Source organism: Syngnathus leptorhynchus, chromosome 12, assembly GCF_054491065.1.
Source record: "Syngnathus leptorhynchus isolate UIUO chromosome 12, UIUO_Slep, whole genome shotgun sequence".
NCBI classification, from domain to species: domain Eukaryota; kingdom Metazoa; phylum Chordata; class Actinopteri; order Syngnathiformes; family Syngnathidae; genus Syngnathus; species Syngnathus leptorhynchus.
In genome coordinates, this window is record NC_141206.1 from 9406731 (window position 1) to 9650523 (window position 243793).

At 40.9% G+C, this 243793-nt stretch overlaps 6 protein-coding genes and 2 long non-coding RNA genes across 11 annotated transcripts in view; 4 read left to right on the forward strand and 4 right to left on the reverse strand.

Moving 5' to 3' along the window:
• LOC147048330 (leucine-rich repeat transmembrane neuronal protein 4) overlaps positions 1–10344 on the reverse strand; it is a 37412-nt gene extending 27068 nt beyond the window's left edge. Inside the window, exons 1-2 of the mRNA XM_085926967.1 lie at positions 10341–10344; positions 4014–5575 (exon numbers count right to left, since the gene is read on the reverse strand). Coding sequence (XP_085783093.1) covers positions 4014–5575; positions 10341–10344 — 1566 coding nt within the window. The remainder of the gene's footprint in view (positions 1–4013; positions 5576–10340) is intronic.
• A 4096-nt stretch (positions 10345–14440) lies between these two features.
• On the reverse strand, positions 14441–23055 carry LOC147048331 (uncharacterized). Its single transcript, XR_015067798.1, has 5 exons — positions 22664–23055; positions 16020–16137; positions 15733–15790; positions 15421–15515; positions 14441–14719 (listed from the first exon to the last, which is right to left on the reverse strand). It is a non-coding gene; the product is annotated as an uncharacterized LOC147048331 (long non-coding RNA).
• A 4141-nt stretch (positions 23056–27196) lies between these two features.
• LOC147048332 (uncharacterized) lies at positions 27197–69955 on the forward strand. Its single transcript, XR_015067792.1, has 4 exons — positions 27197–27285; positions 46484–46649; positions 52394–52454; positions 69743–69955. It is a non-coding gene; the product is annotated as an uncharacterized LOC147048332 (long non-coding RNA).
• A 28347-nt stretch (positions 69956–98302) lies between these two features.
• On the forward strand, positions 98303–149633 carry rxraa (retinoid X receptor, alpha a). Of its 3 annotated transcripts, none has more exons than XM_085925547.1 (11): positions 98303–98547; positions 109876–109989; positions 126261–126493; positions 134137–134287; positions 134422–134601; positions 136828–137012; positions 141071–141200; positions 142587–142719; positions 143466–143557; positions 144365–144470; positions 144575–149633. In XM_085925547.1, exons 1-11 carry the CDS (start codon positions 98520–98522, stop codon positions 144720–144722), a joined length of 1500 nt encoding a protein of 499 aa, XP_085781673.1. In that variant the 5' UTR covers positions 98303–98519; the 3' UTR covers positions 144723–149633. The 3 variants fall into 3 exon arrangements, with proteins under 3 accessions (XP_085781673.1, XP_085781674.1, XP_085781675.1); XM_085925548.1 differs by having other exon boundaries at positions 136843–137012; XM_085925549.1 differs by having other exon boundaries at positions 144365–144712.
• wdr5 (WD repeat domain 5) lies at positions 148410–151684 on the reverse strand. Its single transcript, XM_085925550.1, has 14 exons — positions 151471–151684; positions 150854–150951; positions 150664–150772; positions 150513–150586; positions 150343–150432; positions 150175–150264; positions 150001–150084; positions 149834–149889; positions 149724–149770; positions 149553–149628; positions 149433–149466; positions 149266–149340; positions 149101–149188; positions 148410–149013 (listed from the first exon to the last, which is right to left on the reverse strand). The coding sequence occupies exons 2-14, from the start codon at positions 150926–150928 to the stop codon at positions 148913–148915; spliced, it is 999 nt and encodes a 332-aa protein (XP_085781676.1). The 5' UTR covers positions 150929–150951; positions 151471–151684; the 3' UTR covers positions 148410–148912.
• Positions 151685–152122: 438 nt separating this feature from the next.
• On the reverse strand, positions 152123–155412 carry LOC147048335 (uncharacterized). Of its 2 annotated transcripts, XM_085927097.1 has the most exons (9): positions 155211–155411; positions 154082–154463; positions 153790–153851; positions 153648–153716; positions 153457–153525; positions 153122–153281; positions 152942–153049; positions 152824–152869; positions 152123–152748 (listed from the first exon to the last, which is right to left on the reverse strand). In XM_085927097.1, exons 2-9 carry the CDS (start codon positions 154385–154387, stop codon positions 152648–152650), a joined length of 921 nt encoding a protein of 306 aa, XP_085783223.1. In that variant the 5' UTR covers positions 154388–154463; positions 155211–155411; the 3' UTR covers positions 152123–152647. The 2 variants fall into 2 exon arrangements, with proteins under 2 accessions (XP_085783223.1, XP_085783222.1); XM_085927096.1 differs by having other exon boundaries at positions 154082–155412.
• A 382-nt stretch (positions 155413–155794) lies between these two features.
• On the forward strand, positions 155795–159511 carry LOC147048336 (bromodomain-containing protein 3-like). The gene is made up of 10 exons (XM_085927021.1): positions 155795–155953; positions 156274–156599; positions 156664–156801; positions 156874–157006; positions 157079–157131; positions 157215–157523; positions 157858–157986; positions 158075–158233; positions 158434–158692; positions 158783–159511. The coding sequence occupies exons 2-10, from the start codon at positions 156399–156401 to the stop codon at positions 158887–158889; spliced, it is 1488 nt and encodes a 495-aa protein (XP_085783147.1). The 5' UTR covers positions 155795–155953; positions 156274–156398; the 3' UTR covers positions 158890–159511.
• Positions 159512–162342: 2831 nt separating this feature from the next.
• On the forward strand, positions 162343–229903 carry vav2 (vav guanine nucleotide exchange factor 2). Its single transcript, XM_085925974.1, has 29 exons — positions 162343–163548; positions 182301–182417; positions 209411–209469; positions 213202–213270; positions 215437–215542; positions 216083–216181; positions 216867–216935; positions 217151–217251; positions 219762–219861; positions 220419–220514; positions 221645–221713; positions 221967–222053; positions 222574–222662; positions 222730–222862; positions 223135–223149; positions 223379–223488; positions 223568–223669; positions 224245–224333; positions 224412–224425; positions 224536–224554; positions 224701–224828; positions 225017–225088; positions 225162–225223; positions 225478–225594; positions 225721–225808; positions 225890–226013; positions 226472–226558; positions 226956–227110; positions 227968–229903. Exons 1-29 carry the CDS (start codon positions 163345–163347, stop codon positions 228013–228015), a joined length of 2628 nt encoding a protein of 875 aa, XP_085782100.1. The 5' UTR covers positions 162343–163344; the 3' UTR covers positions 228016–229903.
• Positions 229904–243793: the final 13890 nt, after the last annotated feature.

Below are 243793 nucleotides of genomic sequence, written 5' to 3' on the forward strand. Positions count from 1 at the left end.
TGGATTCTGGGATGTTTTCAAAGCATTGCTTTTAACGTATACTCTACAGTCATTTCACACCTGAGATTAAGAATTCAGACGGTGTTGAGGTACAGCAGTGTTGACTGCCTTAAATCTGAAAAAAAAAAAAAAGGTGGCCTGCCCAGGGCACCACAGTCTCCAAGCTGCCCAGCGATCACCTGCATTGTGAGACACGGCACGTACATCTCGACAGACGATACGGTTCAGGCAGTCTCTGTTCCCTGCAGCTGGACTTTTGTCTGGTTCTTTTCATGGCAACACGGGCAATGGTGAAGACAAGCTCAGCCGCAGCAGCTTGCGCTTTGCTTATCAGCTCGCAACATATTGTCAGCATTTGGTCGAATCCAAAAAAGATGGCAAAACGTACAGGGAAAGCTCGAAACGAGGAAAAAATGACAGGAGGGAGAATTTTTAAAAAAGTGTCATGGATGGAAGAGTAACTAATTAAGAAGAGTTGTTGTTAAATAAATTTGCCGTCTTTCTGTCTGTCATACTCCCACTGAGCTTCGTGCCAGATTTAAAGCAAAACCTACCCTCAACACTGTGCCCGTTTATTGTTCCACATATTTCATATTCATTCATTGGAATGTGTCTTTTACTATCACTCCAAGCCACCATGGGGCTGTACTGTAATTGCTCATTTCAAGCACAAACACATTGTGATGCTTGAGTGCAATTCACAGACACACATACCACAATTCTAAGTTGCATTGTGCGTTTACAAAGAAAAAAAATGTCCAAGCGGTCTACCTGCATTGCAGTTTCACTGCCGTGCATAAATCCCGATGTACTTGGCCTGTTGCATTCATCAGGTAATAATATAATGTTCATGTCAGCCACGGCCCCTCCCATCAAGAATAAATTTGCAACTTCCCTGTAAGTGTCCTTCACCCAAATCCTTGGCCCTGTCTGGGGGGAAACTGAAAAACGATGTGCTGAATATTTATTCTTAGTCTTGGCGTTGATGAAGTGAAATAGAAAGTTTGTCAGGTAGGAACGAAGCAAAATTGAAAAAGCTGATTCTACCAATTGTGGCCTGATGAACGACCCAGCCTGCAGCATGTCATCGATTCTGAGAGGGAAGCACGAGTATTCCCATCTTCTCTCTTGGTGCAACTTTATGATTATCCAAATAAATTATTATTTGCTCCAAAGACATTTAAAGATAGTCGATAAATCAGGTGGACGATGCCTCTCAGGTTAGCGAGAGGACTCTAAGAAGACGCTGACGGTCAAACTATCAATTCTTCTTCACCTTTAACTTGGACATCATTCTCGGTCCACTTACCCATTCCTTTTTTCTCATCCCTCCCTGCCTTATCTGATTCAATTTATAATATAATGCCCCTGAAGGTGAATTAATTCACAGTCGAAAAGACAACCAGATTAACAGCCACCAATTTAATAGCACTCAAGCATACATGTAGCAAGGAGATTATTCTGCCTTCATCAACCGTAATGGTCAGAAGTTCCAAACATCAATATGCTAACCCGAAGCGTGTTACGCTAATGTTGATTGATGCGTTATTTTCACGATAGAGGATGTTGGCTAAATTGACTTGATGGTCCATTTTACCATAATTGCCGCATTCTTACAAATGTGCCTCAACAGTCCAAAATGTTAAATCCTGCAAATGCTCTGTAGTTAATCCATTATTGCAAAATTAAGAGGGGGATGGAAATAGATTTTGGATTCATTCTCCATTCATAAGATTGTGTTTCCAGCTTTCATTTGGGAGAGTTAAATGCTACGCAGCGGAAAGATATGCTATCTACCGCATAACGTTTCAAAAAGCCTGAAGTGGCTCTTACTCTCCATTCCACGGGATGGTTTTCTATTACGTATTAAAAAATCATTTAATTTAAATAGATAGCAGTGTGTCTCACTCTTTAAAGAAAATAAAATGGAGCCTTAACTAATCACAGAATGGACAGCCGTCAATGGGCAATGGCCTGTGAACTGATGCCTGCCAGTCAGGCTGTCAAATCCGACTGGCTGCTTCATTTCTTGAGCCTTCTGTCTGGCCCTCTTGTCCGCCTGTCGACTGCTCCGTCCCACTGAAATGGCTTCTCACTCCCCCCATAGGCAGCAACCATGCCGATCCCGTACGCTTTAACCAGCCCGTATGTCAATTCCGCTTGTTAAAGTCGACGCTGACCTATTCGTGATTCAGTCCGAGGCAATAAAGTCTTCTTGATTAGTTTGTCTATTTTTAAACTGAGCTGAGTAATATTTACATTGCCGTGTACTGTATTGGGAATCTTGCTACATTAGAAAATGTGGGTTACTAATTTGGGTGTGATATCCTAAAATTTGGTTTTCTCCAAAGCCTAGCTGGGCAGTTATAAATATTTTGTTCGCTGTAAATTCAACTACGGCTTTCTTGAGCCAATCTGTCCAATGTCTCTTTCTAACAAGACTTGAGAAGCAGCAGCAGCAGCAGCAGCAAATGAAGCGATTTGCTGTATGTCAAACGGGCAAGAGACATATGTGAAACAAGCGAACGCAACTAGTAACATGCATTGGAGTGAATTAAATGCATTAGAGTTAAATCAAGAGTATTTAATAAATTAATTAAAAAGTAAAAAATCATTTTACATTGTGGAAGGGGGAAAAACAGCAATCTTTACCTCGTTTAATGGCAGTATTGGAGCGCTAACATCCTCATTAAGCTTGGATCAAAGTGTGAGGTGCAGAAAGCAGTGGCATGGAACCAGAGTGAAACTGATAGGATTAGTGCACGGGTGCGATGTTCTCCCAAGCAAAGAGCATGTTTGATGTCTCCCACATGGCTAATTGAAGACCAACGGATCCAACTTGAGGGAGTGCATCTCCAAGAAAATACAGACAGCTTCCTTGCCCTTACCTACCTTCCCATATATATAACATTATTATTTTGTTTTGATTGAGAGCCTGTATGAAAACTTCATTAAAGGAGCTGTGTATTAAATCCACAGGAGCTGAACATCTGGCAGAGGTACATAGTGATGGAATAATAGAACAGTCTTACAGTGAAAAGATACAAATGATGTCTTTTGTTAAACCCAAATTCATGCCAAGAGGGCTTGAAGTTGGACAAAAGATGTAAAGGTCAGGTGAGTCAGGCTCCAACTCAGAATGAAAGGTGAGATCAAAGACAACAGAATTTCAACTCAAAAGAGATGAACAGATTGAAACCCATCCAGCCACAAGGCCCATGAAGAGACATAAAGGCTGTGAGGTGGGCGAGCATGTGCCGCCGAATGATTTATGTCTGTAAAGGGGCGACTAAATGTAGAAACAAGATCAGAGCACATTTTAAAATGAACCGTGGACTTTGCGGACTACTGACTGATAGTTACTGTCTGCACTCCAAAATAGTAATAGATGAATCAGTGAGACAGACAAGGCTAGACATCCAAAAATAAAATCAAGTGGAACCTCATATTAATGCATTCAATCAGTTCCTGAGTTGGCTTAGGATAAAACAATGGACTATTCAGATGTAGCCTTGGATGAGCTCACCCTGAGACAAAGCCCGTAGCTGAAACAATTTTCAGATGGCTGGAGAGGTTCGCTCACATCAAAATGTGTGTACTTATTTGCAGTGCATTCAACGACATGCAAAAAAAAAAAAAAACTGCAGAAAAACAGCACACAGCACATGAAGAGGACATGAATAGGAAATCTACTAAATGTGTTTTTTTTTTTTTAAGTATTCTGTGTGGAACAGCTTGAGCACAACTTACATACGGTTTCACAATAAACTGTGTAAAACTATGGCAGGGGTGCCCAAGTCCAGTCCTCAAGACCCCCTTTTCAGCCTGTTTCATCTAAAATAGGAAACCTAAGGGCAATTGAGGACCGGACTCGTGCACCCCTGAACTACAGTAATCTTGTCTGTAGCTCAGTTTAGGAATTAAACACTCAATGTAGAGTAAATAATTACCTCTGGTGGTTTCCCTGTGGACAGAGTTTTGTTTAGGAGGAGCGGCGGTGGTGCGGGTCATACCTCACATTCTCGGGAGCCTGAGATGGTGTAAGTGCAGGTTCCGGTCCCATTGACAAGCACATCCATGGCTTCTGAATTGTTGGGTTTATAGTCCACATAGTACTCCTGCAGGGGAGAGCTCAAGGTGCGCTCGGTTTCCTTTGACTTCTTGCGCCGCTTACGGGCCGTCGATGAATTCTCCTGCAGTTGCTTGACGCTGCTGGGGTAGCGTTTCCACGACACGTAGATCACGAGTAGGATCATTGCAACGGAGAGAAAAAGGGCGACACTTCCTGCAACGATCTTATGAAAGGACACGGGCTCCAAATCTTGATCTGGAGGAACCGCCACTGACTGGGTCACCGCTGATGAAGTCGGACCCCTGATAGAGCCTTCAGCTCTCTTTCCAGAGCGAGTGGGTGAAGCCAGAATTGCCGGGTGATGTTCGGGCTGCCCGGAGACATTGGATGGAGTTGGCGGAATGCTCGCGGTGAGCATCGTAACTTGGTTCAATTGACACACCCCGAAAGCTTCAACGGCATCCATCACTTTCTCACCTTGGGCTTTCTTTGGAGAGGCGCATATCATAGTGGTTTCCTTTGCGCCCCTGAACTTTTGCAGCCAAGAAACCAAGGGACAAATGGCTGGACTACAGTCCCAAACATTTCCAGCCAAGCTAATTGTAGTGACAGAGACCCAGGCGTCGACCACCTCTTGGGACACATTGGTCAACTTGTTGGAGTCCAAATTGAGGGTTTGTAGGTTGGGTAAATACTGGTAAATAGCAGCATCTAATTCTGACAGATCATTCCCAGATAAATCAAGTTTTTGGACGGACGCCCAAATCCAGGTTAGGCCCTGGCTCATGGAGCGAATGCGATTCCATTGTAGGTAAAGCGATCGCAAATTGTAGAGACGGGGGAAATGTGAAAAATTGATCTTTGAGAATTGGTTATGTTCCAAGTGTAACTCGGTGAGCTTGACTAGGCCGGAGAGTGCATTCCGACTGATACTGCGCAAGCGGTTGTAACCCAGATCAATAAACTCAAGATTTCTACAGTCTTGGAAGAGACGCAGTGGAAGGATTTTTAGGGAATTAGAACGTACGTGAAGGCTGAGAAGCTTCCGTAGTCCTTGAAATTGACCTGGCTGCAACACTTCCAGTTTGTTGTACGACAGATCAAGGTTGCGCAAATTGGGTACGGGATGGAATGTGGTGTTGAGAAGGGAGGTGATCTTGTTGGAGCTCAAGATCAGTTCTTTTAGCCTGCGAACTCCCTGGAACGCCATCCCATCCACGGTTGTGATGTAATTGTGGTCTAAGTAAAGCCAGATGAGGTGGTTCAAGCCGACAAACTGGCCGGCTCGAAGGTTGACGAGGCTGTTGTACCTCAACGACAGGCCTTCGCAACCACCCGAGAGGTTCTTGGGGACGTCGCGAAATGCACTCGACTCACAGTACACAATTTTTCCATCGCAGCGGCAACTTTTTGGGCATGGACGCTCTGTTTGAGCCGGACTTGCTGCTAGCCACACCTGCATCAGCAGTTGGAGTATTATCCAACGACGTTGCAGAGCAGAGCCTGAAAGCCAGAAAAAAGAAAGTCAAGCAGATAAGCTACAGCACAGAAAATTAAAAACATATCAGCATCGCTGCTACCCTTCAAATGATTTGAAAGAATAAATCACTCTGCCTTGACCACTTTAGTCTGTGTCAGCTACCTGCAAATATATCTGTATGGCTGACATTCACTGCTTGTGAGAAATCCTTTCCTCACTTAATCCACTCAGTGATGATTACTTTATCACCTTTTCTGTGGTGCCACTCTCTCAAACCTAATCCCACAATTTCCTCTTCCCTCTAGACCCCGACGGGGCATCACAGGGTGCGACACTGTTTTTGTTTCTCATATATGGACAAATTGAAATGGTCACACCCCATTACCGTCATTGTGGTTTTGTTGCAAACTGAGAAAAATAAGTTTTGTTTGAATTCGTCTGTGAGAATAGCGTGCTAATGCACAACAATGAAGGAATCCAATTTACCGTACTTTTCTGACGACACTTTACATGCTTTAATTTTCTCAAAAATCTGCACCTTATAATAAGGTATATGGATTTCAAACTCAAATTGAATAAAGTTTGCTGTGCTGTTTCTTTCCAATAATGTGCAGTTATACACCTTATAACCTGATATGCCTTATAGACTGAAAAATACGGTAAATTAAAAAAAATGCTCGCAAAAACATGTTTGCACGTGTAGTGAGAGGCATTCGTTGGATCGAACGCTTGCTTTAAAATTAAGAAATAAAAATCCACCCGAGTGTTCAGCAGAATGGTGTCATACCACTTGACGTTCAAAGACGAGGCAGTCATTTACATTCAAAGTGTTCCTCTTTACAGAGTCGCTAATGATTTCTCATTAAAATATATTGATTTCCCCTTGAGAAGGTGGTGCGGGGTTACAGTGTGTGCTAGTATAGCCTTTCCTACCATTATCAAAGGGTGATATGAATGGTGCATACCATTTAATTGCTTTACAAAAGTTAATACGGGAGGTTGGCGGACACCGTGCCAGACATGATAACTCACTAAAAAAAACGGCTCCCGTTGCGGCCGACTTCACCTGAACTTGTATTCTTTACGGCTACATTGATACTTGTAGTTGACGTAGAGAGCGATCGTGGCTACGGCATAATCTCTTTCGGATTTGTCAGTGATAATTCTCGAAAATCGAATAGCCGAGGGGCATGATTGAACATATGCTTTCTAACATAGCCATTTAGTTTCTAGCCGAGCATCTGTGTATCCCATATGTGTATTGGATGTGTGTGTCTGAGTGCAACACAGAAATACACATTACTTTCACAAAAATCTTTCATCATCCCTCGCAGATGGAGCGAACGGTTGTATATACATCATCAACCCGTGATGCTTTTTAAAATACGACGGTATAATACGGAAATCCCATGTGTATTGTTGTAACGTTAATTGTAATACACGTTTGACTGAGTGCGTGGGTCGTTGAACTTTATTATTCCAACTTGGATTTAAATTCCACGAGTTAGCTTGTATTTCCCATGTGAATATCAGACCTGTTGTATTGGATGTGACTGCCTCCTTATTCATTCACCTCGCACCACTCTTACTGAAACCTTATGTGGTTAATGAGTGCTCTGTACGCTAATGCCTCCTCTAATGGCATTCACCAAGGTGCAAAAGTCACCCTTCCGAGGTGTCTCTATTACCCTTTTACCTAATGTGCTATTCTCCTCAAGCTTTGTTCTTCTCCTGTGCCTACAATACGCACCTTCGTTAGATCCAACTAACAATCATGCGACATGTCCTGAACCCGCTCTGGAAATTTTACCAAAGTGGTTGGTCATTTTAGAGTTTGCTCGGTTTCAAAAGACTGAGAGAACCTACCACGTATTACTCTCCAATTATCTTTGGGGTGATGCCAAGGCCTGCCAAGTTAGACCCATTTCACCTGCTGATATAAAACAATTGCCCGCCATGCCCTTGAATTGGTAACGCTTTACCGAGACAGGAAAAAGAACGAGGATATTTTTGGTGAACACACACACAAAGAAGGCGAGTGTGTTTTTGCTTTTCAATCTTGTCTGATTCCTGATTTCCCTTGATAGCAACAGCTCCATGCAGGTGAAGCGATAATAAGAGTGAGCATAACAAAAATAACCAGCCCACACGTTTCGCTCTCTGTCCCTGTCGAAACTCGCTTTTGACAAACAAACTTTAGGATTTGAATTACTGGAGCTATAACACACAACTGTGCCAATTCACAAAGTACCATTAGGCATGTTCCGTATCTGCAAACCTCCTAAGGTATGAAAACGTATGTGAATATAAGATCTTTATAATGGAGAAAATGTTTTACATGACCAATTATGGTATAAAATAGGAGTAAGCCAACATTCATTAGTAACACTGATGTGAGCTGAACGTGGGAGTCGTGCCAGTCAGTCAATTAGCTTTAGACTACCTCTGTGAAGCTAAGGGACATATACAGTGAAGGCTATGGAGGCCACATAAAGAGTGAAAATAAAAAATAAACGTATATTTTAGAATTCATATCAGGGTTGTGTTGGTCATTGAGAATTTCAGGAAGTTGTCTGGATTTCTTAAAATGTGGAATATAGCCACAGTCCTACCAAGACAATGGAGTCAATTACAAGTTGTCAGCAGCCTTTATCGAGCTCGATGTACAAGTCGAGAAAAAGAACGACAAAAGCTACAACTCCAAACAATGACCTGTATGACGGAGATTGTGTTTGACATTTATGTCAAAACAGCTGGTTTGTAAACAAATGTCATTGATGTTGGGAAGCTTGAAAGTTCAGGTCAGGTTTGAGGATTATAGAACGCTGCTTTTGATGTCAACTACGCGGGGAGTCGACCTGCTCTGTAAAGTGCTCAATCTTCACTGTCATGTTAAGCTGTCACGTTAGGGTATGTCATATCATGTTGAGTAGTTTCGTCGTAATGTAGCGTTCAGGGGAGCCGAAGAAATAAAAATCGTGTGTGTCACTGTAGTTTTTGTTTCATCTCACACAGAATCCACATTATAATGCACCATATTTAGTTTGATCATCATCAAGAACTTGTTACTTCAGATCTGAATTCAACAAGCAGGAAGTAGAAGAGATATGCACAGAAATCAAACTAAGTTTGTCTCCATGGGAACCTACATAATGTTCAGGTGAATGAGAGTATCCCGACATTTGTTTGCAGAGAGAAAACGTCAAACGGGCCAATTGCCGTGTGGGACCCAAACAAAACGACTTTAGTGATACCGTCGTTAAATTTAAGAAAATGTTGGGACTTGGAGCTGTTATTATCTGAAAGGCAAGTTATGGGCTTAGTGAGGCTGATGGAATCACTGGGCTTTAACAGCAGGCACAACCGGGTATCGTTGGAACGACATGCCATATTGTAACTCTCAGTGACATGCGATCGATTCCATTCTGAATTTGTGCATATTAAAAACATGATATTGCTCTCAAAGGCCCAAGTGACCCTTGCCCTTGCGGCTTCACGTGACATTTTGTGAATGCTGCCTTTTGGATGCAGACGAGCCGGCAGAAGGTCATCTGCTATCTACTGTTGAGCTAATTTGACCTTGCTTGCAAAAAAATGAAAATTATAAACCTACACTGGGATATTTGGTTTCTCTATTTTTTAATAAGCATGCTTTCATTCTGACATAATATTTAATGAACAAAAAGCCAGACAACCACCCTATAGGCTTACTTTCTTTGCACGTAAATTGCATTTGAGTCACACAGTGCAGTCTGGCGTGCATGCGGCTGTTGCTTATATTGATGCGGTGCAGAAACCCACCGTGGATCAATATATCACACTGACTCACAATTAATGGCATGGCAGTAGCAGTGAACTTGATCATCTGTACAGACTACTGGTTTCCAGTGGCTGGCGGGGAGATTAGACTACCACTGATAATACTACTGGGTAGGCAAATGATGGATTACAAGGACTAATTATACAGTGGAAAGTGTGTGTGTGCGCATGTGTGCAGAATATATTATCAAAACGAGAATCCGAGTGAGGGTGAGTGTGTGGTCATATGCGCACACGAGGAAACCAGGACAGCAATAACAAAGCAAAACTCTCAATTCCAATGTAGCTTACTTTATGTACAAATATTGTACTGATCATTTAGTGACTTTTTTTTTTTAAATCATGGCATTACCACTTGCAGACACTTGCATAGTCCGTGTATCAAATTTGTGCCAACAGATGTCAAAGTTTGGGATCATCAACAACTGGATAGTATAATTTTATTTCGACCAGATTAAGGACACTCGATAGGTTTAGCGAGAGCTACGCTTTTAGAACATTGACAGGCTTCCAACATTGATGTGATTAGCATTCCTGTGACTCCCTGAGCATGTCAGCGAGCCAGCCATTCAAATTGGTCAAGAGAAAATTAAAATAGAGAAGAAAAAAAACTCTAATTTGCAATGCACACCATTCAGGCTACCGTCATTGACTGCACAGGCTTGCAAATTACAAATGAAGTCCCTTTAGTCTGTAATAAACCTTACAGCCAAATGGGGGTGGAGGGGGCGAGGGAGGGAAGGAAGGGGGGGGAGGTGTGAGCACTGCAGCGCTGCCACTGAAAATTAATGCACAGGATTCAGCAGTGATTCCTGAAGCCTCTCAAATACGTTTTTGACAGTGTGTTCCGAAAAACCTTTTGGTGCGACTTAATTAGTTTCTCGGTACAATGCATTGGAATTGAGGAAGATATTGGCGTGCACCTTGCTAGAATATAAACAATGTTTATTATAAAAGGGAGCCACTTACCCATATCCGCGTTATCTGTCAAGTCCAGTTACTGGATTTGGATCCGCATGTCCACTAACAGGTAGCGTCCTAATTCACAAACCGGGTCTGAGCGCACCTGCTCCCCCGCTTCTCCTCAATGCGCAGTCCGGTTCAAATGAGCATTTAGACCGCGGCACAATTAGCTCCGCTCCGATAGATTTGGATACAATCCACAATCAAAATTCAACGTCCGTGCTTTTACTGCAAAAACAGCAGCCGTGTCTAAGTTGAAGCCAAAAAGAAATGCCCACTGCAGCAGGCGCAGTCCCATCCAAGTGGACCGTGGCGATCTCTTCACGCACCTGAAGATTCATCACGAACCCCCGTCGGAGAGCCTCCCAATTAACGTAATATTCTTCGATTTTCCACCCCAAAAAAAGACAACAACAACAAAAAAAGCAGCACTTCGATTCCGTGCAGGGCAAAATCTCGGTGTTGTCTGACCGGAGGGATGCTCAGTCTGGACCACCCATGGCGCACAGCGCAAAGTAACGCTGCTCTCCTCACAAGTCAATGCAAAAACTCACCAAATAATCCAATATCCAAATATCCACCTTATTTTTCCCATCCCCATCCACGTGCCTTCTTCACACAAGCAGTTCAATCGGCGTGACGCTGTTGTTAATGCGCGCGTCTGCACCCTCAAGCAACTTTAACCAGGCAGAATCCGAATGCCCTCTTCTGGCGACTCGGCAACCCACGCGCACGTCCGCTTAAAGTCCGACCGAATAAAGATTAGCACGATGAAAATCTACAAAAACGATTAGTCATTACCGTCAAAAAAATAGATAAACAGATGGGAATCACTTTTAATATTTTTCGGGAGGGTGGGGCTGGGGTATTCAAATATGATCCGGTTAATCAGATGCGTTATTCCCGTTTGGGTTTTGAACTGTTTTGCATCTATGACAAGAAAGCTCATCTCGCTTAACTCGTGGTTTGGAGGAATAAATATGATATTTTTTGTTTTCAGGTTGTCACGTGGTGTGCGTCTGCAGTACTCAAAGCAGAGAAAGAGCTCAGCACCACTTGCATAGAAGCTGCCAGAGTGACAGAGTGCAAAAAATATATATATATAAACAAGATCCATTTCAAATGACATCCCGTTAACATTTCCTCTGTGTTCTTCACTATTAAGGTCCTAACCTGAAGGTACCAGTTAGCAAACATTTGATTATTATTTATAAATTCTTATTATCTTGCCACCAGGGCCCTCATACTTATGGGCCAAAAAGTTAAAATATTAAAAATCTGCTTCCAAGTCAAGTTCATAGGGACGGAATCCAACAGGAGAATGTTCTCCTCTGTTGTCATGACGATATAAGTCTCTCTCCGTTTAAGAATCATTTATCTATCAAGAGAAGGTTTCCATTGGTAACGGAATTGCTGCAGTTTGGATAAGTTGTCAGAAACCTTGCGCAGATTCCAAATCATAGCTACAAAAATAATGAAACCTGATTACCTTCCTGCATACATCAATGCATGATAATTCTGCAGCTCGCGGGATATCGTCTGCAAAACATATGCATCTAATTACCTTTTGTTATAGCATTCATAAGCAGCCGTAATAGTCGACAAAGTCAATCACCGCTCCACCTTTGATAAGTCAATCACCTCTCTTGTCATCCTATTCGGATAAATAAACATTTTGTGGTTGGCTGTTTTCACGTCGCAGCCATTAATCACCGCCGCCTTGGGCGTATGTCGCTCGGAGTCGCCAATAAACCGCAGCCGGGATCCGCCGCATCTTCCCTCTTGTAAAAAAAAAAAAAAAAAAAACCTCAACGTCTTGCATTGTCCCTCAGCTTTAAATTCTCTTCATGCAATTTGGCTGATGACTGTACTTCTGGATGCGGTTCAACAAGCAGAGGCCAATCTGCTGACAGCGCTGAAACAATTAATATCCTGTGAAGTTATGGTGAGGCAGCCAGTGCCAGACCACAGGCAACAGCTTGCATTTTCTTTTGAAAAAAAAATAATAAAAGATAACTGTGTCTTTTACACTCATTTCCTCGCTCAACCAGTGAACAACCCTCTGGTCTCTTATGACTGTCATATGGTAACATGGAACATAATGCGAGTCTTGGCTAGTATGACACTTTTATTATCTGTTGGATCTCAACATGGGTTTATAGTCGCTATTTTTTAGTGTTGAAAAAAAAAAATCTCCATTTTCCAAGTTATTTTTCTTCATAATGGAATTGATCTCGGTTTTTTTTTTTATAGTCACAGCAGTTCTTTTGCAAAGCTGTTCCAGAGTGTCGTGTGCAATTTGTAGAGGTTACCAGTGTAAAAGCCAGATGAAAAACAGCATTAACAACATAAATATGGATGACATGCTTGTGGATGGCATTGTAACCCAAGACTCTGCACAGCCCCCCCTTACAGAAAAAAAAAGATGATATTCTCCAAAGACATTTTCAGACTCCTTAGCATGAGTGACAGCTCGGTGTTGTCCTTCCTGTGTTTACTTTACACTGGGGCTTGTCCAATATAGTGTTCTTTTCCTTTTTCATTTCTTCTCATCTTTAAGCCTGGCAGAATAATCTTAACCTGCCTTGAGGCTTTTCATTTTCAGGCAATTTCCTGACACCGAGTTTTTCGAGTGCACGTATGGATGTGAATTGTCAAAATAGACCGCTCGCTGCTTTTTTTTGTGTGTGTGTTCTGTAGAATACATATTTTTAAAAAGAATGCTGATATGCAAATAATACCTCACCCACATACAAAGTCTAAAATTGAATTCTTCCATTGTTTCCATTAACCTCTATCACAATCAAGCTAGCTGAGATGTTTAGACCGTGAAGGTTAACGGACCTTAGTTGCACACAAACAAACAAAGTGCGTTATACTATAAACTTTTTTTAAAAGGAACCGAAATCACCGGACACCGATTTAACGAGATTATATAAGCGCAAAACTCAAAATTAACTGACTCGAGTGTGATAGAAATAAAAGAGTGGCCTTATGTGACGGCAGCTGAGCACGACACATTAGACGGGATGATGTCTCATTACTGTAGCGAAGACCGATTTTCGGCTCGAGAAGTGCCAAACAGATGAACTGCCCCAGGATTAGTGCCTCTTAAGATCTCAGTTCTGTATGTTGTCCAACATTGGCAGGCAATGTTCCCTCATGCGATCATGACACTCGGTAGTCCAATTGCTGCGGGTGGGCTGTGTTACAGTCATTGTAGCTTTCATTAAGACAGTAATAGCTACAATTTGACAAGAAGAAAAAAAAAAAAAAAACCTGGGTAGGCCGTCAAAACAGCGGAATCAGAAATCAAGGCCCAAATGTGTTTGGACGGATGAGCAAGAAAAAAGTGGACAACTGTTAGTAGAGCAGTGCCAAAACATCTCGAGCTGCATGATGGTCCAAGTCGTGAAGATGTCTGGGTAAGTTTCATCTCATTACTTGATTGTCTATCAAAGCAAGAAGGAACTCCAATACGATTTCTTCAATGTCTGCTACATGCGTTTGGCTGAGAGAGATAAGAGGTAGGCATCTGTGTATGGCAGTGCCTTGCCATCTGCCAACTGCCCATGGGGTCTCAAGCGGACAGAAGCTCACATGGGGGATGCACGGAGTCCCCCAGTTCAGGTCAAAAATTGAACACAAATTATTGTTGTCTCAGGTCAGATATTTAACATATTTTACGGTTTGAATTTTTATTTTATAGAAATTATTTCTCTGTCAGCTAAAGCAAATTTCTAATGACAAGCCAATAGTAATAAAAATAATAAAAGGCACAAAGCCAATGCGAGGAAACAAGTAAAGGTTCCCGAGGATCTCGCCATTTAATAGAGATTTATATAATATGATATGATAAGGGTCCATAAAACAACAGATCAATGAGGTCAAATGACTGCACTTTCTTATCTGCTTCGCTTTTACCTTTTGTGCTGCCTACTCCCATTTTATTAAATCTAAAATGAGATTAGGCCAACTGATTGGTTGAAGATTATCATCAAATGCAATCACGCTTGTCAGCTCGCATTGTGCTCTGACAGAGCGGAAGCATCTTCAAGGACATTGCATATGGACCGTTTTGACGTATATAGCGCTGTTGTATTTTATATTTTATTTTATAATTTGATATCTGAAAAATGATATTGTTCTTAATTGTCCTCCAAAACGGTGAATTTAATGCCAAAGCTTTGTTCGACTTTTGGAGCTTCTAATCAAAGCAATTCCCTAATGTTACTTTTTTATTCACCGTTCTTTGTTTTTGTGACCTTTGTAAAATGTTCACAGTGAATATACAAGTACGTCTGTAGTTTCTCCCCATCGTCCATTTTCTAGGGGCCTTCGGGACTGGTAGCTTGAGGCTTGTAACTTTTTTAAAGAGCATTCACCTGTGAAAAAGTCAGAGGCATCCAAGGTTGGAGCCAGAAGGCATAAGGGTGGATCCAAACACACATGAACACATTTCTGCACGTACACGCATCACCATACACAGTTTATTGCATCATTCATATATTTGAAAGATTTATGAACATCCCCTACCTTTTGCGTATTATAAACACTTCATATTAGGGCTATCAAAAATTTTTTGATTGTTGTCAAGTCCTTGTATAAAGATGTAATTTTTTGGCATAATATATATATATATATATATATATATATATATATATATATATATATATATATATATATATATATATATATATATACATACACGGATATATATATATATATCAAGGCAGGCTCTGGAGAGAGTCTCTCATGTGACTCGGCATGTTTAGTCAACTACTCAACTTGTTACTTGCTCCGTCATGGCCGTTGCTGCCTCTTTTCACCAGTATTTGTTACTTATTGGACTATTTTCCTTCATCCTGCTCGATCTGGCTTTATCGTCCCCCTATTTTTGGCATCTCACATTCCAGGCACGTTGGTCTCAGCACAATGTAAATTATTCAGCCTGGCTTGCCAGGGGCTGGGAGCGAATCATAAATCGCAGATGGTCCCAGGCTATTTCATACGGGTGACCGTGGCTAAACAGCAATGCACAGAATCATTTGAAAGCCACACAAATATAGGATTTCATTACTCGTACCTTCGTCAGACGGCATTTCATTTCTGTTGTATTCAAATGTGCACTGCGGGCTTGCAGCTTGAGACAAATGCGATACCGCTGACATTTGGCCGTGCCTCGAAGAAAGAGAAAATTGAGTTCAATTAAGTTCTGCAAAAGGTGTATACATATATCAATATATATATATATATATATAAAATATAAAACGCTCGAAGGAAGCTAATCTGGTGTTTTGGTGTTTGGCACAGATGCCAGAGCAAGGAAGAGCTCAGTAGGACAGCGTTCACGTTTTGTGAGGCAGTTTGCTGTTTAATTACACACTGTGGGAGTCACCTTCTGAAGACCTCTAAGTCCACAAGCTTCAGACGAGGACACGAGGTTGAGCTTTCCGCTGTGCACAAAGAAGGTTTGGGAACACACGCAGATGTTGAGCCAAACAAATGCTCATTAGTATTTGAGTGATAGTTTGAATGGTAATTTTATTCAGGAATTAAAAACCAAAAACATATACCCAATGACAATTTGTTACAAAAATTAATCAATTTTTGTGTGCCAAGCAATAAGTAACAACATCAGTATTCCAGAGAAATACTTCGACATGTACAGTATGTTTTGCTGACCTGGATCTAGATGCATTTTCACCATGTAAACAACTTTCATTGGGGTGAAGAAAGTGCAGAATTCTCCCCTTGTCCCTCCATCCACCGATCAATATCCAATCATGCATCCAGAGTGTGGCTATACGACAAAAGAAAAAAAAAGGCTACAAAAATCCGTTGGAATTCAAACAGACTGAGTTATACTTATGCCCAAGCTGGAAAAAATAAATATTTCTCAATATTTTAAATGTTAAAATAATTAATAAAAATAATAAAATAATTTTAGAATGTAAATACATCTATTTGATATTTTTTAATATTTTAATATACTGGACTAATATGTCTTTACAAATATTTCATTAATACCGAGGTACGTCAAACAATTTGCATTTACTCAAAGTCACAGTTAGGGAGTTTCAACTTTCTGTGATTCAAAACGACCCAACACAAAAACAAAAACCAACGCAAAACAATTCCCAGTGTCATTTCCGTAATAATCCTGACCAACATGCAGTATGTAACATAACGCCTCCATTTACAACACGAATTCTTTTAACGTGGATGAGAGGTCTTGAACAACAGCTTTCCACATAAATCCCATCTTGATGGGTTTGCCTCTGTGAAAGTCGGGAGAAAAAAAAAAAAAAAAAGATAATCTCCGTGTCTCCGTGCCGCATGAAGTATGGAGGGATGGGGTGAGGAAAAAGGGGAGAATAAACATTGAAAATGAGAGTGTGAGAAGGAAATAGGCTGAGAGAGAGATTCAATTCTTGCCTTCCTCTCAGTGTCAGTGGGTTCTATATGCAATTGTGTGCCTCTTTCAAAGGCCATGCGGTGTTTGTGTGCGCATGCTGATGATTTTGACAGCCGAGCTGTATCAGCAGAAACAAGGCCGATAAATTACAATGCTTTAAGATGCCCGCTGCAAGTTTTGGCTGATAATATCTCGGCTGGGCTTCCATAAAAAAAAAAAAAAAAGCCATTTCACTTCAACATCCATCCATCTGATTATAAGGCGCTATGTTGATATTTTTCAAAAAGGATTTTAGTTCCAAAAATACGGTAACCTATATTATGCATGATGGTCATTAGCAAATTTCCTGAAATGTGCTTTACACAGAAAGCAAAACCTGGCCATCCAATAAAACCTAATCTCTGAGACTAAAAGTAGGGTTAAGAGCCCGCTGAGCCAATCCTTGTTGTGGCGATCACAACGTTGCAAGTCACCCAATAATACGCTTTAATGAGATTCGGACCAGCTTAAAGCTGAAGCGAAGCTCTTCCAGTTAGTGTTGCTTACTCTTTTCATCCAGCTGAGCTGACTAATGTGTTGATGAGGAAGCATGAATAGCACCGAGGCTTAATTTGGATTTAAATAGGTTTAAAAATGGACCCTCCCAAAGTTATTTTTGGATTGCATTGAGATCTATTGTGTGATACCATTTCCACCTGGCATCTTAAAGCAGGATAAATACACCTGCTGGCCTATTTCCATGGATGCTATCTTAACATTCATTTTCATTAAGTGCTGTCTGAAGCAGGCTGGAGAATAATCACCTCCCCTGAGTGGTGACCCGCTTATGGCACAGGTAAGGGTTAAAAGAAAACCTTAGATGTAGCAGCAGAACATGCACTTTAGAAAATGGATGGATGGAATCAAATCATTCAACCATCTCCTTTTTTATCAATTAATTAATTCATTATCATTAAAAGAGAAATTTACTGCAGTGTTCGGAACTATTTGTTTGGCCTTGAGTTCTACCTTCGACTGAGTGGGTATGTTGTTGTTTTTTTTGTTTTTTTTATGTAATTTTGTTTTAATTATTGAAAACTGTGACCCCATCAAGTTTCTTCATAATTGAATTTGAATATCTTCTGAAAGATTCAAAATGAAACCGCCGTGAAACAGTTATGCATGTTTATTTTCCAAAAGAAACTGCGGGACATTAAACCTGATAGAAAAGATAATCCACCGACTGAAAATGAAATACAGTCCGGATGTTTGCTTTACAGTTACACGTGATATTCCATTCAAACACGGACTGTTTCAAATCACGAAAATCCGACAGGCCCGAGACCAGAAGATTTATGGAGAGAGAACAGAGAGCCTTGTCTAGCGATAACGGAAGGTTCATATTTGAATGTGATGAATTTTAAACATGTCTAGCTCAATATTTTTCTGAACGATTAACATTTTAGGGACTTGAAAGTATCTTTGAAAGTGATGATCATGAATGCAAACAGGAACTTAATACATCGCATCTGCGTACTGAATGTTTTAGACGAGCAGCCCCCGTATTTCAGTGTAATAGGCTCTTTGTATTATTATTTTTTTTTAAACACACACAAAAAAAAAGCCAAAGAGCGAGAGAGAGCGCAAGAAATGCTCAAGAAGCCAGTGAGGGGCAAGCAAGCAGCAGCTGTTTCACACCCAAGAGGGTAAACAGCATTTGTAGGGCATGAAATTGATTCAAAGCTTTTTGATGGGGAAATAGAGGAAAAGGAAGAAGTAAGAAACACTTATCCAAAGCCACACCGGCTCAAAGTTCATTCCGAGCGACGGTAATTGAAACGCGGAGAAGCCTATAGAAGACATCTATGTCGCCTTCAAGACTGTTTAATGGAGAAATAAGGTGCTCCCAGCAGGCATCGCACATCTGACACCACGCCGGAGGCAAACTGCGTGTCAGAACAGATCAAATGAGAAATTTCCAGACTTATACCAAATTGGCACTCTGGAAAAAAAAAAAAAAGAAATCTAATCAGAGGAAAAGCATATCGCGCTCAAGCCCGACTTGGAATGTCCCAACATTTATGGAGGCCACCCTCTGTGCCAAAAGTAGTTTGAAAAATATGACTTTGCAATGTTCAACCAAGCAAGTCATCGAAATGTACGAGAAGTTCTTTTTGGCCTCTCACCTTGTGTGGCTCTTAAAAGAAATGCTGTGCAAAAGCAGTTTCCTTAAGTAAAAAAATGTCTCGGGCAGGAAAATTCGAAGCATGCCAAACATGCATTCACACACACACACACACTCATACACACACGCACGAGCGCAGATGGTTGCGTTGTAAATCACTGGCCTCTCTCTGGACTATTAAGATATGGAAAGCTCCACATGGGATTTATACAGTCAATCTATTTTACTGTTCTTTGGTCTCAGCGCTGCCATCAGGTTTGTTCTTTAAGTGCCTTATCTGTTAAATGCAGCTGCAATGGGCCATGTATTCAGTTTCTAATATGAATATGGCCATAGAATGACTATAAGTCAACATCGTATTTACCACATATGAATTGTAAGCTCACGCTTAATGGTGTCATTTATTTTCAATTAATACAGAACACTTGTAGTTGATAATAGAAGCATAGTAATCGTATTTATATTCAAAAATAAGAATTGGAAGTAAACAAAGGTTTTTGCTTTGCCAGTTTATTGTGCCGAGTCGTCACATTCTGACGTTCGACTAACTCCGAGGAAGCTTCAGCTCAGTGATAGCACTGATGAATTGTAAATTTTCTGATCCCACACTTTCTCAAATTAGCTGAATAAATAGAAGCGAGCGTTGCATGTCAATGAGTCGTCTAGACGCTGTAAAGATCGCTTTGAATGCGTCTTAATGTATTACTTTTTTTTTTGTACTTGCAATGGATAAACAATTTTGGATCTGTTAGTTGCAAAAACTAAAATGCATTTTGCAAATATTTCTGTTAAAAGCATGTTTTTCCATTTTAATGAGTATTGCTGCTTTTAGCCAATTCTAACTTTGGAAATAAAACTCTTTACAAATATTGGCGACAAATATGACAGTTCACAACTGTATCCCGGTGGTTTATGTGGTGGCTGGTGTCTCAGTGTGAGTGGAAAGAGGAATATCCATTCACCGCACCTCATGCCCCATGACTCAATGACGTCCAGTGTCAAGACGTTGCCTTCCGGGGCCGATGTCAACAGCAGATACGGGGGAATGGATGTGACACGCCAGCATCATACACCTCCTACTCCCAACATGCTTCTCTCTGCCATCGTATCTGTTCCTATGTATAATGCACACTCCTGGATGCCATGTTTCTATGCTGGCCGAGAAATTCATTTTTTTTCCATAAACAGTCTCGGTTATTTCTCCTTGCAATTTCAATCCCAGCTTCTCAAATGGATGTTTTATTGTGACGGAGCACAAAACAATATGTGCCAGCACTAAAGCCTGTCCTAGTTACATTTGCCAAAAAATGTAATCCCCCTTCCAATGCTGATGCATGCTAGTGGGTTTCCATTTCCAACTCCTAAGCCTGCTGATAGCATTTTCCTGTTTTAGTGTTGTAATGTAATATGACAACAATTATTGGTGTTGCCAACAATTGTCTGAAGACTAATACCGGCCCGTCTATTCAATAGTTGCAGCACACAGCAACTTGTTCTGTCAAATAAGGCCACTGTCGTTCTGAATATAAATGCAACCACCTACCAGTAGCAGATCTTGACAGACACTTCACAAGTACCAGATAACCTGATGTGAACTTTGAGCCAAGACTCCATATGTGAACCGTATATCCGCTCCACTACACTAATGATCTCTTCCGAACTACAGCATGGGTAGACGGTCAAGTCCAAATAGCTCGATAAAAAGTGTCGAAAGGCTTGACGTTAACGACGTCTGACAAAGAACATGCAGTCTTAGGTGGAATAGTTTTGCTCATCAATGTAGCCATGACGATGCATGTGATGTGCGTGGGTGGACTGTGTGTTAGCGGTGGCGATGCACACCTCATTAGTTTCTCAGAATCGCTTGGTGGTACTGCTCAGACATGCTGAGGCTACACAGATATGATTCGCTCTAAAATGATATCTTTCAGTCAAATAAATACATAAAATACATAATAATAAGAAAAAAAAAAAAAAAAAAAAATATATATATATATATATATATATATATATATATATATATATATATATATATATATATATATATATATATATATATATATATATATATATATAAAATACTCTTGGACAGTATTTCCACTCCGTATCTTTTTAGACTCACGAGTTTTCAGCTTTGTGAATTAAAGCCAGAATTGAGTGCAATAAAGTGAAATTTGACTAACAAATAAAGGCAATCGTTAGCTTCATTTTTAATTGCCTTTGCAGCCAAAGTGCTTCCGCCGCTGTTGTACTTAGACCAACCAAAGACATTAAAGTCCCTAAATGGAGAAGGATGGGAGAGTTGTTCATGTGTATTAAGTCTGCTTGGCTTGATTCGCAGAATTGTGCTCAGTAGCAGCCTGCAGGAATGGTGTGGCATGAAGCTGAGTCAATGTGAAATGTGGGCACAAGCTGTGGGCGAGATCCGCTTCCTCTTCCTCGATTGAGCTGACAGGCGGACGGGAAGGCCTCCACACGCCAGGCCGTCACTAACTCAAGATGGCAGCTACAGTCAGAAGAGCTGGCATCCAATGATAACGTGTCTGAGGAGGTCATTGCTGGTGACAAGAGAGCAAAACATCTGTTTGTAGGAGCTATGAGAATACCTTGTCGACTTTTCTGCATGACGGACCTTTGTCTGGTGACATCAGAATGTAACTTTATGACCTTCTTGCCTCGGGAACCGCATAGAAAAGATTGATGAGTTTCAACTTTTGACATCAGGTATGAAGCCAAAATTAACAACAAAGTCATTTTAAAGTAAGACAGGCTGCAGACCTGGCTCAGCCGTTACCCTTGTGCAGCACCAAGCTGTCTTTCGTATTACACCGGCGATCCCCCTCCTGTGCACTGCCAACTGTTCTACCCCGTTCTCAAAAGGTTACCATGTGATCCTTGTGATTACGTATTTCCAATTGGGATTAAAACCTGTTAGTTGTCATGCTGCCTTTCAGCAAATTAGAGAAAACCGACTGAATAAAATATTCAAAATAAATGAAAACAAATAAATATAAAAATATATAAAACAATAAAAATATGAATTAAAAATAACTAAATTTGAATTCCATTAAAGCAAAATGTGACTGAAATTAGCCATTCAAGAAAATTGAACGCAGGATTTAAAGTCAGAACATCCAATTTCCAGGAGTGCTCCATAGCGATGGAAAGCAACGGGAGGTCTGAGAAAGAAAAAAGCCGAGACACGGCGGATGTGCTCAGCGGGGCTAATCTTCCTCTTCTTTCCTCATTTTTGATTCCTGCTCGTTCTCTCAGTCAAATGCGTGCCCTCCACTTTGCTCTACAGACAATCATAAAAGGAGGAGGAGGCCAGACGGCAACAGTTTTATCAGTGTTGTGCTGACTTGACTGAACTCTCCCTCTGAGGCTGATGAGGAGGAATGGCCTAGCGTAGGACCTGAATGGGTGCATCCATAGCTGTCATCATCTGAATCCAGGACTGCTGAGTCAGCCTCTTTGGCCCCCCTACATGGATAGGAAATGACCTGTCTGCGCTTGTCTGACACCCTCTCAGTCTACAGCGGAACCACTCAGCCTCGCAAAAACAAAACCAAGCTCAAGACCTGTCAGCAAAGCTTGATTTATGCTCTTGAATATAATGTGGGCTATGAGTCTTGCTTTATACCGAGACACATTCATGTTTATGAAAGCGGCTTTAAGAGAATAACCTTTTTTTTTTCAAGCTGAAGAATATTGAAATATATGTAAAAATGCAATATGCTGACTTACCAAAGGGGCTATTTCAAGGCATAAAAGTGCTGCGGTCCAACTTCCAGGATTTTGAAAGCAGCCTTTAAAAGATCAATGTTGATATTGACAAAAGCTTTTGTTGGCCCTTTGCAATCGGACTACAAAATTGCTTCCAGTCTACACTAACAGGGCTCCATTGATCTTCAGATTTTGTCATGGCTTCCCTTCATTACATGCTTAATGTGCCTGAAGTTGTTCACTTTGACCAAAATGTAAATTTAAAAAAATGTAGTATATAGATGTTCCAAATAAATAATAAATAAATACAATAAAATAAATAAATATCATATAAAAAATATCAAATAAAATATAAAATATGGACATCTATATATATATATATATATTTGTAACCACTGCTCTTATACCAGCACTCCAACTTGCTTCCTGCCTGCTTTTGTTTTGACTTCTCTATAGCCAAACCTCTTAGCAGCTTAGAAGGTTTAGCATTTCACGTGGGTGTTATCCAAAGCTCCACCTACTTATCCGAATTACAGCCACACACCTGAAGTTTATCTCCAATAGAGCATGGCATACATAAATAGGAATGCTGCATTGAAAAATTGTGTGTGCCTTTTTTTTTGTTCAAGAAAAATCTTTTTAAATATTTACCATCATTCATATTAATATTACAAGTCACTACAGTTTTATGTTAGTTGAGTGGTGTTCTTTTCTCACAAAACAGAACTACTGAGGATTCTCAGAATATGGAATGGCTTTGTGAAAATGACAAGACTGTGATTTATTGTCTATTGCAGAGAAGAGAATACAGCACATGCTCAAAAAATGAAGAGCGTTTGAGAAGTGGCGAGGTCTGCAACAAAAGGTGGCGAACGACAAAATGTGGGTGGCAACATTTCAATGAAAGCAAAACCAAGCGCAAATCCTTTATCCCCACCCTCTCACTTTGAAAGAAAAACAAAATGAGAAGCTGTCAGGCAGTTTATTCAAAAATGCAGTAACTGCCTCAACTATCACCTAATGATCAAACAGAGTAGCGATGCCAAGATTCAGTCAAAACGAAACTCGGACTGAATGTTTTTGCATTTCTATGGAAATGTTGAAGTGCCAACTTGGAGTACAAGTATGTTTGATTCGTGAATACGTTCAAAAGTACATATTTTAAGGCTAATTGCTACGAGCATAGCACTTTTCCCTCTCATACCATATATTGAGTTATGTATTAAAAAATGTATAATTGTATTATGTCTGCAGTCTAGTTTTGAGCACATCAGGTTTTTGAGATTTTTGGGGGGTTTTAAGTCTGACCTAAACAAGCTGGAAAAAAAAAACACTTGTTACCAAACCTAACCCTTAATTCATAAATATTACAAAATATATTATTGCATATAATATACAATAATATATTAAATATATCATCAGTAAACATTATATAATTGTAAAGATGTGCCGTTATCTAGAGAAATCTTTGAATATTTGTTAAAAAAAACGGCCAATACTAACACTGCATGTAAATTGCTCTCCAGAGTCAACATTTTCTGTGCCAGATCATCTTGAATATTAAACCAGCAAAACAAAGTAGCTGTGAGCTTCTGATTCACAAGCTACTGCAGTGCAGCGATGAGTCACATCTGCTCCAACTGTCACCATCCCGCCAAGTCAGACTGCAACTGCAAACCGTTGATGCAGGACAAGAACAACACATCCCCATCACTCCATGTTGTGTTATTTTATAAACTTGAGTGTGCATATATTGAGAGGTAGAAAAACAAATAAAATCGTTCCCCTATTAGGCTTAAGATAAAAACCCTCCCCTGAATTCATATTAACAAGTACTCAGGCCCTTCAAGTGTCGCTAATGGTGCGAGATAAAAGTGACTCATGAAAACTTTGCATGCTCATACATCGATTCACGTCAACTTTTTGATCCATAGTGCCTTCATCTCATCAGTAGGGCTGCGCCTGTGGAAGCCTGCGCTTCCATCTGGTGTGGGCCTCCGAGCTGGCTGCTACCTTGGAGCCGTGGGGTAAAAGAAGACAGGTGGCAAGCTTATTCGCCTCTAACATCTTCTCTGTGTGTGTATATGTGTGTGTGTGTGTGTGTGTGTGTATACGAATCTTTGAATGTATATGGTGAGTCTGAGAAGTTCCCGTTTTCACAGAAGACATAAGAAGAAGACATTTTTTCTCCCCCTGAAGCATAATGCAGTTCCCAGCCTTGATGCACTCCTGGAAAGAATCCGTTGGGATTCTTTGTAGCTCCATCGTCATGGCTATCTTGATGTCATCTTAAAAAACGGGTCCCCTTGATGATGACTTTGAGGAAAGATGGGGGAAATGGAAAAAAAATCTAACTGAGCCAGTTTGGGTGAGTGGATAGGTTGATTCAGCGCAGCAGTTTTTGCTTGATATGGAGTTGTGAGTTGCACAGGACGTTGTGAGATGCTGGGTTGTAGCAATATGATGACCCGTCACAATTTTTGCCTCTTCTCATTCACTGAAGCAAAATTGATACAAAAGGTTTTTTTTTTGTAGGACGAAAGCAAACAAAAGTTCTTTGTAGCTTGGTTTTGATGATTTCAAACATTCATGGGTTTCTCTCAAGGTGTGCCTTTAATCATTTGCACCTTTGTGTATGAAAGTTTCATAACGTTTGACTCATTTTCTGTCCTGATTTGTTTTCCCTTTTGTAACCCTGGAAATTTCCAAAAAATAGATCCGTTCAGTGAGACTGCACCTTATAACTCGGAAAACACGGTACTGTATATCTTTTATAACAGGAGTCTTGAAACCTTCCAGACACACGTCATATTTCTTTCTTTGGCCGCAAAATGACGTGTTGAACTTCCCCCTAGACTCTTGGGAAGGTTAAACTAGTTCAAGCACCTCAGAAAGTACTCACAAGAAGCCTGTGTAGCCTTATTTGCCTGGCCTATTTGCTGTATATTGTTTGCACTTGCAAACAGACTGCATGATTAGGTGGGAGGGAAAAAAAAGATCTGATTAAAATGGCATAGTTCAGCCAGACTCTGTCTGGAAAATGTGCATCGTTGAAGTTTACATGAGAGTTGCAGCGAATATTCAGTGCACATACTGTATGAAGTGACAGCAGCAAAATTCAGGACTAAGATTTATGAATCATTTGATTGCCGTTTGAGTATGCTATCCATATTTATGGCCAGCTGACAGCGCTCCTTAACGTCTGTATATTCAGCACAAACGTAAATCAGATCCTGTCATGTTATTGAACATTGACGGTATGAAAAGCGAAAGGCGCAACCTCTTCCTGAACTGTGACTGCACAAAAAACGACAAATAGTCGGCATTGGGCCCTTTTGAAATTGTTATGTAATTTGAAAAAATTGTATTTTAACTGTATCGTTGAGTCTTCAAGTTAAACTGCCTCAAAATGAGTCAAACTATTCTCAACGTGACAGATGTTCTTATTCGTACGATTTCTTTCCTCTCGACATCTGGGAGGACGTTGGGCAAGGGTGGACAGAGTTGTGAAGGTCTGAAGTCACAGTGGAGGGGAAAGGAGCAGATGGTAAGAATTTACGGTTTATTTCGGGAGAGTTGCGTCTTTACGGCTCATATACTGACTTAATTATGATACAGCGGGGAGAGTGAACTCCTGCAAGAGGGATTTAAAGAGACAGGGAAATCTTCACAAAGGAGAAAACGACACCAAATGAGGGCCAAAAGGTATCGCCTTTGTCCAAGTAAAATCAACTCTTAGTGTGTTAGCCGTATTACGGCCATGTTGGACTTAAGTATGAAATAAAAAAAACCCAGAAGCACAAATCAGATCTAAATCTAAAATCTGCTTGACAACATTCCAACAAAATGTGTCTGGCTTGGTCCTCAATATAATGCAAATAAAAAGGTGTTATAGGATTTACCTCAAGGCTACACTAAAGCGGTCCTGTCTCTTGTATCTTTGTTTTGTTTTTACCAGACACTTGAGGCGGGAGGCAATAAATACAGCAATCTCGTTTTATCCGGGCAATGTATTATTGCTTTAAAGGGTAAGTACCTTGTACCATCAGTTCTCCAAGCTGCCCGACGGGGAAGCAAGAAGAAAAAGATGCTGTGAGGAAAAGGCCAGATGCTTGCAGCTGCCAAAACTTTGTACTCTCATGCACACACGCAAATGCAATTAGCACCTCAGATGGCCCATTTGATCATAACCTGGTCCCCTTGGTGTTTTCGTGATGGCGACTCATCTTTTATCCCTCCCTCCCCACACAGCTTTGCTCCACAGCCAGTCTGTGTTTTCATAGTGGAAATTTTCTTCACCGTGTAGTAAATTCAACCTAATATTGATTCTAAAAATATCTCTGAAACCCAAATATTAACTGCAAACATTTTCAACGATAAATATATTACAAATGACTCCAAGACCCTAGAAATAAATTGAGTTGGCAATTTACTAATCTGGCGCCATACTTCTTTTTCAGCTGCACCAAAATATCCAGTTAATTGTCATGAACAGGTGTGCTGCAAGAAGCTCCGCCCATCAATGATGGCCCAGGTCATTTCACAAACAAAAATGTCAGAGTAGATAGAGCAGCAATATGATACATTTGGAGTACGGGACTTTTCTTGGTTAAGACATCCGAAAGCCACTCCACTGCCTCAAGGTAAGTCTGTTCTTGACACTAGACCCCCCCGCCCTCCCCGCCCCATCTTCTTTTTTATCCTCCAGTCAGTGATTCATAGGAACATAAAAAATATGCTATTTGGTTTGCCAGTGGGCACAATCAGAGATGGTACACAGAGGATCCCTAAATTTCCCCCTCCTCAACACAAACTGGAGTGCACATAGTGTGGCCTCTGGTCTCTCTCGCCTCTCCAATTTAAGATGAGCTAAATCTGCTGAGCCAGTCTGCCCAAAACAATTACCAACAATAAAACAAAGTGGCTGCTCAAGGGGAAAAAAAATGGGAAAGTGAAAATAAAAGCTACCAAAGAACACTTGATTTTAAAAGATGAAATTCGATTGTTGGATAGATTAAAAGAAAAAGTTTGGTGAAGCTTCTAATATTTGCTTGCTATGAAAAGATTTAGAAAACACACAAAACAATTTTGAGTGATTAGTGATTGACTTGACATTCTGTAAACTGCCTATTTAAACCAACAGCGCCATCTACGGGAATACAAAAATACAGATGGTTCATCAAACACATTTGAAGCTTCAATAGGTACTGAAACAGTTTGACAAGTGCCTTTGAAAGTTTAGAGGTCAAATTTTGTTCACATGCAAAGGTTTTGGTCCATTTTCCGGTCATTGTAAAATCATTTTGCTGTCAAGACATTCTTGACAAATAATTGGTGTGGTTGCACTGAATAAAGCCGACTTCAGTTTTGAATGCAACACATAATGACGACTACATTAGCTGTGCACACAAAAGTCTCATCTAATGACTAGTCAAACAACGCAATTTGGTGTTTCATTAGATTAGGTCAAAATGAATCATTAGGCGCTGTAAATATCACCAAATAAAATGTGACAAAAGAATAACTCTCCCTTGAGACGAATATGCCACATAATGGTTTGATGATGTTTTGTGCAGCTCAAATCTCAGCTATTAGTTAACATGTATCCCAGTGCGCGGCACTTTGGTTCATTAAAATATGGTTTCAAAGCTAATGGGCAAGATTTTGCTGAGAAGGGGTGTGTAACAATCACCCACATTTGGCCAGCCTACTTGAAACAGGTAAAAGAAAATGAAAAAAATCACATAATTAGCCTAATTAGTGGTGCACAAATGTTGATTTTCATGATCATTAGAACTGATCGTGCTACCTTCATTCAAAACATCATTAACAGGGGACCACATGAATATATATGTGTATATATATATAAAATGTAATTTATTAGAAGGCTGTGTACCCGTGTTTTCCTTTTCATATCCGCACACTATATATAATTCGTGTCACATACTACAGGCAGTTGTCAGTGCACATTCATTTTTGTACCCCATCCCTCCTAACGCATCATTATTAAGCAGCGGGAGGAGGAGGACTAGTGTGAGAGTGACTCCATGCGGGCATCACTGCTTTATTCAGGTCATACCGTATTATGCACAAAGGATGACTTTTTTATCTGCAGTTACAGTTATCTACATTTTAACCTTGTCGGCGTTCTATGATGATGGATGAAAGAGAGAAGATGGTGGCAGCATATACTGACATTTTTTTTTTAGTTTGACAGAGCATTTACAAACTTATACAAAAGCAGTGCGTCACCGTCACAAAGTAAGACGGTTTCAATGAGGGGAAAATCGTATTTTTAAACTTTATGACGGGTCTTCAGCTGAGAAAAGCTAATATTTGCAGGGAAGCAACAAAAAAAAAAAAAAAACAACAGGACAATAATAAATTCAGTATTAATTATCAGCTAAACAAAAAGCACTTGTCACGAAACGATGACAAGGAAGAAAAACAAAAAAAACAAAAAACAATAAACACATGCTGAGAGTGACCCAGAAGAATTGGCGAGCAAGACTAGACAGAGCAGGTTTGTGTGAGCGTAGATGATGAAATACCAAATATTAATTTACATGCTAATACGGTTCATCAGTTATGAAATGAGTTTGGGGGTTTTGAGTGACATCGGTGTATTAGAAAGGACCCATAATATTCAACATTTTTTTTTTCTTTTTACTCATTTGGGATTAAGAGTTCTTATTTTTAATCATTGCAAGATAATTACTTTGATAAAAATATGCCTCGTAATCACCACTGCTGTGTTAGCTTTGAATTTCCGTAAAACACATTTTACGTGTTAATCTGATAATGTTGGGCCATGTATCTTGAAATTTTACAAAAAAAATGAGCAAAAACTAAATAAACTTTGTGGCTTGCTACTTGTCATGCGGCAGAGCTGCCCAGTAAATTAGGTTTTAAAATCATTTACCTCGACCATTAATCAGGGTCGTGAAACTAAAATTCAAAAATAACCATTCAAGTTAACGAATCATTTTGTTTGCTGTCATTGCAGAAAATTTTACTTGACAAAAATGTCCTTCTCGCAAATGTGCCCCTTTGAATTTTTGGTTGAATAAACATTCCAGCGAAGACATTCCGAGATATTATCGTGAGCTGAACTCCAGATAAATAAAGGGCAGGTGCTTGACATCACATCTTATCTTCGTAAACCTTCAACTTTTATACCGCCTCTTTTCCAGTGTATATTTTATTTTCCCACAATATCAACCGTACAAATAAACCCTATAAGGAATTACCAAACGTTATATTACACGTTGGGTTTTTGCAACGCTACGGAGGCTCTGCTGTGTGAACGTCACAGAGTACATCAATCTGCATCTGCAGTGACAGTGATTTCCCCTGACACTCCACAATACACTGCGGAAAGGAAAGCATTTGATTAGCAAAGTCTTGGCAGCTACATGCACTTGAATCTGATTCCAAAGAAAGAAAAAGAGGTAAGAGACGAGAAAATGAAAACTGGGCTTTCTTGTGTTTGCATGTGTGGAAATCCTTGTTCTCTAATCCCACTATAAACAGCAGCCGCTTATGTGCACGATCTGAAACATAGCATACATGTTGACATTGTCAAAGATAAATGTTTAAATGCGGGCTAGGGTGCTAAGTGTTGTTTAGAGAGAAATGTAATGTGCCATTCTATTCTTATTTGACACATAAAAATAAAGGTGAGAAATGTTTGTTTAGTTTGGCTCTCAAGACTCCCGCCGTACAATGTGAAGTGCAACGTTCTTTTAAACGACTGTGATAAAAAGTAATTATCCACATCGATGGCCAATTGAAGTGTCGGCCAGTGGTGCAGCTGTTCCACATGTAAAAGAAGAAGTCAAGCAACAAAGCGTTTGCCCGTACGCCGACGTTCGCTCATCCAAGTCTGGCTCGGTGACATCGGTTTAAGTGGGGCGCCGGTATTTTCCTTGTCTCAGGCGATTTCGTCTTGTCTCACCGGGGTCACGCTAAAGTGAGATTGCTATGAGACATAATCGCTCCAATGGTCTGGGTCAGAGGTCTCTAAACCCCAGACCTGGAGGATGGCTCCTTCACCCAACACACCTGAATGAAATGATCAGCTCATTTCAGATGACGGACATATTACCATTGTTGACGGGACCGTGCGGAATGAAAGAACCCATCTCGACTTCTACAATGGGACAGGTCAACCTCACAGTGAAGATTTATTTTGTGAGTCGAGAGGATACCCAGTGGAGCAGAGCTTTGCGAGAAGGCCCTTGGCAGATCCCCCCGAAGCTCCCGCATGCATGATATAAGGCCACGCTATCGCCATGACAACTGCTTATTAAAATCCACTGCATTGGTCCTTATTTTTCCTCCTCTCATTTCTGCGTCCCTCCTTGTATTTTCCTGTGCTACATTTCTCACACGCCTTAGCTGGAGAGAGGATACTTCGAGATGACACAAATTCACCAGACGCTCCAGGCAAGGTCTTTCATCAGTCGGCCAGTTCTCATCTTAGCTCAAGTCGAAAGTCTACTTGTGTAATTATTACAGTTTTAGAGAACATTTAGAGAATTTTTTCTCTGTAAGTCATCGGAAAATCTGCTTTGAACTAGTGATGAGAAAACAAAGCTTCAAATTTGTTTCATGAACCATTTTCTGGATTCCTTAGGTTGATGACGTCGCAGTGGTTAGAAATTATGTCTGCATTGAAATATTAATTTTGTGTTTTGAACTAGAACTCATTAAAGCCTTCAGCAGTAATGAAGGTCAAATCAATTGGACAAATACAAACTGACGAAAAGAGTGGTTGGTATAAAACACGTGTGTGATTTTGTGAGGAAAACCGAAAGAAGGGGGGTGGTGAGAGAGTGTGTGTATATGTGAGTGTCGAGTTGGGTGCGAAGTGACTTTGCAATGATTAATGTCCCGAGTCTCCACTCTGTGAGTGGGAGATAATACAGAAGGCTGTGGCCTTTGTGTTTCTCGCTTGTGTTAATACCTGCACCTATCAGGAGATTTTAATAGGCCTGGAATCACATTTGCTCGGCTCTGTTCGCCAAAAGACTATACTGAAAGTGTCTCACCAAATGGGACATTGAAGGAAGAACTCATGTAGTTGCTTTTAGGAAATATAAAATGCACATTGTAGTCATACGCTGGAATTGTTGCACTGGGTGAAAAATTGTAGCTGCAAGAAAAGGATTGGCTTCCAAATTTGGTGCCTCAGACATCATGACAAATGGATTGAAGGCCAGGGTGAGAAAAGGTGGGAGGGAGTGACAATGTCTTTCAAAATGTTCCTGGTAAAAAGACAGCAGCTGAGCTTTGTACAGAAACGGCAAGGTACAAATGTTCTCTTTTCGGAGTCGTGGATATTTAAACGACTGGTGATTTGCATAAACCGCCGCTAAGTGAGATCTAATAGTGTTGTTGTGTTGCTTACTGGATTAAAGCAATGCGGGACGGACCAAATTGTGTTCTGCTTTCTCGGAATGCTGATTAACGAAAAGAAACTTTGGAATGCTTCGTCTTCGGGCAGATATAACATTTAGTTTGACAAATGAAAAGAAATAAAAACACTTGACTGCACCCCTTTTGAGGTGATGCCTGACATGGACGGGATATTGATTGATTCTAGATTTGCTGCTTTTTATTTGAAGCCTCAATGGACTGATGAAATACATTGAATGGTATTAAAAAAATTGTGAGGTGGACCAATAGAGGCAGGCAATGATGTGGAAGGGGGAACCCAGAAAAAGTCTTGTTCAGACGATGCTAATAGAATCCCACATTGTGAATGATTAGATGAGACAGTAACCAAATGAGAATTCCACATTGATCGCGACACACAAAGGCCTTTCGGGACAAAAGACAGATGGAGGAATATAACTTGTAAGAAAAAAAGGGAGGGAATTTAAAAAGTCACTGGAAAGAAGCTTGTGAAAGGCAAGGCTTATAAGCCCTTGTCACGGACTCCCCGTAGACGTAACCTCATTTTCATATACGACTAATTTAATCAAGGTGACTTCTCCTTCATGGCTCTCTTAGGACAAGGCGGGAATTTGTCTTACGCCCACGAGCCAAGTCGAACTCAGACTGAGCAGATTGACGCCAATGTAAACTCTTTCCCGAGGATACCGACTTTCAATTTATTTATTAACGCCTGTGTTGGAAATCATAAGCGTGAATAGATTCAAACGCTTTCTCTGCCAATTGTCAATTTTTCGACGCTCTGATGGAGTCTCACCGCAAGGGACCCTATTAGCTGATGGGTCACTAAACATACTGGCCCTCCAACTGAAAATACTCCTGTACCCACGCCAGAACGTGTCTTGATTAATTAACGGCAGAAGCCAAGTCCGGCTGCCACGGGGTACGACGGGGACAATGAAAGAGATCATTAGCGCTCTGTCGACTGATGTTTCCTCTGATACCACATCAAAACTATTCCTCACACTGAGATTGTACCGGGCCCTCTGGACCGGCAAAGCTCTCGATGAATAATTACAGGTTAAAATGTGGCTATTCCGAATCAAACATATCTCGATACGTACCATCTGCTCGGCGTGCAATTTACGAGTGTTATAGTCTGAAAAATACGATGGGTGATGACAAGCTTTTGTGCGCATGATTTCTCCCCATGAACATTACAGGAGGAGCAACATGGAGAACATTTCCCGTTGTTGTTCTCATTACATCTCTGACGTCCAACTGGCGTTTGACGATTTGTTTCAATGACTCGTTCCCGCCCCATTTGATTTCCTCTGAGTGCTGTGCAGAGGGAAATCATACCTATTTTTTTTTTCTGATTATTTATATTATTATCTGAGATGACACTGGCAGTAAAAATTACAGTCCTTTGTAAAGGTAGCACACAAACAACTGAAGGTTCTGAAAAAGACAGAATGATCTGTCTCCATCTGTGAAATTTAGTTGTGTTCAAATTCTGGGAAGCATTCCTCCAAGCCTTTCATTAATGCCTCGGTTATATTGTGTGCCATTAAAACGTCGAAAACCAACAAGAGTCATTTATACTCTTGAGTTGTGTACTTACATCACAGTGCATTATCCAACCAAATTACTAAAAGCTTTTTTTTTTTCATTTTGGGAAGGTACCACTGCGTGTTTGTCATTTCTTTGTGTTCCGATAAGTTTGTCTAAATTTCTAACTGCAAACCAATCCGCCTCAGGAGTCGGAATAGTAAAAGAGAGCCTGCATGTATGTATGATCTACCTGCTGAGTAACCGGTGAAGCGGTAAAAACCTCCCGAGGTCAAAACTCGCGGAGAGGTGAGTCATTTGAGATTCAGAAACGTTAGCGTGCTGTTGAAAAGTTCACGCGCATCCTCGGTGTGTTCCCGAGGGGAAGAGGATGGAGGTCTTTAGGGGTAGTCTCCGTGCAATGCTTAGCTTCTCACATCCCAGCAGGTAGATGTTGTATAAACATGTGTTAGACCGCAGGGAAGCCAAAGAATGAAACGGGGAATAGAGCAGATGAAACCCCCTTCGTTATGTTAAGGGGCGGAGTTTGGAGATGAACGAATGACACAAGACACTAAACGATGCACTGCAATCCAACGATGTCAGCGACCACCCGGCTCGTCGTCTTTCCATGCGTGACTCCTCTGGGTGGTGATGGAGAACTGGGACAGTCTGCTAAAAGGCAACATAATCAATCAAAGCAGGCGGTCTGACATTCAACACAACACAGCATTTCTGGGGGGAAATCATTGTGGAAGGATTGTCCTTTCATTTTGCACTTCAAATACTCGTCAGTTACGTTCAATCTGTGCGTTTCATTTCCTCCAAATATATATGTGGGTCAGCAAATAGTCACGTATATTTATATTTATTCATATTTTTGTTGATATATATTTATATTTATTTTTACTTCTTTATTGCTGATGGGGAAACAAAGTTAAAACATGGGAAAACAGTTGGATGGACAGAGTTGTTGTCCCCCACATCTTGCCTTGCCTTGGTATATCATACTAGATCTTCTTTAGCCGCGGACTCGACTCACAGCTGTTAGGAGCAGCAGCAGGCCCCGGAGGCAGAACACGTGTTTCTATCTGATGTCGGTTTGTCTGGTGTCAGCGGGACCGGGCTTTGCTTTTCCCAACAGCACCCTCACCTCTAAGCTGGCAGCATCTTTGGAAGCGCAGGATTTTAACACATGAGAAAAACTATAATGCATAAGGTCTTTCTGTCCTAAAGCAATAGCTTATTATTCCTATAAAATATGAAATCAAACAAAACATGCATTTTAATTTCTTCTTCATCCATTTCTATCCATTATCTGTTGTTTGTCTTTGTATTGCTTTGTTCTCTTGGCCTGTCCTCTCTTAAACCTTGTTCTTTATGGCTGCGTTTCCAATAAGTATCCATCATGATACAAATAACCACAGAGGGACTATATCGAGCAACCCTGTTCCAGCATACAAAAAACATGGACGTATTTAAAATACAAAAGGTTTTTCCAAGTTTTTTTTTAATAATGAAGAATGAAAAACAAATCTGTTAGAAAATTAACAACATAATGAAAGATACAGAAAAAGGCTTATAAGGTTTCATCTTCTTTATATACGGTACCCTGGGTTGTTGGCAGTGAGTCACATCATCCTTTAAACACGATCTTCAGCAACAACAGAATGAAGGAACAAAGTGTCACGTACAGGCTTGAAAGAAGAGAAAAGCCCTTAATGGCTGCCATCCTTGTAGTGCACGCTCATCAGACTGGCTTTGGTGGTTCCCTTCGAGTAGCTTTATGGTTCAGAGATGTCATCAATTTCCGTCCGCCTCGTTTCTGCCCGGGTGCTTTGCGAAACCTCCTTTAGTCTGCCTGTAAACACCCTAACAAATATGGAATGATCGAATGGGGTTTATCGTTATGATCCCCCTGCAATGTCATGTCGAGGTGTGGTTTACACCGCAAGTCCATTAGCAGTAAATCAAAGCATACAAAATGTACGGAAATGTGGACACCGTTTAGACGGAATAGAAGCGACTTCCAAGATCAGTGCGGCTTGCCCCAATGAAGGTCACTATGGCGCCACCTACAGCTCAGCTAAGTGACTGAATCTGCCAAAGGTTTTATATATGGCATAGAGCAGGGGTGTCAAACTCCTCGTAATTATGATTTCCCTCATGGGGCCATTCCTGACTTATCATTCCTCATCTTATATTATCCCATATGCACAACAGAATCCAGTTCTCTCTCTCTCTCTCTCTCTCTCTCTCTCTCTCTCTCTCTCTCTCTCTCTCTCTCTCTCTCTCTCTCTCTCTCTCTCTCTCTCTCTCTATATATATATATATATATATATATATATATATATATATATATATATATATATATATGATTTGCCCTTGCCCTTAAAATGATATTGGTGGGCCAGATCTGGCCCTCGTGCCTTGGGTTTGACACTGGTGGCCCCAAATGCCAAAAGTGATGCACGCAGCCAGATAAATATATGTAATTAAAGCAAAATATTCAAAATGAAAATAAAGATGTCGATGCAGCAGCTTAAATAATACCCGCACAGAATAAGATGATGACCAGTACATAGAAGGAGAGCATTTGCTTTCCAAGTCAAGAATCAGCGTGTTCAATCAGAGTCTGAACTTTGAATTTCTTTGGTGTCCATGCGTGGCTGAACCTGAGGACTAATGATGAGACTTGAGGATTGGAAACTCCCACGGCTATCCGTGTCCCTTTTATTAAGATGCGGCCAGCAGAGAAATTCAGTTGGGTATGGAGCTGATGGGATAAGCATCTCTCCCTAGAGGAACTTTTATCTGTGGCTTAGAGCCACTGTGCACCACTAAATTTTAATTACCATGAGCACAAACGTACCACCATATAAAATTACACCTGTTTTCTAACAAGTAAGATACATCCAAGAAAATACTGACACGTTATATAGTTTCCGATTTTGTTTTTCCACCTCAAAGCTACCATATAATTGGGTCAGTGCTATAATCTCGGTCAATTCAGCTGCTCTCTAAACTTGAAGTATGACTCCCATTAGGCGCAGTTCTGCTCCCCGAGGCCACAGAGGACACAGGGAAAGTAATTACGAGACATAATGTTATTAATTACTCTGAGCGCTCATGCTTCTGTTGGCACTCGACTATTTGTGGATGAGCCTCTTAAAGGCAACGCCACAAAGACCAAGTAACCCACTCATCTATGTCATTGGATTGAAGGTAATCTTGTGCTGCAATTCGAGAAACGTCCGTTTTTTCCTTTGCGAGTACGGGAAGGGAAATATACCCGTACAAATTTCACCGAGTAAAAAAAAAAAAAAATAACATGAAGGGAGGAGTTGGTCGGACTGCACAGTGTGAATCAATTTGGGGAAGAAAAAAGGAAATTAGATTGAATGTAATTATTATTACAGCAATCATTACTCGTGCTGACGTGTAATGAGACCCTCGCGTGTCTGTGTTTTCTCATTACGGGGTGTGAAATCTCCCGCCTCCACATTGTTTTCCCCGGGATCTCCTCCTACTTGCAGTTTATAAATACCTCAAATAGGACACAAATAGCAGCATATAATCTCATTACGCTAGTGATAATGCCATAAGACGTATCTGTAATAATGCAGGGGTCAGAAACATGAAAGTTCATAAAAATGATGAAGCATTTTATGATTCACAGTGCAGGTGTCCAAACCCAACAAATAATTAGCATGTCTTGTTTGTCAGGATACGACAATATAAAATTCTTGTCTAGTATTTATTTTACGCTACGGGTGCCAAAAATCATATGTGGTTATAAGGTCAAAGAAAACAAAATCTATATTTGCTTATCTTTAGTGTAAATAGATTTAGCGACTCGGCAATACATTTTCCAATGAAAATATCTTCACGTTAATAATATACGGTGCAATAAAATAAAATGTTTAAGAATATCTAAGAGTCGAAATGTTTTTATTTATTTTGTATTTTCTGACATAATAAACAACAAGTCCAATGCTACAGTCGCATTTACAATAGAATGATTATGCTATAAAAATGACATTTATTATTGCTTTGGCTCTGTGTGAATGAGCCAAGTATAGGCTATTAAAATGCCACTGCAAGTTAAATTTGCACCACACTTTTTTCTTTTCATGCTCCACTGATACTATTTCAAAATAAATAATTTTGACTTACTACCAAATCTGAATCACTATTGTTGACGTCTGCTTGCAAGATGCTGAGCAATAACCGTACTGAATATTCTAGATTTATATATAAAAGTATGTTATAAAAGTATTTTGTTTAGTTTGGATTTTTTACTTGATAAACAAGATCTCTGGACGGTGACAAAAAAATACGAAAAAAAACAATTTCACTGTATGTGTAATAAAAAACGGGCAATACGTACTCTGTTCCGTGCAATTTATAATGTGTTCGCACTTTCTTGGCAGCTGCGGCAAATTTAATTAAAGCTAAAGGGGAAAGTCATTTTATGAAATGTTTGATGAATGATAAAGGGCGCTAAGTGTTTTGTGTTGGTTACGACACTGCGTTAACGATGCTCAAATGCGCTTCTGTAATATGAGGCGTGTAAATGGCTTCGCATTGTTAACGCTTGTATAAGTGGGAATTTGCTAAATCTAACCCTCATTGCAAGCCTGAATGCAGTTGAAGAATTCAGGTACTGCATGCCATCCTCTGTGGAACAATAATTGATAACGGGAACAATAAACGTGTCAGGTTGATCGGAGTGATCGGCAAAGACTACGACAAGCATTTCCAATAGACCGTATTTGAAGCTAAAAGAGAGAAAAAACAATAAACCAAAGCTTAAATGGCCTTCCGCTCGAGGAATTCTTGCCCTCAGCAGTTACGATGCATTCACTTACTTACCTGAACAGGAACATTTTCTTTCATCTCTGTTACAGGATATCAGTGAGACACATCTTGAGTCATTTGAAGTAGTGTTACCAGAGGGACACGCCGCTGGACCAGCACAGCCAGCTTATTTGATTTAGCGACATTTATGTCAGCTGTGACAATCCACTCTGTGCTTCATGTCTAGTTGCAAGTACAGGAACAGGGACAGGAAATAAGAACATCGTAGTCTGATCCCTTCCAGCTATGACTGGCCTGCTGCCTTTGCTGTGGTGATGACTGAGTTATTTTACGATATGACCAGTCGTCTGCAAAACGGAACACCCAGACGGACCACAAACTGGTCAGGCACAGGTACGAAGAACCTGAAAACTGCCCAAACTTATTTACTCATTTTTAATCATGTGAAAATACTCCGGAGCATAAAATCGAATCATTTCAGAGACTTTAGCCATTTTTTTTTTCCCCCTCCCCACAGCGTTTAGTTGTCTCCTGAAGAATTACAGCGTTGCAAATTCTAGTTTGATGAAATTGCAAGGCTATACGACTGCAAGGTCAGTTAGGCAATTAAAAGAAGCTGTTAGGGTGCTCCCTCTCATTTCCATTTGTTACATAACACGGCCCATTTCACAGCCATCATGAACCTCGGGTGTCAATACTGTCTGCATATTCATAAATAAAAGTCTGGCGCAGCATTTCTTGAGGCCATTTTCATTTTTGCTCTTAAAGGGGAGGGGTGATACACTTTGAGGTCAGACCTTCTCTCCAGCCTTGAGCCTCACTCCCTGACAGGTTTACTCAGACAAAGGGCCAAGGTGGGAGTGAAACGCTCTCCGTGCAAGCCAATTAGAGCTTGTTTATTTTTCTCAGCAGTCTAATAAATGTCACTTTCAAGTTTTAATGGCTCGGAAATAGAGCTTGATTAAAATGCAGCTCGGTGGTGCGACTGGATATCAAAACCAACCGCATCGTGTAGAATAGCAAAGCAATGTTACGGGAGGTTATCATAATAATAGGAACATTTATAACACCCCACTGACCTCAGTGTTCAACAGCCACCATGAGGCAGCGGAGAATACGGCACTTGAAGGAGCTCTCATCCTGAAATATTTAGTCAAAAGCAGTGAACATTTCAACAACCGGAACAGGGAATATTAAAGCCTGTTCACATCCCCGGGTGCTAAATAGAAGCACTTTCTCAAGGCACCCTTGGCACCTGATCCAAATAAAAGAGGCTCTATTTTTCAGGATGTGGAAGAACTCCCATACAGAAATAGCCTGCAAGAAGAAAAATACCTGTAATCATTACACAAACCCACTCTGGGTAAAAAAGATAAAAAAAATCGGTCATGGAATATTCATTGCCGACTATAAATATGTATGTTGTTGTCTTTGTATCAGTGACATTTGCAAATGTCAGTGTGAGAACGTAATTATTGAAATGATTGTTTAGTTTCTGGCAATGCCCCACGGTTCAAGTTAAAATTGGTTTTGCTCACCTAGCATAAAAAGAAGGCGAACTGGACTGCTGGTTGTAACACCCATGGTGAGAAGGGCCAATTACCAGTCTTGCCGCCTGAGCTCTGGGAAGACTAACAACCCATGTTCAAAGATCAGCAACAGAGATTTCACTGATAAAAGGACCCAAGCAGATTGAAAAGACTGATTTAAAGTTTAATCTTCAACTCTGCAGCTGTGGGCAAAAAAAAGAAAAAAAGGCTCAGCGTGGTCATTATATTGAGATAAAATCCTAGTCCAGGTAAATTGAGTAAAGAAAAAAGTGTCTATTACAATTAACTTCTGATGTGCTGCCTGCAAAATGAAACCATTTAATTGTACACTATACAGCAATGACCTTAAAGTCAGATTGAGGGCACGGCTGAATGCTTAATTAGGCAGTTAGTGTTGGCACGCTTAATAATAGAGATCGCAGGGGCAGACAATTTGCAGCGATTTCGGCAGCAAAGCTCACCGCCGCTGCCAAATGGCTTTCTGTCGTGAAGAATGGAACGACCGGCTGCAACACGAGGCCTGCCGCTGCACCGTCACTATGCTAACTGCTCTCCAGTTAGAATCGCCTATAGCTCAAGACATAGGAAAACGATTTCTTTTGGGCTATTGACATCATCCCCTTGTATTCAGTAAACGTTTGTTTGGTAGATTTTTTTTTCAGGATTCACACACAATTTCCAGAAACTGTCCTTGTCTATTTATTTTTTATTTCCTTTTAATTTTCATTATTATTATCATTATTATTATTATTATATATTTTTAATCTTATTTTTATATATTTATTTGATTTTATTTTCATTATCCTACTTTTACTCCTCAGGTCTGTCTTCACTTTGGCAATTTTTTTGTCAAAGTCTGCTGTCTGGAACATCGGTATAAGGGCTATTGTGTTGCATAGTTAGTGGTTAAGTATTGGTGTTCTCCACAGCCTGTGTCACTGTTATGTGAAGGGTCCCAGCGAGCCCCTCATGCTCAGCTCTCCAGGTCGCAGTAATGAGAGGGCATAATTACTGATCACACTTTGCAAATGGAACAGAAGGGGAATAGAGTTGTCGAATAAAGCCAATGTTCCTCCTACACACGTCTGCACGGCAACAAAGCCGCAGAGAGCGGATTTCCACATGGCAAAAAGTTTTGCTCCCGTGAGGCTCAATTCACGCGTAGCAATCACGAGGTGTGCATTTAATTTAATTTGTAATTTGTGGGTGGTTCAGTATTCCTCTTATTTTTTGCCAAGCCTTTTTATATTCAAGTAATCTTGGCGTCAACCTGAAATCATTCCTGATGTCTGCTTGATATAAATAGTATCTCCTCCGGGTTTTTATGTGCTTGTTGCACTCAAGTTGATAATTTACCGTTAAAGTAGTAAATGAGGTCAAATGCTAAATCAGGATTAAGATGTTCTACCTGCTTTGGAATTGAATTAGATTGGATTTTTAAGAATTATTATACGCATTATATCATCATGTGTGCTGTTGGAAATGTTCAAATTTCACTTTATTGGTTCAAAAATAATCATTTCAGATTTATCTATTTATTGTCTTTCTTTTGTGTACAAAATACAATAACATTGTCAATCTGTCACTTCTTTGAGTGTCCTGAGATTTTGTCCTAACGAGGGTTGTAATCACGCTATGCACCGAACCAGACGATTCAACTAACGAAGACGAACGTCTGATGACAAACCAAACAGAATTCTCATCGTCTCCTCTGAGGCTCCGGTTGCAGTCTTCATCACAGCGCTCTACCATGACACATCCCATGCTTGCCATTTCCGGGCTTTGAACTACAACATCTAACTTTGCATATCTGCTCTATTTTAGCCGGACCAATTATTTCACTGAGCTATTTCACAGCGGTTCAACCTCGAGGAATGAACGGTTTCTGAATCAAGCCCACGATGCAAAGATGGCAAAACATACTCGTTTTGTGTCTCATTATGACAAAAATCCACAAAACCTTGAGGCTGTTTGGTGATATAATTACTGAATGTTCTCTCCATGAAATAAGGAGGGAGGTGGTATGGATTAAATATCCTTTAAAAAAAAAAAAAAATACATAATCAAGCAAAATGTCTATCATAGTGTTTACAGTTTACAATACCAAAGTTGATGTTGAGAACGACGTTTCCAGTTTTGGAAAGTACAAAGTGTAGCTTCAAACAAATTTCCCTGCGTCTCCAAGTAAATGAGGCAATGGGGAAATGAAGCCTGCCAATAGCACTGCTGGAGTCGCAGCTGTTCAAAGTGAGAAGAGTGCAAAACAGTTTAGACGCTCAGGATGCCGGGATACTCACTCTGATTACACATTGGTGGCTTTGTAATTACCACTCTCAACAAAGATTAAGTAGTCGCCTACTGCACCGAACCTAATAAACGAGGTCAGATAGGACGCCGTGACTGCAATTAGTGGCCGTCTTGAAGACACCAAAGGTTACATCCGAGAGAGCGAGAGAGATTGGAGGGGAGGGGGGGGGATAGTCTGATATGCCCAAGGGCGGTTTGACCCTCAGTGCTTTTCTGATTGAGCGGGCAGCTCCAGTCGGAGAGTCCTGCCGTGGCCCTCGCAGGCATGCGAGCGTCTTCATCACTTCTCCGTGGGTCGGGTAGGGCATCGCTCTGCGGTGATGGATGAGATGGAGGTGGGGGGTAAACAGCAACAGGGGTGACAAAAGCATGTGTCCCATCAGCACACAGCTGGCCGGGGCGGAGGGATGAAAGAAAAGTAGGTGATGCCTCCACTAGGACCAGGACGGGGGCGTTTTATAAAGGTCTCCCGCTCTGGGCCAAATACTCAATTAGCCGATCGGACCGAGTGCTTCGTCTCAGTCTGTCTTCATTACGTCGGAGTACAGTGTTTGTCCTCAACACGCAAGTGCAGGTGTTGTCATCAAGGTTGAACGGCGGACATTGAAATTTGTGTTAGCACGAAGCATCTGTAATGTTGAAGGAAATGAAAGTTTCATGAGAGGAAATTTTTATGGTGATTTGTACTCAGTTTGCAATTTACTTGCCATTCCTTCAGGCAGGGAGACCAACATTTAAAAGCCTCACAGACTGAAATGAATTCATTCAGATTAAATAATTCCAGGTTTTCATTCCGAGGCTATTTCAGTCGTAGTTATGTTTATTAAATTTGCCCGCTCTACAATAAACCTTCCAGGTCAGAATGTGTGAATACAATTGTATGGCAAACTATGCTGTATCTCTCAATTTAAGCTCATACCTATTTTTCCACACAGTTTGCATTCATCTAAATGATCTATATTGCATTTCTCACCAATCACTTGAAATTTGTGCTATATCAGTTTATGGAGGGTATCGTTGAAACGGGTTATAAGGTGCATAAAGGGAAATACGAAGCTGCTAGAAAGAACATGCAGGAAAACAAAGAATAGGAGGTGTCATACCAAGTTAAGAGGAGATTTGTTCACGATGATGTTAATTTGAAACTATAATTTGTTTGTGATGATGCAAAACAAATCCCGGTTACTCAGATTCCAGCAAGCGCGACCACCACCTAGTTTCACCTTTTATTTTTGTACTGTTGTGAACCGGCAGTGGCAATAATTGGCACCGCCATATCTTCATCTTCAGAGAAGGAACAAAGAGCGAGAAAATCTGCATTGCTATAAAAACACATCTTGCCCTCATTTTGGGTTGAGGAAAATCATAGCGAAGGATTCTCGTTACGGCTCCTTTTTTTTTTTGGAAAGAACATTGCTCATCATCAAGAGTAACTCTTCATGCATAGATCACACAGTTAAACAAGAGCCGCATTTTATTGCTGGAGCATGTTCGGTTCATACTGGGGTGACAAACGTGATCTAGTATAAAACCAACAGTATAGTGTGACTCATATTACAATTTGACCAAGTGAGTTGCTTGTGCTCCTTGCGGCAACAATGTCCACTGAAAGGATAAAAAAAATGAGCAGAGTCTCACTTAAAATACAACGTATCGATTGGCCCGAAGGAAGGTTATTCCTTTATGTATTTGTCCAGACTCGACCTTGTGGCGTGAGTAAGCTTCTTGCCAAAAGTGGGCACACCACTCAGCTACTCTAGCTTCAATTCTACAGCACAGAGTCAGCAATTCATTTGACCTTTATCTATTGTAGATTTATTTATTTATTTATTTATTCTTCATTCACTCATTCACTCATTTATTTATTTATTACTATTATTATTATTATTATTTTGTTGTTGTTTTGTTTGAAAATTAAGGATTCAAGTAACCCAATCCTACAGTCACTGAAAACATGCCTGGACACTTTTCAAACCCATTAAAAAAAAAAAAATCTTATCTTGCAACGTAATCAGAACTGCCTTCAGATTTCAGACAACCCCGTTTTCAGGACATCACTCTTCTATCTTAAAAAAGACTTGAACCTGCGTGTGAAACATTGTCATTAATATAGATGTCATGTTAATCCGCCCGAGGGTACCAAAAGTGTTCGGCGGCGGCGGCGGAGATATATCACGATGACTGGTGCAGATCTGTCGGGAAGATTCCCTCATTATATATTGTGAGCCCGATGAACAGTTTAATTGCCGCATCCGGGGGAGCAGTAGCTAACTTCTGTCACAAAGTGTTCACCCACTTGTATTATATGTAACGGCTCGACCGTACCTGCTGCCATTCTCTCATTTATAATTCAGGGTATTAATATTGCTCCTGGCTAACTCTTGGGAGCCTGACAAGCAGTGTAATGGACTTCTCATTCAAAGTCTGCCACTGGAATATTAATAGGTAAATTCAAAGAGAACAGAATAACAATCAGAACATTTTGATTTTTTTTTTTCTGAAAATCCCTCAGCCCACATAATAGAAAATTATCATGTCTGGTATTCTAAAGTGGTGCATTTCCAAGACTTGTTTGGACTAAAAACTGAACTTTCGAAAACTTGCTTGGCTGTTGCAGATTTGCAGAATCTCAAGAAGGAGCGTGTTCTTCCCTTTTATTGAAAGGTTAATTACAATCAGCCAAGTGCTGTGTCGAGATTTATATAAACCTGAAATTTACCTTGTGACATACCCCAATTGGACAATCTATTCTTCTTCTTTAGGATATTTCATTAAAGGAGACACAATTGGTTACCTGAGCATCAGTCAGTTCTTTACTATAATGACACAATTTATGGAGCCGTCAGCTGGGTGGGTCCAAAAAAAAAAGCTTCCAGCACGATCATATATCATATCAAGCCCCAAAGCGTTGTCAAGTGGGCTCTCGGGAAGTTTGAAGATGATGCGGGGGGGGGGACTTTTTATATCTTTAAGATCCAGCCGCACCTTCTTCCCAGCAGTCATTACAGTGTCCTTCACTGCTATCGGGAGACCTGTTAAAACCACTCTGAGGTCGAGGTTGCTTTAAATCATACATGCGTGTTATTGACAGGCTTCGAAAAGTGATTTTCCTCATCCACGTAGAGCCCAATATAACTTTTTTCATTGGGGTATTTATAGACAGAAACTTGTAAAAAGTAAACAAAAACTGAAAACTACATAGGAATGCAAAAGCTTTGTATTTCTAACCATAATGAACTCACAGAGGAATAAAAACAAATTGGAGCAACCAAATGAAAGACCTTGACTTGCCTCTCAGAAGATAAAAAGAACACAAACACAATCTTTGTGAATCACATGGGCAAGTCAACCTGCCCCACTAAGAATGTACCAAACCATAACGTACAAGGACAGTATGAAACATTACGTTTTCACACCGTATCATCTATTTATCGTGTTCACGAGCTTTTTCCCGATCGTTTTGCGGTAGAAGGATAATGATGATATTGCACAGTGCGAGCTCCAGAGCCACAATAGCATATCCTTCCTGACAAAGAGCATCTGGCATGCCATCATCAGTCAATGTTCCAGTCCTTTTGGACCACAGACTCCCTCACGGGGTAACTGAGTCATGGACTGCCTGATGTCGAATCAATGCAACATATCAACCATGTGCAATATAAAGTATGATGATCCTAAATTAAGTGGCGAGTAAATCAGAGGGATATAATTGAATGGGACAAACTAATGCACAGAGAGACAAATTCAGAATGGGCAGCTATTGGATTTACAGCAACTAAAAATAAATATCTATTTGGGTTTGGGAACCTTTCACAATGTAAACAAGATGCTCATTTAGGAAGCAGAGCAAGGCCATCGGTTCAATTATCCCAGTGGCTAGACGGAAGATTGAAATAAGAGATTAGGTCGCAATCAATGGTCCCTCTTCCTGTGTCCTTTTATGCAGACATGTTAATGGTGTTTCGAGGGAGACTCGAGCATTAGTTACCTCGTTAAAGACTCGCCCGCTCTGATTTATTTGGAGTCAGACCAAGTTGCAGAAAAATAATAATAATTTCAGTCAGTTCACTTCTCACCACAAGTTTTAAATTACTAATGGTGGAATAACACAAGCATGGCAAAGGTTAATTTCAATTTTAATTTGTCTTCAATGGTTTCTTTGAAGTCATTCATGAAAGGAAATTAAAATAAAAATTCATTTTCTTTTCTACAGTGGATGAAGCCGCTTGGATGAAAACATGACAATGAACCCCTCCGCCCACTTGGGTTCAACAAAACCGTCCTCGACAGGGTGGACCAAATGATAGATGTGCTCGCAGAAAAGCCACCGTGTCAGCGCCGAAGCGGGTCACAGAGGAAGATCAAAGAACTTCATGTTGGTAAGTCAGGTTAGCTCGTCGTCATTTTCATGCCCTCTGCTCTTTCTGCAGGAACGGGGAAAAAAAGTGACTATTTCCCACCAAACATTTTTTCTATCCTTCTCACTGTCACTCTTTGGGTGACATGTTAGAGTCAAATTGAATTGATCAAGTAATTTGAACTTAAATGTCTTGAATACCTTTTTTATACATTATCTCATATTTGATCATTTATCATAAAATTACCAATTGTTGGGGGGGGATGATAATGTTCAGGTTCTATGACCAGATCTATTTTTGGAAATTTCTTCTATTGGATCTTTTTTTATAATCGGAAAACGACGCCTAACACATTGAAACATGGACATATAATGGCAATCCTGCTTAGCCCAGTGAGTCGGTGTTAATGAACAGCATAAAGCGGTAAGGCAGCACATATGTTCGGCCCAGCTGTAAAACATCGACGATCAATCGCTAGACAAGAGGATTTTAGTTTATCTTGTCATCAGCAGAGTAGATTCACTTCGAAAACCGTTGCTGTTCAAATTTTCGTCGGGTGCGAAAATAATACACGCTCTACGAGTCACAAAATCCCCGTAGCATGTTTGAATATACTTTATGCACAACATATATTTTGCACATCCGTCGGCCATGCTGTATGGCACTTCATTGACTCGAATTAGAAAAAAAAAGACTAATCGCTACTTTGATGAACAGAAGATTCATTGATGTATCAACAACTACTGACGGTACAATAATTAAGTACAAAACAAACAATAGGAAGAGAACAAACAAAGCATTTCCCGTCCTTACAAGCATGTACGTAATCTTCTACAATGTGCTTGAACATCTCTTTTCAATGTTGTAGCTCTTGTGGGAGTTCCACTCCCCGAGCCTCATCTTAATGAGAGCGCTAATCATCCAATGCAACGGGCCAGGGAGGGAGAGCGAACGCCTTATGTTTCCTCCAGCGGCTGGATGTGAAAATAATGATTCATTAGCTCAGGAGAAGAGAAGGCTCTGGAATTAAATCAATATTTTGGTTGGAGCACCTGCTCAAGAATCTACGAAACGCAAGGAGGTCATCTTTGGTTTGCCGTTGTGTTCTTTACTGATGACTACTTGTCGTAAGTTGAAAAGTTCTAGTTCAATCAAATGATCATTTATTATTATTATTATTATTATCAACCTCATCAATATCGTGCCTGTTCCAGATAGAACGGTAAGTACAGAGGAGATTGGATACTTTGCAGGCAAATACAATCTGCCGGAGGTATTACGAGAACAATAGATTCATTTTGGGCTTCAATTTACAAGAATAAATCCTTTACGCACTCGCGTTTTGACTCGGCTAACCTGCGGGTGAATCTTCCACTCATGTTTGTGACATTTTATTGCTTATTTCCGAGACAACCGAGAGCGACTGTTCTCAGGTCCCTCCTGCCATGTGCTTGTTGATTGATTCATAGCGCTGCTCTTGTTATTCCTGTCACCATGACGACCTGAATGGTTCCTTTCCAGGTAGCAATTGTGTTGCAGGTGCCTTTGGAATCAACATCAATTTGCAATCAACCATCTGCGAGTCATCTGACTTCATGTCGTCTGTAATTAAAATATTATCTGGGTGGGTGAATTAGTACAGCTGTTTCTGAAACAAAGTCTTGAAAGACAGTTTCATCTAAGTTTTTTTTTTGGCGGGGGGTAAAACGATTACATCGAAACACACCTTAAATGTAAGACTTGCTTGAGCTGTACTGAATCATTCGAATCAGTTCATTAAAAAGATTCCATGACCAGATTGTTGTTTTTTTCCAGATCCAACGTAAACGAATCTTGACGCTTTATTATATAGTCAATCATAACATTCAACTGCACCAAAAAAGGGGGCGGTCCCTACTGGAAATCCCATTTTAAGGGTGATTCTTGCATATTTCCAAACCATATGCAAAACATGAAATGCCCTCGAGGCGGCCGCCACACGGATGAGTGACAATTTTTTACGAGGGTGTACATGTGCGACTGCCGCCGCCTGTGGTGAAATAGCTTATTAACTGGCAGTGAAGCTGTCGGTGACTGACACAACATGGAGGACACGGGAGACACGCCATCCACTCAATCACACCTCGGAAAGGAAAATAATCCTGGCAGAAGCGTCTCATGGCTGCTTTAAAGGACTTTGAAGAATAATTGTCCTGGCAAAAAGGACACTCGAGAACAAAATCAACAAGTCGGATGGAAGGTGAAAGGAACAAGGGTTTGTTCAGACAAGCGCTCTTTGAAATGTAACATGAGTAACTACAGAGAAAGTCGCTTAATGCCATGTGACGGCTATCGAGACGCACTTCCTTTTTCATGCCTTAAGATCCTTGGGCTAAGGTATTAATCGGAGACGACATTGCCAATTCTTGATTCAAGGATTTTGTGTAGGTTGTGGTTGGACCTGTAGACCATATATGAAAGAGAAAGACATCAATGAAGGAAATTCGTTACTCCTCGCCCACGCCTCGTGGCCGTCATGTCTCAGGTAGATGGAAGTCATGCGGATACAAAAGTGCCAGATCTGTTATTAACTAGCTAAAAGCCTCTGGGAAAGCAAAAGTTGTTTTCAAGATCAAACTCAACAAGTTGCAGAGATGAACACCGCCATCTAAAAGAAAGAAGGGAATAAAAAGGCTTCATTTGTGTCATGTTCTTCATTTGGTTTTGACTTTGGTGTATTTTTTTGTTTCCCTTTTGTCATTGCTTTCCTTGTGTTCCTTTTTTTAATGCATGGCTCATGATTCATCATTGTTTCCACCAATTCTCATTAGCCCCGCCCCTTGCGTCTTCCAATCAGCTCCCTCGGCCAATTGTGTCTTGCCCAAGTGTTCCTCGTTACCTCTTCAGTTTGTCTATATATAGTTCCTGCTGCCTTTCTGTTGAGTCTTTAGCAGGTTGTTGAGCTGTGTCATGTTGTAACTGCAATTTAGTCAAGTTTCAAGCTCTCATTCGCAACTTTCCAATGAGAATTCAGATTTTCGATAAAATGAAACTTTCACATTTCAGGACCACATGCAGAGCCGTTGCATAGCTCAACAGATGCACTGATGCTTAGCTGTGGAAAGGGCAAACTTTAAGGATCACCAGATGCAACATTTGCCATCCACACTCGCTATGCATTACAATGCCAGGCATGGAAAGCAAATTGGGTTTATAATATTCTAAAGTAAGTCTAGTTGAACTATTTTGGCACTTTTTGAAATGGTACAAAATAATATCCAATGTTAAACAATCCATTTTGTGATGTTGACTTCCAAGTTGCTCTAATTTCAAGACATCCGAGACGCAATGTATCCAAGACACAATGTATCCAACCCACTGAAGAATGTTTATGCATAGAGATGGAGACAGAGTGATCATCTTGGTCTGTCAGATTCTCAAGTTGCAGTGGCTCAATGGAAGCTGCTGCTGCTGAATAAACGACACACGACAGCTTGCTTGGGGCTTGCCAAATGGAGCTTTAAGGACAAGAGCATGAGTAAAGGTTGGGAAATAAACCCCACACATGCCCGGAAATTATTTAATGAGGTGGAGATTTAAAAAGTCAAACCCAAGAGGCTGTTTTTTTTTTTTTTTCCTTCAAAAAATCAACAGTGCACCTAATAATCATATTTATAGTTGGACAATTCCAACTGTTTTTTTGTTGGCCAAATCTCTTAAAAAAACAAACAAAAAAAACCCCACCAGACTCTCAATGGAGTTGTCAGTTTAAAAAAGCAAGTTTTAGGGGACTTTGAGTGACAAGCTGTAAAAACGACTCCTGAATACTTGCTGAAGCAATTTTGCGCAATTTACTGCAAAGTACAACTATCGGGTGCATTTGCAGTCTTCATTCAAGTGTGTTTCTCTCACTGCAAAAAGCACCTCGACATTTACATCAGGAGTTTCAAGGAGATAAATAATGGGCTCGTTTATTTGTTTCACTTTTTAGAACGGCAGCAGGTCGTTTGCTTCTCGGTGCTGGACGGCTTCTCTGTTAATAGCCTGGAAATGGCTTCCAGAATGTCGTTGCGCGAGTGTGTGCGTGGAGTTCATTAAAATACAACGATAAGATCATCATAACTTACGTACTCAACAAGGTTTTTTTTTGTTTCCTCCAGGCTCGGTGCAGATGATGCCACTTTTGTTAAAAACAAAACATAACGGTGACGATAACAACACAAGGCCTTGGTAGACTTGACAATATGGCAGAAAAATATCTTGAACACAAAGCATGTAAACAAGAAAGTCTGCATTGTTAAAATTGAATCTCCAAAATCTATTAATGGGACGTAATGAGTTGTACAAATTTTTTTTCCGAGAGAGTTTTCGTGGCATCTCTGATGTCCAACTTGTGAAAATTGTGTTTAATTGGCTTTTTCTCCATCTTAAATGGGTTGTCCACTATACTTCATCTTTTTATATTTCAAGCTTCTTTTGACGCTATGAAAAACAACAAGCAGTTACGCATGGCAACATTTTGCCACTGTTTATTCACATTTCTGCTGTGTAAGCGATATTCTGTAATTAAACTTTTTAATGGCCAAATGTTTTTGCAGCACTTCAGAGTGAGCTGTTTATTTATAGCTGTGGAACTAATGATGCTAAATGAAATAGTTTTATAGACTCAAATACAATTACAGCCAATAACTACTTTCAGTATGTAAGGCACATGGTAGTTAGATGGATTTAATGGGCAATGATAAGTAAAAAAAAAAAAAAAAAAAAAAAAAAAAAAAAAGATGTTTTACCTGTGTGGGAGTGCAAAATTAATCCTTTTTTCCCACATTAAAAAAAAATATATATTGTCAGAGAGGGAAGCAAACACATTAATTTGACTTTGATTTGTGCTTGTGATTTGATTATTAGCATTTAACTGAGATTATGTCTGGCAGTTTTTGGAGTAAACAACTCTGCACCTTATGAAAAAAAAAAAGTAGTTTTATTGAACTGCTGTTTGTGGGTATTGTGGCTGAGACCCACACAGAAGAACTCTGGTTCCCTCCAGATAAATCTGACAGGTAAAGGGAAAGGACACCAAAAGAGGCCAGCGTGCTGCACATCTCCACGACAACTGGCGTCCTTATCAGCCCGTTCCAGCCCATCCATAAAGCTTGCACAACATTGCTCCAACTGAATTTGAACATATTAGAATAAAATTGAATACAAACTAAAAAGATTTTCTGTGGACATTTTTCAATTTGCATTTAAATGACTTTTTTCCATCTCCTTCAAAAGTTTATCTTTCGTCTAAACTGACTTAAAAAAAAAAAAAATACAACTGGTTCATGAAGCAAATTTGAAGCTTCGTTATGTCGTGAATAGAAGTTCAGAACAGAAACAATCTAACGAGTGGTTAGATAATGCTATATTTTTTATTATAAGTGTGTGGGGAAAATGTAAGCTATCTTTTTTATGATGCTATTAAATATGAAAGCTTCCACAAGATATGATTACTTTAAACTCTGTCTAAAGTATATTGAGTATGTCTATACTTTGAGCAAAGTTACTTGTCACAGCAGCTCATTTGTTAATTTTAGTGTTTCTCCATGAAAGGGAAAATTGAAAAGGTATGAGAAGGTTATTGCAGTCGTTTGCTTTTATACTGCCGTAATTTCATTTTGCATACATTTAATTGGCCGTTGAGTAGAACAATCAAAAAGAGATTTGCTTGAGTTGAAAAACTAACTAAATAAACATTGACATTCATTGACCTGTGCCTATTAACACTGTGTTTGGCTTTTCAGGGATGGCTAATCCAATTTGGGAAGCGGCGCAAAAAGAGAGAATGTCGTTAACATTGCACAGGTGAGCAGTTAAATGAGATTGGTCTCTTTTTTTTTTTTTAATGTCATTGAATAGCAGCACTGTTTTGGTGCTTTTTATTTTTTCATGTAAATTAAGTACGTATCTTTACGTCCTCGATGTAAATCGCTGTCATTTAAGGAACATAATATGTTCTTTTTTTGTCGACGAGTCATCGAGTCTCTAAGAAGCACGCGGTTTGTGGTGCATGAAGCCATGTCCGAAGATAAACAGAACGGTTCCGCGCGGTGACACCTGCGAGCCTGGATAATGCCAGAGCAGATTGGAATCTTTGACTCAAATCCCCGTCGGAAGCTACAGCGCCTCTCTGACTGTGCTTGAAATTTGTCCAAGTTGCAGGTGTCTGCTCATGATACTGCCATCAGAGGAAAGGGAACAAAGATAAAATTAACAATTCCCCACAGTTTGATTGACCCGTCAACTCCGGCATTGGCCGCCACTTTGACAAGCGCGATACAGTGTTGCGTTTCTTTCAAAAACGTTTTATGATCTCGCCGTAAATGCTTGCCGTCATAGCCCCGAGGGAAGGACGTCATAAAAAAGTTGTTTCCTGCGTCCTTCATTATCTCCCTATTATAAAAGACATCATTTTGAGCATTGCCGTTGATCTTTATTGACCTTGTCGTCAAGCCAAAATTCTTTATCGCATCGTTTCCATGTTTTATTTAGTAGCAGAAAAGAACATTACGCTGAGAAGGGATTGAAACTCCAGAAGATGAAGTCAGAATTTCTAATGTACAGTATCATTTTATGATACCACAACAAAATTTTGACATGGAAAAAAAAAAAAAAGCTTAGAGGTAGACTAGTGCTACATTGCCTTTTGTTTTCGCCACAAGACTTTAGCAAAGGGGATGGCAAAGTCAAAGGAGATTTATGAGCCAATGTTCAGCGCTCTTTAAGAGGATGCATACGGGAGTGTGCTTAATGATTTATTACCTCATGACATTGTGGAAATCAAAATGGATTTTAGAAACTGCTCAACTCTTAAATCCAGACCTGGAGGAATGTGATTTATGGAAGTGACACACTGTGCTCCTCCGTGGGTCTTTGCAAGCATGTGTGAAACTGCATTTTGGCCCCATTAAGCATACTCATGTTATGTACAGTTAGTGTCACGCCTTGTTGCCTATTTATTTTGCATGAATGTGCATTTATTCATTCTGTCAGTTTTGCCGACGCTGCATTATGTAAAACATAAGGCTGTCTATGTGACTGGAGTTGCAACATTTGTTGTTCTGACGGTTGATGCAGTCCATAGAAGTATTTTTTTCGTCAGACTTGGAAAAGGTCATAATGAAGATGTTAATTGCATGAATCAAAAAAAATCCCTGTGGCTGATTTCTCGCCAAAGTGAAATTTCCCTAAGACGCACGCTGAGCCTTACCGTCGGCATCACTGCACCTGCTGCTGTGATGAATATTGTTCTCGCAGGTCACTGACCTCACATAATCCTCCGAAACGGTCCGCACCTGAACCGAGCTTCAATCAGCCAAAATGAGCGCCGACACCTGTGAAGACGGCCAACCTGAGCACATTGTACTAAAATCACAAAAGTTGCTGTAGTCTGAGTCATATTCTTCCCGAGGGAAGAGAGCTAGGCGAAGCAATCGTGCATGAAAGCATTTTTTTTCTTACGTGGAAACAAAAATTCGAACTTTGCTCTTTTACTGGGGTGAAAGCGGGGCACAGTATAAACCCGGAAAGAACAAACCTCAAAGGCAAAACTGTAAATGTAAATTTAGGACGAATTGAGGAGTAAACTGTGTTCAAGGATAGATGAGTCATCGGCATTATCATTCTTGTTTATGTCAATAATTATAAATTCCATAGGCACCTTAGAAGATACACTGGCCTTGACTGCACCTCGTACTTAATTTGTAACACGCATCCATAATTGATATTTTCTCTCGCCGTCTCGTCTTGTAATGCCTCCAGCGCTTTTCCGCCATTCTCAGGTGATTTTTATGTATGCGCACTTACTCATAGTGCAAAGTATGACTATTTGTGCCACCTCTGTTTGCAATAGAGTTGAACTCGCCTGGAAAAGTGAAAGCACCCCCATGAATCATTGTTTCTGAATACGTGTTTCGTCTAAAAACGCCTCGCAGGAATTGACGTGTGTGTGCACTTTAGCTGGAAATTAACTAATGACTTTTTGTTAAATAGCCTCCAAATATCCCTGGTAAATTTATTAATGAAGTAATTAAACATAAGGCACGACTCAAATAAGATATTCTGTTTCCGTCTCTTGTTGTTCTCTTTGCGCCACTTCATATATTATTCAACAAAAAAAAGCTTTTTACCAGCTATATTCCCAGAAAACAGACTCTTGTTTTTGCTTTTCCAGGGTCAGTCCATTGGGAAGGGCATTGGCCCTACTACTCTATTTCAAAATAAACGACATTACGTGGCATTCCCAACAAGGGATGATTCAGTTCTGTTTAAAAATAGCAACCTTGAAAAACATTTACACGGTATAGGGCGGGTCGGTCACACTATTTTTGCAAAGTACGGAGGTAAATGCTCGCGTCAGCATGACATATTGTGTTTTTTCCTGCCTAATTGTACCAAACCAAAGTCATTAATTCATGTATAATTTTTTTTCACGGTTTTCTTCAGATACTGTGACTGCACAGAAAATGCTATTTCAAACAGGCAAGGTGCAAATTAAGCACACTGTGCTGTGACATACAGTTTGACGTCCATCCAATGTTCTATACATCTTTTACATTATATGTTCTTTTACTTTACTTGATGCATCTTTTTGAATGTTTTTTTTTAAATCCCTGTATAGTCAATTTGAGTCAGGGAAATGTCAAAGTGATTTATACATGTTTACTCTCCAATGCATCTTTCATCTGCCCACACATACTGACTCACTCTCATCCAGTCCCTCTTGGCAGAGCTCCGCCAGTTAACTGGGCTTGTAAATCATGTGTACAGATTCAATGGAGAAAAGCTTGTCACCGACGGCGCTTACCTGACTCAGCATCTTTATAACTGTCCTCCAGGCAGAAGGCACCACGGGAAACATGTTGAAAGGGTCAGGGAGTGAGTTTTAAAGAGGACGATCAGATAACTAATTGTAAATGAGTCATCATAGAACTTTCTTGAAACACTTTTCAAACAATTACACTGGCACTGGAAGGATTAGCCCAGGCCTCTCAGATGAGGCAATTATTTTCTACATTTGCTGCCATCCCCCATAGGGGATATCTTTGCCCCCCGCCCCCCCCAAAAAGAAAAAAAAAATCCTAGCGCCGCCTGTGATCTTAGTTGAGATACTTTCTTATTCCAAAAAAAAAAAAAATGACCTGCAATGGGAACATGTTTTTGGACCTCTGAGGTGTTTCAGGCATTTTTATCCAGTTGAATAATTTACGACCAGTGATTTGAAAGATGCATATTTTGACATACGTTTTGCTCACCCACACAGGAATTTCCTTAGCTACGCTTTTTCAGGGCATAGTTAGTTATATACTGCCTCATCTCATGCAAATGAGCTTTGCTGGTAGTATTGTGAGACAGAGTTGAGATGAGAGGGCATCGGGGAGGCTCGAGCCTGTTTCCCCTTTTTTTAAAAACCACAATGCCAGCTTCTTCTTTATTGTTACTAAATCTAAAAAAGTACTAGTTTCTGAATTGATTACAATTGGAGGTATCTTTCAGTGATTCATCATCATCACTCATAAAAATCAACGCCATCCCACGCTTGGTCAAGTCGCCTTTTGTATTATTCACTCGCGCCCACTTCATCTTATTGTGAACATAAGACTCAAGGTAGTTTCAAGATGAAATTTATAGCTTGTGATGCAAGCAAGAGGCCGTGGCTCTGCACTGGCCCTTCCCATTAATTTGCAGCCCTTTGGCTGATGGCCCTGCTGCATATTGTCACAATTCCAATACATTATTCACAAAAAAGCTTGCATATTAAGGACAGAGGACGCCGTTGTATTCCGTTGTATTAGTCGTACATCTTCCTTACTCTGGTCAACATTATAATTTTTATGAGATATATAATCAAAAAGAAAACTTCTTATTCATAAACACTGCAGATAAAAATGACTGAAAGATTAAATTGTTAATTGAGAGAAAAATATTACAATAATGATGGTAATCAAACAAGTATAGACAACTTAAAAGAAATTTAATGTTCCACAATAGGTTTGATGAATGCTGATGTTTTTTGTTTTTTGCCAGATCTGTACAGCGTGCCTCCTCGGTGGACATAATATCATAAATACATATTCAAAACGACCATGAAGCAATTCATAGCAACACCGCCGCACATGTCCACAGGCTACACTTGACATTACCATTGCGGCGTGCAATTATGTTAGAGAAATTGAATTTTCAGACAACGGACAAACTCAGCATTTGGTTTTAATGGCTTTTCTAAGGTGAATTTTAATTTGTTCATAAACATGTTGCATATTTTGTCAAATGATAGAGTTTTATGTTCTGATATTGTGTTCATTTGTTCTTTTCTAAACGGTGTCAGGTGGTACCGAGCTGCTTATTGTCGTTCCAAAATAAATGGTATCACAAAAGTTTAAGGCCCCTGAAAATGAAGAAAAAAAACTAAAATAATTTATTCATATTAATATAAATTATTACTAATCATAAAAAATAGTATTAATTATACAGAAAATAGATGGATGGATTATTTAAGTATGAATTATTATATTATATTAACTAAAATAATAATGAAAATATTTTAAAAATCATTAAGCAACTTGTACATTGTTTAAAGACAGCATAATAATGAGATAGGTCATAAAAAGTGTCAAGCCGGAGGTTGTACAGCTTCAGTTTTAGAAAACAAGCTTGTATGTGATGTTGCTCTCTGCAGCGCACTGCGCTGTTGCATAAATATGCAGAAAAGCTTTGTTTCAAAACTCTGGGGACCAGCATGTATTCATGTACAAAATGTACTCATCAATCTGCTGTTAAATACCCCATCCTTGGCTTTTTCTTTCTTGAAATTTCCCGAGCTCAGCGGTAAACAAAATTGCAAGGAAGCCAATGAGACACTTTCCAAAAAAGAACATATCAATCGTAATTGAAAGTAGGTGAGATCAAGCATGTGACAGCGATGGCTTGTCCAGGTTTTGGAAATTCCTCCGGGTACGCTAGCTGGTGATGTGCGGTGGCGGTGGAGGTGAATGTGGTCGGTGATCTGTGAAGTGTGACACACCTTTTTCCCTCTGAGGTGGTGGTGTCAGGACAGAGCGTCACCCTTGGGACTCTCACAAACAGCAGCATATTCATTTTTGGATAATTCATAGTTAATATTGTTTGGATATTCTGTGTTACCTCCCACGAGGACACATCCATACCTGAAAGCCACAGTTTCCTCCTGTAAGCCCGCAGCTAAGTATCATTTCCTGTCTTGACATGAAGATGCATGTTTGCACGACTCCGAAGGTGGCGAGACTGTCACTCATGCTAATGCCGGCAGACATTTGTGTGTGTGTGTCTCTTAGTCATTTCCTGTGTGCTGAAGCATTCAGACATCGGCAGCTGTCCACTCTACTTTCAGTCCCTGAAGATCCGAAAGGGCCTGACGTTGTACCACCCAAACACGGAAACCTTTTTTTTCCCTCCCTCACTTCTGAGCTTTTCTTTGACTCAAGCTAAGAGGGAATGAAAAAAAAAAGATTCCACCTGCAGAAGGTCATGGAGAATACCCCAGCCATCACTCAGATGTGATCTAATGTTCACCGTGGCATAACTGATGACTCATGTAATTGACATTGTATAACTAATCTTTCAGATCCCCTCGGTAGCTGATAGTTTCTCGGAGCTGAACCAAAGACCTTAGAAATTTGCAATATTAGAAGAGGTGACCTGCGGCTCATCTCTTTCAAAGAAGGGGAGTGACACTTAAAATTCATGGCGACTATCAGTGTCATCTTCTTCAGTTAAGGTTCTCTCTAATTTGCCAATGTGATAAGAGAAATTGAAAATGATTTCGGTGATTATTTTACCATCTGCAATGTTCAATAAAGAAAGGTCAAAGAACTCTTTTATATATATCAAAATGTAAAAAATAAATAAAAAAATTATATATAAAATTAATATATATATATATATATATATATATATATATATATATATATATATATATATATAATGCTATATAAAAAATGCTATTCCGGGCCATCTTTAGCACCGTGTTATAAATTCTTATGCAAGCTCCAGACGTAAACATTGAAGAAAAGGCAATTGTTTGCTATTCCAAAGATTGTGTTGGTTGTTTCTTACAAATAAGATGAAAATGCAGCAAATAGATTTTTTTTTTTAATATATATTCCATGGAATGAAAAATGCAACTCTCTGAGAAGCACTTACTATGTACAGAGCGAGGGTTTTCTCCACTATTATTATTCCGTGTGTATGGCAAGTACTTCAGACAGTGGTAAAGTGTAAAAGGCACTTTTCAGTGAAAGCTACTTTAATGAGTGAGCATGTGAGAACATTTATCACCATGCAATCTTCGATCGCTAACAGACCATTATGGTTGCTCTGGTAATTTTAGGGCTGGGTCCCATAGTGAACATTACTTTTTACTATCACACCATGAGACAAGTTTATACATTGTGAGGGGTTGAATCATAAATATCAGCTGGATATTTTTGGGATCAGGTGGAATTCTGCAACTGAGTCTAAACGTCGTATGGAAAAGCATTTCTTGTTTGAGAAAGATTTTTTTTGGCATGCAGTCAATTTTATCAGAGTGCTGGAAATTTTGTAGTCCTAATGAAGATATCCCAACCATTTCAAATGGTTCTTCCAAGGAGTTCAATCTTCCCCCTGTCTCATAATTAAGTCAGTATATGAGCCATAACGACTGAACTCTCCTGAAATAAAGCATTTTGAATTCCTCTACCATCTGTTCATTTGCTGCTCTGCTGCTGCCTCCTCGCATCGCAACTATCATATGGATTGTCCGTCTGGGCTATGGAATTTATAAGTAGCCGCTGAAAAAGATGTTTGACACATTTGGAATTTACTATAATTTGTGCTATATTATTTTATTATGACTACATTTTTGACAGAGAGAGCTGCTTTTATAAGGGTAAAGTCAATCTTATAATTTATCATGTCACATTTTTATTTTCAAATGAAAAGTTACTGTGATTAAATATCTGGCTGAATATGTTTTTTAATCAAACATCACAGAAAGAACTTTTACAAATAAATATTGTTTTACATAAATCGTGTGACATGCCTCAAGGTTCAATTTTAAGTCCTTTATTGTTCAGTTTATATAAGCTCCCAAACAAAGCTATTTATAACCATAAATTATAATATACTGATTTATGAAGAAATTCAGGTCACTCCAAGGGGTTCATTATTTTTTTTCAGCCATATATTGTACACTATTGTTGCCATTGGATTTTTATGTGTAGCTGTAAAAGTAATTTAGAAATGCGTACGTGTTTTCATACAACCATGTACACCACTGACTTTGGCTTTTCTTAACACCCTCGGGATCCAAACCAGCTTTTACCCAAAGGTCATGTCAAATAGCACGTTCTTGTAGAAACCTTACCTTACCCCATGAGAATTATTTTCTGGATGTTCAAAGTCAGGAAGTGCTGAGAAAGATTCAGTTTGCACTACCTCACTGAAGAAGTGACAGCAAAGATAAAAAAATAAAAAAAACATCAGCAACTTATGAAAAATCGTTTTTTAAACGAAGCATCTGAAGACTTAAATGCGCATATTAAAGCAAAGAGAGCAGGACAGTTTTTACAAGCCGTGATGTGCTACATAAACTCAATGTTTCATCATTTATTTAAAAAAAACACTCCAAAGAACTTCAAAGCTCTGAAACCTACCAATCTTGTTGTACATGTACAAGCCTGTTAAATGGTCTGGCAAGATTTTCTCCTTCAGTTGAATCAAATTAACTTTTAAACATCTGACATATATGTCCGGGGTACAAAGTGAATCAATGCAGTTTCTTCTCTTTTGTTTAAATAAATAAAAATAAGCAGATCCCGTGTGCTAACGGAGCAGGCGTTTGGATGCTTCTGCATTAAAACACGCCTCATAAAGTTCAAGGCCTCGGAGCGCAACAGAAATAGTTTCAAATTTACCACAGTCACAGGCAAGGTAGCTCATTTAGCCTCTCATCCCTTGGAGCCAGTTATGACTCAGGCACAGTGTAAACTGTAACCTCCCTCAATTTGCACAGATGCTTCTGGCTTATTGCTTCATTATATCCATCCCGCTTGTAAACCGCAGCAAACTAGAATTGTGCTTTTATTTTAACATACATTATCATCACTGACAGCGCGACCCGTTTATATAAATGTCTTCCTTTTTTTGTGTCACCGTAAAATCATTTTTCTGGACTTAATTCACTTCATTAGGCACACCTGCACAGTCACACGAGAGACAATAATGCTCGGGTTTGACCGACTTATTGTAAATAAATTCAAAATCTCAGTTATTTAATGCACATGACTCTAATTTTGGGAAAGATTTTAGCGAGAGTCATGATAGACATGATTTGCTTTCACCAGCCACGTAAAATGATGCGGTGGGCCAGATCTGGCCCCCGGGCCTTGAGTTTGACATCATGTGATCTAGCAGATATTAAAAAATATGTATATACAACCGAATCTATTATGAAATTATTATGATTAAATTCTATTATTAATAAAGAATCTAAACAGTCTTAAAATAGCTTCCCCGTGTCATTGGCGTTTGATGTCATGGCTTCACCTCTGACATTTTGTGACTCCATGTCTAGCTTTTGCAACATTCTGGTGTTTGCAAATGAGTGGAAATCATCAAAATATCCTCAAAAGGTGTTTCCAGCTAAGAGATCAAATGTTCTTATCATGTAATCATCTTGAAAAGGGGAACAGATATTCGTCACTGACGGTCCTTTTAGATGTACACGTCAGGGCCTGAGCTGCTCAAACCGCGGTTTGCTTCAGAACGATACATAGACAGCCCTCACAAATTCAAAACTTTATTTTCAGTAGATGATTCAGAGTTTTTTTTTTTTAGTTCGGCGCAAACAAATCAATGTGGAGTGTCGGTGGCACGGGTGACTTTTCTTTGGCTTCCGCTCAACCGTGGATGCTATTTTTGCCACTTGCACAAGAACTCGATGAAGCAATCCTACTGAAATATTTTTGGACTCAATATTCTATTTAATGTCTTGATCTACATAGCAAACAGGATATTTTATGCAAATACATGCCGACATTTGTTAGGTTTTAATATTCTAATTCACTTTTCTTCAGAACCAAATAGCATAAGGCTGATAATGGTCTACTGTGGTTGTTATTAATTATGCATAATATTCGACTTTGCAGTAGTATCAGAGTTTAATTTGGATTTTCTTAAAAAGAGAGAGAGCGAGACTGCCAACGGCACAAGAGAAAATAGGCCCGGAGGAGTAATTACCAGTCTCCTTGCCTGAAGAAAATTCAATCTGAGAGGTTTTGAGTGGATAATAAAATAGGTTGAGTTATAGTTTTAATATATAAATTCATCACGATATCCTTGATGATAAGAATTCCTCCACTCTGAATCTCCGCCGTCAACAACTCAAAACAGTTTGTCCGTTTTGAAATACCTGCCTTTGTTCCGTTGCACTGTCTGTCAAATACCACGAGAGTTCACCATCCGACATATTGTGTAGTTATTCTAATGTGTATGCGGGTCACCAGTCATGTATTTTTCTCCAAAGCACCAATCCGCTCACTTATTCAGCATTCTGTCAGAGAGCCGCACGGCAAAATTCAATTTACTGCTCTGCATAGCTGGCTAAGGGCAAAGAATGTCGCCTTGGCTGTTGCTTATAAATATGGATTTGGCAGACACTGACTCCTATCACAGGGTTTTTGGAAAGCTCTGACTTACGGTAAAAGCGATTGTCGCATGTTTAACCCAGATAGCGGTGGACAGAATATTTTATATATATATATATATATATATATATATATATATATATATATATATATATATATATATATATATATATATATATATATATATATATATATATATATATATATATTATTAAAAATGTATTTGGTTATATACCATATGGAAAATATAAGGCTATGCAGTTCACCGGGTGAAAATAAACACAAGGTGCATTTCCAGCCTCGGCTGTAAGCTTATCAGCATACATCGTTTCTCCGGCACTGGTATTTCTTTGAAATGTCGGCAAAAGTGCAGCGACTTCTATTTTGCTGCCTTCTGATTAATGATGTGCACAGAGATGCTTTGCTTGTAGAGGGACTTGTTTGTTCCGCATTGTTCGGCCGAGTGCTGAGAAAAAAATAATGCATTATCACCTGAATAACTTCCCCTCTTCCATTCTAAAATTTAGAGCATTCCAAATAAAACAGATCCAATATCTGCAGGTTGGATTATTCATTCCCTTTTTATTAAGGGGATCGGGGCTCATTTTCTGAACAACTGGGGATGATATGGCTCTGAAATGACGAGGGTTCACTTGTTTAAGACAAATCTGGCTATAAAACATTAATAAATGGATGAGGAGCCTAGATTTAGTGCTTTGATTTGACATTTAGTATGAATGAAAAGTTGATTAGCTTTTCGTCTATGAGGGCGCTGTGTCTCAGATTCCGGATATAACTAATGAGAACAAAATTAACCGTAGGAAGGTTTGCGACTTTTTATTTCTCTTGTCTTCTTTCACATTTTGAAAATTGTACTAGCATGACTTTACAAAGTTGCAGTGCATATTGTAACAGGAGGTTAAAAGCCTTGTTGACGATGGAGTCGCGGCATCGCTGGTAACACATATTACGAATAAATCTTAAAGTGCAATTGGGAGTCCATTTACACTCCAGTTTTACAATACGGCTCCAAATGACGCCATTTGAGCGTCTGAGGATTTGGGTTCATAATAAATGTGATTTGTTTTGCTTCTCTTCTATATCTACACTGCACTGCTTTAAGCAGGAGATGACCTCTCATAAAATCCTAATTAAGGTAATGTGCGAATGAGCGGCGGAGCCTTTGCATGCTGATGGTGATAAATGAGCGTCCCCTCCCAGAGACACCAAAGGTGAAAGTTGCCTTTGAGTTCAGGTGGCCCAGTGTGCCTTATTATCCCGCAGACAATGACGGCGGCGTCTGCGAAAAAGCAATAATGAGCTAGCAAACGCTTTGCTTTGTAGCCAAAACACAACAGCGGCTTTTTCATGTTCAGCTACACAGCGAGACATCGACTTAGCAAAAAAGCCATTTGGAAAATGTATCCCCGTCGAGCCGAAAGGGTAATTTTTTTCTCCATTTACGGGGAATAAGACAATCAAGTTTGGCATGTGAGCTGTAATTTACGTGGAACAGCTCGTCTGTTTATATCAAAGCCGTCGGATTTGAATGAATCTCGAATAGCCCGCCACTTTAATTTAACAATCCCAAATCAAAAGCAAGAAAATGTGAAGCTCGCCATCGCTGGCTTAGTGAGGACTGTCTAGATCATTGAAGTACCTTCAAAAGAAGTCCATCAACATTCAAATAAACACAGGACAGCGGATTTCAAAACATCTATCATGCACAATTTGACGCCGGATGGATTTGAGCTTGCCCTTTGCCTGATTGAATAGTCACCATGCTGAGCAGGCTAGATCAACTGCGTGTGCGATCAAAATGCTCGACAGTGGTTACGTCTTTTAATTTAGTCATTTTGCTTGGCTACATGTTTCATTTATACTTCCAGATATTGGTCTGTGAGACTTAATGTGGATCGTATCTATGTCTGCTTCCTATCCCTGACAGTGGAGTGAGATTTGTTACCATATAATCTATTTTTCTCGGGCAACAGATAAGATTATAATCTCGTTTGGATTTGAGCCCAATGTTTGAAATCAGTTCCTTTGGTGATCGGAACATAATATGTCAAGAGGACTGTTAGCCAGGCCACCATATGACATCATAGTCTCTGTTTTAAGAGTTGGATTGGAAATGCTTTAGATCCTCATCAATAAGACAACCAACACACATGGAAAAAAATGTCTGTCTTTGAAAGGCTACATACTTGAAATCAATATGAAATTATATTTTTCGGACTATAGTGTGCCTTTAAAGCATATGAAATGATGTTCAGTGGAAGTTCAATGTCTCATTTTCTGTCCTGCTTTCTTTTCCGTAACACATTCACTGCCAGCCCAGTTAAAATAAAACGTGGACGTCTTTATCCGTCAATGGTAGTGAACGGGTTCATGTGCAATAGTGCGCCTTATATATGGAAATTTCCCAAAACAGACCTGTTCATTGAGACTGAACCTTCTATCTCTTTGAATAATTCTCATTTGCAATGCCAAATGCATACTTTTCATTGATGGAACCGTGCAATAAAGTTTGTGTGAAATTCTTACTGACAAATGATCACATAGCGCTTTATATCACTCCCCATTCTATCACTTTGTGTCATCATGCCTTTCATCCCCTACACCAAAGAACCATCAGCCATGACAGATCATTGTTTCTTGGGAGGCAAGAAAACGTCTGTCAACCTCACTGTTCTTTCTCTTGCCCCTCATCTTTGTTCACTTATAATTAACTGAGCTTTTGCTTGGCTGGATTTCAAAAAGGCTATTGGAGCAAAACAGCCCCGGTTCGCTTTCAACTCAATCTTTCATCTGAATTGTAGGATTTTAACAGTCAATGCATAATCAAATTGCCAGACGCCAAGGATAAAATATAACAATGGATCAATTATAAGAACATTGAAAGTAATGTAATTTGAGCTCCAAACTGTAGGGCTAATTGATAAGTGTCTTGTGAAGCCTTAAAAATCCTTGAAAGGCATTGAAAACATGAATCTAAAATCATTTGCAATGAAGTTACTTAAGAAATAAACGTTGAGGTGAGCACATCTTCATTAACGTCATGAGACAAGGCATAATGCCAGATTGCATTTTATTACATATTTACTTCCTTTTTTTGTCAGCACTCGTTAAATAATCCGCCAGGGTAGCGATGAATAATTAATCGTGGTAGATCTCCCGTTTACCATAAATAAGCAAATACTAAGTAAGCTTCATTTCATGGGACTACCCGCATTAGTGTCGATGTTAATTGCGCAGACTGAACAGACATGATAAAATGGAATTTTAATAAAAAGATAGTTGCAATTGAAATTGAAGACTTTTGGGGATATGGTTTTTAGAATAATCAAAGTCGGCATCTCCCTCAAACCGCACACGGAAGGTCATTTGTCGTAAAAAGCCGCTCGCTCTGTGCCATTTATCTTCCGACTCAGCAGAAAACGCTTCTACTTCTTCTTGGAGTGACATTTGCATTTTCTAATGTTAACCTCAGAACTATTACAAGAGCTTCCATATGACAGACGCTTGAGGTTTGTCCTCCAAAAAAATGACACCGACTGTCAGTGATGGAATTGCATAGGTGATAATTGAAGTTCGTGTCATGTCGCCGGGGATTTTATGTCAAGATCGGTGCCCTGGCTTTTTTGCGTTAGGTCGCACAAAGTGGAAATGGGATGCCGCGAAAATCGAGATCACCCTGACTCAGCATTTTCATAATGTAGTCTCCACCCAAGCTACGAGACTAAATACGTTTGACCTTTGTCTGTCTCCTCCGTAAAGGTCACTTGTCAGCACTTTCCAGGTCAAGTTCACAATTTCCGAGATGGCTGTCCCATGTCTAAATAAGAACTCGATTCGTTTGGAATGATGTCATGCACAAAATGACCACAGTAGCTAAAGTCGAGATTCAACCAATCATCTTTCGTAGATTGAAATACTGTCTTTAATAGTTGTTTGCTGTTTATTTCTTCTCTTAAATTTGAAATCTGAGGGCTATACATGGACTCTGTTCCAGCCTCAGGTGGAGAGCTTTTATAGATCTTTGACTCTTCAAAAGGCGGCATCCTACAAAATGATGAGACGAGTCAGCCTTGATATATCAAAAAGCTGAGCAATGAAAGGCATCATACATATTTTATTTCTAACTCCAAAATTGCTCGTGGTCATCGATATGAGGTCTTCGGACTGTGTATTATTCAGTGTACGACAAATCATTTCAAACCACGATTGATCTCATTGAGTCTGTATGCCTTTCAGATTAGTCAGACTCACATCTGATGCTTCCGCTTGCATTTTTTTTTTTTCCCGACCTCCAGTCTCTTCAAATCTGGCTGCGAGTCATCATTTGAAATTTTCAAAGGTTCTGGACAAGAAACAAAAACAAGCTGGATTTTCAGGCTCCAATTACACATCTTGTCTTTGTAAGGCTTTCAGTTTTTTGCCAGACAAACTATATATAGTGCTTTCGTGTTGTACCTCTTTCAGTGTATTCTAAATGTGTGTGTTCTCCTTGCATGAAAATAAGAGGCCTAAAAACAGACATCTAACAATCCCAAAGGTGTCAAGTCCCATCTTCTTGTCCGCTCTGCTACGAGCAAGGCCCCCGCTATCATCGCATGGTCTATCTTTGGAGTTCACATAGCGGGCTAGCCTGGAGAAGGCCGATAAAGAAAAATGAGTTCAATTTCGTCCATCTGAGAAAGTGTGCTTGTTAGAGCGGAGAATCCATTCCCCTTTCTCCGGGACCTTTGATCTGGGATTACACAGGAAGCGCCACGATGAAGGCTCCACGTTTGGCCCGAGAGCGCTCATGGCCGAGCCGCCCGAGGTAGTCGTACGCTCTGATGTGAAGCTGAGGAGTAAGCGTACAGGCTCAAAAGTGGATTATTACAAGGCCGCCAATTTTTCAATCAGTCGAGTTGAAGCGAGAAGTGCCTCATCCAAACTTGCCTTGAAGCGCAAAGAATGAAGAAGCTCTCTTTTGAAACGTACCTATGAAGTCCATTGGGTGGTACATTTTATTTTAATTGCCTTTTTTTTTTTTTGCTTTGGCCGAGGCTGTTGTTGATATCTTGCAAGTTGTTTCAAACAAAAAATGCAGACCGTGTTTCCTTTAAGGAAATATCACGTTTTTGTGTATGATGAACAAATTCAGGTAGGCGACTAATGAGCGCCGCAAGACTATCGATGCGAATGGATGAGTTCAGAGGGGCAAGAAAAGTGATGACAAACGGTCCAAGACCGAAAGTGGCAACTTAGAAATACCCCAGTAATATTTTTTTTCAAGTAGCCCCAAATACATTGGAGGCGAGTTCCCAGTAGCTGGTGTCAGTTATCTTAGCAATTAGTATTACCAAGATTTAGAATTATTTTCGCTGTAAAAATTAAAAAGCCAGTTATTATTATTATTTTTTATATTGAAAAAGTTCCAACACTGAGAAGCCATTTCAAATGGCAAAGTTTGTCATATTTCAAAAAGCATATTGCTAGCAGTGACATCCACTAGCCAGAGACTGAGATGCTCTGCGTTCGGTTATAACGTACGTTTGCCTTACCATACAAATCTAATGTTGTTGTTTTTTCCATAGATATTTTCCATTGCTGTACTATTTTGCACAGTAATGGCCTAAAACCACCACGAATTTCAAATCTCCAATGAGAAAAGTAACTTTCATAACCCTTTTTTCTCATTGCTTAGCAACTGGATAGCAGACATAGGTCTAAAATCACTTCAAACTGTATACATCATTTATTTATCGGCTTCTCTCCGGCCCCTGTCTTGTTTCCTCTTTGCTTCCTCTCTTTGGATTAATGTTGTGATCTTAGCATTATAAATGGGCTTTCTGGCAGAGCTTGTATTAGATTTGTTTCGATGAGATTCATTCCAGCCCCTAACTCTGGTCCCTGCTTATGTGGCTTGTTTTCTTGATGAATGCACGCTGCCCTGTCAACAGCCATTTGCAAAACCTCTTCTCATAAATACATCTACAGATGAAGAGAAAAATCCTCCCGCATTGGATGGAACATGTGACCTTTTTGCAATGACACCAGCCACAAGTTTGATCAATTTAGACATGTTAGATTTCAACATAATTCAAACAATGTTGCGAGTTCATTTAAATTTGTGTGATTTAAAAAGCAAAGTAGACTTTTATTTGTTTATCTGAACCCAATCTTTGAGTCTAATTTTATTTTATTAGGCTAAGCGATATTATTAGCAACTACAGTGGTCACAGTATCAGTTGTCATTTTTAGAGGTGGGGTGTAATAAATACATGAAATAATTTTAATTTAATTTTGGATCAGGGCTTGAAAAGAAATCATTCTTTGTAGTCACAAAGCAAAACCGATTTTAAAAATAAAAATATTCCTATTGACGCTTCTTTCATGTTTGTGCTGTTCCGAAAGATAAAGAACAAAATAATTACCCACACGGCTTGACAGCTTGACAGCTTGAGCTGAATGGAACGCAACAATACTTAACATTACTTAACAAAATACGGGTACATCTACTGTACAAGACACAAGCAGCTGCATAATTGCTCCAGCGCCGATGTTGACAGGCTTCGTCAAGCTCTCGGCGCCGATGACAAGAAACGAGAAAATGAGGTTCAAAAACTCAACAAAGCACTTTCTTCCAGGATCTTGCTTCCTTTCAAATGCAAGCCACAATCTTGTTTTTTTTAACATCACCGAGCAAATAAGGTTGTCGGATGTCACCAAATGAACTGCTACTTGTAAATGTAAAAAAAAAAAAAAAAAAAAGTGTTTAATACAAACAAATTCCCAAATCAAAGAAAATGACTAGGAATCAAAATTGCATCCTGTTGTTTTCTTTTTTTTCCTTCCACCACTGAACCCAAGAGACAACGGCATTATCTTACTCAAACACAAAGCGATACAAGCAACAGAGCGGGCTTTCTATTCTATGGTCTGCCTCTTTTAATGTTGGCAGATAACCTTAAATTGGGAATTTATAGCTATGCAGAGACGCGGGGGGTAAAACAAGCATGCGGTGGTCATGGCGTTGTGATTCAATCAAACTCACACAGCGTTAAACATCTAAATGATGACAATGCATTTTAATTTAGAACCAAAAAAACCCCCGCTCTGTGTTTTGTAGCCTGAAGGGGCTTGAGCCGTGCAGCGAAAACATCAAAACAGTGAAATTGCCACGCAGAAAACAACTGAACAATTCTGGCCCCCGTACCCGATGTCAGTCAGTCAAGACCAAGCTGAGAACAAAAGTGCCCGAAAACCTTCTAACTGCGGACATGAAATGATGCGCTATAGTTCCATTTTCAAAATTAAATGTAGCAATTGCAGTTATCCCCAAAGACACGGTTGAATCCTTGACCCATTACCGGACAAAAAACCTCGGGACGGGATTACACTGCTGCCTCTGAGTGTATTTATGTGTTTTCCCAGTGTGGAGGACGGAGAAGGGGAGGTCAGTCATCAACGTATGAAAAGCTGGCCAAAGCCAGCCAGACAAGCGTGGTGAAAGCCTCAGAGAGTAAACGGAGTCAAGGTCTGTTATGGGTCTCGCCTCCCTTGGCCAAAGTCACGCGGCTGCCAGAGAGCGAGAGGTGTGCTAAGGCGATCTCTTTTTCACCGGTATCAAACCCAATTGGCTGGGCTTGGAGGGACAGCTGCTCCCTTGCAAAGTGCTTGACACATTGATGGATAATAATGACTGGATGTAACCGTTGGATGCTAATACCAACCAGAGAGCAAATATGGCGTGAATGACTCGATCCATCTCCCTTGAAAATCCCCCCAAGCGTGATGGTTATACCGTATATCGGGACATAATGACATATAAACCCAACGCCAACCTCAAAAGAGAATCAGAATGTATTTGGGATTTTATGAACTCACATCTGGTATGTTTAAATACAAAGTGTGTCTCACTTTGAGTGTGTGGTCTCTCTGGACCCTTTTTTTTTTTAACACAACAAAAAATGCAAAATTAAATCACTCTGGGGAATTGATAAATGATGCTCTCTTGATTTAATTTGTATGGTAAGCAAAAGCCTTCCCCAAACTAAAGTGTCATATCAATTATGTCCTAACATGCGGACACGGTGATAAATAACCATATCGGTTGGCCTTTCACTTGAGGGCTTTCGAGTTTGCCTTCGATGATGAAATATGAAAATGAGTGATTGCCCAATGCTAACAGGTATACGTGTGTGTGGTTGGGTGCGTGCGGACATGATGAGTGTTGTGTCACTAAGGTGGCCTGTTTCTATTAACCCTTACCTGTGCCACCAACTCTCTGGGGAGGTGATTATTCTCCAGCCTGGCTAATGGTCCTTAGTGACAGCACTTAATGAAAATTAATGGCCCGCTCAAAATACACTACGCACACAAATACAGAGACTTCTCCCTTCATCGATGCACATTATTGCTATTGCTAAAATAGCATCCGCTGCCGATAAAAAACATAATCTACCCAATGCTTGAATATGACATTTGGTTTGGTGAAGTCGAGCAGATTTGGTAAAGTCTGTGATGTAATGTATAAATGTATGACTATTTGTGTATGTATATATGTATGTATACTGTAATTTTCGGACTATAAGCCGCACTGGACTATAACCCGCACCAGCTAAAACTCGTGATTCCGGGTTCAAAATTTGCAAAAAAAGTCACAGCATATAGTCCGAAATTTAGGGTAAGTACATATACATATACTTTTACTTAGTTCAGTAGATTTGTATGTTTAATGTGAAGTATCATAAAATACCAACGTTCAATACACTTCATTATTCTCACCTCTTTTTTGTAGGTTCTTGCTGTGGGGGATTTGTCTAATATTAGTGATCAAATTAGCCCATTTGTGTCATGTTTCTCATCAGCAAAATGACATGATAAAGGGTTAATTAGGTTAATTGCAAAATGGTACACACATCCCATTCTTGGCGTAGGGGCAAAGGTGACGGGGGGAGGAGCAGTAGCTCACGTGAGGCACGTTAATAAAAGCAATGCGGTGGTCGTAATCGTTTTTAGATTCGGCTGTCGGTGCACTGTACAATTTGTCACGTGTGTGCATAAAAGGAAGCGTGTTGTAAAGTGAGTGTCAAAGTGTCAAGTGTTCAGCGAATAGGAACGTACACAAGATAGAATTCCATTCTTAGATTTTTACTATACAATCAAAAGAAGGGCGCAGAGGTTGTCCGATTATGATTGTGTGACATTCACAATGCAATCAAAGGACATTAATAATGCAGTTAAATTGGATTGCTGTGTATACCTGCTGCGCTAAAGCGGTCTAAGGCCGAGATAAGAGCAAATATGACTCCTTGTTGACTCTTGCAGTTTCGGCTGCTTGATAGTCGCCCTCCGCCGCTATCCGTGCCCCCCCGCCCGATGTGTTCCAACACTTTTAATCCGCCTCACACACTCTGCCCTTCTGTCTGACCTCCAACCCGCATCCCTCTTTCAGTCCCTCTGACACCCCAATTGGTTCCGTTCAATCAGATGGAGGCAACACGTGCAGCAAGAGTGCCATCTCGGGTTATGACGTGATTTTCTACTCGCCCATCATTTTCACCATTTGTCTGAAGATGGAGTTTGCAAGCCCCTGGAGAGTCTGCGGAAAAGAAATAATAATAATAAAGTTGTGGTATGAACCTACACTGCCACCTACTGTCCACTGGGATTTGATCATATTTCAGAAAAGACAGAACAACAGTGCCACCTGCAGTTAAAAAAAACATTTCATTATTACTTGTGTGTTTGTTTAGCCTCTGGTTGGTTTAAATTGATTACAAAATTCCAAGCTGGAGATAACATTTCAGATGTATTCATGGAGAGAACCAATGATTACTAAAAAAAAGTCTTAATTAGCAATCATCCTACATCTGACCTCACGGTCTTCTGTTCAGTATTTTTGTCTCCGTCAGACTGTTTTGATGTCGACATGCATTTGTGCCAGACAGAGGAGACGCCAATAATAATTGGATGGATAATGGACAGTATATTGGCATTCAACCACAAGGCAATTTTTTGACCTCCACTTGTTTATTACAGATAAATTAGGTTCTGGTTGAATAATCAATTAGCTTTGTTTTGTGTTATGAATTCACTCAGCGCGCATGCCAATCAATATTGCAGTAAATTCCTCCCGGTTGCTGTTATGAAATGTCAAAAATGCTCTTTGTCTTCTGAAATGTCAAGTGGATTTTTTGCTGGGAGTTTTTTTTTCATAGTGTCTATTAAAAAAAAACATATATATGTATATTTTTAATAAATGTTATACTCATATATTAAATAATAATGTTGGATAATTAAACAGAATTTTTGAAGATCAGAATTTTGCCACTAAATCCACAAGAGGTCACTAGTCTCTCATCAGTGAAGCTGAACTTAAGCAGCTCCAATGCAGACATTGCTAACAGTTTAGTGACGTCATTTATTTAATTTATAAGTGCCACTGGGGCCATATACATTGGACCCCATACTTCTGAACCAAAAGTACGACAAATTTTTATTACGGAAGAAGTATATATGCATACTATTTTCACAAAGCTGCCTCCATTTTGCTTTGTGTGTGTGTTCATGTGTGTTCCCAAAATTGTTGGCTTGGTTTTCTGTCTCCTGAATTAGTTCTGGCTTGATGATGGACTCTGTCTGCTTTTTTTTTTTTTTCCCGCACCAGATAACAAGAGGACGAGAGAAAGTTGCTATCAGAGTCAGAGACAGGCGAGAAAGAAAGGAGGAGTGATAAATAGGGGCCTCATTAATGTTTTATTTATTTATGTAAGAAGCAGAGGGGTAAGCTGATAGGCAGCGTCTGCTCGCTGAACAAAGAACAGACGGCTTTCAGAGAGACAAGCAACAGTTACATAAATTCCAGGGACACGTGAAAAGTGGTATTTGGAGCATGCTGTGAAAAAAAAAAATAGGATTGAATTGTTGTGGAGTAATTATTCATCTTTTTCATTTCCAACACGGCACAGTGAGATCTTACTTTGCTCCGCTCATTCTCACAGTCTCCATTTGGTTCCCCCCGTCCCAGTTTTTGGAGCCTGGCTGCTAGTCTGTGGCGCCACACTTACAAGTGACAGCTTAATACAGCTGCAAAAATTGCTGCTTCTGTGGACTGGGCAAAGTGGGGATGGAATTTTTAATGGCTCCCTCCTTTTTTAGGCCTTGGCTCTTCTGCATGCTGTCTTACTCGGAATCTGTCAGATTTGCTTCAGTTTTGAAGTTTGAAAGAAAAGTTGTTTGGGGACTCATCTTTTTGGCAAAAAGTTGAACATACTGTTGAACAAACAAACCATTCCTGTGAGTCCAACTTTTGAATTTTGAATTAAAAAAAATGAAGGTACTGTTTGTAGGGATGGGCAAATGAAGCTTCATTTTTTATTTATTTTTTACAGTGTACAGATGTTGCATATTTTTCTTTACATTTTATATTTGATATCAACTTTCCAAATGACGTGTGCATGCATGTGTTGTGTGAGATCTCTGAACAAGAGAAGCACATGTGAATTCATGCTCTTCAACACTCTCACACTTGGCTCTTTCATTGTGCGCCGCTTGCGTCATTGAGTTTTTACAAACCCTTCACTTTACTTTCCACATTAGAGCCGGCGGCCAGAGGCGAGCTACAGTGAAAGCCTTTTAATTAAGCCAAGTCACTGTGTGACATCCTGACTCATGGGTGCGTTCATTTCATTACTTCAAAAATGATTATAAACTACTCTTATCTTTTTAAGGGGTTTCTACAGATGAAGAAGTTCAACATTTCCATTTCCAGCCTCGATTTTCAGAGCTCTGTAACCACGGTAACTGTATGATGCTACCATGGTAGCAACGTGCATCATGTTAAAACCTGCAATATGTCAGCATTATCTTTCCTTTTGGCAATTATTAACTATCACTCCATATATTGTTTTGTTTGGAAGGGAGGGGGTAGAATTTCCAGCGAAATCATTAATTGTGTTTCACAAATGATGCATGCTAATAATATAAGGCTTCCAACATCACAGAAGGAAGCAGCACGTAGCAATCCGGGGGGGGGGGGGGGGGGGGTTGCCGTCTTATCTCAGCAGTCCATATCCGTCGAGTTGCGCTCGGGGAGAGCCTGCTCGTCTTGCAGCAGGCTGCAGGCTGTGGGGGTTGAACCTGAGGTGGCAGCTCGCCAGAAACTCCAGGTTCAAGTTTAGGCCCCGTGACCCGAAAATGATAAGGTGAGGAGGTTACGGAAGGGCCAGGAAGCCGTTGTTGTTATAAATTTCAATTATTTGGTTATTTAAGTCGAGTGGGGAGCCTCCCCTCTCTTTACTGCACTCGAGGGTCTGCACACCATCATCCCATTAAGCAAATGTGGAGCGAGCCAGACAACAGGCCAACACATGTGGTTCATGCGGAAGAGGGGGGGGCGGATGCGCGGAACGTTCCTCGGAATAATCACGGACTTTTTATAGACAACAGTTCACATTGTTGGCCAAATTAAGAGCCATGATCTTTATTGCAGGTTAAAAAGGACACAGTCCAGGTTCTCGGTGAAGCAACTTCCTGGAATCCATTATCAATCCAAATGAGCATTTAAAACGTAAATCCATTTGCTTATCGACGTAGACTCCGACTTTTTCCATTCGGTAATTGGCAGCAGCTCGGCGAAGTCGCATCGTTTCATGAGAACGCCGACATGAGAGCGTCGTATACCGTCAAAGGATTTTCAGTGACGCATTTGTTTTCCAGTGAGACGAGGGCTCATTAGCACCTAAAAGTGGAAACCTAAGAAGAAATACAAACTACTGTATTGTATATGTGAAGATGACTGTCATGTGCCTATACTGCACTGTACAACAAACACGTATTGATCTACAAACGTCAATTCCCAAGTGTTTAGATGTGAGGGAGCAACTTTTTGGCCTGACTTTTTGTCTCCCATCATATAAAACCTCACATTTCAACCACCGGCAAGCTTCTTTTGTAAACAGGAATCAACATGTGACAGACAGGCTGACAAAGCTCCCCAAGTGAGACCTCGTTCCAAAAGGGACATTTATTTTTAACACAGAATCCACTACGAGGTGATTGCGTATAATTAAAATGTCCTCATAGGTTGTTTTTTTTTCGACATATTCCCTCCCAAAAAAGCCTCAGCAAGTGTGAAACAAACACGAGAAGACAACAATTCCATTTATTTTCTTTTTAAAGGAATTAGAATTTGAGAAAAGAGCTTTATTTGTGAAAATTGCTCATTCAAAAAAAACAGCGAACGGGAAACGGTAATTTTCAAACATGAACAGTTCCAGGAATCAGTCCTGGTTTCAATCAATCCTCCAGACTTGATGTCCAATCCGAGCAGGGAATAAACACTATTATCAGCGTTTCCACTTTTCATTTTTATTTTAAAGTAAAAGGACAAATTATAACTTTAAGATTTTTTTTTTTTTGCCACATCAAGGTACTTATTTACATCCTGTAAATTGTGCTGCCTACTCTGGGAAGATTTATGATGGATGCTTTTTTACATCTGGAAAACACGTTTATCTGTGTGCTTTTCGAGCAGCCACAAACCAAGCTATTCTACTTTCAATGTAATTTCCAAGGCCGCATTATAAAATGGCTCTCTTGTTGGAAACACATGCATTTTTTTTTATGTACCACTGCTTTCTGGACACAATGTTCCTTTTTATACAATTTCCGTTAGCCTGCCAATACCTCAGAAACCAGCTTCTTTCATTTACATGCCTGAGGTCGATACTAACCGTAGCAAGCGAAGACATAGTCAAAACAGGAGTTTACAGAAAAGTAACATTTGACACAACGCAAAAAATGATTCAAGTGTTTGATTTGTGAGGCTCGAGAGCTACCGTAAGCCCGACACAATTTTGAATCCGACCACTTCCCATGATGGCGATTCTTTTTGGATCCCTAACCCTAACTCACATGCACTAAGGTGATAAATGAAAAATAATCACTTCACATCTACACATGATGTCTATTGCACATTGTTTATTTACTTTTAGATGATTTTTATTATTATGGTTTGTTTCATGTTGCACCGTCGGGTTGGTCCCATCAGCACAGTGTGGTGTTTCAAGACACACCTCCCCGTAGCAGACCCTCTCAGGATTTCTGGGAATGCTAATTACACGTGCCTCTACCCTAGCAACATAACGGGATGCCAGACCCCCCCTCCCCTTACTCATTTTAATATCTCAGCTATTTCATTCTCTAAAACAATAACAAATATTTACTATGGGGTTGCTTTGGGGTGTCGAGGGAGAGCCAACAGAGATGTATTGAAAAATCTAAAATTCATTTTGTTTCCACATGACAAATCACACTTCATATTAGTAGGTGCGCATGGCTATTAAAAATGATTTTTTTCTGTTGTGGAACTCTGTGAGAAATTTTAATAGCTATATTATGTTTTTCATTTACTGAATTTTTATCCATCTGTCCATTTTCTGTCTATTACAAATGTCCGTGACTCAAACTCGCACTTTTGACTGTATCAAAAATAATTATTAGCAGCGAAGTAAAAAGAAATTAAAAAATCATTTAATGAGCAATCTGATATAAGCGACAAAAAAGGATTCAACAAGACAAGAGTGAAATTCTCCTCCTCACTTGTCTGTTGGGCTATTTAGAAAACAGCTAACTGGTGATGGATTACGAGATTTCAGACGTGATTTCTAAAAGAGTAAGTGCCCCTAGTCATGGATATGCCGTCATCGCTTTTATTAATAGAGATCAGCAATTCATCGGCAGCAGTTTGCCTTTCACAAAGCCTTCATTTGTTCCAAGCATATCCGCCCAGCCGTAAAAAAAATCTCGCTCTTATTTTGGTTCTATAAGAGAATTAGAAAAATGCTAATCTCTTCACAGAGCTGAGTTTGCATGCACTGTAAAAACCGAGATGTGTTCATCATTTTGCCAAGTGAATAAGAATTCACCGAAATGTTACATTTTAATCAGAATCGTGTTGTCTTCTGGATTTTTGCATTGTTTTCTACCTGGACAAGCTGACAGTGAACAAAAATGGCAGAAGAGATTAACGATGGTATCTTTATAGCCTAATAATGATGATGTCATCACTCTGTCTAGAAACAGATTATTCCTTGAGCCTGTTGTTCACTCAGAAAGTGCTACAATTAGAGTGTATAAGGTCAAGGCCAACTAACGCAATGTTTGAATCGAAAAACACTCGCAGTTTTTTTATGCAGGAGAGAACGCCGATTATGCACTTTTGTGTTTCGGGCTCACCGGTCTATCTCTGTATTTCTGTTTCAGATTCATGTATGATTCCCAGCCACTGACGATCAACATACAGCACAGACTGAGTATTTGAGGTCCGGATGAGGGCCATTAGCCAGTTAGCCTTGGCTTGGCTACATCCATCTCCTGCAAGAGGCACGTCATGACCAAGTGAAGGTGATGATGTTATGAATGAAGCGGACCAGCGACACAAGGTAAAGGTGGCCACTCCGTCACTCAGGGCGAATGTTGACAGGGTCGATCTGCCGAGAAGGAGACGAGCCTTGGTGATCTGGGCGATGCCCTTGAGGATGCACACAAGGTTAGTCTGAATGATGAGTGACGCTTATGGAAAGATGTTAAGTAACCAATGAACAAGATGCCATTGTGAGACTGAAATGAACTGTCAAGTTCTTGCAAAGCATGAGTCAGTATTTCTTGACAGGTCCTCACTCGGGTAACATTTCACACGCTAACTATAAATGTGGGGAGGTAATTAGCATGTACGAGGAGACAACATGCAGCAAGAGAAAATCTTTTTGGAGTTTGATCTTGGTGACTGGAACGTTGGAGTGTATATTTATTTTATTGCTGCTGTAGCCACATGAGACTAGGATGAGTTAAATTTGTGATTTAACAGCAACAGGCCTGCTTAAAAAAAAAAAAAAAAAACGGCATGTCCTAAAGATAGACTCTCATCTGGACAAGATGGCAGGCAGTTTGAACTGAAAACTATATACTTAGGTCACGTGGCAGGGGAATATATATATATATATATATATATATATATATATATATATATATATATATATATATATATATATATATATATATATATATATAATTGTTTTTTGCTATTGCACAAGTGGGGACACAGCTGGGTAAAATGCAAAAGGAGACATTATTGGAAAACAGGTGGAGGGAAATGACATGGCAGACTGATCTATTCATTAGGTTGAAATGATCTGAAACAATACAAGGATTAATACACACACGTATTTTTTTTAATTTTATTTATACATATAAGATGAGTGACTCTGTTGCCTTTGTTCATCCCTTCTGGGTAAGGTGTCCCAGCAGAGGATGACTGATTGGAATTCCACGTCCATATACATCACATCCTTGTCCACTCAGCAACCAATGGATAAATCACTCCGTCTGGTTCGTCCCTCAGCAGGCCCCAGAAAGCCTTTAATAACAGGCCCAAGTTGCCTGCAGTGCCGGCCCTTGATTGTTTTGAGTGAAAACAGATGTGGCCGCTCACTTTGTACACTGATGGAGTTTGTGAAACACACCGCAGCCACAAGGCCCTGGCAGCCATGTTGTCTTCTCGTACAACATCCGGCATTGACGGGGAGGCCATATGCTCCCCATGCTCTCTTTTTTATATTCCACCACTTTCCAATTGGTGCATTGCAATTGGTGCAAAAAAAAAAAATTAAATATCAAACACGGTGGTAACAGGCTTCCTTCTCCAGCCTTGTAAAGTGTACTTGAGAGACCGGGTGAACACATTCATGCCCCGAGGCCCTTATGAAATAAAACACCATACCCTTGATGTTCGCCAACAACACCGGCCATGTTTATTACATCTGACCATCTGGGTCTCACGCGTGCATTTCTGCTGGATGCAGACGAGCAGCTTGTTAGCTTCACTTGGTTCTCAGACTAGTAAGAATGATATTTTATTACAATTGATTATAGAAGTGGACCAAGATTGTAGAGTTTTGATTCCGAGAACTATTCTTACCTCTATCCATTGGTTGCACATGTGCTGTGTGCTTTACAAGTGCCCCAAGCGGTAATGGGGCTCCCCTTTAGGCAGCTGAGCAGCTATCATTTCAAAAGTAGTAGAGGATTCAGGAGCAGGGAAACTTTCGCCAGTAAACGAGTAAATAATCCAACTTTCAAACTTTTGTTTTTAAACTCTGCTATGAATGAAACCTATCAATATAAGAATGGGGGTGGGAGACACCCCCCACCCACCCTCGCCTTAACGACGCCCCTGGCTCCAGGCCAAACGTTTTAATTAAACCAGGATGGACCCATTCGCCCAAGCCATTCTTTTTAACATGCTCAGCCTGCCAAACATGAAGCTTGTCTACCCACAACCGGCATTTCTTTTCATTCTATTCTTGCCTAATTTGTCTGTCCCGACATGTCTGTCCTTTTGATTTCCGCTGAAATCCATAAGCAGTCAGTCCCACCCAGCGAGAGCTTTCTGATGAGTCAGATAGGAAATACTGTATTTATTTGCCCTGTGTTTAACCTTTGGGTCTAACTGGAGGTGAGGATGTGCAGATGTAGGCGACATAGGTGTGGAAATATGAAGAGATGAGATAGCATGATGTAACCTCGTACACCGTGGAATGAAATGCTGAAGGGATTTCAAAAGTAAATGTACGTAACAAAGACTGCACACAACTCCGACCTTACTCGACTAACACGTGTGAGGCGTCCAGGTTGGTCCGCCAATTTTATGGACCACTTAAAATATGTCTGGAGTCGTGAACGCCGAGACAGATACATCAGTCACACTTTTAAACAGGACAAAATACGATCAAAATGATTCATTTCATCGCTTCGGATTGTTGCTTTAAACTCGCAATGTTTAGAAAAATTACACTTAATGAGAGTGTGGGCCGTATTATTAGCTAGCCACTAAGCCAAGGTTCAATTTGAGGATAGCGTGAATTTTGTGTGATTATGTCACCTTCATTAAATATAATTGGCGAGCACAAAATAATATAACCTTAGCTTTTGAGTGCCAAGGCTTTTTTTTTATTTGAACAAATAAATTGTAGTACATACCATCTCACTTGAATATAGAAAAAACCTGAAAATGAGCCGTGCGACAATGAACATGAGTGGCAAAAAGGCATTATGAACTCCCTGAATTGGCCCATTACAGTTCATGGTCTGAATGCTAGCCCTGAGATGTCCAAATATCAAATAGCTTCATAGAGATGCCCATGGCCTCATGTCAGTGAGGATGTGATGGAATGATGTTATGGATCTCTTCTCGCCACTGGATTTCGGTGACAAATGACGTGCCCATGAGACTTCACATGTCCCCCGGTGTGGTGTGGGTCATGATGTGGAAAGACTCTTAAAAAGAAATCTTTATATTCAGTAAGAGGAAAAAAAAATACAAATAAAAACTGTGTTTTGGTTACCTGCGTGTGAAGCCCTGATAATATTCATGTGAAATCCTGTTCTTGAATGATGCCCATCAAAACACAAATATGAAACAAAAGTAGTGTTGAAAATTGACATTGTGCTCGAGGCTAGCGCGAGCATGAGAATGTCCTGTTTCGTTGGACAATCTTTGGATTGACTGCAATCCAATGAAAGAAAGCCAGGATTTCCTACAGCCCAGAATGGAGACCTCTCAACAGATTGATCTGCAACAAGGGACTATCCATTCTTCATAAATGCACTGAGCAGAAAGTAAAGATTTTGGAGTCGGACAAAAATGTAGGGGAGACATTGTTTTGCTCTCGAGGGGCAGTTGCTATAGACAGATAAAACATAAATCGTCACCCCCCCCCCCCCCTCCCCCTTCTAGATGGCACTGTTGGGTATATTTACGACATAAAATAATGTTCTCTGACGAGGCAAAATCGTTTCTCCTTGAAAGGCAACTTGTAAAAGTGTTCATTGTAGGAATTCTAAAACTTCTTGGATGTCCTTACGATGTAACAAATTTTAACCGCCAAACTGGACGCTTTTGATAAATGAGTTGTCAACAACTGCGACACCAAGCACTCCACTTCCCCCTTGCTCACTCCTCAGTGGAGTTTACTGTTAACAGCAGTGTGCTGCACTAACACACTTTGTCAGGAGGCCGTGCGGTATTGATTTCAAGAGTGTGTGACAATAATGGGATTTGACAGCTCACCGTGTCGACCCGAGACTGGAGCCTGCTCCGACTTGGGTTTGCAAGGGTCCCGGGGTCACGTAGGCGAAGGCACGTGTACCCTTGGTGTGCATGAACGCTCTCAGATGGCAGCGATGTGGCTACAAACGGATGGAAGATCAATATGACCTCTGTCTTTAAATGTGAGATTGCGCAATCAACCTACCAGCAGGTGCCATGTTGTATCTGTTGTTGATTTTATATTTACTGTATCTTGAAGCATTTGAAACCATAAGAAAATAGTTTTTGTTGTCCCTCGTCGCAGCCCTGTACACATTTTCAGAGAACTGGTTCAAGTAGTCCACACAAACAAAAGTCAAAACATCGCCTCCTCGCTGATGGAACATTCGTTACTCTCAAAATAAACCTCGGTAAACATTTTTAATGGGAAATACAGTCAACGTTTGGATTACAGGGAATCATGACAAACACACAGCCGAGAAGTTAATTGCTTTTGACATGAGTAAATGCATTTGACTTCAGGCTTATTGTGGTCATTCCGATCCTGGAATATAAAAATGAGAAAATTTTCCGTCAGCATTTCGGGCGCCGTGGCACTACAAAGATTAGTAACAGTAGATCTCGCTAACCTTACCTAATAATTACGGCTTACGTGTCGTGCCAATGTTAGTAAACACACACCGTGACCTCAGATGATGTTTGAATCGTTATTTGTCCTACTATGGCATCATGGAATTAAAATTGTGGCTGATAAGGTGAAAGTTTAATTGCAGAGAGAGGATTTTTTTTTTTCTCAGAACAGTGAGTTGTTAGTTCTAATTTATGACGTGCTTTTATGGAGTAGTTGATGTCATATAAATAAATAAGGAACTGCTCCCGCCTCTCCCTCCCTCTTAATATTTTGACGTGTGCTATCCAAGGCTCCGGCTAATGAGCTGCACTGAATAAGAGCTTTCATCCAATCCACTTGAAACACACTGTATGTAGTGTTTTAGCCCGTTAAGACTCACACAGCATGACTGACTCCATAATGATCTCCAAATGTGTTTTGTGTGATTGCTGACCTGCAGACTCGACCCCCCCTCCCCCCCCACTTCCACCAATTCCAGCCTATAAAAAGTAATTTGACTTTTGCTGCTGTAACGAGCTCCTTTTTTTATTACAGCACTTTTATGTATTTTATAAAACAGAAAAATGTTTTGATCCCTTTAATATAACACGGAGTAAAACTTAAAGTCCAGCCACCACAAGTAAGGAAAATAGAAGCAATTGAATTAGTTGAATTTAAAAGTCATTACATTAAATAATATGCTCGGTTTCCCGACGCTGATATCGAAGGATTATTTTGCAAGGTTAAGCAAGCCGAAGAAGTTGAAAGGCTGTGCGTTATCAAGAAGAAGAAAAAAAAGACATTTATTCAGCTTTGTGGTGAGGTCTTTTGGGTAATCCACTGGTTCTTTCAGATGGTTTAGCATCAAAAGTACTGTAAGGGGATTTTCTCAGCCAAGAGAACACTTAATCCGAACATATCGAGAGCACCAAATTTGGAGATGGAGAATGGTCACTACGCACGGTGGATCCGCTGCAACAAGTTGTGAACATCATTCATTGAATTTGTCTATGCATGACATGTAGACTTCTCTTGGGTTGACCATCTGCAAAACGGGACACATGAGCAGTTCAACGCAGCTCGATCCGGCCCCGAGTGGTGCTCTCAGGTGATCTGCCTGAGCCGGATCTGTTTACAAGGCGAGCAGCTGCTGTGGAAGGTTTTGGCCTTGTTTCGAAAGTACAAGGCGGGTTACGGTTACAGACGTTGAGGCCGGAGTGAAGAGAAGGGGCAACTCGGAGGCCGGACGGCCATGTTGCACTCCTGCTGTGAGTTCACGTAGAGGTCCGCCGCAGCTGAGAGTCTCAAGGGAATATATCGGAGAAGAGAAGGTCTCGTGTCGATCGCAATCTGATCACAAAACCACAAATGGTGGCACAAAATTTTCCTTTTAATCCATGTTATCAGTATCTTGCATTGTATGCTTGAATTGTAAACCAAAAGATTCTATTTTTCTAGCAGGGGGAGAAAAAAAAAAGCTGTTTTAGTTTGAAGATAAATAAACTCGTTTAAAAGCTTTTGGATTAGCTGTGAATTCAAAGCATGACGCGTTGCCGCAGATTTGAAGAAAAAATTGCTACCTTTCGTCATCGTGGTATGTTTGTAATCCACTTGAAATATCAAGTTGCCGCAGTTCTACTTTCTTCTCCCTGAGACTTCGGCTCTTTGACTTCAGATTAAGTTAAGCACATCTAAATTCTACAAATCTTCACATACAGACACGGGACACTGTATTACAGCATTTCCATTTTATTTAATTGGATTTGCACCAGCCAAAGTCTGCAGTCTGCTTCTTTTCGCCTCGGCTGCCCGGAAAAATGCCAAGCAGATTTCTGTCGGAATTTTCCGTAATCTGTATTACGCTCAGTCGTGTGACAAAATGCAGTTTGAAATATAAACAAAATATACAATGCCCCAATGCAAACATCTCATAGCAGTCCAATCCATAGAATCTTATTCGGCTTCCAAAACGGTATTTCCTCAGCTTTGTTCAGCGTACGACCCAACGCGAGATCTTTCGATAAAGTCGAACATGTGTATCTAACTTTTCAACCACCCTGCCTATTCTTGTCTCCACCGGTTAGAATGTCCCGGTAACACGATCCTGTCTAAATATTTGTCCGACATAACTGCAGGCCCATTCAGCTGATCCTGCAGCTACAATGGCTCCTTATCCCGACCAAGTAACCCAACACTCCCCCCCCGGCCGAGTCATTATTGACGGCCGAGTAAGTGTTACTGTTAGGAACCAATTACTCTGCCATTAATGTTAGATGAGTTGGTGCAGCTTAATGCTTATCAACGTTGTTTCTGTTTGTTAGCTCTTCCTCTCACTGACCACCTTGTAAGATATTTAGTCTACGATGTGGATGAGGTGAGAATGACAGCTGGCAGGGAAAACGTCTTCTGTCAAAAGGTCAAGATAAGGTGACCGATGTGTGACATTGGGAAATCCGGTGAACCGGTAATCCTAACCCAGATCGTTGAAGAGAAGAAATTAAGAGCGGGAAATTACGTCGGAAAAGTGTGTTCGCAGGTCTAAAGAACTTGAAATTATTTCAACACTACACAATTTCAATTAATTCAGTGTCAACATGAACACTCGTCTATTTCCGACATGGAATAAACCTTAGGACCAAAGGTGCAAAGCGAAGGGCTCGGAGACGAGTTTGTGACGAGGCACAATGATATGTCATTATGATAAAATCCGGCATAGGACAAAGTAATGACTGAAATGAAAAAGCCGTGATTACATTTTCAACGTACTCATCAAGTGAATATAGAAACTGGAATGCAGCCAGAAAGCCTTTGTGATCTTTCTCATGCTGTAAACAAAATGTAAATATGGGAAAAATGTAAAGAGAGGAGGTCGATTGAGTTCAAAGATGAACAAAATGGTGGACAAGAATAAAACGAGCAGGGGATGGATGTTTTATAGACCGAGATGGGCAGCTTTGCGGGAAGGCGCATCCTTAAGAATATGATAAAAGGGAAGCAGGCCTTTTCCTCCTCAAGACAAATGTTTTCCGTGGCACATCCTGTCTGATTAGCGAGACGAGCGCCTCTTTCCCCTTACCGCAAAACAATCGCAAACACATTTAAAGGTTGAACAGCATGTTGTTAAAATGCTCTCCATTTCGCCAAAGTGGAAAGCACCTTGTATAATTTATAACGATCCGTTAGCACGCACTTCATCATGAAATTGTCATGAGTCGAGGCTTTGCCGTTTTGTATTGCCTGATCGTGGCTGATTTATCTCAATTTGTATTATAAGCCCTACCTGGTGAGTCAAAAATCAAACTTCAATTGGCCACACAGTGGAATGGTCCCAAAAGTGGTGTCACAATGAATTGTGGAAAAGCTGCTAAGCTGTCAAATCTTCTTTAAAATCTGTCTGTTGGCAGTTACGGAGGAGATGCATTATCTGAGTGTCCGGCGAAAGTGGGTTGGGGGTTTGTCGCTGGTTGAAGTTTATGGAGATTTATGGCTCCTTCCGTAGGTCCTTAATTGCCTCCTCCTCTGCGGGTAGTCCTGGGAGGCCCGCGGTGAGCCGTGACCAGCGCCGGGGCTCCTGCAGGTGGGCTCACCAAACTGCTGTTTATTCAGACTTGTTATGGAGACAAATGGACAACTGGACTTGCTGTGGAGTACCGCAAAACCGCAGGACATGAACAGAGCCGAGAGACATCTGGTCAACTGCGTGGGCCTAACACTTCAACTTGGCCTTCAGAGGGGTTGGAGGGGTTACTGATTTCAATAAAATATCATTGGCCTGAAATTCTTCGGACTTTAATAAACAGCAAATGCCGACTCATTCATTTAGACATTAGTGTCAGTCTCTAGTTTTTCCATCTAAGCTTATGCAACACGAGTTGAGTGGTCATTAGAAGATTAACTTCTGCTAGTATCGCACTGGAATCAGATCAGAATAGCACGTGATGAATACATGAAATAGTGATGTGAGCCATCTGGATCCTTTTTTTCAAAGGTGCCCTATTGCTGCTACTTGATTATTTTGTGCCTGTCATCAAATTAGGCCCATTTCTTGAGTGACTCTCCACTGATTGTGGAATTGAGTTTTGTATTGACATCATTAGATTTTGGAGTTGATTTGAAAAGTGATCTCAGGAACCGGCAATGCAAGTACGGCGCTTTCCGAGCTGTCTGGGGAAACCCCCCTGCCTTCCCCCCTGTTTCTCGGTTTAATGAAGACCAGAGGAGAGGATATCACCCTCTCAATCAGCCACTTCACATATGTTTTGACCAATCTTCACTCATGTGCTCAAGGCGGAGAGCTCAGGGGAGATTGCGCCGCTCAGCCTTATCGGAATTCCTCGGTCGGAGGTAGTCAACAAAAGCACATGGCCGATGGCTGACTAGTGACGCCTTTGACACACACCTCCCTATTTGACCATGGGGAAGCTGGATTGTTTACCAGATTATGATCTGCTGCTGTAATGCATCAGGAAGCCGATTTGCTGCCGAAGCGTGGCGACGGGCTTGATTGACACCTTTGTGATTTGCACGATTTTTTTCAATACTCAAGCCAAATTTGGGTTCCAGTAAGTCCCCACGAGACAATATTGCTTAATGAGTGTATTTGGTTCAGTATGTAATTCCTTAAAATACACATTTTCAGAGATCATGTGAGGACAACAGGACGCTCGCCAGCTAAGTCATATGTTGTTGTTTTTTGTGTCCCATTTACACTTAAACCCAGAAACTGAAAATGTGACCTCTAAAAATAGACATTTGGAAATCTGCAAACAAATCAAATGATCCTGACATTTTGTCTCATGCGACATTGAAGCACCACGGCAGGCTAATATCGCTTCCAACAAATCTAAAAGCACACGGACGACAATTTAGCACGTCGTGTGAAATTTCCAGGAGGAAAAATGAAGCGAAACCAATACCTCCTGCACTCTGCATGACTGCATGCCGTTGTGCAATAGACTTTTATACTTCTCTTGCCAACTTGTTACACACATCCTGAATACGGTACGCTGCGAGAGCTTAGCGGCTAAAGACTGAAAAAGAACAAAGAAAATACACAAGAGGGTTTTCAATATTATTGTATGAATAGCATTGTTTGATATCATTTCAACAACATTTACATTTTGGACAGGTATTCCCCGAACAGTGGGATGGTCAGGAAAGAGGTCAAACAGACCTGAGTCAACAAGTGCCTATTTAACCCAAAACAAATTCTCATAGCTCACAGTGACAATAGCCAATGAGTGATGTCACCTCAGGCGACAAAACACTTGAGCCTATTTGGGCTGTGATTACACTCCCTTAAACAAGCTAAGCGTCAGATCGTCTTATCAGTGGCTCAGTTTTCTCTGCTGCTATGTTTAATCAACAATTTATCCGCGTGGCTTTGTCTCATCTTTTTGTTTTTTTTATTCCCCCCACAGCAAGTCTTGTTGCTTTGCAAATTGTTTTTGCAACTTGACTTCAAAAGAAATATGACCGTCTTCAGGATTCAAGGTCTTTATGTTGTTTTATTAAATAAAGACAAAAAAATAAACAAATAAATAATTAAATACATTTTTAAGCAATCAAAGTCTTACCTTGAGAGACATCTTTAAAGAGTTCACGTGTAGTTTTAATTTTCTTTAAAAAAAAAAGAAAAAATAATTTCTTTAATCGTTAATTCAATTACCTTTTCTAGTTGGTTTACAGGACATAAATGCCGAACCTGGAATTCCAATAGAATAAATGATGCAGCCTTGAAAAATCATAGAAGAAGAACACGGTAGCTGTAGAAAATGAAAAAAATATTATCATTGCACATTTAACATTTCACTTTATTGTGTTTGAATAGCAAGCTTTTGTGTATAGTTTTTATGCAAGGCAACGTAAACACGACGGCTCCTCAGGAAACACAGCTGGGGTTTTTTCCGTACGACTGTTGTCGAGCCCACATGACCTTGACACACTTATTTTTTTGACCTTATGAAGAAAGAACACAGTGTGTCCGAGGAATAACTCAAGAACTTGACAGTGCAACGAGTGATGTCACCACAGTAAAGAACAACATTTTTACCATGAAAAAAAAAAAACTCTCCGTGTATATTTCTAATTCTCTTTGGACTTTTTGAAAGTAAACATCATCATGTCACCTACCCCAAGGAATCTCTTTCTTCTGTTTGCATTTGTTTTTTTTACGAGGACTTTCATGCCTCCAGCCCAATATCCCTCCTTCTTTCATTTTGGGTGATCATATAATATTTATATTCGATAAACAAAACAAAATAACAAAACAAATTCAAGTCTCCACCCCCGGGGGTGGAGAAAGGCACAGTATAAATGAAAATACAATTACCATGCTTCACACTTTGTTTCTGGCGCTTTGCTAAGCCTTGGTTGGCCCGTATCTCGCGTTCTGTCAAACGAAATGACACGAGTCCCCGTGTGACTGCACCGCAGGTCTTACAATCACCCAACATTGTAAATCAAGCTCAGGAACAGTGACGATTCTTGTCAGCAAATCCCACTCAGCTCTGGCGTGTGTCTATTATGTCTGAACTATGTCTCGCTTCAGAATTTAAATGATTTCATTCAGGGCAAACACTTTTTCCGTGCGTCCGGGAGGAGCTGTCGTGGCTTGTAAGAGTTTACGAGAGATATTGCGGACTGAATGCGAATGGTATCGAATTCACCGAGACTCCGGGGAAGGTTATAAAATAAGCATGGGGCTTTAAACTATCTTTAAAGCGTGTAAACAAGAAGGCGGGGGGGGGGGGGGGGGATCAAACATATCTATCTATTGACTGCGCATGGATTGCCCTGAATTTTTGCAGACGGTCAATGCATGGCCATGTTTATAAACTGCATTGCGCCCGTTTCACAACATTCATTAATTGCTCATATTTATTGGTCTACTTTTGGGAGAGAGGAAAAATAAATCAAAGATTTTCATTTTCCAAAGTATACCGTCCAAAATGTTACAGCGAATAGACATTTTTAAGCGTGCGGCAAAATATACCGTCAAATCGTTACATAACCTAAATACAGACTCCTAATCTGCACAAACAGAGCTTCAGACCAGTGACTGTTTTCATAGTAATAGTTTGAAATCTGGAGGGAGTAAGTTCCACACCATGCTAATAATTGGGTTTTCCTGTGTGGATGACAACTCCTGATAAGGTTAAAAAAGAAGCGTGGTCAATCCACTTGAAAATATTGTGCCGAATAATATACACAAAACATATTTATTGGTACATATCCCGTTTGAGCTGAGCCACGTGCTGCCATGTGTTTCTGCTTACTGTCTTTCTGTTATGCCACCGTCCATAAACGTGGTGCTGATAGCATCGCTGGGACTATAATTCAACTGTGCGGGTATCCACACAGAGATAAGACTTTAGGGATCAGTTGACGGTATTAGTCAATGTCGTCTTTACTATTGCGACATACCAAATGTTCAATTAATGTTCAGTCAAGGTACTGCGTACCATCACTAATCAAATCACTAAACACTAATCATCCAGTGGCGGAGCTAGGTTTTTGATTCTTTAGGGGGGGCCATGGGGTGATTATGGAGTCTGTGAAAGAAAATAAATTGTAAAATCAAAGAATTCTTCAGAAAACGCTGATTGTTACTCATCACGTTCTTTACGGGAAAAATGGCAGAATGCGGAAAACAATTCCCAGAAATAAACCCACAAGTCAATTAGCTGGCCTAGCACCATATTTCTAGGGAGACAGCAAGAACTGTTTTGTTGTTGAAAAGTCAATTTCGGACAGCAGAGCTAAACCGGCGCAGTCAGGTCCCACTTTCCTCGACAGCCCCTTTACCTCCTCGTCAACTGTTACATCTTGTTCCCATCAGCTTACGGTGCTCGTCGGAGTGAAAACGAGAGGGAGGAGGAGGGGAGCGTATGCAAAGGGGAGGATGGGCAGAGGAATCCTTTCTCAGCGCCTGGAGCTGTGACTGCAAGAGAAGAAACTGTTACGCTACCTTCACAGAACCCCCAAGACTGAGGAAGGCATTTTTTTTATCTCTTAGTCCTCTGGGACTTCAGAATGCAATACAAGCTTCTTTTTTTTTTTTTCAACTGAGAAATAAAGCAACAACATACGGGAAAAAAATGCGGGTGTGATAAAGAAAACAACCAGTTAGGTCTAGATGTGGAAAATGTATGTTTGTGCAATCCAGGATGGGAAATGAGCAGGAGACAAAACCACCAAAAAACAAAAACAAAGTGTCTTAGATGCTATCATATCCAGGTTATAAAAATATTTAAAAAAACACGTGGAATAAGTAAGATGGTATACCGCTTGCGTTCATCATGTCGTCATCCCAGATGGCGAATGTAAAACCATAGCGGCTGCGTGTTGGCCATTTGCTCAGCCATTTGCATCGCCATTATGCAACTGTACAGCCAACAACACACTCAACAGCTTCTGCTCCCTCACAACTCCACAACACAAAATCCAAATTTCAAAATAAATTTCCACTCAGAGGTGGCGTGATATTTACAGATGCCATTTTGAACTCGGATGATGACAGGGTGCCGTCTCTCTTCTCGTTTATCGGCAAGACAAATGGACAGCAGCCGTTGGGCGCGGACAGGACCAGGGCCATCCATCTTGGGCGTAATTATGCACAAAGTCCCCGATGTGTCATGTTGTTAGCACTTCCAACTGTGCGAGGCGTAGTAAAATGTCCACTCTTCTATTATGCTTACTTTTCCAAACCCAGCAGGAAGGTGATTTGTTTTTCTTAAGTCCGACAGGTGGGGGGGGATATATTACCTGAGCCGCGTTGATCTCGATATATATCAATATGCCTTTTATGATAGCGGACAAAAAACAACAACCCGACCGCTCATATTTGAGTTATGCACAAATATTAGCATGAATTTCCCGCTTGTCAAAACTTCCCAGTATGCAGCCTGCTACATTTTCTTTTCTCCATGCTTGAAAAATGATCTATTTTCGGGGAGGCCCCTTTGCATAGTGCAGCGTATGTGACATTAGGATTTTACTAGGCGCCTTGTCTGTGCTTTATTCACTGGCACCCGTTTTCATGGTCAATTTTATGTCTCCTGTCATACTTTTAAGGGATTTTCCATATGTTGGAAGTGTGATTTTGGGTGGCGTCACTTGGCGTGAAACTGGATGGAAAATATCACTCTACTACGTGGTGAATGAGCAGAGTGCATTAACATTCAAAGGCCCGAGTGGAAATGTTGCAAACTTTAAGTGTGTGTGTGGGGGGGGGGGGGTCCTATAGGGTCCATTTTCTTTTCGCCTCCATGTTGAGCCATATTTAGAAAAGATGCAGGGGGGGGCGGTTTGTGTTCAGTTGAGTTGTGTGCTCAATTCGAAGGTGGAAAACATGATTAGTTTTTCTCCAAGTCTTTATGCATACAATATTGTTCCTCTGTATTGCAGCTAAGCTTCTTTTCTCTTTCCCATCGAAAAACAAAGGCGGAGTGAATTATCACGGGGAGGAAAATAGGCAAGCTTGTCTTCCATTTACATTGAAACTGGAGGATTTAATGTCTTTTTTTTTTAATAATAGATGGATGAAATCGAAATTTATAGCGTTAAGTGGATCTATCTAGTTGAGAATCTTCCCAGGAATTTGCATTTGTTATGCACCAAAGAAATGAAGGGATAAATTATGCAGATGTTGGTGTAGCAAAAAAAAAAAAAAAACATTACTTTCAAGAAAATATTTTTGCATATTCCAATTTTATTATTTCTAAACAAAAGGTTGAAGAAAAAAAGAATAACAATTCTGTTTGTTTACACAGCAGGTAAGCACGAGAGTTTTAAACAAAAAAAGAATATTTTTTGGTCTCCCTGGATGCATCCTCAATTCAGGGTCTGAGATTTTTTTTTTTTTTTTCTGAATTAAATATTCTCTCTCATCCTTGGTGTTGAGCTATAAGCGCTTCAGGTTGGGTGGGGGAGGAATGAGAGAATGAGTGTGCTCATTTCCTTTGCCTCTCTAGGAAACTGGATATATTTAGAAATATGCACATTAAAGAACAAAACCCCCATCACTAAAGCCATGAAGAGATCAAATATATATATATATATATATATATATATATATATATATATATATATATATATATATATATATATATATATATATATATATATATATATATATAAATCATGTTATGGAGGGGAAAAAAAACAACTGGGGTAGTGGACTCGGGAACGATAAGCAGATGGAACTCTTCGTCCATAACTGTTGAAATATTTACGTCAACGTGTGCAGATGGTCCGATTGTAACTTGTTTTGTCATCTTACAGAATATTTCGGTCTGTGCTTTTTGTGGATGCCAAGGAAGGAATTAAGTCGGAAATAAATTTGCTGAGGCAGGAGTTGTTGAGTCAGAACCGCCGTTGGTGTCATTAGCAATGAGTGGGGCGACGCGACCCAAAGCAGCCTTGGGCCGCTCATCTGTACTTGTCACCCTCTCGCCGGATTCATTAGTCACTGTCCAGATGACGGGACCTCTTGTAAAGGATATCTCACCCCATGTGGAGAGCCAAGTGTCTTCGTAAATAGGCTGCTGACCTCCAGAGTGCCTCCGGTCTGGAGGGGGCAGGGTGCAGAGTGGACAGAGATGGGCAACGGAGGGGCATAGTCGGGCCTGTGTCTTGTCTTTCTTGGGAATCCTGGGAGGTGACCCGCCCCTGACCCCCTTCGTACAATGGAGTTAGCCGATGTATCGGTGACCCCGCGATGAAGTAGAACGGGATATCCAGGAGTGATGTACTGAGCTGGTTGGTTGTTGTTTTGGGGCAATGGAGTAGGTGGAATAAAATGAAGGGGGGGGGGGGGGGGTTCTTGACAGTGTTTTGATGCTATGTAAATGACAACAACGCTGTCAGAATGTAGCTAACTGTCCAACAAGCCTTCATGTGATGGCTGAATCCACTTTGATGTTGACGTTTTTTTTTTGCCTGGATCGTCACAGTTTGATGTTCATTTAATGCAACGCTGCAGAGTTGCATTCACTAACGTTGAATTAGATACACTTTGATGATTAGACGGAATCTGAAGCTTTGGACTAAAAAAAAAAAAAGGGATTTGAAATATTAACCTTGTTTTTATTGTATTAGAGTGTTTGGCATTGGAGATCTCCACCCACACGACTTTCAGGCAACTATGGCGTCTAATTAAAAAAGTGTCTCAAGGGTGCGGGGTTGGTTTTATTACAAAACAATAAATGGGGCTCCACCAGTAAAGCTGCACCGTGTAATCCAAGGTAGAAGTGGGCCAGCCCGGTAAGTCTCTGATTGTCTTGCACTTTAGCTGCAAATCGCTCTCTCTCGTTGGCGTGCCCTTTTGTACTCCTCGCAAACTGTGTTCAATCGCATTATTATTACAGAGAAAATCACTCATAATAAGCCTCTCGCACTGTCATTTGCATCGCAATTGGAGCTGTGGGCTGTCAAGCAAGCGTGGTAGGACATAAGATCCATGTGAAATGAGATTTGCATAAAGAGTGTTGCTCTTGTCATTTATTTATTTTCTTCCAAAACAGAAAAAAAAACATCAATAAAACAAGTCAAACGTCTGCTGACTCGGTCCCGGAGGCTACGTCAGACAGGTGTTGCTCAAGGAGTTCGTCGTTGATATTACTGTATTAATAATGACCTCGGCGAGTTTTCAGACACAAGTGTAGGAGGGAGGTGAGGGGGAGGGGAGATATTGCTGTCTTTCCAATGTTGTCAGAAGAGCCCACTGAGGAGCATGTTGTATATAATACCAAAAGATTTTTTTTTTTTTTTTGCTCATTCAATGCCCGCCTAGTCAAAATTGCTTTGACATCTATAACCGTCAATGGCAATGAACGATTTAGTAATGTTGGCCTGTTTTAGAATGATCAGTCACTGCGGTCGACTCAATGCCTCTGTGTTGAGCGAGAAACTGTTTCTACCCTGGAGCAGGTCTGTTAGGGTTAGGGTTAGTTGTAGGGTTAGGGTTAGGGTTAGGTAAGTGTTTATACCCTGGAGCAGGTCTGTTTTTGAAGGCAAAGGATAGTGGTAGAATGGTGTGTATACAGAGAGGAAGAGGGTTCATCACATTTGCAACAGGACAGGCTTCCCCCTTGAAGTAGGAGACAGTGGTAGGAAGCGTCCAGATTTATGACGCTTAGTAGTCAGCTATTGTATCCGCCTTCACCATGGCGGTTGACCAGCAGACAGACAGAGGGGGAGTGTGAGAAGGACCGTAAATTACATGGAGAGTGTGGCTCAGACACACACACAAACACATCCAGCCTTATGCTAGCAAGACATGTGAGAAGGAAGGGCGGGTTGGTGACTGGATAGAAAGTTTGGGATCGTTTGAAAAAGAAACGGCGTGACTGAGGGGAAAATGGCCATTGCTGTTATTCGAAAGACTTGCAGGAGACAAGTTTTTTGGAATCAATTATTTTTTACGAACCGTGGTTCCGACTGTCATTCCTCGTTCCAAAGTGAGAAAATCACAAGAGGTGTCATCTGACTCTTCTTCACTCTCATGTTCCTCCCCGTGAAATGACTCTCTCTGTCTCTTTCAAGCACCATTAAGTCCATTTCCCTCATAGGTAATCAGGGGATCGCTTAACGTGCAACCTTGCGCACGTTTTGCACCGGGCGGAATCATTTAAGCGCCGCATCCTCGCCTTCATTCATGTGTTTGCTGGAGGTTATCCCCCCCCCCCCCCCCTTGTCATACTCGGACGGTTGTGCCCGCTTGGACTCTGACCTGATTGAAGCACGCATCCTTGCCGTGACTATGAGAGCCCCTCTTGCTAAATATGTACAGTGTGTACACAAGGCCTCAGTGGGCAATGTTTACCCAGTGGTGCGCTCCCTCACTTATGTACTGTATGTGACAGGAAATCACATGTTCTGGAATCATGTATGATTATATTTCCTGTAGTGATTATTATTTGCTAGCCTGTTAAAATCGATCTTTGGCGTCTACAGGCGTCATTGGTAGTGAATGTCTTGTGGAATAACATTTAGTTTGCATTGTATTTCCTCATTTTGCTGCTTGAGTTTCGGGGAAGCTCTGGAAAAAAAAATATTGTTTTGCACGTTATCATACAATCCTGCTTATTCCTGGATGTAGCGTGCTGGACTTTGGGCGAGAGATGCGATAAACAAAAGACTGGACACCAGCCAATCACAGTTGAATAAACATACGCATGCACATTATATATTTTTTAAACTTTTTTATAACTTTTCAACCTTGGAGTTGGTCTGCTGTTCATGAGTTCAACATATTTCATCAGCAACCATAGCAAACAGAGTTGGAGAGTTATTCTAGCTTTATTTATGAGTAGAGGAGTCACAACACTACTGTACGTCAACATGAATTTGTTCAATAGTTTATTTTTTTTTTTTAAATATAAAGACAGGTTGTTTATGTTTTATATTTATCACCATTTACCACCAACCAAAATAAAAACACTTTCACCTCTTTCAACACAAATAATTCACCATCCCATCCTTGTCTGTTGGCATCAGCAATTCCATCATGATGCAATAATACCGGACTCACTTGTAAGTGAAAATATACTTTGCAAGGATGGCGATTCTCTCCTTGGCGATAAAAGCGCTGTCTTCCAAGTACTGATCAGATTTATTGTGCTGTCTCTTCAAATGTAGCCAATTTCACTTTAATACCATATTAAAGAATGATGCATGTCTTTGTCTCGCTCGTCCCCGTTCTGAAGCCAACATGCGCTCCTGATACCCGCTGATGTCATGTTCAAGTCGTGAAAATATTTGAAGGCTTTTTCCAGTTACGTTTTGGTTGAAACCGCCACATTTGTGCTTCTGTTTGGTCGCCTCTTCCTGCCTCTGTGTCCGTCTCCAGTGTCCAGTGTGTCTTCCGCAAGGGAAGTTGCCTCAGTGTTATCCTCAGACAAAAACCCTGACCCAGGGGTCAAGGAATGTGAACCCAGCGTTGTGACGATCAAGACTTTCCCTCGGGGCGGACATTGCTGAACACCTCAGCAAACAGCCGAATGATCTCACATGATGGTATGCTCCTCGGTTCTCATTTTTGACACGGAACACTTGACCTGCAATCTTAAATGATCTCCGTGTTTGCATGGTGATAAAGGCAGTCAGCTCATTCAGTCACAGTTCAGCAACCAATCCCTAATGAGCCAAAATTGTTTTTCTTACTTTTATGGAGCTGGAATAAAAAATATTGGGAACATTGTTTTAGTTTGGTGCAATTAATTATTCATTAAATATATGTAATTAGTTTATTGTGTGTGGGGGGGTTCTAATATTTGTTTTTTTGACTTCCAAAAGCCAAAACTTTAGAGTGATAATCAAGAGATTCGTTTCAGCCTTTAAAGTCCCTCATTTGTTTTGCTGTACATTCCTCCGGATGGGAAACCATTGTCATTGCCACCAAAACGCCCATAATCACTTTTACGGATGAGCTTGTCATGAATGCTCAAAGTACAAAGGAGACCAAAAGGCCCTTGTCTCATTTATCACCCACTTTAAGAGTAGGCAGAGAGAGGAGGAGGGGGGGGGGGAGTGCTGTCAAAGCAACCATAGCAGAGTTAACCGTAACAGTGGTGGTCTCTCGTCCCCCGAGGCTCAAGCCCAAGTGGAGGAATAAGACAAGAGAGGAAACGGCGTAAAAGATAAAATGCAATAAGAGTTAAACACAGACAGGAGACCTCGATTGTTGTGGAGCACCAAAACATCCCCTGGAGAATTTATGGATGGAGGTGAAAGGTCAGGGCGCTATTAATCATCTCGCACGATGAGGATGAAATAGCTCGGGCTAGCGGGTCGATGAGAGAACCCGGTTTGAAAAAAAAATGGTTGCGTCTGTCTTCTATTACAGAGTGGAGAGCCCCCGAGGCTACGCAGCGGAGAAATTTGGCCCCTCCCACCCGACTCTAATGAGCATTTGTGTCACTTGACATCACATTGCAAACATTGCGGCACCTTTAAAATTCTCAAGATGGATGAAGGGAAAGGCTTCCAAGAGTTTTACAAAATGACACTCACCTTGAATAAGGATTTAAAATATTTTTTGAAACAACCTTCTTTTGATCTTTGGAGTGCCGTGCGTGGCATTAATTATGTATCACGCCTCAGTACAAACTTAACAGCAGCATGCTCATCATAAGGAATGGTGGATGGCTGTAGGAGGCACGTGGACGCCCTACATTGCTTCTGCGTGCACAGCAGAGGCAGTTTTAGTCTTGGGGGGGTGCACAGTTTACAAATTGTAATCCTCGGATTCAATCCGAATAAAATAAGTGTTTTTATTGTCTGTGGGCAAACCGCCGCGTTAAAAGGACAGGAGATGCTGGGCGAGATGGACGGTGTTTAAATTAGGAAGAAAACTGTCGTGGTGGGAATGTATGGAGGGAGCAGAACAATGCGAGTTAAGTGGTGGAGAGTTGGCAGTGGTGTAATGCAGGAAGATTTATGCAAAGTCAACATGCTGCTGCTCGTTGAGGGTTCTGCCGAGGGGTGGGAGCGGGGGGGTTGTGTGCATCTGCCCAAACTTTTTTTTGGCATCCAGAATAAATTCATAGATATTTATGCCGTGTTAGCAGATTAGAAAATTAATGAAGTGAGACTGGATTTCCTCGAGGTAAAAAAATAGAACGATTCACCTCATTGAGTACAATCGGATCTGCAAATTTGGATGCCTCAAAATAGAAAATCGATTAAAACAAATCGTCACTTAGGTCGACCTGCCCGGATCCCGATCTTCCCGATGGCCACTACACTCCTGTCTTAATTGTAAATAAGAAAGTCTGAACAAAAGACAAATTCCATCATTACAAAAGTTCTCTATTGTATTAAAGTCTCCGAGAACCTCCAACAGGACTCCCTGAGGGACACCTTCTCCAAGTCCACAAAGACTATGCAGACTCTCCACACAAAGATTCAACATGCAGGAGGAACATCTCAATTTATATGTAGTGAGCCCACAACTTTAGTTCAACAGATGTGTGACCAGGTTAAAATAACAGCAGATAGGCAGTGGGAAGAAGAAATAGCTGTTGGAAGTCTCTGCGTTGTTAGGGGAAACTTAAACTGCGGTGGAATCTTTTTTTTTAATATCAACAGTAAAATGCATTTCCCTCCCCACCCTGAAAGAGTTTCGCTCTCTTTTTTACCCGATTTAAGGGTTCACGCAAAGGCTTCGCATGGCGTCGCTGCAGTGTGATGTTGGTCTGTAGGAGTACCCCCTGCGTGGGTCCCTTTGCAGTGCAGATCCAGTAGTTGGACTTGTGTCGAGAACACGCGAGGCAGAAGAGAAGGAGTACAGCGGCTGGGTGAGCAAGTCGAAGGTAGAAAGGCAAGATCGCATTTGACTTTTTGCAGCGATCAACTCGAACGGGACCACGGAGCGCAACAACAACAACAACACCTGGTGTGGTGTACTCGAGCCGCCGGTGAAAAAGTCCCGAACGACCGTCTGTCTCAGCTGGCATGAGCTAACCGAACCCCACCAGACAGAAATGGAAACCAAACCGTTCTTGTCATTGGGTGAGTTTGGAAATTGCAATGTTGATTCTGCAAATGCATGATGTTTTCTTTTTTATTTTATTTTTTTTAACCGGTGTGTTTGCTTGAAATGTTGCCCCCCCCCCTGTCGTCTGTTCGTTGCTCGCTGTTTTTTTTTTCCTCCTCGCTCGCTCTTTTTTTATGACAGCGAGTTGCCAAGCGCGTCCGCACGCCTTGAACTCGAGCATGACCGTTGTCTTTTTTTTTCTTTTGGAAAATGTGAAATGTGTATTTTGTGGGGCAAATAAAAAGAAAAAAGAAGAAAAGACACGTAGAGTCGCTCTCCAATGCTGATGACATTCCGCTTTGAGTGACAGAGTCGCTCGGGATAAAGTGTGCGCGCTTGTCGCGTGCGCTTCTGGGATTAAGTTTATTTATATCAAAAAGAAAACAATTGATATTCTCGCACTTTGATTTTTATGACAGAAATTAAGATTAAAGGCAAAACTTTGTGTTTTAGTCACTATGTAAACACCCAGGAGTTTTTAACTCAGTGGGCAGGGCGCGCTTTTAATTTTGGGTTCTGTGTTACGTAACACTACGCTTAGTTTGAAGCTGCGGCGCTTGCGTGTTTTCTAAAAAAAAATAAAAATAAAAATAAAAAATCCGATATTGTAGGGTATTTTTTTAAATATTTAAACATCACCCAGATTTTAACATTATTTGTATAAAAAAAAAATAAAACTGTTTCATGTAACTCAAAGTTAAATCTTAGGTCAGAGATTTTGTGTGGAAAGGGATATTGCATTATTCATTTTTTTTTAATTGTGTGGGACGCCCTTGACAGTTTATTATGCAGTGTTGTGGAAGAGCCCAACAGGGAACTGGAGTTGAGAATTACCTTTAAGCTCTACAAGTATCCAAGCTGTTTTGAATGCGTCGTCCTTGTATAAACAAAATCATACAACCATTCAAATATTCAAATAAATAAAGTACTGCATCAGTGTCTTCCAGACAAGTCCCTCATTCATGCATTGCATTGTAAATCATTAAAGCTGTATGCTACTGTACGCTTGTCAAAATGACCCTTGTCCCCTGCAGAGGTGATGCAGCAGAATGCTCGACTGTGTTATTTTGTCTGCTGCTCTTTCATGAGAGCATCGTGTTACAGCTCGACACGTATCATCAGTCGCCTGTACGCGTCACGGACATTCACGGGACTTGCGGGACTCGGGGCGGCCTTCTTCAGTTACGCTCTGATCCCCCCACCCCTTGCAGCCCCCCCCCCCCCCCTCCTTATTTAGCTTTATTGTAGGGACATTGTATCTAGTGTCCACACAGAATGGAAAAGGACTCAATTTATCAAAGTAGTCCATCTGTATGCCTGTCAGCATATCCAAGTAGAGTCTAAAAGCAAGCTGAGGTTGATGCCATTATTAACGTGATGGCGCTCATATTTTCCCTCAAGATACATCACATGCTGTATCAGCAGCTTTCCGGTGCTTATCCGCCTGTGCTAATGTCGCCCATTTCTATTTCAACTTGGTCCATCAAAGGTCCCACTTGGTGGGGTCTGATTTGTTAATTAGCGGCTATCTTCTAAGTCCTTGGGAGTATTGATTAGCCGCTCATTTGGTTATTATCTGTCACGCGGCAATAATGGATTCTGACGTTTTGAAATGGCAAGTTCACAAATATCAAGTCTGAGAGGTTTTTTTTTTCAAGGCTCTCCTGAAAGTTCCTTTAAAAATATTAATGGAAATGTGAATGGACAGGAAAAAAGAAAATGACATAGGTTTTCATTTGTGTACCAATGCACTCTGAGAATTTCTCCCGGATTCAAACGATTCGAAAATGCTCAAGGTCACCTCCACTGTCACATTACCTGATTCCATCAGCCTTGTCCTTCACCAGTGCCAAACAAAACACTTTCTTACCAAACGGCAGTCAATTGGTCGCTTTGTCCTGTCCCCGCTTCCCCATAAACTTCTTTTATCACCTGCTAATGAGGCCTTTAGTCTGTAATCAAATTCCCCTCGACAGTATTAGCTACTGTGTATGATGCTATTTTTTTTTTTTTTTTGGAAGGGGTGGGCTGAGGCATACAAACACTCAGACATGCACGAACCCCCCTCCCAAAACCAATGAAGTTCATAGTCTTTGATGGGAAAGTGAGATTTGTGTGTGTGTGTGTGTGTGTGTGTGTGTGTGTGTGTGTGTGTGTGTGTGTGTGTGTGTGTGTGACATTCCTTTTCTGGCTGTAACTCAGGAACAAAGGTAATAGTGGGAGAGGGTGTCCGTCTTCCGGGAGGGGTGTGTGACTGTGTGTTAGTGTGTGTGTGTGTGTGTGTGTGTGTGTGTGTGTTGCATGGAATTACAGCGCCCAAAGCATTTGGCCAAGTTTGTCTTTTATTGCCATCCAGTTTTGTGTTCCTGATGTGATGCCTTCGCCCCCCCCCCCCTCTCCTTTTGAGAGAACAGGGCTGCAGCTGTCATTTTTATTGGGGCGGGCGAGGGGGGGGGCGGTTTATAGCAAGACTTAATGGTTTAAAGTGACAGCTCTCTCCTGAAACCCCTCCGTCTGAATTTCACCCGTGAGGCCTTCGATTTAAATGAAAAATAAAAAAAAGGCTGTGCCCACTTCAATTACGTAGTCGTCACTTTGCTTAGCAGTCGAACGAGAGTCGGTGATGCGCAATCACTGATCGACTCAAAAGCTCGTTAATTATTTGTGCAAAAAAAAAAAAAAGTTGGCCTTCACAGGAGGTCTTTATTGATAATACTTGCGGTGAACTTTGCACCTCAAACTTTGACCTTTGCTCCCCATCTGTTCTATCATGTCGGGAATTTGCCTTTGGCGTCGTGCCTGTTGTTTAAGGCGCTTCGAGACTTTAAAAAGTTTAGCTTCATATTGTTTTGGACCTCAGATTTCCTTATTTAATTTTTATTTGTCACGGTTGTTGTGGAAATCAAGACGCAATCAATATTTTAAATCATTGATGATGTTGTTGCAACTATAATAACTTAATGAGTGAAACCATGCCGCTGTGTTTTGTTTTTTTTCTCACCCAAAAGCAAGTTTATTCACACGGTCAAAATTGTTGGTACCTTTCCGGTAAAGGGAAGAAAAAAAACACACAGTGGTCTCTGAGTCTGACAAGGCTGGAATTTCCCAAAATGTATGTACTGTATAGACAAGCCAGAGAGCTTCTGGGAGAATGTCCAGATGTGACAGAAGTTGATTTTTTCCTGTTAACTCAGTCAACAAATGAAGCATGCAAAGAGTCTGAATCTTAATGAATGGGAAAATGAAGCTTCAAATGTGCTTCATGAACCAGTTGTATTTCTTGGCTCCTCTAGAGGGCGCTCTCAGTTGTCAATGCTTTCTTTCACCAGTCATCCGAGGACGATGAGGTTTTTATTTCTCGCCTCCTCGAGAGTCTGCGTGCCTCGTCTTCGCACTGTCAGTATTCAGGGTGCGTCCGACCAATCTTTTGAAGTAGAAGCACAGTCTCTGTGGGAATTTGACCAGATCACACCCGTAATTCGCATTGAGAGGAAGGTCATCTCGCCCTGCTCTTGAGCCACTGCTCGCCTCTCTTACTGGAAGATGAGCCAAAGCGACAAGGGACACCAAGCACATACGTGAGAAAGAAGTGTAAAAAGCGACTGCACAATATGATATAGTTGTGTTGTGACATTCAAATGCTGCCAAGAAAGCATCAAATCAGTAGCTGTCAGAAGCCTCTCCTCTTTTCTACTCCTCCACATTCCTCATCTTGGCATATTTTAGATAATAAAAACAAGTGCCTAATCTCCCTCTTGGATTGCGTGGATGTGTGAAGACGACTTCTGTTTCTCGCCTTCCGGAATCACGTTTGAAGCCTTTGTTGGTCGAATGACTTCATATCAAGTGACATATAAATAATATAGCTTGCCAGATATATTGATGATTTGGATGTTCTGTATTTCGATCTAGTTTTAGAATATCGATTTTAACGCGAGGTTTGATGGTATGTTAACAGCTAGGCTAGTTTTTAAGCCAATGTCATTTTTTTTTTTTTATTTCAAACCTTGCTAACACCTGCTTTAAAAAAAATCTAACAGCTGAAAAGTATCACGTTGCATTTGGATGTTTTGAGTGTACAGTAAATCACGATAGTTCTCGTTTCTGGTGCGGAATTCACCGCCGCGTTCAGCAAAAATGTTTCAAACCATCTTTCGACACAGAGATCACGTTTCCACGTCAGTGCTCGCCTCGTTTGTTGTTCAGACCGCTGTGTATCTCATTTCAGCCTGATCTTTACTGGATGTACTTTATTCTCTTGCAAAATGTTCTTCAACTTCTCACAATGCCGCAGTGGGACAACGTAATTGCTGAAACAAAAAGGTATTTGTGTATTTCACAAATTGCCAAGCAAAAAAAATATGTGAGCTAACAAAGTTCCCTTATGTGGTCTGTTCCAACGCTTAGTCTAAAAACCTGATGAACTGTTTTTTTGACGCCTGCTGGTCTAACATGTTCATACATCCGCCCAGAGTGTGTGGCCCTACAGACTCAACACACACCTGTACATATGCACACACAAACATAGACACACAGTCTGAGCGGTGATCCAGAGTTTTTTTTTTTTTGGTCACCTAGGGTTAGACACCTTGCCAAGGACGCCTGATTTTAGGAATGTTCTCAAGCGCAGGAAGGTGCAAGGGTGCTAACGCTGCAAGGGGCGGGGCTAGAAAAACACTGGCTGCATTGCAACTTAGTTTTGAAAGATGAATAGATTACTAACCTCATTCATAATATATTTTCTTTTTTCTTTTCTTTTTCCCAATATACATGTGTATATTTGCAGGGGCGGTCTGGTCCCTATCCACCACAAGTAACGCTACTGTAGATGTATGTAGATGGCACCTGCATGATAAGTGCTGGAGCTTGCATGCATGTAGTGACGTTATGCTTGTATATGTGGAGCAGCTGAGAAGCAGAATGCGCTGTCTGGAAGAGGCAAGGTCGGGAGGTTGTGGCTGGGTCACGCTCTGTGGGAGCGCGGCAGCCTCTCCAGACATGACAGCAAAGAGGCCGAGGAGGAAAGCGGGACTGCGAACGGAAATCTGAAGCATGCTGTTTTTATTTAGCTTCTCTCCGTACTTAATTCATTGACTGGCCTCAGCCAATGTTACATGCGAGATAATTGTTCTAAAGAGTAATACGAGTCGCCTCATCAGCTGAGCGCACACGCGTATTATGTTGCCGCTGAGAGTGGCTCCTTAAAATAGGATCCATGCTAAGTTGCTCTGGGGGCTATTAAAGTCTTGACTTCAAATCAGAGAAATGAAGGAAGGAGGGGTTATTGTGTTGGTGAAAGGAAAGAGTGAAAGCAAAGGAAGGAATAAATGGGATGGACACATCTGGATTTCCTCAGCACAATATTTGTGCAGCATCTGGAACAATTCCCTGGAATTTTTAGGGTCCCCTCCTTTCAGTTATGTTTTTTCCTTTGCACCCCCCCCCCACCCCTCCAATCCGGTTTTCTTCAAAGTCTTGCACCTTGATCCCGCAAGCACGTAAATATTCTCGTTGAAATGCATGTTGGGCCAATGCAGACTTTATAGTGACTCAAATTGGACCCATGTGACCAACTCGGTCCAGGGCTCGGCTAATTAAGTGGCACTGGGCTGTGAATTTAGACCTTTTCCAGACATGGGGCCAAACACCAGCCCTCATAAAAAATGGAGGGGGGGGGAGACTTGAAGAATTCCCCACCTTCCACAGACAGTAAACTTGAAACCCTTGCATGAAAAACACTTTTGGTGCAGTTCTTCAAAATCAAATAACCTGTCAGATATTTATTTTTAAGACTAGTGTGAAATTATATGAACAGCTCATTTGACCAAGGCGAAAATGCCGAGGCACGGAAGAACCTCATCCGTGAGATCACAGGAGCACTTCTCTCTCCGCTCGCCTCCTGCTCATTAGCGATGAAGATTTCAACAAGCTCCTAGCACCTCCCGCCTTACCTGGGTGAAGCCCCTCAGGAGCTCCCTGGTGCTGCTGATGGGCAAGTAGCTTTGAGTGAAAGCCAAAGCGGGAGAGCATCGAGGTACATGCTAATGCGAGTGGTGAGATCAAAAGGAGATGTCTGATGGTCTCCCGCTGATCTGACGTTTACTGACGACGGGGCCCCTCAGGGAACCGACGTGCCCGCTGCTTGGGTAGAGGGCACTGATCAGACATGATGGAGGAGATAGAAATGCAGATTGGGTTTCAAACTGTTGTCTAAGTCCACAGATGCGGGCCCTGCACCAATGTGCAATATTTTCCTTGTGCCTTCAGTTTATTGTGTGCGTAAAGTGACCTCACTCTCCCTCATCCACTTGACCAGCTGTGTATCTCTCTGATCCAATTTAGCGTTGTTGTTTTGGACCATATATTTTGAGTGGCGCACCATTGTTGAGCTCTAAAGCGATCTGACAGTTTGTCTCGCTTGGTCAGTAATTGTTATTTGAGTTAAGAGATTTGAGCCCTCCAGGCAGCGTTTGTATTTTTGGATCTGCCCTATGCTACAATGGCTCAGTGCCTCTTGCAGCATTGGCAGGTAAATACGCAATGATGTCATCGGTGACATTTCGATGGAAGGAGTCTGCAAGATGTGACCTGAAAAATGGACTAACCTCTTGACTCGAAGTCCATCGCAGTGAAATGATTGCATTGAACTTGAATCAGATAAGAATTTTCGGAAAGCAAAAATTTGGCTACAATGCAGATGCCCATTGTGGCCAAAAATTGACCTTTTATGTAACTTTGCTTACGATCCTGGATGACTCTACTGTTATTTGGGTTAGCTAGGTAGCTAGCTAGCTGGCTTGCTAGCCAGCTCGCTTACTGTCTCGCAACCATTCACTCTCCTTCTGCACATTAAGCGAAACAAACCAGGAAACCAAATGTGTTACATTTTTCGGCATTTCGACATACATAAGACGCACCTGATTATAAGATGCATTGTTGAGTTTTGAGAAAATCAAAAGATTTTAAGTGTGCCTCATAGTTCGAAAAATACGTTATAAGCCTCCGAAAATCAAACATCCTCTTTCTTTAACATTTTACTCTCCTACGCCATCACGTAGGAAAATGGACAGAATATTTTCCGCTTGTTATAATCTTCTGTTTTGAGGCTGTCTCACACTCAATGTGTTCACTCCTGTTATGATCTTTTTCACGCTAAGGCTTTTGCTTTGTTTCTCGTCTCAGAGGCAATGGCTCATTCTAGTCTTTAATACTCCCGTTTTTTGTGCTCACTGAAAAGCCGTACATCCCACCAGAATACGGTAAAGCATCACACTAGTTATGTTGAGCCTCATCCCCCGCGGAAGAGAAATAATTTATAAATTGAAATCTACATTTGTTGTGTAAATGACCACATGCTGTAGGATATTTAATCCCGCCTGCAGTCGATCCCAGTCATGTGACTTGACCTAGTTTTGTTTGCCTCCCTCTGCCTGTCTCTCGTTTCGTTCTCTTCCTGGCCCTTTCACTTTTTTAAACTGATTTGTTTCTCCAAAAGCCGTCTCTTCGTTTTTCGGCACGTTCCGTATTTTTCGGACTATAATGCGACCAAAGTCCCAGAATAGACTTTGTTTTTTCAAGAAGTAGCACTGCTAAGTACTCCGCACGTCAGTTTTCTGCTGACTTTCATGTTTTCGGTGTCATGCCCTTCCCTTGACTTGCGGGTCAATCCATCATTCAACCGACCATAAAAACGTGTTGCTATAAAATATGTGCGACATTCCTTTGCCGGTCAGACATTTCAGATAGTACGATGAATTTTTCTGAATAACAAATCTAATATTGCTCTTTTTTTTTAATAATGCGCTGTACATTGACTTAGGATGCGTTCTTGGTTAGGTTATACTGCAAGAGAAGCTGTGAAAACTCGGTCGAGCAGGTTTCTTGGCAAAGTCTTTGGTTAGATGACGTGCTGACCCCTCGGAATGTGTGGTATGTGTTCATTCTTGACAAGCACTCATTTCTGGAGTCATACTGTAACCTACAGAAAACCTGAACTGTCTGTGAAAGTGAAAACAATAATGTAGCACATTTTATGATTATGGCTCTCCAGGCAATATATTTTGTTTTGATTTTTGTATTTGTTAACTATCGGCCATTTTTATTCTGGACTTTGAATATAAGCGAAGCAGCCAAGTTGGAGCCGAAATGCTGTGTATTTATTTTACCGTGACATTTAAATACCTTCTTTGAGTTTTAAGATTTGACGCCCTTGACAAGATGATTACAATATTTTTCTCTAATGGAACTTTACACGTTGGAACCCTCTTAGTCCCATTCGGAGTTAATGCATCCATATTAAAGGCAATTGTAGCCACAGAGCACATTCATATACTCTTTTTAATCCGGCTGGTGATTCGACTCTTACTCAATTTTTGCGTATTTGATTGTCTTTGCTTTCAGTGAACGTTGATGTAAAACAGGTGCAGCACCAGATGTTTGTGTTTCATGTTTTAAATTATGTACCGCTTCTATCACGCACGATTCTTACTGATGTGTGTGTCACCGTGTTTGACCATTATTTTTTTTCTTATAGTAGACAGTCTGGATTTTCTCATTTCTCAAAACATAAAACAAGTGAAATCTGAATTTATGATAGAAACTTGGACAAAGTAAGATTGGTTCTTTTAGAATATTAACAAAAACTGTCAGAATGGGTCAATGATATTGTACCGTTGGATTAGGCATGAATCAAGTTTGATGGGTGAATCTGGGTCAGATTTTTCGAACATATTCTACCAAGGCAAGATTGAAGAATGCGGGTGGCGGCGCAGGTTCTTCGCTGTTTTGTTCTTGGGTCTTTTGTAATTGTTTACATTTTCGACATGTTATTTTGAGATGTTCTGTGCTAAAGTAGCAGTGGGGGGGGGTTTAATGACTGGCAGAATATGTTCTCCTGTAGAGATGCTAACTTGGGCGTGCAGAGCCCATTTAGCGAGCGTGCTCCTGAACCATCTGGTGGGAATGAGGCAGATGAATCGAGCATAGGTCGCAAAAGCGAATCTACGCATTTTCGCCTCGAAGCATCTCGAAACCAATGTGTTGCATTTCACTCGCCATGCGAGTCGAGCTTTATTTTCAAACATGATTCGCTGGAGGTAATTCTCTTTGATCGCTTCATAACGTCCTCTATGATGAAGGAAAATGAAGGCCGAAACTAATTGCAATGCATATTTAAAAAGAAAATATGACTTTTGATGCTGGTTTGAATCACTTTGAATGCAAGATGATTATAAGAAAATGTTGGACAAATATCCAATGGCCATCCATTAGACGAGGACTTGACACGATATTTTCTCGGCAAGGAACCGCCCTTGATTTCAACATTCTCGTCTGTTCCCGAGTCAAAGCAGCTTCTTTGTGCCCGTGCGGCCTTTTCGGGAGTCCAATCACCCAAATTTGATTAGAGTCGTTTGCCTGAGCGCCGCCGGGCCCACCGAGTCGGCCCCTTGTTCGCTTATTTGCCCCCGAGAAAGGTTGTGATGTGCGGAAGCAGACTTTGAACTGACCCATTTTGTTTCTTCCCCTCTGACCTCGTTTGGCAGACTCTTTTAGTTTCTCTTCCTGCAACTTATGCCCTCATCTACCGCCGATGAAATTTTCTTAGTTATGAATGCGGAGGATAAATAATTTTGCCGTCTGCTTTGCGTGTATTGTATTTTTTAAGTTGCTCTGCTCAGTAATAACAGTCCTCAGGCTGCGGTCTCATGGGTGGTGTTCAGTTTTTAGCGGAAAGTTTGCCACCCCACAGCAACTGCCAATTCCGTTACTTTGTATCTTTGAATGACTCAAGGCCAACATTGTCGAGACGTTGGTGCAGATAGGTGATTGTGGTCGTTTCAAAAATGTCACACCTTAATTCTTGCAAGACCGTCCCAAAAATAGTAAGTCATTCAATGAATCTTTCTAGGTTTTAATTACCAGAGCAGATTTCAACAACAGGAACAAATCTGAAGAGAAACGCAATCTTGAAAGTGATTTGTTTTTGTCTGAAGATGACAATTGTGTCTTCAAACCAAGGTCTGCTTTTCTTTATTATGTCTCGTCTATATCTTTGACTTAAAGAGACCCTCAGGTTTCCCAATTCAACCACAGGAGAGTGCGATATGGCTTAAATTATTTATGACACAATTTTTTAGAAAATGACTGACTCTAAAAAAAAAACAGTGCGTCTTATAACCTGATGCACCTTATAGTCCGAAAAATACGGTCCTATAAAGAGTTTTGCTTGGCTGAAAACAGGACTTTTGTGTGTAGTCGCAAGCACAAAGTGAAATAAAAGACCATTGAAAATATTTTATTTCTATTTTCTTTCCCAACCTTGTCAGGGTTGCTCCCGAGTAAAATCTATTGGGCAAGTGTGGGCGAACTCTTGAGTCTCTTATACAGGACACACAAAAGGAAGGACAAACTTGTTTTTTTTCACTGGTTGTCTCGTCACAAAGAGGCTTTCTCGAGTTGAAATGTGTGGCAATTGATGGCTCTGCTGTCCTTCTGAGCCCGACCAGGATATTTTACCCGTGAGTCCGTATAGTGAAGTTTTTTTTTTTTTTTTTATTGCACTTCAGAGATACATTAAGGCCCCCGTGAACTTTGACCTTGGGCTTGATCCCCTAGGCAACACGGAAGAACAATTACTAAAAGAGCAAGGCTGCGATACCTTCGACTCTCATAAATGGCTCAGTGTACTGGATTTCATTGAAAAAATTTGGTGGAATCTTGTAAAATCTGAAACCAATTTCACTGATGTGTTCATGATAAATAAGTATTGATTGTTCACACAAATGATATGTATATTGATGTCAAATATGAGTATGCAGTTCCTCGAACTTATCCCTGGATGTTTCTGTTATGCGATTTTAAAGCTAACAGGATCTTCTTTGCTTGGAAATGAAATGCAAAAAAAAAAGATCAAGCATTTCTGTAATCACGGTCGTGCTGATGAAGATAAACATACCTTATAATGATCCCGTGCCATAGAGCGCTTTTAATGACTGGATGTGTAGCAACCATCCTGATCTTGACAGCTACGTGAACATTTTCTCACCTGTTGCGGCAATAGCGCTCTTGACAGAGCTGTGATTTAGATAAGATTTAATGCACGGGCGGTACTTTACCCGCTAAACCGATGATGACAGCCGGAGCTGAACCGGCACGTACATGTTGAAGACAGCACATCTCTTTTATCATTTAGCTCAAGGCTTGCAAAGTAACGCCCTGTACTTACTGTAATTTACGATACACATGTGGAATGCTTTTTGTGTGTGTGTTATAGTCGTAATAATCGTCCTTTTTGTTTTCCGCAGGGTTCCTGAAGCCCCAGTGCTCGTTAGCTCCTCCGATGCAGCGAGGCCGCTCGAACGAAGCGTGTTCTTGTTTCAGCGGTATGTGTTCCCTGCATCAGCGACGCCTGTCCTCAGGTAAAGTTGTCCATCCCCACCAACCTGTTCTACCTGTGTGCTGGTTAGAGCCGGGATAAAATAGAGGAAAATGCCTTCGGTGAATAAACAAATAAGGAATGACCTTGAAATGTGTTGATTGGGGATAAATTGGCCAGCAGAAAAGAAAAAATGATAACATGTATTTGTCAACATCATTTTTTTTTATTTGATGCATTTGTAAAGCATAATATAATTATGATTATGTTAATCTAATTAGAAATAGTTATAAAATAATTATAATAATAATGATTAGAAAATGATAATTATATAATTAATTATAAAATATGATATAAATATTTTTGAAATTAAAAATATTATATATATATATAAATAATATATAAATACTCAAGATACGATCTGCATTTGTCACTTTTTAAATCAGTTAAGATAATAAAATTGACTTTAAACTGGGTGTTATAGGCTGGAAGTGGAAAAGGGTTGCATGTTTCTCCTGCCCGAAAGGTTTACCTTGGGGCCGTTTTGGAGACAGCACGGTCCTTGCTTGACATGATTTATGGCGTGTTTACATGCGAAGGCCCTGTGATTGACGCGCTAACAGAGGTGCTCTGAAAATGGTCTCGTCCTGAATGCACTTCAGTCATCACGATCAGCGTGCTAGCTCTGACATCATGGCAAACACAAATGTCTGTTTTGCATCTAGTCATTGAGTTCGTTCCAGCTTTGAACATAGTTATTGCTGACACATTTATCACTCGTGAAGTCATGCAATGTCCTGTGACTCGCCGTGTCAATATCTTGCATCTCATGTAAGCGTTGTCATTTTTCCTATGTCATCGTTATCTCATCTGTTGAATTTCATTCAAGATGACAAGCCCAGTGGATGAAAAATGGGATAGCCAACATCCATAATATGTCGAATCTAATCCCTGAAGCATTTAGACATGTTTTCATTCTACAAGTGGCTAAGACCACTTGTAGAATATCGACTCAGGACATCTCCAATTCAATCCAGTAGACAGCATTTTTCATTTACCAAAATTGCTCTTTGACTCCATACAAAGCTTTTTCCTATTGCTAGAAATGCAAATGTGAACCCTGAGCGAACCAGAGCAAATGCGCACACTTTATATCTTTCTCACTTTGATCTGGACCAGGCTACTGAATTACAAATGCGAAGCCTAAAAAGTCAAGAGGATATTTTATTTCTCTTTTTCACGACAGCTGCTTGCTACTGGACAAGTTTGAGCATGATCAGTGAAGAGTTCACTTCCTAGCCCAAGCTTTGTCTTTGTTTTCTATTTCTACATTCTGAGCGATTGCTACATTTTTCACTCAGCAGTTGGCCTTGTTAAATATGTTTCGGGGTATTCTCATTGAGAAACCGCTTGTAAAGAAACTGGGGTGAACTGCAAAGTACAGCAACAACCCCTCCGTTGGCCAAACTTTATCGAGCCTGTAATAATCACGGGTCTAATTATGGAAAGTGTTTCTATAAATTTGAGTTTGAGTGATTGTGCTCCAATCTCAACATTTCAGTGGTCCCGTTTTAACCACAATGACAAGCTGCTGTGAGAGGCGTGTAGCGGTAAGCTAGCAGGAGGTTTCTGGGAAGGATCGCAAGCCTCGCTCTCTCCCCGGGAGAAGGATTCGGCGGCGATATGCTGAACTCCGGGCCGCACACTGATGTGGCTAAGCTCTGGTTTCAGAGGTTTGACATTATTTTGGCGCTTCAAAAACAAACTTACTGGAAAGGAACCGTGAGAAAAAAAAAAAAAGAAACCCGCGCGGGATTTTACGCTACACGGGATCGCCGGTTATCGAATGATCCTGCCAGAAAAATGAATCACTTTCTTTCTGGAGTTGTGTCGAATGAGGTGAGCGAGAGGGATGGCGTCAAAGAAAGGACAATAAAAACAGGGCTTCTTGAAAGCGCTCACAATGCGGGCCTTGTACTCCGATTGGGTCTGTCCTCATCGAGCTGAGTGGAGGAATGGAAAAGATTATCCGCAGGAATGTCTGGGGTGCCCTCAAACAGAGCGGGCCGCACGAGCGGCCAATAGGAAAGAGGCCCGCAGAGCGGCAGGCTAATTTTTTCCTGATGAACTCAGCCGCCTGCTTCACAATGCAGTCTGATTGCCAGGGCTGAATTCACATATGGTCCCTGTTTGGAGGGTCCGACTGACAGACTCAATTCTGCCTGGAGAGAAAAGGGGGTGGGACTTCTGTCGGGTGGACATGATTATTACCGGCTCCTCTTTTTTGCCTTCATTCACCTTGGATGTGGAGTGTTCGCTATTCGGCTTTCTTCTCGTTCCTCTTTGTTTGCGTTGAATAAGTAACAATTACGCAGCGCATTCATGTTTTACACCAGAACCGCTTTCTTTCAAATCTTCCCAATTATTTTGGATCTCACATTTATCTAGGACCAGACAAAAATGATTTTCAAGTGTCGTGTAAATAACCTCGCTACATTCGTGCTTGTTCACTGTTCAGCGTCGGCGCAATGGTAGCCTCCATTGTGGAGAGCCTCTCGAAGTAGGCAGCGTGTTTTTGTAGACCTTGTGGTCCACACAGCAGGGTTTGAGAGAGCGGAGCTTGGGGAAGGTGGGTGGCCGTCCAAGAGAGGCTTGCACGGGGGGGAAGGATTGCATGAAGTTAAAGCGGCCCCCATCTCCTCATATTTCCCATCGCGGGGTCCTCCGGAGGTGAGTGGGGTCACCGAGAGGGGCCTCGTTAGCCTCAACGTGCTCCGTGTGCTCTAATTGGCTAGCCTGAGTCAATGCTCCCTGGTTACTTCCTGTTAGGTCAGAAGCCAGAGGGGCCAGAGAGTGTTTGGCTACAGATTATGGGCCCAATCATCAGCATGGCAAAAACTGTTTTCATACAAAAGCCCCAACTATCATATCTCATTTTTTTTAATGAGCAGGAGCTGACTTGAGACCAAGGGACTGAGTGAGATTTGTCATCACTGGTACAACAGCTGCCAAAATGTACTGTTTTGATTAGCTGTGTATATATTATATTCATATTACTCAGCAGACATGGAGGAAAACTTTCCAGTTGCGCTCTTTGCTTTGTGCTATCCAACAGGGAGTGAAAAAAATCTCCATAATCTTTGTCCATCTCGTTTGATTCCCCCTTGTGTCTCGGGTCCCGGTGGCCACGGTTGACCCTGTGCTAACAGCTAGTGTACATCTGCAGAGGTGAAGGTCTCCCCGCTTGCACGGAGCGATGGCTATCGTCCACGGCGGGTCACTAGAAATCATAGCGACTAAGCCTTTGATAACTCCCTGAGCCTCTAATCCCCCTGCAGCAGCATCACAATGAAATGCTATCTCATTGTTGCAGCTCAAATCCAGAGCGGGGGCCGAGGGCAGTAGACAGCAACGGACAGACGGTGCATCGGTAATAGACAGATCTGCTTAATTTAGAGTATGTCATCATTTTAGTGTGTCTCTGAGTTGAACCTGACCCTTTTACAGAGTTTTACAGTGAAGCGCTTACATCTGGAGGGGGGGTTTGCTGCTGCATTTTTTATTCACATCAATTAAAAATGAATAAGTTCTTATTCTTAAAGCCCCACATTGGCTAACGCAGAACAATATGTTTCATCGCCGCAAAGTGGTTTATGCTCCTGAAATCTATGAGCTAATTAGGTGAAAATGTAGCAGACGTCTGGAGGATTTTACCTTCACTGACAGTTGATAGAACAATGACAGTTACACGCTGTGCTTCGAGACATGCTTTCAGGACCGCTTGAACGCAAGTGCCATGTTTATATATCGGTGAGGGCGACTAAGTGTTGAAGGGCAGGAGCCTCTTCTAACCACAGATAAACATTGGAGCATAAGCCCGTGACTGTTAGAAAAGAGCAGTTAGGTTAAGTCTGCACACCCCTGATCAAGCGAGGTTTCATCATTCGTATGCTAGGTAGCCAGCAGGTTTAGATCACCTGACCCTTTGCGTCACTCTCCGTCCCAGAGGACGAGAAGCCAGGGACGGTCAGAGTAAAGATGTCAGAGTGACAGAAGTGGGGAGGGGGTTACTCTTTGTGTATTTTGACACTAAAGTGATTTGACATACTTGGCATTATAGCTGGCTTGGCAGCAGAGCCAGGGTGATGAAGCGCAACAGAGTGCTTGATCAGAATGTCACAGAAAATGTTCTCAACCGGAAGTCAGAAAGTTAGCACCGACATCCAAAGGCTGCACCTCTGCTCCCACAGAAGGACAAACAAGGAATTTGGCCGCTCGAACGATGTGATATTTGAACGTGTGTGTGAGATATTGTTGGGTGACAGAGTACCGCGCTCAGACTGTCACATGTCCCTGCTGCACAGCAACAGGCCCACCCGAGTGTGTTAATGCAGGCTAGCACGCACCGTACAAATGAGCAAAGTGTTTGCATCCCCCACTTGGTTTCTCCACAGAGAGTTCCGAGCGGAGGTACACAGAGGAGTGGTGCTAACGTAGCGGCTAATGGAAATATCTTGTTGTAACTCTGTGGAGGAGATTCGGGCTGTGGTGGGAACTCAAATTAAAGGCCAAAACATGAGTGAGAATCCGTATGAATCGGTGAAGTCCTGCAACGAAATGAAACTAGGTCATAGTCATCGCAAGAATACCTGAGGGGTCGCTTTGGGAATTGTCGCAAAGAGTCGACCTTTTGAGTAAAAGTTAAGTCAATGGAAGTGCGGGATGGTGTAAAGACTGTGTTAAAAGCCGCGCAGGCGCCTCTGGGACATGGCGTCATAACTCCATGGCAGTCATTGACATTGAGCTAATTGACTCGTGTCGTCGTCGTACACCAACGGTGACATGACTTCCAAATGAGGTTAGGGAAAGGATGAGTGATGGAGAGAGGAGGGGCTGAGTACAATGAGGGATGACGGTGAAAAGGCAAAGAGCCAAATGTTAAAACTGATGCTTTGAATTTGATCTATCTATAATCTTTATCTTGCCAACGTCGGAGTAGTGTGCTGTTGTTGGTTTTTTTTTTCCCCGACGATTGATCAGTTATGACTTGTCCACCTTTGCCTTGAAACTCTTTCAGGGAGTGCTTAAAGATAAATTGGAGAGTGTTGCACAAAATATTATGAAACCATCCAGTATATGTGGGACAATAAGTTCCACTCAGGAGGTTCATTCCAGAAACAAAGAAAGTCATTTCCATCACATTTTTGCTGCAATTTAAAGTGTAAAAGTGGGTAATATGTCCTTCAAATAAAATATTCTTTTACCGCAAAATGGTTTCAAATTGTTTTCCTCCTTTGTTTATAGCAATTTTGAAACATTTTGCTCTAGCGTACATGTAGTCCAGGATTTGCTTTATTTCTAAGACCGAACACATAATTGCAAGGCTTAAACGCGATGGCAATGATTAATTTTATTCTACAGATAATGTGAAAATAATTACTTCATCTTAGAAAAAAAAAAATCCACATAACATTTGTCAATAATTCCAAATAAATTACCATTTGAAATGTTCAGTAATTAAAGAGGTCGCGAGGGGTTAGGCAGAGTTCATGCACCTCCACCATCATCTCTTTTCGTTACATTTTCAAGGCTTAAGATCGGTCCAAAATTCGTAAAGCTCACACGTTAGGTCAAACGTTTCCAACGCGTCGATACGGCCAGTTTAATATTCTCTTTGACTTTGGCAGTAACCGAAAGGGAGTATTGATTTGAGCAGGGATTGCCAATTAATTTTCCAAAGAGGCCATGCGAGAAACTGGAACAGTTGGCAGTCGTTGACGACATGCTAACCTCAATCGTGTCCCATATTAAGATAAAAAAAAAAATATTTCGAGCCTCGCCATGATTAGAATCCTCCTAACGACTTGTTTAGTTGTCTTTGCTTGGCATTTGTTTTCTTAGGTTCGAATTTCATCGGCCTGAAGGAAAAGAAAGTAAGCAGTAGCTGCTGCCTGTAACTTAAGTTTCTAACGAGCACGTATTTGTGATTATTTAACAACCCTCCCCGCCATCTGCTCCGTGTATTGGGATACACAAGCAGGGCACGTGTGTCTGAGCTTCATGATTACACAAGACACTGATGCGCCGCCAATTCCATTATTCAAACTTAGCTCGTTAGTTGAAAACAGGAACCAAAACAAGCAGACGGATATTCACATGTACGATATAAAAAGGAGGAAATCACAGACTCTTTGTGTGCAACTGCTGAGCTCGCATACGGCGTTAATAGAAAAACGTGTACAGATGTTTTTAACTCATTCACTACCATTGACGGCTATAGACGTCAAAGATCCGTTTTAACTTGGCCGGGGCGGAGTTAATAATGTGATTGCCTTGGTGTTCAACAACAACAAAAAAACATTAGCACACATTACAGTCTTTCCTTTTGCTCCCAGAACAAGGGCTTTAAAAGACTTTTGTTATCTGACTGCGTGTTATCACTTATATGGTTCACATTATCTGAGAAAGTTTGACTTTGTCCACTTTGAACGGATTGTAAAATGTCAGCTGAACTTATATTTATCTGTGTATTACCTCATGTGTTGGATCAGCAGAATTCAGGTCCAGATTACTTCATCGACAATGCGTACTGTGCACATTTTCCTTTTGTGTAATTCGATTTTCTGACTATAAGGCGCACTTAAAATCCTTAAGTGTGATGTTGTTTAATTGCACAAACGGGGTTTGTGTCCATTTGATGGACAGGAGGTATTTAGAGTGGGAGTGGGTAAGTGATGCGATTGTTAATCCGACCAACCGAAAGTTAATAGAAAAGTAAACAATAGGCTTAGGAACATTATCCCTTTGCAGGAGTTGCATCATTATTTGCCATGCTTACATTCTGCTGTGATGGAAGCTACGTATATGCTGCATCTTAAGGTTCAATTTGTCATACACTGACTTAATTAAAACTCAGTTAATTAGTATTCATTCAGTAAATAGGCCAGACTACACAATTGCCACGAAGATATAAAAGGCACTTGAGTGATACTCCAGTTATGACCCATCATTATTACACAAACGTATTAAAGGCAACTGAACAAATGTTGGAAAACAATTCCTTCCATGGTTGAGCACTAGAGATGGAGGGAGCACTCCTCTAATTGGAATATTTATAGAAAATATCCTTGAAAGAAGCACTAAATTTGGAGCTGTGGCTTCGGGCTGTGTGTAACATCGCTCTTGTTTTATCTTTAATAGGGGGCATGAGTTGACACTGATACGATTTAAATTCCCCCTCCATTCACTGCACATATCTTTGGAATGATGCAAAAAGTATGTCAAATATTTCTGACCAATCAGTCAATGTTCAGCTGCTTGAGAGTGTTTCATATTCTAAAACTCAACTTTTGAACATTCAAATGCTCCGAATTCAAATTTACTTTGAAATACAAGCTGCCGCTGATAAATGACAAGGAACCCTTTCACCGAGTGCTTTGACTCGGGACCCCGCCGTAATGTTTTCCCAGCTCCCAATGTCATTCCTGTGAGGGCTGCTTAATGTGACAGACTGTTTCCTTCCCTCGGTACACTTTGAATTGCAGGGCAATTTCTTAGTCAAACGCACGGGTTACTAATGATCTGTCAAAGCATCAACCATGTTCCACATCTGTGTCCATCTTTTGTCCTGCGCCATGTCCGTGTTACTTTTTAACGTTTCTCTCTATTAGTTTATTTATTTTATTTTACTTTATTTTTTATTTCATTTTATTTTTCATTTACTTTATTTTATTACACTGTGTTTTTTATTTTTTATTTATCAAAAGTTTATACGGTCACAATGATTGATCATTCAGCCTGTGTTGTTTACACAGTGTCCGCCTGTCATTGCCCAATGGAGACGTTGACCTTTCACACGCAGGGCAACTCACCCTTTTTACCTCACATTAGTGCCCGGCTGACGACTCAATTGGAGCCAATCACGCGGCAAATTTTGTTGACGGTAGCGGAAAAAAAATACTCATGTCGGTGTGAGTGGCAACGCCGAGAGAAAACGTGATGTTTTCCTCTGATGATTCCGTCCATATAGTTTCATCGCCCCTGGCCAAGGGCTTATTTATTGAGGGGTCCATGTGTGGAAGACAGAGACTTCCTTGTGCAGTCACCATCTCATGAATCAAGCGCTCTGGTGATCTTGTGACCTGCCGGTCCTTCTACTCTGTAGTGGAGTTCAAAGGTTGACCCTCGATCTTTTTCCAGTTATGCTGTTGAACCGCAAAGAGGATAGGTGGAAGATGGCCCTCCATGACTGGAATTCTGCTAGGCCATCAAATCAGTTTAATCGGAAGTACTACCGTTTACATAGTGTACTGTTATTTTTAAGTTTGTCTTTTCAACACATTGGTCGCATCTTAGCGAACAATCGTCACTGCCGTTAGCTTGGATTCTCCCTGACAGCGTACACGTAAATGAATAGATCCAAAGAAATCCAGCTATTTTATCGCAGCCCTAACTGCAAATATAATCCGAGATGTCGGAATTCTGCTTTCAGTCTTCAATTGGCCGTGATTCATTCCGTGATTGCTGTCAGGACTTTGCATTGTGTTATTGCGTAAGATCTCACGCCTGATTGATAACCCAAGTCGATGTCGCATTCGAAGCTCAGCCATCGGAAAGAGGTTAATCTTCCTCACCATGTGATTCCTCTTTTTCGATTATCTCCAATCACAGCAGATGACAACCGTTTGACCGGGTGACCCCCCCCCCTGCCAGCGAATGCTATTCACAAGTGGAATAAATTGTAGCCCTCTTTATACGCTTTTACGCTTGACTTTCAAAGACCATAACGATGACTTCGGATGTCAAGCGGCATGAACATTAAAAATAAAATGGAGCTGATCTTCCATCAGCGGGCTGTCCGTCAGGTTGTGTTCAAGTACTCCCCGTTCCCCTCTATTTTTCTCATAGCACTATCCCCGAGGTATACGTAGGAAAGGGAAGAAGGGAACGCACCAAAAAAGAAGAACTGAGATATTCCACAGGGGATTGTGGGAACCCGCTGATAAAGGCTTGCATCTTAATCCATCCTTAGGCCCGTCTTACTGTGTACGATGAGCTTTTTATGTGATCATTAACGGTGTGTGCGTTCACCACAGACACTTTAGTTATACGTTATATCTCTGTTCTTGGTTGGATTTTAGTACCTTGAATCTTCTATTCCAAGGCTCCTGGAGATCTTCAAATAACTCTATAAATAAGATAATAATAAATAAAAATATGACCGTATTTTGACGATTATAAGGCGTGGATAAAAGTCTTAGATTTTCTTCCGGCGTGCCCTATTATGCAGTACGGTATAATATAAATAAATAATGATAAATAGCAAAGAAATAACAGAACTCTTCACTCAACTAACAAGACACTTAACAATCAGCTCATTAGGACTTGTTTAATGGATCGTAAGTGTATTAAGAGCGCTAATTAATGCGAATCGGTTCTCCCTCTTAGGTTGAGCTCTCACTCCAGGCTTATGCGTTCAGCTCTTTCGCTCCTCCTCTGGCTTTAGTGGAATTTGGCTGATGCGCGCCGAGGGGGGAGGATCGGAGGGAGACTCTCATCTTGTTTCAGTGCTTTATGAGTCTGACGTGTATGTGGGTAATTGCGGTTATAGGTGATTAAACTCACCGTGCCCTTCAGGAAGCATCGGCAGCTATCAGTCAAGTCGAGGCGCAACAGCCTGCTTCATCTTGGTCGAACTCCTTGGCCATATTCCATCCATAGCGCTCAATATTTGATATTTATCCGTGAATTCTGTTCTGTTCTTAATTGTGTTTGTTATCCAAGTGGAAATATGTGTGGGTTGTGTGTGGGTGGATAAAGGTTGAGACTGAATTGTAGAATCATTTGATCATTCCATTTGGTATATGTTAATGCATTCATGCGTAATTTGTGCATACATTTGCAAGTTGTGTTTGCATGTATGCTTGCGTGCTATTTATACCACAAAGAAGGGAAGCCCGTGGGCCTGTTGCTTCCTGGTCTAATTGGCGTGTTAATCATGTTTTTTTGTGAGTGGGATATCAATGTGTGTTTGTAAAAGATCCGTGACTTATCTCCAGAGGCAATGTGTGACCGTGGGAGTCCAGTTCTGAACTGACACTCCCAGAGCGTAGCTGAGAAGACACAGACATGATTTTGAGCTCGAAAATATTTCTCCTTGTGTGGCATGGACGAACTTTATTTATATTTTTGCCCGTTGATCACAATGCCGGTTGAATGTGTATTATTTTGAAGTCTCTTTCATTTGGTTTTGCAATTAAAAAAAAAGACGGATTGTAGTGGAAAAATCCAAGTCTATGTTCCTTTTGAAAAGCTTGCTGGACGACGGCGTGTATTTGTTGGACGGCCGCCAGTGCAAATGAAACAGAAGGGAAGTCAGCAGACTGGCCGTCTTCTGTTGACTGCTGTTAAGATTGACCCTGTCAGGTCGGCTGTCGAGGTGGCATGTTACGCCCTCCCTTCTGTTTTTTTTTTTCAGTTGGAGCCAGCCAAGCGTCGGGCATCGTTAGCTTGCGATTCGTCCTAGCGAAACTAGCGCGAAGCGATGAACAACGCTTGTGTCTTTCCATGCCAGTCATAACACCTACTTTATTTGGTCGCTGTCGGATAGCCAATCCCAACACATAATTCACCGACATCCAACCCACGGGAGGCCAAGCTAAAATATATATATATGGATTTTATCGTTGATAAATAGACTTTCCCGAAAATGACTTTCCCAGCTCAACTGTCAAAGCAAAGTTGCATCATCGGAAAAATGTTCTTCACCCTTTGACAGCACCGAGGGATGTTTGTTCAACGTTCAAGAATGATTTCTGGTTTTGTTGCCTTTTACGGCTTTTTCTTATTTGGATTGCATCTGTGAGTTCTTTCGATATACTGGATAATTGCTGTCTGAACGTAAACAAGTTAGTCCCGTCCCCCCGCAGAACTGATTGTTCCGTAATAAAAAAGAATCGGAGGGGGGGGTGAACATAGGCCAGGTAGCTGATGCCAAGTTACCAGTATTCTCGCTCGAAACATGAAAGACTCATGCTTGGAACTGGGATTATTCCCATCTCTTGGGAGTTCCTCTGAGAATGCAACCGGAAGGATGTGGGAATAAATGGAGAGAGAGAAGTAGGAACAGATGAGAACGACAGAATGGGAAAATGAAATGTGGGAGAGATGAAAGAAGCGTGCGCTACGCCCCCCTCTCATCTTCACGGACTTCGCGGGGTCCACGCAGAGGTCTGCTCGTACTTACCATTCTTTTGTTGACCACCTTCATGGTTGACTCGTTCTTTTGTGCTATGTATTAATTTATTTTCAAAACATATCTCAAGCTCCCCTGAGGAACTGCTTAGCAATTCTATTGATGCGACAGAGACCCATGTCCATGTTTGATCTGGCACCTGACTCAAAATCAAATACTTTAAATGCAATGCCGGTCAGAGAAGTCATCGACTCGTTTCCCGCACTGGTTTTGGATACCGCACTTTATAAGACGGTTGAGCAGGTCAAGAAACTGTAACTTCAGAAACTTTCTGAGACTGGAGAGGATCTTGGCGGCGATGGGAACGATGTGTCTACGTGCTGCAGGAAGAGGACAGGGATACTCGAGTACACGCCTCGGTCAGGAAGTCGCACGTACAAATCGATGCGTGTGTGAGGGAGTACAGTATGTCGTGTGTGTTGAGTGTACTTTGGATCAGGTTATTGACCCACAGCAAGCAAACACATCTCCCTTGATTCCACTAAAGACACTCTGTCAATATAGGAGCCAATGGCCCATCGTAAACAAATACTATATATATATATATATATATATATATATATATATATATATATATATATATATATATATATATATATATATATATATATATATCTTGATATAGATGATATATATATATATATATATATATATAGTATTTGTTTACGATGGGCCATTGGGTATATATATATATATATATATCTTGATGAAGATGATAGATGATATATATATATATATATATATATATATATATATATATATATATATATATATATATATATATGTATCTTGATGAAGATGATAGATGATATATATATATATATATATATATATATATATATATATATATATATATATATATATATATATATATATATATATATATATATATATATATATATATATATGAACGTGAAGTTACAAAATATTTTATTTTATTTAATGCAGTAAAAGACGATTCCTGTATCTGATTCCTTTGGTTCTTGTACCCGAGTGTATTCTAGCCGCAACCTGATAATGTTTATCAGCCCACGTTTAATTTGATCAAATCAAGCTGTCAACTATCTGATAGCAAAGCTAGCAACAAAATGTCAGATCAGATTTTGCACAACTGCTGTTATGTTATCTCGCCGTGTTTAGGCTACTTATATTTTTGATCGAAAAACGTTGTGTTTTACCAGTGAGAGAGTCCGATAAGGGGCGTGGGTGGTAATTTTCGTCTTAAAGAGGAAGCTTGATGAATCATTGCTTCCTGACTGCCACTGTGATGTGGATTCGTTCAGATGTGCCACTCACGACGATATTTTATATAGAAATGGAATTCCACAAATAGATCATTTCTTCAATCATTGTTGACATGAAACAAGTCCTCAAAAAGAACAGAAGGGACATCTGTTGTAAATGTAATCCCCTGACGTCTGCTCCACAGGCCACAGAGAAAATTATTACTCTCCTGTCTTCTTGTTGATTAAAATACGATTGTCCATTTCATGTTCCCTTTATAAGCTGCTGACCGAAGGACTGCCGGTGTGGCTCGTTCTTTGATCTGGCTGTTTTTTATTTTTATATTGCATTTTTTTCTCAGTAGTGTTGCTGCTTCAAGTCGGATGAGGTATAATAGATGTACTAGTTCTTTTCAGTGACGCATATCTGGAGTACAAATTAGACACAGCGGGTGATCTGGTATAAACAAATTTACTGCTGTGAGGCCGTTTCGGGCTGATGGCTCGTGTCTTATTCTCCAAATCAATCTCACCTTCTGGTCTGAAAATCTTTCTTTAAATAGATTCAGAATCATGTTTCGTAAAAATGCATAGCCTCTTAAAATTCATTCTACCAACTTGGGTTTAAGGTCATTCAGTTTTAGACCATTCGTTTTCATAATATGACTTTTAAGGGTATTTACAGGCTGCTATTCTCTGCAGTATTTGTTCAAACTTGCCTTGCTATGAGTTCCCCGGCTAGAGACAGGTAAAACACTTCACGGCTGAAGAGAACAATTAGGCCATATCAGCAGACTGGAGTGTCGGCACTCGTCAAACTGTTTGCAATAGCGGCCAGAGTTGGCATCCAGCCACGGCCAACCTCCTCAGACGCTCAAAAGTCAACCAGGGCAAGAGCCTGTGCTTTTCAGCCATAATGTTTTTGGGCGATGGATGAGAATTAGGGGGGGGGAATAAAAGTCTACCGGGAGAGAGAAAACACTAATAAGGAGGGCAAGGGAAAGATTTAAGTCTTTAATGAGGGCCGACTGGGGTTATATCAACACAATGTGTATCTTATGATTACGGCCCACCTAGTGCAAAATTACGGGTGGCCTGTTTTCGGTTCTTTTCTGCCATTTTGTCGACAGTAAGACGTGTTTTTACGTTGGAGTCTGCAAGTTGGATCATGGATGTCAACAGATAGGGGCGTCAAAGGCAGCCGAAAAAGGGAGTGAATATTTTTGATTGGAGCTGTCAAGGCTCAGCTGAAGTTTTCGCCAGTCTGTGTGATTGCAACGTGTCTTGACAGGAACCAAACTTTGTGAATGTTGGAATGCGAGGAGCTTTTTTTTTTTTCCATCTACAAAACGCACTTAGTCATTCTTGGGTTACCATGCGTCATAAGGTGGGATGCCATGCGAAGAAAGCACCTGCCGCATATTTCCGACAAAATTCGACCCATATCAAGGTTTACTGAATTTCACTATAGAGGTCCAATCTTTTTATTTTGAGATAACGTAGCGTGACACTGACTGAACAGTGAACCACGGGGCTCCACGGAACACTGAATGAAATATCAGCTCTCTGTTGTCATGGTGATATAGATATCAGCATAAAGACTCCCCCAAAATGAAGTTGTTATAGCGACTCCCGTGTTATTTTGGGCTTCGGGTTTTACGCAACCGTCTGACTCGCTTGGGATTTTTGTTGGATTTCTCGCCGCTTTCCTTTTTACTGACTCTGAAGACTTGTGGGGAAATGCTAATGACGAGCGTCTTATCCTCACTCTGCTGTGGCGCTCTGTGTATTTCAAAACTGACTCACCTGCCTCTCCTAAAAGTCCTTGTGAAAAAAAAATGGGTACCTTGAATCAAGAGGAAAATAAAAACAACCAGTTTTTGACCAGGAGCCACAGCCATTAATGGTATTTTCCTCCCACCCAAAAATACGGTAACTTGTAAAAAAAGACGGGGAAAAGAAGATTCATCCTGTTTTTGAGAATTCTGTCAGTTGCATGGAATGAAACTTTTGCTTTAGTACGTATACGTATGAAGATAGAAATATTTCACCTGCACTAACGTTAGTCATCCACGCCAAAGTTTCTTCCAAAAGTTGGCAACTCAAAACTGCAAATGTTGAGCAAATGAGGAGATCTTTTTTTTTCTTCCTGCCCATTACCGGCTTTCAACTGTAAAAATCTCAACCATCAACAAAACACAACTGTGTTGCGAGTGTTTCATCATAATGGCACATGCCGTAATTTTGAAGGCGGCTTTTATCCCCTCGCAACAAGCCGTATCTCTCAATCATCCATTCATACAAAACATCCAAGACCGCAACAGCAGGACACAAATTGGCAAATTTCCTCTGCACATTCACGCCAAACAACAGAGGATAAGAACCATGAGACGAAGAAGTATTGTTTGGGAAGAGAAGAGACGATGGTATGGAGTACGGAGGCGGTAAACAGAAAAAAATCTTCTATTGGCTTCTGGAGAGACAGCGGACTAATTTGTTTATTTCTGTCAGTGGTGCATTTACATCAGTTGACAGGCTCGAACAACGTCCATGTGATATTGTCCCCTTTTAAATACATTTGTGTGCGTTGGCATCCACGCCAGCGTTCTCGTCTCAGATGCTCTAACAACTTTCAAAAACGTCATTTGAGGATACTTTCCTAGCCTTTTCTCTGACCTTCCATTCTCTAGTGTGAAAGCAGGAAATGAAGAGAACACTTTTCCCCCCCTCCTTCTCTAATCTCACTCTGGCAGGCGAGAATTAGCAAGCTAACACACACGCGCGCGTTTGTTTTTGACTGTCAGACATTTTCTTGCTAACATCATTTGATTCATGTGAATGTGGTAGATGGCCTATCAGAGGATGTTGTCATAATATTGTATAAATGTTCTACTTTCATCCAAGAGGGTTGGAGGGGATAGTCAGAAATGAATGGGACAGAACAAGATCTACCTTCCAATAGAAGTGGAAACTGGCTGGGAATCGGAGTTCCTCCCCAAAGCTTCCCTCGCACCCCCTGCTGAGACCGACAATGGCAGATTGGCAACTCTAATACCGCAGCTCTTTTTATCTGCTTGAATTAAAACCCCAATTGGAAAGGGCTTGTGGGAATTGCTGGCTCATGAAGAGCTCTTTTATTTATTTGTTTATTTTTGCGGGAATTATGTGTGTGGGCGCGTTTTAGGGGGAAAAAAATGTAATTGGAGGAAGAGAAGCCTGAGGGGTATCAGTCAAAGGATTATACACTGAACTAATACAGCCTGATGCAGAGCTGTTGTTTGGCCTTTATTAAGAAGGATGTGTGTTTGTTTTCAAAAGGATGAGGCCTGTGTGTGTATGTGCTGCTCACAGGAAGTGCTCAAGAGGCAAGCAGGATGTGCAGGAAAATGTTTGGCTGAGTTGAGTTGGCAGCGAGCGAGCTGCGCTGAGAAAGGCACAACGCAGTAACGCAAAGATTATTTTTTTTTTTTGCAAAATACCCTCGTAAAAAAAAAAAAAGTAGACATGTTCATGCAAGTTAGGAAAATTTTGGAATGAGACACATAACCACAGAGAATAACAACAGGCTAAATGTGTTTATACTGTAAAATTATACTGTTAACTGGAAAACTATCAGATTTGGCACTCTTGTTAATACGTTGATCGGAAAAAAGAATCACTCTCAGGGACAAATAAACACGTAAGTACGATTTTACATTTCGGAAATAGTCACACTGCAATGTCAAAGAACTATAAATACTCATAGACCCAATGTTGGTATTTTGGCAAATGAGGGCTGCGCCGCTGTGGGAGTGGTCACAACAACACACTCAAAATGTATGATTTCCTTCTGAACAGACTCATCGGGTCAGATGGGCTCCTCACCCCTGGGCTCGCCCACCTCCCATCGAGGGATGCACCATTCGTTGCTCAGTCCCACGAGCATGGGGCCGTCTCTCCACTCTCCCATCAGCACGTTGAGCTCGCCCATGAACGGCCTGACCTCGCCCTTCTCCGTCATCAGCTCGCCCATGGGCCCCCACTCCATGACCTCGCCCGGCATGGGTTACGGTCCCAGCGTCAGCCCCCAGGTGAGGCCAGTAACAGATTCCGAGCCAGGTTGACCAACGTATGTATTTTATTATTTGTCAGTGCCTTATTATTGAAATACTAGAATTTTTTTTTTCACGCTTGGAGAAAATTATGAAACCGCAGCTAGCCTCTTAATTTATCGCTACAAATTGCATTGACGCGTCTCAGAAGTGCAAATTGCCCATGCCGACTGTGACGCCCACATAATGCTCCTAAGTAGGCCCCATCGGGCTGAGGCTCTGCTTTGACCCCGTGACGCGGTTAATCGAGGCCCATTCAACTAGGATTCCGCCGTATTTTAGCTCTGTCACTCTTCCGCCGTATCCGAGGCGCATTTGCCGCTATCCCGCTGCACGCATTGCCTCTATCCTTTCAATCTTCTTCACTTCTCTCTGTGGTAGCTTTTTTTTTTCTCTCCATCTATTTTGCATCATCTTCCTCTTTCTGTCATTTTTGTTCATCACGAGTTTCTTTAGAATTAACACACACATACATACTCGCCTATACGACGAGGGCACACACACAGTCTCTCGCTCTCACACACATAATTAAGACATCAAAGTCTGCAGTGGCCCAATTTCCGCCTTGAGCCATATCTCAAATTGAAAGTTTCTTTTAAAATGCAGTTGCTGCTCTTTTTGTGGTCGCTAATAATTGTGTAACGTGAAACTATTTGGATGGACTGTATTCATGCCATTGTCGGGGCTTATCGCTGCCTTCTGAGCTAAAACTACGGTTACGGGCGAAAGGCGACCAATATTTTTAATTGCTCGAAAGGCGTACAGAGATTTTAAAATGCATTTTGATACTTTTGAACTCATTTTGTCGCTAACCATTCATGTAAGTTTAAAACACAGCATAGGTGTCAAAGTCAAAGCCCGGGGGCCAGATGTGGCCCGCCACATCATTTTAGGTGGCCCGCGAAGACAAATTGTGCATCGAATTCATATGTCAATTCCAAATTTTTCAAATAGTTTTCACTATTAAAAAATAGAGATATTGTTAGTCATTTTCATTCATCTTTCTAAATATTGTTTATTTTTAAATATTTGATTTAAATATTTTATTGTTATATATTTGAACAGTATTTATTTGTCTCTGTTTTGAAAACTAGTTATCAGTTTGTTGTGTAGCCTATACTATATATACAATATAAGACGTTCATACATTTATTTGGCTTGACAATTTTAATGGCCCTTCAAGGCAAACTATGATTACGATGCGGCCCGTGACAAAAATAAGTTTGACACCCCTGATATACAATATAAAGTACATTATTTGTATTCTGCCACACTTCATGGAAGTCTGTAATTAAAATTTCCAATGATGTTGTCGCACAAATACACACGCATTTATTAGCATGGAAATTCTGCAAAGTCCTCTCTCTAACTGACACAATGCATGATGTCTGATGTTTGATGAGTTGAGCCTTTAATCCGTGAATGTTTGCATAGTTCGACTACACTGTTGCATTTTGAGGGCGGGAAACGTCAACGCGGCTGTGAGAATGTCACTCGGAGGGTTGCGATGGCGTCACGCTGTCTCTGGTCACGCACTGCGACGCCGCATGAATTGCATCAGGCGATGGCTGCTATTTGATCAAAACACTCGCCTGACGACTCTTCGGTGAGTTAACTGAAAAGTCACAGATAAGGGTCTGTCGTTTTTCCATAAGCACCATAACCACACACCGCCGGTTCTCGTGAGAATTTTTGTAGGCTCGCTTGAGAAAACCAACACATCGTATTTGACAGAGAACAAAAGAACAATCGCAATGTTGTGTCAGGATCTCACATGATTGGTCACAAGATTCGATATTGATCAACGGATGTTATGAATATACGTCGTCTTTTGCTCGCAAATACAATACAATGCTCGCTTGTCCACCCGATGTGTAATTTAACGAGCTTTAAACAGCCTTTCTTGCAAAGATGAGCAGCAATGACAACATGATGAAAGCAAGGGGAAAGGATGACTAAACTCCCATTATGACTCGCTTTCTTGTGTTCTCTCAAAGCACAAACCACATGTTGAGAGAAAGACCGTCCTTCATCATCAGCCAGTTCTTACATCAATGCAAAGAAAATTGTACTCATTTTATCTTATGTACCCAATAGACAGACACACAGATGTACTTTGTTCGTTTCAGCTCGTTTTATTTTATTTTTTTTAGCCGGGGTGTTGTCGACCTGATCAGAAAAGACTGTATCAGCATTGTAGATGCACAATATCGCTGGATATCCTGTCGAAGGGGGAAACGCCAGAACACAGCCCATTAAGCAAGTGGTCAGGTTTTTATTGAGGGGGGGGCTTTCGCTCGCTGGCAGTACGCCCTGTCCCTTCATTAAAGACATTCGAACTGTCAAAGCATCTGGAAGACATTATTAAGCATGGAACGTAATGATAGTTAACTACACGTGTCAAGAAAAGGTGGACCTTTAAATCTTGACCAATTTCATAGTTTGCTCGACCGTATTTTTTCCACTATAAGGTGCACTTGGGATGGATGTCGAATTGAAGTTGAATCAAATTGTTCTTTTTTTTTCACTTACTGTGTACACCAGTAGGTCCCATATGTGCAAATTTCCCAAAATAGAAAAATAGCGCTGTATAATCCTGTGCACATTATAGTCAGAAAAATACAGGTATATGACTTAAATAATCATGTTTGTGAATAGTCTAACCAATAACAGGCCATGCCGTGACTTTAAAAAAAAAAAAAAAACATCCAAAAAGTGTTCCTGCAGTCAAACACAGAAAGGGCACTCATTTGCCGATGGTGTAAATGTTTTACAAGAAACGGCGCTTGCGCCAAATGAGTTATAAATGAGCAGCCACGGTGATGTCATGCAGCACTTTTTGAATATGTCATGTTGTCGCAAGGGTCGCTTGGCAACTGAAACACAACATGTCGGACAGAAAGCGTTAAGTGGCAGAGAGCGAGAGCGCGCTAAGAGACAGCAAATGACAGAGAGGTGGGGGGGGGGGGTGAGAGCTTCCTGTGTGGGAGTCATAAAGGTCCATTCCCTGTCTTTGATGGGCCTTGCTGCAGTCACTCTGCATGACATCATGGTTGCGAGGCTCTATTGGCTGCACAAAGGGGCTCTGTCTTGGCTCCCTGGAGAACAGTTAAGACTCTCTAATGTCAATCAAGACCCAAATGGATGAGGGCACAAGAGTTTTCACAGCCAAAGTTGTTTCCAGGTGGCAATTAAAAGCAGCTCGCATCGCATCATATCCCCAACCAAAGCTAGTTTAACAAAGTCCCACTAGTAGAAATGTACTCAAAAGTATTTTGAAGTTGTATTTAGAGCATACTTGCATATTTTATAGAATTGGAATGTTTTTTTTTTTTCTCTTGCTCTGCTCCCATTTTCTCGTGTTTACTGCATCTGTTTGCTGTTAAGGCAAACGCAATGCTTAAAACAAATCCAACTTGGAAGGCATCCATGGAGAAACTTTTGTAGGAGGTGTTGCTTTGATTAGTAGAAGCCAAATACATAAAAGACCTGAGAAGTAGATTTGGGGGATAAGAACGTATATTGAACTAAAAAAAACTCTGAGAGACATTTTTATTCATCATACCAATTTAGGAATGTCAATGACATCCACTTTCTTTCTGCTCTTGGAGCTTTTTTACTTTGTGTCTTTCTAACTTGTTTAGGAAATTGAACAAACTGCTATTAAAAAAAAATAGGTTTAAGTTTCAAAATTTCTAATGTGAAAAATAGAAAACACGGGGTAGTATATATTTATATTACCCTAATTTATACATATCTTGATTGACATTGATATAAAGACTTAGAATTCAAGATTTTAATCATCATCACTGTGGGCCTAAAACAGAACCGAGGGGAACTCCACATTTAATTTGCTGGTTTTTAGAGGAAAATGTATCCGTACTTACTGAGAAACATCTGTCTTTATGCCTCGGATTCAAACTGGGTATTTACTCGGATCTTATGTCAGTTTACAAGTTTAGGACGATGTTTTCACAGCCGGAAGATTAATCGTTCTTTGAAAAGATTTATTCCTTCATTATATCACTCATTCTGACAAAAACTTGTCAATGTCAGCTTTGTGTCAACTAGTTTGCCAAAAGCTGCAATTTACGATGCATATATGCCCTGGCATCACAAAAAGACTTGGTCCTCTCATTTTTATTTTTCACTTTTTCAAAACAGAATAGAGCGAAACGCTTATTTATTTATTCATATCTATATTTTTGCCAGCGGTGCTTGTGAGGAATCCAAGTTATCTGGCGTGGCCCAGCATGGGGTAAATTTGAGCAACCTCCGAGCTGTCTTGTCTGCTTCTCCTAAATATTATTCATGAGGAGTGTATAGACGGGAATATTTTATTGATATGACAGAAGTATTTGCAGACGTTCTCCACAGTCTGTCGAGTCCAGGAGCCGCTGAAAATACGCCGGCCATTCTTTCACTGGCGTGTCGCTTGATTTGTTCTTATTTGTGAAGCACGCATTGTTCAAACAGGTGTTTCTCAAACATATGAGAGTGTAATTGATCCCAAAGGTTGTCTTCTAGCGAACGGCTTACCCCGAAGGCCACAGAAGCGCGAGCCCATTAACACTCTCCTGTGTGAAACCCGAGCCTCCATTTCTGCTGATTCGTGTCCAGATTAGACTGAAAAGCACACACACTAATTAGGGAGAAGAAAGTTCTTAGTCAATCCAGCGGATATTTTGCTGGATATTTCAGGTAAGTTGTTTTTAGAAGGAAGTGGCCTCAGTGTGAAAGGTGACACAGGGTTATCACGAGGTTACGTCATGACCTCATCCCCGTCCTCACCTCTGTGAAGGCAGCTGTCAACAACAAATCCTGTCCACTTCCTCTTAACATTCTTTCACACATTGCGTAAAATTCCTTACTTTTTATAACGACGTTGTGGAAGTTTTCACAAATCCAAAGAGAAACTTTCCTTATTACTAGAACGTCGGCGATGGTTGCGGTACCCTAATAGCGTGGAGATAACTTTCCGCAAGTTTCAAAAAAAGGTGCCCTTGAACTGGAAAGCAAGTGGAGTTCCACAAGAGAGTTTACGTATTGAAGCGCGCTACGCCCGGATTTGATGTTTGCTTTTGAAGTGTCTTTCTGAGCAAAGTCTGTGCTCGGAATCAAACTAAGCCCCTCTTAAGCGGAGGCCTCAACTGTCTCCAGTCTTTTCCCTTTTCTCCTTTGCTCACTCCAGGGATGGATCTTTTCTTTTTTTTTTTTTTTTCAGCAACGTGTTTTCCGTCGCATACTAATTGTTTGTAGGACAGACTCAGCCCAAAGATTATTGCCCATTAGCGGAATTACCAAGGCGTTATTGTCAGTTTTCAGGACTCCATCTCACATTCCATCTTGGATGAATGATATTAACAATGCAGTATGTATCACAGATATTGCCGCATTCCGTAAATCTTCCATCAACAATTTTAGATAAACAGCCAATATACTGTAGTGGCTCTACCAACCAAATATTCTCCTCCCATTACGTAACACATGAAACTTATTCATCTGGGGTATTGCATCCACTCATGTTGTACTGCAGGGAGTCCTATGTCCTACATTTCCAGTCCTTGAGATTAAATGCCCCTAATTTGTTTATCTCGCTAAGTCTGTAAAAGTTTCAAAGTGAGCATTCCAACCCCCCCCTCCAACACAACTCCGCCCCTCCCCTCCCAGATGCATACAATATGGGATCGTCAAGGGATTTTCTAAAATGATAATAGTGTACACACAGCTGGCATACCTTTCTGTGTGGGGTCAAATGTATATGTTCAGAGAGCATGTCTTCTATTTCGGAGCTACTTTAATCCCCCCCAGATTTGACTCCATCACCGTGGAGAGAGAAAGTGGTCCTAGCCAGCCCGCCCCGAAGCACTGAGCAGCACTGTTGAGATTGAGTTGCAAGTTGACTGAAAATAGATTGTGAATGGAAGAGTCTTTTCTGTCAGGCGGCAGAGGGGTTTTGATAGAAACCATCCCAGCCGAGGAGACGGCTCTGTTAGTGCTTCGCTGCGGGGCAAAAGACTAGACACAAACGTTCAAGTGAGGTAAGACTAGTTTTCGTGAGCGGCCGACTGTCGGCGACGAGCGTTGCGCTACGGTGAATGACATCGCAAGGCCGCACATATTGTACCCCTGGTAGCCAATCATTATTTATTTATTTATTCATTCATTCATTTGTTCATTTATTTATTTGTATTTATTTTTTATTTATTTTTTATTTATTTTTGTATTTTATTTCCTTTTTTAATGTTTTTTAATTTATTTATTTGTTTATTTATTTTTATTTTTACTTATTTATTTCCACATCCAAAGAGACCAAAAGTTTCTCAGTTCTCTTTGGCTCACCACAAAATAGACATGAAGTAACTTGGACTCTTTGACATCAATGCGGTTGTGCCATTGAATTCAACATGCTTGATGCCTTGCAGCAATACAACAACAAAATTCTTACAATGACTTTGTTTTGTATGCAGAGGCAGCTCGTGTTGTCTCAGGGCAGCGATGCCACACATGACCAGATTTAAAATTGACACATTTTGAAATGATTAATGAAAGTGTTATATTTGGTGAGTCATCTCTTGCGTACGTGTATTTTTCAAGTGTGGTGGTGGTTAAACCTTTCAACCGTCTGAACCAGCCAAATATCGAAACCCACATGAGCTTTTAATTTTCTAGTCCAACTGGAGTTCCCGTGACACCACACATGTCATGCTGAATTCTGTAAAAATGAGTCTAAAATGTTGCAGAGGTCCTCTGGAATTTTCCATTTGATCCTGACGGTAAAGCATCTGGCTTGGAATATGTAAATGTACGACGACACGCTACATTATCGCTTCCAGCAAGAATGGCAGTGCTGCTTTTTTTTCTTTCTTTCTAACTCTGAAGTTGTCAAAGAAGAGTTAAGTGAAGAGCTGAAAAAATGTGAAATGTGATGCCAGGAGCGAGTCCTGTTTATGTCTAGACTTGTGCACCATTTTTGATGCCTTCTTCAGCTTTTACTGCTTTGGGTGTTGTATGTAGATTTTTTTTCATTCATAGAAATTGTGAAAAACATTTGACATTCTTTTAGAGCAAAGAATATATTTTGTACACCAAACATTTTATTTGTAGAGAAACTACAGCACAATACAAGTCCGCTCTATTTTTCTTCCCACATAAAATGGTTCTCTCTCTTGCTTTGCTGGACTTTCGTCAACGTATTGATGTTTTGTTTTTTTTCTCCTGCAGTGTTGCTAATAGTGGGCTGCAATAGCTTCTGTTCCGCTCAGAACATTTTGTGTTTTAGGATAATTTCGGTGCTCCCACTAAGATTTATCTTCCCCGAAACAGAGTGTAGCTAGTTAAAGTAATTAGCCTAGCTTACGTTACGCTTTTTGCAAAAGGCAAACTGGGGTCACCTTCACAAGAGAGAATGAAGTAGAATATAAACTCGCAGATTTACTGCTCCCTAAATTTGATTTTTTTTTCTGATCTACTGGTCCATTGTGTGCACGCGAAATATATATTTTTCCAATGTTATTGCGTTCAAACTGAAAGCTCCGTCATCTAATTACGCAAAAGCTCGTGTTGATATCAATTTTATGTTGACCTGTTCCTGTGTGTGTTTGTGTATGTTGATGTTCCAGTTGAACTCGCCGATGAACTCGGTTAGCAGCACGGAGGACATCAAGCCCCCGCTGGGCCTTAATGGCGTGATGAAAGTGCCCGCTCAGCCCTCTGGCACGGCGCTGTCGCTCACCAAACACATCTGTGCCATCTGCGGGGATCGTTCCTCAGGTAAGACGCTTGATGTGTATCATTATACACATTGAAAATTGCATGTTCGCCTACTCGAAAAGATTCCACCCGCAGTTGGCAACAGTGTCAGAAAAGTATCAGGACTGTTGATGAGCTGCTCCGTCGCTTCTCAGGTAAACACTACGGCGTGTACAGCTGTGAGGGCTGCAAAGGTTTCTTCAAAAGGACGGTGCGCAAGGACCTCACCTACACGTGTCGCGACAACAAGGACTGCGTCATTGACAAACGCCAGAGGAACCGTTGCCAATACTGCCGCTACCAAAAGTGTTTAGCCATGGGCATGAAGAGAGAAGGTAAAGCACATACCGTTGAGGATAGTCACTCTTACGTACTCTTATGAACTTATTTTAAACAATGTGCATGTTTTTTTAACTATAAGATGGACCAGATTGCAAGGTGCGGTCTCTATGAAAACCGGTTCATACACTAAGGCGCACCTGATTATAAGACGCCATGTTGATTTTTGAGAAAAAAAAAATATTGTACGGTAAACATACGGGAAAAAAAAAAATAATGATTGTCCTGGGAATTAATGCAAGATATCCTTTATAATAATTAAAATTATATTTCTAATTACTATTATAAAATGCTATTTTGATTTTTTCCAGAAACTTATAAAAGGCACTTTATGGTAATCAAATTTATCTCATTTGCCACAATCTGTTGAACATTATGGCTCGATTCTAAAATATCCTACTTCAAGCAATACTTGAGGGGAAAATAAGGATTTCTGCTTTTACAACCCAAAGAAGCTCATCCTTACTGAAAATGGAAACTCTGTACTGAGTTTATGAGAATCGACTGTCCTGAGGGAGAGATGTTATGTTGATTGGAGATATGGAAACAGAAAAGAAGGCGTGTGAACTTCTTGTATTACATCTTCTGACTGTTTGCAATTGCAGCCCTGCTGATTCTTAGAAGCTAGACAATTATTTGGAACGGCTAGCAGAACAGTGTGTACCAGCTTTCCATCAATACAACACCTATACTAATGCGTGCGTTTATTTCCGAAAATCGCCGAGATTGATTGTGTGACGCATTTGCGGCTAAGAATCTGTGCGTAATTCCTGCAAATGTTCCCGCAGTTCCTTCTTGTGTGTATTCGCAATTAAAATCATAGCTCACCTGTTATGAAAGAATCCAGTAAATATAAAACCATGGAGATTTTTTATTTATTTTTTGTGCTCACAGACACAAAGGTGTGAACTTTAACACTTCGCGAGAGTGTTAAAAGTATTAGCGCTATCGGCAGTTCTGCTGCTTCAACCTCGCAATTATGGCCACCGCTCTCCCCAAATACGAATATAGACCAAGTCAACCACACATATGGGCGAGAGGCGATGATGTCGAAGGGTGTTAACCGAGAGCATATGTTTGTATGTGTGTGTGTGTGTGTGTGTACCTGAAAGCGCCACTTCAACACCTTTTGAGTTTGTCTTGACCTTTACTTGGCCTCCTCTCCACCACCGAAGGACTCTCTCAAGGATATTATCGTTTAGTATCACTCGGGGTGCCGCCTAAGCCGCCCACTACACCCCGAGGGTAGTAGTTGCAGAACAAGGCGGTAGTAGCCCGAAAGGCTAAGCGAAGCCGCAGAAAGACGAACGGGATTATATAAATTTATACTCTTGCAGTCAGAGGAGAAAAAAGGGGGAGGGAGGGGGGGAGAGTAAAGTTAACATGATTTCAGCCCTCTTCACCCCTCTGTGACTTCAACACAAGTATTTTACCCTTGGGCTGACCTCCACCGCCAGACAGCAGATCTTCTAAAGTGGGGCCCCTTTCCTTCTTTTTCCTCCTCCACTGCTTCCCCCCCCCCCATCTTGCAGAAAATCATTCTGGAAACTCATCGTGTCACTTTTCCAGGTGTGAAAAACAGTGACGCAAAATAATTTTTGTCTCAAACCTAAATAGCCACTTTTTTTTTTTAACGTGGTATTTTGACTCAAGTTAATTATACTCTCCCCCCCGCTAAAAAAAAAAAATCGCACACACACTTATGCCTCTTTTCCTCTTCATTCAAGGGTGGAGTTGCGGTTTTTTTCTTGCCTTAGCCGCAGTGAGTCTCGGTGTCTGCTGAGCACACAAACCATTTCCTGTGTCTCCTCGCCAAGCCAATCAGATGACAGAACCACTACAGTTATGCACTCACAAAAAACAAAAAAACAAAAATGGTCCTCATTGATTTGTGTTATACTGAAACTGAGACTGCTTGGCGACCGCACGTCACTGACAGAACGTACATTGTTATTGTGTTTATAAATGATTTGGAGGAGAGCACGAAAAGGCTTTTGAGCATGTGTGCAAAATGTACATTTGAAGCGTTGGAGCAATTATTAATGCCTGACAATTTTCAAAGAATCAAAAAATAATAAGAAGAAAATAATAATAATAATATAATCAAATATATTTAAAAAGAATAATAATAAGACAGATATGTTCATGAGAATCAAACCATCAAGATATTTCTACTTTGATTTATGGATAACCTAATAAACGGCAGTAGTGACCGGAACCAGTGTTGTTACATGCAGCCGTTCAGGAGGAGCGCCAGCGAGCCAAGGAAAAGAATGAGAACGAGGTGGAGTCCACAAGCTGCGCCAACGAGGACATGCCCGTGGAGAAGATCCTGGAAGCCGAGCAGGCGGTGGAACCCAAAACCGAAACCTACATCGACACCAACCTCGGGGTTCCGTCCAACTCGGTGAGTTTTGAAACAAATCGTCACTATTCGTAAATTATCACCGTAACGATATTGACTTATTTATTATTATCTGGTGGACTCACATGGTGGTCTTGGCTTAAAAAAAAATCATTTCCAGATGATAGTATTGATCGTTTAGGAATGTTTTTGTTCAGTTTGAAAGAAAATTGGCTCCTATTTGGAGTTCCTTTGACAAGGACTGCTTGTGATCAGGAGCGTTCACCTTGTACGATCTTCGTTAGACTCGAATATTAGAACCCCCCCCCCCCCCCCGTATCTTCTCTGCAACAGCTGGCCACGTCTTTGACACAGCGGAGACGAAAAGTGATGAATAATGCAACAAGCAGACTGTTCTTGAAAGCATCCTCGCATAGTCTCGACTTTCTCAGGAATTCTGCTGGAGCATGAGAAACACGGGAGCTGAGAGTGAACGGAGGGAGGGAAGGTGAGGCTGAAGAAGCTGGGGCAAGAGTGCCGGAGCACAGGGGGGGGGGGGTTCTTGTGGGATTCGTCTGCTTCAGGGGAGGAGGGAAATGTCCTGTGAAGTGAAAGTGGAGGCTGTTATGTGAGTAAATGGAGCTATTTTAGGAGGCTAGATAGACGTGTAGGAGATGAGCGTTGACATTCGGGTGTCGGCGCGGACACTCTGACTCACTCGTTAGCTTAGTGTGGCCTTTTTTTTCGAGCGACATTGGAAGTTCCCTTGGCAGGTTGTTGTTTTGCTCTGTATTTGGAGGTTGCTTACTATTATTTATTATTGGTGGTAAATAAAATGAAGTAGTTCATAAAAAAACCACCAAATTGTCATGATTCTGTTTTGGTTGTTTAGATTATATTTGGTAGATTTTTTTTTTTCCACCTGATCGCACCTTGCCGGTGTTAACCAATCAGCTCCCTCGGCCACTCGTGTCTCGTCCAGGTGATCCTTATCTCGTCAGGTGACTTGTATTTAGCTCACTGCTTTTGTTCACTTCTGGTTTGGTCGTTGATTGTGTTGGTGTTTATGTCAGGTCCACTTTTTGGTTTTTGGACTCGTTTGTTTTGTATTTTTGAGAGCCCGTCCTCAAAAAAAACCTACTTAGACCTAAAACTAGTCGGTCTTTTCAAACTATAAAGAAAAATGACTTTTCACAGTGTTGGCGATTGAGCCTACACTGTATTTTATTGTAGCATGGCTAATTCATAAAAAAAAAAAAAAAAAAATGTACATTGCTTTCTGCATGACCTGACAGCAAACAAAAAAAAAAAAACTTTAAGGCTGTGCCGTACTTCCAATGTATCTCTCTGGGATGACAATTTTGGCCACTTAAATAAAAGTTGACCTGAGCTGTTAGCAAAATAACCTCGCAGGTTGTACTTCTCTTCTCTCTGCCTCTCGAACCTCCTCCCCCGCAAGGCCTCCATTGAGAAGCACTGCCCCGTGCTGTAATTAATCACAAGGCCCGAGACGTGAGTGCACAAGCATGAATGGACCACCAGCACCACCAGCGCCACCGTCTAATGGCCGCGGTCTGTCCAAACTGAATCGTGTGTTTATCTCATGCTGACCTAGAACACAAGTTAAACATGCGTTAGTAATGCGTGTCCAGTCAGATAAGGAGAAGCCTCTTCTTAAAATGGACGGGGAGGCTTTAGTCATCTAATCCTGCAGGTGTTTTGTTGTCGCTTATCCTTTGGAAAAAATAAATAAAATAAGCAAGCAGCGTTGTGTTTATTTCAATGATAATTAACCGATGATTCATTCCCCACGCCTGATGTACGACTTTCCAAAAAGTGGGACACTTGAGTAATTTATTTCCAAGCTGATGTATGAGCCTCCAATTTTCTCCCTCTTATCACGTTCTTGTTGGCTAGCAAAAGCTGAATCATGAAAAATTGAAAGGAAAATCTTTCTCCTCGAGCGATGATATTTTTATAAAAGAACGTGCACAGCCTGGCGTGCTAGTTATACATTTTTTTTCATTAATTAAAACGTAACATTGTTTGACACTTGCAATGGACGGATTGTGAAAATGAAGACTTCTCTGAGGTTTTTCTAAATGCCGCTTTGAGATTTGAACAGCGATGCCCGAGGATTGCCGCGGGAAAACCTCCGCTGTCATCTCTACAAACAGAGGCAAAGAAAGCGGGTCAGTGTAAACAAGATAGTCGTGCAACATTCATGAAGCTCGCCTCAACAACTATATCAAGTATCAAGACTCGTGACGGTCACCTTTTTTTTTTTATGAATACATATGAGAGCATGAACATCTCACGATATCCGTCATGCCCAACTACACCGACCGCATCTCCCAAGGAGATCCGACGCTGCAATATTCATGAGTCGTCTCTCCGCTTTGTGTCTGCTCGCTTATATATTTTTTTTCTCGCTTGTTTCCAATGTGCGATACGGAGCAGTCGGTGTGAGTTTCACACCGAAGGGAAAGAAAGGGAACACGGAGGACAGACGGAGATGTCTCTCTGGTCTGTGTGTTACAAAAAGGAGGACGTGAGCGGAGCGACGCTCGCTTTCTCCTTCATCCCGAACTAATCTCCTCTTGAGAGGTGCGGCTGATGGTTTGGATCCTCCGAGCTTTTTCAAATCGATCAACAGGCTTTGGAGGAAAGAAACCGGGCAGGCTCTGCCGATTATGTTGGAGTTCACACGGGGATACTTCCAACTTAAGCGTACTTACCTCATTGTTTTGTTTACAGAGGTTTGTCGTTTGAGGATGGAAGGAGATTACACATTAAAGATTGAGCAAAGGAGTTTGGGATTGTCTGGTGGATTTACATTTTAGTTAGCTGGCACGGGTTCCGTGTTGCGTTACAATCCCAGCACTGTATTATACGCTCACTGTGGAGCAAAGAACAAAGACGGTGTCAGTTTTGGAACTTCAGATGATTTCAGATAAGACGCACTTGTTGTTGAGTGAAAGTTCCAAACCGACACGAGATGTTTGACCTTTGTGTACTTCCAGTTGTTGAGTTGAAAAAATTCCAGTTGGTTTCAAAATTTCAGGTCATTGAACGCCAGCCAAGTATGAAGAGTATTATTGTTACTTTTATGCTTATGTCAGCATATTTAGAATATCCCGTAAATGGCGGGAGTATATAAAAGGAGCAAATTAACTGTGGAACACATTTACGTGTTCCACAGTTAATTTGGGTTCTTAAATCGAAGCCTCGTGTTTTAAATTTACTGTGTTCCGGAATAAAGGCAAAAATCATAAAAACGGTCATTATCCAATAAGTTCCGAACATAACTTTACTACCCGCATTTTTTCCCCCCTCGAATTTAACGAGTTCATGTCCCAGTTCAGAAACGAAAAACGTTTCCTCGCCACCATGTGAATCTCATCTCTGTTCGTTATTAAAAAAAAAAACATAATTAAGGTTTATTTTCATGTGACTTACCTTCTATGTCGAATTTAATTAAAAAATATGACCGCACATTTTTCATGAGTGGGACACTCAAAGTGAATTGAGGTAAAGTGAATTACATAATGTAGTTGGATAAATAATAGCCGGTGTTCATCTCCGTGTTCCTTTCTCCAAGTTTTTCTTCCCGCTCAACTCTGAGTGGCTCTAATGACGTAAAATCCATAGATGCGGGCAATTCATCTAAAAACTAGCCAGTGTTTGTAATTTATCGTCAAAATGCACGAGGTAGTGAGATTCCATAAAACGCCTGGTTTTATTTTCCGTCTCAATCCAATTTTCCACTACTCATATGTTGACATTATCAATATGTAAAGGATGAATAAAAAGAGAGGCGCCGTGACCAAACCAGCGATGAGGTCACATTAAAGCTGCTCAGTCCTCTTGTGAAATGTCACCTTGGAGCTCTTGAGCTCCATTCACCGTCCCAACAGCTGCACACCAAAAAGTCTGCAAAGTTTTTTTTTATTCTTTTTGCATGCAGTGTTGTTTGGGTTGTTTTATATATTTATTTTTTTGCTTGCAGTATTCCTATAGAAACCGTATTATCAAATTTATCAAACCTCCACCCAATGTCAGCTTTTTTTTATTTTTTTATTAAAGTTAACTTAGGTACTTTTGTCTTTCTTTCTTTGCAGCCTAATGACCCGGTGACAAATATCTGTCAGGCTGCAGACAAGCAGCTCTTTACGTTGGTCGAGTGGGCCAAGAGGATTCCTCACTTCTCAGAGCTGCCGCTCGACGACCAAGTCATCCTCCTAAGAGCAGGTCTGTTCAGAATCCACTCAAATTCCATAATTGACAATTGTTAGTATTCCATTTAGAAATAAAAACAGAATATATCATCTGTAGTTCATAGAGGCAAGTCTCGGGAGAGATTTTCTGTATCAATGAGAATCGAGGTTGAATCTTGAGCGTATGGTTTCGGTTTGACCACAGAAAGATTCCTCAGGAAGTCTCAAGAAGTCAACTAGATTCAAAAGAACAATGTGTGTTTTGATTACAGAAAAAAAAAAACAGTTTGAAGAGACTTGAGTTGTTCTTTTGATTTTATGAAACAGAAACTACCCAATGACAGCTTAGGAGCTCATTTATCACCAAAAAATATTTCTACCAGTCCAACAAAAACAATGAAAATTTGCTTTTGACGACAAAATAATAAATCATCAGTTAATTAATTTGACATTTGACAAACCTTACCAAACGTTCCTATACAATTTAGCAGTCGTAGCGTTTAATAACGTATGTGCATGTGTTGGCCATTTTTTAATTTCTTTTTATTTCACCACTAATGCCGTACAAAGATTTAATGAGCATGTGTCCCAATACTTTTGTCACTCATCATAGCCACGTGTTGCTCTCGCTGTCCCTGATATTTGCGACAATCATCCAAGGAGACCTTTTTTTTTTTTTTTTTTTAAACGGTGTGACTCGTCTGTCATGTCGTCCCCATTCAGCGACATCACACACGGGAGGGTCTTTCGGGGTCCCCCAACACATCGTCTGCCTGTCGCTCCAAATTACACCATTATATTCCTAATCCACCTTGAGGAAAAGAAATGCTATTACACACCCCGCCGAATCAAAACGCATCCTCTCATCGCTCTTTTTATGCCACACACACAGCCGAGTGATGGAAAGACTTCATTGGAGAAGAGCGAGCGAGACGTTATTCCGGCGAGCTCGTCTCCCCTCAGCTCTCGGGTTTTTTCTATAAATAACCGCTTTAGTTCTGCCGTATCGCTGATAAAAAGAAAAAACCCGGCTCCTCTCGTACCCGACTCAACTCCGGCGGGGAGAAGAGGCGAGTGTTGCCGGGCAGAAGTGTTAAAGGAGCCCCCGTCGCTCAACGATGGCCGTCCCGTGTGTGTGTGGAGCCCCCTGCTTTGGCGCGTCAAGCCAGTTGTCTTGATCGTGTTGGCAGCCGCGCTTCATCCCTTTTACACGCCTGTCTCCTCCCTAAAGTATGAATCCAATGTCTTGGTAATAACCCGATGGCGGCGCTTGAGAACCCCGAGCGCTTTCACCACGCCGCTTAATTGAATCATTGCGGTGCCCGCCCTTTGTTGTCACTTTGATTTAGCCTTCTAGCGCTGTGAACTTTTGTACCGGGATTTGCTTGTTTTCACACTTTTTTTTGTATCTGTGCCGCAGGTTGGAACGAACTGCTCATCGCCTCGTTTTCGCACCGTTCCATCGCCGTTAAAGACGGGATTCTGTTGGCCACCGGGCTGCACGTACATCGCAACAGCGCCCACAGCGCTGGAGTGGGAGCCATCTTTGACAGGTCGACTGAAGCGTATTTCACTTATCTGTTTGAGACGTGCGTCCCGATACGGAATTTTTTTTCAAAGCCTCAAAGTTGTCAAGCTGTATATTCCCAAGTAACATTTACTCAACTCAACTCTTCGACTACTCACATAAGGAGCAGCCGAGTCATGCCGGTATCTCGACAATGAGACCCGATACTAAAATATTCCAAGCAGATTATCGTTTATAAATATTGACCGCACCTCTTGTCATGGAATTCCATTGTGTGAGCGCATCTAATGAGGTAGCCCGTCGTGAGTGGCCGTGTTTTCATCCTGGCAGTCGGATTAATAACTATGTTGGAATCATCCGTCAATATCGTTGCCAGTCACCGCCTCGGGATGTATCGCATCCCTTGGAATGAGTGAGGCGTACTTAAAGATACACACAGCTGATAATGTTGATTTATCTAAAGCTCACTCTCTCGCTCTATCTCTCTCGTCCTCTTTTGAATGAGACAGATTATTATGAAGCATCTCGCTCTCGTAGCAAATTGAATGACAATGATCTCAGAGTCACAATCGACTCGTCAGAAAGGAGCGCCAGCGACTGAATGTCTAGTGATGTCACCCGCTAGCACACATAAACAGAAAGGGTGGTGGGGGGGAGTGCGGGGTTGCTGTGACAGACAATTAGCATGCATCCATGATTTTGAGAGTCATGATGGGGAATGAGAGACGCAAAGTCATTCCATGGCTTTGTTTGTTTTTATATGTTGTGCAGAGTACTCACGGAGCTGGTGTCGAAAATGCGGGATATGCAGATGGATAAGACAGAACTGGGGTGCCTTCGAGCTATCGTCCTTTTCAACCCAGGTAAACTATCCGTGAGCTTTTCAGTCATTTAATCCTTGCTTTGATGTCATTACACGACACACTTTATTCACTTTGGTTTTATTTGGCCTTTTTTTATTTTATTATTATTAATTTAAAATTATACTTAATTTTTGATTCATTTGGAGAATTTTATTTTCTAATCTAATTCCTTGTGTCATGAAATTATTATTTCTTTTTTTTAATTGTCACATCGCAATTCACTTCTCCCATTTGAACACGACATCTTTCCGACCCGGGTTCCGTGTTTTGTGCCTCGTCACAAACGAACGCCGCCGTCTTGCCAAAGCAAGGCATTAAAGCAAAGCGCCAACACGACCTAGTGTGGGATCCTCCATCCCTCCACACCAGACACACTGATCCTCTGTCTTCCACTTTTGTTTGCGACTCCGCCGAGCCCGCCGGCCCCGCTTCGCTCCTTTGCCCGAGTCCTTGTTAATTAGAGTTCACCGGATTGTTCTGACGGCGAAAAAAAAAAAAAAGGGAGCGTTTCATTCTCACTGTGTGTCATCTTGAGTTCAGCCATTAGTGGGTAAAACGTCTTTTTGTTCAGCTCGATTGTTCATCAACCATGTCATTAAAGAGGAGCGCTAATTGCACAGAAAGCAAACATATACGCGCCGGTCCGTAAAAGGCCGCGAGGTTAAAGCGCAACTTGTTGCCTCTCGTGAATTCCCACCCTGCATTTGTGCAAAGAGGTGAGAAATTGATTGCCATCGCAAATAATAAAGTTCATTTTTAGCATCATCTCTCACTTGCAGCTGTCATTTTTTTTTTTTTTTGCCCCAGACTCCAAAGGTCTGTCAAACCCAAGTGAGGTGGAAGCTCTCCGTGAAAAAGTCTACGCATCTTTAGAGGCCTACTGCAAACACAAGTACCCCGAGCAGCCCGGCAGGTATGACGACGATTTTCAAATGGTGGAGTTTCAATTGATCACTTCTTGCAGAAAAATAAAAAGCAATTACGGGTGTGTAACTTAACGGCTCGGCTGTGTGACAGATTCGCCAAGCTGCTGCTGAGGTTACCGGCGCTGCGCTCCATCGGCCTCAAGTGTCTGGAACACTTGTTCTTTTTCAAGCTCATAGGCGACACGCCCATCGACACTTTCCTCATGGAAATGCTGGAAGCGCCGCATCAAATGACATAATAGCGGAGAGGACGGCACTCGTCATCTGCCTCCTCTTTGTTTCCCAGCAGGGTCCCCCTTTTTTTTTTTTTAATGTCCCACCTTGACTAAGACACATCATGTGATGGTGAACATCTCCCCCGCCCCTCCTAACGGAAACAACAATTTCATTATGGGTGTGTTTTTATACCTTGTAAAGAATTTTCAATCAGAACTACATCTCAGAAGAGCACGCGGTGGAGAGAAGACAAAAGCAATGTACTGAGCCATTATTAGCATTTTCCCCATCATCTTGACGAGATGATTGAGCATCCTCACACATTAAAAAAAAAAAAAAAAACTTTCAGGGTGGGTGCACACAAAAACATGGTGTGGACGTCATGTTGAGACCCTCAGCCTGATGAGCAGGACAATCTTACAGACACTCGGAGCTTTTTGGAAAAAAAAAAAAAAAAAAACCTCCGCGACTGGACTCAACACGTCTTGCACTAGTTGTTTCAAGAAAAAAAAAAACAGGAGGTGGGGGTGGGGGGCGGGGTGTCAGCTTTCCGGGATGTGGAACTTAACAGGTGTGCTACAAAGACTGCAAGTGTTCACGAACCTCAGGTGTCCTGGCCCAGTTCCAAACCGATCCAACCATGTCTTACTGTATCAACAACACTGTGCAAAAACATCGGCCAGGGCAACGTTTACCAATCAGCCTAAGCAGGAACAATCTTTGGATCCATCTTGGGAGTGGGCGGGGGGAGTGGGAGGGGCTTATGTCATGTACGTACAATCTGCACGGTTGTTTGTGCACACAGGAAGAAGCCAAGGCATTCTGCCTTTTTTTTTTTTTTTTGTATGGCGTATGAACTTTGCAAGGTAGCAAGTGTCACCTTTGTTCATTTCACCAGCCCCCCCCCCCCTTCCTCCCCCCCATTGATGTGAATTCCGACCTCTCAACACTGCAGCTGTTAGCTTCTCAAGATCACCTCATCTCTTTCTACGCAGGAAGTTACAACCAGAAACAGTATTTACATGTTTTTTTTTTTTTCTGTTTTGTTTTTTTGGGGGTTCCATTTCAGAGCAGCACGATTACCTCAGTTTGTTGAGCCTCCTCATCCGGGCTCGCCCCGCTGACATCATCCATAGAAAGAGAAACGCTTGTCATTGGAGCCGAGCGCTCGCTTTCTCGCTTTGTTTGTTTGTTTATTTGTTTGTTACTTTGCACTTAACCTCATGACAGAGCCGATGTCAACACATTTGACCTCCGGGGTGGGAATCTGGCTCGTGGCCCAATCAGGACGGTCCCACTTATTTTCCCCTCTCTGTCTCGGCATCATTGGTCCATGATGAAATATGAAATGTTTTCCATATGTCCACTCATATTCTGCTGTTGCCGTAGCGTTTATTTTGCCCGCGCCGTTTGGCTTGATAGAAAGTTGACCATGCAAATATTTTGCTCTTCTCGCATCCCCACTCACTCATTTTTGGCTTTACTTTTTTTTTCTGTATATACAGTAGCTATAGATAATGGAGTCAAGGAAAGGTTGAATATGAGAGTTGAAAAAAAGAACACTAGAATATCATGATTTATTATTTTTTGATCTGCATGTTCTTTCTTTCATAAGCACTTTGAAGCAGTCAGGACCTGAGCACTGTGTTGCGTTAATACTTTGGAGATGTAACAGAGTCCGGGGCTGTGCCACTTGAATTATGATCTATTAACTTTTCAGATAGTTTTCTTTGATTATAAAAACTTCAATCCACATTGTGATCTTCAGGTTAATGAAGTTCAAGCTAATCGCATTTGCTCTAAAGAAAAAAAAAACATGGCAGGGAGAAAATCATCAAATCATAATTGTAGTTTTTTTCATTAAAAATTGAAATTAAACTTTTTAATTTTCTTTATTTTATAGTCAACATGGCCCAAATACTCCCAAGGGGGAAAAAAGCAATTAACAGTCCATAATGATTCTTGTGGCAACCTGACGACTCTGCTACTCTCTGACCAGGACAACAATGACGTCATGTTTGGTTAGGTTTCAGTCTATTTGTTTTGTTGTTGGTCCCGAAGGAAATTCTGGACACATGCGTATAAATCTCTTTTGATTAAGGTCCACTTTCACAGAAGGCCTTCAGCAGGGTAAAAAAAAAAATCGGGTCGGATTACAACCTTCTTAAAAAAAGAAAGCCTCTCAAAAAACCTGTTAAAGCGACAGGCGAGCTTTTGGCGTCCTCTAGCGGAAAATGTCTGCACTGCAACATTACGTTTTTTAATTCCTTTTTTTTTTTTATTATCCCCCCATCTTGTCAGAAGCGGCACTTTCTCACAGGGTTTATGTGGCACAGTTTGTGCTTGCTATTGCCAAAAAAGGGAGAGAGAGAGTAAGAGAAAAGAGCAATAACTATTCATGACTTATTGGCATGTCTCTGCAAGCAAGGTGGCCTGTATTATTATTAATATTAATACTAATAACTATCCAGGTGACAGTATTGACTGCCAGTGTGAGCTCAGTTTACAGAACAGTATTTATATAATAACTATATGCATACATGATAAGAATAGTTTGTATATTGAAAAAAAAAATACATTTTTAGGGAGGAGTGTTGCAGCTTTTGAGTCAGAATTTTTAGCCGCTAATTTCCCAGATATCATTTAGAATGGGAGGGGGGGGGGTGCTCTTTGATGACTGTGATGGTTAAGCCATAAAAAATGTGGATCGCCCCCAACAAGAAATCAAACATGACATCAAATAATAACCTTCATAGACACTTCATAATGTAAAAAAAACCTATATTTTGTTAATATGTATATGTGTATATATTTATAAATAAATATATCAGCAGATCTGTTCCTTGAGTATTTCCAGCAGCAAAAGTGAGAGAGGAGTCTTTCAGACCAAAATAATTCCACGAGTTTTCTGGTGTTTTTATGCGATTATCAGGAAGGGCAATTTTATGCATTGCTGCCTTTCTAAGAAAAAGAAAAAAAAAACACAGCAGAATCCCAGTAGCCCAAAATGTGTACGATTAAAAACGAAAACCAGCTTCTCAGATTAATGGGACCTCTAAACTGTACGGAAAAAAAGACGGTTAGGGTGTCAGGATGTGACCCTCCTCAAAATGTGCTTTGCTTGGCAATTGTATGTTCAAAAATGTGATCAGGAAAAAAAAAAAAAAAAAGATAAGCTGACCTTGTGACACAATCACTGCTTTGTTTGGTGCTGACGGTAAACAATTCAAGACAATGTAAAAGTTTAAAAAAAAACAAAAAAAAAACATGAGAAGATCTATTTTTGTAGAAAAGTACATTTTATCCCTTGCTTCTGTAATTGTTTTTGTCCCGTTCTTCTTGTGGGCTGATGTTTACGCAGACAATAATGTTGAGGAGCCGGCACCTTGCTAAGAAACTGTGGCTTTTATTTTGCTGTGTTCGACTTATCGCCGCCGAGTGGCAAACTGTCCCGTCATACTTTTTGTCTCGACTTTTAAGGAGATGACATTTTTGTCATCTGTTCTTTGTGTGTTGTCCAATGAAATTTCATGGACAGAGAAACAAACAAAATAAAAAATAAAAATAAAAAACATCAAAGTCATTATGGCTGCTGGATTTTTCTCTCCAACTTGGATAGCGCCCCTAGTGTTTGAATTGAGAAACTACACAATTTAATTAGCAGATGTTTTCAATGTCAGTAGTAACGGCAAAAAAAAAAACAAGGAATGTAATGCATTGGTAACTTGTTTATTAGAAAACCAAAGTCAAGGTTGACATCACTAGACAAGAACAATTACATAAAAGGCCAAAAATTCCAACCTTTTATTTTGTTTCACAGAACATAAATGATTTGTCGTGCGTGAACTGTGTTGATATCCAGGTTAAAAGTTCTGCCCAATTATTCTGAAACACTAGAAATGGTGAAATGAATTTGTTACACAAGTCATCTATTTTGCTTCACGACAAATTGTGTGTGTGGGCGGAGGGGGTGTCAGCACACAAAACCACGTGGAATGAAGAAATTACATGTCTCGCCCAACAAATTGCCAAACTGATTTTAGTTGTTGTTGTTTCACCAAGGGGATTTATTTGTCGCATCACTGTTAAAGTTCCTTTCCTGGAAGTTCTGCATCCAGCAGAAGCTCACTAGTGGGAAGAAAAAGTCCTTTTTCCATATATAAAAAAATAGAAAAAAAAAAGTGTTAAAAGGAGAAATATGAACAGTGGAGCTTTAACAATCACTTTTCCAAAGCTTGATGGTTTTGTCGTTTTCTAGTGCTGCTGATGCGATGATGTTCTCTGTCGGGTGGCAGCCGGTCGAAATGACCACGTCTGGAATTTTGGGGAAAAACAGGTCAAATTTTAGGAACTCGCATCTACAACAATGCATTTTGATATTCTCTAAAAGATTAACGATACCCGTGTGGCCTTGGAGTTTCTGCACGATCTCCTTCGTCTGCAGGTTCCAGATATACACCATGTTGTCCTCGGAGCCCGACACGATCCACTGTGAGAGAACGCGTTTTAGTCTTGGCCCAACGAGAACGAGAAAAAAAAAAAAAAAACTGTCCCGTTTCATTTTACCTTTCCACCTGTGACCGAGAAGTTGGCAAACACGCAGTACTTCTCGTTTTTATGGCCCGTGTACGTCTTCAAGCACTGCAGGAGTTGAAGCCAAGCAGACGCGAGTGACACAAAGTCAGACGACTGAATTTATTACAGGGAAGAAAAAAAAAATAAAAACCCCTCACCTTTCCTTTGCTGTAGTCCCACAGTTTCAGTGTGCTGAGGGCCAAAATACAAAAAAAAAAAAAAAAATGTTCAGCAATTCGGAAAAAAAAATTGAATAAGAGAATAGATTGGCTACTCACTTATCCAGCGTCGCCGCCAAGATATATTTCCCATTAGGGGAAAATTTGACAAAGGACACGGGAGGGTTGTCGTCATCTAAGATTAACAACACGAGTCAACGCTTGCAGCAATTGTGACATTTCACCAAAAACAATTGCCCCCCCCCCCCCCCCCCCCCCCCGGGTTTGTACCTATTAGTGTCTTTAAGCACTGCCCGGATGCTGTGTCCCAAATTCGGCTGGAGACAAAAGACAAAGTCATACGGTACGTAATTCAGAGTTCAAATGTTTTTCATTCTTACCAGAGTCCATCATAACTGCTGGACACAATCAGGGAGCCGTCTCTGTTGAAATGGACCTAAAACGAGAGATACAGACGATCCAGGTAGTCATTTTTTTTTTTCCTCTCTCCTTCTTGACTGAGCACAGAGGGGAGGGGTGAGCATTGACAACTTGTAGAGGTCCTTACAGCAGAGACGGGGTCCGAATGAGCGGGCAATGTTTTCAAACACTTGCCGGTCTTCACGTCCCATATTCGCACACTCTCGTCAAACTGGGAAAAAGGTTTAAAAAAAAATTACGCACTAATTCCTTTACTTCCTGATGTTTCATAGTCCTTAAAAAAAAAAAAGTGTGTACTCACTGATCCCGACACGATGAGATTGGACTGCGGGTTGAAATTACAGCAGAACACGTAGTTGCTGTGACCTTTCAGAGTCTTTAAGCATTTTCCCTGTGGACATAGAAAAGAATAATAATTACTGCCTCCACTCCAATCCAGAACACTGAGAATAGAAGCCTGAGAATTTACCGAGCTAACGTCCCATATCTTCAAGGTCTTATCATCGGACGCAGACACCAGGAGGTTCGAGTCGGATGACCAGGCCACGTCGGAGATGCCCTGTAGAGTCGCAGGTAAATTTGATCACATTAAGCGACTTTTGTATCAATCTGAGTTAAGTCACTGACCGACCGACTTACAAGTTTGTGTCCCGATATGGTTTTCTCAAATTTGCCATCGTAAGCTCCCCAGATTTTGATGAGTTTATCAGCGGCTGCAAAGAGAGAAAGAAAGAGGGTTGATTTAGGGAGAATGGGAATATAGGGGAGCTTGAAGATGGCGAGAACTTACAGGAGCTGGCCAGCCACTCTCCACTAGGACTAAACTTGACAGAGGAGACGGCTTTAGTGTGACCTGCGAGTGTGAACTTCAGTCCGTAATTGGGCTTGACGGGAGTGGACTGCAAAAGAATGCAAAATAGATCAACGCCAAATATAAAGACAATATTACAGTCAGGTTTTTTTTTTTTTATTTAGTCAACCTTATTCTGAGAAGATGTTGACGACCCCACAGGAGGTTTTGTGTCAGTCTCCGGCTTCTTGTCTTCTGTTGCCATGGCAATAGAGCATCAACTGTGCACTGTGGAGGAGCGGCATTTGTCATTACAGCATAAACAAGAGTGACTCACTCAAACATAATGTGGTGGAAAATGTCACAAAAAGTACAATTAGATCTGTTTTTCCAGTTCCCTGTTCAACAGCGCCACCTAGTGGAGTAAAAAAATGGAAGCTAATTTGCTTCATTTTACCATCATTAATTAAAACTGCTTCATTGCTACTGATGATCAAATTTCTCGTTCAAATTCTGGACGGAAATAGAAATCCCATCATAGAGCTGCAACCGTACCCTCATATGTAGCTCGTATAGTCAAGCTGACAGGCTATGCTAACGCAAGAGTCTTTCTACAATATTACTCGGCGTTTTGCACGTAAACAACAATGTTGCAACCTCGACGTTTTCTGAATTTATACTTAGATGCAAGAGGCGCAAACTGCAAGTGGTTATGTAGCCGACTGCTGCTGTTGACAAACTGAGTTAGCCAATATGGAGGGGCCCTCATTGCACACAATGAGGCGTCGTAAAAACATCAATACTCACCGGGATTTAACGGAGTTTGAGCGTCCGATTGCTGCTCTTCATAAAGCACCGCTCAGACTATGTGCATTTATTTTAGAGTTAGGACAATTGGGGAGAGCCGTATTGGTTCGCCGCTGGACGATTGCTAGCAAGGATCTGCGGGGGAAAGTGGGGAATGTGCTGCTGCAGCGTTGCCTACGGCGCATGCGCGAATACCTCATGAGATACGGATTGCCAGGAGGGACAGAAAGGTCCTGAACGGGTTCAAAGAGTTACAGAAATAATATAAGTATGTATTATGTGAATTGTTGTCTTGCTCTGAATTGGAGCTTTATGCAGTAACTAATATATATTTGTAAAATTGTTTACACAAAACTCTGTTGTATCACAAATATAGCATTTACTTTGAAATCAGCTTTCAATTGCTTTCAAAAAACTACTATCAATTATCTGATCAAAACATGACTTTTTGCACAATAAAGTGGCAGCAACATCTGTCTTCCAGCCTGTTGCATGTCATCACAAGTCTCCTCGTTAAAGTAAATGAGGGGAGTTGAGTGCTGGCCTTGTTGGAAATAAAATGCAAAATTCAGAGGCCAAGAAAGTCAAAAGCATTATTTAAAAAGTCTGATCCAAAACCCTAATAAAATATGAACAAGATCCATCCATCGTTTACAACGTTTTTATTCATTTTTTTGTTCATTGTGCCTTTATGTCATAATCATGACGTGTTACACAAACAGTGGCTCAGGTTAACAATTGACAAACATCCTATTTAGCTACTAATTACTGTTTTACATGAACATTGTAAAGATGCACATGTTGCTACTAAAACACCAAGACCCGCATTAGCGTGACGAGCTTGCTAATGTTAAGCCTGTTTTGAATCAATAGTTTCATTCACTTTGTGAATATCTGGCATCCCACGGGGATACATCTTGTTTTTGGGGCGTGTGCATAATATGACTAGCAGTTTTATTCGGAATGTCCTCACACACTTCCATCTTATGTTTCATTACTCTTGTTCTTGTTGTAACTGGTGTTCTAATCAAAAACAATACAATAAAATACTAAAACATATTTTTACACATCTAAATGTTTCTTAATGGAATTATTTACATCTTTTAAATAACAAATACTGATACAAAAGGGCTGCCTGCAGCACCAGCAACCATATTGATGAAGCATCAAAAGTCGACTAGGCACACCCCAGCATATGTAAGACTTTGTCTGCAATACGCATTTTTTCAGACTCGTCGCTGGTTTGAGGAGTTGGAGTTTCGCCTGGAGAATCTGGGTCTGGAACAAGGAAGAAGAAAAAAAACAAAGAATGAATTCCATTTTTACTTTGTGAGTAAATTGTGAATTTCATACCTGCAATACTGGTGGCTGTGACGCTGCGTCTCCTCCTCTTATTACCCTGGAGACAAATATTCATTTTGACTTTTTGTCTACGACTAGCGAATATTGAAAAGTTGGAGGTGGGGCTCACATAGTTGTCACTGCTGGACCACTCTGGATACATCTGGGAATGGAGTTTTTTCTCAGCATCAGCAATTTTATAATACTTAGCCTGTCCCTCGTCAGTCAGCAACTTCCACTGCGGACATAAAAAAATAATAATAATTATTATGCTCATAAATGTGTTTGGAAAGGTAGCAAGCAAGCTCACCATGTGGCCCAGGACAGTATTGACAGAAGCGCTGTCTTTTAAATTCATCTGCGCTTTTACATGTTGTCTCTGCTCCTTCAGGAAACACATGAAGGCGTTGGGTGGTTTCTTGACATATGGCTGGTCCGCATCCCGTACGCGCCGGCGCCTTCGTTTTCTTCTAATGTACAGAAGAAAAAAAAATGGCTTTGTTTCACATGAATGGGTGATTAGGCGCTAAGGTAACAACCAATCCCGGCTCAGGAAAACAAGTGATCTGTCATTGGTCGTTAAGCGACGGTGATGTCATTTTAAGTCGCCAAACAAAATGGCCGCATCGGGATGATGAGTCTTACTTTGTGCACGTTATTGGGGGTGCAGCAAAGACAGGAGGGCCAGCAATGTGATAGACCACCCCTCCATTCCTAAGGAGACAAAAACAATTGAACATGTGGGAGAGGGGGGGTGGGGGGGACACGTTTGGATTTGCTTTGATGACGTCTTGTTTGCTTGAAAATTCAACACGTATGAAAGAAAGGCTTCTTACTTTGAGCTGGAGCTCACTGGAGCAGCGTAGACCGAAGGGCCTGTCATCTGAAACATGTCTCCTCCATTTCTGTATGGATTTATGTGTTATGTTTAAAACAGGATTTGAATATATTTGAAGGATTTCAATGTGTGTTACTTACAGCATTCCGGGAGGACACCAGTTGGAGCTTTCCGGAAGCGACCGTCCGGGCACAGAGAGGTTCTGGTTGTTGCAAATACAGAAAAAGATTAGTCCATCACGTGCCTGCAGTGTGATAACATGCCCCCCCCGCCCCCCCTCCAGTTCAGGTAGGATACGCTTTTCCAGCGGAATTCCTACCAATTATTTCCCCTATCTGAAAACTATATAAAAGGTAAAAATTGCACGGATGCAAAACAAGCGTTTGCGTTCAGCCTCATGGGGGGGCTACTTACTATCTTGTCGGAACTCACCTGAGGGCCACCTGCCTGACTTTTGAGGTCAAACGCGTGCATGCCGTACGGGTTTGACTGCGGTCCTGCCATCATCTGACCTGGCTGCACAAAAGCTGAACTGGGCGGGACGCACCCACCGTAGCCTCTGCTGTGACCAGTGACTAACTGGCAATGTGTGTCAAACCTGAGCCAAGATGGTACAGGAGGTGGACAGCTTGCCGTGGTACACACCATGCCGCTGACCACCTCCAGGAGAGTCGAAACAACTTCCTCCCACTTGAGTTCTGATACAACTTTCTCAAATTCTGCCCTGAGCTGCTCCATACTGTCAGAACTAGATCCTTCTGACCCTACTCCTCGCTCTCCTGAAGAACGACAATGGCTGTAGACTATTGGACCCCTGCGACACACATTAACGGGAAGCTGCTTTTCAGACATTTGGAAGGGTTACATCATAGATCACAGATAATGGTGTGCTTGTGTTACTCAAAGACAATAATGATTATTAGGGCAGATAATGGCAGTTTAAATATCAGAAGAAATGGCAATGATGGAATAAAAATGGCAGGCTTGCCCTTCATAGAGCAAAGAACCACATGTGGTAACTTAAAAAAAAAGTTCAAAGACAAAATGGACACTATATGCCTCATCATAAAATGGTCGGGCCATGCCGGTCAAAAAGGTTATCAGATTATCATTATTATTAATAAATGTTTTTATAAAACATTTTTTATAAAGCTACGTTGTGTTCATTCTAGTCGAACGGAATATTAACGTGCCTTTGTGGCAGGTGGAGGTTCTGACGCACCTCGATTCAAACGCAACAAATGACAGGATTTGACTTTAATAATTTATCTAAAGCTTTATCTGACCCATATGAGTAAAAAAAAAAAATCCAGGTCCGATGGCCTGACGTGGGATCAAGGTTAAGTACAGTAAGAATTCTCCAGAAACTGCGTTGCTTGGATACAACGCTGATCTGTGTCTGTAGAAATTAAGAGGTGGGAAATTAAACGAAATTGTCAATAATTGTGAAATTTGCATTGTAAATTGTGAAAGTTTCAACGCTGACTTTTTTTTTTTTTTTTAACTTGGCCGTCAGCGATATGGCCACTTCAAAGACGTTAAAATCAGTTGCGCTACTTACAACTGCGATCAACGGCGCATCATTTTCTCCCAATTTCAAGGTGTCCCCAATATGTCTCAGCTTCTCTGCATGAGAGGATTTGTGGGATCTCGGCCCACAACCGACTTCTTGTGTACAATGCTCCTAAAATGAGACACCGGACAGAACCTAAACTCATATGAAAGCCCAACTAACGTATCATATAGAAATATGCGTTGCGGGGCAACCACACGACGGGGGTTTCCGCTTCCTGTTTTTTTTTTTACTTTTTATTTTATTTTATGATTATTATTATTTTTATTTTTTTTTACAATGAAACATACAATATATTTGTGTAGCACTTTCACATTTTCAATATTGCTCCATCTTGATTTCAACGTATTAATAGAGCGTATCAATCCTTTCTAAGATGCGTTTTGCGTGTTGGAGTCGCGTGATATGAGGTGATGACAAAATTGAGACGTTTTTAAAAAAAAAAAAATTGTGTATTGCACACTTTATGTGTGCTCTCAAATCGTCTGAGGTAAAATTGTATTCAAAGCTAAAGGGAAAAGGTGTGGGGGTGTATTTGAGCTTCCGAAACTAAAGAGGGCGCTATGATACTTTTAATGTTTAACTCCTGCAGCTATTTGTCGTTGTTTTGGGTTGAAACAAAACCATCCCTGTAGCAATGACCAAGTATATTCAGACATTAATAATTCTTTTAAACGATTATGCCCGTTGTTCCTGTAACGAACTAACTGCCCCGCCACCCCGCCTTCGAGGTAATGCTATCAAAAAAGGTTTCGTTTTACTTTGAAAGTGAAAGTGACTTTCCCAGTAAACGCGAGATATGCGTGTCGTGATGTAAAGGTATGCAGGTAGGCCCTTTAGCGGTGTTTACTACTGACGACATGCAATTCATTTTCAAATGACAAATCGAAGGGGTTTTAGACGTTGTGCACTGTAGCCAACCCGTGCTAACAATGCTATTAAAGTACATACATTTTTTTTTTTTTACATGAATTAGTAAATAATTGTGCAGATAGCTGTTGATTTTTATTCATCCGTCACATTGCCTTCAACTTTTTTTTCATTCCTCTAGGTTTTACTTTGTAAACAACAATGCAAGATATGGCTGCAGGTTTCTTTTTCCATACTAAAGACAGCACTTGTGCAATTCCCAGAGGATAATACAGACCAACACTGGCATTATCTGATCTTCCACTCATGATCATGGCATCGGACACGGAGCCACCCGCACCACAAGTGGAGAACCCCCCGCCGCCTGAGGTCACCAATGCCAATAAGTTAGGGCGAAGAACCAACCAGCTTCAGTTCTTGCGGAGTGTTGTGGTGAAGGCTGTGTGGAAGCACCATTTTGCTTGGCCATTTTACCATCCTGTCGATGCTGTGGCTCTGAAATTGCCAGTGAGTACTGCGCACAGATATTCTCCAATCATTTTTTTCCCCCTAACACTTCCTATAAATTTAGGATTATCATACCATAATAACCAACGCTATGGATTTGGGAACCATCAAACAAAGACTCGAGAACAACTACTATTGGAGTGCCACTGAATGTTTGCAGGACTTCAACACCATGTTTACCAACTGCTACGTTTATAATAAGGTGAGTCGAACACGCACAGAACATCGATGCCTTTGACTGCCTTCAGACGCGCCCATACTTTGCTCCATCTAGCCCACAGATGATATTGTGCTGATGGCTCTCAGCTTGGAAAAGATTTATCTGCAAAAGGTTGCCCATATGCCTCAGAAAGAAGTGGAGCTGGTGCCTCATCCAGCCAAAGGGAAAAGTAAAAAAAAAAGTTCAGGTAATGGAGGCCTCAGAGTAGTAGTATGGGAGATGATTTTACTTTACAAAAGTATTTGATGTATACGCACAGGTGGATTGGAGGCGACTGTGTCCCTGCAGACAAATCCGTCACAGGCCAACACCGTACGTCGTCTTGGTTCTACACCATACCATAATTTGTTTGCATCATGAGAACTTAACCGTATTGTTTAATTTAACCGATAAAGAAGAAAGGCTTGAAGATGCGGAGCGATTCGACCGAATTGAATGACTCACCAGAAAGCAAGAGAAGACGGCAAATCACCGAGCTCTCCAGCCTCTTCTTTGCCGGTGAAAAAGAGTTGACACTTCAAGACGGTGAGACGATCCAGCTGAGCAAACAACTGCGATGCTGCAAGGAAATTCTGAAGGAAATGCTCTCCAAGAAGCACGCAGCCTACGCTTGGCCTTTCTACAAGCCTGTGGATGTTGAAGCATTGCAGCTGCACGACTATCATGACATCATCAAGTGCCCGATGGATCTTAGTACTGTCAAGGTAATAAGTCACGTATTTACTTTTTACTTTCATCACACGGGGCTTTCGATTTGAGCAAAGGCTGTCTTGTCATCTCTCACATTTCACCACTCATTACTTCATTACATTAGCAATAGGGAAAATGAAGCTTCAAATGTGCTTCATGAAGCAGTTGTATTTTTTTTTTAGGCTTCTAGATGGCACTCTTGGTTTAAACAACGCAATTTAAGAAAAATGCAAGCCATCATGTGTTCAGCCCAATCTTGAACTGAGATTGCCATCTAGAGGAGAAAAAAAAATGCAACTGCTTCATGAAGCACATTTGAAGCGTCATTGTCCTATCACTAACCACTAGGCAAAACTGAACAGACGAGAATACCCAGATGCGCAAGGATTTGCTGCGGACATCAGGTTAATTTTCTTCAACTGTTACAAGTACAACCCCCCGTACCATGAAGTCGTCACCCTGGCCAAGAAGCTTCAGGTACTCTCAGGAAAATATCACACAGTACAACTCCACAACCTTCTCTGTACGTCAACCTCTTTGATTCCCTGCTTCCCCTTTGCTGAAGGGCGTGTTTGAGAGGAAATTTGCTGCTATTCTAGACAAGCCCATCAGGAGCACTTCGCAGGTGTCCTCCAGTCCTGTTCTGAGTGGGCTGACCACAGTCTCGTCCACTTTGGTTAAATCTGATGAACGAGGCTCACAAATTGTTCAGTTGCAACAACAGGTCGGTAAAGAGTGGTCTTTTTTTTTACTTCTCTTGATGAAAGTGCACTGACTAACAAACAGTGCCACCTAGAGGATTTTAGAAAATCGAACAACTGGTTCGTGAAGGAAATCTGAAGCTTCATCATGACTGCATGTTGTTGAGCATCTCGAATACGTGTCAAGCGTGCCCTGTTTGATCTAATCTGTTCGATGCAAAAGAACGGAGGTGGCGACTATGACGAAGAATCCGTGCAACTGACGTACCACGAGAAGCACCAACTGAGTCTGGACATAAACAGACTATCGGGCATGAAGCTGGGCCAGGTGGTGCGCATCATTCAGAAACGAGAGCCGTCTGTGTGCGACGCCAACCCCGAGGAGATCGAGATCGACTTTGAGATTCTGAAACCGTCAACTTTGCGCGCATTGCAGCAATACGTGCGTTGTTGTCTGTACAAGAAGTTCAAGAGATTCCAGAGTAAGTGAATTTTGATCGGTGCTCATGTCAAGATATTTTGGGGGGGGAAATGCAAATCAGTGACTGCTTGATTTTTATTTCCATTAACAGAGAAGAGGTGTCAAGTCGGGGCTTTTCCAATGGAAAGCAGCAGCAGCTCCTCAGATTCCGACGTCAACAGTTCTTTGGAATCCAGTTCTGAAAATACTGACGTGTGAAAGCGACCCCCCCCCCCTCATCCTTTGACGTCTCCAGATTACATATGGTACAATGCTAAGGACAAGTCCTTTCATTTTTTTTTTATATCGTGAATCTTTTTTTTTCTCAAATAGAGCTTGCATTTCCAAACACCCACACTTGTAATCTCCAAAAAGCTGACAAAGAAAACAACAGGCCACCTCAGCAAACCAAACTGCAAAAGTCACTCGCTGCTGTGAAATCTGATGATGACTTTGAATTCCTTCTTATTACGCTTGAATATTATCACATTTTGATGTTGCACTACATGCTTGATTTTTTTTTTTCTTCACCCTCAAGCCTTAAGATACTGACAGTATAAAATACTGGAACTGACTTGAATGTGACTTCCACTAGTCAATTATTCATTTAGCCATATGTGCTGTCCATAGCTGGCCCCTTCAGTTATCGACGTTAAGTAGAGTTGTTCAGCAATGCCACTCTACATGTTACTTTTCACTACTTGTATATAATTGCACCTGTCTTTGGTTACATGTGATCTTGTTTTCCCATGCACTAATGTTTATAGTTTTATTGGCATGACCTGCCTGCATTTGTTCTTATGTGCCTTCTTCAGAATACCACCAAAAATTAAAAGTGAAAGACAATACTTAAAAATGTTATTATTTATTAATAATATTATGATTGTTATTATTAAGACTGGCACTAGTTTATCTTGTTTGCTTTCTGAGCTAAACCGATGCGAGGAATAAGTGCTTGAACTGAGATGCAGTTCTGGAGTCAGCCACAACGTGGCAGTACAGCACCGGTTTTCGCAAGTACCCCCCTGACACTGTCAAAAGTTGCAGGGGGGTATATATTTTTTCAAAATTTTATTATTTACATATGACTATAGTGGCCAACCATGTTGGAATTTAAAAACATGTATTACCCTTTTAAATTTTAATGATGTATGTGATAACTGTGGAAAGTGTCAGGAAATATTTTTGAGTAACACAATTTTTCATCAGATATGGCTTTATTTTTGCCTTTGATTTAATTCAGTACCTTTAAAAAATGTCAAATAGGCCAAATTAGCCATTAAGTGTGTCAACTGTCACGAGTTCCAAGGCAAGAGCTTGGACTGCGTGCAGATGCATTCATCATTGACTCCTTTGCAGTCAGACTGTGGGCCACATTCCCTTCATGCATCAAGCACACAAACACAAACCTCCAGGGCATGATTGATCAGTGCCACAACTGCAATGACAAGTCGTCATTACGGGACCAGTGACCATCAGTCACAGACCATGAGGTTAATACTAAAAAGACCACACGCATGCAACTTCACACATTTGCTTTTCTACTGCCTCACGTTTAGGGGGAGGAGAAAGTATCAATTCACTTCATGTGGTTTGCCAATGTCAATTTTATTTCAAGACGTGTTAGGCGTGCTTGATGGCGCATTTGTTCAACAATTGATTTTCATTTCGCATACTTTTTTTGGAATACTTCATTATGCACATAATTTATGACGCATTTTATTCATCTACTGTTGAACCATTCGTCATCTATAGAAAATTGCTGAGCGTGAACTCTTGCAGCACAGAATCTCATTCATATACATTAACGTCAAAAGATTCAAATCAGCAACATTTGTTATGTTTGCATAAACAAAATCATGTTTTATTTTTTTCTAAATCACTCTACAAAGACTGATAATGGTGTTTATTATTATTTATTTATTTACTTATTTGATAACTGGGACCAGTGCTGATGACCCTCGGTAGGGTTGCTAAAATGATATTCCAAATTTCAGGCATATGCTACATCTTGAAAATATCTTGATTTATTTATGATTTTATAAAACCATAATTATGGATCAGGAGTATAAAATATACAGTATGGCTCACCTCAATGTTTAATAGAGGGCTACCTAGAGGAGAGGAAAAAAATAACAACTGGTTCATGAAACTTCATTTTGTTCATGATTCCAAGAAAAAGGAACACAAGTAAAAAAAAAAGTGTCCAGCACAACTGTAACTGCAACTTTCAAGGCCAGGAGGTCTCCATTTAGCTGTGACTTGCTAAATGGTCCGACATATTTCCCCATGCTTGCATTTGTATCATTTGCACTAACAGCTGCCCTCGAGTTGCTCCGGTAATAGGGCACCTTTAATTATGGCCTAAATATGACTCACAGTGAATGATGATGGAGAGAAAATGAGCCAACGCAAAGCAACACAGTCACTGACGACAGTAAAGAAAATTGCAGGAAAGCGACCTACCCTGTCCATTGACATTCCCCAAACATTGCTCATAAATTATTGCACGGGGTTTCTCGCTCACTGCCTCGTGCAACTTTCTATATCCTTCCATAATGCTTCAGCTATGTGGAAGACAATAATATGTTTGACCATGAATGAGGCACTGTCTATAAGACTCATGACCTGAAGGCCTGGCATAATAAATGCTCGAGGGCGCAACTAGCTTAAAGCTCGTCAAGAACAGAAAAAGGGAAGAAATATGCCGCTTTGAATATTTCATTTCCGCCTCATCATACATAACAGAGCGTTGGAGAATAACAATGCAAATAAATGTAGAATGGGGATTTTATTTTATGCCATTCCACAAATATGCAGAAGAAATGCAAAATAATGAGGACATTAGGATTTTTAAGAGGACCTTCAAGGGCTTCGAGTAAGGCAATAAAATTATAGCGCACAAGTCCCAAATGTAATGTTTTGGATAAGAGAAAGCTCTCACGTGACACATTTGCTGTCGGCCACAGCTTTTTTTTGGGAGAATATTTGCATAAAACGTCAAGGGATAGCGAATGAGTGCGTCCTTGGTTGGTTATTGAATTGTTCTTAACTTGACTGTTGGAGATGTCTTTGTTCATCCTGAAAGACTTTTTGCTGCCTCTTACCCCAAATCAGTGAGGGGAAAGCTCCAGTGCACACGTGACCAAGATGGATGGATTTGATAAAAAAAAAAAAAGGGAAAAAATGCAGCACCCATTGCATGCTGCCCTCGGACAAGTTGCAACCTGCTAGAATCGCCTGAATTTTTGTCAGCCAGACTCAAAGAAGTAAAAAGCATGCAGTCAAGTCTTCCTGTCAAAATAGGCAAGCGTTTTTATGCCGCAAGGAAATAAACTCATCCGATGCATTACGTCCCAGAGGAAATCTGCAGGTGGGAGGAAGCATAATGGCCTTTGAGTTGATAAATTAATGAGGCGTGACCAAAAAAGGCATGTGACGTGTTGATGTTCGTGGCAATCATGTTCTTAATTGACCGCATGACAGCTGCATTAACGAGAGCGAGCGGGAAAGATGAGAAATAATTTCCAAACAAAAAAAATGTTTAGAAAAAAAAGCGGATTACAAATATTTAGGGGTCTACGTAAATCATATTTGTAAGTCAACAATTTTACCCTGACTACATTTCAAATTATGAATGGAAAGAGCAAACCCTGCCCATGCAATGCTAAACTTCCACCACAAGGAGGCGTACCATGAAGCACCGCTTTAAAAAAAAAAAAAGGTGGGGGGGGAAAGAAAGAAAGAAAAACATGGGCAGATTCGAAGTGCATACATCCGTGCACGGCGTGTGTCGGTTCTCTAACAAACTGTCAACACCATACTGACGGGTGATCCGAAGTGAAGTGCCTGCGGCACGCACAAGCTCGTTAGACCTTCGGGTCAAGAGCGCACGCTTTGTCCTGGGCGTTTGTGTCGCTCTGCACGGGAGTTTGGGGAATTGAACATCTCCAATCGAGACACAGAAAAGGAGAACGGACTTGCAAGGAGGTTGCGATCACAGCAGAGCAGAGCAAAGGAAAGCGCTCCGATCGTTGTTTTTTTTCCCATGCAAACCGGATAAAGTCATTGTTTCAGTCCCGCTTGGATGTTTCCGCTGGAGCCGAGCATGATTTGGAGTGTGCTCCTCGAACAGGATGGTCCAAGTATTTCTCTTTTCTTAGCGTGATCCCCTCCTTACATGAACTGGTGGTCGGCTTGCTCGCTTTGACCCAGCAACTAAACAAGACGCGCACGCGTTTTTTTTTTTTTTTTGTCTTTCTCTACATGACAAATCAGCTGTTTTGTTTGGCAGCACGCTGACTTTTTTTTTTTTTTTTAATTATTATTAGTGAGGACGTTTTCATGCTTGTATTTGCCTGGAGAACTTTTTTAACGATGAAGAGGAGAAAAATCCCACGCTTGTTTTCGAGTGACATCGCCGCCGTGTAGTGAAGTGGACCCCACAAGGGTGGCGTTATTCCAATTTTTATTTCAGCGCTTTGCATCTCCACTGACTGGATCAAATGGCTGACCTGCGCCCACCACAACAAAAAAGTTATGAATTCGCCTGATGGTGAATGAGAAATAAGAAGCGGCTGTGTGCAATCGGCACAATTTGTGGACTCGTTTTGCATTCGTGACATTTTAAGCGTATTTGCAGTGGAGTAGGGGAGGAAAAGAAAAACTGAAGACATGGAGGAATGGAGGCAATGCGGACGATGGCTGATCGACTGCAAGGTTCTGCCCCAGAACCACCGGGTCGTGTGGCCCTCAGCTGCCGTGTTCGATCTAGCGCAAGCCTTGCGAGACGGGGTGCTCCTGTGCCAGATGTTGCACAATCTCTCCCCTGGATCCGTGGACCTGAAGGAGATCAATTTCAGACCTCAGATGTCACAGGTGAGTCTGTAAGCCCCCCCCCACCAGCAAGCACCTGGTGATGTCTCATGTTTATATTGTGCAATTCATACTCCTCCGATTCACGCAAAGCAAACTGATCGCCTTACTAGTCCACTTTGGACTTTTCAACGTCATAACACACCCACTTCTTTGGCCGCAGTCCAAATGACAGAGCTGCACACCTAATTGTGCAGGTCCGTGCTTAAAATACACGCAGGGTCATTCGAGTTATGCGTTGAAAAGAGAAAACGTCCCACCCTTGCACTCTTTTACTGTTTTGCGCTCATCTGCATGCATATTTTTGTTGTCATGTTTGCTGGAGATTTAATAATAAAAAAAAAAAAAAATGCTGTGTCGCTGTGTGTACGTGCAAGTAAATAGGAGCATCTTGAGATAGAAGATAGAAGTGTTTCCTTTTTAGATCTAGTTGGAGGAGCAGATGGGTGTGGCGTGTTTGAGTCAACTCGGGAAGATGCAGGAGAGCCAGCACTGTGTGGGTGTGATAACATGACAACAATTTTGGAATGTTGGGATTTGCACTTTGATACGAAATGATTCTTGCTGCTGTCATGTAAATACAGAAAGCCACTTGTTAATTTTTTTGTAAGAGAAAAAAAGATGGCTGAGTAGTGAAACTGGCCTGATTTTAAGGTATCGAGTGTTCATGGAAAGTGCCAATACCGGTCACCGATACTTGAAGCAAAAAAACAAAACAAACAAAAAATATATAAAATGTGAAATCCTCCTTCGCGCCATACATCATCCATTTTTTTATCTGCATCAGAAAGAAAGATTTTTTTGCTCACATTTTCAATTTCATTCTGGTATTGAAGATCCCTCTTAAAAATAATCTCACTTACTTTTAGGCAAAATGCAATCTTTAACTTGTATGTAAAAAAAGAGCTGCAGTCATTCTATCACATTCACAAAAATGACATAAAGCCAGTTTTATGATGATTTTTTTTCCTCCAGTGTTCCCTTTCTGCTTCATCTGAATTACGTTACCACAGCCGGCGTGAGGAAGTATTGACTGCCAAAGGAAGTTCATTTGACCACAGTGGTAGAAGGAGAATGGCAGCCATTCACCTCTTGTTCAAGTATCAAATAGTACTGAGCCAATTTGCACATTTCAAGTCCATTTCTGTTCCTTGAGCAGTTCTATCCCAAGCTCCTAATTATTGGACTTCCAGGTTGATAGCTTTGCCTGCTATCTTTCTCTTGCTAGCCACGATTAGCCTCAACTTATCTGATCCACAAAGCTTTGGACTGCTTTAATTACAAGGCGAGCGAGAGGTCGGGCTTGGCATACTTTGATCCTCCCACTAATCCCACGATGAGGAGATGCAACCACAGCAAGGGGGTAGGGGGGGGGGGGGGGGGCGTTGGTGACAAATTGGTTCAACAAAAATCTGGCGGCTCAACAGAAGCACATCGTGATTTATCGTAAAGGAAAAAGGTCAAAGCGTGAGATTTAACCCAGCTGAACCAAGAAGAGGTCAGGCGTAGCTTTGGCTTTATTTGTTCTCCTTGCAAACTTAAGTGCTACACTTGCATGGTAGATAAATACTTGCAATCGTGAATTCCAGGGACTGAAAAGAAAATTGTCCATTCATGCATCACTCAAAGTGAAGGACCATTGTGATATTCATGACGCTAATCGTGAGCAGTGAAGCCGCACATCAACGAAATCCAAAGCAACTTATGTCTCGAAATTTTAGTGTAATAATAGCCAGCAAATTCAATAACTTGTATATCCGAATGAATCTTCGTAACAAAAAGCTCACAGCCGAGACGGACTGATAAATCCCCCGATTGCGTTCTTCCAGACGGCATTAATCTTAGCCTCAAGGTTTTACGTGGATTCCTAATGAGCTCTGATGTTTTGGAGATGTATCAAAACTCCAAGTAGGTGTTCTCATTGTCTGAAAGCCGAAGCCCTCGGAGGCCTTCTTCATATTCCACTGGTTCTTTCTCATCCTTTTTTTTTCTTTCTCTCTGTTAGCTAGGTAGTCTCGAAACCCTTTGGGATGATCCTAGCTTTTGTTTCTGCTCCTGCACACTCGCTCGCGTGTCGTAAAAATGTTGTCACCGTGCCTGCCACAGGGTGCCGAGTTATACGCACGAATTGAGATTCTACCTCTCACCATATTTAAATTTCTCTTAAATATCACATTTGATTACCCGTCACACTTTGAAGGCCATGAAGCTCCACAAAAATAAAACAAAATAGACCATCCGGTCTTCTCTAAAATATCTATTAGGGAATGGGGAGGTCCATATTGTAACCCCCCCCCCTCCTCCCGGTGGGGTAATTTAATCTCCGCCTTTGGTGGACTGTTGACCACTTGACCCAAGCGCTCGCCGGAAGCAGGTAATACGGCTAATGGACCTTGTTAGGGACACTTCCTGGATGGAGCAGCTGGGACCGTGTCACCAGAGGCTAATGGGATTGACGGGAAGAGAACAAAACTAAGCTGGAGCTATCTAAACCTTTTATGTGAGGAAATTCACTTCCCCATGGCATCGGAATCTTTCAATTCTTCCATTGATATGTTGACCTTTCGTACCTGTCGTGTTTTTGTTCTTGAGGTGACAAAATGGATGTCCCGCTGTTGATTTCCACTTGACCCTGAAATAAAACTAAAGATGCTCTCGGAATCAAGCAAGTCGGGACAAACTCGGAAGTCAAGAGGGACTTGTGATATTTATATGGGTTTTTTTTCCGCAAAGTACAAGTGAAGCTCTACTGAAAAGTGGCAAAATCTTGACGAGTGTGCACTTGTGGACAAGTGCTTGCTTGCTTGATATGAATCAAGTTTTATCAGGTCTTTCAAAAAACATGATAAAAGCTGCTGTAATTGACACAAATAAAAATGCTGAGTTTGCACTATTCATTCCTCGTAGTTATCTTCAAGAGGTGCCAAAATTGATCAATTTAATCGAGAACTAATCGACGATCAAATTAATCACCTCACATTTGATTAACCGAGTAATCGTTTATAGACATTTTTAGAACTGAAGATTGTCTAAGTCCATGTGTGGAAAGCAATTGTTGCTGTCATGCTGAAGTTGCCAGTGGGCGGAGCTTAGACGTTTGGACACAAAATGTCTCGATTTAGTAAACTGAACAAATCCCAGATTTGCTGCTACATCTCTTTTCCGCCAATTTACAGAGAAGCTAGCACTGTTTTTGAACTTTTTAAGCTTCTCGATCGTGTTGGAGGCGTTTTGTGGCATACCTTCAATTCCACCCCTGCAAAGGAATTCCAATTGGAAGAATCTTCATCACTCGCTGGCCCTTTTTTTTTTTTTTTAATTACATGATCCGAAGGAGTCGTGGCGCCTTATGAGCGCCATCTGATTTTTGAAGAGGCTCCATCTGCATGGTGGTTGCTTAGGCTGATTAGCATGGGCACGGAGAGCTGGAGTGCCTCTGTCGTTGCGGAGCCAGCCACGCTCTGCTGGGCGCCATCACCAAATGAGAAAGAGGAAGTGGCGTCTCTGTTGTGACCAGCCAGATGGTGGAATAGCTCCCCTGCAGTTCCTCTTGTGCCAGACAACAGACGACTATTTTATTTCTTCTCTAGTCATTATTTTTGCTCTTAATTTATCATCAGTTTTTTGCAAGCAATGGAAGTGAAGACAATTTGAATTTCAGTAATGACACAAAATCGATGCAACATTTGTCTTCGCGGGCCACATAACATGATGTGGCGGGCCGTATCTGGCCCCCGGGCCTTAGGTTTGAAATCTATGAGCTAAACCAAAAGGAGGTGTTCCACGCAGTCGAGGAACAGATTAAGATCTGGACTTTACCTCCGAGGAACGGCGAAGCAGTTCCCATCCCCCTGTGGACACCTCCAACCTCAGTGCTACCAAGACACGCACAGACTCTAAAATGCACAACCTCTTCCGGGCAGGAAAGATAAGCAGCTTCATGTTTTCTCTTTTCCAAAGGAAACAGATAATATGCACTCCTATGACGCACGGGAGGAAACTTGGGAGTCTTGTTTGTGTGTTTGTTTGTTTGGAGCTGGAGCTTTTCGGGTCTTTGCCACGGAATGGAGAAGCACGGATATCTTTTTTTGCTGACGCGTATTGATCATATCACATAATTGGCTGTGGAAAAGGAAGGACACATGGGTTGGGTTGCACTGTTAGGCTCGCTCTAAAAAAAAAAAAAAAAAAAAAAAGACCACTTGGTTATTGATCGCTCAGTCTCTTGCTAATCAAACGTACAAAGTGGAACAGTGTAATGCGCGGATGCAGAGGGCGGGAGAGGTCATTTCCTGATGGCCCAGCTTTTTGCTCCCCCGCTAGCTCTGAGATGTTGTCTTGGTCAAATTCTTCACGGTTGGCTTCTTTCCCCCCTTCCTTATCGCGTTTGTTCTAGGGGTAAACAAAACCCGGTCGGATCTGTTTGGTCAAATTCTTGTCACAGGTTTTAAAGTTCTGCTTCATAGCTTTGATGTTATTTATTTATCTTGGAATATTTGAAAACGGTCGACGGCTGACGTTCCACACAGCAGGTACCGGGTTCACCTTGATTTTATAAACTCAAGGTTTCAATAATTACCGGCTGTTACCGGTAACACGGTCGTATTTGGAAGGAGAAAACAAGCCGAGTGGAAACAGAGCAGAGATGGAAAGAGTGCTGAGTGTGCGTTTTGTCGTAACCCCGAATTATATTTGTAGAGTTGTTTAGTCTGCTGCCGCGGCGCTGTGTGAGGGCCCGTCTTTCACGGCGTGGCTCGTTCCTGACGATTCTACCGTCTCGGTTTGTGTCGGGAAAACCTTTTATTGGATATTCGTTTTACTCAGCGTAGCTGTCAAAAACGCATTTGTGTCAGTAAGCTGCTCTTTAGGACCATGGTGTAGCTAGTAAAAAGAAAAAAACAAAACAGGGAAGTGGAGTGGGTTTTATTTTTACAATGCAACTGTTTATTTTCCACTCGCGCACAAGTTGTGGTTTTGATTGATGATCTTCCTGAAATGTGATTTCTTTTCGATGCCCGGCGAGAGTCATGCAAGGGCATTTCTCAGAAGGCAAAATTCCCATTAGGCTCGCCACTAGTTTTGTGTTCGTATTCTAAAAGTAACAGGGTGTAAAGACAATGTGGTTAAACTATTTAGATTTAATGGTCAAGGCTCCTGGGGAATTCTAAAGACGGAAAAAGGGGCTACTGAATCTGATTGCGACAAAGCTTTTAGCGGGTTTTACCGGTGAAATTGAGCATGTCTCACACTGTCTGGTTCTCCACAACTACTTAGCTCCATTAGCAAACAAATGTTTAACTACGCAACACCATGAGAACCAGAAGAATTGACTGACATTTACTAACCTGACACACACAAACCAGGCTAACCGCGCTGTTAGCCGCATTAGCTTGCCAGACCAAGTTGAGACAATTAATAGAGGCGCGGTGTCTATTAAAAACACATAAATTTGAGAATTGAGTCAATACACAGTAAATAAGTTTCAATTGTATTGTTATTTTGTGCTTTTAAAATTCTCAAAATCCTTTAACACAGTCTTTTATTCAACTACTAATGATTAGTCAGCAGATTAGCCGCACTCAGCCTGGTTGGATTTGGTCGTGTAATACTGAATTGCCCTGAATGTGATACGCGTGACCTTTTAGAAAAAACAAAAGAGTATAAAAAGTATAATCATAAGCGACTGATCAAGTCCCCCCAAATCTATATTTTTCTTTTCCGCGACTCAACCTAGTCTCCCACTTCTTGCCTCCAAAGAGTTTCATAATCTTCTCCTCAGTCGTTCGCCGCACTCGACCAGACAACAAGAAACATCTGGACGTAGAACAGAGAGTTCCAAACACACCCTTCCCCACCTTGAGCAAGTCCGACACTTTTTGGCCGGGACACCCCGCTGTTATTCTTGCAAACTAAGCACAAGTTTGACATTCTTCTCATGGCTTAGCTCATTTCGGAGAAATCTGTGTGCTGCTTTCTTTTCTTTGTGGTTTTGCTCTCACTGTGTTGTGCTAAGTGTTATTTTGTTTCTCCTGAGGGGGGGGCTCAACGTGAGCTTAACATGCCAGACGAGACACCTTCTCAAATGTTATTTCACTAATGTACACACTGACATTTTTTTTTTTGTCTGCTTACCTAAAACGTCCTTTTCTTTTTTTCTTCAAATATAACTCGACCTTGACGGAGGAGTGTAGGTGGACTGACATTTTCCCTGACTGCTCCCTCCAGAGTTGATGAACTGCTATTGTCACCGTCATTCATCTTTGCCACGTGCTCTCGATTTTTGCTTTACACTCGAAACCTGCTTTCAAGAAAAAGGTAGAAACTACAATGGTGAAACATTCATTTGGTATTCCGGTCACAATGCCGCGTTTGTTTTGTAGCTTTGCCCTCCCCTTTCTAATCAGACGCTTTGTATGGAATTAGGTGATATGGATGGTCGGTATCTCTACGACCAAACTCCGTACACAATGCCAAATTTTTAATTAGCCGGCAACATGCCTCGAGTTTCATTTTCTCTGTTTGCGTCCGGAGACATTTTGTTCTGTGACCACTGATAGCGCCACAAATTGAAAGTAAACCTTCCCTAATGTCTTGCAGTGCCCGGCCAATATTATGTGTTTAATTGGCAAAACTAATTCATATTTCTACGCCCCAGTGCATTTTAACATAACATCAATAACCGTCTTTTCATTTACATTTATAGATTTATAGCCCCCTCTCCACAAAACCTAATTTCCCTTTCAAAAACCAAATCATTCAGTCAATCGGCTTTAAGGAAAATAAAACAACAACGGGCGTTGTTTTCCTTGTTGCTCAAAAGGCGTGCACAAACACGAGAAACCGTGGTCATGTTATCCTCGCTCCTCAAGGAAGGCCGCTCCAAGGAGCGTGAGGAGGTGTCAACCCGCATCTGTGAGATCAGTCCGGAATCTGGAGGTGGGGCGTGAAGTGTTCCAAGGCGACGACAATGAGAGATCGCTCATGGAGGAACTCTATGAGAGCAGACAGCTGGACGTCACGGGCCTCGGGCCGCTTGTACTCCTGCTGACACCGCTGTCGCCTCTGTTTGCTCATCCATTAATTAGAGTCGACCCGCTTCCTTTTTGCTAGCTAGAAGTGCAAAGATTACTTAAATATATCACCTGCTGAGTACTCGCACATTAACGCAGGTAAATGACATCCGGGGAGAATTTGAATGCTTAATAATTTTTTTTTTTTTCGGATGATAAAGCACAATTAAAATTCTTTTTCATGCCCCCCCCCTTTTTTCTTTTTTAGATTTAAAATTTGAATCCCAGCCAGGTTCAACACACTTTCAAAACAAGCAACCTGTAATCCACTGCAGGAATAGAAAATGCAAATGTATGTTCCATCGGGCGGATTAAATGCAAAAAAAGTGTGTGGGAAGATGACGCATTTTAATGCCGCCGTAACCTTGAAGTGCTTCCTTCTAATTAAAACAATAAGACTTCGGAAACAGACATCATTGGCATAACTTCCTCGACAGCATCTTATAAAAAAAAAAAGAGAAAAGCAGAATAAAAGAGAACATTTCTATTTTCTCAGCCAATTAATGACATGTTCCCCTCTCGCCTCGGGACAAACGGGAGCACAATAATGAGGAAAACAATCCCACTAACAAAATGTGATGGGAATTCCTCACCATTTGTTTTATAACAACTTTAACAAGGCACCTGTTTAACTGGATTAAGTTTGCACGGCGCACAAACTTTCCCGCTGTAACCTACTTAAAACTTTTCGCTTGATTTTGTATCTAAAGTGGCGCGTTTTCAACAGCTGCTTCCCCAAAGAGAAAGTTGTCTCCTGAACAGCTTAAACCATCTCGACGGCATCTGTCTCTTGAATTATTCACATCTTTGAGATCATTGGCTCTGTACGATATGTCGACAGTAAAAAATACATTGTCTTCTTTGCAGTTTTATCTATAGCTCAACCATAATTGATTGATTTCTTCTTTCTCAGAAAGCCTTTGTGATAATTCCCCATAATACTAGATTCATAATAATAAAATGAAAATAAAAAGTAAAGTAGTTTTACATTATTATGTAAGTTTTGTCGCAAAATAAATTGATGTTTATAATAGAAAATTGGTTTTATTAAAAAAAAAAAAAAAGGTAATTTATTTAATTGGTTTGTCAGGCACTGAAAAAATAATGAGCGAGTTTTTCCGCTCCACGCTGCCTGGTTTGCATGTGGGTGAGGTGAACAGATAGTTTTGAACATAATTAATATTGATTGATAACTGTCTGGCACCCAATGATTGATGATCTGTAAAGTGCAGATTAATGTACATGTTCTCGTCGCGTGTCCCTTGAATCATTTAAGCGACTATTTGCTATGGAAATTTGATACTCTGTAGGACTGTGAACTATTTACACTCAATTCTCATTTATCAGTTGCAAATAAATAATGCAAAAGAAAATTGGTCAGTGGCGGCCTCATGGAGAGCATGGTGTGATAAATGTGGAGTGAATTACTCTGCTTGGGTTCAATGTGAAGATCAATGACGGGCTACTGACCAACTCGCGACTCGGCATCTTCAGCTCCAAGTCAATGGAGCTTAATCATGAACCGCAACACATTTACAGTTGCTCTTCATGAACTCCCATTTGTGTTTACATTCAGTCTGTGGTTAGCATGCGCACACATTAGCTAGCGTAAACCTTTATTTGTAGCGTATTTTAATATAGCACCCCCAAACATTTTCAAGATGTAATAATTGGTTAGCTGCTTTAAAAACCACACCTTGGACATTTTCTCTAGTAAATCATCGGAGTATTTCTCTTCAAACCATTGTCGCATTCTGATGGATGGTTTGTGGGACTCAAGCTAACAGTGTGATTGGTTAGCGCTGGTCGAAGGGATGCGAACAGGCGGATCACGGCATTATTACTGCACAGAAATTGATCAGAGGGCCCGAGCAGGAGGATCCAACTCTCAGTTTAATGAATAATTTAAATGTGAATGATGACTCAGCACTAGTACATGTTTACTCCGCTATAAATACACACGGTGAAAACCCCCCAACAATAATAACATGTTTTTGTTTAAGGTGTGATGCGTCAAAATAACAAATGTCTCTTGGATTTATGCTCCGTGTGCCCTTGTTTTTCTGCCGGACCGTCACACGCAAAATTTAAGGGCAACCGCAAAAAGTATTTTTATAGTTTGCCTCGATATTCTTCCACTTTACGTTTATGACCAACACGTTTCATCGTGTATCACTCTGATCTGCTGCATGACTGTTTTTCTTCCTGAGGAGTGTCCATGTGTTCTAACACAACCTAAACGACATAATGTGGAAATCATGATGGAGGCAGCTAAATTTTGGTCACCCTCCAACTATAACAGTTCACAGTCTTGTGTAAATACAAGATTTTGGAGAGTGTTTCTGGGGAATTTTTCCCTCCCTGTTCATTACCACGTCAGAAGTCAGTGATCTCGGAAGATTTGACTCAAAATTAAGTTTCGCTCTCTTCTCTTTCTTCAAACGGCTCTCTATGAACTCTAAATTATGAAACTTCCGCTGTCTGTGCGACAGAGTGGCTGTTTGAATTAATGCGAGGAAATTTCAGTCCCTCACTCCTGTCCCCTGCTGCCGCGTCTTAATGGACGTGCATATAAAAGACGCTGATGGTCTATACTGCTAATGTAATGCCTAAGTAGGAGGAAGACTATTGTTAAGCAAAAAGGGATCCATTCAAATATTTTATATGCAAGTGTGTAAATGTTCCGAATTTTGTAGGAGACGGATTCTTGGTCGTATATAAAGTATCGGAATATAAAGTCTTGAACCAAGAGGTGAGGTTATGTTTCATAGCAGTACAATACAATTGAACTCATTTGACCCAATTAAAATGAATCTTTGACGTCTATTTTTGTCAATGGCAGTGAAGGAGTTAATAGAAGCCAGATTGTAGCTATTGTTACGGAAGGCGTAAATAGCCGCTTTACGAAGTTGCTGACTGTTCCTGTAGTGCTGCGCGGACACAAAGGAAGTCTGGATAGAATGCTGTTTATTATAAGGGCAGGGAGGTCTTTTCCTCTTCAGTCAAAGAGCACAAGGAAATCCCATAAATGACTTCATGTCTTGGCCTCTGATGGTGAAATGCAGTGTGAACATTAAAGCATGGCTGTAAAAAAAAGCTTGCATTGGCTTATTCGCTCTGGGAAAGCCCCCATCTGCGGCTGAGGGCACTGGAAAAGTCTGATTCGGATTATTAACTTCAGGGATCAGCACACATGTGCAACACATATATATATATTTTATTTTTATTGATGTATTATTTTATTTTGGTTATTTTTATTTAATTGTTATTTTAAAAAAATTTTTTGGAGCATATTCCAACATATTTACATACAGCTTAGTTTGTAATAGAAAGATCTGGAATTACTGCCAGGCAAGTCGGTAGAACTCGCTCCGTATTTGTTCTGTGCACTGATGAGATCAGGGAGTTCATGCTGACAATTTTGCCTGTTTAAATTGAGGTTTCCATACAAGCAGTCACGCTCTGAGCAGACTACTCCAGCGACCGTCACCGTGGCGACGACACTCGTCGTGTTTACAATTAGCATTTGCTGCATCCGAGCGATCTGCAGCACAGTGTGTCGTGGACCACATTGACGCTTTGGAGTTGAAGAGCGATTTGAACACAAAGCCGAAGCCCTCTCTACATTTTACATTTGTTCTTCCAGGGTGTGGCCTCTCTATTATCACATCTCTCCAGTCCACCTCTGAGACTTGATCGTCACCATATCTCTTGCTTCACGTGGGCCTGAGCCAGTGTGGGGGGGTTTTGTGCCAGGTTCTTTGCATCATCAAAATCCTGCACGATTATCACGCCTCGCTTATCTGCTCGTTTGCATGGTCCGAGGACAGAGCCCGCTTTGTGCCGCATGGACCGGTTGCCGCTGGAGAGGCTTTTTGGTGCAGATGACAAGAGTAGGACAAATTATTTAAACGCCACAGGGGAGGAAGGAAAAACAGTTCTTTATCTGGAACTGGTTGATAATGTGGACTTTTGGGTTTGAGTCGGTTGCACATGCTGGTGATCCACCAACTTGTCAATATGTGCACTGATAACAGTGATTGCAGCCCTCGGGTTCGATCTATTGCTATTGATCGACCCGTTTGAATAGAGACACGGCAGCGAGCAAGTAAGGCACGTGTCGACGTCTTTGTTTAAACCAACTGAATCCTAAATATTTTTATTCTCTCAATTCAATGACCGAGCGGCTCGACACCGCCCCACCTAACCCTGACCGTGTCTAATCTTTGCCGATTGTCGCTTCTGACTGAAGCGGTCTACTCGAGAGACTCGAATTCCGCACAGAAAGAAGTCAAGTCACGGCAGTGCAGCCAGCAATTTAAATTTTAATTGGCTAGATTTATCTTCACCGTCCAGTGTGACAGGCTGATAAGTAGACTTGATAGCAAAGAGTCTGTTCTATAAAGCTCGGCAAAATCCAGATATCTGGGGAGCGGTCGCTTGAAAGAGTGGAATGGATTTATGGCAACATCGCACAAACATGCACAGTCAAGGCTTAAGTGCAGAGCTCGCTTTGAAAGTTTTACAAATCGATTCGACTTTCTGAGACGCTGTCATCAAGGAAGGCATTTTATAGTTCCGGGTCTGTTCAAAGCCTACGATGGCGTCGGTGATCGACTCCAAAGCTCGCCCACCACATATCTTATTTAATTTACATGGCCCTAAGTTCCATCTGTTAATGCCCTGTTCCTAACAGCCATCGAGATTCACTTTCAAGCAAAATTGCATCATCAAAATGCAATGAAAGTGTAATTGAATAATTATCTTATGGGACACAGCGGCTTAATGTGTAATTTCCCGCCGTAAATGCTGCGCCACCATGCTGTTTTGTAATATGCTTGTGCTGGATCGCCACGGTACCCAGGAGCCACTATTCAAAACGAATAAAACAACGTACCACCAAGAATATGAGCAATGCTGAAGCCAAGCTCTCAAATTGCGCAGCACTTTACATCAAAGAATCCCAAACATATGTCCAAAATATGAACTGGCAATGCTTATTTGCTGGAAGATAAAAGAAAAAAAGTTGGCAGACGCAAATCCTGTAACTTAAACTACAGCCACCCAAAGCGAATAGAGTCTCCTCTTGCTCTCCCTTAGCACTTCAGACATTCTATGTTAGTCTACTTTAGTATCTTCACCTAAGTGGACATTGCTTGGCCTTAATGTTTCACTCCCTGCCGCGTGATAGATGGACGGACAGTAGGATATGCCTAATAATCATTTGCCTCCTGTAGAGGAAAAGCCTTTGTAATAGCCAGGCCCTCTTATTACTAGCGCAACACCTTTATGAGCGAATAGAAAATCCCGCTGTTAAGCGGTGCCGACACCACTACTTGTTTTGCCAAAAGTCCCTGTAGTAGTTTTGCTCTTAATGTTCTTGTCGTTCTGTGCTTCACCAAAGAAAAAATGTAATTTTCAGTCTCATTTACCCGATCGGAAATAATAACTCACTCGCTGCCATTGCCGGCTATAGACGTCAAAGATTTATTTGAACTGGTGTAGGTTTTGGAGTTTTGGTGAGCCAGATCCTTAACCTGAATTGTTGATTTCTTTCTAATTATCTTTTGATTTAAATACCAGGCAGACACACTCAATCCAACTCATAGTAGATGTCAGGATTTAAAAACGGACATTTCCTTGCCTGAACTTGTACGTTTTGGCAAAGTTCCAACTTCCTTTGAGGAATTTGCACTCTCGTAGCACATTCTTTGTCAATAGCTATTTTGGTACGTTGCAGCGCACGCTTATTTTGTCAGCTACATATGGCCTGTGGCTGTCTTGCTTCATACCAAGCGACATCAGAGCCAAGCGAGACGGGACAAAACCTTTTTTGTGCAGCCTTTGCCTGCTACAACGAGACCATTATTCCGAAATAAAGCACCGATCTGGATTGCAGAATCCCTTTCAATTGTACGTCCATACAAAACTTCTCCACATTTACTCCGGACCTTTTTACGATGTAGTTTTTATGCCGACGCAAATGTCATGGACCTCTCCTTTGAACTGTAGAGGTGATCATTTGCCAGTATTCTACCTCAGGTTCTGCTCCATTAACTATCACACTGAGAGCTATAAAGCAAGCTTTGTGTTGGGCATGCCAGCTCAGCTCACCTGAGTATACGTTCGCCTGCTCTATCGACCATTCTATTGAGTCATTAAAGAATGCCGTTGCCTTCGGGGCTGCATGTTGCAGGAATTGTATCCAAGTCAAGTGTGTAGCTATCCAAAGATATTAGCTGGCTTTTATTTGCATTTTCTTCTAGTCAGCGTGTTAACTTTTTCTATAAGGTTTTTATTTTTGTTGGATTTGAATTCAAAAGGCGTTTGAGAAACGCCTCAAGGACGCCGATCATGACGGCTGATGTCATGATTAATGGTCGTCCTTGAGGATGCCTTGTTTGTGATATGATAGCGTGCATTATCTTAACCTGCGAGGCGCCGGCATGTTAATTAATTACCGTTTCCAGATGAGGAGATTGCTTCATCTCACATCTTATAGGCTTTATAGGCTAACGGCTTTATTAGCGCCACGTGGGGTTGTCAAATTTTTTTTTTTTATGGCACTGCTGTTTATTGCAACCTGTTTTTACAACATTGTAGTCCGGTCGGCCTTTTTTGTTTTGTTTCATGGTTTAATTCCGGACATGTCACCTCTAAATTCCCGTTGGAAAGGTTTAGTAGGGTACGATGACACATGATACATACCACGAGGAAAAATATGATAACCTCCAGTATTCATCAGCCAATGTCTGCTAGTTTATAACCTCCATTTGATGACTTTAGTGTCACGCTCACTCTTAGTAGCGATAAACTCCTCGGAAATATCACCTTCATAAAGACGATAATGTGCTTTCAAATAATGGCCAAGCCTTTTTTCATTGGTCACCAATCTCCACTTTGTTATTCAACAGTCGTGTAGAGTCCCCTGCCCCCCCCCCCCCCTCCACTCCATCTTTTTTTTTTTTTTTTGCCATCTGCTTTGAAATTAATGGCCACGTTGGAAAGTAGGCTAAATCCAGAGTGACAGCTTTTTTTCAGCCTCCTATTTTTAAAGAGGTGCTGCAGGCGGAGTCCAAGCGCGTGGGAGAAAGAAGGGGAGAGGAGAAAAGGTCTATCAAGCTGTTTTTGCCTCTTTGAGTCTCACCTCTGTCCTACGGGATGATCTGGCAATCATATCTCAGAGCTTCGCTTGGCTGCTGATGTCGGCGTTTTGGGATCTTCTGCTGGAGAGTGTATGAATTTATTTCAGATCATAGACACTGGCTTAAATGATGGAATTGTTTCAGCAAATAATTCCAGTTCAGAAATTTGGTCTCTGTAGTGTTACCCTGGTATCTACTATCTAAAAAAACAGACAAACATCTCTAAGCCAAATGAGTAGAAAAAAGGTAGGCTGATTTCCTACTGCAAAGGTCTTTTAGCTTGTCTAAGCAACAACCAGTCCACATTTTTCCTCTTTTCTTCTGGAATACTCCCCGCTGTTGCCATCTCCCACCTTCCCGCCCTCCCTCTCTAGGTGGATTACTGGCAGAAAGTGGACGTTTGATCCCGGCCTTCGCTCTATTGCATCTATATCCGCCTGACAAAGCTCTCAGTATCTCTTTCTTTTTTTCAGCCGCCTCTGCTCTACGCTTTTACTGTCTTTTAAAAAAGATAAGCTTTTGTACTGCTTGATGTCGAGGTCAAGCCGGGTTGAGCCCAGATCATAGTTTGTAAATATAGAAGGATGCGTGGACAGTATTTTAGGGGCCGTATAAAATGATATTGCGGACCGTATCCGGCCCACAGGCCTTATGTTTGACACCGATGCCACATAGCTTTCATGATGTATTATATACTGTAGCCAGAAAGTTTGAATGCCAGGTAGGTCTTGCTTCTAAAATGGCCTACAATGCCCCAAAGCCTCCAATCGTTATGAGCATGCCATAAAAATGCTCTCCCGACCGACTCCGAGAACCCAAGCCCTGTTTTAATCATGAGCGAGTGCATTTCTTCATAAAACCTTGAAATATATCAACACAGGATATAATACTGCTTCCTTAGGCGTGCTGTACAACTTGCTTCCATTTTTTTCTGTCTGACTTCATCTGCTACAGTTGTGTTGCGGTTTTAAGTTAATCATATTTGTCAAGGATGATGCTTGGATAAGTCTGGAGCTTCACTTGTACTAGTTAGAGTTTCCATTAATGCTGGAAAATGAAATTATTTATCTTGGGCAGGGTAATGTAATTAGATGTGTAGATTTTTTTTTTTTTGGAGGCGGTGGCTGTATATGTGATGATTGAATGTTCATCCGGGCTGCAGCAATGCTGATTAAAGTGGCCCCCAGTGCAACTTGGGTAATTAATCGTCTGCTCTCCGTGTTAATAGCATTAGTCACCTTGGAGATAATCACGGCCATCAAGAGCTCAGAGCTGTACATAATGGCTCCTTAAAACAAAGGTAAGGCAACCTGTGCTAATAATGTACTCATTGTCCCTCTTGGCATTTGAGCTTTGGATCAGAATTTTGCTTACATTAGCTAATGGGCCAAGTGGGAGTGTCATGATCCGTGTCTTTGCTTTCGGGTTCATGTTACTCGTCAACCCGTTCTACGGTGTCCAATCAGCCCCCTCGGCCATTTAGCACAGAGAAATATTTGTGTAGGGAAATCCCCAAGGGTTATCAGTCAAGGAGCTAACTCATGCTTGACTCATACGTGTGTCACCGCCACGCTGTGCCCAGTTGCGATCTTTGTCACCGTAATGTCTCGCGTGCATATTTGATCTTGAAGGATTTATGTAGAGAAAAGTGAGCAGTAACATTTCACATGAGAGGATTGCCAAGTTTAACCGGCGAGGGAAAGTCACTAGGGAAAAAGATGAATGTAGTCTTCGACTCTGTTGTCTGATGCCATAAATTACCTGGCCATTGATCCATGGCTGTCTCTGCGGACCTTCCTACATTCATCAAGCCTTCGGTGTTGGATGGACCCGAGTGAAAATTTCTCACTTTAGTCGTGGAAGCCTGTTGCTTGGATACACCGATTTGTATAAGCGTGGATGGTAGCTGGGGGTCAGGGTGGGGTGGGGGTTTATGTACACGCACAGCAGCTTTCATTGGAGCTGTTTTATGACCTTAAATCATTTGTAAAATGGTTTTGGATCACCTCCATGAATGTCAAACAAGTTATTGCCAAGAAGCAGATTCCCAGACCAAACAGTTCCAACCATATCCAGACACGCCTGGATTGAAATGTTCTGCTGTCGTTAATCGTATTGAATATTTCCTTTTTCACCTTTGTCATTAACTCCCTTTTTCTTTTTGTCCTTTGTTGCATTATTTAAAATCTAATTGCACAGCCAAAGTAAAGAGTCTTAATCTGGATGTGGTCGATTTTGGTGGGGTAATTAATTAGATCTAAATGTTCAGTCTCAACCCTTGGCTCAGCACTAATGGCGGCCATTTAAAGTCATCGTTCATACTGCAAATGCGGATCTACTCTGTCGGTGTTCTCAAACAAAAATTTAATTATCCGACCCGCAGTCGGGGATCTGTATCTTCGAGACATAAAGTTTCACAAAGCTTTTCTCTCCCAAGAAGTTTTGGTTTTCAGCCACAACCCAATATGCGTATCTGACTTTATTTTCTTCGAGTGACCCAAGAAAAGGTGAAAGTGGACCTAATTTAATAATGTCGTCATCACAGTGGTCAACACCTTTGGAGTTCATCCTCTCAGATGATTTATCTTCTTCTGTAACGGAGATTAACCCCACCACAAAAAAAAAAATGCAAGTGTCCTATTTAAAGGGCATATTTTAACACCTCGCTAATGAGCTGGTTGGGCTTTGTCTTCTGCTTGTTGTACAAGACTTAAAAGTGTGGTCGATCCTCGGCTGCTTACAGGCTTTTAGGGCTAATAGGTAAGATTAACACATTTGCATGCTTTGCCATGAATTATTCATGCATCGTCTCCTCCAATTTGCCGGAGCAGGGCCTTTTCTCTTGACGGACTTCGAGATCTGGCTGACCTGGAAGCAGGTTGGGCGGGATTTGATCATCTCAGTCAGTCATCTTAGTCCTCAAACAGACTTGTGGCACAATTTATCATACTTTTGGGAGTAGGTGTGCGTTTTTGTGTCAGTTTAAGGAAAAACAGATTTTTGTTGTTGTTGCAGTAGTCCCAGACTGCTTCTATTTTTTGACTTCTGCTGGAGCAGTCTCTGTTTTGTGATATCAATTGTTGTCGTGAAGGTGGCTGACAGGTGGGCGTCTCTGAAGACGTTTTTTTTTTTTCTTGTTGTTAGCAGTGTCATTTTTTTTAAAGCAGTCGTTTAAATGAAAAACTTCTCCTGCTTGATATCGGCTCCCATGGCAACATTCTACCATCTGTACTTATCTGTCTTTGTTTGGATTCACCATACAAACAGGTAAAAAAAAAAAAAAAGGCCACAAAATGAGTTAATAATCTAAAAACCCACAAAAAAAAAAAGAATAAAACACCTGCTCACTTTTCTAATTTGCAATTGAATTTTATTGTAACACGTAAAAAACCACGAATGGCTGTTTTACAATGTGGCTCCAAACCAAAAAGTGCTCGCTACTGGATTAATGGACTAAATTTAAATAGTATTGCAGCCGTGATCCAATCTGTAGTTTCCAAACCCAAAAAGTCTCCGCTGATTTTATAGTGTCTGGAGGCGCTTTCAACTTCTTTTACAATATAATGTACCTTCTCACTTGCCCGCAGTTTTTTTGACATTTTTTTTTTCCTTCCCGCCAGTCAGATCATAGCAATTCTCCCGGCTGCTTTTCTGCTCTTATCTCTAAACATGCATTAGAATGTCAGACACATTATTCTTCTCTTCAGCAAATGTTACCCTTTCATATACGTGTTGGAACAACCCCCCCACTGCAGGTGAGGATTCACAGACTCGATAACCTTTGCCACTGAACCGCAAATGTCAGTCCCACGGCCAACCAATCACGTTTGTTTTTAGCGGCGTAGGAGGCGGATCTCTCGTGGTGTCTTCATCCGTGACACTGGCACTGAGCAGACGTGCACACTTGAATGAGAATGAATCAGCGAGTCTCTCAGGTGTGGCCCGCTAAAATCCGGCAAAATCCGGGAATCCAGATCTGGTATCAGACGAAAGCCGCGCTTTAGCTTGACTTGAATATGTTTCTCGGTTCAAACTATGAAAACTAATTAGTTCAGCGAGCTGACACGTAAGATGTCTCACTTGGTCAATTGGAACAACAGGAAGCCTTGCATCTCATTAAGCTTGCCGGAAGGTTGAAATGAGAACATTGTGAATTTTTTTTTTTTCAACGCTTGATGCTCCGGAGCATACTTCACCTGGTGCAATGGTTGCTGTGTGAAAAGCATGCGGGCACTAAACCCAGCATGAGTCGTGATGACCAAAGCTGCTTGTAGCTTTACTCATTGAATCCAAGTGCAAAATTCAGGAAGGTGTTTTGATGAAACTTCTCGGCAGTCTAGGAGGAAGCATTTTGTTTTTTTCATTGGTCTGTTTGCTCTGAAGTTCATAACATATAACATAACATAACATAACATAACATAACATAACATAACATAACATAGCATAGCATAGCATAGCATAACATAACATAAAAAAATGAATGAATGACACAACAGCAAATCACACCAACCAATTAATCTGAATTGTCTGTCTTTTCTAGTTCCTTTGTCTGAAGAACATCCGGACATTCCTCAAGATCTGCCATGACAAATTTGGCCTGCGGAACAGTGAGCTGTTTGACCCTTTCGACCTCTTTGATGTCAGAGACTTTGGCAAGGTGAGTGCATTTTTTAACGTTTACGTATCCAGATGCTTGCGCAAGACAGGCCTAGGGCGCAATTTTCTTGTGGTTTGTAACATTCATTTAGGTTCTAGTTAAAGCAAAGATTGTGATGCTAAATTGATTTTGATGACTGATTATTATGTTTCTCGTGCGGTATGAAAGTTAATTCAATTCGTGTCAGACGAGGCTCTACAAATTTGGATTCCACTTCTCCAGAGGTGCCATCTCCATAAAGATTGCACCGTGATTAATTACAAGTATAAGCCTCTTATCTCCTCATTTCAGTGAGTTGTCTAATATCATAAAACATTTCCATCCTGGCGTGACGAAAAGCCTGATAAATAAACTGGAAGAGAAAGAAAAAGCAGACAAGGGGTCTTGGCAGTTTGTAGATAAACCACAAGACGACGCTTGGCAGTCAATGAGCTCACAGTGAATGGTATTAAAATCAAAGAGCAGTCAGAATCAATCACATCGGGCTTCCGTACGTCAATTTGGAAATTGCTTTTGTTTGGTCTCGCTGGTGGCGGGCTTGTCTCACCATTGATTTTTCATTAAAGCCAAACATCGCATTTTCATATATCGAACTGAGTCCATCCCAACTAATGTGACTTAAATTTAAATTGAGGAAATGACTCGGATAGCATGTTAAATGTTTGTCTTTCTTCTTTTGTTACCTTTTGTGGCAAGCAATGTGATGATAGCCATCTTTTTCAAACGCATCCTTGTTTTCCATATTCTGGATTTTACTGATCTGGAAGTAAGTTATGCGAGCAGGACTGTGAGGAGAAGACACAATGATGGCTTTATAGCACAATCATCTCCAAACAATAATCAGCTAGCTCCGGTTCCCCTTTTTAATACTTCAACAGTGGGCGTCAGAGTTCACGTCTCCTGGTCTCTGTTCACCATCTTTTACTCTAATGATGACTAGATTTGGGTCAACTTGCAAAAATTGCAATTGCCGCTTCCCGTGGGATCGAATCGGAGCCTTCCCGGACCCCTAACGAGCGAATATTGTCTGGTATCACCTTGCTACGTTTTCTCCATCCTAAGCCAGCCCCCATCATTACAAATTCATTATGACATCATTAAACCAATGAAATGCAGCGTATTACAGGAGACCCCAGAGAACATTTTTATTTAAACACCCCCCTTTCATCCAAACCCAGCCGCCTCGTTTCCCGTTCTCCCAACCTATTTTAATTAGCCACCGAAGGAACATTGCTGTCATTTAAATGAACACGGCAATCAGTTTATTTGGCTGTTGCCGTGATTAGCATAATTAGCCTTGCACCTGTTAGCCATCTATCAACAGTTTGGTAATTTTCTTCTGGAACCCGGAGAGGGAAGGTAACTTCCTGTCAGAGTTCCCCGGCTTAGTTAGAGAGTGCTATATTTGGAAATTTTCATTTTAAGACTTGGTTGTGAAGGTCCATTTAAGTGTACTTATTCAATGCGAAGCTCCAACAAAATAAAAATTAAATAAATCAAAATAAATAAAACTTAATAAATACAAATGGTCAGTTCCTTCCAAATCGGCACGAGGATGTAGGAAAATGTTGGAATTGATTATTGCCACCAAATTACTTCCCCCATTCATCTCTTCTTCATCATCACTTGATCTCCACTGCTCCTCACTCATTCATCTCACACCCACTCCGAGTCGGGCTAAGACAAAGCTAGAGGCAGGGAAAGCCACCACCATGCGAGGCTAGTGTGATTGGAAATGTTTGATTACTCCTTCTGCTTCTCCTAATCGTTTCCAAACAGAACCTCGCTCCTTTCATTTCCGTCCTGTTCTCTGTAACAAAAAAAAAAAAACCTAGTCACTCAGTATCCCTATCCAGCACGGCCAATATCTGGAACGTACCGCTCGCAGTACGACGGGAATCTCATCAGACCAACTAAATCTTCATTAGCTACTGGGTAGACATCCTTCTAGCGCCAGCAGACACTTTAGTGTCGGCTTACTCTGCCCTCTTACGTCCATCAGGACCCCCGACTGCAAGTTCTTCCTAGACATGATCAATAATTCATTCAAATGCCACAGTACTGATGATAATTCATTTGACATGAATTATAAATGGCGACTTCCTCTCCCTTCTGTGCTTATACTCCCCCCCCCCCTTCTATCTCTATCTCCCATGACCTCATTATCCCCACAGCTTGTTACGGCAATTCATGTAGACACAGGTGGTTGCTGAGCAATCCGTCGGATTTTCAGTTTTGGTTCAAAGCTGGTAGAGATATGATGCTAAGAGTCTCACAATTGTAGCAATGGAATTAAACAAAAGTCACAGTGTCAGATGCTTGTGACCAGAGAAGTGGAAATAACCACCGAAGTCAATCGGATCATTGAGCGCACCGTCAGGGCTGCCATTAAATGTGTTCATGGAGATGGGGCACATCTCAATGCTGGAGGGTGGCAGATGGACACACGTACACAACCCGGCACCTCTCGCTCTGAGCCACGGGCCATCAAGTCTCGGCTTGAGTCGATGAAAGGGCTATAAAATGGAAATTAAACTGAATGGATGACATGATATTCTCATTACTGCCGGAAAGCATCATAGAACGTTGCAGCAACGCTTTCAGAGAAGGATGACGGACGGAGTTTAGTTCGGATCCCCAAATGTTTTCGTCATTGATCATTTGAGATTGATTTTGATGTTCCACAATGCAATTAAGATTGCCCCTCCCCCTGTGGAGCGTTGCGCTTGACGTAATGTAATTCAATTATCAATAAAGGCTTGCAGTCAGGCTCCTTATTACGTTATTAACACCCCCCCTGCAGTGGACACATAATTGAGGTCCTCCTCCGTGCTCCTCGTCATTAATTTCCCCACGTGTCGGGCGGTAGAGCGGATTACCTAATGTGTGGCTAAAGTTCAAACTTTCCCCACTAGCATTTGTAAACATCACCTCAGAAAACTAATAAAGGATAAAGAGACATCGATTGTGACACTTGCGTGACTGACTGAGATATGACCTAATTATTTTGTAGCAGGTGCTCCACCACAACAATAGGGAGCGATTGAGGAGCCTTGGGCATTTTTTCTCTGATGCCTCCCTGGTGAGGTGCTGCGGCACCAACCACCAGCAAACAAGACGGAAACAATCAAGGACATATTGCATTTAGTGTTCTTATTTATTATATGTTAACTTCTGTATTTATCATTCATTACCAAAATATTATCAGAACATTCGGAATACAAAATTATATAATGAAAAAAATATGTTAAAGAAAGTTATATATTTATTATTTCTTACCTAAATATTATCAGACTGATCTGAATTTTTTAAAAGAGGGAAAAATAATACGTTAAAGAATAAAATAATGTGGATTAAGATAATCAAAGCACAATGGGTGGGAACATTTTGGGAGTTTGATGACTGACTCTCTCTGACAGTTTCCACAACCTCTGACTGTGTGCCTTACATGCTGCGCTGTCAGCCAAAATTGCCAGTCGAGGTTGGGCGAGTAGCCATACCTGCTCATCATCCCACTGCTCCAGCCTCGCCCTGGACAATGCATATCCAGCCCCTCCTGCCAGAAACGGCATTATGGAGATCAGGCTGAAAGATTGACACAGACGGATAGAGGAGGAGGGGAGGGGATGGACCAAGACAGGGAAGGGAAATTAGTTTCCCGCTGGATCCTCCCTCAAAGGAGCGAGATGTGAGGAGAAAAACCTGAAGAGGAGTCAAATAGAAACGACAAGCGGATCAAGTATGAAGATGTACACGAGTGTTCCTAATAATTGGGTGTGCCTTTTTCTCTGAACTATCTAAGAAAAGTGACAGAACCCTTAAAAGGACAGTCACATCTCCAGCAATGAAGAGGCTTTTAGCTTGGGCACACGCCAGTCGCCCTTTGTGATGAAAGAGCGTGGCCGGGAGGCTAGCTCGCTAAATGCCACGCACAGCACGCCTACGCTCACTCACTCACTCTTCCCATCAGAGGACTAGCTATACATCCACATTTGTGTGTCATGTATCATTTTGTAGTTTTGCAATCATACTGACCCTCTCAATACGTTCACAGCAAACTTGCAAGACTGAGGAACTTTAAAAAAAAAAAAAAAAAATCCCCAAAGTCTTTTTTTTTTTTTTTTTTAATCATTAGCCCAGAATACTTTGAGGTCAGACCATTACAGGACTTAAAATAACTCTGGTTGTGGTTGTGCTCCAGTTTCCTCTCCAAAAAGGAAACATTGTTAACTTGGGCCTTGCCCCGGCTCAGCAAAAGGCGGCAAGCTGTGAACAACATTACCGACCGAGTAAACCGTCCGCACCTGCAGAAATGCGGCAATACGGACAACCGAGGGTGTTTAACCGAGTGGTGCACACACACACACACACACACACACACACACACACACACACACACACACATACACACAGTGGGTACTTTGTTAGTCTGCTAGCACACTCGGGCTTTCCTGGTACAGCATGTTTCCACCCTGTCGAGAACAGTCCGGCGGTTGTGCGTGTGGTTTTTAAAACTGCCCAGACGTCCGCACACACGCACACACGCGCGGCCCACTCATCACACTGGATCGCTTTCATAACGGTGGAAGCGGCCATTCACAAGAGACAGCGATGGCCACAGACATTCGGCAGCAGTGCTTGTTTGCGGTCCTTTGGAAAATGTGGAGGAACGCTTGTAATGGACTGTAATTAGCGGGAAATTGATAAATTAGCAGCTGTGTTTGCTCTCTTTGGAAATGATAACGTGTCGCTTAGCATGTCACTCATGTTTTGGGGAATGTATATTTATTTCGCCGTTGTGTGGCGCAGTGTAGGTTACTGGGAAAACCTCAATATAGTTATTTTGAGGCCCGAATTTTCTTCTCCGAAATTCATCGCAGTGACCTTAGTGACGACAACAAAAGACAGCAGGTTCTAAATCTCAGCTTCTCTTCCTTTCTTCTACCCCGGGCTCCTGACCTCAAAAGCAACTTTTTGTATTACTGTGAGATATATAATCCAATAAGCATCGCACCCCGCGGCTGTGGCCGGGGCCATCGCACTCGGAAAGTTCCCAAAAGTCACACGAGTGTGTGCGATTGCTCGCCAAGCTGCCGTCTGAGGATCTTTTTTTTTTTTTTTTGTTTCCGTCATGTCATGTAAGAAGACCAAAGCTCTCTCGGGGAGAGGATGTTCTGTTGTGACTTATTTACAAATCCTATTATGATTGTTATTTTTTTGATGTTGTCACACGAGAGCTAAACAGGATGTTGCCCTTCCTGCAGGATGGGGACGGCCCGCTTGTTATTTATACTCCTGTCCTGTATTTGCCTCCTTTTGGGAAGGAACATTTTAATCCCGTTGGAGCCCTTTGCCATCCCTCCATTTTAAGGTCAAATGCTTTTGGCTTTTAGCATCGTCTGGGTTAGCAGAGACTCCCCCCCCCCCCCCCTCCGTTCCCGGCTGCAGTTGCATAATGAGTCACAAATCGTTGTCCATTTTATCCGAAGACTGTTTTTCTTCCCGTGCGCAAATCGTAGCGCATCATATCAGCTTCATCCTAACATTCCTGAAAGGTATCTTCAATCTCACTCAAAACTGAACCGTCGTGGCAGAGATTACAAATTGCCAATCCGCAGTTTAATTGTGTAGAAAACAAAAAATGGAGCTTCCTTCCTCTCAAATGCTGAGTCGTAATATTTGTGGCTGTTGTTTCATTTAAAATCATCTGACGCATCAAAAAAACAACACAAAAGAGAGTACATCATACCCAGAAGTGGATTTATGAAACAGCAGTAAGCGAAGCCATCCCAGTCCGATGCATTATTAATACCCGCCCTACCTAATTTCCACTAATCTGGTTTGAATTAGCCAGGTACACGAGGGGGTCGATTTTGTCGAGCTCGGGAGCTGTCTCATAAATTGCAATGCTAATGACGTGGCTGAAAAGGCTTTTTTTTTTTCTTCTTCTCCTGATAAAGGCAGATTTAATAGAGATATTTCAATGGGAATCATTTATCAGTCCATGACAGGCAGGCACCAATTCTTTCTTTTTTTTTTTTTTTTTTTTTTTTTTTACAGTCTCTCCGACATAAACTACACAGACACAAAGCGGCTCGATTGGCCCGGGCCACATCAGTGCTCGATCCACGGCGATACAACTTTATCTGCCGCAACACATTAGCACAACTCGGTTGCTGTGAATGGAGAGAGACAAAATTGGTGGGTAGAAAGGCAGCCCCCCATTTACATCAAGATGGATGCAAGCTAATTTTTGGCACTAGTGAGCCGTCTCTGTGGGCAGTCATGAGGAAAAAAAAATCATTGAATTTTTTTTATGATTACTCTGACAGATTACTGATAAGACCTGACAGCACAAATGATTTGACTGTAACAGAACGCATGGAGGGACTCAGGGGTCGCTTACGCAACAGCCCACTAATACTTGCTGGCTAAGAGTCCTTTCAAAATTATTTTTTATGTTATTGATGGAGTTATTTGCTAGATTGTTATTGTATACAAGCAGTACTATCATATTTATATATTAATTTTTTATAGTGTATTTATAATTTTTACATTTTATGATATATTTATTTTGTATTTATATTTTTTCATTTATTCTATATATATATATATATATATATATATATATAATATTTCCTAGGATGTAAATGTAACACAGTCTATAAATAAATATAACTATAAAATAAATATAAGGGTGAATTGGTGGATGAATTATTTTTTTGTTAATGTATTCAAATAGTTTGTCATAATAAAAAAATGACTAAATAATTACACCAGCAACCCATTTACGCGTCAATATTGTTTGGTGGTAGAATCAACTTTTAATAATTGAGTATACGTAATCTTTAGACACAATATTGTTCCAGACGATTTGTCATTTGCAACTGCTTATTTTGGTTTTGGTAATTGCCCTCATTATTATGGCGCTCAACAACAATTTCAGTCCTTATGTGTTTGTCCATCCATCCGTCCATTCATCTCTAAAACCACTTATCCCTTGAAAGGCCATGGAAGGGGGGGGGGGGGTCTGTCCCAGCTGACAGTGGGCAAAAAAAGGGGAACCTTGTAGGCAAATTGCCCGTCAAATGCAGAGGTAATAGAGGCAACCAAACAACACACACACCCTGACACACATGGACACACACATACATAAAACCTATCCCAGCTGGGACACTGGTCTGAAATAAATCAGCATCTTAAACATCAAGACAAAATTTTGAATCTGCCTCCAACGTGACACGGAATGATTCGAACGCTCAGTGATTCAGAGGGCAAAGATCGCATTAAAGTAATCTTTGGATGCCGACTTTGAAGCCAGCGTCTTCATCCTGCCTTGGGACGCCTTTGTTGTCTATGCCGTGACCTCATCTTACCAGAGCAGTCACATTATCCTTTGTTCGCCTCATCTGTCCGTCTAATAATACTGCTCCCAGGGGACATGGCTACCCGGTGTCGTTTTTTTTTTCTAATACACCTCCCCCACACCATCTCTTCCTGGAAGTCAGGATTTAATGAAGACTTTGGCTGCCATCATTGACCTCTCCTACTGCCAGAATCTGCTCTTTGTTACTTTGTTTATCCCCATCTTTGATTAAGCTAACTGCAGTTCTGAAATATAGTCTCAGGGAGTTCAATCCCAAACCACAGAAGGAACATCTGCCTTAAAAAAAAAAAAAACAAACACACAAAAGTTTTCATCCTTTCCATCTTTTTTTATGTCCAGCCACATTATTGGATACTCAGTAAAGCTTATTGGCTAACGAAAAACATCCAGTATCCGACTGTTTGTTTGTTTCTAGCTAGCTGGGTGGTGAGTTTTATGTGTAAGCTAATGGTGGCTATCCTGCTGTCAAGCTAATGCCCTGTAATTGGCCTTCTAATTCTGGAGGATAATGAGGCTGAGAACGGTGGCAAAGGCTATGCCGTTAAGACTCGCCTTTAGACTGTTAGCGCACATAGATGTAATCACAGGATGGCAGGTAGACCCCTTTTTAATGAGACTGAAAAAGGATTTGCTGTCACAAAGCCGTTACGGTGATAATTGTTCGTTAATTACCTGAACAGATTTCTCCTGGAAGGTTTTTGGATACTTGCTGCAGTCAGCAGTGGTCATAACGTGCGTTTTCTGATGCATTGCAGTGTCTCAGGGAATTCTTTTTTTGACCGAGGTGAAAACCCATTCTGCTTATGAAGTCTGTCATTTAAATATTGATTCGATTATACGCCTTGGGATCTTTGAGATGACAAATATAGGCCAGGTCTTTTCTCATCTGCGTGCGTGCCGATTTAGGATTGTGTGCGAGCCGATGTTTGTGTCCGCCGTCCTCCTCCCGGCAAAGATGAATAGAAATATCCTCCTGTGAAGTAATAACCTCGGGCTTAACCTCAGCACAGTGGCAGCATTTGTTTTTGTTTATTTTATATCTGTCCTCCAGAAAGGAATTCACCATCCGTGCTGGACTATAAAGTGTAAATCAATGACGGGCTTTAATTTGATGCCTCGAGAAAAGATGTGATCATTTCTGTTTCTTGCTATGAAAGCGGGCCATCTGGCTCCTTCCAGAAGATTCTGAATATAAGGTCGAGACATGAATGGATGAATGGGCGTTGCCGTTTGTCTCAAAATGGGTGTTTTGAGTTAGAAGTGAATCACGGTCAAGTGAAACTCTTATCTCAAGGTGTTTATATTTTGCATTTTAGGACCACAACGGCATTATATAGTTTTTCAACATAAAATGTACTGATGGAATAATTCTGCTTGCCCAGGGGCTTGTCCCGGCACGTCAAGAGATTTACTCCGAAATAATGCCGACATCACGATGTGCTCAAAAGTGTTATGATCATAAAATTCTAATTGCTGGAAGCGAAACTTCCTCACAGTGTCTGTAGAGAGAGAAATCCAAGCAGCTTTTATGGCTGCCGCTTCTTCCATCTTACCCGTCGCCATTCTGATTGGTTTCGACACTTCAATAGCCTTGTAAATAGACGATAAGAATGTGGCCAATTAGGCTAATACAGCCGTAAAACAAATATTGTACGGGGTTGTTCAACATGGGCTGGCGCACAAACAAATACAAACATGACCCGCTTAAAGTCTTTTGCGAGGCTTATTTGTATTTAATCAGAGAGACGATTTGTATGCGTGCGCCCGTGATAACAAATTGTGTCTTAGCGAATGTTGCGATAATTGCGTTAGTTTAGTAATTGGTAAATCTCGAGATTAAGATGCAAACCATTCAAATATCACATTGAGTCAGTCAGGTGTTTGAGGAGATTACGTAGTTTGAGCCTCCGACATATTCCGTCTTCTAATTAGTGCCAAGTTTTCAAACGAAAAGACGATTCAGGGTGATTTATCGATTTTGCGTCTTTCCGGTATCCGGAGGTAGACGTATTCAGATTTGGAGTTTAGAAGGGCAGAATTGACAAGTTCTAGTTTATTATGTGAAATATTCATAGCGGCTGGTTTATTTGATGCTAAAACTTTGAGACACAGACAGTAACAATTTAAAGGCCTGATTCCTCTTGTTATGCTGCTAGTTGTATTTTTTTTATGTTATTTTTACGACTTGCCTTTGCCATCTCATATCGGTGCAAATTTCTGAGATAATATCATGATTCATCAGTCGCGACTCAAATCCGAACCGCTAACAGTCTGCAGCTGATCAATCTCTTTAAGGCAGTCAAACGCCCCTTCAGGGCAGTTTCTCTACAAAGCTTCTCTGTCTTTATCTCATTCCCACCACAAATGAAGGCCATATTTTCAACCACTGGAAAATGTATTGGAGGGGAATTTTTTGTTGTTTTTGGTTTGAACTGTAATGAAAGCGGAGGTGGCGGGCTGGATGTTATCGCACGCTGTGAACAAAAGCGTTTGTGACTGCCGCAGTAAGGCCCGGTCATTAATGCAAGCTAATAAGAGAAGAGGACTCAACGTGACTGGAGAGAAATGAACCCGAGTCGTGTTTTGATGCACGCCTCATTATCTCCCCTGACGTTGTTCTAAATGGTGTCTATGTGGATCAGCGCTTCTGAGCCATCCTTTAATATCACTCAGGACAGGTTTTGTGCAAAGGTATTAAGAGATTAGCTTGATGGTGCAGATCCAGCCCACTTTGATTTATCCCTCACTTCTAATACTTTGATGAAAATAGGAAAATCCTTGTAATCTTGTCTGTGCACTTGTTTGATTTTTTTTTTTTTTTTTTAAACTTTAATCATAAGAGAAATAGGTGGGTAATAAAAAAAAATTTAAAAAAAATGAAATAGACATCATTTTGCTTTGTCTTGCCCATGGGGAAAAAAAGTGTTCATTTGGAATGTGTTGGAACAGCTGCTAATATTCAGATTTTTTTTAAAAATCAAATTACGCTTTGGATTTTTATCATTAAATTGCCCTTTTTTGAATTGAATTATATTTTGAAATAATAATGAAAGGGGGGAAAACAAAGCATAGTTTGATTAACATCCTGTAATTTCATCGTTATAATTTCTTTTTCTTCCCTACCCAGTTCAGATAAGAAGGACTTTTAAGCTTTTGGTGTACATCGAAGATAATTAAAAAAAACGTGAGTTGAGTTTTACTGGAGCGCTTTTGAGTCACTGACGTCAGCTGCGGCGAGGTTAATGCGGCATCGCGTCATCTCTTAGCAGACAAAACACATCAGGATGATTCATCAGACAGCTGGAGGTCAGCCAATGGATGGTGAGTCAAGAAAACAAAAACTCCCCAGATGCTAAACTTTTTTCATTTGATTTCAATGACGAATACAAATCTTCCTGTATCAATTTCCTTATTACCCCTTTAAATATTGCAAAACGTCAAACGGTTTACGTGCCATTGCTGTGGTCGCACATAAAAACCTAAAAATGTTGTAAATTGAGGAACATGCTCAATTTCCCGCATGAAATTCACGCGTGACTATAAATAGGAACTGGTTGTTCCTATTAAATGGACAGTGAATGTGTCAACTCTAGAATGCTTGCAAATTAGAAGAGCGCGCCAGTCAATGCAAATGGACGGAATTAAAGTCAGCCAAGCAAGATAGTTATGGTCTGTTAAGTTTCATGATTAATTTGATTGCTGTTTTGCCCCATCCCACTCTCGAGCCACCAAGACCTAAAAGTCAAGCTTTTATTTACAACCGTTAAATCCCATGAATGTTTTCTTTTTATATCATATTTAACTACAGATACCATCATGGTTGATTTCATGATGCACCAAATGAATCTGTATCGATTTGGGCTTTGTAATCAGTGGCGGAGCTAGGATTTGTCTCCCTTGGGGGGCCATGGGGTGACAAAGAATATCTCTTACCCCCCCCAAAAAAAGATGGCCCCTCCTTTTTTTTTTTAAAAGAAAAACAACAATTTTAAATCATTTTTTTTTTAAGTTTCTGTTATGTTTACAGACAATCTGCATTTGTATATTTCAAGAGGGGGCAGTGCCCTCGCGGCCCCTCCTCTAGCGCCGCCTCTGTATGTCATATTTCTTGACACAGTCTTTGTCTAGGATCTTAATAGATTATGCCAATGCACCAAATGATGTCATTGATGACTTCATATAGTAGTGCAGTACATTTGTTGACTCTACAAAACACATTTGTTGACTTCAACTTATGGTGTGATCGAATCACGCTGAAGCTTTCTTATTTGCGGTGTTAAATTGTGCTGCCAGTGAATGTGTGCTCATTTAAATCCTGTTCTCACTTCTCTCTCTCTCACACGCACACTCACCCATTTTCTCACCTGCCCTCCAATATCACACATCCTTCCTTCCGTACCGTAATGAGGAAGCTCATTATGGACAAACAAGCCCGTGCTCCTCAGAATAAGCAACAAGGGTGGCTCCATTGTTCGGCTAAGTGCGCAAACAGCGGCTGAATATTTTATTGATTCCACAAGTCTGTTGATCTCCCTCGTTTACTTGAGTCATTAATGTCGCGTGTGTGTTTAAACAAAGCTGGCTGTCCAATGAGTTCATCTTAAATATGGATATATTTTTTTTTTTGCTCCGTCCTCTCTAAGGCTCGTTTACTAATGAAGGTTGTATGTCTAATCTAATTAATTACAGCACTTATGTGATCAGACAAAATGCGGTTTGATGAATTACATTAGGTACATCATCTTGGCTCTGGATGGCGCCTGGGAAATGGATCAACATTATGTCACTGCGGAACGAAGCAGACACACACTGGCCCACCTCAACATTGGAACCTTTTTAAAGCTCAAAAACCGTAACGTGACATCTTTACGCCGCCGTATTGGGAATAGTAATACGGCATCATATGAGCTAGTCAACCAGCGCCTGAAAATGAAATAGCTTCCCTTTTCCCCTCCTCCTCCCTTCGGGAGAACAGACTCAGGCATCTTTATCTCACACTAAGCGACACCTTCCTTATTCCATCACTAAATTTCTCCCTCTCGGTATGGGAGGGAGAAGTCGAATGAAAATGATAAGGTATAAATATGAAATGTATGTCGGGTACTGTGTAGCTTCCTAAAGGGAGCTTCCGATACTGGAAAAAAAGGCTCTTTGGAGTCCAGTGAAAAGTGATAAGACGAAAGGATGTAACATCCATCACTCTGTTCTGCAGCCCACTTGTATGTCAGTGATTTATGCCGAGTAGGCGAAACAGTAGACGTAAACATTGCATCAATAAATAGAACCTTAGCTGTCTTCTTTTTTTTTTTTGTGAAATCAATTTTTGAATATAGATGAAATGAGATTGTTGTGTATTGTCGTTTGTCTCATGTCCGTTTAGAATGTTTGGGGAATTCACAGGTTCTGATGTCTTTAGGCTCTTGCAAGCTCATTCAGCTCAGTCAACCGTAGGCAAAACGACAAAGCTGTGTTGTCCCTCTGTGGATTTCTTGAGGCACGCCCGAAAGGCGCACGAGCGTGTGTTTGTGTGTGTGTGTGTGTGTGTGTGTGTGTGTGTGTGTGTGTGTGTGTGTGTGTGTGTGTGTGTGTGTGTGTGTGTGTGTGTGTGTGTGTGTGTGTGTGGTGTGTGTGGTGTGTGTGGTGTGTGTGGTGTGTGTGGTGTGTGTGGTGTGTGTGCGTGTAACTCAGTGGATCACGGTGCAATTCGTTTGCACACGAGGTCATTTACACTCTTTTAAGAGTGACTTGAGCTCATCGCGTTGACATCGTGGCAACACAAATATCGGGTAACTCCTGTGCGAAAACCCCTTCCGGACAAATGAGTCAAGTTTATATTTTGATTTTTTTGCTCATTAATAGACCTCCAGTTGTGTAAAATGAACTAGATCTACCCGAGGGCCTTAATGAAGTCTTATATAATACTAGAATTTGTCTAACTTATTTAGCTCAAAAGCATATTGGAGACAATTTTGTAATGCTAATGAATGAATGAATTAAGATTGCATGGTAAATATCTTGACTATAAATGGCTTATTTTTAGTTTGTAGTGTTTCTCTATGGCTTAGGTCTCCTCTTGTTGTTATGCCTCTGGACCCTCGTGATGTTTGTGAGATCAGATAAGACTCCAATCTCGCAGCCAAAGTGAGTGGCAGTGAAGAGAAAGCAGAAATCTCCGGGCTAGCCATTTCTCTTATCAAAATGAAGAAGTAGCCTCACAATAAATAAGATAGAGCCTCGCCCGCTATCAGCAAAGTCATCCGTAAGTTTTTTTCATGAAAAAGCTTGATGGTTTGATTGAACCTCGGTCAGTCGTGGCTTAATGTCTACATTGCAGACTTCTTGTGCATCCCAAATGGGATATTTGGTTGAATGCAGACTTCTTGTGCATCCCAAATGGGATATTAGGTTGAATTTGGTTAAAAGACATTGTTTGGCTAGTGTCTTCAGGGATTTGTCATGTCACGCCCCTCCCTGGTGAAAGAAGCCAGGATTCGCCAAGATAGACAGACAAGAGACAGAGATGGACATAGGCCAGACGAGCCTTTGGGGCAGTTTGGATCGCCACTCATGTGCTACCCACGCAGATGTCATGACCCGTACATAACATGGCTTGAAGGTTTCTGATTTGATTGTGTACACACTGTGTCAGTAGTTTTGGTAAATCCAGAACAATTGCAGACACCAGAGGCGTTGAATTGAAGTGGGTCCAAGTTAATGTCCAGGCAGATGGATTTACTTTTTTTGCAAATCAATTTAGCCCAAGCTTCAAATTGAAGATGGATGGAGTAATTTAAAGATCACCAAAGGGGCAGCTATGGACTTCATTTTCGGAAACTATGGATTCAATCGCAAGACTGACACTTTGGCTTTTTTTCTGACTGCCAGATCCAAATCCCAGACACTTTAAATCCATCCGTCTTGATTTAATGAAGTCTGATGTCATCTTTTTCAGTACCATGGACTGGATTTGGGTTTGTCCCAGGGCAATGAAGGCATTCACACTCACATTCTCCAGCCAATTTATAATTTCCAGTTCACATAGCATGTTATTAAAAAATCCAACACTTTTGTGATAAATCTGATGTCTTTCCTTTCTCTGGAATGGAATTGTTTCCGGAGTGATATATTTAGTTTGAAGCTCAGCTGCTTCAGAGCACGGCAGTTGTTTGAACGGATCTCGAGTTTATTACTTTTGCAATTGCTTCCTTTCCCAATAATGAAATCTTTTCCAACAGTGTAGATCTAGCAATTGATCGTTTTCTGATAGTCACTCTTTTGAATGTACAGCTCATGTTTGCTGTATTGCATTTTAGTCTCAAATCAATGAAGGGATTTCGTGGTGGGATGAAAATAATCCCCGGCCTTTTCATTTTTTGTCTGACAGGGACATTTACATTGTAATAATGGACTCGCCGTATTTCATGTAAGATGACAGATGATATAAAAGACGAGCAGCGATCCTGAAAATGTCCATCCTGAGATTTTTTTCGAGTCCGCAACACCATTCCCTCTTTAATTCTCTTCACCGCTACTCTGTTTGATCAATTTGATCTTTTCAAACAGAAATGCGGCTCATTGTTTTTTCTGGGCAAACGTTTCATTCCACAGGTGTCAAACCTTGTGTACTTTTGATTCATTTTTAATCTTTGTCAGGCATTACAACGTTGAGCCGTATTTTTGGTTTCACGTCGCGCTTCCCTTCGAGAAAAGGGCTCCCTCCCGTATGGCCTGAGGGTAAATGCTATGAAGTTGAGGTCGTCCTTTCATTAAGCACGCCTCTGCAACTGCTCAAGCTGCAGTCACTATTTGGAGGGCATGAGTCGAGAGGTTTCTGCAGCTGCGGGCTACAATAGACGTGGAATGTGCTCCACTGGAGCACACAATAAACCAAATGTTATTTAAAATCGTTTACATAATGAGGATATGTTCTGTTAAAAAAAATAAATAAATAAATAAATTCTGATATGGAGTTAATATGCTTGAACGGCTTGATTTGTACAAAAGGCGGATTAGACTTGATTTATTGTCGTTGCTCTCTTGATTAGCCGTGTTTGTAATGCCATTGTCTTCCTCACTGGCACAGATGTCTTTTTTTTTTTTTCACCCCAATTTGGCGCCTTAGCGGGAATGCCAATTGGTACAGCTGGCATCAGTCTCGTGACAGGATCCCAAGCCGCTGCCTTAGTCACATGCGAAGGGAAACGTTCCGATACAAATACACACCGTAGTGGAAGGAAGGGAGAATCTCGCCAGCTGTTAAAAAAAAAAAACCAACACGTTTGTCAGTGCTTACGTTTGCTGCCAAGCTTGCAGACGGTGGCGTACACTAATTCAAAGAATTTGCCTTATTGGGTTGGCCGTCGCGGGATGTCTCTTCAGGATGCGCCAGGGCTGCAGGCGTGTGCTGCCGAGTCTTCGGACATGCCAAATATGTCAAGCTCCTCCAAGGCTCCCCAGAACCGCAGTGCGCTTAAGAGTCACAACAAGCCCTTCTTGTATTGTCTGACTTGTGTGTGTGTTTGTTTTGGAAAAAGTGCATTTAGAAACAGCTGTCATTGTACAAACCTTTATTTGCTGTTGTGGATGCTCGTGTACAAAGCTTGTGGCAGAATGTCCTTTGAACATATAAGAAAAAAAACAACTTTTGGGCAAGTCAGATCAAGTTATGTACACAGATGCAAAAATGAACAGGGTCAGCTAAAAAGACCAATAATGACAAAGACCAAAATCGATTTTTGAAGTGGTCTTCTGTGATGTAAATTCTTTGGAACATCTGGCGAATGACCTGAAACAACCACGTTGGAGAAGGCACAGCTGTAACAGTTTGCTAATTAAAAGGAGCCCCGAAGACGTTCCGAGAGGTACACCAAGCTCTTTGAAAGTTAGATGACTCTTTAAGTGTGCAACAAAATATTGAATTAACGTCATACTTGTTATTTTAAAAGGGGCCCCGAAGACGTTCCGAGAGGCACACCAGGCTTTTTGAAAGTTAGATGACTCTTTAAGTGTGCAACAAAATATGGAATTAACGTCATCCTTGTTATTTTAATAATTGTCTTGGTCCACAAAAAAAAGTCCAAATGAAGTAACAGATCTTTTTTTTCTTTCTATTGGCATTTTGGTCCACATCATTATAAAGCCCCAGCAGTTCTCAACTGTCTTCCTATTAAAGCACAAACTTTCAATCCTGTGATGCCATCGCCCAGGGGAAGTTGGCTGTGCATTGTGGCTTTCTCAAAGGACCAGAAATGTCACGCAGCAAGACAAACAGCCGCTATTTCTCCCTTGACGATTTCACTGCAGATTCTCAGGAAGCTTTGTGGGGAGGGGGCCCCCCAAGTGCCCCAAAACCTTTTGTGTGCATCTAACGAGTCTCCTCATTTACCATAACCAATAACTTTCATGATCTAAACTTCTACAGGTTTACCTTAGCTATCAAGTGAGGAAATGACATGAGAGGTGATAGCAAAACCTCTTTGGTACATTCAAGGTTCCTCAAGCAAATCCCTCCGTCTTCCACTCCTTCTCAGGTGCATTTAAATTAATGTCCCGTTAAATGAAAAGTGAGACCAAAGATATGCATCGTCATCACGTCCTTGACCATGGCAGATCTGTGTGTCATTGAAACAACCTCATTATTCCCATCAGTAGTCAATGAAGGGAATTATGAACCAAGCAAAAAATGTCCCCAGTGGTGCCAATATGGCACCTTTGACTGAAAAACATTTTGATAACCCAATTTGGTCTTTTTTATGAGATATTATGATTTCCCATGGCTGTATGACAGCTTTTCTGAAGAAAGAAAAAAGGACAGAGTAAATCACATTATTGTAATCGTGCCTCCGGCTTTCCAGGCGTGTTCGATCCTTCAAAGTAAAACTGAACAAATTACCTTCGATCCCTTCGGAGGTGCCGCATGTGTTGCTCTTCCAGAATGCAAAATCAACTCTCATAAATGCGAAAGGTGTTCAACTATTAGGAAAAGACAAATGGTGGGGAAGGAACAAAAACTGCATCCAAAACATTTCATCAAAACTACCAGATACTGTAATTTACCTGATAGGCCATGAATGAGCAGTGGCTGGATTCTCTTTTGTTGTTGCTTTAGCTGACCGCTGCTCATTACTGGAAGTGCATTTACACCGAATGAGGGACGACTCCCCACCCACCCCCGAACCGTCTCTTGTCACGTATATCACAAAGACGCCTTCTTTTTTTTTTTTTTTTTTTTTCTTTTTTATGTCTCTTGCATTATTCATCGCTGAGTGAGTGGCTTCGTCACAATCTTGGCGACCTTGGTCCGCCACTCTGCCTGCTGGAAAAATAACAAATAAAAAGCGCAGTCCGGTTTTCTATTCTTGGATATGATGGACCACATTTTGCTTAAAAGGTGTTCCCTTCTTTTTTAAGGCTGTATATAGTGACAAGTACTAAGAGAAATTGTAACCTTTACATTTTCCCCTCCTTTGGCAAAACTATTCCTTAAAAAATATCCCCATTCCGACGACTTTCATTGTCTTTTGTTTACTGGGGCCTGATCTTCTTCTTAAATTCACGGTGGGTTTCATTATGCAGCGTCGCTATAATAAAACACTATTTATGTGCCGACAGATCTTTTGCTATCCGACGTAAACAGCAGAAACAACATGGCGCAGTTCCAAGTGACAATTTGATTTCATACTCGAGTTGTAATGCAGCAGATTCTGGAGCTATATGTCTAGCTTGTAGTGAGATGATATTTTTGTGAGTTCTTAAGGCTTATTTAATTGCAAGCACACAATTTGTAGCTATTTTTTTTTCATTGAGTTATTTTTTTTAAATCTTTTTATTATTTATTTTATGTTTTTTTATTCATTTCTTTACTTATTTATTCAGTTTCTTTATTTATTACTTTTCATTTTCATTTTTCACTATTTTATTTTTATTATTTATTTCTTGATTTATTTATTGTGTTTATTTATTGATCTCTACCTGTGTCCATGCACGCAATGTACAGCTGGTGCAAAAATCATGCATGCTTGGTTTGCTGTGAGGTATTTCTGTGGACATTGACTGAAAAGCCCGCTGATAGTCTTTGATTCAAGTAGCCGCCACTCCTTGGTAGACACCACCACTTGTCAGATTCTTCCACGTCTGGATTTAACGTTATTGGGAGTGTCATTGTCTCTTTGTTTGAGCTCAGGAGTGTGTGAAGAATTGTTGTTTCGCACACATGCGTTTTGCGTTTGTTGTTGATGTGCTCCATTTCAGACTGCCGCTTGATTTATTTTCTCATGACTTAGAGATTGCTGCAATATCAAGGCGCAGGTGTTCTCATTTGACGACATCAGATGAGAACACGACATTGTAGTGTTGTGTTGGTGGATGATGTTGCAAACCTCTTTATCGCCTTTAAAAAATCCCAGAAAATAGCCAAAAATAGCTATCAAGTCGGAATTGTGTTGCCGTGGCCTAGCAGAACCAACCGGAAAGGAAAAGAGCACGGTTTAGACATTAAACCCGAAAGGTGGCTCTCAGGCAACATAATGGATTTTGCTAGTATGAAGATCTAATCAAGCAATATTGTCGGACTTGTATTTGAAGAAGGCATAATGCATTTTTAAAGTGTTTTCCCCAAACGTTAGGTTCATTCGGAGGACAAGATAAAAAAAACGCGCTCACCTGAGATTCATCGTATTACCCCGGGGCGCCTTTGGAAGCGAGCTTCTGAATTTGAGGCAAAATGTACACATTGCAAACGGGATTTCCTTCTCAAAAGCTGAAATTAACAATATCATTCCACCTTGACTCTATCTTACCTCCATCTGTGGAACCGTCTTGAAGTATTGATGTGGAACCACTAAGGACCATCTTTTTTCTTTCCATTTTTTTTTTCTCGCTCTGTGCCAAAAAAAAAAATCCTTATTTGAGCTCTTTCGCACTCCTCTGCCAATCTCCCCCCATGCCGCTCCTCGGTGAGTTGCGGGGCTCCATAATGAGCCTCTGTCTGTTCAAGTTGACACAGAGAGCTGTTTGAGGCCGTGATGTGCCGCCGGTGAAGGGCTCGGCCCTCCCCACAGATATCTGGGTGAAGAATAGAGGCATTCCTCGCTCAAAATATAACCCACTGCTGTGGGGGATGGAAAAGGTTCTGACCTCCTTCAATGAAGTCCTGTTGCCTGGACATCACACGTGTGTGTGGGTTTTTTTTTTTTTTTTTTAGTTGAACCTCCAATAAAATGAAAATACCTGAGGATACATTCCAACTTGAGGTGAACTTAAAACTCAATTTGAATTATTTTATCATAACCTACTCCAACGTTCTGCTGAAACTAAATCAGGACAAATATGATGGGCTAACTGTTGGGAAATCTCGCTGATCTTTTGGCAAGTGTGCACGCATACGTCATAGAGCAGGGATTGAGTGCAAACACATGTAGAGAAGTGAAAGGAGCAAGATGAGCAAGACTCCGCTCACTTAATGTAAAATATGCTCGGGTGGAGTTTTTATTTTTTTACTTATGATGGAAACAAAACATTTCTTGTCACAGTTGAGTGTGATTTAAAAAAAAAATTAATTCTTTTAAAACATTTAAAATTGAAAATTTGTAATTTTTTAAATATTGTTTTAAATTAAAAAAAAAATTCTAATCATTTAAACGGAGCTCAAGAAATAACGCTACCGATTGTCAAAATGAGCTGATAGCAATTGGAGTACCGTACTTTTTGAACTATAAGGCGTACTTAAAATCATCCATCCATTTTTTTTGTACCACTTTTCCCCATGGGGTCATTTTCTCAAAAGATTACCAATTCACCTTATAATCAGGTGCATTAATATGCATGAATGTAAATGAATGAAGTTTGACTCATTCTGTGCCGTATGTATTCCCAAAATCGACCATTCAGACTGCGTTTTATAGTCTGAAAAAATATGCTATCATTGGCTTTGTTTTAAAAATATTCCGTCTTATCAGTGTCATTAACAAAACAACAAAATGCCCCTCAGTAACACACTGGCAGGGGTAGAGATATTCCATGTTATGTGAGAGAATTATTCACAAAGTAAAAAGCACAGTTGTAGCTACCTAACTCTCAAGCCTTGGTCCAATCAGCATGCATTATTCTTTTTTTTTTTTTCCCCCTCCGTCTGTTCGTTCTTTTGAGCGCAGTGGTGGCATCGCCCGGAGCGCCTCGCGCATCACGTCGAGTATACAGGCCACACATTTTCCTTGATCTCATTCGCACTTGTTTCCATGCATGCTGTTAACAGCGTTTTTTTTTTTTTTTTCTAAGTCAGGGACAGTGGAAACAGTTAGAAAATGAAAGACAGTGAAGGGGGGGAGGTTGGCTCTAACATCACACACGCACTGTCTCCATATTGGCCATGACGAAAGGTTAACAAACAAACAAGCCGACCTTCGGGGGAAAAAAAAAAAAAAGAGGTTCGGACTTGTAATCAGAAATTGAGCAGAAAATGTTTTTCGGCTATTTGAACCACATGTTCACATGCTGTGTAAATATAAACGTTCCGACAGCCCGCCTCATGAGAATAATGTACACAACGTGTAAGTAGTCCCCCCCCCCCTCTCCTGCAGCAAAATGGATCGTCTCCCCTATGTGAGGATAATTATAAAACAAATTAAGTCTCAACTGATATGATCTTCCAAAATCACGCCTCTCCGACCTTTTTCTGCAACAGCATCCCCTTTGTTTTTCGTCTCACAGTCTCGACTGTTGTTATTTTTTCATCCCGCTAGCAAAGTTACAGGTGCGTGGATTTATCCGGGGTTTATTTGGGATTTTCTTTGTACGACTCGATTGAGAATGTTTCCCCGCCGATTGATAACAAGTGTAAAGCTTATTCTGTCAGTTGAATAGAACATTCACCTCAAAAGCCCTTGCACTCCAACACGCACGCACATCCAGACACACACCGCAGGCTTGATCTTCAGCCCCATGCTGAGTCCCCCCCCCCACACACACACACACACAAACCCCCCCATGGTGTGATCCAGTCAGAGTTCCTTCCTTTGAATGCCTCCATTCCGTTTTGGAAGTGAAAGGTTACCGTCAGGTCACTCACATTTTTTTTTAAACCGTCACTAGTTTTGCATCTTTTTTGTTGTTGTTGCTTTCGGGATATATTTATATTTATGGTGTCCATTAATCAAACCGCATTTCCAAAAAAAGTCTTTAAAATAAAAATACTTGGCAGTAACTTGGTGCAGAAACGCCTGGAGCATACACACGGGATGTGTCGTGTATGTCACGCCCCAGCCTTGATCCAAGAGATGAAGTTGAATTTTGTGTTTCTCTCTTCGTCTCCTTCCTACCGCAGGCTTATTCACACTTTGTCTGTCAGCGATGTGTTAGATGGAGGAGAAATGTCACGACCGACCCTCATCCATCTCAGCTTTTGAATCCATTTTAGTCTTGGCTCAATTTAATCCCCAAAGCTTGTTTTGGTTTCCAAGAATTTATCATATTATCCAAGTCTTTCAAATGTTTCTAGCTTTAGTGATTTATGTGCGATTCTATTCATCATGTTGTGTAGTTAGTGCAAAAAATTAGAATGCATCGAGCATGTAGCGTATTATGACGCATTTTCTCATTACGGTAATTCATACAATGCAGACGTGATGAATATTTTAAAAGCACAGCGAGAATGAGGAAAGCAGGATCTGTTCCCTTATTGACTGCCACACACCCTCGTTTGTATTATATTTTATGTTTTACCTCGTCGTCTTGATTGTGTTGTTGTGTTTCGCCGTGATTTATTTGCAATATAAATATGTGTGCGATCTTAAAAAAATGACGAGCGGTTCTTGGATTTGATTCATTTATATATCTGAGAACTGCAGATTAGAACGCACTGGCGGGTTCATCCGCCAGAAATAATACTCCATTGTAATCGGCGGCGGGAAAGTGTCTATGAAAATGGACACGGATAAGCTTTACACTCTGGAGAGACTTGAAGTCAGAATTTGGAGCACATTCTGAGTTGTTGTTTTCTTATGTTGATTATCCCGATGAACATGAAGTCGAGGTTTAAGGTCATTATTGCTTGAGAGCAACTTGGTGACTCCCTCAAGACTTTGCCATTAGTGGTGCTAAATGTGCAATAGTGGGAAGGAATTGATCTCCATTAAAAACGCCTTATCTTTATTAGCGCTGGCGATTTTACGAAGTATGGACAAATAGTTTCATTACCAACATAAAAAGAGCTGGCATTGCAATTTACATCACGCTTTAACGTTTTAGTGTGTATTCAATATTTGTGACTCTGTTGTGTTTGAGTTCGCTGACCAGATACATAGCTTTTAATGAATGATTAAATTGTACTGTAATTAATTACGCATCAAGCAACTCAATAATATCTTCATGGAGTTTAATTTTTCCTCAAATATTTTTTTTCTTCAAATAAAAATAAATAAAATGAAAATAAATGAAATAAAACCAAGATAAAAGAAATACAAATACATCAACTAATAATAAATAAATAAAAAATATTCTTTACAATATATAATAATACAATATATTAATCAGAATGTTATTTTTAGACTAGCGGGCACACAGAACCTATTCTTGGAAAAATGTGTCCTCTCCATGAACACAAACTAGCCGTGTTATCACCCGACAAGGTGACAAATTGGCATTTTGTCAAATGTATTAAGTCTTTAAAACACAAAAAGTTTTTTTGTGATTTGGGGATTTATGTTTCCCCATCCCCTTATCTTCTCCAGCAGAGACTTGTGGGCAGAACACCTCCCCCCCAAAAAGGCCAACTGGATTACGCCTTTTGGTTAATCCAATTTATTCTCTCAATCCTCTCGCTTGGACATTGGTGGACCGGCGCAAAAACCAGCTGGCTAAGGTGCCTTGACGTGATAAGGACATTGAAGTTCATAAGTAATAGCCTCATCAAAACACTTGTCCCACGTTATAAGAAATCCAGTTTGCCCTTTATCACTTTAACCTCCTTAGACCCTTGTCTCGCAACATCTTTTTCTAACTCTAATGGACACCCAACAGTGGACATATCAAAAATCTCGTTTGAAATACATCTTCAAATACTTCTTACTTTGGATTTTAGCTGCTGTAACTGTGGACTGATTTACAGCATTTCATAATTGATGATTATTGCTGTGAGTTGAGTTAAATAGGCTAAGTAGTATAATTGCACACATTTTGCTTGTAGTGACAGCAGTTTTCTTTCTGTCGCTCGTCTCCAACTGGCAAAGAGAGGCTGTATGAATAGCTAATGCATTGGCTGAAAGCAGCCAGCTGTCTGCTGTCGAAGTGTGAGCTGCACATGTGTTTTAATGAAACCTCTGCAGTGGCGGAAGATTTTAGATTACATACTAATGCTTGTGAGTAAAGAAAAAAAATCAGGTTTGGGTGCTTTCGGGCACGATTTAGTCAAGGTAACCGTGTGAAAGGCGTCTTGGCGGCTTGACATCGCATCTCCTGCTGGTTTGTCAGCTGTCACTGTGGCGTCAGTGATTGAATCACCTTCGTGAGCAAACTTTTGAACATCAAGCAAGCTGTAACAATTTACCCATGGATATTAAATCGCTGCATACTAATTTTCATTTTTATTAAATTTCTTTTTTTTTTCATTATGCTTATCGTATGGATGTTTTTCTAGAGTTAATGTGGTTGAACTGCTTTTCATTTTCTCTTCGCTCAGCACGCTGACCTTTGCGTGTGCCGATACCGTCATGGCCGAACGCATACCTGTAGGTGAGCGTGTTTATGTCCGATGACGGCGCGTGAAACGAAGCAGGTCACGGACACGGCCGCAGCACATTGGTAGATGTCGTGTCGGCCGATACGATCTATGCGGGACTATTTACACAAATTAGGCACCGCTGCCTCGAAGATCGAATCGATGTTCAAGGTCCTACGGCTAAACAAGCCTCGGATTGAGCCGCAGCACTTAATCACATCAATAATTCATAGAACTAGTTGGAGGAAGTATGCCCAAAGTCATCTTCTTGATGTGAACAAACCAGTTCTGTCTGTCTTTAATTTTTAAATGTGGACTGAGTGCCCTCTGTAGGCTAACAGTCATTTCATGCGGCACCGATGCTAAATGGAGTCTTGAGGTTCACATCAGTCCTTTTTGGCCTTTGGGCCAAACCGAGGGCTTTTCTGCTGTAATCAAACGGATGGAAGGTCTGCTCGGATGGGGATTTAGTGCAATGTGGCAAGTGCCAATCTGACTGCAATCAGGATTTATGCAAGCCCGAGCTCCTGATGGTATTCGGCAACTTTTAACATGACCCGACGATTGGAGACTAATCAATTTAGGATTAGTCAGATGAAAGAGAGTTGCTGAGACCAATGTAAAAAAAAAACCCCAAAAAAACAAGAGGGTTTGGAAAAGCCCAAACTCCCAGAGGCAGTGGGACAGTGGGACAGAAAAACACACGAGCTCGAACGCTGTCTGTCGATTATTTATGTCGGGCATGCGGGGTTCCGACTCGGCCATCTGTTCTCATCTTTATTTTTCCTCTTTTGCCGTATTCTACTTTGGCACATAAGAGCGATGCAAAGTGTGAAGACTTGATAAATATATCACGCTATCAAGACGTGAGCTGTTGGAAGAGAAACCCAATGTGGGAAATTATTGATTTGAGCTGCAAGTGCCAAGACTTAAAAAAAAAAAATGGTGGCTATGACCGCCTGTAGCTCCTCTGCTCATATTTCTGAATTGAAATCAGATATAATTAGACGTCTTTGCCCTCTGATCTGATTTGACTGAAATCAGCCCACCACAACTTCATTTCCAACTCCAGTTCAAGTCAGACGTCATTTTGACATATTTGCTTTCACTTTGCGTATGACTTTAATTATACACAGGGTCAAATATGGGTGAGGGGGAATTTCAACGGAGTTAGATAAAATATTCTGGGCTATGTTGTGTCTTTTTCTATATTCCTCGAGGGGTAAAAGAAGCTTTAGTTTCTGGCTAGCCGTGGCGTTAAGACCCCCCGGAGAGAATGAGATGAGAGGGAAATTAATAACGTGTAAAGACTCCCAGGCTTTGAGTGAAGCTAAGGATCAGGAAAAAAAAAAGGGTGTGGACGGTATATTCGAGGTGGGGAGGATGACACAAACTGAGGCGGACAGAAAAGAAATATGACACTAAAAAAAGTTGATTGGATAAGTGAAATTGAGATTTGAATGGATTTTTCCTGCTAATATGTGGATGTCATCCAAACATGCTGGATGCTGGCACGCATGAGTTTTTTCCCCACGGGCGAGGGACTCTTTGGCCCTTGCTCTGACCTCTCTGGAGCTACGCCAGGAGATTCAGAACCCAGCTGTGGTTAGCTTGATCTGATCACCTGCCTGTCCGTCTCATTTAAATTCTTTCCTGTCAGTCCCATCCAAGTTTATAGTTTGGTTTCAACAAAGAAAGTCGTCAAACAAATGACTAAAGCAAGAGTGGTTGAGATAACAATTTTCTCCTTTTGGTTGAGGAGGCATCTGGCATTGCCACACTGTTGTAAGCCGAAACACACCCGCGAGTGCTTAATGAAGTGTCAGGGGCAGGCTTTCTGATCTGCAGCGTCCGTGCGTGCGTGCGTGCGTGTGTATGTGAATGTGTATGTTTATGTGTGTGTGTGTGTGTGTGTGTGTGTGTGTGTGTGTGTGTTCAGTAGTGATTCCTCGGTAGTCCTAAAGTTTGGCATCTCTGGAGCGTGCAAGCACGCCATCTGTAGTCCTCAACCATAAAAGAGCTCTTGCATGAAATTTAAAGGCAGCTCTCAATCACCTGAAATGAACATGAACATTTTCCAGAGTGTACTAAATTACTTGGAGCAATTAAGCACAAACTAACCAAGAATGCACCAATTAAAAAAAAGAAAAAGAAAAGTGCATGAGACAAATATACAGAGTCTATTATTGTACAAGATTCAGTAGTTGCTACTTGGAACGATGCAAACTTTTGAAAAATATGCATACAGTAGTTCATCATCAATATTACATTTGGTCCCCTGACAAAGAAATGTAATAAAAACTTGACTAAAGTGAGTTACATCAATATAATAAAGCAATAAATGTGACAATCAACAAAGAGTGTAAAAGTCTGAAATCTACAAATCAACCCCTTCTGGATTACAACCTGTACAATTGAATGTTCCCCAAAATGAATTAATTATGATTTATAGTTTGCGTTGAATTAGAAATGGAGGCAGCCCTGATGCTTCACAGAAAATATATTTTATTTAGTCAAACTCAAGATTTTTTGTTACGTTTCATAAGTCCCTGAGGAATGACTATAGAGGGATAATTCATAATAATGCAATTATGTGTCAGTCCAAATGATCTTTTGTGATTTTTGTGCCGCACTGCAATTTCTCAATTGATTGATTCACTCGCAACACATAACGTCTTGTTCTGAATGAGGCTGTTATGAGTTTTTGCAATATTGCCCTTTTTTCTGCAAGATCATCAAAGGCGAGAGAGCAAGGATGAGAAAAGAAAGATCTATGATTTGCTGCAATGTATTGCCCCAAAAAATTGTTTTGTTTTGATTCTTACTGTATTTTTTCCAATTGTCACAAGAGTTCAGTTTATGATTTATTGTCTTTTTTTCTTTTTTTTTTTTCAGGTCATCTCCACTTTGTCGAGGATCTCCCATCACAGTATTGCACAAATCAAAGGCATCAGGTAAATTTAATTTTTAACGAATCATTTAGCGTTTGACTTCAACGATTTTCTCCCAGGCAAACTATTTAATGCATGGCTTCCACCTTTCACAAAAAAATGAGGTGCTAATTAATCACTCTTTTCGAATTAATTAATACTTAAGACTTGTTAGTGCTTCCAAAAAAATCTTTGTTCATTTTCACCTGTGACTGCAACAGTGCCGAAGTGTCTGAGTCAAGCGACTCCAGTTATATGCCGGCACCATTATTCTCATACAATAAAGAAACGGAGAAAATCATTCACCCTTCTTTTATCAGCCCTAAAATGGGCTTCTGATCCCTCTTCATTTTCTCAAGCGGCTCAGCAGCTCCGGCACGGCATAAAAAGCCATTTTATCCGTTCTGAGTAATGAGTTGATGGCGTGCACCCATTAGGAGCCACGCCAGGAAATGAAGGGAGTGACATCGAAAGTGAGCTCAGGTCTCCCTCACGCTATTAATAAACGTGTTTGCCGTGAGGTGATAAAATTGATGACGTATGACCGCGGTGGAAACTTGCCTCGGAACTTTAATCCTGAGCTATGTTAAATTTTAGCAATTTACCTTCAATTAATTTGTAAATTGGTTTTAAAGGTGAAAATTCTCTAGATGCTCATCGGGTATTATTATCGCAAGCGTTATGAGTCTGAATAGAGTGTTAGGTATTTTAGTAATTACTCTTAAACCAAAACCAAAGTTCTCTTTAACCCAGACCTGGGATATATGATAATCTGGCCCGCGGGCTCCATCGAACCAGTTCAGTCTCTTGACACTCACAAAGTCATTATGAAGTCAGAATGAAAAGTAAAAGCAAGGGTGATACTATTTTTTTTTAAATTGGATTAAAATAAAATGTCCGCCCAAGCAACAAAATGTCGCCTTCAAGTTCTCCCGTTTGAACTGGGGCAGTATCTGGTCAGGTAATTGCCCATGTTGTCTCAAATAATGCTTACAGAAAGCACATCAGGCACTTCATCGATCTTTAAAGTGACCAAAGAGCCGGTGGCTACCTTAAATCTCCCTGTATCAATGCCCGAGACGCATCCATTGACATTCTGTCCGGGTCCATTGATCTCACCTTTGAGGTGGGCTCAGTGCGACGTGGCCTTGGTAGTTCATGTGTCTGTCACCGTCAGGCTTCCTGTTAGCTTGATGCCGTCTTAGGTTTTATTAAAAAAAAAATGAATAAAAACAGCTACATGTTCATCCATTGGCTGCATAACTATTTTCCACCATGTTGATTTCAAAATGTAACATCAACTAATTCTACAAGAACCGTTGTTCCAAACCATGTCATAAAAAGTACTTCAATAGGAAAGGTGACTTTGAAGGAAGCTAGCAGCCCGTATTTAAAAGCCCGGAAAGGACAGGGAATAAGTAGCAACGTGTGCAGGCTGTGGCTTGAGCTTTAGTGATTTATTGAGCGTAGCAGAAGCAAAGTTGCATCCAGGGACACCAAGCTTCTTCCGTGGTCTCCTATTTGAGCCGAATTCCCATCTAATAACTACACCGCTGTTCTGCTCTCTGACAGCGGCTGATCAATGGCTACGGTTCAGCGCGCCGGTGTCCTGCACACGCGTGCCGACAATTCCCTTTATGCCGGGAATTTACCGTATGGACCAAGGAAAATTCAAACATGGCTAGGGGTTTGCTAAATTTATGGGATTAATCAAAAAGGGCTCAGCAATAGGAAAGCAAAGCTGACAAAAGTTCGGATGGTTGGATTTGTTTATTTTCACTGCACAAATCTCTTTAAGGAGGTCATATACAACCTGATCAATACATTTATTGAGTACAACAAAACAAGTGGCATTTACTGTCACAAAGGAGCAAAGCCAATGGAGGCACAGAAAAAAAATAGCTTCTTTTAGTCAAACGGTTGACTTTTCTTCTGAAGAGTAGCGCACGTGAAGACTTGTAAAAAAAAAAAAAAGAAAAGCAAAGCAACTACCGCAACTAGCCGCCTAGCCAATAATGACGGCGAATAGTCAGGAGACAGGCTGTTAGAGGAGATCTGATGAAATTATAAACATAGTCCAATGGCACCTTGTTGCACCATTTAGGAGAAATGAAAACAGCAGCATTAGAGAGTGCTTGGCTCCGCAAAACAACACTGAGGTGATAGATGCAAGGCCGCGGCCCCACAAACTACAATGTAATTAAATTTTGCCCTGTGGGACTCCATTAATAACTTATAATATAGTGTGCATTTCATTGGAGGGGGTCGTCAAATGTGGGTGTGTTATTGCGCTCGGGAGGAAGCGCCCCGGTGCTAGCTTGTGCTCATAACGCTAGTGATGAGAGTTGCATAAATCACATGAAGTTTTGGCGTTGGATTTTCTCAACTAAGGTTTTGAACCGCATTCAGGAACTGATTTCAAGATTGGTATACTTAATTCTTGAGAGTGCGTGTGATAAATGACAGCGATGGCTGACCTTTGGCTAGCTCGCGGAGTGCTCATTAGCTTGATAGCTGTCACTCTGCTCATGTGGATACTGCTTTGAGTACCTCAATATATTTTTAAAATGATGAAAGATTGTGAGCTGATCCAAGACCTGCAATGTCAAGTGCTTTTCTAGATGAACAAAGCACAACAAAATAAAAATGATCCAATAATGAATTTAGTTTAATTACCTTATAAAGATGGAGGCATGTTTACACAATAATACCTGCAGCGATCCCCTGTTGTTTAAACCCACAAATCGGAAAGTCAACCTGGCATTGTCGAATATTAACAATTTCCAATAAAACAGCATGGTCCCTCTTGCTGTAATTGTCATATTTCCTTCTAAAAAGTCACATGGCGCATCGGTTAGCTAACAATAGAATTGGTTTCACATTTAAAGAGTTATTAGAGAATATCTGTAATTGCATTATCGTGCTTTTCTTTATGGTTTAATTTAATAAGCCCCCAAGCAAGAAAATAAATAAACATTTACTTTCTGCTGATAAAATTATTATAGTCTATCATTAAGACACTTTGATACTCCTAACTGAGGTAACCTTAAAAAGTGCCCGCGTTAGATAGTTTGCATTTCGGTTTCACGCGGGCGGTTCACATTATCACCTTAATGATTTTAATAGTCTTAAATTACTTACGACATTGAAGTAATAGCTTCTGATTTGTAGCAATCTGCTCAAATCAAAAGCAACCGCGATGTAATCATGCGCTTGAGAATGTTTGCAGAGAGCACACATCTTTAAAATTCAAAATAAAGTCCCTGTGTTTAATGAGCTAATCGCAAGTCGTTAGGTTTTATGTACCGTCACTTCCGAGTCGTCGTTTTATAGTCGGTGTGTCAACAAGAAGGTGAATGGTATGATTTACGGTAGCACGTTTACGGTTTGCTTTTATTGTCGGCTGTACGACTTGCGGAGCCGTAAGAGTTGACGGATGATCCGTGGGAATCTTCGCTTCCTTCTAATGTTTTGCCTCTGAGAGTCCTTGAAATGTCCAGAAGACACGGCGCCTATTCGTCAGTGTTGCAAAAAAAAAAAGGATGTTTCGTCTCCTCACATCCAGTTTCAGTTCCAAGTTGGCTCTGGCGAGATATTTTTTTTTCTATCTGTCAAAAGCAGTTGGCTGACATGTTTTCTTTATGATTGATGGCTTCTTCTCTGAAAGTGTGATGCACATGGGAGTGACAACCTGACAGAGAAAAACTACCGTTTGGAAAGTGCCTCCAATTTTTATTTTTATTTTTTGCTTTGCAGACCTTTCCCCACAGAAGACACAGCCTTGAATGAGGACGATGTGTACCGGAGTCTTGAGGAGCTGGCGGAGTAAGTTGGCATTCCAACACACACACACAAATATGTCGGTTATATGTCACATGAAAAAGTGACTTCCATTCACGATCTGGAGAAACTCTCAGTCGCTCTGCCCGTTGCCATGGCGACACCAGCAATATTCCTACCCTGGCTGCTTTTTATAACGTGGATGTGTGGGTGAGTCGTTCCCATTTGACAGTGTTCCTTTGGGTGACAACTCAGATTTAATGAAGAATATTTAGTTCTAAAAATATTTGAATATTTAGCTGCAAGATAAGTGCCACTCATCACATGGTGAGAGCGAAAGGGAGAAATGGAAGCATGCATGTTCTATACGGAGCGGAAACGGCAGCCAAGCAGGTTAATACGGGATTAGAGTGCAGTTAATGTGACTCCAATGTGAATAACGAGCAGTAAAAAAAAAAAAAATTGTAGGAATAGCTCCAACCATTTAAAGTGAAGAAATACAAATTAGATTTTTTCTTTTTTACTAAGATGTGGCCCATGATCACAAACTCAAGGCCACCATCTGATCTTATTGACTTAATTATGCGGCTCTGCTCCACAGCTGCTCTTGACCTTTTGGAAAGACCAAGTATGCATTTTGTTTCATCAATCGACGCACACATAATTGATTCATCAGCAGGTCACGGGCAGAACACAGTCGGACACGTTTGGCGCTAGGGCCGTCCGTGCTTGCTGTAAGCCAACATCCAAAAATGTATTAATTAGCGTAACATACTGATATATGGTTTTAAAGAAGTGGAATGAGATGGAGGATAATGATGCTCTTCCTGAGTAATAATCATCCATTTTAGTGACATAATACTCCTCGAGAGTCTCTTAAAGGAGAAAAAGAGGAAAAGTCGAGGCATATGGTTTCATTATAAAACAACAGCTTGCACAGAATATTATCATAAAAGCTCAGCGGCATCATTGTGAAGATGATAAATGATCTGACAAAATATGTTGTAATTAATCTGCAGCGCTGGTCTCAATGCCCAAAATCTCACTTGGTAAATGTTTTTTTAGAAAATAAACCAATTTTAATTTAGAGGGAAAAGGTCCAAAAATGAAAACAAATTGGTCATTCATTGTTAAGTGAAATGTTCTTTTTTTTTCCCCCCCTTTCTGTTTTTATAATTGTTCAAAAATACTATAATAATCAGAATACTCAATTTTGCTCAGTAACTGTGACATGCTGAAACATTCAGCCACCACCACCACCTGATTAAAATCCACCGTCTGCGTGTCACCGAGGCCATCGAGCGACTTGGCTGATTGCGTGCAAACACCCAGCGCACCCTGTGGCTTGTCGCCGTGGTAATCAGACAGAAAATGTAACCTAATTCATGAGTGCTCAGGTTTTCCTTCCTTTCCTGATGTACTGTGATGCATACAAATGCTCATGCATACACGACAATATGAGAATGTATCTCTCTATCATTTCATGTGGCAAAGGCACACACAAAAGAGTTTTCAAACATGCTTAAGGTCATACCACAAGATTCAAAACAGATTTACTGGTCTTCATGTCATATGTTTTGTAATTTGAATGAAGAAATTGAGACCAAATCTTTTTAATGTACTTTTTGCACACACTGTACAGACTACCCATTTTTATTATGACTCATGAGGAAAGATCGATTGAAGCTCGTCTGACTCTCCTCAGCTTTTATATCTGTACTTAATATTTTTTTCTGTGCCATTTAATTTTCATATTCAATTGTCTTGTTTCTCAAAATGCCCCCACCATGTCACACAAGAGTCTCAGCGGAGGCTCATATAATTCCAGAGTTCACGGAGAAGACAGTCAGGGACAGCGTTATTCCCCCCCCATGCCGCCTTCTCAGTATTCAACAGCGCCTTCTTTCCATAATGAAGCAAGCGGAAGCACATTATTTGGAGTGAACCGAGCAACCTCAATTAAAAAACTTCAAACGGACCCTGTATGAGCGTGAAGACAAAGCTGAATATTTGATTGAAAGGCTTTTTTTATCATCTTTTTTTTTCTTACCCTTTTCACACAGGCGGTGAACTCAGGAATTATTATACCAGCAAAGGCAGAGAGCATATGTTCGTTATATCATTTGTATTCATGTAGAAATGTACATTGAATATTAGTAACTAAAAAACAGCAGCATTTGCGTGCTAAGAAAGTCCAAATTTGTTCTCCAGTGAGCACGACCTGGGCGAGGATGACATTTACGACTGCGTCCCGTGCGAGGACGATGGCGACGATATCTACGAGGACATCATTAAGGTGGAAGTACGACAACCCATGGTGAGGCCTTTGAGCTGGATGCCTTCCATATTTTTTTTTGTCATTTATTGCCGGTCTGCTTTGATTTTTGGATTGATTTGCCTTCCTCATGCTGCAGATCAGATACATGCAGGTGAGTAGCTCTGCTTTTTGCCATCAATCTCGGCATCAAAGCGAACCCGGCGAGCCACCATCCTCCCCCGCAGACGACGTCACCGTTGTGTTTAGAAAAAAATCCAAAAAGACGTCCCTCAAGGATGACGTGCCAATTAGCGGCGTAATTAGATGTACACGGCAGCTGCTCCAAAATGTTGACTCAGTCCCCGTGGGAGAAAATGTGACATCGGGGGATGACTACAACACCACAAACAAATAGATCATTGCATGGCATTTATGAAAAAAATTCAATATCATATATTTTATTCAATTTATGTCATTATCGTGCCTCATTTCCCCCAAGAATTATTCCCACAACGCTTCCCTGTCATGTAGCATGCTAAAACCAGTTGCAGGTTGCTATTGATCATCCTTAACTAACGATATATTTTCTGTGCGTTGTAGAAGATGGGCATGACAGAAGACGACAAGCGGAATTGCTGCTTAGTAGAGATCCAGGAGACCGAAGCCAAGTATTATAAGACGCTAGAAGACATCGAGAAGGTGAGGGATGAGTGCAGGTATTTTTTGTTTATTTTTTACGAACCTCGGACTTCAATGTGACGTGCATTTCCGTCAGTGTCTTGTGTGGGCTTGTTCGTAGTACAAAGGCGTCAGCTATTGTCAGCTTCGTTGGAGAGCACAAATGTCACAGGAAGGGATCAATAATGGTTATTACGCAATCGGCCGCCGTGTGAGAAACCGATCCTTCGGGTTTTGACATCACACAGTGACACTCAAAATTACAATCGACACACTTGAAAAATCAAATAAGATTTTTCTAGTCAGTTCATAATGTTTCATCACACATCACGACTCCATTTTGGAAATCAGCATTGCTAACGCATCGGTTCTCGCTCGCGTTGACAGGTTTCATTTGCAAGGTGATGGACAGAAACAAATCACGATCCCGACTAATTTCATTAAACAAAATGTGTATCCTGAGTTTCCAGCATCGCACCGGTATGAGAGAATAAATGAGACTAAGCACCCCTCCTTATGATCACAGGACTCGTTAAGGTTAATTGAGTTGGGGTTAATAAAGCCTTCCGCACTTTGTTAGCATTAGCATGATGGAATGTGACAGGCCGAAAAGTGTACAATGCGCAGGTTTACTTTTTGGACGCAAGAGTGCAATTAAAACTGCATTTGTTTGTAAATACACACTATCATTTTTTTCTTATTAAAGAACTACATGATCCCATTGAGGCAAATTGTGAGTCCACAGGACATGGAGGCCATCTTTGTCAACCTTGAGGTCAGTAAATGCTATGCTAAACATGCTACATTGCATTATTGCTATCCCGTGGTTGCATTTTCAAATGGCACCATCCTATCATTAGCGAGGTATTTTTAGAACAGACCCGCGGGGCGACCTGCGGTGGTCGACCAGGTGCCTGCGAGCAAAAAGAAGTTGTTGTTGCTTTCCAAAGTGACAAACAACTTTGAAAACCTCTTTTTTTTATCCCTCAGGATGTGATCAAAGTACATTTTGCTCTGCTTCGAGCCATTGACCTCAACATGGTCACTGGAGGAAACGGTTTGGGGAAGATCTTCCTTGACTTCAAAGAACGGTTAGTAAATGTTTGATTTCGACCGATGGTGCTGATTTCTACCAATGTGCTTTTTTTCTTCGCTGATATGGTCATTACTGTGAGAGAAAGCCCCCACGGCTTGTTGCATGGCATAATATTTAATATTATTTTTATTTATTACATTATTTTTTTATATTTATTATATTTATTTATATGATTATATTTATTTATTTTATTATTTTTATTTTATTTTATTAAAATGTATTTTTATTAGAACTTGACTTGTTTATTTGCTCCAAACACTTTTGGTCCAGCTTCCATTCATAAACAAATTGCCTAACGGCGTTATTAATATTTACATTTAGTGACATTCTCCAAAATGCAACACGGGGTTATTTTGAGAAAAGAGTTCATTAGATTTGCAGATTTTCTGCGTCACGAGCTTTGACTGGGCCGTCGTGATTGACACGTGAACCCGCCTCATTATGGGGCCACCACCGACTTGTCTCTCCACGGCCATAAACAACGGTGACCAGGGGATTCCAACTCGCTCGTCAGACATCCGGCTAGTGTTCGCGAGGACCTAGCTGGCTAATTAATTTGCTTATCTATGCTTGTAAGTCTCGATGACCTTTCCAACAATGTGCTCGATTCATTTTTCCTCTCATGTTGGCACGAAAGATGAAAAGCCCCTTTTTTTTTTCGTATTTGTCATTGAGCTGAATGCCACGCTGAAAATGTCAGCGGTTCATCACGACCGCAATTCAATTCTTAACCGAATGGAATGGAAAGAGGCAGCTCGAGAAAGTAAATGGCCATCTAAGCACCCTCGTGTTGATATCCTCATCTGCGACATTCCCGGGCTCATTTCCAAAGTAATCTGCCGCCCTGATTTCCTCGCGACGCCTAATCACGACTACGCGATGAGGCTCCTCCAAAGAGCATCTGAACACCACTTACTCCATTTCCCGTGCGTCGTATGAGTTGAACGGAGGTGAGACGCTCCCAATGTCGCGTGTCACAGAGGATTAGCCGCCACTACAACGTGTCACTTGTGGTTTGCCGTGAGATTTCCTTCAGCGATTCGCCTCCGCTCGGAGTCGGCCAAAATTGGGAACAACATTTCCATTACGAGAGATCCGAGGCCAAACTAACAACAATTCTTTGAAACCTTTACTATTTGACTTTTTAGAGACTGCAAACATAGAAAAGGAAATGATGGCTGGTTTGACGGGGTTTGCCCAGAATTGGTGTCAAGTGGAGCGTATGTGATGGACTAATTATGGACTGGGCCAAGGAGAGTCTGCATGGCGCAATGTGCTTATTAGGCCTCTGGCATACATGCGTGGAAGTACCCAGCTTCTGAAGCCAATGAAAGGACTGTTATTAAATTGTAGATATAGTCGCCCCCTTTCCCAACACTGCTTGAAGCCTTAATGGTTTTATTTTGTTGAAATTTGTTCCAGCAGACTTGACTTTCACCAATGCTTTTTATTGACACTGGATGGATTTGTCACGTCAATATTTTCTATTGATGCTTTTAAACCTGCTCCAGAATCAATGCTAAGTTCATTTTTTTGGTCACCATGACGACGAGTAGCGCTAACCCCCGTCTACTCGTTTTGTATTTTCACTCATGGAGTCAGCACTTCATAACAAAACCACACAACATCAATGTTGCCAAAACTTTTGATTATGGTTCAAATTTGGAACACTGCCATTTCAGCATAGCTCATCATTGTAGTTTCCCAGTTGCAGTTCACTCTCAGATCTTCGAGAGTCTCGATTCCACTTCAAGGTTGCCGTGTTAGATTATCATGCCAGGGTGCCAACGCTGCGATCCTTGCCAGCGGCCTACTTTCGACTCAGCGAGCGAGTAGAATGTGTGTCACGTGCAGAGGGGGAACGGCCATGTTGAGCTGACATTGAGCTCCCCCGTGGTTGAACCTCTACATCTATGTCAGCTTTCTATTATGAAATCTAATGAACATGGCCTTCATATCCTCACCGCTCAAAATTAGCTAGTATTTTTTTTCCTCTCCATATCCCGATACGGGAAACAGAATCAAGGCCCGGCTTCAATTGGCCCTCAGTCATTCCATTTTATTGGCAAGACCCCTCCAAATATTGCCCCGGGATTCAAATGTAGTCATTACTTATTCATGTTATTCACCATTCAGTCCAAATTATAATACATTTATTCACATATTCATTCATCCACTCCCCGTTGTGGGAAATTGCTCCTTGGCTCACATTTTGTCGTAAATCTTAAAAAATGAATGTGTAGGACATTGTCTTAACTACTCTGCGGCAATAATTGCTTTCAAGTCGATTCCGGGCCGTCTGTTTTTTTTTTTTTTTTGAGTGTTTCCACAAAGAGATATTCATCCCTCCCGACAATTTAAAATTAACATTTCCTGGCATATGTTGCGTCAGGTTTTAAACGGATTTCATCACTTTATTTCTCAGCAATTATTTTGTGATTGAACATTTTGTGCTTTGTTGCAATTATCAAAGGACAACCAAAAACTCATTGATTGTCTCTTCAGGTTATTAATCTATGGCCAATACTGCAGCCACATGGAGAACGCCCAGAAGACACTGGATGAACTAATAGCGACACGGGAGGATGTCAAGATCAAAGTCGAGGTAATCACCTCTAACAATTATTAAATAGCACAAAAAAGCAAATAGGTGAGTTTTAAAGCAGTCGCCAAATGTTAGTTTTAAATAAGAATCTGTAAATTCACAGAAAGGCACAGGGAATCCCTCTTTGTACGGTGATACAAACACTTCTCAGTCATGTGACACAATAAAGCCGTTTAAAGACGAATAAGCCTCGCCTGTTACTGCAGAGTTATGGAAGCTTGAAAACACACCGAGACACACAAACCGCTATGAGGGAGCCTTAAAGGCCCACAGTTTTTTTTTTTTTGGAAGCACGCCATTTGGTTTTGTCAAAGGAACCTTCACATTAGCTTGGGCGACATTTATGCCACAAATAGCTGGCACCGCAAGTGTTTTTGTGCACTCAAAGAAGAAACCGACTTCATTGTTGCAAATGGAATCTCCACGCTAAAATACCGAAGCGTTGCTACTACGACAACCGAGTAGCATAAATTGTTAAGCGGGAATGCGTGTCTCTTAATTGGCTTAGGAAATACAACATTTAATAAACAGTGTGTGTTGTTGTTGCTGCTTTACAGGAATGTACGATGAAAGTGCAGGAAGGCAAATTCAAGCTGCAGGATCTTCTGGTGGTTCCCATGCAGAGGGTACTCAAGTATCACTTACTGCTGAAGGTAGGTAGGAAAATGAAGCTTCAAAATTGCTTCATGAATCAGTCAGCGCTCACTTAGATATTTCATCCAATTTGGGTTACTTTTGAAGCAGCAAGCTTTAAGATTGCTTGAGTAGTTATAATCACATCAGGTATAAACAGAATTTTTGTTTTGTGTGGGCACTGAGCAATATTTCACCCTTGGTAGGACTGAATGTTGTTGGTTACTGAATGAGTCATGTTTGTATTTATTTATTTATATCAGTAAATATTTGTATGAGCATCAGGTGTGATTCTCACCTTGAAGTGTGCCGGCTCAGAATTTATATTTTGATGAAAGAAATAACGGACTATTTGACACGTGTGCCATCACATTAGAGTTCATGATGTGACACATAATGGCAAAGTGCTTAGCTGATAGAAGGTCCAGGCAGTTCTGGGACTTCTCTATCAGTGTGAATGGAACCCCCCCCCCGCAGTTCCGAGTTGCAGCCAGGCACTAAGGTCAAATCAAGCGTGAACTAATGCGATTAAGCTCAGCCCATTTCACCGCTCTTCGGCGCTTTTCAGGAAGGCGTCGTACATACAAGTTTATTGCTTGTTGTGTGTCCGACAGCGGGACACAAGCAACATTTTTTTTTTTTTTTTATTCTATCGTGGCTCAAACGGACGTTATATAAAATATCTATAGAAAAAGACGATATTTACCTTTACAATTTGACTTTGTTGTGACTTTCTGACCTCAGTATCTATATATTTCAATTTATAGGAATATCATTTTTGCCCATCATCTCCTTTCCCCACTCACAATGATTTATTGGTCCAAATCTCATTGCAGCTCGACGGCATTTCATACATCACTGCAGCATTTAATTACTTCCCTCTCGGTGGAAGAGACAAAAAGCAATTGCAGAACATAAAGATGCGGAATGTTTGTCTGTGGGAGGCCATAGTTGTGGTTCTCTTGTTACTGCAATTTCGCAACTGGAGTCTTCTTACAACTGACTCTGATGTCATCCTTTTTGTTTTTTTGTTTTATGTATTGTATGTTGCCCCGGTTTTTGGTTTCATTGTACTCTGGGCGATATCAGAGTCGGTTCTATAATCAGAGCTAATATAGTCAATGTTAAAGATTCTTTTTTTACTTTACAGGAACTTCTGAGTCACTCGACGGACCGACCAGAGAGACAACAATTAAAGGAAGCACTGGAGGCTATGCAGGTCTGTGTTCCTAATATTTGCGATTGATTTTAAATGAAAAATTAAGGGGTTTTTTTTGTGTGTGTGTGTGTGTGTGTGTGTGTGTGTGTGTGTGTGTGTGTGTGTGTGTGTGTGTGTGTGTGTGTGTGTGTGTGTGTGTGTGTGTGTGTGTGTGTGTGTGTGTGTGTGTGTGTGTGTGTGTGTGTGTGTGTGTGTGTGTGTGTGTGTGTGTGTGTGTGTGTGTGTGTGTGCGTGCGTGCGTGTGTGCTGTCAGGACTTGGCCATGTACATCAATGAGGTCAAGCGGGACAATGAGACACTGAAGAAAATAAGTGAATTCCAAAGTTCGATAGAAAATCTTGTAAGTATTTTCACTTGGTCATTAATACACTTCTTTAAAATAAGGAGTTCGCTAGTCAGTAGGCTTTTGGGTCAATCTTGAACGGAGTGCCATCGAGAAAAGTCGGAAAGTACAACAACTGATTCATGAAGCACATTCGAAGCTTCACTAGTTCTAATCAACTAATTGCTTCAACCTTTTTTTTGGTACAATGTTAGAGGCATATGTGTTTTTTTTCCACAAATGAATGACCTCGGGTAGATTTTTGTTGCAATTTGACAGTATTTTACTGTACTTCTGATGGAGATGTATAATTTCTTACCATCTATTTGGATTCTCAGTGAGCTTCCCTGTGCTTCTGAATTATTTATAGTCTCTCATTAGTGATAACAATCAGTGAATTGACCCCGACTGTGTGTGTGTGTGTGTGTGTGTGTGTGTGTGTGTGTGTGTGTGTGTGTGTGTGTGTGTGTGTGTGTGTGTGTGTGTGTGTGTGTGTGTGTGTGTGTGTGTGCGTGTGCGTGTGCGTGTGCGACCTAAGCAGCAAGTGAAGCTGGTGGAGTACGGAAGGCCAAAGATAGATGGCGAGCTGAAGGTCTGCTCCATCGTCAATCGTACCAAACAGGACCGGTGAGTCTCGACAAAGACGAAGGAAAAACCGATGCATGACTGAAGATTGACTAACGTGTATTTTCAGGTATATATTCCTATTTGATAAAGTGGTGATTGTCTGCAAGAGGAAAGGTTATAGCTACGAGCTGAAAGAGATTATCGAACTGCAGTTGTATAAAATGTCTGACGACCCCATGAACAACAGAGACATGAAAAAGGTAAAAAGTCTCGTTTACAATTTTTAGAACGTGCGGCGGTAATCGTGGCGGCCTTAGTACTTGGAAGAAAAGCTTTGACGTGCTAGTTGTGCTCATCCATGCTTGAGAAATCATGTAAAGGCAACACATGGTCATGAGTCATAAAAATGTCAATCAGAGCATATGGCAGCGAGTCTAACGTGGCTTTTTTTTGTTTTCAATCTGCATGTGTTTCCATGTCGCATGTGTAACTGGGTCTTTTTATGGTGTCTTTCTTTTTGCATGCTTACCAGTCAAGTGGAAAAATGGTAAGCCCCAAGTGCCTCTTTCATTGAACTCATTGTTTCACAATGGTGCCGGTGTTTATTTTGGGTGTCATGTGGCAAATGCACGCATCTTACTCTCAAGCATTGCTAAAGCATGTACAACATCACAGAGTTATGAATAAATGAGTTAAGTGGGACTGTTTTATTTCATCTGGCCTTTGCATGGATTCACATCATTGCCATCTGCTATTTACTCGTGTTTTGTCTTCAGTGGTCTTACGGATTCTACCTGATCCACCTGCAAGGGAAGCAGGGCTTCCAGTTCTTTTGTAAAACAGAAGATACAAAGAGAAAATGGATGGAGCAGTTTGAAATGGCCATGTGAGTTTGAGCGCACTTTTGTGCATTTATTCTTCATGACCTCAATCCATCAAATTATGGGCTGATATTTTCTTCACAGGTCCAACATCAAACCGGAGAGAGCGACGGCTAACCAGCATAACTTCCAAATGCACACGTTTGATAAGAACACAAATTGTCGAGCCTGCAAGATGCTACTGAGGTAACAAACGCAGCAAGGCGATCCTTTAAGAGTGTTTTCTTGTTTTTGCATTTCATCAAATTTCCATGATCCAAAGCCAGATGTGAAATAAATCCAGCCTCAACAATTTGGGGAAATGAAGCAGAATGAGGCTGACAGCTATATTTTTAAACATGTAAGAGTGCCCAAGCGTCAGAGTGGGGGATAACCCGTGTCATAGAATCAATGTGTCTGCCTCTGCCACACCAGACTGAGCAGTGCAGAGTTGGCTTGGCTAAACTCCACTTTGTGTATTGACCCACAAATTTCATGGCCAACCTGACCTCGATTCCCAGCCTGTCGAAAAGGCTCGGGCCAATATTCTGGGCTACCTGCTACATACTAATTACTCGTGGGGCACAAAATGACAACGTGTGATGGATAGAATTGTTGAAATTCAGCATGTTCTTTAAGATCTATATTTTTATTGAAAATGTGTCACAGTAGATTTACTGTAAACAGCATGAAATGTTTTTTTTTTTTTAGCCCTGCAGGGAAATTGTTGTGTCATAAGGTTCATTTGGACATGACGTGATGTGTGTGTGTGTATCCGTTAGGGGCATCTTCTATCAGGGTTACTTTTGCTCTCGGTGTGGAACAGGTGCACATAAAGAGTGTCTGGAAGTCATCACCATCTGCAAAATCAGTAAGTTATTCTTATTTTTATTTTATTATCAGCATCATCCTCTCTGACTTCCTCTTCCGTTTCTTTGATTGATTTCAGATCCTCTTGACTTGGTGAGTAGATGGAAACACTATACAGTTATGCATGGTGGAAATGATCTGTAAAGACTCTTGAGTAATTATCCTGCTAATTTCTTTTTTATATTTTTTTTTATCATTTGCAGGAACCTGGAATTTCCTCTGGTGAGTGCACTCACTCACTCACTGCTGTGGAAGCATAGCTCTTTACTGTCATCTTGTGGCGGGAGTTATTTCCTTAACACGTTCAACCCTTCTATTCTGGGTTTATTTGGAAGTTTAATTATTCAAAAAAAAAAAAAAAATTCCAGGCCCCAAGATGGTAGCAGTGAGAAACTACCACGGTACACCAGCACCCCCGGGGAAGACAGCTCTGTCCTTTCAAACGGGAGACTACATCGAGCTGCTGAAAGGGGAGCCTGACACCGCGTGGTGGGAGGTAAAGCAGACGCCTCGCTGTTTTATTTTTACAAAATGACTGACAGTCGGCAGCACGCATCCTTTTCATAGTTGAAGGTATAATTAATCATCATCTTCAAAGGTTCATCAAGTTCATTCCGCTTTGCTTTATACTTGATTTTATATAACAAATTGCTTTGTATCATCGATAATTATCTTGTCTCTCAGGGAAGGTTGATCCAAACGCAAAAGAATGGCTTCTTCCCCAGTTCCTGCGTGAAACCGTACCTCGACCCAAAGGTGAGTCGGCCGTGTCCAGCAACAGGCGAACTTTTACATTTTGGACGACTTGACCGTGTTGTATTCGTGACAGCCCTTCCAGTCAATATCCAGCAGGCAGTCGTCAAGGGACGCCGACTACTACGGTTATCCATGGTAAGGCCCGAAACTTTTATTTTGTTCTTCCCTGTTTTCCACAAGGTACAATCTCAATGAACAGGGAACCTTTTTGAAACGTGCGTTCTGTTGTATCCTTAATCCGTTCATTCTGTCAGCTCCATTAGCGTCGACAAGCTTTGATGAACAATTTGACGGCTCCTGTCAAAAGATGAATTACGACACGACCGCTTGATGTCGCGCGAGTCGTGACATGAAACGACTCTCCTTTTATTCTCTGCTCCTCGCGATAGGTTTGCGGGAAACATGGAACGCCAGCAAGCTGACAACCTCTTAAAATCCCACAGCAGCGGGACCTACCTCATCAGGGAGCGGACAGCTGAAGCTGAGAGGTTCGCCATCAGCATCAAGTAAGTTTGATTTTATCAAGGGGGTGAAAATTAGCAATTTGATGGCTTTTGTCAACCAACGGTCGTGATCAAGTCGTTCACTCAGTCAGAAGAAAAATCACAATAGGTTGTCGTTCCGCCTCGCAGATTTAACGATGAAGTGAAACACATTAAAGTCATTGAGAAAGACAGCTGGATTCACATCACCGAGGCCAAGAAGTTTGAGAGCCTTTTGGTAAATACCCAACACAGAAGATGCGCACCCCGTGATGAATCAAAACAAAGACTCCATTGATTTTGTTGTGCTGCCCAACAGGAGCTCGTGGAGTATTATCAATCCCATTCCCTCAAAGAGAGCTTCAAGCTGCTAGATACCACCTTGCGATATCCCTACAAGGCGAGGGAGCGTTCGTTGACACGGAGCAGCTCCCGCTCGCCAGGTAAGCCTTCTGCCAGTCGGCCTGTATGGTTTTCTGAATTCTGCCGTGCACTTTAAAGTGGGTTAAAAACACATTTGTAAGTTAGTTGTTGTTTTGTCCCTCTCTCCACAGTTTGACGTCGTGATGGGCAAACGAAGCTTCAAATGTTCTTCATGGAACAGTTGTATTTTTTCACTCCTCTAGATGGCACTGTTGGTTTGAACAGAGAGGTTGAAAAAACATCAAAAGTTAATGTGCTTTCAGCTCAATGTTTAACAGAGAGCGCCATCTAGAGGAGTAAGAAAATACAACTGGTTCATGAAGCACATTTGAAGCTTCATTTTTCGCAGCACTGTCATGTGTACTTTAGACATAAAATTGTCCCTGCTTTTTTTGCCTTCAGCTTTGCTTGCACTTCAACACATTTCCAAACTTTCTTTCCTTTTTTTTTTTCTTCCCCCTTTCTTTCCTCCTCTTAGCAGCCACCTGCGCCTCCTACAACTTCTCCTTCCTCAGTCCGCAGGGCCTGAATTTCTCCTCTCAGAGCTCGGCTCCTTTTTGGTCAGGTACCGGCTTACTTGTGATTCTCGCCTCTTTTTATCTTGCCTCAAGTTGTCGCTTGTCCCGAAACGCGTTACTTCTGCTACCTTGTTCATTTTATTACTGAGACTTCAGTCTTCCCTGGGTGGTATTCCCTCATTAATTCAAGAAAAGGAAACCAATTTCCTCTCCTGTGATGAAACAATTTACTGTGAGGCTACATTGGGTCACACTGGATACTGAATTTTTTTTTTCTTCGCCATTCATATTCAGTACGAATAATTAGTGTCTCCAAGTGCAAGTCTGAACTTTCACCTGCCAGCCTGAGATGGTCTTATTTAAAATTCATGAATAATAGCTTAGCGTGCTACTTCCAAGGGTCATGTGTGTTGATCTCTGTTTTATCTGCGTGACATTTTTCAGTGTTTACACCTCGCGTTGTGAGTACAGCCGTGGCCAGGTATAACTTTGCGGCACGAGACATGAGAGAACTGTCGCTGCGAGAAGGAGACGTTGTCAAAATATACAGCAAAATCGGAGGGGACCAAGGATGGTGGAAAGGCGAGGCCAATGGACGGGTGAGTAAACCGTTGGAGTTTTACCGTGGCTTCGTTCATCCCTTTGATTCACGTATATATATGAATTGTTTAAATTAAGGAATCTTAAATTATTTTTATTATTATATTATATTATATTATATTATATATTATTATGTTTATGTTTGCACCACAGTATGTTGTAATATTTTACGTGACTAAAACCGGTGGGGACTATAGAGTATATTTTTCAGTGTACGCACTTCATGAAAGGTTCGCACTCGATAAATCTGTCACTGTGCCATCCATCTCCCATAGCGTTTTGTTTTTCCATTTTGCCTCAATTTACATTGTGGGTTGCACGCACTATTTATCTAAGTCATCACTTCTATTGTAGTAAAATGGCTTAAGAGACATCTGGTGCCCAGGTGGGGCACAGTTCTTCCTGCCCCGAATTAATGATCATCACTAAATGCATTCAAGCACCAAGAGAAACATTTGGTCAATTTGAGCATTTAATCAGCAATGACTTGTCCGAGATTCATTCAAAGTTGCATTTCCATGGTCAAACATCACTGAATAATGAAACAACCATTTACTTCTCTGCTGTTTTTTTTTTTTTTCTGGAACATCCACACTGTGTCACGCAACAAGTAAGAAAACTTTGTTGCTTAGCAACAGGTCAAGTAGTGCTCCACGTGAAGCCTTAAAAGAAGACAGATGTGGCTGCTTCAGCCGAGCATGCAGTGTTCTGAAAATAATGCAAATATCTTTCTGGCGTCGTATGCATGGTCGGTTGCCTTCTGATAAGTTCATCGTTCACGAGATCAAAAAGAGATGTGAAGCCGCATTTCTATCAGCGTCATTTGTCCAGTATGAATTATTGTTTTGGTTTTCAGATTGGGTGGTTTCCCTCAACCTATGTGGATGAAGAAGGAGTCCAGTAAGGGCTGGATCTTGCCCACCTGGTACCCTTTACAAAAAATAAATACAAAAAAAAAAAAAAATCAGGAAACATCTTTAAATGTATCTATCTGCTGATCTCAGAGGAAAACGCCTCATTCACTCTCCAGGAAAGAAGCTTTTTTGTTTTTGCCATTGTCGATGCTTCTGCTGGATCGCAAGCACCTTGCCACCATGCCCCCCCCCCCCCCCCCGTCTTCAAGTTTGCCTCGGCTTTGCTCGATTCACGGGATCCCTCGTTCATTCCTGTACGGATAAGAGCGGAATCGCAAAAACAGACTGTGGATAGCTTTACTCTGGAAAAAAAAAAAAAAAAACTTGCGGACCTCTGCGAGGTGGAATAATTGTACAGTATAGATAATTTATTGAATAGAGATTATTATCATGACTGTGGTTATTTGTGGGGATTTCGCAACAGCAGAGAAATCTGCAAAGAAAATGAGGAGCGAGAGAGAAAAACAAAACAGATGCTCTTTTTCTTTTCACATTGACAGATTTTGCCTTAGTTGTCATGGTGATGCCTTGTGGGTTGACTCCAGTGGAAGGAAAAAGACTTTGTTGACTGGCTTGGCTTCTCATGCATGCATGTGTCCGTCCGTGCGCAGCCCACACAAACACCAATGTACAGTTCGGTGCCTTTCAAAGACTGCTTCCAACCTCAACGTCAGACGGTAAACAACATTTGCCATCCACGAAAAGGACAAATTGTGCACATGCAAAAGAGAAAAAAAATGGAACTCTAGAATGGACGGTAGTTGAGTCACTGAATGCAACTAAGGGGAAGACATTATGGATTCACAAAAATACAGTCGTACTTTTTTTTTTATAGTAAACAATCACAGTTCACATCAGTTTTGCAGTTTATTATCAGCAGGATATGAAAGGGAAGCAACTTGGGACAACGAAGCTTCAAATGTGCTTCATGAACCAGTTGTATATTTGGATTTCTCGAGATGGCACTGTTGGTTTATCCAGAGAGGATTAAAAAATACTGCAGTGCCATCTAGAGGACTCAAAAAATATACCAACTGGTTCATGAAGCACATTTGAAGCTTCATTTTCCTATCTGTAGTAACAAAACTTCACTGCTACAGCTAATGTTGTTTTTTTTAATCCAACTGAACCGATCGGCAATTATGGCCATTTTCTTTTTTACTGTCTGCATGGAATTTTATTTCCGTTGTATGCTGCCTTATGGATTTTTTTATTTTTTTTTACGGATGATCAGGTGACCAGATGTGTTTCTTCCCGGTTGTCACATGTGAAAATCCTCTTTGGTCGGTGCTGTGTCAACTGAGAATTAAACTGCCATAAAAGAAGTGTGTGTGGATGACTAAGCGTGTATGTGTGTGTGGGCGCATTTGCGTACTAATCATCTGTAATCTGCTCATACTCGGAAAACTGCGGGGGTGTGATACAGTGCCAAGTGTTTCAGTTTAACTCTGGTGATTGTTTAGCAATCTATGCATAGATTTACGATCATATAGAGTGAGAGTGACATTTCCTTGCCGCTGTCCCCAGGTATCACATGGTTTTATACTTGCACCACATCATCATATTTATTGACAGCTTATTTCTGGAATCGTGTCCATTTCATAACAAAGAAGATTTTCAGGTTGTCTCGATTCAGCCCATGGACAAGAAGAGCCCGACGCATGTAGCTATTGAAATTTTAACTCCTCTCAGTACATTCTGGAAAAAAAAAATATCTGTACGTCATTGTGCACATTTTTGGTTGAATGGTTTCTAAATGAGGTCTATCATGGAATAAATATTTCAAATATTTACACAGCATATTTTGTGTCATGTTTGGCCTCGTGTCTCTGAATTTGTTTTTCATGCTGGTTTCAAAAATGTGTTTCTTTCATCAAATTAATCATCAAAATGACTCAATTTGTTACGAAATTACCTTAGTCCCTACAAATTATTATTTTTTTCTGTTGTTTTTGCTGTCTTTATATTTGATAATTACCATTACATGTAGCCTGGAGCATTTTGTTTTCTTGCTTTTCCTGCGACAAAAAAAGAAAAAACAAATCCAGCTTGATGACTCATTACTATTTTGCGTCGGGCAATGTGTTTACCTGCAAAATCTTATGGCATATGAGAGGAGCCAATGTCATGGTTCTCACGTGTGCCTTGTCGATACGATGATGCATTTTGAAGACCTCAACATCACAGACATGGTAAAGGTGGCATGAGGTGCTTCTGTCTTGTTTTGCCAGCTCTGTCCTCCCACGCTCCTCATCTTAATGTCTGCGTTGGAAGAACGTAGGCCTTTCTCAACTTCTTGTGAACTCCAACAGATTCTTTTTCTGGTCTGTTTTGCTTGGAGGGCACTTATTATTTGACAAATTGAGAAATGCTGTCACGTAAATGTCAAAATGAAGAGGTCAGAGACAAAACATTGTCCCCGGAGGATTTTGTCTTTCTGCTTTGCGTTCCAAATGTTTCTCCATAAACTTTCTGAACTTTTCTAGAAGTTACCGCTGTCCCCTTACGGTATTTTTATTTCTTTTTATCTATCCGACTTCTGATAAGTGTTCAAAAATGGATGGATGGGGATTTTAAAAATTAGAAACAAGTAATCACTCTCAGAAATTGGCATAATGGTTCATACCTTTTTTTATTTTTTTATTATATGATCAACTATTAGAGAGGCCTCCTATGAGTCAGCCTCTGTGCCAGTGTGTTTGTTTGCGATCCAATCTTGTGGTTTGATCAAATGTTTTAACCTCATCCAAACTTTCCTTTCATCTGTCCAGCGTCCTTTCTCATTGTTATTCCAGTGCCAGCTGGAAACTCTCCATTGCAGTCAGTGGCAATTGAAATACATGTACTATTTTTTTCCTTGTTTATTTTTCATGATTTGACATTTGCCGTTGGATTATGTAAGATACTTTGATATAATAGCACCTTTGTTCCAAAATGAATGTGCTCTCTACGGGTGGTCGTACAGTCGCCAGGTTTACTCGACGGAGCAGGGTTTTTTAAATTATTATTTTCTCTTTCAAATGGAATTCTATTGCTAGAGCACAACTTCTGGCAAAGCTTGCCAACCTTTGATCAAAAATGTCCTTTATTTTGAACGACAATTGACATTGGCACTGCGACCATAGAACGATCCCGTCAATGGTTCCTTGGTCACAACATCTGGAGTCATGTTGCAACTAGACTTTATTGGTCAATTCAGTTTAATTGGTACAGTTTGGAATGGGAACTTTGATCTGACTCACTGGGTAAACCACTTTTCGATGTAAGAGTAAAAAAAAAAAAAAAAGGATCCAGATGTCCAGTTTTCTGAAACGTGTAGTAACATTGTGACTTCAGCAGGGGTCACACTTACTCTGTGTCGTTCCACCGAGCAGGGGGTGGGGGGGTCTTCCAGTCTGTGTGCTCTGTGTGTTTTAGGGGAGAAGACCCTTTTCTCAGACTCTGACTGGTTCCTCTCCTTCCAACCGGACCGACTCTTTGGTAATGACGGCTTTTCTGAAATGCGACAACTGATGACTATTTTTGTACTGATTCCACCTTGAAGGGAAAAACTCATTAGAACATTGCATAAAGTGAGTCACTTTCCTTGAACGCAAATGTGTCATACTTGACATATGGTACACCACTGGGTTATTTATTGGACTGCACCAAACTGCATGGCTCCTCTTTGCAAGGCACAAAACAGTAGTTTCTTGTAAAATGTCTGGATGAAAATGACAAGCCATTATATCTCTCAAGGTATAATGCTGCCCTCTCTTTCTTAGCCTCACCCCACATTTGTTCAAATTGCTTTTTTGATCACTTAACCACCCGTTGCCGTTGCATGTCACGGATTAAAGTCGACATACTTTTTCAGGTTTTAAGCTCGTGAGACCAAGCCGGCTACCGCCATGTCATACAAATACAATATTTAAAAAAAGTATACATATTTCTGATTTCATATGTACCATTTTCCACTGTCTAAAGAACTTAAGTCTGTATTGAATATGTGCATGCTGATGGAATATTTCAGTCAGCTAGAGCGTATATATGCTAGTTGAATTGCTAGCTAGCTAGCTTGCTTACGCTACTGTTTTGTCAAGTACGTTTTATTTGCTCTAAATCCTCAAAGGAAAAAGCATGAATATTTTCAACTGCTCTCCAAGTGTTGAGCAACTCATAAGATATGTAGTCTCACGGGGCCATACTCCAAAGAAAAACATCATCATTTCAAATCCCATGAAAATTAGAGAAGCAGTCACTACAAGAAATATTCTCTTATCCTAATTGGACATAGCTGGGCACCATGGTAACGCACAAGGTTAGATTGCTGAGGCTAACGCCACACCTGGGCTGCTTAATTATATTCTCCACGCAGGCATTGTTCGCCGCCGCATCTTACGGCAGACCGCTAAGAACGCATAACAGAAACATAGTCGCATTCTGAGTTAAGAAATGTTCTCATTACTTTGTGCTCCTACCTGAGCTCTAGAGACCTGTGTAAATTAAGAAGAAATACATCCCGGGTGGGCAACTGGGGAAGAAAAATGTTCTCCAGCAACGCCGACTTTGTTTGAACCTCGTCTTCTTGAATTCTCAGGGAAGAAGTCATAAAAAGATGCTGCATCCCCCAAAAAATTCTTCCCTGTGTTTTTTTTTTTTTGTCTTTCGTATTACACAAAAAGTCTTTAGTACTTTCAGCAATAGGCAAGCTTGTTCGTGGTTGATACGATATGTAACCCTTAGTTCAATAGTTGGTTCCATTTTCTGGACGTCATCGTATTCAGAGAGGAAAGAAAATATTAAAATGAACAAATAGCCTCTCATAAAATGACCTTTTCATTTGATGAAAAACAAAACATGTCATCTTTGTTTCCCCACATTCACTTCATTTGTGTTGCCGCAAAACCTAACGAGATCTAAATAGTACAAAATGAGATCCCGTTTCAGTCATCCATGTTTCGATAGCGAAGGCAGTATATTGATGTCCTCCAGGCCAGACAGACGCTAATATGCCACGCTCAATACTCGAAAAGCTGAATCACAAAAGATCTGCGTCAACCTGTACGAGAACTGAACGTCAGATCCCGATCATTCCTGCACATACGCGACACTCGCTTTGATTTCACACGGTTCGAAAGACAAAGAATATCAACAAGGTCAAAAGGGACGGGGAAACTGGTTCTTCAGTCAAAGTCAAAACCCAGCGACTGCTCTCGAGAGTCAAATTGTAAGTACATCAATCCCCGTAGAGATCTTTCAAAAAATACCCACCTCTGTCAGTTTCTTGGCAAGATGATTTTATTTTGAAACTTGCTTATCTATGGGATTATTTGAACCTGCTAAATGAACTTGAAATTTTTACTTCAAGAAAAAAAATGGCGACTGTTTTCAAGTCTTCAGATAAGAACCCAACTGGATTTAGGAGAAAGAAACTCAGTCGTAGGGATTATAAAAGAGACTGAAGTCAGATATTCATTCTCCAAGTCGTAGCTTCGGCATTATTTCACAATCACAAAAGATTCTGGATGGGTCCGTAAGCCGTTTGTGAACAAGCCAGGTGAGCCGACCCAATATCTCCTTCTGATGTAAGTCAAAGGGGAAATCTCTGAATAGCTAAAAAAAAGAAATCTTAAAAAAAAATCCCTAAAAAATCCCCAGTCTTTATATGCATCGAAAATAACTTGTCTAAAAGTTTACTTCTCAATTTGTGAGCTTTATAGACAATTTGAATTGCTGTAGGGTATTTTCCGCCACGTGAAATGTCAAATTGCAAAGCAAAATGTCAAATCACATTTTACTATCAGATTCATAAACCGCAGGCCAAAAAGCCATCCGTGTTTCCGAGCCTGTCTCTTTGCGTTACAGATATCAAGAGTGAGGTCGGCCGCAAATACAATTTGACCGTGACTACTGATTGCATTGTTCGAATCCCACTCCGGAGTCTCAAGAGTCGACTCATTGTTAAATTAGATTGCGTCCGTTTTCTGGTCGATTCGCAAACCAATTATGTCAACGTAAGTCAAACCGAGGTCAGCAGATGTTCTAATTTTGAAATATGTTTAACTTCTATCGTGATAATGAAGGAAATTATCAAGGCCTGAGTCATTGCAGTCTATGATTGAACGAGCATGCCTGTGGGTTATCGATTAGCCAGCAAAAAGTATTTTTGGCCACTCTGTGATTCAACTTTTCAGAGCACTCTCATTACGGGAGGGGGGATGTTATTACAGCATTCGCCCTGTTTGAGTTTGCACTCTCCGGCAGGCTGGTCTTTGGCCAGCGGCCACGCTCGCGGCTCCCGCCTTTGCCGAGGACTACTTAAGGAACAGCTCACACGCTTCCCCGAGTCAGGCCAGTGAATCCACAATGCCTGGATGGGAGTCAGCCGAGTGATTTAGTGATTCACTCCACCGTCAGTGACTCATTATCGTTATTTCTACTATCAACGTGGTTTCCTTTTTGTGGCCAGGCCTTTGTGTGGGCCAATTTACCACTGTTGTCAGGGGGCTTTATGGCGAGGAAGGAAAGCTTCACATGCGTCCACAAACTGTATATTTTTATTTGTTTTATATATATTATATTTTATATATATTTTTTATTTTGTTTTATTATGATATCCTGAACTCATCCTGTCAATTTTTTACTGGACTATATGTGATACAATTTGAAGTACTTAACAGGACAGTTTCCAAGTTCAACTTTTCTGCACCCAGGTGTTTATTGCATGCTGGGTTTGATGGGATTAAAGGAAACAAGAACGTTTAAGCTCATGGACCCATCTTGACCTCTGATATCTGTTGCTCCAGAGGGATGCGTCTTTCCTTTTGAAAAAAGATCCAGGGAGGCCATTTGGCAAGTAGACTGTGGTGATAGCTCACTCAGGGAGTAATGAAGTGTGACACAGAGATAACCACTTCTTTGGTTGGGGAACAGATCCTCCTCAGAGAAGGCCGATGTCATTCCTGTCCCAACGGTTGCTTTGTTATATTGCTTAGAGGCCATCAAGGCACAAAGCGACCTTCAGTGATGGTTGTACTTCAAGTGATGTTTATTGTTAATGGCACTGATGGTTGGTTGAAATAATGAAAAGACAAATCAGTGTGCTTTAGGGCCATCAAGATGTTCATGAAGCAAATTTGAAGCTTCATTTTCCAATTGCTAGTTCCTATTTGAATGTTTTAGCAGGTCTCTGAGCAGTGATTGTCACCTCCTTCCCTCATTTGGCAGGTCAGTGTGTGTCTGGCATGTCTGTCAACTCGCTAAATGCAATTCTCACTGATGCGGAGCATTTAATATCCTGCTCGCTCCTGCACTTGGGTCAACATTGGCAGACTTTGTAAACCATGCGGATAAATTATGGATATACCTGAGTCTATGCAACTCTGTAACGTTGTTGTCATTTTTGCTGGGGAAAAGAAGGTGGCTTTGGGTTGTGTGGATTTATTTTGACTCTGGAATTAGTTTGAGTTCGGGCAAAACTGTGACATAGCTCGTGGATGGCAGTGAAAAGTTAATTGGGACTATGGAGTGCGTCAATAGTGACCTTTTCTACCATAAAGCTACTGTGTTGGTACAAGTACTTACACAAACGGTTGAGATTGAATCGAATCTCAAATGCCACGTTGAAGATAAAACCAGGAATATACTTTGAGAAGCAGACCCCCTCCAAAAAAGGCGTTTCAATACAGAACAAAGTCATCTTGCAATTTCAAATAGTAAGTATTGACTTGTTGGATTTGATCTTTCAATATGAATCATGTTGGTTGATGGCATGACTAGATTGAAAATGATTCCTGGCTGCTAAATCTGTAAATTGGGGTTTGTACCTTTTTTTTGTTTTTTAAACCTAGCTGGCATCATACTTAGCGCTATGGATCATGGCCAGGAACTTTAATGAGACAGTGCTGAATTACGCAGTGTGGACTCCTATGGCAGCTCTGATTCCACGGTGGCATGTGGTGGACTTAGTTGATCACTCACGGGAGACAGGGGGTCTTAAAAGAGACAAATAAAACCCATCATGTGCTCAATCAACACAGTAAAATGAAGCTGGTGACTGTGTTCTATTTCTTTTCAAAAATTCCAAGTGTGGAGGCTTCTGATTTTGCAGGATCCATCCCAAGATATGACATCATCATTTAGTATGCTTCAGATTGTCTGGAATGAAGAGCCGTCTGCAGTTCTGCTTGTCCAGGAGGCTGTGGGGGTGTCTCCTCTTTTCCATGATGGCACTTAGTTTGTTCTGTGGGCCTTTTCTACAATAGTCCGGCGTCCCGCCAAGCACATTATCGAGCTCTTTTTGTGTTTTTTTTGCCAGTCAAGCTGGCTCCCCGTACACAGCCCACTATAAAAAAGGGGCACTGGCCAGTGGCCATCCCAGTGTGATAAAATGTGCAGCACACATCAAAAAACCTCAGTCCCTTGAAGAAAAATGTGGCTCTGAACCTTTTTTGAGGAGCCATTGATGTTTAAGATCCTTTCTTGCCTATATGTAGGTGTGCCGTTGCCACGGAGGCTCTGCTTTGTATGCTTGGTAGACTTGGTTGTTTGTCAATTTATCATCTATATTTTATCATGTTTATTCAGTTTTTAACTATTCACACGGTTACAGCTCTCTCTAACCTCTCAGAAATGCTAAGTTTAAAGCCATTACACAGAGCAGAGACTTTGAGAATCTTAGTGATGGGGCAAATGAAGCTTCAAAGTTGCCTCCTGCACCAGTTGTATTTTTTGTATCCTCAAAAGAGCACTATCTGTTCAAACACACTTGCTATTTAATAAAAACCAACAGTGTCAAAATTACAAAAAAGTGGTTCATGAAGCAAATTTGAAGCTTCATTTTGATGCAGCTTATAGACTGACTTTTTTAAAATGCTGGATTCAAATCAAACTGTCCTGAAATACTCTATCCATGTAAGTATCTCCATTATATTCCCTCAAGGATCCCTTGGTGCTAACTAATCAATGGAATAAATACGGTCTTTATGTGTTATAAAACGAAGAGTTTTGATTTTCTTCATCTATTTATTCTGAGGACCTTCATAAACATTTGACCTCATTTACCTGATCCCATATAATGACAGACATTAGTTTAAGGTCAGTCCTCTTTGAGAAATAGTTTTGTCAATACAACTCACAGCAATTATTTCCATTCAGTACATATAGTTCTGACCCGACCGCATTCAACTTTAATCAGCGTCAATCTGTACAGATAATTTGATCAAACGTTTGTAATGTAAGTCTGCCATGGCAACGGCAGACCTCTCGAAAGTTGGTTCAAGTGATGCATGAATGGAGCGACCTTATTGAGTTGTAATTTCAAGTTGTGCATGTTTTCCAATGTGTCTTGTTATTGTGTAGGGTTAAAATTTCAGAGATACATTTTTGGGAGTTTGACTTTAGAGATTTTTTTTGGGGAGCTTACTTATTCCCTTCGTCATAATGAAGTTTTCTTCTCTCTTGGTTTTGGGTGACATCTGGGATTTGTGTCATCTGTTCTCTGCTCCCTGTCACCATTCACTATTGTTCGCTTGGTTGGCCAGCAGCTGTTTGTCAATCTGGAACTTTATGCCCCACAAGATCTAAGCTCTCGTCTTCTCAACCACTTTCCGGTGTATGTCCCATTGGAACATGTAAAATGAAGTCGGCACAGATGTTGCTGTACTCTATCCCTGCCACTTAGTGCCTCTGCGTGTCTGTTTTACCTGTTCGCATCTTGGTTGTGTATTTAAAAAAAGGCAAACTCCTCAATCCACATAAAAATACATTTGCGGGATGTCAAGCGTATACCAATTTTATTGTATTATTAAAAATATGAAAAAATATTTTAATACAATTTTATTTTCTATTCTTAAAATTATTTTATGATGTCATTATTTATATTATTATTTTAAAACATTTTTATTGATTTTTGTCTAATATTCAAAATGACTAGCAAAAAAGAGCCACGGCCGCCTCTTGTGTACACAACGCTGTCATTTTGAAATCTTAAGACACCGTGTCAATTTAGTTTTGGGCCATTTCTGTCAAGGTGTTTTCCAATCATTGCTTTGGGCTCATTTGCCTTGGCATTTTTAAAGTTGTTTAGAAGTTGCTGAGAAGAGTTTTGACAGCTTTTAAAAAAACACTTGACATTTCCTCGTCAGTATGATCGTCATCGCAATCACGGAGATTATGTAGTTTCTCCTTTTCAGGCGCTGCTTCTCATCATAGTACTGATGAACCATTTGGTTGTCATCAAAGAAGTGGATGCTTTGCAAATAAGGCTCGCTGACTGACAAGCATCCCAGTCAAATATTGTGTCATTATGAAGGTATACATTTAAGGCATTCATTTGTTTTTCCATCATCAGTTCCAGATATGCCTGCTTGAGTACATTGAGCTGGTGATCAAGAATTCCGCTTTAATCAAATGTCGAAATTCTTCACAGCCTTGGGAAAGCTCTGAAATGAAGCTCGTGTTCAGATTAAAAAAAAAAAAAAAAATCACATGCATGTTGTCTTACAGTATGAGGCTGACATAATAATCACACACAAAAATGCTTGTGTAGCCTCGACAGTAATTGCCGTAATTGATCTAAGAAAAAAAACAAAAAAACATTTTCTAAAGGGAAAAAAAAAACGTGTCACTTGTTTTGTTTAGCTGAGCTCAAGCTAAAAGACAGAGAAAGAATGGAACACTTATTCACTCCAGACGAAATCAATACATTCCCATTGACGAATGCTGGTGGACAAAAGTCACGGTGTTTTGTTTTTTTTCTAATCTCATCGATGGTTTGCGGTCCCTTTAGTGAACAGTGACCACGCATTGAGGATTGGACTCTTCAAGAATCGAATGTCTTTCATAAACTAAAAGAAGAAATATGCTTTCAAAACCCTCTTTTAAATCCAACAATAAGTCAGTTAATTCATTCACTACCATTGACGTCAATTGCCGTGCAGAGGTCTGCTGACCACCAAAGCGATTCATCACTTCATATTGTCGCCTGCATGCATGCAACGATGCTAGCACAAAAAAGGGAAACCGATTATTTTGTAACACGACCTTCCACCCGCAGTAGGTGTAGACATTGTTTTCATCAAATACTGTTAACTGTAGCAGTCAGATGTCAGCTCATTTATCCTGTATTTTTCATTGATCTCTTCACATCACACAAAAGAGCCTCAAGCATCATGAAATTTTAATTGTTTCATTTCCATTTTGTTTTTTTACAACCACACAGTTAATTAACAGAATGCGCGTGCACCTTGTTAGTTGAATTGAATGTGTCGACCGTAATGAACACAAAATCATTAGCGCCCACATAGACTGTACCATTTGTGCCTTCGCCCCAAAAAAAAAAAAAAAAACAACACATCTCAGATGTCGTTTATTTGATACGCTGAGTTTTATATGTTTGCACTTCCTACTCTCTCGTTTGACTATTTTGATTGGGACTTGGCTTTAAAAATCAGTGTTGGTGGCCATAAAAGGATCACATACACAATAAAAGACAGGATAAACCTTTAAATGGCTGATGCATCAAGTCACATTGCCAATGACACAATTATAAGATTAAATAACATGGCTGGAGACTGATGCCACGCCCACTTCAAGCCACTTAGTCATACAGTACGCTTTGTACACAAAGAAGAGAAAACGAAGAAAACGGGACTTATCGGGTCCGAGCAGATTTTGCAGGTCTAATAAATGTTGTGGTCGCTTAGTGTAAAGTCATCCATGATTCAAAATACAATATGAGTGTTCAGTTAGCCAGAAAGCAGCACGACACGTATTGATCAATTATTAAGATCGAATCAAGCTGTGAACGAGTCCAGGCTGTTCAACATACATGCAGAGCCAAGAAACCACTCAAGCATTTTGTTCAAGCCAAAGCATGCAACAATCCAATGACAAGTTGAAGGTTAATGGAAGAGTTTTGCAACCACGCACATGAGTTCGTTTTTAGAAGACAGAGTTTGGAAGCGGTTACCAAATTTCTTCTTGGAAGTTGGTTCAAGTGGTGTTGCAAAAATAACCACGCACTTGAGATAGTCCCCGCAAAACAAAGTTTGAAGAAATAACGACTTATTTTGCATGTATGAGGACCGGGCCGCTCGATGAAGTGAGTCTCCATGCTAAAAATGGTCGACATTCATCATCTTAACATAAAGCGTCACGTGCTAAAATAGCTTTGTTGAGCCCAAAACGTAAACCCACCAGAGTGCAAGCAGTTCTTTTTTTTTTTTTTTTTTTATTTCAGAGAATTGGCTTCATTTTATACTGCGCAATGAGGCCTACTGTCAATTTAATGGCCATACGAGGCTAAGTGAATCTCACATATATTTTCCCCCTATCGTAAATGAGGCAGCAAACTGCAAGTGAAATAAAAGCTGCTTTCTGCAAGGTGCCGTTCTGTTTAAAGTGTGAATGCAATCAGGCCGAGTTTGCTTAAAAAGGTCAACGGGAACACATGTATGAAGGCCATAAAAAAAATTGTAACATGAAGGCGAGCGCCTGATCCTTTAGAAATTCCTTCAATGGGAAACATCCTTTGTAAATCCGAATAAAACCCGTCATTCCTTGAAAATGGGTAAACATTTGAAATATCACATTTGACACAACCGGTGAGTTTTTAGCCGCATAAAAATACCCACTGGCGCCGGAAAGCATCAGTCACGGAAACATTCACCTGAGTTATTATTACATGAGGCAACTGTGTTGCCAGAAAACACATCAAGTGAACAAGATAGTCCAAATATTTATGATTTAACGAGATGTGTAGGGGGTTTACAAACGTTGGTTTCATGCCATTGAAGAAGTGCAAATATTAGTCAAACAACAGTCATGCCCCTTCACCTGACCTTCTCCTCTTCCTCTTCTGTTTTTGATTTTCCTCAAGACTCAATTTCCATCGACGCTCTCAAAAAAAACTTTTGGCCCAGACAGCAGCTCTTTATTTATTCAAACGCATGATTATATTAATGCTATGAGATTTCTCCAACATCATTTTTGTTTATAGGCCGTGCACCCAGCACCCCGAGGTGTCACGTTGAGGAGATTGGGTTTCTCTGTTAATCTATTTTTACAAGGAATGATGATGAAATGCTGGTTAATAAATGAATAAATAAATGAATAAATAAATAAATAGAAATACATATAAATAAATAAATATAAATGAATATAAATAAATAACTAAATAAGTTTAAAAAAATCGATTCCAGGTTCAATCTCGATCAAGAATCAAAACACGGATGCTATAACATCCTTCCGTTTTTTCGTTGTTGTTTATTTTTTTTACAAGTCCACATTTTGGAACATCTGTCTCTTCTTTCCTCTTTCTCGGCAAGCCTCAGCTGCTCCATAAGGTCACAATGTGCGCTCCCTCGTGTTATTCAAATCGCTTCTCCCACCGTTCAGATTCTGTCGTCATTACACTATGCAATAATTCATGTGTCGTTCACCTGCTGCTTAAAATCTGCACTTAACTGTAAGTAGCAACATGCATGGAAAGGCGTCCTGTTGGCAGAGAAGGAAAAATTCCCACTCTGATCGAGTAGTAAAAAATAAAAAAAAGCCCCCCCCCCCGGCAACATTCTTTCATGCACGATGAAAACAATGTAAGTAGTTTAGTGGCAGATGTGTGTTATAAAACTTTAATTTCACTTTAAGTGCAACTATTTTGCTGCCAAACTTTCCCCAATGTAAGATGTTTGATGTCTCAACTTAGTCGGTCTCCCTTTTGTGAGCAATCTTTTCTGGTTTTAATGTAAGTGGAAATAATGATATGAAAACACATTTAATTACATTATTATGTTGCATGAAGAGACCATCAGAAAATACAAATAGCATTGAGCTTTTATGTATGCGTCACTCGTGCGTGCTTTTTGACCTTGGAATGTACCAAATATTCAGTCTGCGTCTTCGCTCATATCTCCACTTGCCTTACATCAGCTCTTACTAAAAGAATGTTAATGCTGACAAAGTTCACAGGCAGTTCAACAAAAATACACTCTCTGAGTAAAAGGATCAAAATGAGTCATTTTTAGCATGCGTTGATTGACATTTTATATGAAATCTGGAGAAGTATTGGAAGACATTACTGGCAACTCACTGGGTGCTTCAATGATATTCACTGAATTTGATCTAGATTTGGATTTTATCAAGCCAAGCACAACCAACTTTTATGAAATTAGGGGCCTAAAATTAACAATGAGGAATTTATTAGAAAATAGTCGAGAAGTTTCGCTAAGCAGTGATTACAGCAGCTTAATTGTGAGGCTTGTCCCAGTTATGCGAATAGAATAGCAAATTGCTAGGTGACAACAAGCTAAAAAAAAAAAAAGTGATCTACTTGTGAAGTTGCGAAGCTCCCTGAATCGAAATCTGCTTGCCGATGTTGTCCCGTTTCTTTAGAAAATAAATGAGGTCATCTGACTGCTATTCTCATCTGAAAATATCCCGTAATGGATTTCTAATGGCCTGCTCTGGATGCAAAAAGCTAAACAAATGAAAGTGAGAGGTGGGGAGGAGGATCCAGGTAATACATTTCCTTAATGACATTAAGTCCACGGGGAGTAAAGCAAGCTCATTACATAACGGGACTCAAAAGGAGTTGAAACTCAAGGACGAGCTGTGACCTTGACACAAACCCTGCAAATGTAATGAAGACAAGTCTCAGCCTGTCAGATGATTAGAACATTCTGGACCACCACCAATATGGATGCTTGCAAAATTGTGATTAGTTTTTCTTTTCAAAATCTTTTCTCAGTGCAGTCCAGTACATGTCCGGGCCATGGCTCAGCCTCCAACATGTCTGACCTGCAATGTAAACCTTTTATGAATCCAGATTTCTCAGAAAAGAACCATTTGGGAACCACTTAAGTGCATTCTGCAAATGAGCCATTTGCAAATTAGAGAGGATTAAATTGGACTCTTCAAGAATGGGATTTTATTATATGCTCTAAAAGGCCAGAAAATGATTTCCTGGTTATATATATATATAAAGTCTCGAAATTACCTTATGGTCCTAGTCACTTAATGCCAAGACAGTCCACAGTACAACTGTGAAAGTCCATCGCCATGGAAACCCTCGAAGCGAACAATTGACTTGGTCACAGGCATCCAGTCGGTGGACATGAAGACGATTGTGTCTTTGAGTTTCTGGGAACAAGAAAAAAGGGAACTAACTTTGACTTGAATTCAAACAAAATGTGTTACATATAAAAGGCTTTTTCATTTCACTTTGCATGTAACTTAGTCACTTAGTAATTATATTAGCACAACCATAAAAGAATAGATTGCTGTTTGTATTTGGATTATTTATTTAAGGCTGTGTGTGGTAGCCAGCGTAGACAAAACTACAATAAATAAATAAATACAAAAATAAATAAATCGTTTTCTGCAAGGTTGTATGTTTGCTAAAGGACAGTTGAAAAAAAGGTCAGCAATGGCAAAGAAGTCTAACAAGCAAACCCAAAAACTTTTGAGATCCATTTTGTTCATACGGCGTGATTGCCAGCAAGGTTTGTGATCGATACAATTGAAATCCCGTTTTATTCTGTCGTTTTATTTTATTTATTTTTTTTTATCTTCAGCCTCCACTGAAGAAACAATTTTTGCCTGGAGAGAGATGCTTTCATATTTACATGGTGTACTTCCAAATATATGATCTGGAGCTTTCAGATAGTAGGTCTAAATATGAAGATATCCAACTAAAGTGAAAAAAACACTTGCAGAGGGCAATTAAAAAAACACTTGCAGAGGGCAATAAAAAAAAACAAAAAAAACAATAAAACCAAGAGCAAT

Excerpts from the sequence above, each read along its gene's own strand:
- LOC147048336 (XM_085927021.1), top strand. The coding sequence starts at position 156,399 with ATGATCATGGCATCGGACACGGAGCCACCCGCACCACAAGTGGAGAAC. Across the intron at positions 156,600-156,663 it reads CTGTGGCTCTGAAATTGCCA|GATTATCATACCATAATAAC; the intron begins GTGAGTACTGCG and ends CTATAAATTTAG. Across the intron at positions 157,987-158,074 it reads CCCTGGCCAAGAAGCTTCAG|GGCGTGTTTGAGAGGAAATT; the intron begins GTACTCTCAGGA and ends CCTTTGCTGAAG.
- LOC147048335 (XM_085927096.1), bottom strand. The coding sequence starts at position 154,501 with ATGTCTGAAAAGCAGCTTCCCGTTAATGTGTGTCGCAGGGGTCCAATA. Across the intron at positions 153,282-153,456 it reads CCCCCAATAACGTGCACAAA|AAGAAAACGAAGGCGCCGGC; the intron begins GTAAGACTCATC and ends TCTGTACATTAG. Across the intron at positions 152,749-152,823 it reads CACAGCCACCAGTATTGCAG|ACCCAGATTCTCCAGGCGAA; the intron begins GTATGAAATTCA and ends TCCTTGTTCCAG.
- wdr5 (XM_085925550.1), bottom strand. The coding sequence starts at position 150,928 with ATGGCAACAGAAGACAAGAAGCCGGAGACTGACACAAAACCTCCTGTG. Across the intron at positions 150,265-150,342 it reads AGATATGGGACGTTAGCTCG|GGAAAATGCTTAAAGACTCT; the intron begins GTAAATTCTCAG and ends CTATGTCCACAG. Across the intron at positions 149,467-149,552 it reads TTGGCGGCGACGCTGGATAA|CACACTGAAACTGTGGGACT; the intron begins GTGAGTAGCCAA and ends TTTGGCCCTCAG.
- vav2 (XM_085925974.1), top strand. The coding sequence starts at position 163,345 with ATGGAGGAATGGAGGCAATGCGGACGATGGCTGATCGACTGCAAGGTT. Across the intron at positions 223,489-223,567 it reads GAGCAGTTTGAAATGGCCAT|GTCCAACATCAAACCGGAGA; the intron begins GTGAGTTTGAGC and ends TTTTCTTCACAG. Across the intron at positions 225,595-225,720 it reads AGGTTCGCCATCAGCATCAA|ATTTAACGATGAAGTGAAAC; the intron begins GTAAGTTTGATT and ends TCCGCCTCGCAG.
- rxraa (XM_085925547.1), top strand. The coding sequence starts at position 98,520 with ATGGAAACCAAACCGTTCTTGTCATTGG. Across the intron at positions 134,602-136,827 it reads CATGGGCATGAAGAGAGAAG|TGTTGTTACATGCAGCCGTT; the intron begins GTAAAGCACATA and ends GACCGGAACCAG. Across the intron at positions 141,201-142,586 it reads AGTCATCCTCCTAAGAGCAG|GTTGGAACGAACTGCTCATC; the intron begins GTCTGTTCAGAA and ends TCTGTGCCGCAG.